This window comes from Canis lupus, chromosome 12 (assembly GCF_003254725.2).
Source record: "Canis lupus dingo isolate Sandy chromosome 12, ASM325472v2, whole genome shotgun sequence".
In the NCBI taxonomy this organism is placed as follows: domain Eukaryota; kingdom Metazoa; phylum Chordata; class Mammalia; order Carnivora; family Canidae; genus Canis; species Canis lupus.
In genome coordinates, this window is record NC_064254.1 from 11,217,694 (window position 1) to 11,451,144 (window position 233,451).

The 233,451-nt window shown below is 39.0% G+C and overlaps 2 protein-coding genes and 1 long non-coding RNA gene across 11 annotated transcripts; 1 reads left to right on the plus strand and 2 right to left on the minus strand.

The window, feature by feature from the left end:
* Positions 1 to 41,338: 41,338 nt before the first annotated feature.
* On the minus strand, positions 41,339 to 69,102 carry LOC112641594 (uncharacterized). Of its 3 annotated transcripts, XR_007401442.1 has the most exons (5): positions 68,960 to 69,102; positions 58,168 to 58,270; positions 55,603 to 55,758; positions 48,477 to 50,341; positions 41,339 to 41,731 (listed from the first exon to the last, which is right to left on the minus strand). It is a non-coding gene; the product is annotated as an uncharacterized LOC112641594 (long non-coding RNA). The 3 variants fall into 3 exon arrangements; XR_003124720.3 differs by lacking the exon at positions 55,603 to 55,758; XR_007401443.1 differs by lacking the exon at positions 48,477 to 50,341.
* On the plus strand, positions 69,054 to 198,728 carry UBR2 (ubiquitin protein ligase E3 component n-recognin 2). 7 transcript variants are annotated; one of them, XM_025418802.3, is made up of 47 exons: positions 69,054 to 69,194; positions 78,463 to 78,722; positions 111,001 to 111,079; positions 112,956 to 113,069; positions 121,255 to 121,385; positions 124,183 to 124,321; positions 127,936 to 127,998; positions 131,867 to 131,987; positions 134,285 to 134,392; positions 134,731 to 134,819; positions 135,783 to 135,881; positions 146,051 to 146,214; positions 146,305 to 146,404; positions 148,351 to 148,479; positions 149,548 to 149,731; positions 152,079 to 152,140; positions 152,817 to 152,927; positions 153,876 to 153,941; positions 155,983 to 156,105; positions 156,249 to 156,312; positions 157,228 to 157,352; positions 160,864 to 160,916; positions 162,002 to 162,104; positions 163,107 to 163,155; positions 163,557 to 163,711; positions 165,963 to 166,065; positions 168,303 to 168,412; positions 168,523 to 168,603; positions 168,929 to 169,107; positions 169,962 to 170,161; positions 172,120 to 172,213; positions 172,875 to 173,036; positions 174,482 to 174,585; positions 175,272 to 175,350; positions 177,814 to 177,962; positions 178,328 to 178,383; positions 181,376 to 181,472; positions 181,725 to 181,792; positions 183,320 to 183,455; positions 184,182 to 184,272; positions 185,356 to 185,486; positions 187,118 to 187,226; positions 189,348 to 189,404; positions 191,558 to 191,635; positions 192,521 to 192,691; positions 194,923 to 195,024; positions 196,567 to 198,728. In XM_025418802.3, the coding sequence occupies exons 1-47, from the start codon at positions 69,117 to 69,119 to the stop codon at positions 196,706 to 196,708; spliced, it is 5,268 nt and encodes a 1,755-aa protein (XP_025274587.1). In that variant the 5' UTR covers positions 69,054 to 69,116; the 3' UTR covers positions 196,709 to 198,728. The 7 variants fall into 7 exon arrangements, with proteins under 7 accessions (XP_025274587.1, XP_025274586.1, XP_025274588.1 ...); XM_025418801.3 differs by lacking the exon at positions 135,783 to 135,881 and adding an exon at positions 135,952 to 136,050; XM_025418803.3 differs by lacking the exon at positions 135,783 to 135,881 and adding an exon at positions 135,952 to 136,050 and having other exon boundaries at positions 174,485 to 174,585.
* Positions 198,729 to 201,142: 2,414 nt separating this feature from the next.
* PRPH2 (peripherin 2) lies at positions 201,143 to 218,674 on the minus strand. The gene is made up of 3 exons (XM_025418809.3): positions 217,266 to 218,674; positions 206,012 to 206,258; positions 201,143 to 202,819 (listed from the first exon to the last, which is right to left on the minus strand). Exons 1-3 carry the CDS (start codon positions 217,844 to 217,846, stop codon positions 202,607 to 202,609), a joined length of 1,041 nt encoding a protein of 346 aa, XP_025274594.1. The 5' UTR covers positions 217,847 to 218,674; the 3' UTR covers positions 201,143 to 202,606.
* Positions 218,675 to 233,451: the final 14,777 nt, after the last annotated feature.

Below are 233,451 nucleotides of genomic sequence, written 5' to 3' on the forward strand. Positions count from 1 at the left end.
GTATTTAGAAAGGGAGAGAGAGATACAGAGTGCACACACACATGCACGCACAGGTACAAGGGGATGGGTAGAGGGAGAATGAATGGGAAGTAGACTCTATGCTGAGTGGAGCCCAATGTGGGGGCTTGATCCCATGACCCTGAGATCATGACCTGAGCCAAAACCTAGAGTCAGATGCTCAACCAACTGAGCTACCCAGGTGCCCCCAAAATAAATAAATAAATAAAATAAAATGTAACATTTATAAATATTAACTCATTGACATATTATTAAAGCTTTTTGTAAGCTATTTTATATTTAATAAAATAGTATTAAAATTATATGATAGATTGTTTTCATACAAGTTATTAATATCTATATTAAGACAAAATGTAACTTCCTATTAACATGTGATGCATACTTTAAATAATTACATAATTACATTTTAATTATATTAAAAAGCATAATTTGTAGTATACGTTTTGAAATGGAATTGCTTAATATGTTTAGGGACAAAATCTATATTTTGATAGAAAGAAGCTACATGCTATGGCATTAAGATGGGTAAAAATAGTTTTCATTGCCTAATGTTTAGAATTCTTGCATTTCAGCTTAAAAAATCAACTATTTTCTCTTTATAATTTTCATATTTTGTTCCCAAATGAAGAGATGAGGGAGACTTTAGACTCTCATTTGTAAAATACTTCTCTACAAACACATTTGGAAATGGAAATTGAGTGCAGATAATCATTTTGCCTAGTAAATGAATTACTCCTTCCCACTTTTATTTTATTTTGTTTTAGATTTTTTTTTTTTAAGATTTTATTTATTTACGAGAGACACAGAAAGAGAGCAAAAGAGGCTCCAGGCAAGGAGCCCAATGTGGGACTCAATCCCGAGAGCCACCAAGAGTCCCTTAGATTTTATTTTATTTTATTTTTAAGTAATCTCTATGCCCAGTGTGGGGCTCCAACTAATGACCCCAAGATCAAGAGTCCCACGTTCCACTGACTGAGCCAGCCGAGTGCCCCCTCACTTTTTAAAAAAAAATTTTTTTTAATTTTTATTTATTATTTATGATCGTCACAGAGAGAGAGAGAGGCAGAGACATAGGCAGAGGGAGAAGCAGGCTCCATGCACTGGGAGCCCGACGTGGGATTCAATCCCGGGTCTCCAGGATCATGCCCTGGGCCAAAGGCAGGCGCCAAACCGCTGCGCCACCCAGGGATCCCTTAAAAATTTTTTTTAAATATTTTATTTATTTATTCATGAGAGACTCAGAGACACAGGCAGAGGGAGAAGCAGGCCCCACGCAGGGAGCCCCATGTGGGACTCGATCCCAAGAGTCCAGGATCACACTCTGAGCCAAAGGCAGACGCTTAACAGCTGAGCCACCCAGGTGTACCACCTCTCTCACTTTTAAAATAGACTTTAAAGTATCAGACATGGTTTGATGTTTAAATTCATGTTATTGGAACGATGAAATAAATACAACTTGCATAGCTGATGAGAACTATTTCAGGGAAAAAATTTCAGAATTGTAATTTTTTATTTCAGCAATATACACATAACATAAAATTTGCCATTAGTGGCATTTAGTACATTCATTGTGTTGTGCAACCACCACTGCTATCTAGGTTCAGAGTATTTTCATCACCTAAAAAAGGAAACCCCATTCCCGTTAAGCAGTCACCCCCTTTTCTCCTCTCTCCCAGCCTCCAAAACCACTAATCTGCTTTCTGTTTTTATGCATTTGCTTATTCTGAATATTTCATAAAACAGAATCATACAGTATGTGGCCTCTTGCACTCGGCCTCTTTCATTTAGTATATTTTCAAGAGGCGCTTGTTTCCTGGTATGTATCAATACAGAATTATAATTTTTTTAAAGATTTTATTTATTTATTCATGAGAGAGAGAGAGAGAGAGAGAGGCAGAGACACAGGCAGAGGGAGAAGCAGGTTCCATGCAGGGAGCCTGACGTGGGACTCGATCCTGAGTCTCCAGGATCATGCCCTGGGCTGAAGGCAGCGCTAAACCAGAATTATAATTTTAATGCTTCCCATTAACTTACTAAGTTTTAATATAACAGTATTCCTTATTCATTCCGTTGTTAGTCTATAATCTATTCTGTGTGTAGATTAAATAATACAATAGGAATAAAGACAATTTACAACCACCCCATAGGTTTCTTAGGTATTAGGGCCCATGGTGTTATACTAAGCAGGATAAGGTCTGCGGGACTGCTTCACGATCTCCACTAACCCTGTCTGGGCAGTCTCCGTCCATATACACCCAGAGGCTCTTTTTTTTTTTTTTTTTAAGATTTTATTTATTTATTGATTTGTTTGTTTGTTTGTTTTAGAGAGAGAGAGAGAGAGAGAGAGAGAGAGAAAGAAAAGGAGCGGGGGAAGCGCAGAGAGAGAGGCAGAAGTAGACTCCCTGCTGAGCAGTGGGCCCATTTCCAGGACCTGAGGATCTTGAGCTGAGAAGGCAGACGCTTAACCAACTGAGCTACACAGGTGCCCATACCCAGAGGTTCTCTCACTACTCAGTGTTAAAGGGCAAATGTTTTTGAAAATTAATTGAACTACTTTTCATTTTTGAAATCCAAACAAATGCCATTGGTATCTTTGAAAGGGAAATAATGTTCTACATTCTCTGGGATTCCCTGGAATAATGTTCATTGATCTTGCAGAGGATCACAGACACTTTATGGGACCCCCGTGAGGTGGAATGTTTTGCAACCATTAAACATGATGCTCATAAAGAAAATGTATTACATGAAAAATATTTATGATATAATGTCATGAGGGAAGCAGTGTATAAGTTTGTAGGTATGCTACAGAAATGAGAAAATGTGTAAAATGATGTAAAATCACTTCTATAGAAAAGACAGGAAATATTCAAAATAATAATAACATGACAGATGGAGAAATTATATTTCTTCTTTCCAAAATTTCTTAAAGATCTGTAATGTGCTTATACTACCTTCATAATTTAAATAATCATACAAGAAGAAAGGGACTAATGAGCTCATGATGATTGTCCTTTAGCAACTTTCTATTTAAGTAAACCTTGATTCAGGTCATCATAAAAGGACACACAGGAGCACCTGGGTGGCTCAATGGTTGAGCATCTGCCTTGGGCTCAGGTCATGATCTTGGGGTCCTAGGATCAAGTCTGGCATCAAGCTCCCTTACAGGGGGCCTGCTTCTCCTTCTGCCTATGTCTCTGCCTCTGTCTGAGTCTCTCATGAATAAATAAATAAAATCTTAATAAATAAATAAAAATAAAAAGACACGCAGAACCCCACATACTCTATAGATAAATTTTTTTTTTTTTCTTTTTTGAGAGAGAGAGAGAAAGAGAGCACTGGAGCACTAGCTAGGGGCGGAGCAGAGGGAAGGGAGACTCTCAAGCTGGATCCTCACCCAGTGTGGAGCCTGATGCCGGGCTGGAATCTCACCACCCCGACATTGTGATCTGAGCTGAAACCAAGAGTCTGATGCTCATCGGACTGAGCCCCTCCAGATGCCTCCACAAGGACTGGTCTCTACTGTTTGCTTAGGGAAGATAACTGCCATGGGCTTGCCTTTTAGAGAACAGTTCCTTTTTGTAGGCCCTTTTTGTAGAAACTTCATTAATCTCCTTTGGATGGCCTTTAACTCGACCAAACTCTGCTTACTGTATGCTTCTTAACACAAAAGCACAGCGCCTTGGCTTCCGGTACCAGGCCACTTACTGTCGTGTGCTGGGAAGGACACCGGCATAGGTGTTAAGAGGCCGAGGTCAAGGCGTAGCTGTGTGTTCTCAGGCAATCAAACTCCGGGTCTGAACTTTATCTTTCTGATCCGCCCAAGGGGGATGGGAGTCCTAATTTCTGCGGACCTATGCTCTACAGGAGAAGGAAATTCTCGGCTAGACAAATGATCTGTCATTTCACAGAAGTAGGGACACTCAGAAAGGGGTCTGACTCCTGCTACAGTAGAAACAGCTGAGGAGCGCCTGGGTGGCTCAGTGGTTGAGAGTCTGCCTTCGGCCCAGGGCATGATCCTGGAGACCCGGATTGAGTCCCGCATGGGGCTCCCTGCAAGGAGCTTGCTTCTGGCCTCTGCCTATGTCTCTGCCTCTCTCTGAGTGTGTCTCTCATGAATAAATAAATATAATCTTTTTTTTTTTTTTTTTTAAGAAAGAAAGAAAGAAACAGCTGGAGAGCAGGAAGAGAAAAAAGATCAAAAGCACACATTTGAAAATCAGCTTGGAGCTGGGGAGGGCACTGGAGGGTGAATCTCAGGAGACCTGAGCTCTAGTCCTTGCTCTGCTGTTGGCTAAGGGTATGATCCTGGGTTAGTCATTTCCCTTCTGCAGGCCCAGTTTCTTCCTCTGTGAAATGAGGTGACAGATCTAAGGCCCCTAGGGTTACAAATTCTACTAATATATGGTTCTATATTATAGGACCAACCGTGCTAGTGATAGCTCAGTTGGTTCTTATAGGGCCTCATGGTTGGTTATTCAAGGGATTTAGCACAATGTTGACTTTAATCTTTTCATTCATTCTAGGGTCATCTTTGAAATAAATCAGAAGAGAAAAATCCATAAAAGCATTCCCATTTAAACCAGTTTCTTGGGGATCCCTGGGTGGCTCAATGGTTTAGCATCTGCCTCTGGCCCAGGGCGTAATCCTGGGGTCCCGGGATCGAATCCTGCATCGGGTTCCCTGCATGGGGCCTGCTTCTGCTTCTGCCTGTGTCTCTGCCTCTGTCTCTCTCAGTCTGTGTCTCTCATGAATAAATAAATAAAATCTTAAAATAAAATTTAAACCAGTTTCTTGAGGTTGATATTTTAACAAACAATAAACTGATGAATCATGAGATGGCCTTGGAAGATATTAGACACTTAAATCTGCTCAACATTTTTCAGGAAATAGGCTGTAAATGGGGGAAGAAAAAATGTAAATGTGTTCAAAATGGGGAACTGTCTTAAATAAAAATAACTACATTTTACTTTTAAATTTAAAAAAATTCTTCTGAAAGAGTACTTGGGATGGGTACAAACATAGTGTCAGGGATTTTCCTTTACATCCCACAGCCAACTCTCAATTTGCTAAACAGCATTTTGGGAAATGTGCATCACGAATGCAGACTGAAGAGAGGAGAATGTGGCAATGGGTGACTTCTCCAGCCCTTCCTCAGCTGCTTGTTTTTCCTGATGGCCACACTCTGTGCTAAAGCCAACCCTTCATCATTAGGAGAAGCTGGGGGTAAAAATGGGAGGGGGCACAAAATTTATCTTCTAGCTCAGTATCCGGTTTTCCTCACTCAGTGGCAAGTCCTCTCCAAAGGTGACTTACCCATCTGGAGTCTGTCGTTCACCATTCCTTCCTCCCCGCCTGCCTCCCTCTCTCCTTCCCTCCCCACCCTCCCTCCCCAACTTCTTTCCCCTTCCTTCCTTTTATTCTTTCTTTCTTCCTTTTTATTCTTTCTTTCTTCCCTTTCCTTTCCTCCTTTCTCCCTCACTTCCTTTCTCTGTCTCTCTCTTCCTCCCTTTCTTTGCTCCTTCCTTTTTTTCTTTACTTTTTCTCCACACCTTTTATCAGGAAACATCTTTTTTTTAGGATTTATTTATTTATTTATTCATGAGAGACACAGAGAGAGAGTCAGAGACATAGGCAGAGGGAGAAGCAGGTTCCCTGCGGGGATCCTGATTGGAGACTCGATCCCAGGACCCTGGGATCATGCCCTGAGCCGAAGGCAGACGCTCAACCACTGAACCATCAGGTGCCTGGAGAAATCTTCTGAATATATTGTTCTGAGCTATAAGGGATTGAGAAGATCCTACAATAGGTTGTATCTTCCCAGGTTCGGTAAGCTTTTATAGGATTCAAAGGCTCAAACAAATGGAATACGCTTTCCAACAAGAATTATGGCTGCCAGCCTTGGTGAGGGAATATGGGGGTATGAAAGGAGGGGGTATTTGTAGGGTCTATCAGCCAGGATCCAGCTGCAAATAACGGAAACCAATTTGGCTAGTTTAAATAACCCTTAAATAATGGAGTTAGATGCTTACAAAATTGTCTGAAGGCTATAGGAAGAGCTTCCAGGAATGACTCCCCAGAACACGATGGTAGCAGCGGCCCACAAAGGGAGCTGTTACTGTCAATAGTAGTAAGTTCAGGAATCCGGAAACTCTAGGTCCATGTTTGCTCATGTGTTAGAAGGTGGAGGAGGGACAGTCAAGTACCCTCCAGACTGAGAAGGCACTTTGAGACGGTAAAGTGAGGCAAGCCACTCTCTACCATTCACACAGAGTTTTATTCAGGCTAACTTGAATACCCTGTGGGACAGTGCAGGGGCTGGGCAGACAGACCATCCTGGTGCCACACAACCATTCTCCAGCCCCGTTGGGACCCTAACCTACAGGTTTTGTTTTTGTTTTTTGTTTTTTTTGAGATTTTATTTATTCGTGAGAGACACACAGAGAGAGGCAGAGACAGGCTCCCTATGGGGAGCCTGATGCGGGACTCCATCCTAGGACTCCAGGATCATGACAAGAGCCAAAGGCAGACACTCAACCAGTGAGCCATCCAGGTGTTCCCTTAACCCACAGGTTTTATGTAGCAAGGGGGTCCTTAAGGATCCTTGGTGAGGTGAAAGTTAGTTACCTAAAATAGCACCAGTTATGCACCAGAGGATCTCTACTTGTCCTCTCCAGTGGGCCTCCTGCGTGTCAGTGATCTCCACTGGTTACCTACAGTGATTCCTTTTGTGTGCCGCTTTAGGGAAGATCAGAGCAGCCTCTTCACATTCCAGTCAGGGCATGTGTCAAGCTCCAAGGGGCCTGGAACAGATGGCCTTGAGGAAGGTCATGGTGTGGGCATGAACATGACAGAGGCCAAAGATGAAGCCAGTGTCATCAGCTACTGGCTACTGCTACATCCTGACACCCACAGAGCTAAGAACCAGACTCTGACACTTCTGCCACTTTGACAGAAGTATCCAACTCCTCTCTACTTGCATGCAAGCCAGCAGAAATGACAAAACCAACAAAAGCATGGCCTCCACCTCTTCCTGACTTTCAAATCCCAGGTGTGTTTCCATGATGGGCTTGGAACTCCAGTTGTCAAGGACTCTAGAAAATATGTAATCTAAAAAAAAAAAAGAAGGAAAGAAAATATGTAATATTTTACTTTTTATCTGGAGCATTTAGCAAGGCATATTACAAGGGAGTTGGAATGGAGCTGAGTGAGTGTATCTGTAATATTTGACATGAAAGTAGGGAGGGAGAAGAACTTCATTTTCCCCAAGGCCCCTGGAAGTTTACTCTCATACACCAAGGCCAGCCATGAACATCACCATGTGTATAAGAAGCCATGCAGACATACAGGGAATATAAAAAATAGTGAAAGGGATTATAGGGGAAAGGAGAGAAAATGAGTGGGAAATATCAGAGAGGGAGACAGAACATGAGAGACTCCTAACTCTGGGAAATGAACAAGGGGTAGTAGAAGGGGAGGTGGGCGGGGGAGTTGGGGTGACTGGGTGATGGGCACTTGACAGGATGAGCATTGGTATTGTACAATATGTTGGCAAATCAAACTCCAATAAAAAATATACAAAAAAAGAAATTAAATAAATATTTTAAAAAGAAAAAAAAAGAAGCCATGTAGAGCATAAGGCCTTCTGGTAGGGGAGGACTCAGAGTTCAGAGCATAAATCACAACTGGCTACCTAGAGCTTACACCGTCTCATCTGAAAAATAGGAAGACACACTCAGATTGGCAGGCCAATACCATATATATAAGGTTAAAGATGTGTTCAATTCACAGCATCTATTTGTTGTGAACCTACTAGGTACCAAGAAATACTTCCATATTTCTTTTTCATTTAATCTTCATAACCCATGAATTCAGAATTCCAGAGATATGAGACATATTACATATATTAAAAAGTTATTGAATTTCCTGGAGGGGGCAAGGTGGTGGTAGAAACAGTACATGTAGAGGCAACTCATTTATCTTTACTAGAGAAATGAGAGTTGAAAGCTAGGTAAAACCATTTAGAGAAGTTGTCAGATTTCCAAAACCAGAAATGTGTATGGAAATTTAAAGGTACATCTAACCCACATGACCTTGGGTTAATCCTAACTTTAAGTTAATGGTGTCGCAAAAGAAGTGTTAGGACCTTGGAGTTTCTGCCTGGCTGAGGTGCGCATGTGTGGTGAGGTGACAGGGAAGGATTCTGCTTCAAAAGACACGGAAGAGAAAGTTTTTCTTCCAGAAAACCACTAGCCCACAGGCACAAGTCATAAAACACAGAGGGAGCAGGTCAGAGCTCTCATATGAAAAGGAGTATCTGCTACAACCAGCAGCCAAAGACTCAAGCCATATCCTGGGTAGAACAACTATAGGAAGGTATTTTTCAGAATCCTCTTGAGGAAATCAAAGGCTTTTCGATGAAAAAAAAAAAGAGTAAATGTTCTCTGTTCACAGACAAAATATATATCAAAACTGGACAGAGATAGATTTTTGGTTTTAGGAGGCAGGTCTTTTTAAAAAAAATTTTTTTTAAGGTTTTATTTATTTATTCATGAGAGACACAGAGAGAGAGGCAGAGACATAGGAAGAAGGAGGAGAAGCAGGCTCCCTGCAAGGAGCCTGATGTGGGATTCATCCTGACCCTTGAGCCACCCAGGCCTTTCATTGTTGAAGTATAGTTGATAAGAGGTAGCTCTTGTCACAAAAAGGCACAAACTATGTTTTTCCTTATCCTTTAAAAATTTTTTTAAATTGCCTCTATTGATAGCATTAATGTGTTATCTACCAAGTTCTTTTTTTTTTTTAAGATTTTATTTATTTATTCATGAGAGACACACAGACAGAAGCAGAGACATAGGCAGGGGGAGAAGCAGGCTCCCTGTGGGGATTCCAGGACCCCAGGATCAAGACCTGAGCCAAAGGCAGATGCTCAACCACAGAGCGACCCAGGTGCCCCTCTACTGAATTCTTTATCTGTATTTTGTGTCTATTACCTCATTTATAGGTATGTCTTATTATCATTCCCTTTTATACATAGAAGATGGAGGCTTAAAGAGTTTATCAAAGTCAGGCAGCCCGGGTGGCTCAGCGGTTTTGCGCCGCTTTGGCCCAGGGCATGATCCTGGAGACCCGGGATTGAGTCCCACATCGGGCTTCCTGCATGGAGCCTGCTTCTCCCTCCGCCTCTCTCTGTGTCTCTCAGGAATAAATAAACAAAAAATCTTCTAAAAGAAAAAAAAGTTTACCAGAGTCAAACAAAATATAAGCATGGACTCTGGGATTTATTTATTTATTTATTTATTTAAAGATTTATTTATTTATTTATGATAGACAGAGAGAGAGAGAGAGGCAGAGACACAGGAGGAGGGAGAAGCAGGATCCATGCCGGGAGCCGGATGTGGGACTCGATCCTGGGACTCCAGGATCACACCCTGGGCCAAAGGCAGGCGCTAAACCGCTGAGCCACCCAGGGATCCCTATTTATTTTTTAAAATATTTTCTTTCTTTCTTTCTTTCTTTCTTTCTTTCTTTCTTTCTTTCTTTCTTTCTTTCTTTCTTCTGCTTTTTAAAAATTATTTATTTGTTTCTTCATGAGAGACACAGAGAGAGATAGATGCAGAGACACAAGCAGAGGTAGAAGCAGGCTCCATGCAGGGAGCCCGATGTGGGACTTGATCCTGGGACTCTGGGATCACACCTTGAGCCAAAGGCAGATGCTCAGCCACTGAGCCATTCAGGCATCCTGAACTCTTGGATTTAAAGCCAGGTGTGACTCCAGATAACTGCTGACATCCTAGCATCATTAGAGTGATCTGAGCAAATATGGATGTGGGCTCAGTTCTATTACAAATATGTAGAAGATGCTAAATAAAATATATTTGAAATATATATGTATGTAAGTAAGTTGAAAAAAATAAAGGAAAATACTAGGAATGAAGAGAGCCAAATACTAGGAATTTGGCCAAATCCAAATACTAGGAATGAAGAGAGCCATTAAAGGCAGAGCAGCAAAAAAAAAAAAAAAAAAAAAAAAAAAAAAAAAAAAAAGGCAGAGCAGCCATCAGGTGAACTAATAATGTCCCAATAGCCCACAAGGATTTGGGTGTAGAGTTCAGGCCAGGGGTTAATGCCCATAAAGAGCAAGAGGAAGGTGACAAGCCATGATTGTACTCTCTGCTCAAAATCTAAGATCTTGGGGCGCCTGGGTGGCTCAGTTAAGCTTCTGACTTTTGACTTCAGCTCATGCCTTGATTTCAGGGTTATGAGTTCAAACAGAAAAAAAATCGAAGGTCTGAAAGAACTCTTCCTTCTGACATAGGGGTAGAAAAATTGCACATGGGCCCTATAAATTTGCCAGGAAGCTTACCACTTGTCATAGTTCTTAGATGTGGAACAAACATGTCATCCATGAGAAATCTAAGCCCTAGGCCTATACCGTGTGCAGGAGTGGAGGTCTAAATTAAGCTACCTGCATGGTGCAAATTCTGAGATGAAAATTTGACATAAAAATTGGCTTAGGTGGGGATCCCTGGGTGGGACCCAATTGCTAAGCCACCTTCTCCTCATGATGGCACCTAATCCCTACTTAATCCACACTTCTCCTAATACCCACTCAGCAACACCAACCAATCCAGAATTGATACTCACTTCCCTTGGCATCCTCAGAATCCTTCAGTGGGACCTGAACCTTACAAAAGATACCCCCCTCCTCCCTCTTGTGGAGTGACATTTTCCATAGTTCCCCTGGAGTGCCCTCCTTTGCTGTATTGAGTCAGTAACTGACGTAGTTAGATGACACACTTGCTCCTGGTGGTCTGTAGCTGATTAGACTTTATCAGTAGAGAGTTTGTATATCCAAGAAATGGAAAAATAGGCCCCTCTTCAAAAGTTAAAATAATAGAAAATCTGAAAGAAACTATAAATCATAAGCAGATTTTAAATGATGAAAATAGTGGTAGGGATGTCTGGGTGGCTCAGCAGTTGGGTGTCTGTCTTCGGCTCAGGGCGTGATACTGGGAGCCCTGGGATCAAGTCCCACATCGGGCTCCTGCATAGAGCCTGCTTCTCCCTCTGCCTATATCTCTGCCTCTCTCTCTCTGTGTCTCTCATGAATAAATAAATAAAATCTTTAAAAAAAAAAAGAAAATAGTGGTAAAGATAGCGATCACTGTTCAAAGCACTTCACAGAATGTTAATGTCTCCTGTCTTCAAGAAATCCCTGTGAAATAAATACTACTACTTTCTCCATTTTACAAATGAGATATTAGGAAATTTACTCATGGTCACACAGCTATTAGGGTGTCAGAGCTGGGATCTAAACCCAAGCAGTCTAGTGCCAGAGCACATGCTATTCATCACTACAAATGGAAAGTAACAGGACACTATTAAATAAGAACAGGGAGGGAATCCCTGGGTGGCTCAGCAGTTTGGCGCCTGTTTTCCGCCTGGGGGTTAATCCTGGAGTCCCGGGATCGAGTCCCACGTTGGGCTCCCTGCCTGGAGTCTGCTTCTCCCTCTGCCTGTGTCTCTACCTCTCTCTGTGTGTCTCTCATGAATAAATAAATAAAATCGTTTTAAAAATAATAATAATAAATAAATAAGTAAGTTTAAATAAGAACAGGGAGATTTTTTAAATTTTTTTTCAGCTTTCAACTAGCATCGTTCTTTTTTAAAAAAATTTATTTATTTTTTATTGGAGTTCAATTTGCCAACATATAGCATGACACCCAGTGCTCATCCTGCCAAGTGCCCCCCTCAGTGCCCATCACCCAGTCACCCCAACCCCCTGCCCATCTCCCCCACCATTACCCCTTGTTCATTTCCCAGAGTTAGGTGTCTCTCATGTTTTGTCACCTTCACTGATATTTTCACTCATTTTCTCTCCTTTCTCTTTATTCCCTTTCACTAATTTTTATATTCCCCAAATGAATGAGACCATATAATGTTTGTCCTTTTCCGATGGACTTATTTCACTCAGCATAATACCCTCCAGTTCCATCCATGTCAAAGCAAAAGGTGGGTATTTGTCATTTCTAATGGCTGAGTAATATTCCATTGTATACATATACCACATCTAGAACAGGGAGATTGAAGGAATAACTGAATCAACTTTCTAGAAGTACAAAATAGGGTCATTCATTCATTTACCAAATATTTATTGAGCCCGTATTATATGGCAGACGTGGACTCTGGGAATATTACAGTGAACAAAATAGACAAAAATCTTCATTCTAACAGAGCTTACATTTTAGTGATGAAGACAGATAATAAATACAGCATATGAGGTAGGGATAAGCAGAAAAAAATAAAGTAGGGGTAAAGGGGATAAAAATATCAAGAAGGAGTGAGTGAAACTTTAGATAAGGTATCAAGGAAAGCCTCATTGAGCAAATGAGTTTTATTTAAGACCTGAGGAAGTGAGAGAGCAAACCATACAGATGTGTAAGGAAGAACTTTCCAAATAGAGGAAACAACCAGAGCAAAGGCCCTGCAGTGGGAATATGCCTGGTGTTTTTAAGTAACAGCAAAGAGCCCAGTGTAGGTGAGAGTGGAAAAAAGAGATACGGAGAAGCAGTGGGAGGTGAGGCCAGGAAGTAATGGGGTTGGATCATGTAGGAACTTGCAGATCATAGTAAGGCCTTTGGTTTTACTTTGAATGACAAGGGAGTCCTGCTGGGTTCTTGGCAGAAGGAAGTAAGGGTCGGCTAACATTTTGGCAGGATTACTCTGGCTGCCATGTTGAAAAGAAGCTGCAGACAGACCAGTCAGGAGGTTATTGCAATAATCCAGGCAAGAAATGACAGTGACTTGGACGAACAGGGGCAACAGTGTGAATTGTTGAAAAGTGGCCAAATTCTAGGGCACCTGACTAGCTCAGTCAGTTAATCAATCATCCAACCCTTGATTTCGGCTCAGGTCATAATCTCAGGGTTGTGTGATCAAGTCCTGTGTCAGGCTCTTTGCTCACCACGGAGTCTGACTGTCCCTCTCCCTCTGCTACACACCCCCATCCCTCTCTCTCTCTCTCAAATAAATAAATAAAATCTTTTTTTTTAAGTGGCCAAATTCTGGATCTATTTTTAGATAAATCAGTAGGATTTATAGTATTTACAGTGTGAGACAAAGAGAGGAGACAAAGATGATTCAAGGAGTTCAACCTGAACACCTATAATAACAATTACCATTAACTGAGATAGAAAACAAACAAACAAAACAACCCTGCAGGATTTGGGAATGAAGATCAGGAGCTTAGATTCCAAACTTTCAAGTGCCTCATAGCCAGTTAGATACAGGTCAGGAGTTTAGGGGAGATATAAATTTGGAAGTTATTAGCATATCTGTGGTATTTGAAGTCACAAGACTGATGACTTCATCTGGAAAGTGGTTTCAATTGTGAAAAAGAGAAGAGGTTCAAGAACCGAGACCCAGGGACTTCATCATTTAGAAGTAGGGACAATGAAGAGGAACCAGCAAACAAGACTGAAACAGAGCAACCAGAAATACAGGAAGAAAACCAGATGAGTATGTGTCTTCAAAGCCAACTGAAGGAAGTTATTAAGGTATACAAGTCCATAGATGGGTTCAACAGCAGTTTAGACCCACATGAAGATAAAATTAGCAAATTCAAAGAGACAGAGATAGAAAGATGAAAAAAATTTAAAAGAATGATTATAAGAAATGCAGGATAGAATGAAGACATTTAACATGTATATAGTGAATGTACCACAAAGAAAGAATAGAGAATGCGAAGAGTGATATTTCTTTTTTTTTTTTAAAGATTTTATTTAGGGTGCCTGGGTGGCTCAGTGGTTGTCTGCCTTTGGCTCAGGGCGTGATCCTGGAGTCCTAGGATTGAGTCCTGCATCGGGCTCCCCACAGGGAGCCTGCTTCTCCCTCTGCCTGTGTCTCTGCCTCTCTCTCTGTGTCTCTCATGAATAAGAGATATTTCAGGAAAATATCCAAGAATTTTCTATAATTAAATTTAGAGAGACATTAGTGTTGCAGTTTGGGTTCCTAGGGAAGTAGATTCAGTCAGACGTCGGTGGCTTATTATGGAATACTTTTGGGATCAATACCAGTGGAAGGGATGGAAGCAGGACCAGGTAGAATGAGAAGGTGAGCCTTCATTGCAGTCTCAATAAAGACTTCACTCAACTTCATGGGAAGAATAACCAATTGTCCTGGATTGCCTGGGATCGGAAGATTTCCCAGGAGGCAAAATGGAGGGGTTTCAGAGACACAAATAACTGGCAAACTTGGATGAGTTGATCACCTTTCCATGGGAGCCGGGAATCTCAGATGGACCTTTAGAATTGTCCCATGTTGACACAAGAGGGCTGGCTCTTTACACCCCTGCACCAACCAATCATTAGATACAGGCTACACTCAGGAAAGGATGGGACATTGCGGGTGAAGCAACCCTATTCAGCTGAGGGCAATTTCTAGAGAGGGGTTGACATTGAGCATTGTCTGTCAGAGGTATCTCCCGTTTCTAGCATCTGGAGAATTAGGATTAGGATTAGGTCCTTCAGCCCTGAAGAGGGATCCACTATGAATCTTTGGGCACCTGGGTGATAGCTCAGTCAGTTGAGCATCCAACTCTTGGTTTCAGCTCAGGTCATGATCTCATAGGACGCCAACACCAGACAGAGCATCTGGCTCCCTCCTCAGTGGGGAGTCTGCTTGAAGATTCTCTCCCTCTGCCCCTCCCCCTGCTCATGCACTCTCTCACTAGTGCTCACTCACGCTCTCCCAAATAAATGAATAAAATCATTAAAAAATTAGAATACATAATTTCCAAACCCATAGAAATAAAAAGGGGGACCATAAGAAAAACTTTATTTTTTTAAGATCTTATTTATTTATTCATGAGAGATACACAGAAAAAAGCAGAGACATAGGCAGAGGGAGAAGCCCACTCCCTGTGGGGACCCCAATGTGGGACTTGATCCTAGGACCCCAGGATCACGCCCTGAGCTAAAGGCAGATGCTCAACCACTGAGCCATCCAGGCGTCCCAGAAAAACTTTATTAATACAATAAAAACAGTTTAGATAAAGAAAAAGCTTGAAAAAGGAAAAGCACAAAAATAGGACAGAAGCCTAAATCCAAATAGACTGCTAGTCCCAATCAATCAATCAATCAATCAATCAATTTATTTATTTATCATTTTATTTTTCTTCACCAAATTTAAACAATTAAATCCAGTGTTAAAAAGCAAAAATTCTCAGACCAGGAAATAAAATCCAACCATTATGTTCCTTTTAAAGAAACAAACCTGAGGGGTGCCTGGGTGACTCAGTCCTTTACGTTATCTGCCTTGGGCTCAGGTCATGATCTAGCATCCTGGGTTCAAGCCTTGCATTGGGCTCCCTGCTCAGCAGGGAGCCTGCTTCTCCCTTTCTCTCTGCTCCTCCCCTTCCTTCTGCTCCTGCCCCTACCGCTGCTCCTGCTTGTGCATATGCACTCTCTCAAATAAATAAATAAAATCTAAAAAAAAAAAAAGAGAGAGACAAATCTGAGACATAATGATATAAGAATTTTCAAAGGAAATAAATGGCAGTATTTACACAAGGCAAATACTAGAGGAAGGATATCTGGTGTGGCAATGCCAATATCAGGCAAAAAGCATTATTGGAAATTAATTAGACTTCAGCTTCCAGCAAAGCTAGAGTAACAGGGCTCAGAATTACCCTGTCACCTGAGACAACTGAAAAAGTGGGCAGACTAATTGAAAAGATGGATTTTCACACTTTAGACATCAGATGGCACAGAGAGTGATCCCTGAGAAGGGAAACAAATTTGGCAAGCTGCATGATTGTTCCAGTGTAGAGCCTGGAGAGTTCCCAGGACATAGCACAGACAGGGAGAATCCAGGCCAACCCGTGGTCTCCCTGAGTTGAAGAGATAAATCTGGGAGTCTGAGGCAGGGAGGAAAAGCTGCTACAGTTTGCAGGCACAGTACTGGACAGCAGAGAATTGCACACAGAGAAAGATGGTTCCGGAGATCCTCACAGGATCCCCTTCAAGTCTTTGGCTGAGTGCTCACCAGCACATGATGGAGAGGAAGCTATCGAAAGCCAGAGAAGAAATGACCCAAAGGAGCAGAGGAAATAATCCAGGAGATGACAAAGGGCTAAGAATTGTTGGGTTCCCATCAGACGAAATGGAAAGCCTTGTAATTCACAGAGCACTGAGTAATTAGGATACTGCCTCAGTAGTGGGGGAATATTAGCCCTAGACTAAAGACTACTAGAGTCTCAGTAAAGAAAGGTTAAAAATAAAAAATTCTGGGGCACCTGGGTGGTGCAGTCGGTTAAACATCTGACTGTTGGTTTTGGCTCAGGTCATGGGAGGAGTCTGCTTGAGATCTCCCCCTTTCCCTCTGCCTCTGCTCCTCCCCCTGCTCTCTCTCTCTCTCTCAAATAAATAAATAAATCTTTAAAAAAATCCTTAAAATGATCATCTGTTTACTCATAATTTAACTTATGTCCTGGAACAAAGCTCAAGAACATTTTTTTAATTTTTTTTATTTATTTATGATAGTCACAGAGAGAGAGAGAGAGGCGCAGAGACACAGGCAGAGGGAGAAGCAGGCTCCATGCATCGGGAGCCCGACGTGGGACTCAATCCCGGGTCTCCAGGATCGCGCCCTGGGCCAAAGGCAGGCGCCAAACTGCTGCGCCACCCAGGGAACCCAAGCTCAAGAACATTTACAGAAACACAAAACACCCAGCATCTCACAAGATATCATAAGATATACATTGTCTGGAAACTAATCAAAACTTACCCAGCATGCAAAGAAGCAGGCAGCAGGAAGCTACGACCCATAAGGAGAAAAATCAATTAATAAACAAATCATCCAGAAAAAGCACCGATGACAGAATTAGTAGATAAGGACACGAAGTTATTTTAACCATATTCCATTAAGTTCAAGAAGGTAGAGGAAAGATTGCACATGTTAAGCAGAGAGATGAGAGATATAAAAAAGATCCAAATTTGCGGTGCTTGGGTGGCTCATTCGGTTAAGTATCTGCCTTTGGTTCAGGTCATGGGGATGGAACCCTGCATCAGGCTCCTTGCTTAACTGGGAGTCTGCTTCTCCCTCCACCGCTCCCCAGTTCATGCTCTCTCACTCACTCTCTCTCTCAAATAAATAAATAAAATCTTAAAAAAAAAAAAAGACCCAAATTGAACCTCTAGAGATAAAACATCCTGGGATAAATTTCACTGGATGGTTGAACAGCAGATTGGCCACTGCAGGAGATAAAAGAAAATTCATTAGAAAGTTATAAAAATAAAAATTAAAGAAAAGAAAGTTATAAAAATCCTGAACAAGCATGCACCTAACAATGAAGTCTTGAAGTATATGAAACAAAACTGGACAGATCTAAAGGAGGATGTAATGACTTCATGACCATGGTGAGTTTGTTTTTTTTTTAAGATTTTAATTATTTATTCATGAGAGACAGAGAGAGAGAGAGGCAGAGACACAGGCAGAGGAAGAAGCAGGCTCCTTGTGGGGAGCCCAATCTGGGACTCGATTCCAGGACCCCAGGACCACGACCTGAGCCAAAGGCAGACGATCAACCACTGAGCCACCCAGGCGTCTCCATGGTGAGAGATTTTAACATTGTTTTATCAAAATCTGATAAGTAGAAAGTCAAGGCTTTAAACTGAAACAGTCATAAAATATAAATCAAAAATATAAATTCAAAATAAAAGCTGACATTGCAGGTCCTATATCCTCATGGATTGAGACATTTGTCATCTACTGTGAGCTCCCTAAAGAGCAAAATTCAAGACTGATCCATCAGAGCCTAGCATGGGGCCTTACATTTTGGTTTATCAACAAATAAACATTTATTATTTTATTATTTTAATTCTCAATAAAGTAGCGAAAACATTTGTAAGGCCATAGAGCATATAAATGCACAATTAACAGGCTTGCATTAATGGATGCATATAAAACTGCACCTAACAACAAACAGAGCATACATACCTTGTTTTTAAGGTTTGTTTATTTAGGGGCACCTGGGTAGGTCAGTGGTTGAGCATCTGCCTTTGGCTCAGGTCGTGATCCCAGGGTCCTGGGATCTAGTCCCGCATTGGACTCCCCGCAGGGAGCCTGCTTCTCCCTCTGTCTGTGTCCCTGCCTCTCTCTGTGTCTCTTATGAATAAATAAAATCTTTGAAACAAACAGACATTGATTGATTGATTGATTTTAGATAGGGCAAAGGGGCAGAGGGAGAGAGAGAAACTTTAGCAGGCTCCGTGCTAAGCATGGAGCCCAATGAGGGGCTCCATCTCACCCTCCCCCCAAGATCACGCCCTGAAATGAAACCAAGAGTCAGATGCTCAACCAAGTGTGCCACCCAGGCGCCCCACATACATACTTTTTTCAAAACCATGTGAAACATCTGTGAAGGTCAACCATGGAGAAACCATTAGACAATAAAAAATGTGTTATCACACTGTTGCAGGAGAGTCAAACTGTAACTTGTTTTCTTTCCTGTTTTTTTTTTTAAGATTTTATTCGTTTATTTATGAGAGACACACAGAGAGAGAAGCAGAGAACCGCTGAGCCACCCAGGCATCCCACATAACTTGTTTTCTTGCTATGTAAATAATGAATTCAAATACTTTCGGTGGTTCTTGGAAATGTAGTTGTGAACACTCTTTTGTTTTCTGGGAAGTTGAGGAAGAAGCAATACTTCCCTCTCCCCTTTTCTTCACCCTGACAAGCTACTATCACTTCATAATCCAAATACAGCAGATCCTAAGAGGAAGCTTAAACTTCATGATCAGAGAATGTAAGAATTCAGATCAAGTCTCCGTACTGATCTTCGCCTCACTGATAAGAGGAATATAACAATAATATTAACTGTAATATTACACTGTATTAACAGTATAATAAAAACTATATTAACTGTATAATAAACTGACATTCAGCTCTCATTTCATATGTTGGTCCTATAAACTCCTCTATCAAAAGCAAATTGCAGTGTCATTATAGTTAGCTATCTGGGTTGATTTTGCCTTATCTGATGATAGACAGGAGTCTGGTGTCCAAAGTAGTAAAAAAAAAAAAAAGACATTAGTCTTATAGAATATTGCCTTTAAAAAAAACACCTTTGGGGTGTCTCGCTGGCTCAGTCAGTAGAGAGTGTGACTCTTGATCTCAGAGTCATGAGTTCAAGCCCAATATTGGGTTAGAGATTACTTAAAAGTATCCTAACAAAAAAAAGTTTTAAAACGTCTTTATTGAGATATAATTCATACCATACAGTTCACCCTTTTAAAGTGTACAATTCAATGTTTGTAGTGTATCTACAGTTTGAAATCATCAAAGCAATCAATTTTAGAATATGCTCATTAGCCCCAAAACAAATTCAGTACCTATTAACACTTGCTTTTTATTGTTCTCAGCCCAAGCCAATCCCTAATCTACAATCTACCTCTATAGATTTGCCTATTCTGGACATTTCGTGTAAGTAGGAACATACAATATGTGGTCTTTGTGACTGGCTTCTTTCATTTAACACGTTTTTTTTAAATTTATTTTTACTAAAAAAATTTTAAGTCATCTCCATACCCAGTGTGGGGCTCCAACTCACAACCCGAAGATCAAGAGTCCCATGATCTACATACTGTGGCAGCCCAGGTGTCCCTGACATAACATTTTCAAAGTTCATTCACGTTGTAGCATGTGTCAGTACTTTATTCCTTTTCATTGCCAAATAATACTCCAGTGATTAGATAATAACAGATATTATTTATTCATTCATCACTTGATGGACATCTGGGTTGTTTCTGGTTTTCAGCTATAATGAATAATGTTGCTATGAGCAATCAATCCTGTACAAGTTTTTATGGTGATGTACGTTTTCTTTTTTTGGGAGGGGGGATGTACATTTTCATTTCTCTTGAGTATATGGTAATGGAATTGCTGGGTCACATGCTAACTCTAAGAGGAATGGCCAGATTACTTTCCAAAGCAGCTGCACCATTTTGCATTCCACCAACAGTGTATAAGGGTTTCAATTTCCCCACATATCTGTCAACACTTGCTATCATCTATCTGTATAATTGTAGCCATCACGATGGGCATAGAGTGCCATTTCACTGGGGTCTGAATGTTGCTTTACTAAGACTTATTTTTGATTGGGTACTTCACAAGATAAAGAAATGTTTTGTTTTGTTAAGATTTTATTTATTTATTCATGAAAGACAGACAGAGAGAGAGAGGCCGAGACACAGGCAGAAGAAGAAGCAGGCTCCATGCAGGGAGCCTGATGTGGGACTTGACCCCGGGTCTCCAGGATCACACCCTGGGCCGAAGGTGGCGCCAAACCGCTGAGCCACCCAGGGATCCCCAAGAAATTTTTTTTTTTAAGATTTTATTTATTCACGAGAGACACACACAGAGAGGGATTGAGGCAGAGACACAGGCAGAGGGAGAAGCAGGCTCCATACAGGGAGGCCGATGTGGGACTTGATCCTGGGTCTCCAGGATCAGGCCCTGGGCCGAAGGCGGAGCTAAACTGCTGAGCCACCAGGGCTGCCCCTAAAGAAATGTTTTTAATTACTTTGCATTGTTATTGACCTTGTTTATCCATAAAAATAATCAAGTTTGATACAGGAAAATGGAGAGTGTTCGGCTATGTATTGCTATATGTCAGGGGCTTAAAATAATAACCATTTTATGACTACAGACTCATGACTACTCTCATGAGTCTGTAGGTTGACGAGGGTCAGCTGGGTGATTTTTCTGCTCTTTGTGATGTCTGCTGTCTCTACAGTCACCTGGGGCTTGACTGCACAGGAGTATCCAATATAGTTCATCACCATGTCTAGCATCATCTTGGAGATGGCTGGCAGGCTGGACTTAGCTGGAATACTTGGGCAGCAGGGACTCTTTCTCTCCACATTATCTGAAGGCCTCTATCTCTCTCCTCCCCCCCCCACCCGCCCCCTCTCTCTGCATACCCTTTCTAGCAGAGTAGAAAGGACTTCATACATGTTAGCACAGAGCTCCCAAAAGTCCAAAGTGGAAACTTTGAGACCTTCCTAAAGTTTAGGCCTAGAAATGGCACAGCATCACTTCCACAATACTGTATTGATTGAAGAGAATCTGGGCCAGTCTAGACTCCCAGGGATGAGTCCTGTGAGGTGCAGATCCCAGAGGACCACCTTTGTAGTCTAGCTACTGCAAAAAGAATAGCTTACTCAGTTATAATAATAACAACAAATGTTCTAATTTACTAACATCACTGTTATATACTTTCAGTTTTTAAGGCATTTCTGGCATCTATCATTCAGGACCTTTTAGGAAGCAGGAAAGATCTTGGTTTAGCAAGAAACAATGGATATTCTAAGAAAACATCCTTCCCACCTTCCAGATTTCTTGTTCTCTCAAGTGTAAAGGAAATATAAAAAGGATCATACTGGGATGCTGGGGTGGCTTAGTCGGTTAAGTGTCTGTCTTTGGCACAGGTCACAATCTAGGGTCCTGGGATCCAGCCTCGCATTGGGCTCCCTGCTCAGTGGGGATTCTGCTTCTCCCCCTCCCTCTGCCTCTTTCCCTGCTTGTGCTCTCTCCCTCTCTCTCAAATAAGTAAATAAAGTCTTTTTTAAATAAAAAAGGATCATTCTTACAAAAGGAGCTAGAGAAAAAAAGACCCCTATGACAGCTAAGAAAAATTTTGCTGTATATGGAAATTATCAACCATTTCCATTTTCAAAGCATATCTTCTGATGCTTTTGAAAGATTGCCTTGCCCACCATTCTACATGTTAGATTATTTCTGGATGTGCATGCTTATATTTCCCAATGCAGTCCACTTCCCCCCATGTGCCCCACTTTGAAGTAGAGGCTCCATGCTGCCGAATTTCAGATCCTAGTCCTAGACAACACACCTGAAGATGTTTTGCATTTTACATTTGAAGGCACCTTGCCAGCATCCAATCCCAAGGTAAATCAGAGTTTACTACTTTAAAAGCATTCGTGAAGTCCAACAATCTTGCTGACTCCTGATGAAGTAGGAAGCTCCCATCCCCAGAAGGGTTTGTACAGAACTGGGTCACCTGCCACAGATGCTGCTGTTAGGATTTGGGGAAGTTGGAAAAACCCTAACAAATTTCAGATCTTATTGTTTTAAACCTGTTCAAAGTAGACAAAGCTTTGCCCACTAATGAAATGCTCCATTTCTGAAGTCAGACAGATTTGGATTTATTACCTGGATTCACCATTCACCAGCCATATGACTCACGGATGAGTCATTTAAACTCTGTTGGTCTGTTTTTTCATCTGCACAGTGGGGATAACAATATTACCTACATTTAAGGCATGGGTCCTGCTGCTGATCCAGAAGATATACAGCTGCTCCAGGCTTGGACCAGGAGCCTTCACTTCCAAGGTCACAGACTTCTGAGAATCTAATGAGAGCTTTGGATCCTCTATATTCCCCCAACCTGTGTGCATATAATGAAAATGTGACTACAAGTTCATGGGATTCACAGACCCCCAGTTGCTCATTCATGGTTCTTCTAGGGAGTTCCAAGCCCTGGCTCTAGTTGAAACGCAACAGCAAGAAGCCTACAAAGGAAAAGCAGAGACTCGCCCTCATGAAAACTGCAGCAGCTCCAGAGGCAAATATGCCCTGTGTTTTTTGAGAATCTCAGTCTATCTTTGATGTCTGGAAGTGCAATCTTCTTTTTTTTTTTTTTAAGATTTTATTTATTGATTGATGATAGACACACAGAGATAGGCAGAGGGAGAAGTAGGCTCCCTCTGGGGAGCCTAATGGGGGACTCAATCCTAGGGCCCCGGGATCACGACCTGAGCCAAAGGCAGACAGACACTCAACCGCTGAGCCACCCAGGTGCTCCTGGAAGTGCAATCTTCTGAGACTGAGCCAGCTCTACAGAAATTTTCCTATTTTGTGGCTCTAAGAAATACCTTGGGAGAAATAAAACTGAATAAGCAACACATGACCATCTTACCTTTGCCATTTTAGTCATCTTTCTATAATCTAAATATTTTTTTTTAGAAGTTCTCTGAGAAAAACCCAATTCCCCCCCGCCCCACCCCACCCCCAGAATTTCCCCTGGATCTTCACTCTGTTCTCCCACAGAGACTAGAAAGCATGAATAGATTGAGAAGCTGAACTTGGAAGCCATGTCCGTCATTAAAAAGGAGGAGGGGAACTTTGCAAATTTTCAGTTTCTCACTCAAGCCCTGGCCTGAGTATTATCTAGAGGCTTACCAACCTATGAGCGTTTATTTGATGGTACAGCAGCTGGAAACTGAGTGCTCACTGCATAAGCAGACCTAGTCCTATGGCAGATAGGGAGAAGTATCAGGTAACCCATTGCAGGACTAGTCTTCTAAGTCTATCATCTCCCAGGAGATGGCCAGTAGGGCCTCTGTGTGGAGGAAGAAACATCATGATATCTTCTGAGCATATTATTGTTATTAATGACTGACTTTTCTCACAGAGGAAATGGATAACATCTCTTATGTTTGAATAGTTTTTCAGTGCCTTACTTAGTTGTACACATCTCTACTTGTGTTGTTTTAAGCTAGAGCTTGATTTTTAATAATTCATTAATGAATCTTGTTTAACCTCGCTTAATCTTCTTGCCTAATTCTCCTTTACATTAAAGGATTAAAGACAGAAAAGGCGTAGCCAATTGATGACTCACTCCTCTTTCAGTGCTGATCCCCAAAGGCAGGTAGACAAGAACCTATGTTCGGGGAATGAATGAAACACACAAGTCTAAACTGAAAAATAAATCATCTGAGTCTCACTCTATTTATTCTAACTTCCCCTTCCTTTCATGACACAAAATTAGTCTTACAGGGTTTGCAAGGGCTATTTCACTGTTGCAGCTTTCACAGAATACTCTCTGATGAAGCTGACATTAGTAACTCACTGCCACAAACTATTTGCTTTGAGCTGTTCTCTAATAGTGGGGATGGGCCACACTGAGTCATCTACACTCTCCCCCAGGCCCTTAAGAATCCAGGAGATTATTTACTTGACAATGGGCCAGGATTAGCAATGTAGGGACTGTGGCTCTGGAGTGGAGCTGGGGGGACAGGTAGGCCATGAATCTTCGGGTCCCAAGTTGTACTAGGCTGAAGAAGCTAGGAGAGGCTGAGTCTCAGACTGGTTGGTTGGAGCCTGATGAAGTCAACTTACCCTATAGAACCCAGAAATGGTGTCCTGGTCACATTGACGGGGCTCCATGTTGACCTACTTTCTGTTTCTGCCCAAGCCGGTGAGGTATACCCTGATGTGGTGGGGATCCAAGGAGGGTCTCCTGCTCTGGGGCCACTGGTATTTTGTTCCTTCTAAATTAAACCTGAAAACCTTCCTGTTTCCTACCACATTCTTATAAGCATCAGTCTCATGTGTGGAAGAATAAAGTAGGAGCTTCCTATATGCCATGATTTAGGGGTGCTAGATAAAGCCCTGTTCCCTGAGGACATTCCTACAGGACATCTCCTTCAAGGTAAGGCACTGAAAGTGGCTGCTAAAAAGCGAATGAGGTTTGGGTCATCTAACAAATAAACCTATTCTCAGCCGTTAATGCCTTTCAAATCATTGATAAGATCTGCCCGTTGGGACATTTGAACTCTGAAAATAGCACTTTGGCCTGGTTACTTTTACTGCAGCCTGGAGCCCAGATTTTCAGACTCAGATTCCTGCATATTTTTGCCAGTCATAATTCCAGCCACCACATTGAGATTTTGTGTAGAAAGTATGGAATCATGATACTAAACATAAAACAGTCCACGCTTTGCAGCCCATATTCTTGCACTAGTTCAAAGGCTGTGTTCTTCATGTTGTAAGAAGGCAAAAGCCAAACCAAGATTGGGAAAAATGTTTATATACTCTGACCTCCCAATGATACAAACAAGGGCAGGAAAGCAAGAGAGATTATAAAGAATGCAGAGTAGCAGATTAGCAGTAAGGAAGTTCATGTCTTTATACAGGAGTCCCCCCTTCTCTGTGGGGGATACATTCCTAGACCCCCAGTGGATTCCTGAAACTGTTGATAGTACTGAAGCCTATAGATACTGGGTTTCTTCTATACATACATACTTATGATAGTTTATAAATTCGGCACAGTAAGGGGTACCTGGGTGACTCAGTCTGCCTTTGGAGCAGGTCATAATCTCAGGGTCCTGGGACTGAGCCCTGCTCAGCAGGAAGCCTGCTTCTCCGTCTCCCTCTACCCTTTCTCCCACCAGGCACAGCGCTCTCTCTCTCTCTCTCAAATGAATAAAATCTTTTTTTTAGTGGATCCCTGGGTGGCTCAGTGGTTTGGCGCCTGCCTTTGGCCCAGGGAGTGATCCTGGAGTCCCGGGATCGAGTCCCATGTCAGGCTCCCGGCATGGAGCCTGCTTCTCCCTCTGCCTGTGTCTCTGCCTCTCTCTCCCTCTCTCTGTCTCTGTCTCTCATGAATAAATAATAAAATAAAATCTTTAAAGAAATCTTTTTTTTAAAATTAGGCACAAAATATAGAGAATAGGCACAGTAAGAGATTAACAACAACTAATAATAAAACAGGACAATTATAGCAGTGTACTATAATAAAAGTTACATGAACGTGTTCTCTCTCTCAAAATATCTTGCTGTCCTGTACTCCCCTTTCTTCTTATGATGACTTGAGATGATAAAATACCTACATATGAGATGAAATGAAGAGAGTGACATAGGTACATAAATACTGTGATGTAGCCTTAAGCTACCAAACGTCAGAAGGAGGATTATGTGCTTCCAGACCACTGTTGACCTCAAGTAATAGAAACCACGGAAATGGATGGGTTAGGTGGACTGTTGCACTTGTTCCCCTGGCAGGCTGGCTTTCTGAATCCACTTTTGCCTGAGCCAGTGGTTGGCAACCTGCTCTATGGAGTGCAGGTATATTCTGGTCTGTTCTCCCAGCCATATGATAAGCCAAACAGGATAGCCTCCATCCCAGCAGGAATGGAGGATGACATTTTAGAAGATAAGTTCAAAATAGGAGAGTATTACCAAGCCCATTTGACTTCACAACTAGAGCACATTCTCCAACCCACTTTTGTAATGAAGCCAACATTTTAATCTCCAAAATTATTTCTTAAAAAATAAAATGTAATTAATATCTAAAAATAATCCTAAAAATTTAAATAGAAGAAGAGATGTACTCTTCTGCTGTCATCTTTCATCTACAGTGACTTTTGCTTCGGTCTACCAGTTTTCGGGAGTGCACTGCCAGGGGCTCAGGGCTCGAGGCAAGAGTTCACCAGGCTATTTCTGACTCAGCCTTTACCGACAGCCTCACCCAGGCAATGAGATTACTCATGTTTGTTTGTGCACAGGCTGAGTCCACCACTTCTCCACACTCTCAAGAAAGAGCATCCTCTACACCTCCCAGAACAGTAAATTCGTGGGATCCTGACTGGTATCTACTACACAAATGTTTCTGTGTTAGATACCTGGAAGGATCCTGAGGTTACAAAATAAAAGAAAATTCACAAATTCTTTGGATGATTTCATAAACAAGACTAAAATAAAGGTACACGCAAGAGGTTGTGGACACACACAAGACAGGATTTTTAACTCTAGGGAGGGAGGGGCTTCAAAGAGCATATAAATATTTTTTGTCTTTGAGTAATAGAATATCCAACTATATAGTCTAAGTAGTAAAGGTGTTTATCTTCTCATGTAACAAGAAATGCAGAGACCAGGAAGTGCAGGGTTGGTCTGGATGCCATTAAGAACCAGGTTCCCAAAAAAAAAAAAAGAACCAGGTTCCCAAAAAACCCCCAAACAAACAAACAAACAAACACTTTCCTTTTGTCCTGACCATGGAGTAAGAAGTCTTCACTTACTTTAAATCTTCTCCATTGTGGATTTAATATGAAAGTTCCATTCTCACAGTCATCATTTCTGATCCAGTTGTTCTGGATTTCTCCTGTGACTAAAATACATTTCGTGGTTTGTTGTTATTTTGCTTATTATTATTTTAATTTTTATTATTTTAATAACACACTCAGGCCAAATCCATTTCTTTTCTTTACACTACATGCCTGAAGAAACTTTCAGTTCTGCAGAGGTGACTGAATGCCCCGCTTATCTCAAGCATTGTTAAGTGCGCCTGCAACAATCATTTTGGAGTAGCAAGATCATTTATTTCCTACTTTAATAAAAATGCCAAGCTAGTTCAACTTCAGTTGTCTTGTACATGTGTTAGGGAGAAAAAGCAAGGTTGCAGTATATTAAAACTGCATTTGTTTGATTACACAGAGTAATACATGTACATTTTAGAAGCTATAGACAATAAAGGAGGTTGTATAAGCCAAAAACGTGAAGAGGGATAAAGACCACTCCCTGGAGTTATGCAGTGCACATCCTATGAGACTGCATATGGCAACTTATTTCTGAACACATAGCGCATAAAAGAAAAAATTCCGCATGAGTCTACCTACCAGCAACAATATTAATATTTTTCTGAGTTTCCTTCCAGTACTTTCTCTAGGTACATTGCGTTTTTAAATTATATTTAACATACATCTGCTTTATAACCTCCTTCACTTAACAATTAATTGTGAACTTTTAAGTATTTAAATATTCTTTTTTTCTCTTTCTTTTTTCACAGTATTTAAATATTCTTAAAAATATCATTCTCAAAAAAAAAAATATATCATTATCAGGGCAGCCTGGGTGGCTCAGCGGTTATCCCCGCCTGCAGCCCACGGTGTGATCCTGGAGATCCGGGATCGAGTCCCACATCGGGCTCCCTGCATGGAGCCTGCCTCTCCCTCTGCCTGTGTCTCTGCCTCTCTGTCTCTGTGCTTCTCAATAATAAATAAATAAAATCTTTAAAAATATATATAATTCTCAATTGTATCATATTTTATTATTTCATTTAACAAAAACACAGTTGACCCTTGAACAATTTGGGGCCCAATTCCCCTGTGTAGTTGAAAATTCTCATATAACTTTTGACTCCCCAAAAACTTAACTGCTAATAGCCTACTGTTGACAGAGAACCTTACTAATAACGTAAACAACACATATTTTGTACGTTATGTGTATTCTTACAATAAAGTAAGCTAGAGAAAGAAAATGTTATTAAGAAACTCACACAAAAGAGAATACTTTTACAGTACAGTGCAGTATTCATCAAAACAAAAAATCGGGGCACCTGGGTGGTTCAGTGGTTGAGCATCTGCCTTCTGCTCAGGTCGTGATTCCAGGGATTGAGTCCCACAATGCAGGGAGCCTGCTTTTCCCTCTGCCTGTGTCTCTGCCTCTCTCTCTCTCTCTCTCTCTCTGTGTGTCTCATGAATGAATGGATAAAATCTTTTTTTTTTAATCTGTGTATAAGTGGACCCCTGCAGTTCAAACCCATATTGTTCAAGGGTTAACTGCATAGTATTTCCTTAAAATTTTTTGAAAGAGATAGAACACAAGCAAGGGGGGTGGGGGGCAGAAGGAGAGAGAGAGAATCTTGAGCAGAATCTGTGCTGAGTGTGGAGCCCAGTTCAGGGCTCAATCCCACAACCCAGAGATCATGACCCAAGCCAAAATCAAGAGTCAGACACTTAACAACTGAGCCACGAAGTTGCCCCTTTCTAGTATTTTCTACATGCCAATCACTATCCTAAACTCATTAAAAATACTAACTCATGTAATCCTGCACAGCTATCTTTGTTTGCCTCTTCAAACACCTCTACCCTCTTCCACCCTTCTCTGCGCCCCTAGAGGTGGACCTGCATAGACTATGTCAACGACTTTCTGTCCCCTCTCATTTCCTTGGGTTTGGCCCGTAACACATTGTGGTAGATTGGATTGTCATCCCCAACTCTACTCTCTCCCTTTCTCCCTATGTTAGCATTTGCCATGTGAATGTGCCTTCTAGTAGAGTATACAGAAAAGGAATATTTCTACTCCATTTATATTAGGCTCAGCCATGTGACATACTTTGGCCAATGGAATAGTTGTAGGCTTGCAGTGATCAGAAGCCTGAAAAGGACTTGCCTGTCTGGTTTGGCCTTTTGAGTGCTGGCCCCAAAATAAAAGGCCCTCAAAGCTAACCAGAACCCAACCAATCCAGAGCCTGAAGAAGAGCTGCCCAGTCATTCTAGGAGTGAGAAAACAAATGTTTGCAGTTGATAACCATTGAGATTTAGAACTGTTTGTATATAGCACTATTGCAGCAATGTCAGGCTATTCACAGGTGTCTCAGAAAGATCCTAGAGTTAGGTCAAGGTGTTTATGCAAGCTCAGTGGGCTTTCATCAAACAGCACAGCTCCTCCTTGGAGTGAGGACTTTCTCCCTCTTCCTTTCTTTCCCCCCTTTTCTCTCTCTCCACATTCTAATAGCCGCCCAACTACTTCCTATTATTCCCTACTGTACTAGCTCAAATCCCGCACTATGCTTGTTAATTGCCCTACATCCTGCCCCCCCCCATCTCTGTAAAGAGTCCCTTTGTTAAATTCTACTCAAATTACCCAGTTTCAGTGTGTCATTGGTCTCCTCTGTGGACTCTGATAAACATGCTCATGAGACTATCCCATGAGGTAGGTACTATTGCAATCATCACTTCACTAACGACACTGGAACTTTACAAGGCCACACAGTAAGTGGCAGAGATTTGAAGCCAAGTGGATCCATGCGGACTTCACTCTGTGACTACAGGTCTACCTAATGGGCTTATCATAGTTTATTTAACTAGCTCCTTATTGTCAGACATTCAGATGGTGCGTATATGTTTGCTATCAGGTTTTTTGTTTGTTTTTCTGTTGTACATACTTCTGTTGTGAGCAATCGCTGCATAAATATTTGCTCATTTTCAGGATAAAGAACATTACTTTTTTTTTTTTTTTTAGATTTTTATTTATTTATGATAGTCACAGAGAGAGAAATAGAGAGAGACAGAGACATAGGCAGAGGGAGAAGCAGGCTCCATGCACAGGGAGCCCGATGTGGGATTCGATCCCGGGTCTCCAGGATCGTGCCCTGGGCCAAAGGCAGGCGCCAAACCGCTGCGCCACCCAGGGATCCCAAGAACATTACTTTTTAAAGATTTATTTATTTATTTGAGAGATAGAGAGGAAAAAAATGCACAAGGTAGAGGAGCAGAGGGAGAGAGAGTATTAAGCAGACTCCACGCTGAGCACAGAGCCAGACCTGGGCTTGATCTCATGATACTGAGATCAGGACCTGAGCCAAAACCAAGAGTCAAATGCTTAACTGACTGCCCCACCCAGGTGCCCCAGGGTTAAGAACATTTTATTTATTTATTTTTTTAAGAGCACTTTTAAAAGTGAAATTATTGAATTAAAGAACATAAATGTCTGTTCTCCAACCCTTTCTTCGTTTTTAAAATTGTTTCTTTTTGACTATAAAAATAACCAGATTTTTTTTTAAGATTTTATTTATTCATGAAAGACAGAGAGAGAGAGAGAGGCAGAGACATAGGCAGAAGGAGAAGCAGGCTACCCCTAGGGAGCCTGATGTGGGACTCGATCCCTGAACCCCAGGATCAGGCCCCGAGCCGAAAGCAGGGTTCAACCGCTGAGCCATCCAGGCATCCAAAAATAACAGATTTGATAAGCACAATTCAAGCACTGCAGAAGTGTGTATTGTAGGACATGAACAACTCTATAATTCCATGCTCTGAGAAAACCATCGACCCAGGATTTGTTAAGTTCTCTTTAAGAACAATTAATAATAATTATTATTGTTTCTTTTTGGAAAACCAGCAAGTGTGTTCTGTGGAAATGTAGAAAAGGAAAAGGAAAAAAATCATTTGTAATGCACAATTCATGCTGTGTGTGTAAACAAATATAGGACCATATTGTGATACAACCTAGTAACATGCATTTTTCACTTTGCAATACACATTGTTATGAATATTTATCATGTCATTGAATATTCTTCTACAATATCAGCTGCGTCTTACTTCTATAACTACCTTGTATTCTACTGAATAATATAATTCACTGTCATTTGCAATCAGTTCCCTAGAAGTAGATATTTAAGTTGTTTCCCCCTTTTGGCTACAATAAATAAAATTCCCGTGGACAAAGTTATAAAGAGATATTTGCACATAGTTCTGATTATTCCTTTAAAAATATTTCTGGCTAAAGAATTGCTGGATCCAAATGAATGCACGTTGATAAGGCCTTTGATTTATAATACAACCAGCCCTACAGAGAGGCTGCCAATTTAGTCCCCACCAACAAAGGATATTATTGTTTAAAATTTTTTTGCCAGTATGATTAGGTAAAAAAAAGGAGGAGGAGGAGATCTTTTTGGTCTTTATTTACTTTCATTTGCTAACTAAGGAGATAGAACTTTTCCTAATTTTGTTGTCATTTGTACTTCTGTGGCAAATTATGTACTTTCCCGTTTTTCTTTTAGCATGTTTATTTTTTCTTTATGATTTGTAAGAATTCTCTTAAATTGTCATATATGTAGCAAAGGTTTTTTCCACATTGTCATTTCTATTGTACTTTTTTAAAATGGATTTTTCATGCAGTCAAATTTAATGTTTTTACTTTTATGGTGTCTGCTTTTCGTGTTATATTTAGAAAGATTTTCTTCACCCCCAAATCACATAATCATTGATTCTTCATCTAATTCTCTCATAAATTTACTTAAAAAAATTTTTTTTTATTTTTTTATGTTACAGTTAGTAAGCCATCTGAAGTTTATTTTGGTATTTTAGGAGAGATAGGAGCCTAGCTTAAGTTGTGTTCAAATGATCAGCTTATTCTCTCAGCATCATTTATGAAGTAAACCATCATTCCCTAATTGATCTGAACCACCTTTATCATATGCCAAATTCTTGTATATTTCCTGGACTTTTAATTTTGTTTCATTGATTGGATAATTCTGTGCCAACACCTCACTGCTTAAAATACTAAGATTTAATTATTATTATTATATTTTAAATTTTATTTTATTTTTAAATATTTAATTAATTTATTTATTTGAGAGAGAGCGCGCAAGCATGGGGAAGGAGCAAAGAGGGAGAAGAAGGGGGAAAGAATCTCCAGCTGACTCCTCACTGATTGTGGACCCAATGTGGAGCTCCGTCTCACAACCCTGAGATTTTGACCAAACCAAAACTGAGAGTAGGGTGCTCAATCGACTGAGTCACCAGGCACTCCCTGAAATTTTAAGTTTAAACTGCATTCAATGTATTAAGTAGTTTTGAGAAAGCTATCTTTACAATATTGAATTGTTCCATGTAGAAGACAATATTCCATGTTCCACTTATACAGACCCTTTGGGAATGAAAGTACAATTTGTATTTTCTTTTCTTTTTTTTTTTTTAAGATTTTATTTATTTATTCATAGAGACACAGAGGGAGAGAGAGAGAGAGGCAGAGACACAGACAGAAAGAGAAGCAGACTCCACGCAGGGAGTCCGACGCGGGACTCGATCCGGGGTCTCTAGGATCACACCCCGGGCTGCAGGCGGCGCTAAACCGCCGCGCCACCGGGGCTGCCCTCAATTTGTATTTTCTTCACAAAAATCTTTTGCAATTACTTTAAATGCTGGAAGATATGGGAAATTGAAGCTCTATTGTGGATACTTTCAAATTCCAGGGAGCCCTGATTAGGAATCAAAAGACCTGGGACACGTGAGTCGCTCAGTGGTTAAAGCATCCGCCTTTGGCTCAGGTTGTGATCTTGGGAGTCCCAGGATCAAGTCCCACATCAGGCTCCCTGCCTGGAGCCTGCTTCTCCCTCTGCCTGTGTCTCTGCCTCTCTCTCTCTGTGTCTCTCATGAATAAATAAATAAAATCTTAAAAAAAAAAAAAAAAGAATCAAAAGACCTAAAAGAGGCTGGCTCAGTTAGTAAAGTATGTGACTTTTGATCTTGGAGTTGTAAGTTCAAGCCCCACATTGAGTGTAGGGATTACTTAAAATAAAGTAAAATCCTGGGCAGCCTGGGTGGTTCAGCGGTTTAGCGCCGCCTTCAGCCCAGGGCGTGATCCTGGAGACCCCGGATCAAGTCTCATGTCAGACTCCCTGCAGGGAGCCTGCTTCTCCCTCTGCCTGTGTCTCTGCCTCTCTCTCTGTGTGTGTCTCTCATGAATAAATAAATAAAATCTTAAAAAAAAAAAAAAGTAAAATCCTGAGGTAGTAGGCTGGCTCAGTCAATAGAACATGCAACTTTTGATCTCAGAGTTGGGAGTTCAAGCCCCACCTTGGGTGTAGAGACTACTTTTAATTAACTAGCTAATTAATTAAATAAAACAAAATCTTAAAGAAAAAATCCTTAAAAGATAGGTTTTAGCTATTCACTTAATACTTGGAAAAATTCACAAGACTTTATTCACCCTCAGTTTCCTCAACTGGACTAATAACCCCTACCTTTTCCTACTTTCAGAGTTGGTGTGAGATCACACAAGTACTGCAGTAGAGAGAGCCATGTTAATACAGGGGTGATGTTTGGTCAATATATATCTAACAATGGTAATGTGCGTAGGAGGGATTTTACCATATAAAACAATCTAACCAATCAGTAAATAATTACCCAGTAAAGTGCTCAACTATTTCGCCAGGGCTAAGTGGTTTTTTTCTGGACATGTTACCTTCAGTGCTAAAACCAGGAAAGTCCCAGCAGACCAGGATGCATTGGTCATCTTAGCTGGCAGGCATCCCCTTAGAACTCTGAGACGCTATAATTCCAGAGACAGAACAGGCCCTCGCTCACAAAGTGTTTCCAGTCTAGTGGTAGTGGAGATCTAGTGTTTGCCTATAACATGGTGAGGAAATGTGTACATACTCAATTGCTCCATGAGGACTAGTGGAGCAATAGGACTCTCAAAGAAGGATGACTGGTTTGGGCTGGAGACTCTACTGGAGGTGCCTGAACTAGACATATGAACCAGAGCATATGTGTAGGATGGGACTCCAGATGCGGAGTGAACACAAGGTAAGAATCAGAGTGTTATTGCATGGAAGATATGATTGAGCATTCTGCCCCCAGCCTCACACAAGGGAGGTGCTCAATGAACACAAGTTTATTCGAGTTTGATGTACCTAATTACTCAGAGCTGGGGTATACATGGAGTGTCTGTCCGTTTAGGGTTGCACACTCTGAAGTTCACAAGACTGAACAACTGGAAATGCAGAGCACCACCTAAAAGGCTCTCTTATAAATGAAATAATGTGAAATTTATACAACCAATATGTTTCTCTATTTCCTTTCGCAGTGAGAATTTTGATGCTAAATTTAGTGCCCACCACAACTTTAAGAACTAGTTCCCATTTACTCCTTCCACTTCCTTTAATCAGACATTGTTCCTTCATATCATTGATATATCATAGTTTGCATTGCTTAAAATAAAAAAACATTTCTGGGACTCCTGGGTGGTTCAATGGTTGAGTGTCTGCCTTCGACTCAAGTCGAGATCCTGGGACCCTGGGATTCAGTCCGCATGGGGCTCCCAGCAGGGAGCCTGCTTCTCCCTCTGCCTATGTCTCTGCCTCTCTCTCTCTCTGTATCTCTCATGAATAAATAAATAAAATCTTTAAAAAAAAAAAAGAAAAATATTTCTACGGGCGGGGTGGGGGACACCTGATTGGCTCAGTTGCTGGAGCACATGACTCTTGATCTCAGGGTTGTAAGTTTGAGCCCCATGTTGGCTGTAGAGAGAGATTACATAAAAAAAAAAAATCTTGGGCGGCGTTGGTGGCTCAGCAGTTTAGCGCCGCCTTCAACCTGGGGTGTGATCCTAGAGTCCGGGGATCCAGTCCCACATCGGGCTCCTGGCATGGAGCCTGCTTCTCTCTCTGTCTGTGTCTCTGCCTCTCTCTCTCTCTCTCTCTCTCTCTGTGTGTGTGTGTGTGTCTCATGAATAAATAAATAAAATCTTTAAAAATAAAATAAAAATAAATCTTTAAAAAAAGTACTACTTGAAAAACACGTTATGAAAAAATTAGAATATAGAGAAAAAGGCGAAGAAAGTTAAAATTTCTGATATTCCCTTTAAATATAGCCACTGTTAATGTTTTAATGTTCTCTCCCCACCCTACACGCCCACCAATGTATTCTTTCTGGATATTGAACTGAATATGTTTTCTTCTTTTTGTTGTTAACATTATTTATTTGAGAGAGAGAGAGTGCACATTAGCAGAGGGAAGGGCAGAGAGAGAAGCAGAGTCTTCGCTGAGCAGAGAGCCTGAAGCCCATGTGCAGTGGGCGGGGGGCCTGGCTCAGGTCTATCCCAGGACCCTGAGATCATGACCTGAGCCAAAGGCAAACACTTAACCAACTGAGCCACCCAGGCACCCCTGAATGTTTTCTAACTTGCTTTTTAAACTTAATACTTCATCAAGGTTTTTCCATTTCAATAAATTGCTTCTAGTAGCAGCACTCTTTAGCTGTTACATATCATTTCACTTCATGGTGATACACTAATTTATTTAACTAGTCTCCTACAACAATAGGACCATTGAGATTTCTCTCGGCCTAGTTTTGTTCTGCATTCTGCAGTTGTCTGGTCATTTCCTTGAATCAAGTCCTAAAACTAAAATCACTGGGCTAAAATTTAGACTAAAATCAAAGTCTAAATGTATTTTATATAATATCATTTATAGATTAAAAGGCCAGTTCTTGGGACAAATTGCCGAGGTTCAAATCCTCTATTTTCCACCTCTGTGGTCATGAGTCTTTTCTTTCATCCTTCCAACCCTTGTTTTTCATCCGAAATTAAGACCACAATTGTACCCACTGCATAGGGCTGTTGTGAGGATTTAAGTGAGATGACGTATGGGAAGCACATAGCACAGTATCTGACACAAAATGAGCACTAAATATATTCTACAATTATTTTGCTAAAGGATATCCAGAAAGATAGTAGCAATTTTTACTGATACAAAAGTCATGGCCTTTGAGGGAGCTGATAGGATTTAACTCAAACAAAAGTTAAAAAGTATCAGGATGCCTGGGTTGCTCAGGGGTTGAGCATCTGCCTTGGGCTCAGGGCATGGTCCTGGAGTCTCCGGATCGAGTTCCACATCAGGCTGCGTCGAGGAGCCTGTGTCTTCCTCTGCCTATGTCTCTGTCTCTCTCTCTGTCTCTCATGAATAAATAAATAAAATATTTAATAAATAAATGAATAAAATAAAAGTATCAGTATGTACTGGTTCTTTGCCCACCACAATGATACTGAGCAATGTCCCCACCAATGTCAGCCTATCCTTCCAAGAGTGTTTTAATCTAGTCCCCCTAGTGGCCACGAGACTGAATATTCAAGATAACTAACCCTGTTCTTTCAAGGTTAATTCACAAAGGGAAATAAAACAACTTCGAATTTTTTTAATTTTTATTTTATTTATTTTTAAAGATTTTATTTATTTATTCATGAGAGACACAGAGAGAGAGAGGCAGAGACACAGGCAGAGGGAAAAGCAGGCGCCCTGCAGGGAGCCCGACGTGGGACTCAATCCCCGGTCTCCAGGATCACACCCTGGGTTGAAGGTGGCGCTAAACCGCTGAGCCACCAGGGCTGCCCTCCACTTTTTTTTTTAATAGAAAATTTGTAGTGGCCCAAGTAACACCTTCAAGATCATCTCAGGTCTCTGCCTTCAGAGTTGCTAGCTTACTTTCCCAGATAGCTGTAGTTTGTCCCTGGTGAAGAAGAATAAATCTGGCTAAAGCAGTGGTTCTCAATCTTTGCTAAGCCTCAGTATCCTTTTTTTTTTTTTTTTTTGTAAGGATTTTATTCATTTATTCATGAGAGAGACAGAGAGAGAGAGAGAGAGAAAGAGAGAGGCAGGGACACAGGCAGAAGGAGAAGCAGGCTCCACACAGGGAGCCCAACGTGGGACTCGATCCCAGGAGTCCAGGATCACACCCTGGGCCTAAGGCAGGCGCTCAACAACTGAGCCACCCAGGGATCCCCTAAACCTCAGTATCCTGAAAAATAGAGATTCTCCAGAGATTCTGGTTTAATCAGACAGTAGTATGGCTGAGTATCAGAATTTTAAAAGGCTGTCTAGGAAATTCTAATGTTCAGCTGAGGCTAGAGACAGTTGGCAAGAATGACCTCAAATTCCTCTTAACCTCTTTTCCATTTATTCTTCAACCGGACGGGCTATGGAGAAGTTGCTTCCTCTCTCACCAATGCCTCTCCTCATAGGAGAATTCCAAAGAGAATAAACAACAAGCATGAATAACTCCTCTGGGTCTAACCTCCCATTGCCTCTACCTGGTTAGAAATAAAGTGTGAGCCACATAAGTAATTTAAATTTTTCTGGTTAGCCACATTTAACAAGGGAAAAAGAAACAGGTGAAATAATTTTAATAATTTTTAAAATTTAACCCAAACATATCCAAAACAATATCATTTCTTTCAAGATTTTATTTATTTGAAAGAGAGAGAAAGAGCAAAAGCAAGGGGAGGGGCAGAGAGAGAGAGAGCAGCAGGCTCCCCTTAGAGCAGGGAACCCGATGCGGGGCTCAATCCCAGGACCCCGGGATCATGACTTGAGCCGAAGGCAGACACTTAACCAACTGAGCCACCAAGGTGTCCCCAAACTAAAATCATTTCAGTGTGTAATTAATATGCAACATTATTAATGAGCTCTTTTACTTTTTTTTCACAGGAGGTCTTCAAAATCTGGTGATATTTTACACTCAAAGTATATATCAACTAGACAAGCCATTTGAAGTGTTCAAGAGCCATGTGTGGCTAGTGGCTGCCATATTGGACAGCACAGGGCTAGGGATTAAATGCAAATGAAATAACTTGGTAGGGCTCAGGCTCCCTTAAAATGGAGATATTTGTAGTGCTGCTCCTTGACTTTGCCACAAGGATCAATGAAATGCCTATTACAGTGCTGGTGTTAGTGAGCTCTCAGCAATGTGTAGTTTCTCCTGTGCTAAGGGGAAGAGATGCATAGGGTTAGGTGGTAGATGAAATAAATCCTCTTATCTCTCTAAAACAGGATTTTTTTGGGGGGATGCCTGGGTGGCTCAGATGGTTGACCATCTGTCTTCTGCTCAAGTCATGATCCTGGGGTCCTGGGATTGAGCCCCCTGCCTTGGGGCTCCCTGCTCAGCGGGGAGTCTGCTTCTCCCTCTCCCTCTGCTGCTCCTGCTTGTGCACTCACTCTCTCTGTCAAATAAATAAATAAAATATTTAAAAATAAATAAAACAGGGTTATTTTCAATATGCTTAACCCATCTTCCCTTTTGCTAACCACAAAAAGCTCATGCTTTCCTTCTGTGATATTTTTTATTTCAAAATACAATTAAAAAATTCAATATCATGACTAAAAATAGAAGAAATAGCACAAAAATTGCTTTGCTGTCACTCTCCCTCCTCCAACCTAGAGGTATGTGCCCTCCCTCCCCTTCCTATTGTAAATTCTGCTCTAAAACACCTTTCTCATTTCCAGGCTGCTGTATAAACTTCAGATGAGCCTTATGTTCATGTGAGGTTTTTAAGTTTAAAGTCATTTATTTATCATTACAAAAATGTATGTTCCCTCAGTGAAAATCAGAAAATACAGAAAAACAGCACAAATTGGAACCACCAGTTCTGCGCCATCCACAGGATAAGCACACTAATACCTGGGGTTGATCCTTGGAGCAGCTGTTTCCAATCCTGGCTGTTCATTGGGATCACCTGAGCATTCTAAGCTACATGATGCCCATCCCCATCCCCAGAGACTGGGATTAAATTGGACTGGGTGCCACCTGGGCACCAGGATTTGATTTTAATGCACCTGACTGGCTCAGTTGGTGGAGCATGCAACTCTTGATCTTGGGGTTGTAAGCTCGAGTCCTACACTGGGTATAGAGATTAGTTTGAAAAGAAAAAAAAATTTTGTTTTTTTTTTTAGATTTTATTTATTTGAGAGAGAGGGAGCACTTGAGCAGGGGGGAGGGGCAGAGGCAGCAGCTTGACCCCAATGAACCCCCTAGGTGCCAAATTTCTCTTTAAAAAAAAAGGGGGGGAACCCTGGGTGGCGCAGCGGTTTAGCGCCTGCCTTTGGCCCAGGGCGCGATCCTGGAGACCCGGGATCGAGTCCCGCGTCGGGCTCCCGGTGCATGGAGCCTGCTTCTCCCTCTGCCTGTGTCTCTGCCTCTCTCTCTCTGTGTGTGACTATCATAAGTAAATAAAAATTTAAAAAATAATAAAAATTAAAAAAAAGATTTTATTTATTTATTCATGAGAGACACAGTGAGAGAGGCAGGGACATAGGCAGAGGGAGAAGCAGGCTCCCCATGGAGAGCCTGATGTGGGATTTGATGCCAGGACCCCGAGATCACGACCTGAGCCAAAGACAGATGCTCAACCACTGAGCCACCCAGGTGCCCCTAAAAATAAAATCTTAAAAAAATAAAAAATAAATAAATGCTCCCCAGGTGAATTCTAATTAGCACCCAAGGTGAGAACCAGTGTTCTAGAGCTGCAAGTCTCAGGTTTCAATGCTCATGCCAATCATGGTGACCTCATCAAAATGTAGATTCTTTCTTTCTTTTTTTTTTTTTTTAAGATTTTGTTTATTTATTCATGAGAGAGAGAGAGAGACAGACGGACAGAGACATAGGCAGAGGGAGAAGCAGGCTCCCTCTGGGGAACCTGATGTGGGACTTAATCCCAGGACCCCGTGATTGTGTCCTGAGCCAAAGGCAGATGCTCAACCACTGAGCCACCTAGATGCCTCAAAATGCAGATTCTGATTGAATAGGTCTGGAGTGGGGCCCCAGATTCTAATTCCTATTAAAAGTGATGCTGTAGCAGTAGGTCTACCAACCATATTTTTAATATTCCAGACTCTTAGCCATGCCTAGATATCTAGATGTGCTTTCTTTTTTAAAGATTTTATTCATTTATTTGAGAGAGAAGGGAGAGAGAGAGAATGAAAGAGACCAGGAGCAGGGGGAAGGGCAGAGGGACAAGCAGGTTCCCCCCCCGCCCCCCCAGCCCGAGCCAGGGAGCCCTACATGGGGCTCTATCCCAGGACCCAAGCCAAAGACAGATGCTCAACTGACTGAGCCACCCAGGAGCCCTTGATGTACTTTTTTCTCTAAAAATTCTTACCATAGTCCTGTTTTTATAACCTGCTTTTTAAAGATCAGTGGTTCATTATGACCTCCTTTGCATTAAAAAAAAATGCACTTCTGCAAGATCATTCTAATTCATTACATGAGACTTCATTTTAAGGAGATACTACTGTAGGTCACTTAGTACAGTGCTTTTGGGAGTGTGGGTTGCAGCTGGTGTATCATATAGTCTGGAAAGTTCAATCCTTGCCTCTATTCTGATGACGTAGATCAGAGATACAGCTCTACAAACAATTCTTAATATATTATCCCTCTCTCCTCTTCCCTCTTCCCAGAGACTTTAAGAACCACTGATTTAACAATTTCGTATTTTAAGGGCACTCAATTTCTGACTTTTTCAGGCAAATATAGCAAAAAAAAAATTCTGGGGGAAAAAGGTCACATCAATCTCATGAAGTAAGTGTTATTATGGTCTCCATTTTACAAATAAGTAAAATTTTCATGTGTAAAAATTTGCCCATGAGATTCTCTCACTTCATTGGAGAATCCTCAAAATTCTGATTTAACCCTTTTGTACTTGTGGAAAGGACAACAGTGTTTTCTAGATAAAGCCAAGCTCAGAGCACTGGGCACACTCGCAGCCCTGCCAGATTCCCATGCTGAGGAGCAAGACCCCAGACAGAGCCACATGTCTTCCATGGCCACTGGCAAAGGACCAAGGAAGCTAATGCAAGGCCAGCCAGTAAGTGGCCAAGCCAGCAGCCTACGAGGAGCTCTGCTATAAAAACCCCTGCTCATTAGACAGGAGGCAGTACCCTGAGACATAGAGGCTGTAGAGGCCCAGAACCCTCAAAAAGTGGCAGCTGGGAGAGGACAGAAGCCATGAGGCAGAAAAAAGAAGAGGAGAGGTGAACTGACAGCAACAGAAGTATCAGAAGCAGAAGCAGAAGAGGGCTGTGTCATGCTAAGAAGTAGGCACTCTCCTGCCAAGGTCGGATCAAGTCACTGTCCTCTGAGCCCCTCTGGGTCCTGGGCCCCCTCCTGGGCTCTGAACTGTGTTCCAGTGACACTCAGCTAGAAAGCCACTCTAGGTGCCTCCAGAGCCCTGATCCCCACAATTACTCTGGGGACTCTTCTTGATAATTGTGTGCCCTCCCCAATAAGGGAAGGGAATTATTTAAGGTAAATCAAAAAAGACTTCATCAAAAAAAGAAAAAAAGACTTCATCACAAGCAAAAGAGTCTAACACATGCTCCCAGTTATTACATTTTGTGACCAAATAATTTAAAATCTGATTTTAATGAGAAGAGTGAAAACAGGTGATTGAATGAAGTAGAGACTGGGGGAATCCCCGGGGAAGGAAGCGAGAGGAAAGACATTGCAAAGAGGGAGGGGGAGATGGGAACAGACCTTTTTATTAGCAGTGAGTCTAGACTATTCCTGGAATGTTCGACTGACTGGTCAGAAAGAGGACCCAACTGGTGGCCAGAGTCAGAGGAAAGGGAAGCTGAGCAGCACAGCATTGTCCAGAAGGTGCTCAGGGGTCAGTGTGATGACCAGAGCCAGCCAGATGGTGCAGGAAGCAGGTGACTCCCCCGAAGTGGCCTTTGCTCTGTTGATGGCCAATCAGAAGTAGTAACTAGATTTGCCCACCTGGAGTCCAGTCTTTCCATCTGGAACAAGAATAAAGATAACAGTGCACTTTCAGGAGACAGAACTCAGGCATCCCAAAAGTCCCCACCATTTCCCCTAAGACAAGAGATGTAGAAGCAGGAACAGGAGAGTCAAGGATCAGCAGCTTTCTGTGAGCAGTGGGCTGACTGGTTGATACAAGTCCCCAGCTACCACCTAACTCCCAGATAAGCCTGGATTTTACACGTGTCTCCCAAATATCTGTCCCTATTTAGTGACATAAGAATAATAACAATAGCGAGTATGTGGGAAGTCCTTAATGCGGGCCGGATACCATGTCATAAGCCTCAAACCCATTATCTCATTTCATTTTTACATCAGCCTTATGAAGTGGGTGCTAAGACCGTCCTCACATTACAGATAAGCTGATGCTTAGAGAGGCTCATTAATTTGACCGATATCATAGAACTAATTAGAGTAGAAATGGGATTTCCACAGTATCTGTCCGAATCCAGAGTCTGTTCTTGGTCACTTGAGTCATACTGACTCTAATCAATTGTAATATTAAAAGGTAGTATAGGGGGGCACTTGGGTGGCTCGGTGGTTGAGCATCTGCCTTTGGCTCAGGTCATGATCCCGGGGCTCTGGGATCCCCACAGAGAGCCTGCTTCTCTCTCTACCTATGTCTCTGCCTCTTTCTCTGTGTCTCTCATGAATAAATAATTAAAATCTTAAAATGAAAATGTAAAAAAGGTAGTATAGAGATGATCTAAATTTAAAACTCCATTTACCATATGAAAACATGTTCAAAATATCCCCATTTCATAGAGTTGTGGACTTGGGAAATTACAAGGGTAATCCAGGCACCCATTTGGCAACCGATGGTGAAGTCAAGCACCTAGAGGCAGCAACTTTCACTTGTAAACATTGCCAGATGTTTCTCATTTATAATGTCCTGAACTCTTTCCAGAACCTTCCACCCCAGCATTTTTCCTGATGGTAGATAAACCCTGAGAAACCATTAGGTCTTGAATTAGATGAGGCAAATCAAGCTGGTATAGTGAACTCAACACCATCTTTCATCAGAAAAAGATATCAGCAAGTCCCTAAACCAACACAGGGCTTTTCTGTTTATCAGCAAGTGGCAACTCCAGACCTCCTTCCAGTGGTGCAGAGAGGGCCTCACGTATTTCCTCTAGGGAAGTCTCTACAAAGGTGACTAGGGAGACCACAGAATTATGGGGCCAAGTCTGAGAACTGTGGAGAAAGGAGTGGTAGAAATTCCTTTTATTTTATCCTATTTTATCAGGCCGGCTGAAGAGAAACATGGTCTGTTGAACTAAATTCTTATCCAAACAATACAATTAACTTCCTCCTCCTCCTTTTCCTTTTCCTTCTCCTCCTTTTCCGGCTCCCTGAAGCTTCCAGAAAGTAAATTTTACATCTTTCATTCAATATCACTTCTGTGCCTGCTGAGACTAGCGTGCGTCTGCTTAGAGATAGGTCTCACCCTACCAACTATGATTGGATTTGAAAGATGGTGAAGGGCCAATCTGTCCAAGTGCTGGACACTTATTTTTCAAATATACTTGCCAGTGCTGTGAAACTATTCAAAAGCATCAGAGAAAAAGCAAGCTTTCAGATCCTTTTTTGCAAAAGTAGTGTTATATTGATAGCAAAACCTGAAAAACACAGCACCCAAAAGAAAACTACAAATTTCACTCTTGAATATGGATTTTAAAATCTGAAAATCTGAAAGAGCCAACATTAATTTCTGATAAAATATTTCCGTAAAAAAGAGGAATATCTTCTTAACATATGTATGCAGTCACACCAGAGCCAGCATCAGACTTTTTTTTTTTTAAGATTTTATTTATTTATTCATGAGAGACTCAGGCAGAGACACAGGCAGAGGGAGAAGCAGGCTCCCTGCAGAGGGGACTCGATCCACAGGACCACAGGACCACTATCTGAGCCAAAGGCAGATGCTCAACCACTGAGCCACCCAGGTGCCCCGAGCCAGCCTCATGCTTAATCGTGAAATACTAAAAGGACATCCAGTAAATCTAAGAAAAAGACAAAGATGCCCTCACCGCCGCTATTATAAATTTCATGTTGTAGTGGAGGTATAAACCAATACAATTACAGAAGGGAAAGAAATAAGAAGTATAAAAATTAGTAAGGGAAAGAAAATGTTCATTATTTGCAGATTTATGATTTTACACCTTGAAACCTTAAAGGTAAAAAAATGCACTACAGTGTCTAAACGCAAAATAAATATACCAAAATGGGCAGCCCTCCTATCAGTAAATGACTCAGATCCGAGAAAATAGAAGTCCAAGGTGGTAGTGGGAAAGATAAGAATCAAACCAATTTGCACTGCAGAATCCCCCACAGGCTCAGGAATTGGTGGGACCCGTTCCCTTTGGAAATGAAGGAAGTATTAAAGCAAAGAGAACTGATTGAAATACTGTTTGGGAAGCAGTTAGAGCCCTTAAATGTCCTCCCAATTGCCTGCCTCGCCATAGCAGAAGACTGGAGGTTTATACTCTGGAAAGGGAAAACCGGGGAGGTCTCTAGCTTGGAGGGCATTAGGCACACTTGAGGGCAAGGGTGCCAGAGAGAAAACCAGACTAAATGTAAGTATTAGTTGCTGAAACTTCTGCTTTCTTTCACCTCTGCTCCTAGAAGATAGCAACCTGGCTTTATTCTTTCCAGAAGGTTGGAAAAGACTAACCTGGGGAATCCAACCAGCTCACAAGGAAAGACATAAAGCTATAGACAAGGGTCTTCCCCAGTGAAACCATCCAGCCAGAACATGCTACAAATCCTTCCCTACACCTGCAAAGCTTCCAATCAGCTTAAATAGGAGCAGATGACCAAAGATCGCCAGGCATCTGAGGAAAACTAACATGCAGCATGAAAACCAAATGTGCAAACAGAAAAAGGAAGTCAGAGGAAATGGATTATGCCATTATGTAAGGAGAGAAACATGAAAACAAGGACAATAAAAACCATTATTAATATCCTTAGAAAATAAGAAACTATTGTGACATTGCATCCACAAAATAAGAATAGAATGCTCTAAAAAATAGAAAAAGAAGAGCTTTGGGAATTTTTTTTAAAGATTTTATTTGAGACAGAATGCATACCCGTGAGCAAGGGGTGAGGGGGACAGAGGGACAAGCAGACTTCCCACTGAGTGGGGAGCCCCATGCAGGCCTGAATCCCAGGACTCGGATCCCAGAGATCATGACCTGAGCCGAAGGCAGATGTTTAACCAACTGAGCCACCCAGGCACCCCAGAGCTTTTGGAATTTAAAGACATGCTATCAGAGATTTGTTTTTAATTTACAGAAGCTTTGGAAGATGGTATGGAGGGCAGCCTGGGTGGCTCAGCGGTTTAGCGGTTTAGCGCTGCCTTCAGCCCAGGGTGTGATCCTGGAGACCCAGGATCAAGTCCCACATTGGGTTCCCTGCGTGGAGCCTGCTGCTCTCTCTGCCTGTGTCTCTGCCTCTCTCTCTCTCTCTCTCTGTGTGTCTCTCATGAATAAATAAATAAAATCTTTAAAAAAATTTTTAATTAAAAAAAAAAAAAAAGATGGTATGGAGAAAACCTCCAAGAGTGTAAAGCCCAAAGACAAAAGTAGATGGCAAATATGAGAGGAAATATAAGAAAGTTAGAACCCTCGTCCCAGAGGTCCAATACAGAACCACAGGATTCCAGAAAGAATAAACAGTGAACATAAAAGGGAGGGAATTATTGAAGAAATATTCCCAGAACTTATTGAAAAAATTTTCCAGACCTGGAGAGCATGAGTTTCCAAATTAAAAGTGTTCAACACGAAGAATTAAAATATACCTGTACTTACATATATCATTGTAAAATTTCAGGCAATGAAGACAAACAAGCAAACAAAAAATCCTCCAAATTTCTAGTGAGGAAAACAAAAGACCCATATAAAAGATCAGGGAATAAAGATGGTTTCTGACTCCTACCACAGGAAGCTAGACGGCAACAGAACAATGTTATCGAAATTCTAGAGTGGCTTTCAACTTAAGAGTTTTATGCTCCTAATACCATTACTCAAGTATGGGAGTCAGATAGAGACATTTGTAGATGTGAAAAAATGTACCTCCAAAGCACTCTTCCTTATAAAGCAATTGAAGGATATGCTTCACCAAAACGTGATAGTAAACAAAAAAAAAAAGAAAAGAAAAAGAAAAAAGGAAGACCTAATGTCCTCAAAACTGGAGTTCTATCACAGGAGACAGGCTGAGGGAATCCCCAGGACAAAGGACAAAAGGAGGCAAACATGCACCAGGCATACAGAACAAGTCCAGATGTTTTTCAGGAAGATAAAATTGATAAAATAGTAACTCTTGAGAAGAGATTTATAAACTAGTAAAGAATTTGAAGTGGAATTAATTATAAAAACATTAAGAAAAACAACTAAACAAACTGGGAAAGAAACAATTTTCCAGGGAAAATGAAGACTGGGGACGCCTAAGTGGCTCAGCAATTGAGTTTCTGCCTTCGGCCCAGGGCGTGATCCCAAAGTCCCAGGATCGAGTCCCACGTCGGGCTCCTTGCATGGAGCCTGCTTCTCCCTCTGCCTGTGTCTCTGCCTCTCTCTCTCTGTATCTTTCATGAATAAATAAATAAAATCTTTAAAAGAAGAAAAAGAGAAAATGAAGGCTGAATACTAAAACACATTATAAGTCTACCTATTTGAAACAATTTGGGGCTGGTTCAGGAATACACAAACAATTATAATAAATTAAAGGGTTTAGGAAAAGTTCCACATACACATGATAATTTAAAATTTAACTTGGGGGGGGGTGCCTGGGTGCATCCCTCGGTTAAGTGTCTGCCTTCAGCTCAGGTCATGATCCCAGGGTCCTGGGATAAGGCATTGGGCTCCCTGCTCAGGGGGAGTCTGCTTGTCCCTTTACCTCTGTCTGTTCCTCTCTGTGTGTGGCTCTCATGAATAAATAAAAATTTTAAAAAATTTTTAAAAACTTGGGCAGCCCTGGTGGTGCAGCAGTTTAGCGCCGCCTGCAGCCCGGGGTGTGATCCTGGAGACCCTGGATCGAGTTCCACATCAGGCTCCCTGCATGGAGCCTGTTTCTGCCTCTGCCTGTGTCTCTGCACCTCTCTATCTCTCTGTCTCTATGAATAAATAAATAAAATCTTAAAAAAAAAAAAAAGAAATGCATTTCCCTGATGGCAAGTGATGCAGAGCATTTTCTCATGTGCATTTCTTAAAAAAAAAATTTTTTTTTAAACTTGTAGTGTAAATACTGTTTGGACTAGCAATTCTACTTCTAGAAATTTATACTAAACATATATTCTTATATGTTTACCAAATCATATATACAAGATCTGTCATGTTAGATCACTTCAGGATTGACTCCTGCAGTGTACTAGGATTCAAGATAAATTTCACAAGTGGCATAATGTGGATTAAAGAATAGACTTTAGGGGCAGTTGGGTAGCTCAGTTGGTTGGGTGTCCAACTCTTGATTTTGACTCAGGTCATGATCTTAGAGTCATGAGATCCAGCCCTGTGTCAGGCTCCAAACTCATCAGGGAGTCTGCTGGAGATTCTCCCCCTGTCCTTCTCCATCTGCTCCTCCCCCTGCTCTCTCTCTCAAACAAACAAACAAACAAACAAACAAACAATAATACAATAGACTTTATTTATTTATTTTTAAAGATTTTATTTATTTATTCGTGAGAGACAGAGAGAGAGAGGCAGAAGGAGAAACAGGCTCCTTGCAGGGAGCCCGATGTGGGACTCCACCCCAGGTCTCCAGGATCACACCCTGGACTGAAGGTGGCGCTAAACCACTGAGCCACCTGGGCTGCCCAAGAATAGACTTTAATGAAGAAAGATTGGTGTCAACAAGAGAAGGCCCATGATCTCCATCAATCTATTTGCCCCTGGAGAAATGTGCTAGGACCAGGCAGTCTACTGTATATGCGATGTGGGTTTGTGTTTCATGAGAGGGACCCCAGTTCCTTGACAGAACCCCTTCTTTTAGGGCAAACATGAGAACCACCTTATCAATGAAGCACAAGCTTGAGCGTTCTGCCATCTAGATATGGTGCCAGCCAGTTTAGACACAAGGTGAGGCACATGAGGCACTTATTTCTGGCACAAAATTTCAGAAGCTACCCAAAACACAGTAATCAAGATAATTTATATTTTAATGAAATTTTTAAAAATAAAAATCAAGATAGAAGCCAGTATGAGTTGGCACAGCACTGTTACTGATTGTCTTTACTTAAAATGTTGATATTTTGTTCATCATGGTTTTTTTGCAATCACATTAAATATTATTTTTTCTTGATTACTGAGATTTGAGAGTCCTCTTAAATGTTGCATCCAAGCACTACAGTCTCAGCCCTTTTGCCATTGTTGATTGTGTTGTCTGGGAAAGCTAGCCCAGCAACCCCCTGTACCCCACACCTGGATGAGGGAGCTTCCCCAGTTCTGCTGGTGAGTTCAGGTACAGCCCTGCCCACTAGTAGTAGAGTGGAAGGAACCTCCAAGTTCTGACTGGCTCATTTTCTTTCTTTCTTTCTTTCTTTCTTTCTTTCTTTCTTTCTTTCTTTCTTTCTTTCTTTCTTTCTTTCTTCTTTCTTTTTCCTCCCTCCCTTCCTTCCTTCCTTCCTTCCTTCCTTCTTTTTCTTTTTTAAGATTTTATTTATTTATTTGAGAGAATAAGAGAGCAGGAACTGGGTGAAAGCAGAGGAAAAAGGAGAAGCAGACTCCTTACTGAGCAGGCAGCTGGAAATGGGTTTAGCACCACCTTCAGCCCAGGGTGTGATGCTGGAGACCCGGGATTGAGTCCACATGGGGCTCCCTGCAGGGAGCCTGCTTCTCCCTCTGCCTGTGTCTCTGCCTCTCTCTCTGTATCACTCATGAATAAATAAAATCTTTTTTTTTAAAGGAATTCCATGCATCTGTGAAAAAAAAAGAAGCAAAACATAAAAGGTAATTAAAAGCAAGGTATAAAACAATTTATGTAGTACAGTAGTCCCCCATTAATCCTGGATTTCGCTTCCTGTAATTTCAGTTACCTGCCATAAAATCACTGTCTGGAAGAAAATAATCTTCTTTCTGACACATTGTCAGAAGGTCAATAGTAGCCTAATGCTATATCACAATGCCTACATCACTCCCCTCACGTCCTCTCATCATGTAGGCATTTTATCATTTCATGTCATCACAGGAAGAAAAAGGTGAATATAGTACAATAAGATATTTTGAGAGAGACCACATTCACATCACTTTTATTTTTATTTTTTTTTTAAAGATTTTATTTATTTATTCATGATAGTCACAGAGAGAGAGAGAGAGAGAGGCAGAGACACAGGCAGAGGGAGAAGCAGGCTCCATGCACCGGGAGCCCGACGTGGGACTCGATCCCGGGTCTCCAGGATCGCGCCCTGGGCCAAAGGCAGGCGCCAAACCGCTGCGCCACCCAGGGATCCCCACATCACTTTTATTACAATAAATTGTTATAGTTGTATAATTTTATTACTGTTGTTAATCTTTTATTGTGCCTAATTTATAAATTAAACTTTATCATAGGTATGCATGTACAAGAAAAAACAGTATATATAGGGTTTGGTGTTATTGTGGTTTTAGACATCCATTGGGAGTCATGGGACATATCCCCCATGGATAAGGGGGGACTACTGTATGTCACCAATTGAATTTCTAACACATGACATATAATATTCATAGCAATAATCACCATTATTGAAAATAGATAACCATTCAGTACCTTATATGTCCCAGACTCATTTAATCTTCATTAACACCCTATGTAGTAGGTACTATCACTAGCCTCATTTTACATATAAGGAAACTCAGATCCAGAGAAACTAATGCTTCTAAAGTCACCCAGCTAACAATCGAAGGAATCAGATTTGGATACACACACAAATGTTTGTGTATATTCATGAACAGTTTATGGAAAGACCCAACCAAAACCCTTCATAGTGGTTATCTCCACGCAATGAGACTGAGAATCTAAGGTCTTATCGATTCTTTGAACTCTCTTTTTACAGTTAGGGTTGCCAGATAAAATACAGGACACCTACTTACTTTTAATTTCGGAGAAAGAGTAAATTGATCTCTAGTATAAGTACATCCTGTGCAAGATTTGGGACACGCTTGTACAAAAAAAGAAAATTATGGGCTGTTTCTCTGAAACTCGAATTTCACTGGATGTCCTCTGTTTGTATTTGCAAAATCTGACAACCTACTCCTAGTGAGCCTTCATTGGGCAAGATCAGAAATTTCCTTATTCCCGCTGCAGTGAAATACCAATTCTCCAACAATCTGATAACAATTCTGCCACAATCTGATAAGATAGGATTTCAACAGGTGGCATAATGCAGATATTGCAGTCACTCGTTTCAATGACAACATAGTAATTAGGATGATTCAGAAACAACTGTGCCTGAAATTCTGTATTCCCTTGATTTTTTTTTTTCTTTTTTTTACTGAAAGGGTTATGAGTTGTCAACCACAAAAAACCTCAGGCGTCCTGTATGATACCGTGTGGCTCTATCTCTAACCCCAGAGGAATTCCCCCTGGAACCAGGCAGAGGCTTTTGTTCTTCCAGCGACCTGCCAATAAAAAAGACACATGTATTAATGGGAATTTGGGGCTCTAGAGAGCACATCTGGGTACAGTATCGAAATCTGTATAGGGTCTGAACCCCACAGAGCTTCGGAAGCCCCACAGACAGCTCTCCACGCCGCCCTTCCGCGGAGTCCACATCACAACCCGGACGGGAGGTGCGTCCTCCTGACCTGAGGAGGCTAGCTCCTCTCCGGGATTCCTGAGGGAGGGGAAGGACCTGGCTCCGAGCGTCCGGTCCTGAAGATGCCAAACCCCACGCTCCTTTGAATGTCTGCTACCAGCTGCTTATTGAATGTACAACAACAAAGGGACACACCGAGTACTTCTGGGTCCCAAGCTGTGCAACGGGAATCGGTCATGTTCAAACAAATGCAAGCTCCATTGTTCAAGAAGAGGAACCCCAGGGATAGGAAAGCCCAGCCCCGCGGAGGGTCGCGGCTCCCCCCGCGACTCCCAGCGGAGCGGCGGCGGCCAGCCCTGGGCAAGAGCGCCCCCTGCAGGCATCCCGCGTCATTGCCGAGGATGCGCGGTCGAATTCGGAACCCGGCCGGGCCCGGCGTGGGGATGGATGCCTTGATTCTAAAACTTCCTGGGGTCGCAGTCATCTGACTCATAGCTGGCGGGGTCGGGGAGGGCGAGGTACTGCACTTCGAAAGGAGAATAGGGGTCTTAGCAAATTGAGTCGTTTAAACGCAGTGCCAATGACATGACTCAGGACTCTAAAGATAAACTGCATATTCTCTCGTGTATTTAAAGCCCTGGGCTGTGGTGAATGTTGGCCATTGGGACACTGGGTGGCTCAGCGGTTGAGCACCTGCTTTCCGCTCAGGGTGTGATCCCGGAGTTTCCGGATGGGCTCCCTGCATGGAGTCTGCTTGTCCCTCTGCCTGTGTCTCTGCCTCTCTTTCTGTGTCTCTCATGAATAAATAAATAAAATCTTAAAAAAAAAAAAAAGGAATGTTGACCATTGACTTTGCTTCATTGGACTGGCAAGTCTGAGAAAATTAAACTCTTGGTTCTTCATGTGGATGCCACCAAATCCTTGGTGAGGAATCCTTGTTCTGGCAAGATGAGGGAGGCAGGCAAGCAGACACACGAACAGAGTGATCTCAGAGAATGGACACTGCCTGGGCAAAGGCAAGGGTCCAACATATTTAAAAAGCAACATGCTATTTTCAACAACCCTGTAAGGAGGTTGGTCTTCCCCTACCTACCACTGTTCCTAGAGATAACGCTCTGCCCATTGCTGAAAAGTAGATTGTTTCACTGCCCACTCAGCCTATCAAAGCCACAAGTGTGTTGTCACAACAACTGATGCTTAATTAAGTGAAATCAGCCATTATGGAATTAAGTCTTCAGGAATATGACAATCCTGATTTCCTTCCTTCCTTCCTTCCTTTCTTTCTTTCTTTCTTTCTTTCTTTCTTTCTTTCTTTCTTTCTTTCTTTTTTTAGAGGGGGAGAAACGGAATTGGGCAGAAGTAGAGAGAGAATTCCAAGCAGGCTCCATGCCCAGCCCTGAGCCTGACTTGGGGTTCAATCTCACCACCCTGAGATCATGACCTGAGCTGAAACCAAGACTCAGACGCTTAACCGACTGAATCACCTGGGCACCCCAACAGTCCTAATTTCTTAGTATCTGATTTGGAAACACAATTTCACAACTTGTGTGATTCAAGAATGGGTTACAAGCTAAATATAAAACAACCCTTAGCATGTGCCCATCTCTCCCAAGCAGCAGGTAAGGAAAGACAAAGGAATTAATCCCTCATTTCATTGCTGAGGATATCCATTAGGTTAGGAACATGCATGAGGAGACCTCAATTCTATATAAGCCAGTTACTCTCGTGCTAATTGTTCTCTACCATATTCTGCTTTGTTGGCAGTACTGAGGAATGACCTGATAATTACAAATAAGGTTTTTTAAAAGATTTTATTTATTTATTTGAGAGAGGGAGAGGATGAGTATGGAGAGAGGCAGAAGGAGAGGGACAAGCAGACTCACAGCTGAGTGCAGAGCCCAATGTGAGACTCCATTCCAGGACATTGAAATCATGACCTGAGCCAAAGTCAAATTCCTAACTAGTTGAGCCAACCAGGCACCCCCAAATAAGGAGTTTTAAACTTAGCTTTGATAAGGACATCTGTGTGGCTCAGTTGGTTAAGCGTCCAACTCTTGGTTTTGGCTTAGGTCCTGATCTCAGGATCATGAGATCTAGCTCCATCAAGCTCAGTGTGGAGTCTGCTTGAGATTCTCTGCCTCTTCCTTTGTGTCTCCCCCTGCTCATGCTCTCTCACTCTGTCTTCTCTCTGTCTCTCTAAAATAAATAAATAAAATTTTTCTAAAAATAAAAAATAAATAAACTTAGCTTTGATAAAGCACAAGTGAAGGACTGGGAAAAATAACAACTAAACATATGAGTCTCAAGTAAAATTTCCTCTATCTTTTTTTTTTTTTTTTAATTTTTATTTATTTATGATAGTTACAGAGAGAGAGGCAGAGACACAGGCAGAGGGAGAAGCAGGCTCCATGCACCGGGAGCCCGACGTGGGATTCGATCCCGGGTCTCCAGGATCGCGCCCTGGGCCAAAGGCAGGCGCCAAACCGCTGCGCCACCCAGGGATCCCAAATTTCCTCTATCTTTTGGGTTTTACACAATGTGGGTGACCAATCACTTTACTGGGTAAAGTGGGACAGGAACTTATGATTTCACAATTCATCAGAAAGATTTTTTTTTTTTTTAGTTTTTTAAAAGATTTTATTTATTTATTCATGACAGACATAGAGAGAAAGAGAGGCAGAGACACAGGCAGAAGGAGAAGCAGGCTCCATTCAGGGAACCCAATGTGGGACTCCATCCCAGGTCTCCAGGATCACACCCCAGGCTGCAGGCAGCACTAAACTGCTGGGCCATCGCGGCTGCCCTCATCAGAAAGATTAAAGTAATAATGAAAACTCCTTTCAACCAAATGGTGGGTACATTATGAACTTACTATCTTGGAATCAAACCATGAACAGGAGAAGGAGAAAAACCCAGGAAAGACTGAATATGATCATAAACACAAATTCCACACTCTCATATCACATGAAGAGGTCTTTGATTGAATTTTCCTTTTCTAGTATAGCTCCTCTGCTCTTCTTATTTTCATTATGGTTCTTTTTGGTCAAAGACCAGCCCTTGATGTATGTGGGTTTATTCCTTCTACAACACAACCTCCAGCATGAGCTGGCTCCTCATCCATCAATTGTGGACAAACCAAACACATAAGAATCTCCTAAGCCAGAATGGGATGTACATAGAGAACAGTTACATACTCTAATTAATAACATTTAATTATTTGAGTGTTTGCAGATAGAAGACCATATGGGAGTAAGCTCAACTATGGAAGGATTTAACTATTGTAGCCACTGGCAAAAATAAGTAATGGGTGGAAACAAAAGTCAACTGTAATTTGGTGTATATAGATCCAAGATCAGAGCATGATTTTTTTTAGGATAGTAGTACCTTTTTAATAATAAAAAATGAACACATTCATCCCTTCCAGTCTACAATGAGTTTGTTTAACTAATTTGGGAATCTGGACATTGTGTTCCTACAGTTTCTGGCAGTGGATGCCATATTGGACTACTCCATTAATAGTGGGGAAAGATAAAACCATTTTACCATCTAGGCAAAAGACTAAGTGTCTTATGTGAGAAATCAGACTGGACTAAGAGGAAAGACCTAAAGATATTGACATCAGAGTTTCCCAGAAAAACCTCCCAGGCAGATCATCCAACAGCAAACTTCACAATTGATGCCTTACCCACATTTTCAGAGCATCTCATTAGTTGTTTAGTCTCTCACCCTTAAAAATGAGCCAATATCCACAGATTACAGCCTCTGATATCAAAAGTAGAGACCAAAACTAACAGAAAGAAAGGAACCTGGGTAAAACAAACTATATGGGAGAGAAGAAAACACCACACCACACATACCATAGATATCCTCAGAGACAACCTATTGAAATCATAAAATAAGAACAAGATGTTAGGGATCCCTGGGTGGCGCAGCGGTTTGGCGCCTGCCTTTGGCCCAGGGCGCGATCCTGGAGACCCGGGATCGAATCCCACATCGGGCTCCCAGTGCATGGAGCCTGCTTCTCCTTCTGCCTGTGTCTCTGCCTCTCTCTCTCTCTGTGTGACTATCATAAATAAATAAATAAATAAATAAATAAATAAATAAATAAGAACAAGATGTTAAGGGTGCCTGGGTGGTTCAATTGGTTAAGTGTCTGACTCTTGATATTGGCTCAGGTCTTGATCTCAGGGTCATGATCTCAGCATGAGATCAGGCCCCATGTCAGTCTCTGTGCTCAGTGGGAATCTACTTCTCTCCTTCTCCCTCTCCCTCTGCCCCTAGCTCCTCAAACAAATAAATAAATCTTTTTAAAAATAATAAAATCTTCAGACCTTAAGAACATGAGTTTTCATATATTTTTTAAAGATTTTATTTAAAAAAATAAATAAAGATTTTATTTATTTGAGAGAGAGCAAAAGAGAGCACAAGTGGGGGAGGGCAGAGGAAAAGAGAGAAACAGACTCCCCACTGAGCAGGGAGCCCAACCTCAGGAGCCTGGGATCATGACCTGAGCAGAAAGCAGATGCTTAAATGACTGAGCCACCCAGGTGCTCCAAGGTTTCATATTGAAAGGGTTCACTCACTGCTCAGCACCAATGAATGGAAACTGATCCACATCAATCACTTCTTTGTGAAATTTCAGAACACCAAGCATAAAAAGATCACTTAGGCTTCCAGAGATGGAAAAACAGATCATAAATAATCAGTAATTAGAATGGCTCTAGATTTCTTCATAGAAATATTGGGGAAAAAAAAAGAAAGAAATATTGGGAGACAGAAGACAATTGGGAACTGCCTTCAAAATTCTGGAGGAAAATTATTTCCAACCTAGAATTCTATACTCCGGCAAACTATGAATCAAGTGGGAGAGCAAAAGAAAAATAATTCCATAATTGCAAGCTCAAAAGAGAGCTTCTCAGGGTGCCTGGGTGGCTCAGTTGTTGAACATCTGCCTTCAGCTCAGGGTGTGATTGCAGGGTCCTGGGATTGAGTCCCACATCAGGCTCCCTTCTCAGCAGGGAGTCTGCTTCTCCCTCTCCCTTTGCTCTTCCCCCTTGCTCATGCACTCTCTCTCTCTCACACACACAAATAAATAAAACCTTAAAAAAGAAAATAAAGGGGCACCTGAGTGGCTCAGCGGTTGAGCTTCTGCCTTTGGCTCAGGGCGTGATCCTGTCGTCCAGGGATCAAGTCCCACATGGGGCTCCCTGCGTGGAGCCTGCTTCTCTCTCTGGCTCTATCTCTGTCTCTCTGTGTTTCTCATGAATAAATAAATGAAATCTTAAAAAAAAAAAAAAAGAAAAGAAAATATGAAATTACAAATACAAAATTAAGTATGAAAATGAATACTTATGTAGAATGAGAAAATAAATCATAATAAGCTATAAATTTTTAAAAGCAGGAAAATACAGGGGCAGCCTGGGTGGCTCAGTGGTTTAGCACTGCCTTCAGCCCGGGGCCTGATCCTGAAGACCCAGGATCGAGTTCCACATCAGGCTCCCTGCATGGAGCCTGCTTCTCCCTCTGCCTGTGCCTCTGCCTCTCTCTCCCTCTGTCTCTCATGAATAAATAAATTTTTAAAGATCTTTTAAAAAATAAATAAAAGCAGGAAAATACTACAAACACAAAATTCAGAAAAATAGAATTTTTTTTGTGTTAACTGCTTGATCCATGTCTTTGTTTATCTATTTAGAGAAAGAGAGAGAGCCAGATTGAGCTAAGGAGGGTGGGGAGGGAGACAGAGAAACATAAGCAGGCTCCACTCTCAGCTCAGAGCCCAACATGGGGCTTGATCTCACAACTCTGAGATCATGACTCATGCTGAAATCAAGAGTTGGACGCTTAAGTGACTGAACCACCCAGGTTCCGCTGATCCATGTCTTTTCACTCTATATTTTTCAGCTGCATAATTTTCCTCCCCAAAATCTATTGTGAAAAATTTTAAACCTATAGAAAAGTACCAAGAATTTCATGATAAACACTATCTACCTACCACCCAAATTCTACACTTAACATTATATTATACTTAATAAAACACCAGGGGTGCCTGGGTGGCTCAGTGGTTGAGTATCTGCCTTTGGCTCGGGTCATTATCCCGGGGTTCTGGATCAAGTCTTCCATCCAGCTCCCCGCAGGGAACCTGCTTCTCCCTCTGCCTATGTCCCTGCCTCTCTCCATGTCTTTCATGAATAAATAAATAAATCTTAAAAAAATAAAAATAAAACACCAATCTGTCCATCTATCCATTCCTTAGAGTTTATATTATTATGCTGATAAAAATTAATTATAGCTGAGCCATATGTAAATTACAGTGACTTTTCCTGCACAGCTTTTTGTTTCCCATGGAGTTAATACTTGTCTTGTTTTTTCATTTTTACAGTTTTCTCTGAACACATCAGAATGTTCAATTCCTAAGTCTCCACCAAGTCACTAAATCTTTCCTTATAAATTTTATCTTGAAATCTCTCTTGGAGTTTTCTGACCTACTCCAAAATGAGTTGATTGCTCTGTAGGCTTAGAGCCAGCAGTGGATTGCTCGTGAAGCTAATGAAGCCTCAGCTTCAGGAGCCCTAACCTCAGCTTCAGGAGCCCTACACACAATCATGTATTTGGTAAAATTTGCAAGGAAAGATATTTTTACTGCGATTGGTCAACTTCACTGTCTCTTTCCTATCCAACTTTCCCTTTGTCATATATGCAGTTTTGGGAACCAAGGGAAAGTAAGTTGAAGATCTATGCAATTTAGATTTAGTTGGATTTATTTATGTAGCTTACAGTCACATCTGTATAAAGTTAGCTTATTGTCAACCATTCCAGTAGGAATTGCTTCAGGAATATTCCTACCTCCTACTGTACTAACTCACCTAGGGCTATTGCATGAGGTACAGGGTCAGAGGTTCTAACAAGATGTACTATGATGCCTAGCAGCAGAAGTAGGTGAGTAGGAGCAGAGAAACAAGGTCTGAATGTAAAGAACCAGAAGCTAGTCTGTGGAAAACTTTTTCCATTAATCAGATACAGGAAATTGCAAGTGATGGATTCAGTTCTTAGCAATTCAGTTTTCTCCTATCAGGAACATACTGGATAATGCAACACATACAATTATAAATGCGCCACACAGGTTTTTTGTTTTGTTTTGGTGCGAAACATTTACACAAAACTTATCAGAATTCTGCTTCAACCTATAGCAGATCAATACTATGTGTATGGAAAGTTGTTTATTTTATACATCTCTACTATCAATAATAAAAACAAATTATGATTAACCATGCTCAAGAAAAGATTGAATTATCTCCCTATTCTCTCTAGAGAAAAATATCACAAAATCATTGTCATATAGCTTTATTAGGAGGATAGAGAAATAGGAAGGGTGTGTGTATGTGCTGGGGGCAGGGACTGAAGGAGAGTCAAATCCTCATCTTTCGTTACAGGAAGTGCATAAACGATACCTAAAATGGAAAAAAAAATCAAGAAGCAGTACAGGGAAGCTATTTTGAGATAGGGAAGCAGCTAAAATAATTCAAAGTGATTGCCTCTGAGAAGGAGAAATGGGAGGAAAGAGACTAGGGACTGCTTTGGGTTTTTTCTTCTTCCTTTTTTTTTTTTCTTAACAAACTTTGTAGAAGCCTTTAATTCCTGAAATTTGCGCATGAGTAATTTTGAGAAAAATTAAATTTAAAAAACACTTACATCCTGTAATCGAGAAATTCCAGCTTTGAGAATGTATCTGTCCCACAGATAGACTCACACATGTGCATCATGATATTTTTACAGTTATTGATTGCCGCATGGTCTGTAAGTACAAAAGATTGGAAATGATTTAAACATCATCAACAAGGGATCGTTAAAATAAATAAAACATATCTATTGGAATGCTAGCTAGCCTATTTTTAAAAAGAAGGGACTCGATATACATGTGGAGAAATCTCCTAAATGAAAAGGAATAATACAGAAAATGTGCATGTATGCTACCATTGGTATAGGAACAAGAAAATACTTGTACAGAAACTCTAGAAGGACACATCAAAAAATGGAAACAGTAGCTGTCTTCAGAAGAGAGAACCTAATAGCTAAATAGAAGGGGTAGGAGAATGATTTACTTTTCATTACAATACCCTTTCATACTTTTAAAATTATAGGCCATGTGGTAATAGTATCTATTAAAAAATAAATTTTTAATTAGAAAAATTTTAATATGAAATGGAAAAACTATATGGTTAATTAAAGGAGCCCAACAACAAAATAAATGTGCATTTGCTAATTAGTAATTGTATCAGTGAGGATTCTCCAGAGAAATAGAACCAGTTTATAGATACAGAGAGAGAATTATTGTAAGGAATTGGCTCTCACGATCAAGAGCGCTGGCAAGTCTGGAAAATGTAGGGCAGGCCAGTAGGCTGGAAACTCAGATAAGATCTCTGTTATAGTTTGAAATAAATTCCTTCTTCTCCAGGAAACCTCAGTTTTTGTTCTTAAGGCCTTCAGTTGCCTGGATGGGGCCCACCTAGAGTATCAAGGGTAACCTTCTTTACTTAAAGTCTACTGGCTTGTAAATGTTAATCACATCTGCAAAATACCTGCACAGCCATATCCATACTAGTGTTTGACCAAACAACTGGGCACCATAGCTCAACCAAGTTAACACCTAAAATTAACCATCACAGTAACCATTGATAAAGGTCTAGTTGCAAAAAATAGAAACTGTGATGCAGGTTTTGTTTTGTTTTGTTTTGTTTTGTTTTGTTTTAAGTAAGTAGATACTGATACAAGAAAGTAGATCCTCACAAGTTAATTAGAGTAGAGATGCAATTTTAGGATGAACATCTGGGAAAGTGATCCTGGAACTGCTAAATTTAAGAATATGCCCCCACCCCACCCCCAGCTGCAATCCAAGAATCTGGAAATTACTGCTACTGCCATAATAATGGTCTCATAATATTCTAGAAACTATAGACTGGATCCTGCTGCAGACAACTCAACATCTCCATGATCATGCTTGATAAGAGCCATGGAGACAGAAAGACAGCCTCCAACTCACTTTCAACTTTTTTTTTTTTTTAAGATTTTATTTATTTATGAGAGACACACAGAGAGAGAGGCAGAGACACAGGCAGGGGGAGAAGCAGGATCCACGCAGGGAGCCCAACATGGGACTCTATCCTGGGTCCCCAGTATCACATCCCAGGTGGAAGGCAGCACCAAACCGCTGAGCCACCCCGGCTGCCCTCACTTTCAACTTCTAAATCTCATCGGAGCACATATAACTGATTTGTCTAAGAGCCCTGCTTGCAAAGGAAGGTGAGAAATGTAGTGTTTGGCTTACCACACTTTGTAGCACAGGAAAGCATACCCAGATGAAATTGGCTAGGAAGCCAATCCACAGCATTTGCTACAGTAACTAAACTTGTGAATGATGGGTTCTGAGAGGCCAGTAGAACAGTACCCTTCCTAGCAGCCTTACGCCTTTGTCCTTTTTGGGTTGGGTGTCACTGGTTTACTAATGTCTTTGCAAAGCCAGGCGGATACCAGACTCTTTCTTTCATTTTGCCTCATATAATAACTAAGTACAATTATTTATACACTTTAAAGAGTACATTGCACCTGTCAAGAAAAAAAATATTCATGATACTTGCTTAAAGATGGTAAAGAAGACTTTATTCAATGGGGTTTTGTAGTTGAGGAGAAAGATCAGGCTCAGACTACAACAAGGAATAGAGATTTATAGCCAAGGAGCAGGATGGGGTCAGAGAGTGACGATCGTTAAGAGGAAACATCAAAGCTGAGAGGATAGCTAGACCAACTTAGCCAGATTCTTGCTGAAGGCAGGCTAGGGTGATAAAATATCAAGGATGAGGGATGAGGAATTTGATTAAATAGCAAAGTGATCAGACCAAAGATGGGAGATTCTTGCCAAACTGACTCAGCATGATTCTTGCTAAACTAGAATAAGCGGGCCAAGGACAGATCCCAAGGCCCAGTTAAAAAGAGGACTCAGGGATCCCTGGGTGGCGCAGCGGTTTAGCGCCTGCCTTTGGCCCGGGGCACGATCCTGGAGACCCGTGATCGAATCGGGCTCCCGGTGCATGGAGCCTGCTTCTCCCTCTGCCTGTGTCTCTGCCTCTCTCTCTCTCTCTCTCTGTGTGTGTGTGTGACTATCATAAATAAATAAAAATTAAAAAATAAATAAATAAATAATAAATAAAAAGAGGACTCAGAAGAACCTGACTAGAGGTAGGTCAAGGACAGAGTCTTAAAAAAAAAAAAAAAGACAGAGTCTTTGTCACACCCCTCCACACCCAATTAACAGAAATAATTAATTGGGTGGAATGTGCTAGCTGGACAATTCTGCTTCACTGGTATGCCATGTGATAATCCTTCCCACATCTGGAAAAATGATGATCTTGATAAGCTGCCTTTAGGGAGCAGAAAACCACAAGTCTCCTAGTGTTCCATTCCTCAGAGATAACTTACATCAGTGACGATAGATATAGAAAAAATGAAATACTCTTCAAAACCTTAATTTGTCTATTCATATATTGTTTACTTTGTTATTGCCTGAGGACTCTACCTACCAGCTGCTTTATAACATGTTTTTAGAAACTAGAGGGAACCCACTCATAATACCACAAATGAGAAAAATAAGTTAAAATAGGCTGTCATCACTGCCAATTATCTCACTATCAAAGAGGGAGCTGGATAACCTTGTTCCCAAGAGTGTGTGTGATCCTTCTAAGATAGAAAGATCTCAGTTCAATGTTTTGATATATATCAAGGACAAAAGTTCTCAATATTTTACCCATGGCCTCTAAGAAGATCCAACTAATTATTTTAGGATCTGTCAAGGAAAACAGGAGACTGGATTATCTCCTATTATCTGTGAGTTTGGTTATTTGAATTATGAGAAATCTAATAAATTAATTTTCCTAGAAATGGGTACATGAGGGGGGCAAAATAGCATGGAAAGAATATGAGAGCTTCCAAGTTGGAGAGACCTAAGTTCAATTTTCAGCTCTGCTACTAATCTAAAATCAATTAGCTACTTTTGCATATAAAAACCACTTAAAAACTCAGTGGCTTAAAATAACAATCATTTGGTGCACAATTCTACAGGTCAGGAATTTAGGCCAGTTTTTCTGGTCTCCTTGGACTCCCTCACATGCTTGCAGCTACCCACAGGTCAGCAAGGTGACTATGCTTCCAGGAGTTGGCTGGCTGTTAACCTGTGTACCTCTGTTCTCCTCCATGTGGTCTCTCATCCCAGAAGGCTAGACCAACCTTGCTGCCATGGAGAAAGCAGAGGTCCAAGAAAGAGGGTCGGAGTATGCAAGACCACCTCTAGAGATCTAGGCTTGGCATACTGGCATACTGTAATTTTCATTGCATTCTAGTTACTAAAGCAAGTCATGAGGCCAGCCCAGTTTCAAAGGATGGGAAAATAGGTGCAAAGATTGTGACAGAGTCACATTTTAGTGGAATTGGTTTTGGGGGACATTAATTAGGGCCATAACACTGCAATCAATCTGCCACAATGACTTTGAGTAAGTTATCTATATGAACTCCAGTTCCATCATGTCTTAAGTGAAAATAATAATGCATCTGAAAAGGTTTTAGTAAATAGGAATAATATTCCTGTTACTAATAACCACAGCATTTATTTATCTGAAAACTTTAAAAAATATATTGGGGGGGGGCGCAAAGGGAGAGGGCAAGAGAGAATCCCAAGCAGGCCCCACACCCAGGGCAGAGCCCAATGCAGGGCTCGACCCCATAATCTCAAGATCATGACCTAAGCTGAAAATTAAGTCAGATACCCAACCAACTGAGCCACCCAGGTGCCCCTATCTGAAAATGTTTTGCCATAAAGTCATAGCTTTTATATATATTCTTAATTCAAGTCTGTTTCAGCCTCAGGGCCTTTGCTCAGGGCCTTTGTCTAGAATGCTCTTGTCCCAGATCTCATGTGACTAACTCTTCACTCAGGACTAAACTCAATTCTTTCCCTACCTCACATATGGCTCCCTTACATGCCTACACTTATAAGAATTTACCAATCTATATGAGCAAGGAATTTATTAATTACACAAAACACCAAAAAAGCCAATGAGTCCATTAGTAAGGCTAAATACATTATGATGCATTCATATCACGGAATACTATGTAGCTATTAAAAAGAACGGAGCATTATGGAATTAAGAAAATTAATGTGGAGAGGAGTCTGGGTGGCTCAGTCGGTTGAGCATCTGACTCTTGATTTTGGCTCAGGTAACCATCTCAGGATCTTGATATTGAGCCCCACATCAGGCTCTGTGCTCAGCACAAAGTCTGGTTTTCTCCTTCTCCCTCTCCCTTTGCCTCTCCCCTGCCTGCACATTTTCTCTCTATATATTAAATGAATGAATGAATGAATAAATAAATAAATAAATCTTTTTAAAAGATCAAAGTGGAGTTGTGGTTTACTCATTCATCTAGTAAAAATTTATTGGGCACCTACTATGTTCCAAACACTGTTCTAGGAACATGGACACATGCATGAAAACAGGGTCCCTGCTTCATTCAACTCACATTTTAGTTATCTGGAAAATATAATAAACTTTATCACCTAGGTAACCACCACTCCCAACACAAATATCTAGAAATGTTGGATAAAAATATAATAAATATGATCTTAAATGCATATTTTAAAGATTGGTGCCATTCTGATTCTGTTGTCTTTGTGTTTTTACTCTCTGGAAGTTGGTAGGATTCTCTTTGATCCTAATGTTCTAAAAGTTCTTGATGATTTGCCATGATGTTGCTTTATTTATTTATTTATTTATTTATTTATTAAAAATAGTTTATTTTTGGGCAGCCCGGATGGCTCAGCGGTTTAGCGCTGCCTTCGGCCCAGGGCATGATCCTGGAGACCAGGGATGGAGTCCCACATCGGGCTCCCTGCATGAAGCTTGCTTCTCCCTCTGCCTGTGTCTCTGCCTCCCTCTCTCTCTCTGTGTGTTTCTCGTGAATAAATAAATAAAATCTTTTTTAAAAATAGCTTATTTTCAGGGCACCTGGGTGGCTCAGTTGGTTAACCATCTGTCTTTGGCTCAGGTAATGATCCTGAGGTCCTGGGAGGTCTGCTTCTGCCTCCCCCTCTACTCTTTCTCTCCCCCATGCTTGTGCTCGCTTGCTCTCTCTTGTGTTCTCTCTTAAATAAATTAAAAAATCTTTTAAAAAATATCTTACTTTTAAGTAATCTCTACACCTGATGTGGAGTTTGAACCTACAACCCCAAGATCAAGAGTCACATGCTCTTCCAACCAAGCCAGCCAGGCACTCCAATATTGCTGTATTTAAAGCAATTGATCTAGGTAGTGGATGGGCTCCCTCAGTCTAGAATTTCATATATTTCACTTCTTGCAAGTTTTTTTAAAAAAAGATTATATTTATTTATTTATAAGAGACACAGAGGGGGAGAGAGAGAGAGAGAGAGAGAGAGAGAGAGAGGCAGAGACACAGGCAGAGGGAGAAGCAGGCTCCATGCAGGAAGCCTGATGTGGGACTCGATCCCGGGTCTCCAGGATCACGCCCTGGGCTGAAGGTGGTGCTAAACCACTGAGCCACCTGGGCTGCCCACTTCTTGCAAGTTTTCTTGAAAATTTTCCTTTATAATTTATACTCATCCATTTTTGTTGTCATTCTTTCTAGAACTCCTATTTTTCAGAGTTTTTACTCTGCATATTTTAAAGATTGGTGCCATTCTGATTCTTTGCCTTTGTGTTTTCTCTTTCTGGAAGTTGTAGGATTCTCTCTTTGTTCCTGATGTTCTAAAAGTCCAGAACTATGAGAAAATAAATTTCTGTTTTTTAAGCCACTCAGTTGATGGTGTTCTGTTATAGCAGCCCAAGGAATCTAATACAGGGTTCCACCCCTCTGACAGATTTTCTTTCTTTCTTTTTTTTTTAAGATTTTATTTATTTATTCATGAGAGACACAGAGAGAAGGCAAAGACACAGGCAGAGGGAGAAGCAGGCTCCTCGCAGGGAGCCCGATGTGGGACTTGATCCCAGAACTCCAGGATCACGCCCTGAGCTGAAGGCAGACTCTCAATCGCTGAGCCACCCAGGCATCCCTAGATTTTCTTTCTTTTCAGCTGGTCAGTTTCTCTTCAGAAGACTCTCTCAAACTCCTCCCCAGGAGTTACTAGCCAGCCACTGGTGTTCTCAGAGTCAAGTGTGGGGAAATGCACGGGAGTGAGCCTGTTTAGTGTATAGACTTTGAATTAACGCTCTAGTATTTAGTACTGTGTCTCTGTCCTTAGCTGTGCCTGGTGTTTCAGTCTAAAGACCTTAGATGCAGCCTGTCTAGAGGAAAAGCCTCCAGTCTTCTTCCAGGGTGGAAGATAGGGTGATCTAACTTCTTGCTCTATAGACTTTCAAACAATATTCTTGCTCTGAAGCATTATCTTCACCCACTCTCAGAGTAATATGATGCTTTAAATTTCTAAGACTTTCAGAGTTCTATTCATAAATTCCCTTGATTCTGGGCTTCTCTGCTGCTAACTTAGGTTTCAGCATTTTCTGACTGCTAAGTTAGTTATTTCTCATCCATTTGAATCCCACCTTCCAAAATTTTGATGTTGTGATTCCCTAGTCTCTTCCCTACCCTCATGCTTCACTGTCATGAGATATTCAATATGCCCTGTTCAACTGGATGTTTTAAATACCCACATGGGAACATAAGACAACCTTGGATCCAAGAAACACAAATTGAAACTGTGATCCCTACATAAAGCCAGGGCTCTCAAAGGAGAGTAACACTGGTGAAAAGATGGACTAGAAAAACATGTACTGACCTGCAGAGGGAACTGACAAGGAAACTTTTAACCTTGACTCTAAGTAGGAAAAAGTATTCTCCCTTAAAAATGGATAAACAGGGACCATGCCACACAATTGAATTTATATTATTAGGGAACCTCAAGCCAAGAAACTAACATAAAGACTGGTCCTACATATATGATACTCCCAGAGTACCTGGTCCTGACTTTACAATGCTTCTAGAATGCCTGACTTTGCAGAGGCAAATGGAAAACTGCTTTGAAGGTACATGCTCTTATCAGAGGCCTCTTAAATTTCCAACAGCTAATGTTAAATGAAGATGATCTCAAAACTCATAATTACAAAGCAGAAAGGAAACAATTATTTAAATCATTAACACACACACACACAAAGTAAGATTAGATTCCCAAGATCTTCATACCTACAACAATCTAATGAACACTACTGAATATGCATATTTTAAAGTATTAAAGATACAAAAAAGATTTAGAACCATACATAAGTAACAAGACATGAAAGAAAACAGGAATCTTTGAAATGAATTAAATATAATTTCTAGAAAGACAAAGGAAATCACTGAAAATAAAAACTCAGTAGATTTTTCATTATCAGATTAGACAGTTGAAGAGAGTTTGCACACTAGAAGAACGTGCAGAATATGGCACAGACAGTTAAAAGTATAGAAGAATGAAAAAGATTAATAGAGGATAGAAAAGAAGTTTCAAACAGAAGTTCCAGAAGGAGAGAATAGAACTAATTGGTAATATTTGAAGAAATATTTGAAGGTATTATTTGGAGAAAAAATGGCTTTGAAGAATTTGTTGACCATAGTCTGCAACGTGAATGTCATTTTATACTAAACAATGTATACCATAGACTGCAACGTGAATGTCATTTTATACTAAACAATGTATACCATATAGACCATGTTCTCTGCCTATAATATGATACAATGAGAAAGCAATAACAAACGATAACAATGCCACACACATTTGAAAAATTTAAAATATAGTATATGGGCCAAAGAAGTCATAACAAAATTACAACACATTTAGCAGTGAATGATAATGAAATCACTATATACCAAAGTTTGTGGAATGCAATCAAAGCAGTAGATAATGGAAATGTATTGCCTCAATAAATCTATGATTCTGGGGTGCATGGGTGGCTCAGTCGGTTAAGCGTCTGACCTCAGCTTGGGTCATGATCCCAAAGTCCTGGGATGGAGCCCCCACATCAGGCTCCCTGCTGAGTGGGAAGTCTGCTTCTCCCTCTCCCTGTCCCCTCTTCCCCCACTGGTGCTCTCTCTCTGTCTCTCTTAAATAAATAAATCTTTTTTAAAAAAATAAAATAAATCTATGATTCTAAAGTTGGTCCCCAGGCCAGCAAGATGACCCAGGAACTTGACAGAAATGTAGTTTTCTATCTCCACCCAAAATCTATTGAATTAGAAATTTTGAAGTTGGTATCTAGAAATCTATATTTTATCAAGACCTCCAGGTGATTCTGATGCATGCTTAAGTTTGCAAACTGCTTAATGTTTGCTATTAAATGTATTAAATATTAATAACAAACATCCAACTCAAGAATTTAGAAAAAACATTAAAATTAATGTAAAAGTAATAGGAGGAAATAGTGTTAACAGCAGAAACTTTCTTTACAATCTGTTTTAATGGCTTTAATTCTATGTTAGGACCCTTAAAGAGGCATTATCTTTGCTTTCAGGTTCTAACTATCCCAGTTTTCCTTCAGCTTGACTGTAACTAGTTAGGGTAACAGTGCAAAGAAATTGGGCAGAGAAGAAAGTAAAACAGAACATTTCAAGATCTCGCATTCTAGATATCTATGCAGATATATACATACTTTTTTTTCTAGATAGAATCATAAGGAAGTATTAAAAATTATTTGGGGGGAGGGGAGACTGGGGGTAAGTGGGGTAGTTTTCATTTTTCCTTTTAAAATATTTTTACATTCATGTCTGGTAGACTGTCAGTTGAGCATGTGACTCTTGATCTTGGAGTTGTGGGTTCAAGCTTACTTTAAAAATAAATAGATAAATGAAGAAAATATTCCTATTGGGCACCTGGGTGGCTCAATAGGTTAAGCGTCTGTCTTTGACTCAGGTCACGATCTTGGGGTCCTGAGATGGACCCCCAAGTCAGGCTCCCTGCTCAGCGAGGAACCTGCTCCTCCTTCTCCCTCTGCCCCTCCCCTCTACTCCTGCACACTCTCTCATGCTTTCTTGTGCACACTCTCTTTCAAATAATAATAAAAAATCTTTTAAAAAATATGTTCCTATTAAGTTTGAATTTCTAATCCTATCTTTAAAAGTGATAGCAAGGGCAGCCCTGGTGGCTCAGTGGTTTAGCACTGCCTTCAGCCAAGGAAGGGCCTGATCCTGGGGAACCGGGATCGAGTCCCATGTCAGGCTCCCTGCATGGAGCCTGATTCTCCTTTGCCTGTGTCTCTGCCTCTCTCTCTGTGTGTGTCTCTCATGAGTAAATAAATAAAATCTTAAAAAAAAATAAAAGTGATAGCAAGACTATTTTGAACTATGAGATTATGGGTAATTTTTATTTCCTAATAAAAAAAGGAAAAACAAGACACTTAGTTAATATTATTTTTAGAACAATTGCCAAAACAAAAACACGTCCCAGGCCTGGATTATGTCAGATCTTTTTTTTTTTTTTTCCCCTAATTCACAATCTCCTTCTCAGAATAAATTAGCATGCTTGATAAAATGTGTAAGCAATTTTCTGATAAACTCTAAAGGAACTGAAGACTAGTTCTAAGAAACCCACTCACCCAATCGTCAATCAAGAGCCTAATTACCTCTAACCAAACATAATTTTCTTTTGTACCTTATCTATTTTTATAAAATGTCCCTGTCAAGAGTAAATCTTGACAGACTTGGCCTAGTAGGCTCCTTTTCCTTTGCAGCAACATTTATAATAAGTTTTGATAAGTGGCCATAACTAAATTACTTGGAAATGTGTTTTCTCCAACAGTATTTAGGTATGTTTTAAAACCTTAAAAAAATCTGGGTAATGGCCACCTCAGTTACAGTCCAAAAAAGGAGGGCATGATAAATGACAGGGCCATAGAACTATGGGAATAGAATGCAATTATTCTCCCATTCTTTCCTCGGTATCTGTCGGCCTACCCACAACAGGCTTTGGAAAGTACTTGATGTGTACCACGTGCCAGGCACCGTTCTAGTATCTGCGGATACCAACAGGAACAAAAGGAGCTGGGGGGAGTAGAACTACAGTTCCCACAATGTCTTGCTCCCCGGCCTCTTCCCAGGTGAGCGCTTCTTTCCGCTGGTCTCTTCCCAGGGTCCGCGCAGTACAGGAAAGCCCCGCCCGCCTATCTGCATCTGCCCTTCCCCCGGTTAACTCCCACAATGCCTTCGCGGGTCACCCTATAAGGGCCGCCACCGGCTTCGCGTCCGCGTCCAGGAGGACTACAGTTCCCAGGCTGCTCTGCTCCCGCCCTCGGGTGGTATCCCCCTTTCCCGGTGCCGGACGCGGTAGGCGCTAGCCAAGAGTGCCAGGTCCTGGGCTCTGGGTGTCCTTCTCCGGGGCAGGGACGAGGGCAGGTCTCGACTCTCGGGCACCGGGCCCGGAGGGAGCGCCGGAGGCCGCTCTCGCCCCTGTCCGGCTTACCTCACGCTCCTGTCCTCCTTCCCCACCCGCGGCCGCCTGGATAACTCCGGACCGACTGCCTGAGGCACGGGTGGCGGTCTCGGCGGCCGCGGCTGTGGCGAGGCCGCGGCCCTCGGGGCGGCGGTAGCAGCGTCAGCGCTGGGGAGGAGGAAGGAAGATGGCGTCGGAGCTGGAGCCCGAGGTGCAGGCCATCGACCGGAGTTTGCTGGAATGTTCGGCTGAGGAGACCGCGGGGGTAAGTACCAGGACCTGGGCAGGGACGTCCGGGGCTCGCAGGTCGCGCCCCCGGGGGAGGACCCGACCCCTGGAGATGTTGGAGCAGCCCGGCCCTGACGGGGTGACGGCCTCCCCAGGCTCTCTGGCCTCGCCTTGCGGGTAACCCGGGGAGGCCACCGAGCCTGCCCCTCTCCTTCCGTCTTTATCTTCCAACAGTCCGCAGAGCCGCTCTGTGCGCTAGCCACCCTTGCGTTCCCTGTCGGCCTAGGAGAACCGACAGCTCTTCCATTATCCCCCCCCCCCCCCCACACACACACACACTCACATTAGGTCCCCAGCACAAGGGCCTTTGCCCTTTTTGTCAGCTCTTGGAAGGGGGGAAAGGGAGACACTACCTGGTTTGGGGGTATAATCGCCCTCCTCTTCACCTGCCTAATCCTTTTCCTCACATTAGCGGAGCATTTGCCCTCCCCACCGAAACAGGCTGCCCAAACCGGGTTCCTACTTTGTTTCTGGGCTCGACCTAAGGCACCAAAGGGTGCAAACGACGGTGTTCTTCTCCCTCTACCTATACCCCCCTTCAGTGCATTTTCCCACCGGTTTGGTCAGTCGACAGCGTTGATGAATGTGCCGAAAGTAGTGTCTGGGCATGTTTACTGAGTGTGAGAAAGCAGTAGTGGAGGCTGGGAGATTAAAACAACAACAACAACTTCTTCTAGGAGTTGGGATAGGTGGATGGAAAGGAATTGTTAATACACTGAGCGGCTGTCAACGTACAGAAACTAATAGGAGATTTGGTCACAGCAATAGTAGGAAGAGTTAAACCAAAAACTTAAACCATTCAAACCGAGTTTTGTAGTGAAAGTGTGTGGTAAATATGCTCATGTAAGCAGCAGAGTTGTATAATGATTACTTTAATACATTCGATGGCACCTTTCCTCAAGGACAGGGAACGCCATTAGAACAGATTGTCAAAAAAAAAAAAAAAAAAAAACAGATTGTCCAGAATGATTATGAATGGACTCAAACAACCTAGGCCTCACCTCTGAGGTCTCCTGTTTAAAAAACTTAGTTTCTGGGATCCCTGGGTGGCGCAGCGGTTTGGCGCCTGCCTTTGGCCCAGGGCACGATCCTGGAGACCTGGGATCGAATCCCACATTGGGCTCCTGATGCATGGAGCCTGCTTCTCCCTCTGCCTGTGTCTCTGCCTCGCTCTGTGTGTCTCTCATGAATAAATAAATAAAATAAAATAAAATAAATAAATAAATAAATAAATAAATAAATAAATAAATAAATAAATAAATAAAAAACTTAGTTTCTAGGGAGGGAGTGACCTTTGAAATCATGCCAACAATCTTAATGTTATGAACAAAATTTTAGGAGGGCCCTTTGGAGTTGTTGGTCCCTGAGGAGATTTTTGTGTGAATTGATGAGGACACTAAAGTCAGAGTGGAAGCAGTTGACAGGAGTAGACGTGAAAATTTTAATGTGTTGTTGAATGATGACTCTTGGATTTTTTTTTTTTAAACAAGCTTGTTTAGGTCTGTTTTCATTTACTTTCTACATAATATCGCAACAACCAGAGGATTTTCATCCCACATCTGCCTTTCATTTATCAAAGAGATTTGAAAAAAAGTAAAATAAAGTGTTACAAGTAGACGGTAAAATGATCAGAATGATAGCTATTCCCTGTCATTGTGTCAATATCCATATTGATATTTTAATCTGTTGTCTAACCTCAAAGTGGTGTTGTTTTTACTCCCACTGAATTTTGTGTGTTGCTGTTGGGCCAGCGACACAGGCTGTGTGCTAAATTTTTCCAATTCTGAAACTACAAGCTATCAAGTGATTGGAGTTTTTCCACCTTGTTGAAGTTCCTGTGGAAACTAGTTATAAACGGTGTTAGAGACCAATGCAATAATTCTTATGCAGTGAAATTCCCAGGCAGACGCAGTGGGAGAAATTAAGGGAAAAGCAATCAAAATGTACTGATTTGGGCTTAATTTGAGTTTGTGAAGATCACAATCTGAGCTATGTTTTACTTTTCTGTTTACTTTTAGATGGTTTTCTGAGAAAAGATGAAAAAACATTTAAAGACCAACAAAAGTCCTTAAAGAAGATGCAAACTAATATTAAAAATACAAGATTCTTCCAGCTATATAACCTGGCCTTGCTTGGGGGTTTATTGTCTGTATTTAGTTAAAACCACATAACACTTAAAACTATTCTTTCATCTTAGGCTATAGCACAGTGCTTTATCACAAATTAAAAAGGATTAAAAAGGTTTTCTTGGGTGAAGAGTAAGTTTCAGAGTAAACAAAGCAGTTATTGTAGCCTTTAGACCTTCATTACTGGTAATTTGTGGGATCATATCCATTTAAAATTACTTAGTAAGCTTAGTGTCATTTTTCTCACACTTTATTTATACACTGCTTTTTAAATTTCTTTTATGAGGAGGAAGGACTTTTTGTCATCTTATGTATTCTAACAAGCATGCCTCACAAATAAAAGCATTTAAGCACTCTCTTCGATAATTATAAGCTTATCAACTATCTTTAAGTGGCCCCTTTCTCTTTTTTTTGGTAGAATTGATTCCACAATATGAGTTTCCTAGCACTTCTCTGAGTCTATCTACATTTTTTGCTCCACGGATTTTATTATAATGTGTTCCAGGGGATGATTGTGATTTAAGAAGTACATACATTGTTTTTCCCCAAACATAAAAGAAATACGTAGAGTTTTATGTCTATATTGGATATTTTTTGCTTTTAAATTTTGACAGTTTTATACATAATTCACATATATAAATTCAGTTCAGTTGTTTTTTAACATAACCACATTTGGGCAAGCATCACCACAATTTTAGAACATTTTCATCACCCCAAAAAAGATCCTATACCTATCAGTAGTTACTTCCTGTTTTCCCCTAAACTCCCAAACTAAACTACATATCTATTTTTTGTCTCCACTGATTTGCTTATTCTGGAAATTTCATATAAATGGAACCATAACAATATGTTGTCTTTTTGACTGGTTTCTTTCATTTAGCAGATGTTTTCGAGGTTCATCCTTGTAGCATGTATCAATACCTCATTCCTTTTTATTGCCAAATGATTTTCCATTGTATGAATATACCATATATCATTTATCCGTTTGTCAGTTGATGGATATTTGCGTTGTTTCCTCTTTTTGGATATTACGAATCATGCTGCTGTGAACATTTGTGTCCATTTTTGTGAAGACATACATCTTCATTTCTCTTGGGCATATACTCAGGCATGAAATTGCTGGGTTCTATGGTAATTTTATGCTTAATGTCTTGGGAAACTGCTAAACTGTTTTCCAGTGTGACTGCATCATTTTACATTTTCACCAACAGTATGTGAGAGTTCCAGTGAATTTTTCCATCCATATCTTTGCCAACACTATTATTGTCTTTTTTTTTTTTCTTAAGATTTTATTTATTTATTCATAAGAGACATACAGAGAGAAGCAGAGACATAGGTAGAAGGAGAAGCAGGCTCCCCACAGGGAGCCCAATGCCGGGACTCTATCCCAGGACCCTGGGATCACGACCTGTGCCAAAGGCAGATGTTCAACCATTGAACCACCCAGGTGTCCTTGTCTTTTTGATTATAGCCATTCTATTGAGTGTGAAGTGGTATCTCATTGTAGTTTTTATTTGTATTTCCCTTGTGACTGTTAATACTGAATATCTTTTGTGAGTTTATTGGCTGTACATCTTTAGAAGTGTCAGTTCAGGTCTTTTGCCCATTTTTAAATTAGACTTTTATTATTGAGTTTCTATATTTTGATTTGTGAATGCTTTTACTTCATTTCTGGAACTCTTAATACGATTTGTTTAAAATTTTTCTTAATATTGTCTTAAAAACCTCCTTTCAGCACTAGTGATTATTGTTTTATAATTGACTTACATGTTGGTGATCTTTGTTTGAAAACAAAATCAAATGTGGTTAAAGGATACAATTTTAATTGAGTATAAAATAGTAATTAGTGTAATAAAAGGCTAACCTCTAGGGATTCTTTCATTTTTATGTTTATTGTACTTGCTCTCTATCCCAAGGCTTAAATTTAGCATTCAAAAAAGGAAAGCTCCTGGAAACATTGTCATAACATGTTTACTTTAGTGGAATGAGTTGACAGTTTCTTTACTTCCCTTATGGAGGACTTCTAATAAGATAGTGCTTATTACTTCGTTGTGCACATTGGTGTGACAGCCACAAGTGTCTGAAATAAGGACAGATTAACATGCAACCAAATTAGAAATCTCAATGGTTTTTCCTGTTGAAGAAATCATTACAGTTAGCTTATGTTACTGAGGATAGGAAAAGCCATTGCTTTTATTCTTTTGAGAAATACGTAAGCCATTTTTGTGATAGGTAGCCAAAAAATGTTTTCCCCTTGCTCAATTTCTCTTCACAATTATATTTTCTTTTAATCTATAGTGTTGCCAGTCACTAATTCATTATTTCTGGTATAGAGTTCTTATGTGAAGGTACTTTGCTTTGTATATTAAGTGTTTAATGAAGTTTAAATGCCTGTTGTGGATCCCAAATCTTTTGGGTGGTTTTAAATTTGAAGAAAATGCCTGCTTTTCTTGAACCAGATGTTTATATCTTCTTAATAATTTATAAAAATACATTACAAACAGTTTTTAGGATGAAATGCTTTTACTAATAATATGTAATATATTAGCAAATATTAGTAATATGTTATATTGTGTATAATGTTACATATAATAAATATTACAGTAATAGAGTAAAATATATAGTAACATTTAGTAAACATAAAATATTTTATATAAGGTTGATTTTTTTTTTTCTTAATCATAAGTTGATATTAGTTTCTTAATCTTTTGTTTAAGGAATTTATGAATAGGGAGTGCCCTGCTGGCTCCTTTGATAGAGCATGCAACGCTTAATCTCAAGGTCGTGAGTTAAAAAAGCCCCATGTTAGACATGGAAACTTCTTTAATAAAAAAAAAAAAAAAAAAAAAAAGGGAAAGAAAAAAATCTATGAACAGATTTGACCTATCAGTGTTAGAGCCACAAGAAGACACATAATTTCTTTTAGAAAGCATCACCTTTTATTCTCCCTGGATTAAAATCCTGCAAAAGTGGTTTTAAGAAAAATGAGAATTTAAAATATAAGAAAAACAAATATGGTTGTTAAAACCTTTAAATGTTTTGTAAATTAACATTGCCTGAAGCATAACTTTCTGGGATCATAGGATTGAATTCTTTGAATATTTAAAGCTTAATATTTTTATCCAGAAATAAATTGCCTAGGATAATTTGTATCTTCATTCACATTTTGAAATAGAGTTTCTGAAAAGTGGGTGAACAACTAAACATTTATCCTTAGATGTGGCCAAAAAGTACTTTTTAGCTCAGAGAATTAGATTTTAGGTTTTTCTTTCTTTTTTTTTTTAAATATATTTTTTTAAAGATTATTTATTTATTTATTTAGTCACAGAAAGAGAGAGAGAGGCAGAGACACAGGCAGAGGGAGAAGCAGGCTCCATGCAGAGAGCCTGACGTGGGACTCGATCCAGGGTCTCCAGGATCACACCCTGGGCTGCAGGCAGTGCTAAACCGCTGCGCCACCAGGGCTGCCCTAGGTTGCTTTTTGGTTGATGACTCTGCCTTTTACTATTGAGTCCTTTTTTTTTTTTTTTTTTTTTTTTTTTACTATTGACTACTTTAAAAAAAAAATACCCTTTTGTAATTGCAGAACTTAGTGTGTGCAATTTTGATTTCAAGTCACTTCTCTAAAGAGATAAATCCTTAATTCTGTGGGATTATCTCCTGCAAAGTGCTGTTGTTTTAAGAGTAATTTAGTTTCTTACTGTTGCATAAAGTAAACACAACTAAATTGGTAACATTTGAAAAAGATAGTTTCTCTTCAGGGGTGAAAACTTTTCCATTGTGTTCCTAAGAAGCTTCAATTCTGTCCCTTAATTTACAAAGAAGATTTTTACATTTTTAGTACACATGAAAATGTGAGGTTGATTAGAAAGTTAATATATATATCACCTCAGGAATATTTAAATCTCTCTCTATATATAGTTATTTTTTATTTTTTATTTTTATTTTATTATTATTTTTAAAGATTTTATTTATTTATTCATGAGAGACACAGAGAGAGGCAGAGACATAGGCAGAGGGAGAAGCAGGCTCCATGCAAGGAGCCCAATGTGGGACTTGATCCTGGGACTCCAGGATCACGCCCTGGGCCAAAGGCAGGCACCAAACCTCGGAGCCACCCAGGCGCCCCTATAGTTATTTTTAGAAGGAAAGAAGTAGGTGAAGATTGTACAAGAGTTAAAATGAAGACCTTATATGGTGTTAGATATTACTGGGACGGTAACTCTTTTAACCAGGATGTAATGTGATCTTCGGTTGTAATCCATAGGTAAACATTGGGCCTGTGAGTTAGCAGTTCCATTAACTGCATTTTTGTAGAAGTGAGTCCTTTCATGTATTCTGATTTAAAATATTTCCCTGGTTTAGAGCCAAAATAAGTTGCAATTACTCAAAGCAGTATGGTGGACAAATAAAGATACAGAATTGGCAGGGATAAATGACAATACAGGGAAAAGGTTGAAGATAAAAGGGAAAAGGAAGGAGGTAGTTTGAAGGATGCTTTATCTAGGGCTTATTTGGTTTGGTTTTTAGATACTGCAGGCCTGGATCTATTATCTCTCCTTTCATTAAAGCCACCTGGAGCATCTTTCTACACTATCAATGTTATATGACAGTAAGTAGTATAAATATATTTATAGTCATTTAGTTAACAGATTTTAATAAATGCCCACGAGGCTGGGTTCTGTTTTAGACCTAGAGGAAGTGGGAATGGGTGGTGGGAGTGAGGAATGGACAGAGCGGGCATTTTAGAGAAAGTGAAACATACATGGGGTTCTGAAGAATGAGTAGAAAATAGCCTACAGAGCAGAGAGGAGCACTACAGGTCACAAGGAGGAAAAATAGTATGACAGAGGCAAAGGACCTTATAAGCCATGTCAGGGGACTTGACTTGATCTTAAATACTAGGGGAAGCTGAATGACATGATCAGATTGATGTTTTGCAAGAATCACTCTGATATTGAGGTTAGAAAATGGACTGTACAAGGGCAAGACTAGCGGGGTTGTGTGTGTGTGTGTGACTGATTAGGACATTTTTGCACTAATCTTAGTAAAACATAGGAGTGGGGGTTTTGGATCAGAGTAGTGGGGATGATGCCTGTGGAGATGGAGAGAAAGAAATGGATGGAGTCAACAGATTATTTAGGAAGCCTAATAGATAAGACATGACTAATTGGATGTTGGATTGAGGAAGAAGGAAGATTTTCAGGTTTTTCTGGTGTGGATACTTAGGTAGATGCTGGTATCTAAAATAGGGAAGTGGAGAGAATAGGTTTTTGAGGAGGGGTAGTGGAGATCATAAGTTCAGTTTTAGACCTATTGAACTGATGTTTAAATCAGGAGAAACTTTCTTGTATTTCTCTATACACTTAGCAATACTTGTGGCCACTGAATGTGTTTTTTTTTCCCATACCAAGCAATTCTCTAATCCCCTACAGAGACACAAAGTGGGTGTCCTACAATTCAATTCTGACACTATACACCTGAAGTTGACATCAGATCCCAGATTAAGGGCTCAGTCCCATAAGACTGCCCTCCTCACTACTTCAGATGCCAGTAACAAGCAGTGGTCTTCAGGTTACCTAGAACTTCTGTCTCACTTGGCTACGAATTGAGGGTTCCCATGACCCCCCTCTGGGTTCAATAATTTGCTAGAATGGCTCACAGAACTCAGGGAAACTATTTACTAGTTTATTGATTTATTGTAAGATGATACAATTTAGGCACAGCAGATGGAAGAGATGCATAGAGCAAGGTATGTGGGAAGAGATGCAGAGCTTCCATGCTGTGGGTGCACCAGTACTTCTGTGTTCATCATCCCAGTAGCTCTGTGTTCACCATCCCAGAAGTTCTTTGAACCCCAACATAGAAATTTTTATGGAGGGATCCCTGGGTGGCGCAGCGGTTTAGCGCCTGCCTTTGGCCTAGGGCGCCATCCTGGAGACCCGGGATCGAATCCTACGTCGGGCTCCCGGTGCATGGAGCCTGCTTCTCCCTCTGCCTGTGTCTCTGCCTCTCTCTCTCTCTCTCTCTCTCTCTCTCTGTGTGTGTGTGTGTGACTATCAGTAAATAAATAAATTTAAAAAAATTTTTATGGAAGCTTAATTATGTAAGCATACTTGAATAAAGCATTGTCTGTTAATAATTAGCTCAACTTCCAGCCCCTCTCCCCTCCCTGAGGCTGGGGGTGGAGGCTATACCAACCTTCTTATCACATGGCTTGTTCCCCTGGCAACCAGGTCTCCATCCCTAGGGGCTTTCCAAAAGTCACCTCATTAACTTCAGCTCTAGCTCAGTTGAAAGGAGGTTAATTATCACATAAAAGTTTAGGACAGAAAAGTGGCTTTTGTTTGTTTTTGGGCTGGGAGAGCAGAGGGGAAAGGGCTTATAGACAGGTTGATTAGAGAAAGAAGGTGTAATTGATAGAACAAAATCTCTTGTAGACTCATATTCATAAGAGACTGGTGTATCATTAATCAATGAGAAGTCTAAGTGGCATATTGGCTGTCTGTATTCACTGCATACTCTTCCTATCAGCAAACTGACATGAGGATCCAGATCACAGTCAGTATATCATTTGAGCAAAGCATTATTAGAAAGGAAGTCAGATGGGCCTAATGACTAGTGTCTTTTTTTTTTTTAGATTTTATTTATTCATGAGAGATATACAGAGAGAAGAAGGGACATAGGCAGAAGGAGAAGCAGGCTCCCTGTGGGGAGCCTGATGTGGCACTCCATCCCAGGACCCAGGGATTACAACCTGAGCCAAAGGCAGTGGCTCAACCACTGAGCCACCCAGGTGTCCCTGGCTAGTGTTTTATATGATGATTTGTTGTGGTCATTTTCCTATAACTCCCTACAGAAGGTTGCTTCAAGAGTCATTTTGAGGAGAGGGATCATTTTACTTGGAAGTAAAGTAGAATTCTGAAATGCTTGGCATTTTAATAAAGTTCTAAATGATTTTTACCCTTTTTGGAAAGAAAACACAGTTATGAGTGACATCAACAAAATATATGACACTTTTATCATTATATTTGTACCTAAAAGAATATATAGTAGGTTTATTCAAATTAGCAGTTTAACATTGTTTAAACCTATTTTTCCTTTTTTCTTTTTTTAAAGAAATGGCTGCAAGCAACTGACCTCACTAGAGAAGTGTACCAGCATTTAGCCCACTATGTACCCAAAATCTACTGCAGGGGTCCCAACCCTTTTCCACAGAAGGAGGACATGCTGGCACAGCATGTTTTGTTGGGACCAATGGAATGGTACCTTTGTGGTGAAGATCCCGCATTTGGATTTCCAAAACTTGAACAAGCAAATAAACCTTCTCATCTTTGTGGTCGTGTTTTTAAAGTAGGAGAGCCTACATACTCTTGCAGGTAAAATATTGTCATTTTCTTTCTAAAAGGCTCTTGTTTTTATGTTTTTTCCCTAAAACTTTATGTTTTTGTTTTAAAATTAGAAAATACATCTATATTAAGAAAGTCTGCACAGTAAACACGTATGGTTTATTAAATAATCATGAAATAAATATTCATGTAATTATTTTCCAGGTCAAGAAATAGAACATCATCAGCATTCCAGAAAACCACTGTGTGCTTTCTGCCTTCCCTGTATTTAACTGCTGCCCTGACTTGTAATAGTCACTTCTTTACTTTTCTTGATAGTTTTCTAGTTAGTGATTCTTTTCAACATGTGGCTTGAACTCCCGACACTGAGATCAAGACCTAAGCTGAGATCAAGAGTGGGACACTTAACCAACTGAACACCCAAACGCCCCTCTAGTTAGTGATTCTTATTAATGTCCACATTACCTTACATTTGGCCAGTAGGAGCCCTGTCACACTAGTGTCATCCTTTTTACATGCCTTCATTATTAGGGTGTTTTTTTTTTTTTAATTTATTTATTCATGAGGGACAGGCAGAGGGAGAAGCAGGCTCCCCGCTGGGAGCCCTATGTAGGACTCTATCCTGGGACCCCAGGATCACACCCTGAGCAGACACTCAACCACTGAGCCACCCAGGTGTCTCACCTTCATTGGTTTTTGAGTGCTTCTTTGCTTTCTGGCACAAGATATCCATAGCTTACTTTGTACTTACTCTGAACCATATGTAGAATCAGCCATTTCAACAAGGAGTTTCATTTTAGGTAGGAATGGTAGTTAGAAACCATTATTTGGTTGCTATATGTACTTAACTGCTATAGAATAACTTAACCTTTTGTATTTTTTTAAATGTTGAGAATTGAGTATACAAGGGCAGTAGATGGAGAGGAAACCTTTGAAACCATTTACTCCTCTATTTCACAGAACTAGTCATTGTCAACAGTTTCTTATGTATCCTTCCAGAAATTTTTTATGCATATCTAGGCCTATATATATGGCTATCTTACACATATATGCAAACATACATACAAAAGGGAGTATGTGTTACATATATTTTGGGCTAAATTTTCCTTCCTCTGTTTAACAGAATCTTGACTTCTGTCCATATCAGCTGATATAGCTAGGTAACATTCCATTGCATGGATGTACTATTTATAGAGGCCTTATGTAACATTTCTTTTTCTTAACACTTTTTCCTATAAGATTTAAATTTATTAAGTTCAATTTTGGTTAAGGCCTGTAAGTTTCTATGGTAATTTTTTTTTATAAGCGTGGTTAGAATACCAGTAGAGATCTTTTTATATTTTGAAATACGGTTAGATGTAATTTTTGTCTTTTTTTTTTTTTTTTTTTTTTTAAATATTTTTTCTTTATTTATTTATGATAGTCACAGAGAGAGAGAGAGAGAGGCAGAGACACAGGCAGAGAGAGAAGCAGGCTCCACGCACTGGGAGCCCGACGTGGGATTCGATCCCGGATCTCCAGGATCGCGCCCTGGGCCAAAGGCAGGCGCCAAACCGCTGCGCCACCCAGGGATCCCTAATTTTTGTCTTCATAAAAACTTCTTTGAGTTCTCTTATTGATGTTTGAAGCAACGGACAAAGAAACTGAGATCCGCTTGTTCCAGCAATGTCTTTTGTAGCAAAAGTATCCATTTCCACCACATATATTTGAATATCATTTCTTTTAATCTTCAATCTGGAATATTATCTCAGGGTTTTTGTTTGTGTTTTTTGTGGTTTTTTTTTTTTTTTTTTTTTTTTTTTTTTTTTTTTTTTGCATGATCTTGATACTTTTTTAAATGTCCATTTGGGTTTGTCTGATCCACTTTATGATTGGAGTCAGGTTGCATCTTTCACAGGAATATCACAGAAATCACATGTTCTCATTCTCATTTTACTCTATCAAGTAGCATATAATTTTTATTTGATAACTGATGATGTTAATTTAGATCATTTGATTAAGACTTCTCTACTGTGAAGTTACTCTTTTACCCTTTATAATCAGTAAATTTTGTGGAGAGATACTCTAAGCTCTTAAATATCCTATTTCTTATCAAACATTCGTTTTATTCATTTATTTATTTCAGTATATATTCATGAAAGCCCAACATTATTCACGGAAGCCCAACATTCTTGTGTTCCAATAGTTCTAGATTTAACTAGTGGGAGGCCCTATCTTCTTTGTTCTCATGTCCCCATTATTCTTTGAACACTTCCTTGTTCTAACACAAGATATTTAGGGCACATCTTGGACTTTCTCCTCCCCCAGACCTGAAATCAGTCATTTCTCTAAGGAGCCTGGTTCCTTTTCAGTAGATACTAGTCTTAAGAAATAAAATACTAAGTGTTGCTATTGGTATGTCACCAATCCTAGGCCCTTGCAGTGGATCTGTATTTTATATATGTCTATAGGTACATACTGAAAGAAATATTGAAAACATGCATTTAGAGTAATCTCTCCAGTTCCAATTGAATGCCACAGGCTTCTCTCTTTTCTCCCTTTGCATATTTGTGATTTCCTTTCTCATGAATCTGATTCTCATTGTCCTAAAAATATTTATTTATTTGATCATTTCCTCATATACAACCATTCTTCATTGTTGCTGCCACTGCCACCCAGCTCCATGTGATTGCCCTCCTTACTCATTTGAGCTCCACACCCTATGCTGGGCGTGGTAGCCTTCCCCCTCCACTTGTTAGGGTAGATCTAAGAGAAGTCTTTAAGATGTATGGTCACAGCCTTCATGTTGAATCAGCTGGGTATCTGCCTTGACCAGAACTCCAGAGACCTCTCACACTGCTTGCTTGCTGGACTTCAGGTATCTCTGTGGCATTCTTGATTCCATAGCAGCCATTCTCTGACAAGTGTCACCCTCTGCATGTGCAGCCCAACCCTCAGCCAAGAACTCATCCATAGGTGACTACCACATAGACTGTCCTTTCGTAGTCTTCCCTGTCCTGCATATAATCCCTCTTTGGTTTCCTGCTCCAAGGCTTCTAGCTCTTTTACCTGCCCCAAATTTGATCTAGTCTCAGCTTAGTGAGACCTTCTTGCACTACTTAGATTCTAGTTCAGTGTGCCACAGGTGGGAGTTTATTCCCTCGATCAGAGAGCCTTATGTATTCATCTAGTTTTATGGCTGTGTACAGTGGGAGGCTGGTTGAGTACCAGTTACTCTATTGTAACCAGAAGTGGAAGTCCTAGTATTTATTTTAACAGAGAAAGTTGCTTATGTTTTTTGAGCACCTTTTAGGTGTTACATTTAATGCCAAGTGCTTCATATGAAATCATATTTAATCCTTATACAAACTTCTGAGATAATATCCCCAAGGAGACTGTGGCTCAGAGTGGTTAAGTGACTTACCTGCAGCCATAAAAATTGAAACCAGGGCTCTCAGATTCTCAAATCCATGATACTTTCATTTTATCTTTATTGATCCTCATATATTGGTCTCCTATGAATTTTTCATTCAAATTCAGTAAAAAGAGAGGGAAAATAGGAAAAATGTTCTTCTTTTCTTGTGACTAAATCTGTCTAGTTCCTAAATTCTGAGAGATGTTCTTTATTGTTAAAATATTAGTGAATGAACTGAGGACAATGAACTAGATAGTTTTGCTTTTTAATGTTTTTAGAAAAAAAAAAATCCACTGTCCTTTTTGTGGTCATTCCCACTGGTGTCTGAAACTCAAATCTGGGAACCATTACATGCCGGCATTCTGGGTTCTTAAGCAGAAAATCCTATTGCATTGTAATATGACTTCTGTACTACAAAGTACCTGCAAAGAATATTAGATAAAAATATTTGGACTGGAGAAAGCTTTTGGTATTGTGAACTTGGCCTGAATCCTTTTCTACCTCATTATCCCTAGTTTAGGCTAGTGTATAAGCCTTTCCTTCCTTCCTTCCTTCCTTCCTTCCTTCCTTCCTTCCTTCCTTCCTTTCCTTCCTTTCCTTCCTTTCCTTCCTTTCCTTCCTTTCCTTCCTTTCCTTCCTTCCCTCCCTCCCTTCTCCCTTCCTTCCTTCCTTCCTTCCTTTTAAAAGATTTTATTTATTTATTCATGAGAGACACAGAGCGAGAGAGAGAGAGGCAGAGACACAGGCAGAGGGAGAAGCAGGTCCCATGCAGGGAGCCCAATGTGGGACTCGATCCCAGGTCACCAGGATCACAACCCGGGCCAAAGGCAGCACTAAACTGCCAAGCCACCCGAGCTGCCCTATAAGCTGTTCTTTCCCTATTGCAGATGTTTGGCAATTAGGATAGCTTCATACATATTAGCTGCTCAGCAAATATTTATTGAGGAAATGTCTGTTACATTGTTCAAAGTACAGAGGACACTTTTATTTTTTTTATGTTTTTAATTTTTTAAACATTTTATTTATTTATGATAGACATAGAGAGAGAGAGAGGCAGACACAGGCAGAGTGAGAGGCAGGCTCCATGCCGGGAGCCCGACGTGGGACTCGATCCCAGGGCTCCAGGATCGCGCCCTGGGCCAAAGGCAGGCGCTAAACTGCTGAGCCAGCCAGGGATCCCACAGAGGACAGTTTTAAAGATATTTTGCTGTTACTACTTTAATTGAATTCCTTGAATATTCCTATTTTTTTGCCCATTTCCATACCTGTCTGGTGGCAATATATTAATTGTAAGCCAGCTACTTTGGGAGATGTTATTCATGATTATGTACAGGATCCTTCTCATCCTAGATTTTACAACTTTGAATATTCACTCTTATACCTAGCCAATTAATTAATAGGACAGCTGGTACAACAGGTAGGTACACAGCACATTAATCTCTCTTAGGAATTTATTGCCACCCTATTTAATCTTTTAACTATAGGCACAGTATTCAGGAATTTTGTTAGTCCTAGAAATTCATATAGGTCTATGTGGGTCCATCCCAGAGAAGACGTTGGGTACAGGAGGTCTTGATTAAATTGACAGAGTTGTGGGATCTTCCATTACTAGAAGAAGTAAGAAGAATTTTATCTTCCAAGATGATTGTGGAATAGGCTTTTGGGAGTATGGACAAGTGGAGTGGGATGACAGGAGGAGGAATATATTTATTCCCTCAGTGAAAATGGTGCACTGAAAAGCTATTTGCCTGTATTGGAAGGTTAGGTGTGCATAAAGGATTTGTGGGTAAAACTGGGTCAGAGATGATCTTAGTAGATTTTTTTTCTGTAGTGCATGTGCTCAGGTTTGAACTTGGTATGTCAGCCCAGAGTTTCTCTAAGATATAAATTCATTTTACTACATTTTACTATGGTCCAAAGGTTTGGGTTAATCCATTGTCCCTGTTCTGGGTATTCTGTGTATTGAGAGGATGTATGTAATCAATGGAAAGGAATGCCTCTTATTGCGAGGAGGAAATTTTCACTTTGTTGACATCATCTAAAGAAGCCACAAGGGTATATTAAGGATAGAGAACACAAAGAACAGCCTCAGGTGCCGCTTTTTAGAAATTAAAAAACTAACAGTCAAAACATGCATTTGGTTATATCTTTCAAAAGGTACAAAAGTGTATGCCATGAAAAGGAACCTTCCTTCTCCATCCCTTAATTTCCCTGTTACCTTATCAGAAGTGACCGCCATGAGTAGTTTCTGGTGTATTCTTCCAGATACCCTATGCATATCAAGCATTTCTATTTTATTCAGTAAATGGTAGCATATCACTTAAACTGTGTTTTTACCTTATTTAAAGTTTGTCCTTAAAATTGTTACATAACATTAGAGAGAGAGAGTATGCACCCACTTTGTCTTACTGTTTTTTTTAAAGATTTTATTCATGAGATACACACAGAGAGGCGGAGATATAGGCAGAGGGAGAAGCAAGCTCCCTCTGGGGAACCTGATGCAGGACTCGATCCCAGAACCCCAAGATCACGACCTGAGCCAAAGGCAGGTGCTCAACTCCTGAGCCATCTGGGTGTCCCTGTCTTAGGTTTTAATGGCTGATTAGTATTCTACTGTAGGATATTCTGACCTTTACTTACTAGCCTTCTATTAATAGACATTTAGGTTGTTTCTAATATTACAAATAATACCACACTGAATATCTTTGTGTGTCTTTGTGCACATGTAGAAGTAGATCCACAGGATACATTCCTGAAAGTAAAATTTCTGTGTCAAGTATGCATATATTTATTTCTCTCTGAGTGATCAGTAGTAAAAACTTATAGAAAGGAGATGGTATGCTAGTTTGAGGAAAAGAGTCAGGATTGGGGACAAACAACAGAAACTGCAATGGAGATGATGGGTGAGTTTTGAAAATCTTTTAGCCAGCCTTACAGAGAGAAGAACCCAGGAATAACATGATAGTGTGTGGCAGCCAGAAAGAGGAGGCAGATTGTTAGTTACTTGAACTGTAGAGGGAAGAAAGCAGTGTCTGGTGACCTGCACCTGAATAGCTAACTAGCCTGGGGTGAGAAAGATTTAATTTATAAAGGGTCCAGAAGGTCCTAAGTTTGGACTCCACTCCTAACAGATATTTCTTTTTTTTAAAAAAATATTTTTTTTATTTATTCATGAGAGACACAGAGAAAGACAGATATATAGGCAGAGGGAGAAGCAGACTCCTTGCGGGAAGCCTGATGCTGGACTTGATCCCAGGACCCCAGGATCACAACTTGAGCCGAAGGCAGATGCTTAACCACTGAGCCACCCAGGCGCCTTTCCTAAGAGATATTTCTAAACTTTGCTGTTACCTGAAGTTGACCACAGTAGGTTAAAGGGTACTGTCCTTCACAAGACTATTCAAAAATAGCTGCAAGTTTGGGGGTTCCCAGAGGCTCCGTCAATTCTAATCAGCTGGCTGCAAATTTCAGGTGTCTCCATAGATTACTGTATGTTACATAATTCATTAGAACAACTCCCAAAACTGAGAAAAATGCTGTATTTATGATTAAAGTTTTATCACAGCAATAGGAAACAAATTGGAATCAGCCAGAGGTACATAGGAAGATTTCCAAGTGCAAAGCTTCTGTTGTCCTCAGGGACACGTTATCTTCCTGGCACATTAATGCATGACAATACACATACGGTATTGGCAACCAGGGACTCTCATCCAGGCTTTGGTGTCCAGAGTTTTTATTGAGGTTTCATTATGTAGGCATGACTAACTAAATCATTGCCTATGGGACTTAATATCCAGCTCCACTTCCTTCCCAGAGATAGAGGTAATATTACGTGACTGAAAGCTTCAACCCTCCATGGTTTGTCTTTCTGTTATGGCCAGTTCCCACTCTGCTTCATTTATTAGCATAAACTATCATGTGAAGGGGGCAGCATGAATAACAGAGATACTCCTATCACACAGGAAATTGTAAGGATTTAGAGTTCCCTCCCAGGAACCCTGGGACAAAAGCCAGCCAGATTCTTTAATTACACAGTTGTTGAGAAAGTAAATGAGATTCTTTGTGTTTGCTTTCCACAGTTCTTAGCACATGGTAAACTCTTAGTAAATGTCCATGCTGGGGTCCTGGGGATGAATGTTTCCTGTTATTCCCATGTCTCATGTATTCCCATAAAACCCAGTGCCCTGGTAAAATGACATTGAGTCTATCATTTGGAAAGATGAAATATGGTTATTGAAATTCTAGGGGAGTTTCTAAACTAAATCCATCAAGGATTAAAGTGATTCATGTCTGTAGGATAGAGGTTTTCCTGAACTAGAAAAACTGATATTCAGGAGTCTTTTATGTGTGGTACTTAGGAAAAGAATTTGTGAAGGGAATTAAGTTAGCTTTTCCATAGACAGTTATTTGTTCATAGTTTCTAAACTTATATAGGTCACAAATTATCTTGCTAAAGCCTCTACTATGCCAGAAAAAGCTGTCCATTTTCAGGCAATAGGCTAGTATTTATATTTGTCTACATACTTATCTATTAGGAAAAGTATAGTCAAATGTAACACTTGTTACTCCTCTCTAAATAGAGATGGTTGTTAGTAGGGGCAATAATCTTAACTTTGATCGTAACTATTTTACCATTTTATAACCGTTAAGAAAAATAAAATATTAATAGAATATGATATCATACTTCAATGTGGGATAAATTTTAACACTTCTCTTAGATGTAAAGAAATCATTCCATTGATTTCTGTGTATAGTTAAATTGAGAATTTTTTTTTTAAGATTTTATTTATTCATGAGAGGCACAGAGAGAGAGGCAGAGACATAGGCAGAGGGAGAAGTGGGCTCCCTGCAGGGAGCCCCATGCAGGACTCAATCCCGGGATCATGACCTGAGCCAAAGGCAGCGGCTCAACCACTGAGCCACCCAGGCGCACCGAGAACTTTTTTTTAAGATGTGATTTATTTATTTAAAGAGAGAGAGGGATCCCTGGGTGGTGCAGTGGTTTAGTGCCTGCCTTTGGCCCAGGGCGCGATCCTGGAGACCGGGGATCGAATCCCACGTCGGGCTCCCTGCATGGAGCCTGCTTCTCCCTCTGCCTATGTCTCTGCCTCTCTCTTTCTCTCTCTGTGTGACTATCATAAATAAATAAAATTTAAAAAAAATAAAATAGAGCACAAGAAGGGGAAGCTACAGAGGGAAAGGGAAAACAGACTTCCCAATGAGCTGGGAGCCCAACGAGGGGCTCAATCCCAGGACCCTGTGATCATGACCTGAGCAGAAGGCAGATATTTAACCTACTGAGCCACCCAGGTGCCCTGAGAACATTTTTTTTTTATTAGAGTTTTATTTATTTAAGTAATCTCTACACCAAATGTAGGTATAGCTCAAACTCGTGAACCCGAGATCAAGTCACATGCTCTTCCATCCAAGCCAGCCAGGCTCCCCAACAACATTTTTTTTTTTTTAATAATTTGAAAGTTTACTTGCATCAATATTATAGATCACCAGAAGTTATGGCCGGGGAGTTATGCTATCAGGAATATTCTTAGCTTAGGTTTCCAGATAGTACTTTATGATGTTTTATTATAAATTATTAAATGGTTTTGCTCAGGTGAAACTTTTTCTTTCTTTTTTCCTCAGGTGAAACTTTTTCTTAACTCTGATTCTGTTAGTCATGATAGATGAAGTTATGCTAAAAATAACAAACAACCCTATAGTCTTGAAGACTTTACCCAAAATATATTTATTACTCAGATCATGTGACCCATTTGGATAGGTGAGATCAATGAGTGGAGGGTTCTACTCTGATTAGTTACTTTACACCATATTACATCTTCACAAAATTAACAATGCTTTTTAGGGTTCAGCACAGCAAGGGAAGAGGAGAGCTGAAAGGTCTTGCCCAACAAATAAATTGCACTAGCTCAGAATTATCAACTGTGCCCATATCCCTTTAGCCAGAACTAATCTGAAGCCCTCTGTTCAACTGCAAAACCGAGTGAGGATTCTCCTGTATCTGGAAGAGATGCAAACTTACTCTCTGTGGATGAACATTAGAAGTCCCTTCAGTGATTTTTTTAGGGTTTTTGGGTTATTTTTCCTTCCTCACAGAGTGGTTAGGATAAAATGAGGTAATGTATAAATAAAGCACTTGGGGAAATATATATGTAAAAATTTTAAACCAAATGCTGAGAGTTTGGATGAGTTACTGAGCCATGAATAACATCTTAAGCAGAGGGGTAAACATAGTTTCATTTCTATTCTGTGTGGAAATATAAAGCTCTAATGTGGAAGAAAGAACTTATTTCCAGTAAGAATAGTTTTAGTTTCTTGGCTTTTAAAAAATTTTTGAAAACTTGATCTCTTTTTAGTTTATTTCTATTTTAAGACTGTCTTTTTGACATGAATTGAAATCAGTGCTCTATTAGTTTTTAAAATGTTGGTAACCTCTAATTATGATGTGCTACATGAATGAAATTATACTGTGTATATTGCAATTGTGACTTTCTTCCATTTAGCCATTTGTCTTAGAGATCTTTCCCTGTCAGTATATATAAATCTCATTCTTTTGCTTTATTTATTTATTTATTTATTTATTTATTTTTAAAGATTGATTTATTTATTCATAAGAGACAGAGAGGGATCCCTGGGTTGCGCAGCGGTTTGGCGCCTGCCTTTGGCCCAGGGCGCGATCCTGGAGACCCGGGATCAAATCCCACATTGGGCTCCCTGTGCATGGAGCCTGCTTCTCCCTCTGCCTGTGTCTCTGCCTCTCTCTCTCTTTCTGTGACTAAATAAATAAATAAATAAATAAATCTTTAAAAAAAAAATAAGAGACAGAGAGAGGCAGAGACATAGGCAGGAGGGAGAAGGCGGCTTCTCGCAGGGAGCCCAATATGAGACTCAATTCCAGATCCCGGAATCACGCCCTGAGCCGAAGGCAGACACTCAACCACTGAACCACCCAGGTGTCCCAATCTCATTCTTTTAACTTCTGTCTTTCCATAGTAAGTTTAGGCCATAATTTGATTGCTCTGTTAATGAACTTAGAAATGGGAAACTTCAAGTTTTTTTCCCATAATCAACTAAACACCCTGTACATATTAGTACATGTCCCTTTTACATACATCTCAACATTTTTCAAGATATATACTTTGAAGTAGAATTTCAATGCTATTTTCTGTCACTGAGCTTCAGTATGTTGGAAATTCCCTTGTCTACACTGTTCTCTTTGACCTGGGAAAATGACAGGGACTATCTAACTCCTTAGATAGTTTGGATTCCTGTAGTTTTCTAAAATGAGTCTTGTGTTCTTGTTTTAGAGGTTTGTGATCATTTTTATTTACTTTTTGCCAGTTTGTTGCAGGATTGAACATTGGAGTGCATTGGGTATAATATTAACTTTATATGTTATGCCTTTGTCTAGATGTTAGGAAAAGAACTATGACTAGATTATTATGGGCTGATCCTTTGAGGTAAGGAAACTCGGATATATAGCCAAAATTTTCCTTTTGGTGCCCAATTGAATTTTTTAAGGGAAAATTTACATATTTCAAAAGGCACAAATTTTAATTTTACATTTTTGACATGGTTAAACTCCTATAACTCACAGCCCTTCAAGATATGAACGTTTCCATCTGACTAGAAATTTCCCTCTGAGTAACTCTAGCTCCTCGGTAACTACTATTCTGGTAATTTCACCTTAGATATTTTTGCCTGTTCTAGAACTTAATAAAAATTAAATCATTCTTTTGTGTCTGCCTTCTTTTACTCAACATAATGTCTCTCATCTATCCCTGTTGTTATGATTACTGGAAATTGGTTCCACTTTAATTGCTGAGTAGTAGTCCATTGTATGAATGTACTTAAAATTGCACTTAATCCATTGTCCTATTGATGAATATTTGAGTTGTTTCTGGTTTGAGGCTATCATGAGTAAAGTTTCTGTGATCTTTTTTTTTTTTTTAACAATTCTATCTTTTAATTGAAAATTCTCTTAAATTTAAAGGAAATAGTAATTTATTTTAAAAATCATAATCAGTTTTTTATTTTTATATTTTATTTTTATTTATTTCTTTATTTTAAAAGGTTTTATTTATTCATGAGAGACACAGAGAGAGAAGCAGACATAGGCAGAGGGAGGAGAAGTAGGCTCCATGCAGGGAACCTGATGTGGGATTTGATTCTGGAACTCTGGGTCATGCCCTGAACCAAAGGCAGATGCTAAACCCCTAGCCACCCGGCATCCCTATATATTATTTTATTTTTTAATTTTATTCATTGAAAGAGAGAGAACACGAGCTAGAAGATAGAGACAGAGGGAGAGGGACAAGCAGGCTGAACTTAGGGCTCCATCCCAGGACACTGAGATGATGATCTCAGCCAAAGTCAGACACAGCTGACTGAGCCACCCAGGTACCCCTAAATCATGTTAGTTTATGCCAAAAGTATTTTAAATGCAACATAGTAAAGTACTAGGTGTTATTATTCTGTACCTAATCCTATTTCTATGTTTTTAATATACCAGATAACATAAATTTTGAACTATTAAAAATCTTCAGATTTTTATGATACATTTTAGGAATATTAAGATACCATTAAAATAGGTCTTTGATAGTAATCTAATACAGTAAGCATCTGATATAGTAGTTACTATTACCCTTTGCAGACAAGTCTTTTTCTTGACTTGTGTTTAATTTTTCATGGATAAATCCTTAGGAGTAGAATTACTGAATCAAAGGGCAGGTATATGTTGAACTTAAGAAACTACAGACTTTCTCCAAAATGGTTTTTTGTTCCCACCAGTAATGTATGAAAGTTCCGTTTGCTCCATATCTCACCAACATTTGATGTCAGTGTTTTTAATTTTAGCCATTCTGTGTAGTGGTATCTCATTATGCTTTTATTTTATTATTATTTTTTTTAATATTTTATTTATTATTTATTTAAGTCACAGACAGAGAGAGAGAGGCAGAGACACAGGCAGAGAGAGAAGCAGGCTCCATGCACCGGGAGCCCGATGTGGGATTCGATCCCGGGTCTCCAGGATCGCGCCCTGGGCCAAAGGCAGGCGCCAAACCGCTGCGCCACCCAGGGATCCCTCATTATGCTTTTAATTCCCACTAATGATGTTGATGGAATTTTACATGTACTCATTGCTCATTTATCTAACTTCTGAAGTTTTTGTTCCAGTCTTTTGTCTATTTTTTTTTTAAGATTTTATTTATTCTTAGTAAATTGAACACCAATAAAAAAAATAAAATAAAATAAACATAAAAAAAAAAAGATTTTATTTATTCATGAGAGACACAGAGAGAGAGACAGAGACAGGCAGAGGAAGAAGCAGGCTCCATGCAGGGAGCCCGACATGGGACTTGATCCAGGGTCTCCAGGATCACACCCTGGGCCGAAGGCAGGCACCAAACCGCTGAGCCACCGGGCTGCCCGACTTTTGTCTATTTTTTATTGGATTGTCTTTTTATTATTGAGTGTTGGAGTTCTTTAGATATTCTGGGTACAAGTTCTTTGATAGACCTATTTTGTGAATATTTTCTCCCAGTCTGTGACTTGCCTATGTGACAGAAGTTTTTTTTTGTTTTGTTTTTTAAGATTTTTATTTATTCATGAGAGACAGAGAGGCAGAGACACAGGCAGAGAGAGAAGCAGACTCCATGCAGGGAACCCGACGCGGGACTCGATCCCGGGTCTCCAGGATCAGGCCCTGGGCTGAAGGCAGCGCTAAACCGCTAAACCACCCGGGCTGCCCATGACAAGTTTTTAATTGTGATGTCATTTTACCAGTTTTTTTCTTTTCTGAAGATTGTGTTTAAGAAATGTCTGCCTTCTCCCAGGTAGCAAAGATAGTCTCTATGTTTTCTTCTATAAACCTTGAAATGGTAGATTTTATGTGTGGGCTTATGATCTGTCTCAAACTAATTTTTTTTTTATGGCTCGAGGTGGGAGTTGAACCTTATTTATTTATTTACCTACTTAGTTATTTACAAGAGAGAGCACAAGTAGGGGTGAGGGGCAGAGGGAAAGGGTCAAGCCGACTCCCTGCTCAGCAAGGAGCCCAGGACCCTAGATCATTACCTGAGCCAAGGGCAGACACCTAACCAACTGAGCCACCCAGGCATCCCGTGCTTCACTTACTTATATGTGAATATCTAGTTGTTCCAGCACCATTTGTTCCTTTCCCCATTGAATTGCTTTGGTGCCTTATCAAAAACCGTTTGACTACATATAGGTGTGGGTCTATTTCAGAACACCCTAATCTACAGTCACCCTCTTTTATCCACAAGGGGTATTTTCCAAGCCCCCCAACGGATGCCTGGAACCATGCATAGTCCCAAACTCTCTCTATATATATACTATGTTTTTTTTTTTTTTGCTATATATACATACCTATGATGAAGTTTAATTTATAATTAGGCACAGTAAGAGATTAACAGCAGTAACTAGTAATAAAACAGAAAAATGATAACAGTAACTGTGATAAAAGTATGTGAATGTGGTCTCTCTCTGAAAAACCTTATTGTACATATTCACCCTTTTTGTGATGATGTGAGGTGATAAAATGCCTACGTGATGAAATGAAGTGAGGTGAATGACATAAACATTGTGCTATAGCATTAGGCTATTGATCTTCTGACCAAATGTCAGAAAGATGATCATCTACTACCAGACTTCAGTTTACAACAGGTGACTGAAACTGCTGAAAGCGAAACCGCAGATAAAGGGGGACTACTGTATTCCATTCATTGAGATGGCTGTTTAAGGCAAGAACTACATTATCTTGCTTACTTGCTTTATAGTTAGTCTTGAACTGGTCAGAATAAATCTTAAATTTTTGTTCCTTTAAATTTTGTCTAGTTCAAGTCAGTTGCATTTTATGAATTTCAGAATTATAGAATGTCACTTGTTATTTTTAAGAAATACTGCTGAGATTATGATTAGGATTATATTTTTGGGTTTTTTTTTTAAGATTTTTATTTGAGAGAGAGAGAGGGAGAGGGAGAGAGAAACTGAGGCAGACTCTGTCCTGAGTGCAGAGCCTGATGCGGGGCTCAGTCCAATGACTGCAAGATCATGGCCTGAGCTGAAGCCAAGAGTTGAATGCTTTAACAACTGAGCCATCCAGGTACCCCTAGGATTGTGTTTAATCCGTAGATCAGTTGGGGAGAATTGATATTTTAATGATACTGGGTTTTCCAATCCATGAACATCGTAATACTTTTCTAAGATCTTCTTTAATCTCTTTAGTGATGTCTAAAGGTTTTATATAGGAATTGTGCATACCTTTGATTATGTTTATTCATAAGTATTTTATGATATTTTTTCTTAGCTTTAGTTTTCATTTTTTTCTGTGAGTATAAAGAAATACAGTTGGTTTCTGATCTTGCATTTATGTCTTGTGACCTTGCTAAATTGGCTTAGTAGTTTTTGTTTTGTTTTTTGTTCTTTAGGATTTTTACATAATCAGGTCATTTCTGAATGGGGACAGTTTTACTTCTTCCTTTCCAACTTTTCATTTCTTTTTTGTATGTTACCGCGCTGGTGAAAATGGGACATCCTTGTCTTGTTCCCAGTCTTAGGGGAAAGTATCCAGTCTTAAACTATTAAGGTATAGTTTTCTCTTACATATCCTTGATCTCATTGAGGAAGTTCCCTTCTATTTCTAGTTTGCAGAGTTTTAAAAAACATTATAAATGACTGCTGAATGTTGTCAACTGCTTTTATATTGCAGCTTTTGGGATTGTCATAGTTTTCCTTTTTTATTCCATTAGTGATTGCATGGATTGATTTTTCAAATGTTTTTCATTACTGAAATAAACCCAACTTGATTTATCATGTATTATAACTTTTACATATTACTGGATACAGTTTGCTAATATGTATTAAAGACTTGATTGTGTTCCATGCAATGTACCAGTATGTCATTTTCTTATAATATCTTTGGTTTTGATATCAGAGGTAGTGCTGGCCATATAAAATGAATTAGGAAGTATTTTTTCTATATTTTCTGAAGAATCTATGCAACATTGATAGGATTTCAATGTTTGATAGAATTTGGCAGTAAAACAAACTGTCAAGACATGGTGTTTTCTTTGAAGGAAGGTTTTGATAAATTTCTTTTTTTAAAAAAGATTTTATTTATTTGAAAGAGAGAGCGAGTGAGCATGAGCAGGGAAAAGGGGCAAAGGGAGAAGCAGACTCCCCGCTGAGTGGGGAGCCCAACATGGGGCTTGATCCCAGGACCCTGAGATCGTGACCTGAGCCGAACGCAACCATTTAATCCATCGAGCCACCCAGTTGCCCCAACAAATTTCTTTCTTCCTTTCTTTCTTTTTTTTTTTTTTTTTCAGATTTTATTTATTTATTCTTGAGAGAGAGAGAGGCAGAGACACAGGCAGAGAGAGAAGCAAGCTCCATGCAGGGACCCCAATGTGGGACTCGATCCCAGGACTCCAGGATCACGCCCTGGGCTGAAGGCAGATGCTCAACCACTGAGCCACCCAGGCGTCCCCAAATTTCTTATTATAGTTATTCAGAACTGTATTTCATCTTGTTAAGAAATATGTTTCATTTTAATAATGTCAAATTTGTTGATACAGAGTTGTGCATAATGTTTCCGTATGTTGTTGGTATCTGTGGTATCTATAGTGAGGTCCCCTCTTCCATTCCTGATATTAGTAATTTGTGTTTTCTGTCATTAATCAGTTTTATAAATCTTTCCAAAGAATCCATATTTGGCTTTGTTCATGTACTCTTTTATCTGTTTTGTTTCACTGATTTCTGCTTTTTTTTTTTTTTTTAAGATTTTATTTATTTATTCATGAGAGACACAGAGAGAGAGAGAGAGGCCAAGACATAGGCAAAGGGAGAGAAGAAGCAGGCTCCATGCAGGAAGCCCAATGTGGGACTCGATCCTGGGACTCTGGAATCATGCCCTGAGCCAAAGGCAGACGCTCAACTGCTGAGCCACCCAGGCGTCCCTGATTTCTGCTCTTATCATTATTCTTTCTGCTTACTTTAGATTTAATGTGCTTATATTCTATTCTATCATCTATCAGTTATCCAGAAGTATGCTCTTTAATTTCCAAATACTTGAGGCTTTCCTAGATATTGTATCTTATTTCTAACACAAATATTCTAAAATACTTCAGTCTTGAAATTTATTAAGACTTGTTTTAGGGGCACCTGGGTGGCTCAGTGGTTGAGCCTCTGCCTTCAGCTCAGCTCGTGATCCTGGAGTCTCAGAATTGAGTCCCACATCGGGCTCCCTGCAGAGAGCCTGCTTCTCCCTCTGCCTATGTCTCTGCCTCTCTCTGTGTGTCTCTCATGAATAAAGAAACAGAATCTTAAAAAAAAAAAAAGACTTAATGATTCAGGACCTGCAGTCTTGAACATTCCATAAGCGCTTGAAAAAAGGTATATTCAAAAAAAAAAAAAAAAAAGAAAGAAAAAAGGTATATTCAGCAGTTTTTGTATATAGTCTATAAATGTCAGGACAAGGTGGTTGGTAGTGCCATTCAGGTCTTCTAAATGCTTATTTATTGATTTTTATGACTAGCTGTTTTATCAATTACTGAGAAAAGGGTATGAAAATATTCAGATGTAATTTTGGATTGATTTCTTCTAATCAGTTTACGTTTGTTATCTATAAGCTCTTTTATTAGCCACATATATAGATGTTTATAATCTCTATGACCTCCTGGTGTATTGACTCTTTTATCATTGTGAATTGTCAATGTCCTTTATTAATTCTGATAATATTCCTTGTCTTGGGTCTATTTTATCAGATGTTAATATTAAGCCATTCCTACCTACCATAACATATCCATTATATGTATATTTTTTTACTTCATTCTGTGGCCCTAGAATTTGCAGTATGTGTTTTTTTGTTTTTGTTTTTTTAAAGATTTTATTTATTTATTCATGATAGACTGAGAGAGAGAGAGAGAGGCAGGCTCCATGCAGGGAGCCTGATGTGGGACTCAATCCTGGGACCCTGGGGTCACGCCCTGGGCCAACGGCAGGTGCTTAAACCGCTGAGCCACCCAGGCTGCCCGCAGTATATGTTTACAATTAATCCAAGTTTACTTTGAGAAAGTTTTTCTTTCTCCTTCAATTTTGAAAGATCATTTTGTAGATAGAAAACTCTTAAGTTGCCGGGTGGGGGGGTTGTTTGTTTTTAGTTTGTGGGGTTTTTCCTTCAACATTTAAAGTATGCTACTCTACTCTTCCTCTTGTTTGCATGGCTTCTGAGGAGAAATCCAGATATAATTCTTATCTTTGTTATTCTTGTAGGTAAGGTGTTTTTCTCTGGCTTCTTTATCTTTCATTTTCTGTAACCTGAAAATAATATGCCTAGGAATAGTCTTTTTGGCATTTATCTTACTTGATGTTCCCTGAGCTTTCTGGATCTGTAGTTTGGTGTCTGACATTAATTTAGGGAAATTCTCTGGGTGCCTGAGTGACTCAGTCAGTTAAGCATCTGCCTTCTACTCAGGTCATGATCCCGGGGTTTTGGGATTGAGCCCCATGTCAGGCTCTCTGCTCAATGGAAAGCCTGCTTCTCCCTCTCCCTCTGCCTACCAACCACTGTTTGTGCTCTGTGTGTCAAATAAATAAAATCTTAAAAAAACATCTAGGGAAATTATCAGTCTGTTCCTTTCTCTTTTTTTCTGTTCTCTGGCATTCCTGTTACATATACATTATATCTTTTGTAGTTGTCTTACATTTCATGGATATTTTGTTCTGTTTTTCTTTCAGTCTTTTTTCTATTTGCTTTTCACATTGTTGAGATATCCTCAAGCTCAAGGATTTTTTGTTCAGCTATGTCCAGTCTGCTAATAAGCCCATCAAAGGCATTCTTCATTCTGTTACAATGTTTTGATCTCTAGCATTTCTTTTTGGTTCTTTCTTAAGATTTCCATCTCTGCTTACATTGCCCTTCTGTTCTTGCATGCTGTCTGCTATATCCATAAGGGCCCCTAACATTAATCATGGTCGTTTTAAATTTCAGGTCTGATAATTCCATCATTTCTGACATACCTGCGTCTGATTTTGATGCTTGCTTTATTTCTTCAAACTGTATTTTTTGCCTTTTAATATGTCTTACAGTTGTGTGTGGTTTTTTTGTTTTGTTTTTGGTAGCCAGGCATATGATATATCAGTTAGAAGGAACTCCATAGACTTTTAGTGATGTGATAGTAAGGTGTGGGAAAGGCAAAGCATTCTGTAGTCCTTTGATTTGATCTCAGTCTCCTAGTGAGCCTATGCTCTGGACTCTGAACTTATGTGCTTTTCATTGCCACCACTCTACCATCACCACCTGTCTTTATGTGGGACAAGATGGCTAGAGTGGGCTGGAAGTGGATATTTCTCTTTTCCAGGTCAGTTAGACTCTGGTAAAATCCAGCAGGTTAGGCTCTGACTATAGTTTCTTCTGAGGGCAGACTTTTTAAGAACAGAATGCCCTTGCATATTTCAGAATGGTTCCATTTTTTTTTCCCCACCCCTGGAAACATGAGAGGACTTTTCTCTGATGTTCATTGTAAGAACTTAGTAGAACTCCAGGGGAAAAAAAACTCACCAAAATGTTAGGTCCCTCTCTGTTTCCCCATGACTGGAGTTTTAATCTCTCAAACATTCACACTGAGCCTCCAACAATTTGTCAGGTGTAATTCAGGTTTCTAACCTCAGCATGACTAGCTGTTTTATCAATTACTGAGAAAAGGGTATGAAAATATTCAGATGTAATTTTGGATTGATTTCTTCTAGTTCTATCAGTTTATGTTTCAGTTATCTATTAGCTACATATATAGATGTTTATAATCTCTATGACCTCCTGGTATATTGACCCTTTTATCATTGTGAATTGTCAATGTCCTTTATTAATTCTGATAATTAATTTTATTAATTTTGGTTCCTGTAGAGGTTTGTGTTTGTGGGTTTCTGCTCTCTCAAGTTGTGTTTCTCTGTATTCATTTGTTGGTCTCTATAATTTCGGGGATAGCAGTTTGTCCTGTGACCTTACTTCTTTTGTACATCTAAGATGGGTTAATGGTTTTTCAGTTTGTTTAACTTTTTATTTGTTAGGACATTGTGGCAACCTCTAACCTTCTTACATGCTCACTGGATACTGGAAGTTTGCCCTCATTTTTTAGGGGTGTTTTCCTGAGTATAGAATTCTGGGTTGATACTTTCAAATGCTGAAAAGGAGAAAAAAAAGAAAGAAAGATTTTGTTTCATTATCTTCTGACATTTGTTGTTTCTGATGATGTCTGCTTTTATTAGCATACCTGTGTTGCTTTGTAACACATGTGCTTTGTTTTCTCTGCTGCCTTCAAGATTTTCACTTTATTGTTGGATTTCAGCAATGTGACTATGATATGCCTAGTTGTATGTTCTTTGTTTTTATCCTTATGGGGTTCCTTGAGTTTGTTGAATTGTAAGTTGATGTCTTTAACGAAATTTGGGAAGTTTAGGTTATTTTTCTTTTTTTTTTTTTTAAAGACTTAATTTATTTCTTCATGAGAGACAGAGAGAGAGAGAGGCAGAGACACAGGCAGAGGGAGAAGCAGGCTCCATGCAAGGAACACGACATGGGACTTGATCCTGGATCCCCAGGATCAGGCCCTGGGCCGAAGGCGGCGCTAAATCGCTGAGCTACCCGGGCTGCCCAGGTTATTACTTTTTCAAATATACTTTCTGCCTCATTTTCCTACTCCTGGAACTCCAGTTACACAGTAGTATAATTGAGGGACTAGTTAGTCTCATATAGTAGTAGCACATAAATACAACTTATAAGTAAAATTATGAATGTGTGTGTAATACAAATATATTTACATAGTGCATGCTCTAAACATTTTAACAAGGGATGTATGATCCGCGAGAGTTTGGAGATGACTGCTTTCACTAAAGCTGTAAAATCTGAGAGATCTGTGTGTGCTTTCACCAAACCAGCATACTTTAATATGGCAGTTAAGTACTGGTCCTGTAACTGTACACATTTGTTTTTTCTGTTAAATGATGGATTCTTAGAGAACAAGGATCTGGCTTTACTTTTCTTTATGATTATGTAAAGACTGGCTCTTAGGTTGATTTTTAGAAATCCAAAAATACTGTCTATAAGAGGCAAAGTAAAACTGAAAATCACTAAAAATAGGAATAGAACAGTGGAGAAAAAAATACCAGCCAAAAGTATGATACAAAAGAAAGCTGGTATAGCAGTTTTCATCTCTGGGAAATGGAATTTATCTAGAAAATAATAAGGAACACAAAAAGATAACCAAATTTAAAAATGGACAAAGGATTTGAATAGACATTCTCCAAACATTTTGGTTGATTATGTTTGTGCAGCCTTATAATAGTACAAACTGCCAAGTTTGGACACATTTTTTTTTAATTAATAAGCCATTGTATTTATTTTTGTTTAACATAAGCCCAACACCCAATATGGGGCTTGAGCTCATGTCCTTGAGATCAAGAGTCACATGCTCTACTAACTGAGCCAGCCAGGTGCCCCTAGGGTGGACACTTTTAAAAAGATTAATTTTTATGTGTGAATTATATCTAAGTTTTTAAAAAGCAATCTGTATATTCGACATTAAAGGAAACCAGTTAATTCTTGAGACTCAGAGCCATGCAGATTGTTCTCCCACTATATTTAATAAAATAAGAAACAAAAACAGGTAAGTTAAATAAATTTTATGTTTGGAAACTACCATTGCTAATGTTAAGTAAAAGAATATTACTGAAATCACTAAGGAAGTTTATTTATTTATTTTTAAAGATTTATTTATTTATGATAGAGAGAGAGAGAGAGAGGCAGAGACACAGGAAGAGGGGAAGCAGGCTCCATGCCGGGAGCCTGATGTGGGACTCGATCCCGGGTCTCCAGGAAGTTTAGAAACAGAATGGAGGGATCCCTGGGTGGCGCAGCGGTTTGGCGCCTGCCTTTGGCCCAGGGCGCGATCCTGGAGACCCGGGATCGAGTCCCACGTCGGGCTCCCGGTGCATGGAGCCTGCTTCTCCCTCTGCCTGTGTCTCTGCCTCTCTCTCTCTCTCCTCCGTGACTATCATGAATAAATAAATAAAATCTTTAAAAAAAAAAAAAAAAAAAGAAACAGAATGGAATAATAAAATCATTGTGTGTTGAAATTTTGGGGACATCGCTAAAGGAATATTTAATAGGAAGTATATACTTTTAAAACATCTGCCAAGAAAAAAAAGAAAGGTTAAAAATAATTTCTGTGGTGGAAACAAATGAAAATAAAATAGTCCAAAATCTTTGGGGTGTAGCAAAAGTGGTTATAAGAGGAAGTTTATAGCAATACAAGCCTACCTCATTGAAGCAAGAAAAATCTCAAACAACCTAACTTTACATCTAACGGAGCTGGAAAAAGAAGAAAAGAAAGTTGCCAAATCTAGCAAAAGGAGGAAAAATAACAAAAAGAGCAGAAATAAATGATATAGAAACTAAAAAACAAAAACAAAAACAGAAAAGATCAATGAAAGGTTCTTTGAAAATATTAAAGATAAAAGGACATGGTTTTTTGAAAATATTTTTTAAAAATTGATAAACTTGTAGCAAGACTCATTTAAAAAGAGAGAGGAAAGCCCCAAATAAAATCACTAGTAAAAGAAATAACTAACAAATACAAACAGTTGTTACAGAATATATATTTTTAAAGATTTTATTTATTCACAAGAGATACAGGGAGAGAGAGGCAGAGACACAAGGCAGAGGGAGAAGCAGGCTCCATGAAGGGAGCCCAATGTGGGACTCGATCCCGGGTCTCCAGGATCACGCCCTGGGCTGAAGGCAGTGCTAAACCGCTAAGCCACTGGGGCTGCCCAGTTGTTACAGAATATTTTGAAAACCTTTATGCCAACAAATTGGACAACTTAGAAGGAATGGATAAATTCCTAGAAACATACAACCTACCAAAACTAAAACAGGAAGAAATAGAAAATCTGAGCAGATTACCAGCAATGAAAATGAATTAGTGATTTAAAAACTCCCAACAAACAAAAGTCCAGGACCAGAAGGTTTCACAGGTGAATTCTACCACACATTTAAGGAAGAGTTAATGCCTGTTTTTCTCAAACTATTCCAAAAAATACAAGAGAAAGGAAAACTTCCAAATTCATTCTGTAAGGCTAGTATACCAAAACCAGATAAAGATACCACAAAACAAACAAACAAACAAACTACAGGCTATATCTCTCAGGAATATATATGCAAAAATCCATGACAAAATATCAGCAAACCAAATCCAGCAATACATTTTAAAAAATTATACACCACTATCAAGTGGGATTTATTCCCAGGATGCAAGGATGGTTTGATTGTCACAAAACAATCAAGATAATATGTCACATCAATAAAAGAAAGGATAAAAACCATATAATCATTTCTGTAGATGTAGCAAAAGCATTTGACAAAGTACAGCATCATTCATGATAAAGATCCTCTGCAGAGTGGGCCTAAAGGGAACGTATCACAGCATAATAAAGGACTTATACAAAAAACACATAGCCAATGTCATACATGTGATGAAAAACTGAGAACTTTTCCCCTGAGGTCAGGACAAGACAAGGATGTCTACTCTTGGCACTTTTATTCAACATAGTACTGGAAATCCTAGCCACGGCAATTAGAAAACATAAATAAAGGCATCCAAACTAGTAAAATTCTCAGTTTGTAGGTGATATAATACTATATATAGAAAGCCCTAAAGACATCACCAAAAAGCTACTAGAATTGATAGAACAGATTCAGTATGGTCATAAGTTACAAAATCAATGAACAGAAATCTGTTGCATTCCTAATACTAATAATGAAACAGCAGAAAGTGGATTAAGAAAGCTATCCCATTTATAGTTGTACCAAAAAGAATAAAATACCTAGGAATAAACTTAACCAAAGATGTAAAAGACCTACACTCTAAAAACTTATACAACATTGATGAAAGAAATTCAAGACAATGGAAAGATAGTCCATGGAATGTGCATGGGTTGTAAGAATAAGTATTGTTAAATTATCTGTAGTATCCAAAGCATCTATAGTCTTAATGCAATCCCTACCAAATACAAACTGCATTTTTCACAGAACTAAAACAGTCCTAAAACCTGTGTGGAACCACAAAAGACCTTGAATAGCCATAACAATCTTGAAAAAGGAAAACCAAAAATGGAAATAGCAGCATTCCAGATTACAAGTTATATTACAAAGTGGTGGTATTTTTTTAAATTTATTTATTTGAGAGAGGGAGAGAGAACGTGTGCATGTATGAGCAGAGGGAGAGAAATCCTCAAGTAGACTACCCATTGAGTGTAGAACCCAGTGCAAGTCTTGATCCCAAGACTCTGAGATCAAGACCTGAGCTAAAAATCAAGAGTTGGACATTCAACTGACTCAGCCATCCAGGGATCCCAAAGTGGTAGTAAATAAAACAGTATGGTACTAACATAGAAAGAGACACACAGATTAATGGAACAGAATAGAAAACCCAGAAATAAACCCACAATTATATGGTCAATTAATTTTCAACAAAAGAGGAATGAATATACATGGGAAAAGACAGTCTTTTCAACAAATGGTATCGGAAAAACCAGCCACATGTGAAAGAATGAAAATAGACCACTTTCTTTCATCACACACAAAAATAAATTGAAGATAGATTAAACACCTACATTTGAGACCTGAAACCACAAAAATTCCTGAAGAGAGCACAGGCAGCCGTGCTGACATCAGCCGCGGCAGTATTTTTCTAGATATGTCTCCTAAGGCAAGAGAAATAAAAGCAAAAATAAACTATTGGAATTTCATCAAAATAAGCTGCACAACGAAGGAAACAATCCACAAAACTAAAAGGCAACCTACTGGTTGGGAGAACTTATTTGCAAATGACATATCTGATAAAGAGTTAGTATCTGAAATATATAAAGAACTCATGTAACTCAATACCCAAAATATAAGTAATATAGTTTAAAAATGAGTAGAAGTCATGAACAGACGTTTCTCCAAAGAAGACATGTAAATGGCTGACAGAAGGATGCTCAACATCATTCATCAGGAAATTACAAATCAAAACTATAATAAGATACCATCTCACACCTGTGAGAATGGCTAAAATCAAACCAAGAAACAACCAAGTGTTGACAAGGATGTGGAGAAAAAGCAACTCTCATGGGCTGTTGGTAGGAATGCAAATTGGTGCAGCCACTATGGAAAACCGTATGGAGTTCCTCAAAACCTTAAGTAGAACTCCCCAATGATTCAGTAAATACATTATTGGGTATTTACCCCCCAAATAACAAAAACTTAAAGGATACATACACCTCTGAGTTTACTGCAGCATTATTCACAATAGCCAAATTATGGAAGCACCCCAGGTATTCATCAATAGATGAATGGGTAAAGGAGATGTGGTTTATTATACAGTGGAATATTCTGCCATAAAAATGAAATTCTGCTATTTGCAACAACGTGATTAAAGCTAGAGAGTATAATGCTACGACCAATAAGTCAGTCAAAGACAGATACCAGTGACACCTGGGTGGCTCAGTCAGTTAAGCATCTGCTTTCAGCTTAGGTCATCAAGTCCCACATCAGGCTCTGTGCTCAGTGGGGAGTCTGCTTCTCCCTTTGCCCCTCACCTCACTCGTGTCTCACTTTCTCTCTCTCAATAAAAAAAAAAGATGCCTTATGATATACTAATGTAGAATTTAAGAAACAAAGCAAATGAGCAAGGAGAAAAGAGACAAGAAACAGACTCAACTATAGAGAAAAAATTATGGTTACCAGAGGGGAGGTTGGTGGGAGATGGGGGAAATAGGAGGTAAGGATTAAAGAATACATTTATCACAATGAAAAAAATATTTTAAAATAGCTGTACATACATACATTTCCTGGTTTTGTCTGCTGAAAGGACCTAGAAACTGCAACTCCTGTAGCAGAGAGCACACCTAGTACCTAGATACTGGTTTCTAAATACCAGTGTCCAATAAAAGGAATCAGAACTTCATGGTGAAATGACTGATTCCAGGGCTGGGACAGAGAAACTACAAAGTAAGTTTCAAACATCTTGTGTTGCTCCCTCTCCCCAAGAAAAGGAAGGGGCATGTTGAAAGGGCACAGGAGCCAACTTGAAAGAGCTTCCAGTGGCCACAGGTGAAACAGTTTGAACAATAAAATAATGATTGGATTAAATTCTAACCCATAAAATAAAATATTCATGAGTCCACACTGATGTATTTGAATAAATGAGAGAGAAGGGATGTTTTCATAGTTTTCCCAACTGAAAAATTCCACTTAATAAATCAGACAGGAGGGGCAGCCCTGGTGGCTCAGTGGTTTAGCGCCGCTTTTAGCCCAGGGCGTGATCCTGGAGACCCAGGATCGAGTCCCATGTCAAGCTCCCTGCATGGAGCCTGCTTCTCCCTCTGCCTGTGTCTCTGCCTGTCTCTCTATGTGTGTGTCTCTCATGAATAAATAAATAAAATCTTTAAAAATAAAAAATAAAATAAATCAGACAGGAATGCAGGATATGGAAAGTTACCATTAGGCAAATAACACAGTGGTAACTGTAGACAAGATCCATCGGTAGATGCTAAAACTAGTAGATGACTGAGAAATAGGAGGATATTTGAATAGTCTCAAATATTTCCCCAAATATATTTAATTATAAAAGGTACAAGAGCATATTTATAGTGTAGGAGTCTGGTAGATACCATCTTAACAAAGTAAAATTATTGTCACCAGTACTCTGGCATATCTGATCAGCATCATGTTCCCCCTGTTATGATGTATTGAGGGCAGAGCATCACTTCTGTAGTATTCTTTCTTACCAAAAATGTATAACTCAGTCTAATCATGAGCATGTCAAAAAAAACCCAAATTGTGGGACCTCTACAAAATGAGTAACCAGTACTCTTCAAAAAGTTGTGGTCACAAAATTTAAGAAAAGACTGAGGAACTGTTAGAATTTGGAGGAGACTTTGAAGACGTGATGTCTAATGTAATGTGGGATCTTGCATCCTGAAAGAGAAAAAGGAACCATAGTGGGAAAATTGACGACTTTTGAATAAGGGCTGTAGTTAATAAATTGTGCTGATATTAATTTCCTTGTATTATTGTTAACATGAAGAAAAGTTTGATTAGGGTATAAAGGAACTCTCTACTATTTTTGCCTCTTTCCTAGGAGTAAAATTATTTCAAAGATAAAAAAAATAAACAAGGTAAACATTCAGCCCAGTAGGTTAGATGAAGAACACTTGAGCACACTCAAAGGAGAAAGAAATTAAAGATCAGAAAATAAAAGTAAAAAGCTGAGATATACTGACTCTTTGGAATTTTTTTGCAAGACTGAATAAGGAAAAGAACATGCAGATACATAAAATTCAAAATGAAAATTGAGAAACACACTGCATTCCTTTTGATGATACCATGTCTTGCAAAGCTAGGTCATCAGCATTGTTGTGATTGAAAAGCAGATATTTTATGGAATAAGCAGTGAAGGTAGCAGTATCCAATTTGATTCTAAGTGTTAAAAAATGGTTAGGTGTTCAAAGGTCCTGAGTTGTTTGAGTCTATCTAATAAACAGAATAATTGTTTCTTTTAGTCTAGAGGTACCCTAAAAAAAAAAAAAAAAACTATGGAGATGCTAAAACTTTGGCAGCCTTTGAAATATGAGAATTATGAACAACTAAAAAAATTCACAAACTTAGGTGAAATGGATAAATTTATAGAAAAGTGCTAGGTAGCTTGAATACAGTATGGAAAACAGTACAGTACTGGAATGGTAATTAAAGATCTTCCCTTCCACAAATCCCATACCTGGATGACTATAGGTGAGTTCAACCAAATTTCTTTTTTTTTTTTTTTTTTTAGGTCAACCAAATTTCAAAGGAAAATTAATTCCTCTTTTACACAATTTACTATAGAAAATGGAAAAAATTGGGATGCCTGGGTGACTCAGTGATTGAGCATCTGCCTTTGGTTCAGATCGTGATCCTGGGGTCCTGGGATTGAGTCCCACATCGGACTCCCATTAGGGACCCTGCTTCTCCCTCTGCCTATGTCTCTGCCTCTCTCTGTGTGTCTCTCATGAATAAATAAATAAAATCTTAAAAAAAAAAAAAAAAAAAGAAACTGGACAACCCTGGTGGCTTAGCGGTTTAGCGCCACTTGCAGCCCGGGGTGTGATCCTGGAGACTCAGGATCGAGTCCCACGTCAGGCTTCCGGTGCATGGAGCCTGCTTCTCCCTCTGCCTGTGTCTCTGCCTCTCTCTCTCTCTCTCTCTCCCTGTGTCTCTATAAATAAATAAAATTTTAAAATCTTTAAAAAAAAAAGAAACTGCTATAACTCTTTATGAGGCTAATATAATCTTTTTTTTTTTAAGATTTTATTTATTTATTCATAGAGACACAGAGAGAGAGAGAGAGAGGCAGAGACACAGGCAGAGGAAGAAGCAGGCTCCATGCAGGGAGCCCAACGTGGGACTCTATCCAGGGTCTCCAGGATCACGCTCCGGGCAGCAGATGGCGCTAAACTGCTGCGCCACTGGGGCTGCCCTAATCTTGTTTTTAATCCCTGATAAATTTAAGAGATTCTAGAGCCATTTCTTTTATTAATAATAGCTGAAAGAATCCTAAATAAAATATTAGCTGTCTGAATCCAAGGATATACTAAAAGTGATGCATCATAATCAAATGGAGCTTAGTTGAGGAATCTAAATAGTTCATCTTTAAAACAATTATTAAAAATAAATAAATAAATAAAACAATTATTACTGTAATTCACCATTTTAATAGAGAAGAAAACTATGTTTTTCTGAGTTGATTCTGGAAAGCATTTTATAAATTTCAACAATTGTTTATGATATAAATTCTTAGCAGACTACTGAATATTTGGGTGTTAGATTTTTAAAAACTTTGTTATGGACATCTTCAAACATTAAAAATAGGGTGAAGGGTATAAAAGATCTGACATGTACTCATTGCTCAGCTTCAGCAATTAGCAATATATGGCAACGCTATTTTTTTAAGTTTTTTTAAAATATATATTTAAGATTTTATTTATTTATTCATGAGAGACACAGAGAGAGAGGTAGAGACACAGGCAGAGGGAGAGCAGGCTCCATGCAGGGTGCCTGACTTGGGACTGGATCCTGGGACTCCAGGATCAGGCCCTGGGCCGAAGGCGGCACTAAACCACTGAGCCATCCAGGCTGCCCTATGGCAATTCTTTTTATGTATACTCATACACATACACACTTTTTTTCTTGCCCTGCCAGATTACTTTTCTTAAGAGCGATAGCTGGGGGTGACAGAGGGGGAGAAGAGAAAATCTTAAGCAGGCTCCATGCCCTCTACAGGTCCTAACACAAAGGGTCAGGGGCTCAATCTCATGATCCTGAGATCATGACCTCAACCAAAATCGAGTCTGATGCTTAGCCAAGTGAGCCACCCAAGTGCCCATCAGGTTATTTTAAAGCAAATTCCAAGGGATCTCTGGGTGGCTCAGCGGTTTCGCGCCTCCCTTTGGCCTAGGGCATGATCCTGAAGTCCCGGGATCGAGTCCCGCGTTGGGCTCCCGGCATGGAGCCTGCTTCTCCCTCTGCCTGTGTCTCTGCCTCTCTCTCTCTCTCTGTCTATCACAAATAAATAAAAATAAATCTTTAAAAAAAAATAAAGCAAATTCTAGGCAGTATGCCTTTTTACTCATAATACAGCTTTTTTCCCCCTCTACAACCATTAACATCCTAAAAAAATAACACTAATTCCTTAACATTATCTAATATCTAGCCTGAATGGAATTGTACTGATTGACTCATACATGTGAATTCAAAGTCCACACATTGCATTTGGCTGTTATTCCTCATTTTTTCTTTTAATCTATAATAGCTCCTCTCCCTCTTTTTTTTTTTTTTCTTCTTTTTTCCATTTATATTGCTAAGAAACCAGATCATTTGTCCTGTGGAATTTTCCACAGTCTGGATTTGTTTACTGTGTCCCCATGGTGTTGCTTAACATGTTTCTCCCTGTGTTTCTTCTAAACAGGTAGTTAGGTATAATTGAATTATTATGTTTATACTTTATAAATATTGATGTGTAACTTCTTAATTCTTCATGTCAGGAAGCCCATGATGCTTCTCTGTTTTTTTGTTTGTTTGTTAAGATGATCAGTGGGTTTAGGTACCATGCAGATGCAACCATTAAAAAGGTCTTCATTAACCTTTTTATCCAGTATTTTAGCAGTCACCGATGCTTGTTGATCATTATTTTATTAGGAGGTAGCAAAATATTCTAACTGATCATTTCTTTCTTTATTAGCTTGTCTTTTATAAAAGAAACACAGTCCCTCCTCAGTCCTTTGATTAGCTTGAGGTGCAGTTTATATAGGAAAGGCACGATATTATGCTTAATTTTTTTTTCTAGAAAAACACTTTATCAGTAAACCTGTGAATATAATACTAATGGAGAACTTTTAGATATGTTTTTCTTTAATATCTAAAACAAGGTGGGGATGCCTACTCTTGCTGCTGTTTAATATATCACTGGAGGTCCTTGTCAACAGTATAAAGGAAGAAAAATAAAAAGGTGTAAATATGGTAAGGAAAGAGATAAAATTGTCATTACATGCAGACTATGTATTCATTTACCTGGGAAGAAAAATAATTCAACAAACTATTAGAACTGCCTTGGTTAATCAAAGATACTAAAAATCAATGTTATTTCTTTTCATCATCCTTAGGCAACTAGATAAAGATTTTTTTAAATATGTATCATTTAAAATAAAATCTAGGGAGTACATCTTTATTAATCTAATCAAGAATATAAAGGATTCATATGAAGAAGACTTTATAACTTCAGTAGAAGACTTAAGAAATAATCATGGACATGATAATTTACTCTTATGACAATGTTCCTACTCCTGAAATTTATCAATAAATTCTAAGTAATCTCTGTCAAAATTTCAGCTGGATATTTTTTAGAGACTCTGTACACTTATCCTAAGTGATGTGTGGACGAATAAAGAAGAGTTTGTGAATAGCTTAGTCAACATTTTTTAAAAAGAGAATAAAAGGGAACTTAACCTGCCAGATATTAAGATATACTACAAAGCCATAGTAACATAGTGTGGTATGGTGTAAGAACAAATAGATCACTCACACATATTAGACAGCTTAGACCCAAGGAGATGTAGGAACTTAATATTTTACAAAGATGATACCACAACCAATAGATAAAAGTTAGATCATTTAGTAGATGGTGTTGGAAAAAAATAGTTCAGTGTATATTTGAGAAACAAAACTATATTTTACTATATTCTACATCATATACAACTATATTCTACTCCACCTAAATGTGGAAGATAAAACCAGAAGATTAATAGAAGAAAGTGAAGAGTATTTTTGTGACCTGATTTTGGGGAAAGAACTTCTTAAAACCTTAAAATACAAACCAATTGCGTGTGTGTTTGTGTGAATTTAATTGCATCAAAATAGGCAGTTCTATTTAACAAAGGACCCCAAACATAAAATTAATATACAGGTGACAAATGGGAGACAATATTTGCAATGTTTAATATTGCAAAGTGATTATATCCACTAGATTAGATTGTGCAAATAAGATAAAGCAATCCTAGCAGGAAAATGGGCAAAGACAATTTATAGAAGAGGAAACCCAAAAGCAATAAGCATATGAAGAGTTGAATAAACATATTAGCAATCAGAGACATGCAAATTAAAATAATAAGATATCATTTCAAATATGTTAGCCTTGCACATATTAGAAAACTAGATAGGGGCGCCTGGGTGGCTCAGTGGTTGAGCGTCTGCCTTGGGCTCAGGTTGTGATCCTGGGGTCCTGGCATTGAGTCCCGCATCAGGCTCCCTGTGGGAGCCTGCTTCTCCTTCTGCCTATGTCTCTGACACTCTGTCTCTCTCATGAATAAATAAATAAAATCTTAAAAAAAAAATAGGTAAAACCAAATGCAATGAAAATGCTGAGCTATACAAACCCTCATAAACTGGTGGGGGATATGTAGCCCCTCTGGACAGTAGCATGGCATTCAGATTGAGAAGTTGACATGTATATGACCCAACAATTCTGCTCTTCAGTTTATATGTCAAAGAAAGTCTCAGACACATCTGTAAGAGAACATTTACACTGTGTTTATTACAGCATTATATAGGTAGAAAGGCATTGGAGATAATTCAGGTGTCCAGTGCAGGGAGAAGAGAGAAAATATTTTGGATACATGCCATAGCATATTACATAGCGATTAGAAGCAAATCAGATGTATACATACAAAATGAATGGATTATGTTACAGAAGTGAAAAAGTAACAAAATGTAATATATGACACAGTAAGATTTACATTCATTAAAAATACATGCACTCAAAAACATTTTGTAAGAACATACCTAGATGGCATGCAGGAATAAGCACAGAAGAATAGTTGCTTATGAGGTTACAGTAACTAAGATAAGTGGAAATTTAAAGATTTTTGTAACTCACCATTTCATTTCATGGAAGTATAGGAATTCTCTTGTTTAAGATATGATCTGTAAATGTATCGAATTGGCATTATGATGAAAGTAAATGAAACAACTGAAATCAAATGAAAATGTGATTTCCGCAAATCTAGTATAAGATATACACATCCAGTGGTATGAGAAGCAGGTTCTTTTTTTTGGGGGTGGGGGAGAGGAGCAGGTTCTTAAGCTGACTTCATTGCTGACAGATCTTTGGGAATATTATTTCCTTTCTTCTCACACCAAGGCAGTTCACTGTTCTGGCTCTTCTTGGATGTATTCCGGGTGAAATATTATGTTGTGAAATACACAGTTATTTTCTGACACTCTGATTTTTTTTTTCTTTAACTTTACAGAGACTGTGCAGTTGATCCAACTTGTGTTTTATGCATGGAGTGCTTTTTGGGAAGTATTCACAGAGACCATCGATATAGGGTTAGTAATGTCCAGATAATAATCATACCCACTATTAAATTTTATGTTAGATATATTTTCTGCCTTTTTTAAATTCCAGGATTTAACACTAAAATGGAGGATAGTGGTTTAAGAAATGTGTTATTTAAACACTTAAACAAAAAAATAATAAAATAAAAAATAAAATAAAATAAAAAAATAAACACTTAAACATATGTTACCAGCAGGGTAGGAATAAATCATGAATCCAGACTTCTTGAACACATGGTTTAGGAAAGACCTCACAGATACCAGTTCCTGCATGTTGGTTTTCAACTAGTTTGTTACTTCCTTATGTTTATTATTTCAGTAATTCTAGGTTTATGCAAAAGGTTATCAAAAATTAGAGGAAAAGGTGAGAGATAAAAGTGGGAGGGAGATTCTGAAGGGAAGGACGCGGAAAAAAAGAGTAAGGAAAAGTGTCAGGATTATACATTTAAGAAATAACTCAGTTGGTCATCTTCTACAGAAGATTTGTCATTTCTTAATATTAAAGAAACATCTACATAGTAGGAGAGGGATCAACCCCAGAATATGAGACCCACCAATTTTATTATTTTTCTACTACTATAATGCAGTCCGTACTTTTCCAAGAATCAGGTATATTTACTTTTAAATCAAGGATACAAAGGTGGATTATTGTCCTGGTTGGTTCTTCTACTGGAAATTGAAGAAAAAGCCTTGAACATTCAAAAGTTAGGGAAATGTTAGTACCTGGAACTTTGCACCCTAATCTCAAATGAAATCATAGGGAAATTTCAATCTTATTATTAATTTAGGAGGCCTGTTGGCTCAGGACTTTCCTCCTGTTTTTCTTCATTCTACTCGAGTATTGATGATAATGAACTAAAACAGCTACAAAATTGGACCCCTTTGATTTTTGTATGTTCCCTTTATTTTCATAAATCAGTAAAAGAATCCTGGTTTCCTTTAAGCTGCTCTACCTGTCTTAGGTAACCATAAGAAGCACAAAAGTTGTAGGGTTATCATTTTCCAAATGGCTGCCTGCCCATGTTTGTTGACCTATATCCTTGCAGCCCTTGGGAATAACTGTCATTTGTAGGTTTACATTAGTTATATTTTGATATCTAACATACAAATAACTTTTGGGGAGCAGAATGTATAGGGTTCATTCTAAAATTTGCATCAAATACACACTGCTAAACACTCTTTCACAGTATTTTTTTTAAAGCAGAATTTCCAATAATTAAATAAGTTCTGTCTTGCCAGCTTCCTTGAGTCATTGCCATATCTTAATGTATGAATAATTCATGAATCCTGCAGGTGGTGAAAACTTTTTCTCACCTGACAGTCTTACATTTATATTTCCTGAGCTTCTTTCCTTGTCAAAGAATGCTATTTAGGGGATGTTAGAAAAGAAAAACAAACTATTTCTGTAGTTTCTGTTGGTCACTTTCTCTAATGTAGATGTAGCACTCTCAGACTCTCCTGGGGGAAAGCAGCTATAGGAATCTTTATAACAAATCTGTTATATTACATTAGAGTGCTATAACCTGGTGGCATTGATATCAACATTATACCAAAACTCAGCAGGGAAACCCTCATGATTTTCCTAATAAGGAAGTCATATGTCATATAAGTGGACACATTTTACCTCTTTAAAATAACTGTAGTTTATTAGACATTACAAAGTAGCTTATTTCAAAATTGTTTAAATTAGCTTAGGCTTATTTAAGCTTTGAAACATTGAGAGGTTTGGCATTTATATAATTTTACTCCTCCAAAGAAATTAAACACTTTAGCAATGTTATTTCCTGAGCACTTGATATTCTTATTTATAATCTTATAGCCCTCAGTAAATACTTATTGACAAGATACTTTACAATTTTTTTTCAAGATGACAACATCAGGAGGTGGAGGTTTCTGTGACTGTGGTGATACTGAAGCTTGGAAAGAGGGTCCTTACTGTCAAAAACATGAACTTAACACTTCTGAAATTGAGGAAGAAGAGGTAAAGACATTTTCACAAAGTTGTTTTTAAGGAAATACTGTTTTAACCATGAGTTTGAAACACTTTCAGATATAGGAATTAGGTTATGAGAAATGGATAAGCAAAATATTTGTCACTATTACCAGTGACCAAATCTGCTTTGAAAGTTTTTTTGCATTTTATAGATGCCATACCATTGTTGGTAGTACTCACTTGAAATTCTGCAGGTTTAATTTAATTTGGATTTATTATTTGAAGTTTTAGTCCTCGTTTATCTTTGAAGGATTATTTTTACTATTTGTAGCAATTAGTTAACTTGGTTGGCTTTTGTGTATTTGTGTTGTGACTAAGATTTTGTGAGCCTAGATACTGCTCTGTAAGTATACGGTAGCCAATCCTAATCACCATCTGGCATAGCAGTGTCATTGATATGTGATAGGACCAAGTATAAAGACAGTAGCTCAGTACAAATTCTAGTTACTCCAGCTGTAACTATGTGCTTTTTTAAATTGTTGATTTTGCATTTCTCTAAATGATATTTAAATGATGTAGTAGACTCAATAAATATGTAAATCTCTGCTACTGTTTCTGACAATTTGATGTTTAAGATCCTTATTTCAGATTTTATTTTTATTTTATTTTTTTTTATTTTTTTATTTTTTTAAAGATTTTATTTATTCATTCATGAGAGAGAGACAGAGAGAGACAGGCAGAGACACAGGCAGAGGGAGAAGCAGGCTCCACGCAGGGAGCCCGATGTGGGACTCGATCTTGGGTCTCCAGGATCACACCCCAGGCTGAAGGCAGCACTAAACCGCTGAGCCACTGGGGCTGCCCAGATTTTATTTTTAAATAGCAGAGAGGTAGGTGCATTCAAAGTACTTATGCATTGTTAGTAGGTCTAATATAGATTTGGGACAAGTGAACATTAATAGTACTTCCTGGTACACAACCTTGCAGGTCTCGAATATTTGACCAAGACTTTATGGTGTAGGACAGTTCTTTTAGACTGTGTTCCACTGTGTTTAGGACAGTTTAAAATTTTTGTGAAATGATTGAGTACTATGGAAAACATATCTTGTGTTTCATTTGCTTTGTGTAAGTATTTTAGGATTTGCAGCAGATAAATGCCCAGTAATTAGGGTTTCAGTTTTCTCCTCTTCTTCTATTGGAGGAGCTCTGTTCTTCTCTCTTTTATTTATTGTATTGGAGTTCTGTTTGTAAAAATACAAAATAAGACAAGGATATACTTGACAAAAAGAGCTGTGTTTTTCTCTCCTTCTCTCTCTCTCTCTCTCACTAATAAATAAATTTTTAAGATCTTTAAACAAAAAAAAAAGGGGGCAGCCTGAGTGGCCCAACGGTTTAACACCGCCTTCAGCCCAGGGCCTGATCCTGGAGATCCGGGATCGAGTCCCGCATCGGGCTCCCCGCATGGAGCCTGTTTCTCCCTCTGCCTATGTCTCTGCCGCTCTCGCTCGCTCTCTCTCTCATTAATAAATAAATAAAAATCTTTAAAAAAAAAAAAAGATCTGTGTTTTTTAAAAAATTAAAAACTGGTGTAAAATGGGAGAAAACATTTGCAAATCACATACGGTAGTACCACCTTATCCATGGAAGATGTGTTCCAAGACCCCCTATTGTTGCCTGAAATCATGGATGGTACCCAACTCTACATATACTGTTGTTTTTTTGTTTTTTTTTACATGCATACTTATAAAATTTAATTTATAAATTAGGCACAGCAAGAAATGAACAATAACTGGTAATAAAATAGGACAATTATAACAACATATTATAATAAAATTTAGGTGAATGTGCACTCACTTATTTGTTCTCATATTGTACTGAGATGATAAAATACCTACTTTGATGAGATGAAGTGAGGTGAATGCCATAGGCATTGTGACATAATGTTAGGCTACTGTTGATCTTTTGAGCATACATCAGAAGAAGGACTGTCAGCTTCCAGTCTGCAGTTGCCCTGGATGTGACTGAAGCAGTGGATAAGGGGGGACTTAACATATCTGACAAGGGCCTAGGATCCAGAATATGTGTCTTACAACTCAACAACAATGCCACAAACAACGCTATTAAAAAACAAGTCAACAACAATGCCACAAACAAGAGGACTTGAATAGACATAATATCTCCAAAGAAGATATAATACAAAGACCAACAAACATGAAAACATGTTCAGCAATATTGAAACCACTTTTACACCCACTAAAATGGCTATAATCAGAAAGAAGGAATGTGTGTGTTGATGAGGATATAGAAAAATTGGAGCCCTTGTACATTGCTAAATGAGATGCAAAATGATTCAGTGCTATGGAACAATTTGACTATTTCTACAAAAATTAAACGTAGAATTGCCATATGAGCCTGTAATTTCACTCTTAGGTATATACCCAAAAGATCTGAAAACAAGTAATCAAATAAGTATCAGCCATAATGGCTATCAGTGGATGAATAGATAAATGAATTGTGGTATATAGATACAATGTAGTGTTACTCAGACATAAAAAGGAATGAAATACTGATACATGGAACAACTTGGATGGACCTATAAAGCATGCTAAGTAAAAGAAGCCAGACATAAAAGATCACATTTTGTATAATTCCATTTATATAAAATACCCAGAATAGGTAATAGTATGCAGAGCGCATACTAGTGATTGCTAAGGGCGGGGGGAAGGGAGAATGGGGAGAAACTGCTTAATAGTTAAGGGGTTTTACTTTAAAATAATAGAAATGTTTTGGAATTGTATAGAGGTAATAGTGATACAACATTATGAATGTACCAGATACCACCAAGTAGTTTATTTTAAAATGGTTTAGTTTATGTTTTGTGAATTTCACCTCAATAAATTATTTGAAAAGAAAAACCTTAGGACTTTGTTATCTTTTTATCTTCGTTTTAGAGTAGACTTAAGTAATTTTCTAAGAAAATTTGCTTGTAGTGATTCTGTTGACTTTATTCTTGTACATTAGTGGGGTAGCTATCAAAGAGAGCGTGCTTGAGTTAATTTCCTGAATTTTAGAAAGAGGTTAGCAAGATCACCTGCCTGAGTGAAATTATATGGTCCTACCTGGAGAGTGCATACTGCAGCAGCTTAACAGAAAACAAAACCTCCAGACTGCCATATAATTCCCGTTTAAGAACTCAGTTAAGAGAAATGAAGTCCTCAAGGATAAGAATGTAAGAGAAGCTATTTTTAAAATAGCACTATACTTAGCCTTCCCGGCCCCTACTCACTAAATTTGTACATATACCTAGGTTTTTTATATTTTATGATTGAAATGGAAGAAAGTTGTATAATATTTGCAATGTACTTTTTTTTAGAATTATTTTTATTGAATGTAATTTTTTTTGTTTTACATCTGTGCTGCATCTTAAGAAAAAGTTGAGAAAAACTTCATAATATAATTCTGTAGGGATAATGTTTAGCAGTTCCATAGGTCTTCTCAACTCTTGGCATTTAGGATGGAACTTTTTTTTTATTGTATAGGCCAGGAATCAGCAAACTGTGGCCCCCTAGGCCAGATCTTCAACTTGTTACTGGCACCACCATAAGCTAAAAATGGTTGTTTTTATATTTTTAAATACTTGGAAAAAAATCAATAGAATGGTATCTGTGGCATGTGAAAATGAAAGGAAATTCAAATTTTGGTGTCTATAAACAAAATTTTATTGTAACACAGCTATGCTTAGTTGTGTTACTGTCCAAAATTGCTTTTCTACTACAACAGCAAAATTGAATAGCTACAACAAAGACCCTATGTGGTCTACAAAAACTAAAAGACTTAGTATCTGACTCTTCACAGAAAGAGTTGGATGACCCCAGGTATTTACTCTCAGAAGCATTGTGTTTATTATACCTACTTCCCACTCACTAAATGGTAATAGCATCTCCCATCATTGTGACAACAGTAAGTACCCAGCCAATGTTTCCAAATCGGCCCTTTGGGCTGGAGTGTCCTCTTTCATAATCTTCATAGGAACTATAAGAAATTTTCTCTTAGGTCTCTGCCTTAGGAAATGTTACGTTTCTCTTGGTATGAGTCTGGTAACAAATTGTGTTTCCTTTTGTTGGAGCTTCTGGAAAACAGAGTCAAATGTTTAGAAACAGTGCCTGTCTTTAAAATAAACAGATATTATTTGATTTCACTTTATCTTCCTACCTTTATTCTGGTTTTGCCCACTTTGTACATCTATTTTTAATACTCATTATATTGGATATATTCTTAAGTTGCTATAAATCCATTTTGGAATGAAATTTAATTTAGTAACAAATGTACTGAATGAACAACCTCAGTGAAGACTTTTTTTTAATCTGAAATTTTCATTTAATGCTGTTTTCATCTCGAATGCAGATTTTTGATCATTAATAGCTAAGTATTATGCTAAGTACTATATTTTGTTTACTTCATTTAATTCTCAGAACAGCCTTATAAGGTAAATACTGCTATTATGAATATTTTGTAGCTGCAGAAGCTTGAGTTTTAGAGAGATTAAAAAACTTCCCAAAGTGTCCTCCTTGCCCATAGTGTCTTAATGGTCTAGTAATGGAACTCTTTAACAGTACATTGCACTAATTTTATTTTTTTCTCCAAATTTTCATCTAACATACAGTGTAATATTAGCTTCAAGTGTAGATTTTAGTGATTCATCACTTACATACAACACCCATTACTCATCACAAAAAGTTCACCCCTTAATCCCTGTCACCTACTTATCCCATCCCCTCACCCACTTCCCCTCCAGTAACCATCAGTTTGTTCTGCATTTAAGAGTCCATTTCTTGGTTTGCCACTTTTCCCCCTGTATTTCTTTGTTTCTTAAATGCCACAGATGAGGGCAGCCTGGGTGGCTCAGCAGTTTAGCACCACATTTGGCCCAGGACATGATCCTGGAGTCTTGGGATCAAATCCCATGTCGGGCTCCCTGCATGGAGCCTGCTTTTCCCTCTGCTTGTGTCTCTACCCTCTCTCTCTCTCTCTTCCCTCTCTCTCTCTGTTTCTCATGAATAAATAAAATCTTTAAAAAAAAATTCCACAGATGAGTGAAATCATATGGTATTTGTCTTTCTCTAACTTATTTCGCTTAGCATAATACTCTAGCTCCATTCACATTGTTGGAAACTGCAAGATTTCATTCTTTTTTTATGGCTGAATAATACTCCATGGTGTGTGTGTGTATATATACACATACATACACATCACATCTTCATTCATCAGTTAGCAGTCAGTAGACATTTGGGCTTTTTACATAATTTGGCCATTGTTGATGATGCTACTACATTGCACTGATTTTTAAAATAATTTTCAGCAGTGGAATTTTTTTAAATAAAATTACAATTTTAAAACCCCAGTAATAAAACAGATAAAAGTGGTATTTTTAAATTCCAGCATAATTAGCATACAGTGTTATATTAGATTCAAGTGTGCGATATACCGTTTCAATCCTTACTCACTGCTCATCAGGATAAGTATACTCTTAATCCACTTCACCTGTTTCAACCATCCCCCCCACCTCCCCTCTGGTGAACATCAGTTTGATTTCCTATATTTAAGTGTCTTTTTTTATCTCTCTTTTTCTTTGTTCATTTGTTTCTTAAATTCCACATATGAGTAAAATCATATGGTATTTACTTTCTCTGACTTATTTCACATAACAGTATACTCTGTAGACTCATACATATTGTTGCAAATTGCAAGATTTATTCTTTTTTTATGGCTGAGTTTTATTTCATTGTGTATATATGCCACAGCTTCTTTATCCATCTGTCAATGGATACTACAAGTGGCATTAATAAATTTATCTTTTATAAGTGGAAATGTGTATTAGTTACTTGCTAGACAGTCAACTTATAAGTGAGGTTTTGATGTCATTAGTTTCTAGTAATAAACTAGTTGGGCAGTATGGAGAAAGTCCTTATTTGCATATGACAATGGTTAAAATAGTGTAATACAATATATGCTTACATAAATTCAAACAGAAGTGTATCACATAAAAAACTAGTTATCCATAATTCCTACCGCCTTCTAACATAAACACATAACTTTTTAGTAATATGCCGTATATTATTCTAATTTGAAAGAAGAGTAACATGCGGTTGACTGACAAAGGTTTGCAGTCTATAAATGTAATCAAAACTACAATTATTAATCATAATTGATAATATAATATAGGATGAGATGATCATTTATTTGCAAATTCTGACACTATCATAAGAGCACTTTGAGAAATCTTTCTTAGCATTTAGTTTACCATTGTACATATGAGTAGACTTGCACAGCCTAGCATCCTTTCACTGCAGAAATAATTTTTTAAAAGATTTTATTTATCCATGAGAGAGAGAGAGAGAAATAGAGAAGAAATAATTTTTTTTAAGAGAGTACACATGTGAGCCAGTGAGGGGAGTGCAGGGAAGAGAGTGAGAATCTTAAGCAGACTCCACAGTGAGCATGGAGCCTGATGGGTGGGGAGGATGCAATCTCATGACCCTGAGATCATGACCTGAGCTGAAATCAAGAGTCAGATACTTAACTGACTATGCCACCCAGGGGTCCCCAGAAATAATTATTTCTAGTCAGTGACCATTTTTCAAGAAGTTAGTATGTGTACAAAGACAGCAGAAGAATCTGTATTCCTAGCCCTGCCCCAAACTAGGCCAATGTAGGCCAATAGCAAAATTACTAGTTGGTGATCCCCCAATATGTAATATTACACATTTTGGGGTGTATTTTTACATTACCATTTTAAAATAGATAATTTTATATTTTTAAACTGATGTGTAATTCAAACAGGAATTTTATAGAACAGAGTTTGAACACTACTGGCTTGAATTCTTAAGAATTGGCAGTTGTTTCTGTTTCAGGACCTGTTTCATTCTTATAAGTTCTGCTTATTGTAATTCTGTCATTTTCTAAATGTCTTGTATCATGGGACATAATTGTGAAAAGTGAATGTATAGCTAGATAATATCACCAAGGAAACTGAGTTTTGATTCTGATTTCTATTTTGTTGTAGCATGAGGTTCATATTAGATTCTTGTTTGAGAAATGAGTGTAATACTATCTAGCCATTAAGCTAAATAGTATGTTTAGATTTAAGATAAAGCATTAAGGTTAAAATTATATAATATCTTTTGTTTAAAAGGTGTAATAAACTTTGTGTATATATATATATATTTTTTTTTTTTAAGATTTTATTTATTTATTCATGAGAGACACAGAGAGAGAGAGGCAGAGACACAGGCAGAGGGAGAAGCAGGTTCCATGCAGGGAGCCCGACGTGGGACTAGATCCCGGAACTCTAGAATCACACCCTGAGATGAAGGCGGCGCTCAACTGCTGAGCCACCCAGGCATCCCAACTTAGCGTATATTTATAGTAATACTTTTTCACGTTAACCTAGATTTTTTGTGACTTACTCCCTGTTAAGTGTAAGGTACAAAGTTCCCTATTCCAAACATACACGACATGCCCTGAGTGATTCTTATGGCATTAAGGGGCAGCTTTCTGACCTTGCTGGTTTCTCCTTTTTAAAGTCCTCTAAATCAGGCTCTCCTTTATACCTATAAAACTAAATATTGCTTGTTTGTCCTTAGATAACATTCCTTTGTTTATTCTGGAAATTGGGGATTAGTAGGCTAGGAAGCCATAAAAATGGTTTGATGTTAGGTGTTAATGATCTTGGAATGCCAGTCTAAAATTTTAGATTTATGGGATGCCTGGGTGGCTCAGCGGTTTGGCGCCTGCCTTTGGCCCAAGGCTTGATCCTGGAGACCCGGGATCAGGTCCCACATTGAGCTCCCTGCATGGAATCTGCTTCTCTCTCTGCCTGTGCCTTTGCCTCTCTCTATATATCTCTCATGAATAAATGAATAAAATCTTTTTAAAAATTTAAAAATATATAAAAATTTTAAATTTATTCATTAGGCATTGGGGTGCCATTGAATCTTTTCAGTTGATTCACTAATTGGGATCATTTTGAACAAAATGTTTTAGGAATCTTGATTTGGTAGGATATAATGTACAAGATTAAAATAAAGACAAGCCAAAAAAAAAAAAAAAAGACAAGCCAAAGCTGGAAGATCAGTAAGCTGTTTACAGTAGTATCTTGAGGGGTAGAGGCAGAACAAGAAAGAGAATTCATGTGCATTTAAGATGGTTGCAATTTCTTTTTCTGTTCTTTCAGGATCCTCTTGTCCATTTATCAGAGGATGTGATAGCGAGAACCTACAACATTTTTGCTATTATGTTTCGATATGCAGTGGAGATACTAACCTGGGAAAAAGAAAGTGAATTGCCAGCAGATTTAGAGATAGTGTAAGTACAATCCATTTATTACACAAATCCTTGTGCTCGTATTTGCTCAAACTCTGTTTTAACCATTTTGGTCCTAATTCTTCAAATTAAGTTTAATACAGCTAGGATAGGACTTACCTTTTCTATCTTTTTAAATAGTTTTCAAGAATACTTATTTTATAGTTTTTAAATATGTGTGATAAACTTAGTACAGGTTTCTCTCTATTCATTGGTTAGTTTATTTAAGCCCTGTCTTTTAGGCACAGGCAGTTTTCTGTTCTTTGTGTGATAAACCTGGTAACTCACATTTTTACTATTTGCATTGAGATTATTGAGGACATGGCAAACTTGTAACCAAAGAACCGTGTTAAGGGTGTTAAGGGCCTTAACGTTGTTAAGGGCTCACTTTTCCATGTCATGTGCTTGCCTCAAGCAACCTTCTCTTTTACTTTTAAGTCTAACCAAGTTTGTTGGAATCCTGTTCATACTTAAAGTTGATTACACGTATTACACATTGAAGTGAGGGTCTGAGGAAAATCAGTGGTTTCTTTTTTGCTTTTTCATGAGTACTCTAGATAATTAGGCATGGGTAAATATTTTTTAATAAAGTGAGGTGTTAACTATACTCTTTTGGAAATGTTGAAATAGTGCCTTATAAATTTATCTGCACGTACAGGCAGGTGTACATTGTAGGTATTGCAGGTTGGTTTCTAGACAACTGTAGTAAAGCAAGTTAAATGAATTTTTTGGTTTCCCAGTACACACAAACGTTATGTTTACAATCACACTGTAGTCTAATAACATTGTATATAAAAAACAAAGTACATACCTTAACTTAAAAATATTTTATTTCGGGATGCCTGGGTGGCTCAGTGGTTAAGTGCCCTCCTTTGGCCCAGGATCGAGTCCCATATCAGGCTCCCTGCATGGAACCTGCTTCTCCCTCTGCCTGGGTCTCTGCCTCTCTCTCTCTCTATCTCTCATGAATAAGTAAATAAAATCTTTAAAAATATGTATGTATTTTATTGCTAGAAGATGCTAACCATCACCTGATATTTCAGTGAGTCATTATCTTTTTGCTGGTGGAGGGTCCTGCCTGGATGTTGTTGGCTGCTGATTGATCAGGGTGGTAGTGGCTGAGGATTGGGGTGGCTATGGCAGTTTCTTAAAATAAGACAACAGTAAAGTTTGCCACATCAGTTGATTCTTCCTTTCACTTGAACACTTAGAGACCACTATAGAGTTATTAATTGGCCTACTTTCAGTATTGTGTCTCAGGGAATTTGGAGGCCCAGGGAAAGGGAGAGAGACAGGAAACAGTTGGTCAGTGGAGCAGTCAGAACATATACAACATTTACACCTAAGTTTGCAATCTTAAATGGATGTGGTTCCTGGTGTTCCAAAACAATTATGAGAATAACATCAAAGATCATTGATCACGGATCATCAAATATAATTATGAAAAAGTTAGAAGTATTGCAAGAATTACCAAAATGTGATGCAGAGACATGACATGAGCAAATACTGTTGGAAAGATGGCATTGAAGAGGCATCCTCAACTCAGGGTAGCCACAACCTTCAATTTGTTAAAAAAAAAAAAAAAAAAACAACCCACAGTATTTATAAAGTGCCTATAGATGTGCCTATACTTCAAGTTGGGAACCATTGATCAAAAATCCAAATATAGACCCTAGAGAATAGAAGAGTTTTATTTTTATCTTTTTGTTCCGTTCCACTATAGGTTCAAGGCCACCATTATAGAAGGGAAAGGAATGTAACTTGCTTCTCTTGTACTCTTTTCCTATCTAGTAAATGGCATTCCATCTGCCCAGAAACTTAAATCATTTATACTCATTTAGATTTCAAGTCCACGTGGTTCTCCATCAAATTATTCTACTTCTGTTCCTCTCCATTACTGTTATCCTAGTCCAAATTAATTGATTTCATCATTGACAATCTGGCCTCCTTAACTAAATTGCCCTATCTACTCTTGCCCCTTACAATTCATTCTCCACACCATAACAAACTGAATTTTAAGGCAAATCTGACTGTATCTCCTATTTTAAATCATTGAATGCCCGTAGGATGGTAAAATCAAAAGTCTTTAAGATGTCTGCCTCTCTCTAGACCTTTTTCCCTGCGTACCAGTTCCCAGTTACTTAGCTTTGCCACCTCAGGGACTTCCTCTAGCCCAGGGTTGATCAGCTATTGGGTCCAGACTAATTCCTTGTTATAGGGACTGTCCAGTAGGTTGTACAATATTGTTTGTTTGTATTTATTTATATTTTAGTAATCTCTAATGTAAAAGCCAATGTGAGACTCGAGCTCATGACCCCGAGATCAAGAGTCATGTGCTTTTCCAAATGAGCTAGCCCCAGTGGATTGTAGAATATTTACCCGCATCCCTGGCACTTACCCATTAGATGCCAGTGGCACTCCCACCAAAAAATGTTTCTAGACATTGCCAAATGGTCATCTATGGGAGACAGAGGAGAATTGCCTCCAGTTGAGAACCATTGATAGCCAATTCTGACTTTGAGTCTCAGATTACTTCTCTGGCAGTTCTTCTCTGAAGTCCCAGACCTGTTTTACCCTGTTGCAGCATTGTATTCTTCTTGATACAAGCCAGTTCATTTAGAATTATATGTCTAGTATATATCTTCCCCATCAGATGGTAGTGTTATAGAGCATGGAGATCACAGATATATGCCCAGTACCTAGCACATTCCCTAGAACTAGAATCAAGTATGCTCTTACTTCAGCCTGGAGCTAGAGAATATGCAATTAGAAAATACATAATTAATGTTTTATCCTACAGAGAGAAGAGTGATACCTACTATTGCATGCTGTTTAATGATGAGGTGCATACTTATGAACAAGTTATTTATACCCTTCAGAAAGCTGTTAACTGTACACAAAAAGAAGCCATTGGCTTTGCAACTACAGTAGATCGAGATGTAAGTGATTTCATTATATTGATGTCACATAATAAATTTGAACCTTTTATTACAGGTAAGTTATTCTGGGAAAACTGAATAGGTTTTGTTTTTGTTTTTTTTTTCACTTGCATATTGATCCAAATACATTTTGGAACGTAATGTAAGCTGTTGTCAGATAGAAAGTTTAGCAGGAAATGTAGATACAGTTGCTCTCATTCTACTCAATGATTAGAAATATTCATGGAAAGAACTCAAATACAGAAGCTAACCTTACACATAAAGGAGCTAGAGAAAAAACAGCAAATAGATCCTACACCCAGGAGAAGAAGAGAGTTAATAAAGATTCGAGCAGAACTCAACGAAATCGAGACCAGAAGAACTGTGGAACAGATCAACAGAACCAGGAGTTGGTTCTTTGAAAGAATTAATAAGATAGATAAACCATTAGCCATCCTTATTAAAAAGAAGAGAGAGAAGACTCAAATTAATAAAATCATGAATGAGAAAGGAGAGATCACTACCAACACCAAGGAAATACAAACGATTTTAAAAACATATTATGAACAGCTATACGCCAATAAATTAGGCAGTCTAGAAGAAATGGACACATTCCTGGAAAGCCACAAACTACCAAAACTGGAACAGGAAGAAATAGAAAACCTTAACAGGCCAATAACCAGGGAGGAAATTGAAGCAGTCATCAAAAACCTCCCAAGACACAAGAGTCCAGGGCCAGATGGCTTCCCAGGAGAATTTTATCAAACGTTTAAAGAAGAAACCATACCTATTCTCCTAAAGCTGTTTAGAAAGATAGAAAGAGATGGAGTACTTCCAAATCCGTTCTATGAGGCCAGCATCACCTTAATTCCAAAACCAGACAAAGACCCCACCAAAAAGGAGAATTACAGACCAATATCCCTGATGAACATGGATGCAAAAATTCTCAACAAGATACTGGCCAATAGGATCCAACAGTACATTAAGAAAATTATTCACCATGACCAAGTAGGATTTATCCCCGGGACACAAGACTGGTTCAACACCCGTAAAACAATCAGTGTGATTCATCATATCAGCAAGAGAAAAACCAAGAACCATATGATCCTCTCATTAGATGCAGAGAAAGCATTTGACAAAATACAGCATCCATTTCTGATCAAAACTCTTCAGAGTGTAGGGATAGGGGGAACATTCCTCAACATCTTAAAAGCCATCTACGAAAAGCCCACAGCAAATATCATTCTCAATGGGGAAGCACTGGGAGCCTTTCCCCTAAGATCAGGAACAAGACAGGGATGTCCACTCTAACTACTGCTATTCAACATAGTACTGGAAGTCCTAGCCTCAGCAGTCAGACAACAAAAAGACATTAAAGGCATTCAAATTGGCAAAGAAGATGTCAAACTCTCCCTCTTTGCCGATGACATGATACTCTACATAGAAAACCCAAAAGTCTCCACCCCAAGATTGCTAGAACTCATACAGCAATTCGGTAGCATGGCAGGATACAAAATCAATGCCCAGAAATCAGTGGTATTTCTATACACTAACAATGAGACTGAAGAAAGAGAAATTAAGGAGTCAATCCCATTTACAATTGCACCCAAAAGCATAAGATACCTAGGAATAAACCTCACCAAAGAGGTAAAGGATCTATACCCTAAAAACTATAGAACACTTCTGAAAGAAATTGAGGAAGACACAAAGAGACGGAAAAATATTCCATGCTCATGGATTGGCAGAATTAATATTGTTAAAATGTCAATGTTACCCAGGGCAATATACACGTTTAATGCAATCCCTATCAAAATACCATGGACTTTCTTCAGAGAGTTAGAACAAATTATTTTAAGATTTGTGTGGAATCAGAAAAGACCCCGAATAGCCAGGGGAATTTTAAAAAAGAAAACCGTATCTGGGGGCATCACAATGCCAGATTTCAGGTTGTACTACAAAGCTGTGGTCATCAAGACAGTGTGGTACTGGCACAAAAATAGACACACAGATCAATGGAACAGAATAGAGAACCCAGAAGTGGACCCTGAACTTTATGGTCAACTAATATTCGATAAAGGAGGAAAGACTATCCATTGGAAGAAAGACAGTCTCTTCAATAAATGGTGCTGGGAAAATTGGACATCCACATGCAGAAGAATGAAACTAGACCACTCTCTTTCACCATACACAAAGATAAACTCAAAATGGATGAAAGATCTAAATGTGAGACAAGATTCTATCAAAATCCTACAGGAGAACACAGGCAACCCTTTTTGAACTTGGCCACAGTAACTTCTTGCAAGATACATCCACGAAGGCAAAAGAAACAAAAGCAAAAATGAACTATTGGGACTTCATCAAGATAAGAAGCTTTTGCACAGCAAAGGATACAGTCAACAAAACTAAAAGACCACCTACAGAATGGGAGAAGATATTTGCAAATGACATATCAGATAAAGGGCTAGTTTCCAAGATCTATAAAGAACTTATTAAACTCAACAGCAAAGAAACAAACAATCCAATCATGAAATGGGCAAAAGACATGAACAGAAATCTCACAGAGGAAGACATAGACGTGGCAAACATGCATATGAGAAAACGCTCTGCATCACTTGCCATCAGGGAAATACAAATCAAAACCACAATGAGATACCACCTCACACCAGTGAGAATGGGGCAAATTAACAAGGCAGGAAACAACAAATGTTGGAGAGGATGCGGAGAAAAGGGAACCCTCTTACACTGTTGGTGGGAATGTGAACTGGTGCAGCCACTCTGGAAAACTGTGTGGAGGTTCCTCAAAGAGTTCAAAATAGACCTGCCCTACGACCCAGCAGTTGCACTGTTGGGGATTTACCCCAAAGATACAGATGCAATGAAACGCCGGGACACCTGCACCCCGATGTTTATAGCAGCAATGGCCACAATAGCCAAACTGTGGAAGGAGCCTTGGTGTCCATCGAAAGATGAGTGGATAAAGAAGATGTGGTTTATGTATACAATGGAATATTACTCAGCTATTAGAGATGACAAATACCCACCATTTGCTTCAACGTGGATGGAACTGGAGGGTATTATGCTGAGTGAAGTAAGTCAGTCGGAGAAGGACAAACATATGTTCTCATTCATGTGGGGAATATAAATAATAGTGAAAGGGAATATAAGGGAAGGGAGAAGAAATGTGTGGGAAATATCAGAAAGGGAGACATAATGTAAAGACTGCTAACTCTGGGAAACGAACTAGGGGTGGTAGAAGGGGAGGAGGGCGGGGGGTGGGAGTGATTGGGTGACGGGCACTGGGGGTTATTCTGTATGTTGGTAAATTGAACACCAATAAAAAAATAAATAAATAAGAAATATTCAGTTATGAAGGTAGAAATTATAGCAACCTAGAAGAATAAATGTTATGTTGTTATGTTGTCTAAGGAAATATACTTATTAATGGCTTAAAAATGTTAGGATGATTTTGAAGGAAAATATTTTATTTTTTATCATTTAATAGAATGAATGTTTTAAATATTAAAATTGACCAGAGTTGTTATATGCTCAGATGTTTATTTGTTTACTGGGTGAAAAGTTATTAATACTGAATATAATATTTTTACATGTTAATTTAAAATATCTTCATTTACCAGGGACGTAGGTCTGTTCGATATGGAGATTTCCAGTATTGTGAACAAGCAAAATCAGTAATTGTGGTAAGTAATTTAAAAACAAGCCTAAATTATTATTTTTTTATTAGTTTGAAACTAGTTGCATATTTTGGCAGTTATGAACAGATTTTTTCTGCCTTCATGAATGTTAAGCCAATATCAACAAAAATCATGTTTAATAATACGTTTCTTAAATATTACATTATTGCTCTATTTAGTTTGTTCAAGCTGTGTAAGATTAATATAGAAAATGAATGTTTCCATGAGATACAGATTTTCTGCTTTCCTGTTTCTCTATCAGAGACATCTTAGAAGGTGTTTAATTTTTGTTTTGTTTTTGATAGGGTATCATGTTACTTTTTAGGAATTAAACTGGCCTTTGGCACCATAATTAGAATTCAAGGGAAGTTATTTCTTGGTAACTTATAGCAAAGGTATGCTGCATATACTAATAGTATTTAGTGTATTATTTCTCTAAAAGAAAACTATCCCTCACATTTATATTTATTTTACAAAGTAAGAATTATTATAAATTATTCTATGTAAATGCACTTTATGTAAATGTGCTTTTTGTTAAATATTTTAAATATGCAGATAAAAATAGAGATAACAGCAAATGCCCATATGTTCACATTATATGTTTTCTTCATACTTCTTTTACATAATAAAATAGTATAGAAGAAACTGTATTATTCCTCCTTTATCCTATTCTCTTTTCTCCTATCCTAGAGATAACTACTTTTACTAATTCTTTTGTTCATTCTTGTGCGTGCCTTTATGTTTCCATTTATTAAATCTGTCAACATTATATATATGGATTTGGAGGCCTCTAAACCTTAACCAGATCCATACTGGATATATTATACTGCAACTTTTCATTTCACTGTTGGTACCAGGTTTATGTGTGTTGATGCATGTACCTGTGAAGTATTCCATTGATAACTTTACCAAAATTTTTCCGTTCTCCTGCTGATGGACAATTAGGATAATAATATTTTTTTTGTCTTGCTGTGGACATTGTTTTGTCTCCTTGTTGCATAGATGCAAAAGTTTCTTTAGGGTATATACCAAGAAATGAAATTTATGAGTTGTCAGGATATGAGCATTTTCATCTTTACTAGATTTTGCTGAGTTAGTCTCCAAAATGGTGCCATTAATGTATACATGCCCACTAGTGGTGTATAGAGTTCCCATTCGTCAAAACTGTATGTTGTCAGATTTTTAAATTTTTGCCCGTTTCATGTGTTTAAATGGCATCTCATCAATTAAATTTGCATTGTCTTAATTTTGAGTATCTTATTCATATTTATTTATGTTTTCTGTGAATTTCCTATTCATACCCTTTACCGATTTTGGGGGGTTTTCTTTTTCTTACTCTTGTTAGTGGTTCTTTATGTAAACTGAATTGTAGTCTTTTGTTGCAAATATCGTTTCCCAAAATATCTTTTTTTATGATTTGTATATTTTATGTCTTATTTAAAAAATTATTTCTTTATATCTGGACATACTCAATAATGCACCAGAAACTATACTGTAGTTGAGTAAAAGAATATTTCCAGTTTTAGGAAATGCAGACTGAAGTATTAAGGAATTAGGAGGAATGATGCATGGTGCATATAACTTACCCTCAGTGCTATTTTTAAGTGCATGTATATGTATCTGTGTGGAGAGAGAAAAATAAGTTGGAATGATAAAGCAGTTGGGATAAAAGATTTGCAATAGATGAATCTGAGTAAAGGAGTATTTTTTTCTTATATTGGTTGCTTTATAACTTCTTATGTTTAGTATCATTTCAATTTTTCGTTTTTTTTAAAAAGAGTAATTTATAATCTTTTGTGGCATTTATGTATTCATAAAATAGAAAAGGAAGTCCAGAAATAGATACAAGTTAGAAGGAAAAAATAGAAAATTATAGGTATATTCTAAGGGAGGAGGAGAGCTTCTTAACCAATACTAGAACCCCAGGAGTTAAAAAAGAAATGTATTTTTTGGCTACATAAAAAGTTAGCATAGCAAAATATTCCATAAAAAAAGCCCAGAGACAAATAGTAGATTTAGCAAAATTATTTCTAACATAGAAATGGACATTTAATATTTACGATAAACAGAATCCTCATAGATTATCAAGTAGGGAACAAACAACTAAATAGAAAAATGGACATAGGATATGGAAAGGCAATCATCAGGAAAAAACCTAGGAATCAGGAAAAATCTACATGGTCAGTGTACATAAAGACTCACTCATTAGTAATCGGTAAAATGATAGGGAGATTTCATACTCATCAGGATGGAGAAATTAAAGTGATGAAATACCTTACTGGCAGTGATGCAGAAAATAGGAATACTTGTATAAAACTAAATTGCTACAGCATTTGGGGAAATAATTTAGTAGCATCTATTATTAAAGTTATACCTTTCCTAAGAATATATCCCATAGAAATGTAAGCACTAGCAAGTGTGTGTACAAAGATGTTCAGTGCTGCTTTTTTTGTAGTCACAGAAGACGAAAACAAAGGGAATATGAGTGCCCTTCTCTAGAGGATGTTTGAATAAATCCACACCACAGAATATTATGAGTCATTAACCCAAAAAAATCGGTTAACGCAAAGATGCACAAGAGTATGTATAGTATCCCATTTTTGTAAATGAAATAAAAATCTTTATAAATGTATACATATATAATATATATAGAGAGAAAATATGCAAAGATGTACTGTGTTAATGTGGGTTATGGGAATGGGATGAAGTTGGGGGTAAAAAGATGATCCAAACAAAAAATGAGAAGGGGGAATAAAAATTAAAAATTGTGAAAGACTTAAGTAGACATTTCTTCAAAGAAGGTATATAAATTACCAATAAGCACATGAAAACATGCTCAATGTTACTAATTATTAGGAAAATGCAAATAAAAACCATGATGAGATACCACCTGATACCCACTTGGATGGCTATTATAAACAAAGGAAAACCATAACAGCATCACAAGTGTTGGCAAGGATATGGAGAAATTGCAACCCTTGTGCATACTGCTGGTGGGAATGTAAAATGGTACAGCCACTATGGAAAACTGTAATGTAGTTCCTCTAAAAATTAAGAAGAATTACCATATGATCCAACAGTTTTTCTTGTGGCTATATAAATGCACAAAAGAATTGAAAATGGTCTCAGAGATATTTGTATACCTATATTCATAGCAGCATTATTCATAATAGACAAAAGACAGGAGCAACTCAAATGTTTATTGATGGGTGAATGGATAAATTAAAAATATATGTACATACAATAGAATATCATTCAGCCTTAAAAAGGAAGAAAATTTTAATGCATGCTACAGCGTAGATGAACCTTGAGGACATATGCTAAGAGAAATAAGCCAGTTACCAAAAAAAAAAAAAAAGGATAAATGGGTATAGAGCTTGAGTTTTATAAGATGAAAAGAGTTCTGGAGATTGGTCACACTACAGTGTGGATGTACTTAACACTCCTGAACTGTACACTTAAAAATGATTACATTGAAAATTATAGTTTATTATACAAAGGGTTTTTTTTTGAGTATTGATTACATTTCTGTGCAGTGAAGCATATTACTTAAATAAATGTTTGATTGCACTTAAGAAGTTAAAGACCTAAAACAAATGCAAGCATTTAAATAATTTCTAGTTGGTAGGGCAGATTTTCAAATATAGGACCAAAGATTCAAGTTACTCGTAAGCTATACCTTACCTTTTTTGTAAGATTCTTTCTAGCAAATTAGGATCTGAGTAAGGCAAACCAAGTGGTATTTTTCTTATACATGAAAAAAAAAATTATCCTGTAATGAAGAGAGTGTAGTTACATTAGGTAAAAATATTAGCTTTTTTCTATAAGATAGCCTTTTTAAGATTGTTTTTTCATTCTGCCATTTCTTTTTAAGAGAAATACCAGTAGACAGACAAAGCCACTCAAAGTTCAAGTTATGCATTCGTCTATTGTCGCACATCAGAATTTTGGTTTGAAACTTTTATCTTGGCTGGGAAATGTTATTGGATATTCAGGTAGGTCCAAAAAACTATTTTGGAAACAATATCAGGTGAAATAATTTCTTACTTTAATTTCACATTTTAAAATACCATCTCACAATATCTTTATTGTACAGACAAACCCATGTTTTCTAAAATTTTGATCCACAGGATTATTTTTTTAAAGATTTTATTTATTTATTCATGAAAGAGGCAGAGACATAGGCAGAGGGAGAGGCCGGCTCCCCACGAGGAGCCCAGTGCGGGACTCAATACCAGGACCCTAGGATCGCAACCTGAGCCAAAGTGACTGAGCTACCCAGGTGCCCTGATCCACAAGATTTTTTATATGCATACAAAGGATTCTGTGTTCAAATAAATGCAGGAAATATTAGATGGAACAATGGCAAATGACTTTAATATGCTAATGAAATATAAATCTCACAGACTTAAATTTAAAAAAAAAAAAAAAACAGCATTCTGGGGGCCCTGGGTGGCTCAGTTGGTTAAGCATCTGCCTTTGGCTCAGGTCATGATCCCGGGTCCTGGAATCAAGCCCTGCATCAGGTTCCCTCCTCAGTGGAGAGCCTGCTTCTCCCTTTCCCTTGCCCTCCACCACTCATGCTTGCTCTGTCTCTCTAGTGCTCTCTTTTCTTTTTTTCTGAAATGAATGAAATCTTTAAAAAAATAAAATGAAAATAAAACAGCATTCCGTGGAACTCTGTTCCACTGAGCAAGCTGGAAAATACTACTGTATTTTCCAGCTTGCTAAATGATTAGCAGTTTTAAAGATACAACACTAATGTTGATACCTTTGTTTTGACTCCTCCAACTTTTGGTTACCAATAATTTGTAACTCTAAACTTGCAAATTTGAAGTTCTGGATTTGTATTTGGTATTTATGTCTTTCCATATTCCACAAATTAGACAATCTTTTTAATGTGGTAACAGAACAAAGAATCACATGGCTAATGCCAGAAATACAAGTGTGGTGTATAAAATATAACACTACAGAGAAAATTAGGAATAGATTAAGCTATCTGTCATACTTTCTTTAGAAAGCAAGAGAGGTGGCTTGGATAAATGACATTCTGGTGTTTATTATAAAGAGAACTTCTAAAATATTTATATTAAGAGAGCATTGCCACATTGTGAACGGACAATTGAAAAAAATGTGGAGTTTTGGAAATTTAGGAGACTGTTTGCTTGCTTTTTAAATGTCTCTCCAATTATTTTTCTTACCCTCCTATCTTCTTAGTTTTAGTGTTTTCCATTGGATATATCTTGTGCACCAAGTTCTCTTCTACAGTAGTAATGAATAGTATCCTGGAAGCAATTTTCTGCCAAAAATATTTTTGAGACATTTATCACTAATTATTTAAAGACCTTGTCTTGGGATGCCTGGGTGGCTTAGCGGTTGAGCGTCTGCCTTTGGCTCATGGTATGATCCCGGAGTCCCGGGATTGAGTCCCGCACTCAATGAGTCTTTGCATGGAGCCTGCTTCTCCTTCCTCTTCCTATGTCTCTGCCTCTCTCTCTGTGTCTCTCATTAATGAATAAATAAAATCTTAAAAAAAAAAAAAAACCTTGTCTCTTAATTAATACTTAGATAAGTATTTCTCTTTAGCCTTGTAAACAATTCCTGTTTGGTGGCTTTTATAGTTTTAAAATTGCTCTATTTTTGTCTGATTATTTTGCGTGCTTATAAAAGACTAAAAAGAGTGATTTTAGTTTTAATGTATGAAACAAAAAGGTATTAAAGTTTTGGTTATGCTAATGCGTTTGTTAATATTTGAAGAACATTTTTTATGTTCAGCATTTAGAAGATGTAGGAATTTGTCTTCCAGGACATTTCACATAGTAGCCACACAGAGGTTTACAGGGAACGTTTGCTAAACAAGTGGGAACATTTTGCATAACACTGATAAATGGACTGGTCTATATTATAGTATAGAGGCCATGCGTTCTTTTTTTTTAATGGTAGCACAGTTATTATGCCTGCCTTCAGTTATCATGGGATGTAACAATTTTATTATAATGTGGTTTATTTAGCATATGTACTTAAATTCTTTATAACATAAGAGGTCATTGCCTTTCTGATAGGCTTATATTTTGGTATTCTGGAATAAGTGTTAGTATATAATGCAAGATTTAGAATTTTTCTTTTTGTGAAAATGTTAATAAAATAGTTAATATGTTTACTTTTTCTGAGTAAATTTGACCATTAGTGAACATGTAAAACTATAGATTTGTTGGAACATTTCTATTAAAATGTCATTTTATTTTAATACTTGAAGTTCCTATTTCATGACTACTTTTCTTCCTGTTTTAAGATGGGCTTCGCCGAATTTTATGTCAAGTTGGTTTACAAGAAGGGCCAGATGGCGAAAACTCTTCTCTAGTGGATAGATTGATGCTTAATGATTCCAAATTGTGGAAAGGTAATCTTTTAACCACTTTTAGGTAATTGGAAAAGGCATTTTTTCCCCCCATTTGGAGAGGTATTTAATAAATATAGTTTTTACAATTAGCACATTAGTCTTACTCTTCGGAAAAAACAAAAACAGATTTTAGAGTCCGTAACTCAAATTAAATAAACTTCTTTTTTTGTTGTTGTTAGAAAACTTTTTTTAGAAAAACTGAATTTTTAAGAAGCAGATTGCAATTGTAGAGTTCTGCTCTTGAGACTTAAAATACAATTGAGAGTATAAAAACTTTGGAAATGTAATTTTTGGCTTGTTGATACATCCTTATTTTACATCTGCTCTGTTTGTAAAAGGTGCTAGGAGTGTGTATCATCAGTTGTTTATGAGCAGTCTACTTATGGATTTGAAATATAAGAAGTTGTTTGCTATTCGATTTGCAAAGGTAGGTAGTCTCTCAGTTTTATATTTTTTAACAAAATAGGTTATATTCAGAATAAATATAATCCATTATTATATCCAGGCTTTATAATATTAGCAACTAATAGTATTATGTCACTGTATTGATTTTAAATTCTAAGAAACTTCAGTAGATGATCTTTTTATCTTTTATCAATAAAGTAAAATTCCAGCAGTAAGACTTTTCTTTTCGTCACCTGCCATAATAATACAGATATCCAGCTGTGAAATCTATATAATATGAAATGATAAATGAAGAATTTAAACCTGTGCCATTGTGAATTATGGTATTATTCCCATTAAAATGTATATAAGGAAAAGATAGTCTTAGCTGAAGTGACATGTATGTATGGATGTGATTTAAGAATCTTGAAATCTTGGTTGTTGATATTGTTGAATTATGTTCTTTTCTCCCTTCTTGTAATATGTGCTTATTTTTTTTATTCACCTGAACTAGAAGTTCTTAATTAGGAAGCATATAAGGATCATATGGGGGACTCTTTCAAAAAATATATAAAATATATATATATTTGTGTCCCGTTCTCAATGAAGCAGATGCACCAAACATCAGGTGATTCTGATATACACCTATAAGAAATAAAAGTCCGGTTTCATCAGAGACCATGTAAAGCTGCTGTGGTTTAGCCCTATAAGAACATCCCAGGATTAAAAAAAATAAAAAAAAAAAAAAAAAAAAAAAAAAAAAAAAAAGAACATCCCAGGATTTTAGAAGCTGTTACTCCTATTTGAGCTCAGAAATTGCCATGGTGCTCAAGAAGGTTGTATAGCAAATCAATATTCATACAAAATTTAATTGGTAGAAGTCATTTCAGTTACCATTCTCATAGCAGTGTTATGTTGTTGACTCCTCCAGCACTGACTTTTCATTATGATCCTTAAAACATTTGGTCATTGTGGATTAGAGGTGAATCTCCCCCTTGTTGTTTAGAATTACCAGCAGTTGCAGAGAGATTTTATGGAGGATGATCACGAGCGAGCAGTGTCCGTGACTGCTCTGTCTGTCCAGTTCTTCACCGCACCTACTCTGGTGAGTAGTGCTTGCCTTTTCTTTGTAACTGATAGCTGGCACTCCTTGCCTTTTTTTGCCTTCTTAATAGAACTATGAGCGTTTGCAGAGTGATTATGTGACAGATGACCACGACAGAGAGTTTTCAATCGCAGACCTCTCGGTTCAGATATTCACGGTCCCTTCACTTGTAAGTACTAAAAGACTTAGAAGAATTTCTTGTTTGTCATTGACAAAAATTAAAGTCTTAAAATAATAGAAAATGAAGATCTATATATTCCTGAATAGAATAATATTTTATTAACGGGTGTTGGGACTTGAGACACTTTTGACCATGCTAGAACATAGCCTTCAGTATGTAATCTAGAGACAAAAAAGTCATTTAAACTTAATCTGTATGTTCTAATACTACTTCCCTGAGGTTTTGAACTGGTGAGTTAAAAATTAAGCTGATTGGTTTAACAAATTTATCCATTAGAAACAGCATATTATATAGAATCTCACATTTTAGGAAGCTGCCCGCCCCCACCACCTACCCAATAAGGGAGAGGGTAGCTAAGGCAATAGAATCACAATGATTATGGATCATCTTGTACTAAGTTTTACTAGTTCCTCAGGGAGACATCACTATATTTTTGTGCTATTCAGTAATTAAAATGCATATTTAATTTATTTAACAAAAATGTATTGAGCATCTATGATTTATTGGGCACAATTCTAAGCTTTGGGAATACAATGGTGAACAAAAACAAAAAAAAGATGCAGTCCTTGCCCTCATGGAACTTAAAATAATGAGAAAGACTCATAGAACTGGTTCATTAAAATTATAATGAAAACAAGAATTTGGTTGTTTTGAGAGAGAATAGAGAGAGCTGATCTTTTCCCAAAGTGCAGATAGAAATTCTGTAGGGAAGGCACCTTTATGTGGGCATATGAAGGAAATTTCATTTAAAGGGACCAGCACTTGAGAAGTGCTGAAATAAAGTTCCTATCCAGGAAACAAAGCCAGCACAGTTGAAGATCCTTGAACATGGAATAAAATGAGACCAGAAATGAAGGCGGGTGCCAAATTGTACAAATTTAAGAGTATTCTGAGGTTATTTTCCTACAAGGTACATTTTCCAGTTTATTTGTTCATTTGTTTTTAACGAGTATTTTTCCCCAGATTACCTTTATGTTCAAAGATATATTCTAGTATAGTAGAAGCTGTCTTTATCCACACTGAGGTATTATAGGCCAAGTGAAGGATTTTGATTTTTATCTGAAGAGGATGGGAAAACATTGAGTTTTAAGTGTCATTTACATCATCATGTTTGTGATTTTTAAAAGATCATGCTTTTTTTTTTTTTTAAAGACTTTATTTATTCATTCATGAGAGACACAGAGAGAGGCAGAGACACAGGCAGAGGTAGAAGCAGGCTTCACTCAGGGAGCCCAATGTGGGACTCCATCCTGGGACTCCAGGATCACTCCCTGGGCCGAAGGCAAGCACTAAACTGCTGAGCTACCCAGACATCCCAAGATCATGCTGTTTGTAATTTGGAGAACAAATTGACAGGGGGCAAAAATGAGTGTGAAGAACCTAATTAGCTGATGCAATGATCCCTACAAGACATAAATTTTTTCAGAAAAGAATGAAAGAGACTATACTGGCCAATTTAATTGAGTTCTCTGTTACTTCATACCAAAACCCAATAAAGCAATTTACAAAAAAATACCATCTGATCTTTCTCACAGGTGAGCTTGCACAAATCAAATCAAGTAATATAGAAAAAGGGTAATAGGGGATCCCTGGGTGGCTCAGCGGTCTAGTGCCTGCCTTCGGCCCAGGGCATAATCCTGGAGCCGCGGGATCAAGTCCCATATCAGGCTCCCTGCGTGGAGCCTGCTTCTCCCTCTGCCTGTGTCTCTGCCTCTGTCTCTCTCTGTGTCTCTCATGAATAAATAAATAAATCTTAAAAAAGAAAAAAAAAAGAAAAAGGGTAATACATCATAACCAAGTTATGAATAGTATAACATTTGAGGGGAAAAATCAGTTGGCATAACTTACCTTACTAATAGAAAAAAATTATATCAAATGCTTTTTCTGAATTAATGAATATTAGACACTCATTCATAATTTAAAACAAAAAAATACTTCATACCTGGGAATGAAAAAGAACTTTAATGTAATAGAGTACCTAAGAACAAAACAAAAAATAAAAATCTAAAGCAAAAATTGTACTTAATACTGACCATTAACAGCTTTTCCCCTGAGATCAGGAATGAGAAAGATTCCTGCTTTTATTCACCACATGATGACTGCCATACTTTCTGTAGTTTCTTGAGATAGATGTTTAAATTGTTGGCTTTTAGCCTTTTTTTCTGATAAGTGCATTTAAGGCCTAATTTTCCAATTTTCCATCTAAGCATAATATTAGCTACACCTCACAATTTTATTATATCCTATTTTTATTAAATAGTTAAAAAATTTACTGAGTTCCTTCATGATCCATTGATCCTTGATCCATTTGTTCTTTTTTGTGATTACACTTCTTAGAAATATATTGCTAAATTTCAAAACACTTAGACATTTTCTAATTATTTTGTTATGAATTCTAGCTCAGTTTCACTGGGGTCAGAGAAAATGCTGATATCAGTTCTTTGTTGAGTCTAGCTTCATGGCCCAGAATGTTTTCAGTTTGGTAAATGTCCCATGTGGACTTGAAAATAATATATGTTCTCTTACTATTGGGTGCAGTGTTTCTATATGTCCCTTAGGTCAAGTTTGTTTATTTTCTTTGTATAAGTCTTATGTACTTAACTAATTTCCTGTCTACTTGTTCCTTCAACTATTAAGAATCTTAAGAGTCTCCCACTGTGATTGTTGGATTTGTCTTTCCCCTTTTAGTTCTGTTTTTATCTATCTGCTTTATATATCTTTATGTGATTAAGTACATACAAATAAAGAATTATATCCTAGATTAACCCTTTTATCATTTTAAGTTATCTTTTTTCATCTCAGATAATGCTTCTGACTTGAAGTAATTTATCTGATATTACAGCAACAACTCCTTTCTTTTGGTTAGTGTTTGCATAGTATTGTCTTTTCCATTGTTAACATTTTTAACTTTTTTTTTTTTTTTTAAAGAGAGAGTGGGGAATGGAGGGAGGGTTAGAGGGAGGAGTAGAGAATCTCAAGCAGACTCCACACTGAGCACAGAGGCCAACATGGGGCTCGATCTCACAATCCTGAGATCATGGCTTGAGCTGAAATCAAGAGTTGGACATGTAACCAACTCCCAAGCCGGGAGCCACCCAAACACTCCACATTTTTTCTTTTTTGTACACTTACATTAAACTTATGTCACTTTTTTAAAGCATGTATTTACGTTTTGTTTACCCAATCTGATACTCCTGATGATGTAACCAAATTACTGCTCATTTAATGTAATCACTAATATATTTGGCTTTATATTTGCCACATTATGATTTTTTTCTGTTTGAACCATCTATTTTGTTTCTTTTTCTCTTCCTTCTTACCTTCTTTTGGATTAAACAGTAATTCCTCCCTCCCCCTTACTAACTTGTTTATTCTATTTTATTTTTTAAGATTTTATTTATTTATTTATGAGCAACGGGGGTGGGGGGGGGCGGCGGCAGAGACACAGGCAGAGGGAGAAGCAGGCTCCATGCAGTGAGCCCAACGTGGGACTCGATTCTGGGTCTCCAGGATCACACCCTGGGCTGCAGGCGGCGCTAAACTGCTGCGCCACCGGGGCTGCCCACTTGTTTATTTTATATTCACTTAATACTCTTTTTTTTTTTAATTTTTTTAAATTTTTATTTATTTATGATAGTCACAGAGAGAGAGAGAGAGGCAGAGACATAGGCAGAGGGAGAAGCAGGCTCCATGCACCGGGAGCCTGATGTGGGATTCGATCCTGGGTCTCCAGGATCGCACCCTGGGCCAAAGGCAGGCGCCAAACCACTGCGCCACCCAGGGATCCCACTTAGTACTCTTGTAAAGGTGACTCTAAAGCATTTTACTCAAAGTGTCAGTAGTGACAGGATAAACAATATGTACTGCACTGAACCAACACATTGTTGCTCTCAGCAAAGCTCTTGCTATGAGGAAAAAATGTCAGCTTAAACTGTTAAGAATTAATTGATTTATCTTTTTGTCACAACTGACAACAAGCTTTTTGCAGGCTGCTAGTCCATGAACGGTTATGGCGTGCATCCGTGACATTGTAAGCAAGCACCATGTTTCAGCCTCTGAAGAGTGGAAGTCTAGGCTTCCCCACTCAGCCTTTGCTGGTGTAGTTACTGTCTGAAAATTTCTGTCCTACTGGGTTACTTCTTTCCTGTGGCTGACAAAGCAGGCTTTTATTGGGACTTTTTAAAAAATATGTGCTCGTTGGCATTTTTGGGTTACTAGCTTCTTAGAACTCTGTCTTCTTGTGTTCTTTGTGGTCCGTAGCCAGTCTGCCTTCTTCTGGCCACCTTTCTGAATCTTATGGTGTTGTTTTGCTTATAATGTCCGGAATTGTTAGGTGTACTTACTAAGAAAACTACACCTACTTTCACTTGATTTCTGAAGCAAAAATCCATTCTTTTTTAAGATGCCAGTTTTCTGGTGAAATTCTCCATTTTTCCTCAATTTTCTGAAAATGTAAATCTTAACTTTTTTTTTTTTTAAGATATTTTTATTTATTCACGAGAGACAGAGACATAGGCAGAGGGAGAAGCTGGCTCCCCACAGGAGGCCAATGCAGGACTCTGTCCCAGGACCCCAGGATCACGACCTGAGGCAAAGGCAGAAGCTCAACCGCCTGAGCCACACAGGCGTCCCTCTTAACTATTTTTTTTTCCTCTTAACTACTTTAAAGTCATGGTCTTGGGGCACTTGTGTGGCTCAGTTGGTTGAGCTTCGGATTCTTGATTTCAACTCAAGTCATGATCTCAGGGTTGTGGGATAAGTCCCACTTCAGGCTCTGTGCTCAATGTGAAGTCTGCTTAGGATTCTCTCCCTCTGCCTTTCCCCGTCCCCACTCTCATGCATGTGCTACCCCCTACCAAAACAGATATATAAATAAAATCTTAAGTAAAGTTATAGTCTGATAATGTCATTATCTAGATCATTTGTAGTTCTATTCCTATTTGATTTTTTTTTTTTATATTTTGCCCTATGTAATTTTCAGTCATTTGAAATGCTTAACTTTTTTTTGACATTTGTCTTCGGTTTCAGCAGTGTTGCTTTGATTTATGCAGGTTTGGCTTCCTTTATATTTATACATATTGGAGTTGGGTGACGCCTGGGTGGCTCAGTGGTTGAGTGTCTGCTTTTGGCTCAGTGCGTGATCCCAGAGTCCGGAGATCGAGTCCCACATCAGGCTTCGTGCCTGAAGCCTACTTCTCTACCTGCCTGTGTCTCTGCATCTCTCTGTGTGTCTCTCATGAATAAATAAATAAAATATATTTAAAAAAGATATTGGTGTTGGTAGATACTGTATCCCTAGGCTGATGGCTTTCTCAGTTTTGGAAGTTTTAGTGTCATTCTCTCCTCAAATATGGTTTCTGCCCTATTCCTTTTTTCTCATTGCCTTCTGATAGGATGTTTTTTATTAAAAATCTTAGACACTGCATGATATCTTTCTCCTAAGAAAATTCTCCTTCATGTTAGGCAGCTGGAGTGAGGCCAGTCACCTTAATCCAGTTAGAAATTGACATGACTCCAGGTTATTGGTTTTTGGGTTGTTGGGGTTTTTTTAGGTTTTATTTTTTCATGAGAGACACAGAGAGAAAGGCAGAGGGAGAGATAGGCTCCCTTGTGGGGAGCCTGGTGCGGGATTCTATCCCAGGACTCCAGGATCATGACCTGAGCCAAAGACAGATGCTCAACCACTGAGCCACCCAGGTTGCCCCTGTTTTGTTTTTGTTGTTTGTTTGTTTGATTTTTTTGGTTTTGTTTTGTTTTTTTGTTTGTTTTGGTTTTGTTTGTTTTTGTTCTTAAGATTTATTTATTTATTCATGAGAGACACACAGTGAGAGATGCAAAGACATAGGCAGATGGAGAACCAGGCTCCCCACAAGGAGCCCAATGGGGGACTTGATCCTGGATCTTGGGATCACACCCTGAGCCAAAGGCAGATGCTCAACCTCTGAGCCATCCAGGCATCCCAAGGTGCCCCTATTTTGGCAAGACTTTGTCTTCTGGGTCATCCTCACCCCTGTGACATTCCCAGTCAAGAGTCTAGGGTGTTCACTAGAGTTCCTTTCCTCTCTAGGTTCCTGAACTTGTTTTTTTTCCTCTGTTTGCTGAAACTGCCACATCACTCCTTTGCTCTTCTAGTCTGTCTGCTCTTAGACTTCTGGCCTGTACAGCTTCAGAATTTTGTAGGTGTCTTATGGGGAAAACTAGAAGAAATTTGGACTCCATCTCCACCCTTCTGTTCTCACTAGAATCCTGGCCGCCCCACTTCCCACACCAGCTAAAATCTCAGATTTCTCTCCCTATTAGCATCTTTTTCAGACTCCTTCCTGGGATCTTCAATCCTGTTTTGCCCTACTCCCAAAAACGTCAGATGCTGAAGGAAAAGCAGCTGCAGGATGTTGGCTTAGTGCCCTCTGCCATTCCCCTTCTCTATGCTTTTATCCCCTTGAATCCTTGTTGCCTCAGCAGCTCTCTAATGATTTCAAACTTTTTTTCCTAATTGATCTTTTCTGGTTGTTCTTAGGGTAAATGTTGGTCAGTCTCAAGCTTAATCCATCATGACTGGAAGGAAGAGTACATGTATAGTTTATTTGAAAAAGCAGCATTATTCATTAATCTGCCTAACCCTGCTTAACAATCAATTGCCTGGATATTAGTTAAGTGTTCTTATCAGTGATAAAATCTCATATATTGGTCTTTTGGGTTAACTGAAAATCCAGTCTTCACTTACAAATAGCCTGATCAAGAACCAGTACTAATAATTCAAGTGATTACAATATCTTGTTCTAATTTGTTTTTATTAAATGTGCCCTAATTTATAGTCAGCACTACCCTGTATGCTCTATCATGTTTAGTTTAACTAAAAGTATATGCACAGGCCATTATTTTTCAATAGTTTTTCAGAGAGGTGCTTGGGTGGCTCAGTCAATTGGGCATCAAACTCTTGGTTTCTGCTCAGGTCCTGATCTCAGGATGGTGAGATGGAGCCCCACGTCAGGCTCTGTGCTCAGAGTGGAGTCTGCTTGGGATTCTCTCTCCCTCTGCCCCTGCCCCTCCTGCTGCTTGCTCGCTCGCTCTCTCAAAATAAGTAAATAAAATCTTTATAAAAAATAAAGTTTTAAAAAAATAAAAATAAAGTTTTTCAGATTCTTGAGGGGGGGGCCTATGGCCCATTTTGAGTATATTGTTAGATATGTAATGAGCCTTGCAACACAAAATTGAATACAAATTACATAAGACAAATACAATTGTAATTAAGGTAAGTAGCAATAGTATATTTTAAAGCAAAGTGAACTATAGGCATTTAAAAGTCAAGCAGGGGCAGCCCGGGTGGCTCAGTGGTTTAAGCGCCGCCTTCAGCCCAGGGCGTGATCCTGGAGTCCCGGGATCGGGTCCCACGTGAGGCTCCCTGCATGGAGCTGCTTCTCCCTGAGCCTGTGTCTCTACCTCTCTCTCTCTTTCTTTGTGTGTCTCTCATGAATGAATAAATAAAATCTTTTTTAAAAATAAATAAATAAAAGTCAAGCAGTTTTTTAGGATGATAAGAAGTACTAGAACTGTATAATAATATTAGATACTTAATGTTGAAGATTACCTTAATAAGTAGGTAACAATCATAAGGTGATAAAGCCAAGCACTTAGAGTTTTTTGTCCTTCTCTTCTATTGTAACCTTGGAAAATATGCTTTCTTTAGTTTTCTTTTTAGAAGTAAAAATTCCTGAAAAACACCCCTGTTTTAATGAGACAGTACTAATGGATGTCTAATCATTGTTGTTGTTTTTTAAGTTGGCACCCATGACAATTAGAATCCAATCCAAAATTACATAGTGGATTTAACATTCATCTGAAACTGAAAATGCTAAATAAATGCCTTAGTTGGTGAGATTTACATTCCACCAATATTAAATTGTCTCTACCAAACTTCCTTCAACTGTTGGTTATAAGTCTTGTAAAGCAGGCTCTACAGAACATTTTCCTTGGGTCAAATTGCGTTATACTCATTTAAGTTTCTCAAAATCAACAAATATGCAAACGAAAAGGAATATCCTCTTATCTTAACCTATCAATATCTCTTCTTCAAACTTATCCTTAGTCTTCACTGTGTAGGAAAATGAACAGAAGTTAATCCTGTTGACTTTGGGGATTCCTAGGGCCTATGTCCTGGCAATGTGATGATGACATTTGAGTTTTCAAAGGAATATTTAACTGTAGATTTTCTCCTTATCCTATGACCTCAGAACTTAACTTTTACAATAAAACACAACTTTACTATATTGTTAGACTTCTGTCTTCTGAGCTTTTTTGCCCACCTTTTTCCCCCCCACCTTTTTAAGAGATACATGCATGTATGTATTTGAGAGAGAGAGTACATGTGAGCACTGGAAGCTGGTGTGAGGCAGAGAGAGGGAGAGAAGTGTGGAGCCTGACATGGGGCTGGATCCCATGACCCTGAGACAGTGACCTGAGCCAAAATGAAGAAGTTGGCTGCTCAACCAACTCACCCACCCAGGCACCCCTGTCCTACTTTTTGATGCAACTTTCTATACTGCTAGTTAATAAGAGACCTAGTTAAATAGTCCCCCAACACCAATAATACCCTTGAACCTAGCTGGCTAGGAAAAAAAAAAAAAAAAAAAGAACCTAGCTGGCTAGAAAAGTAGGGGAAATACATGATCTTTTATAGCAGAGTGATAATGAAGAATTCAAATAATATTAGACCTTCTGACTATTATGGAGCAGAAAAGGAAATGCAAATTGTTATAAATAATGTCCAACTTCATTCAAAGTATGATTCAAGTTAAAACCATCAGAATGGCAAAGATCAAAATGTTTAAAGTTGCATTGTGTTATTGAAAGCATGACGGGAAAGGCACACGCAGTAGATGGACATAGAAATTGGTAAGCTTCTTTGTGGAGACAATTTAATGATATTAGTAAAATTTATAATATGCGAACACTTTTACCTAGTAATTCCACTTCTAGAAAATTATTCTATAAATATCCTTGCAATCATACACAGCTAATATTTGTTGCAATATCTTTTGTAATAAATAGCATAAGACTGGAGAAAACTCAAATGTCACAACATATCACCAGTAAGCGCCTGCCAACTAAATAAAGTATGATAGAAAAACATACCTGGTGAATTATGAAGAATTGAGCAATTCTTATACATGAACCAATAATGGGATAATCTCCAAAATATATAAAGTGAAAACAACAGTGTAAATAATGTTTATAATATACTATCCTTTGAGGGCAAGAAATGGATATAATTAAATATATATATACTTTTATCTACTTAGTAGCACTTAACCCATATATTATAAACGTATATACATGTGTATATACATATATATATGTATGTGTTATACACACACATGCTATCTCTGGAAAAATATGCAAGAAAACTGCTAACAGAGATTGCCTTTGCAAGGGGGACTTTGGGAGCTAGGAGACTTTTTATGTATGTTCTTTTTTTGCATCATTTATATGTATTTGCTTATTTAAAAATATATATACGTAGAAACAAAAACAAATTTTAAAATAAATTTTAAAAGGAGATTAAGAGGAAATACAGTTTCATACTAAGTTCTACAGAATGAATCTATGATAGGAACCTCTGGATTCTAGAATAATTATACCATACCATTATAGGTGTCTAAATGTCTCAGTTAAGAAAAATTTGCAGCCTGGTTCAGACCCCTACCCTGAATTGTCTTTGAATAAATGAGTCTTGGATCTGTCTCCTAATATTCTGGCATCTTTCTCCCTGATATAATTGTTGCTTCATACACTTGGCAGTTGGAGTAAGTAATTGTTGTTTAAAAATACACAGTAATGCATTTATAATACTATATAGTTACATTGGAAAGGGTTTAAACTTCAAAGAGCTAACCAGTGGTGGTGACTTTTTTTTTTTTTTTTTTTTTTTTTTTAGCTTTCTAGTAAGTAGGTTTTGATTACCAATGTACTCTGATACACTTTGTTCTAGGCTCGGATGCTTATCACAGAAGAAAACCTGATGACCATCATCATTAAGACTTTTATGGATCATTTGAGACATCGAGATGCCCAGGGCAGATTTCAGTTTGAACGATATACTGCTTTACAAGCCTTCAAGTTTAGGAGAGTTCAGAGCCTTATTTTTGATCTCAAGTAAGCTTTTGTTTAATTGTCTCAGCCACCTGCATCTTTTAATATGTCAGTGTTTACCCATATGTTCATTGCTATTTTTATCTTGTTCAGGTATGTGTTAATTAGCAAACCAACTGAATGGTCAGATGATCTGAGGCAGAAGTTCCTAGAAGGATTTGATGCCTTTTTGGAATTACTCAAATGTATGCAGGTATGTATAAATGGAACATTTTAATGAGGAGCACTTCCCTTTTATTTTTTTCTTGGTTCATTAAACTTAACATCTTTCTATCTAGGTGTTTTTTTCATTTGGGGCACATTTCCAAAAGAATAATTTGGATGACTACAATTTGGAGCAAGAAGCTTGTCTTTAATTGGAAACTCTTAGATGTAGAACAATGACATCCAAGCAAAAGTTTTGGCATCTATTGTTCTTTTCTACTTGGTTGTTCTTTGGGTTACTAGTAACATTCTTTCTTTGAGGATTGCAAGTTTACTATATTTTAATATACTATATTTTAATATGCTTAAGTAAAAGTATTAATTTAATTATTAAGTGAAAGTATTATTAAGTTAACTATGTTTAATTTTTATTTTTAATGTTTCCATAATTCTCTCCTTGATATAATATTTAGATAATACAGTATAGAACTTGCTCCCCTCTGTTTAATTCTCTTTTTTGGAAACACCTAATACAGAAGAGAATCTAGAAACAGAAGCCAACTGGTAAAAAAAAAAAAAAAAAAAAAAAGGCCAAATGGTATATTTAACCAGTTTAACTGTAAGAAGGTGGATGTCATCCCCAAATTTCTGAGCTGTTCCATTGTAATTCTTTTAGTAGCTATCTGGCTTTCTTAAGCAAGAAATAAGCAAAAATCTACTTAATCATTTTTGGAAAATATTGTAGTTTCTATGTTGGGTGGTGGTTCATGGATATTTAATTTATTATAATACTTATATGTTTTTCTATCTGTAGAAACTTTGGTCATTTTAAGTACTTGATGTGTCCTCTATTTTCTGTAATCTAATCAGCTCTGACACACCAAGAGGGTAACTAGGCTGGCTTCTAAAACATAGTCTTAGTTAAAATTATTTCAAGGGGAACCTGGGTGGCTCAGTGGTTGAGCATCTGCCTTTGGCTCTGGTTGTGATCCCACAGTCCTCGATTTGAATTCCACTTTGGGTTCCCCATGGGGGGCCTGCTTCTTCCTCTGCCCATCTCTGTCTCTCTTAAAATCTTAAAAATAAATGAATAAATAAAATTATTTCAAAAATGTATATTCTTATAAAACCATTTTATTTTTTTGTTTTGCTTTTTTTCTGGTATTTTTTGTAGGGTTTTTTTTTTGGTTCTTTTGCTTTCTTTTAGTCTGTGAGAACTTTTAGTTGCAGATTAGGAATTAATACGAAAACTTTATTCCAGTAACATTTTAAAAGCCTAATTTCTTTTTTTTTTTTTAATTTATTTATTTATGATAGACACACACACACACAGAGAGAGAGAGAGAGAGGCAGAGACACAGGCAGAGGGAGAAGCAGGCTCCATGCCAGGAGCCCGATGTGGGACTCGATCCCAGGTCTCCAGGATAGCGCCCTGGGCCAAAGGCAGGCACCAAACTGCTGAGCCACCCAGGGATCCCCTAAAAGCCTAATTTCTTCTAACAGTTTAGTCTGTAGATGATAGAGTTAAAAAATAATTAGAAGGATTGTTGCAGTGAAGTATACAAGATTGTTTAAAACATATACAAGATTGCCTCAAAAATAACTCAAGATTATTGAATTCAAAATTAATTTAAGATTTTATGTGGTCACTTGAGAGAGAGTGTGTGAGCAGGGGGAGAGGCAAAGGGAGAGGAAGAAGCAGACTTCCCGCTGAGCCCAACACAGGGCTAGGTCCCAGGACCCTGGGATCATAACCTGAGCTAAAGGCAGACACTTAACCGACTGAGCTACCCAGGTGCCCCTCATTTATATTTTAGAGAATGTTAATATAAAAATGTAATTTAGAGAATTGGACTGCTTAGACTACTTGAAGCTGTTTGTTAAAAACTTTGTTTTTATAATCAATATATATTTTTTCTGTATTATTTCTTAAAATTCTATGTAAGAGGACAAATACAATTTTAATCCATTTAAAATCTTTTCTCTTCCTTTAAGGGAATGGATCCAATTACACGTCAAGTAGGACAGCATATTGAAATGGAACCAGAGTGGGAGGCAGCCTTCACACTACAAATGAAATTAACACATGTCATTTCAATGATGCAGGACTGGTGTGCTTTAGATGTGAGTTTCTTCTAGGGGTGGGGGTAGGAGATAAATGGATGAAGGGGAGTAAAGACTCCTAAGAAAATTCTGAGGAGATTTGGAGAGGATAGTGGTGATACTTACCTTATGAAACAACGTATTTTCCTCTCTTACCTATAAATTCCATAAAAGTTAAAATTCTGAGGGCTTAAAAATTGGAAAATAGAGGAAGAAGTAATCTACTCTCTTTCTTCTCTTATGTTGCTATCTTCATTTTTTCCACAATCTCATCTAGATTTTGAGCATATAAAAAGAGTTTAGAAATTTATCCAAAAGTAAAAAAAGAAAGAAATTTATCCAAAAATAAAGCTTTACAATTATTTCATTTGTTCTCTGTCTTTATAAAGTCTAGATGAGAGCCTGTGTAAGTTAAGAGGTAAGAGAAAATTTCTATGAGATATAAACTATAGGTCAGTTAACTGATCAAAGAGTAAAGAATATTCCTGACTGAGAGACAACTACATCATGCTCTGTGATGAAAAAGAGCAGTGAGAAGGCTCAGGTTGGAGTACAGAGGTTGAAAGTAGAAAGGCAGACTGACTTTGCAGGACCTTGGAGGTCATGGAAAGAAGTTTGGATTTTATTCTGATTTGGGATGCCACTAGCAGCTACCAAGCAGAAAAGGTGACATGATACAGTTTACATATTTTTTAAAATTACTCTGTGTAAGAATAGATGGAGGAGAGCAAGAGTAGAAACAAGGGATTTAATAGATGGTTGGCTTTCCTTTGAGTTACTGAAGATGATCAGTGGCCAGGTTTGAGAGAAATTTAGAAGATGAAATTGCCAGCTTGGTTATTGATTGGACAGTGGGAAATGAGAGAAAGGAGAGTACTGGAATAACTTCTAGACTTCCACAGCTATATGGAGATGTTCTTCCCTAAGACAGGGCACTGGAAGAGGGACCAAGTTGAGGGAAGGAAGATTGAGTTTGGTTTTGCCTATATTGATGTCTGAGGTACTTACTCATCGTTGAATTTGAGGTGCTTATTCAATATTGTAGAAATCCAAACTTTTGAGTAACTTACAGAAAATCCTCTTTTTTAGGAAAAAGTGTTAATTGAAGCTTACAAGAAATGCCTTGCTGTATTGATGCAGTGTCATGGTGGTTTCACTGATGGTGAACAACCAATCACATTAAGCATTTGTGGACATTCAGTGGAAACTATCAGATACTGTGTTTCCCAAGAAAAAGTTAGCATTCACCTCCCAGTTTCTCGCTTACTTGCAGGTAAAGCATTTCTCCCCAGAAAAGAACCCTGAAATTATTTTTTAAATTGTTGTTTGTGATTAATATTTCTTGAATACTTACTATACATTATACTGAGAGTTTTATAAACATTAACTTCTTTAATTACCATATCAGCCTATAAGGTAGGTATTATTATTACATTTGCTTCCCAGATGGGAAGACTAAGATACAGAGGCAGCTTCCTTAATGTCATGCAGTAAGAAAAAGTCAAAGTCTGCATTGTTACAGTTCAAATCACCTTATCACTTTACTGATTGCTTATAAATTGAAACCATTCTAAATTTTTTTCTCTCCCTCTAAGCTGTTTTTTATTCATTTATTGATAACCTTTTTAAGCAGCACGTCAAGAGTGAGTCCCAAATCGGATTGATCATTTTTTAGTCATAAGTAGTTGATTTATAAGCCCTTTATATACATGGTAGAGTATTTGAAGCTGCCACCTTGCAGCAGCTAAAAACTTTGATTATGCACTTGTCCGTCTCTATCTACAGATTCATTTCAGTGTAGCTTCCTTCTATATTTCTTGATTGCAGGAATTCTTACCCTGCTCACATACTACTGTTCCCTGTAGTTCCATTTTTAACTTTGAGAGTAGAACAGAGTTCTAAAGATAGTTATTTTTACTTATTGTAGAATTTGTAATTTATCTTAGGTATGTGGTTCAATAATGTGATGTGAAAGTGGTTGTGTACATATGTGTGTAAGAGATTGTGGAGAATTGATATCATTTCTTCTTTAAATGTTTGGTAAAATTCATCAGTGAAACCATATGGACTTGATCCTTTTTTTTTTCCTGGAGGGTTAATTAATTACTGAATCAGTTTCTTTAATGGATATAGGTTAGTTCTAATTATCTGTTTCTCCCTGTAGGAGTTAGTAGTTCATGTTTTTTAAGAAACTGTTATATTTCATCTAAGTTATCAAATTTGTGAACATGGAACTGTTCCTAGTATTCCTTTATTATTCTTTTATAATGTCCATCGGATAAGGACTTATAATCCCTTTCTTTTCTGAATGCATTTTTTTTTCATTGTTCTGAGCATTTTTTTTGGTGCTAGGGCCTAGCATTCCAACAGTCTTCTGGCAGTCATGGGGATTTAAGATAACTTAGACATCTAAATATCACTAATGCAACAAATAGGATAACGAAGTAGTACTTAAGAATGCAATTGTGATTGTGGGAAGAAATTCCTTATTTCTGTAACTTGTTCCGGCCCTGTTTTGTTTCTGTAAGTGCTGTGAGCACTGAACCTGTTGATACTTGATATGAGCAGGTGGCAAGCATGGTGTTGTGGGAAAGTATTCATCTGGAATGTAGGAGTGTTGGTCCTGTTTACAACTCAGCTACTAATCTTTGCTGCCTTCAGAAATCTGGTTGTATGATGGAGGCCAATGCTGAAAGTTATCCACAAGGAAAACAGTCAGTACTCTGAGAATGTACTCATTTCTGCCTAAATCTGTATCACTCTCAGATCTTCTCAGTAGACATTTTTGAGCATTCTACTGACTATATTTGATAAAGCTTGACCTAAATGCTTATAATCTAATTGAAGAGCTTACTAAAGTAAACATACACAAAACAGTTCAAGAACAACTTGGAGTGTGTACTAATGGAGGTTAAGTGGCAGATGTTGAGTGCAGGTCATTAGAATGAGACTCATGATGCGGGTCTTCGTGAGTATGAAAGCCGCAAGCCAGACTTGACCATATGGCCACATCTATTGACAAGATTGTAAAAAACATTCTCTGTGTAGACAACAACATAAATAGGACAATTAATTCTTAGTTAACTGAATTAACCAAGGTTGAGCTATTCAAGGGCCCTTTGCAGTTGGGAACTAGAGAGGCTTTGATTTTATGCTGGAAGTTCTGGGAAACTTAAATCTGAGGTCAGGATCAGCACAGACCACAAGTCTCTCTTCTTGCCAGAAGGATCTCTCCTACTATACTGTAAATGAGAACAAACTCCACAACCCAGTAAAATATGACCCTAAAGTGGGCATAGCATAAATTGCTTTGATAATTATATAACTGCTTTTGCTGTATTTGTATGTCTAACAGTTACTTCTATAAAATGTCATCTATGTCTATTAGTACCTATAATTAGGATTCTAGCTCTAAGTGTACCTTTGATACAGAGGTTCATGAGAATCTCATTTTAAAAAGCTTCATTTATGGATGCAATTTATTTTTTAATCTTAATTTGTAATGGGATAGGTTCCCAAAGAGAAAAAGTAGTTAGATACAAAGTTGAGTGAATACTTAGGACTTTTTTCTAAATGATCTGCAGTTGTAGAAATACTTTTTTGTTTGTTCTCCCATGCAGGTTTACATGTATTATTAAGCAAAAGTGAAGTGGCATATAAATTTCCAGAGCTCCTACCTCTAGTAAGTAATACTAACATTTAAAAGTAAATACCTATTATGTTTCATAAACTTGAAATCACTTGAAAACAAACTTGATTAATCAGGATACTCCAGAAAAACAGAACCAATAGAAGATTGTGTGCCCATGCATGTGCACATGGGTATGTAAGTATGGAGAGAGAAAAAGAAAAAAAAAACAAGATTTATTGTAAGAAATTGGCTTGTGCAGTTATGGGACCTAGCAAGTCTGAAATATACCTGCGTGGTAGTCTGACAGACTAGAGACCTAAGGAAGAGTTAATGTTGTAGCCTGAGGTCCAAAGACATTCTGGAAACAGAATTTCTTCATCCTTGTGGGGGACCTCAGTATTTCTTATAAGGCCTTGAACTAATTGGATGAAGTCCAGCCACATTACAGAGGGTAATCTGCTTGACTTAGAATCTACTAATTTAAATGCTAATCAGTCACTTCTACAAAATACTCGCACCAACATCTAGACTGGCATTAACCAAAAACTAGGTACCATGGCCTAGCCAAGTTGACACATAAAATTAACCATCACGCAAACATGCTTTAAGTAATTTTAACTATTGTTTTATACAAAGTTTCCATCCCTATCACCCTATCTTCTTTATAATAAGAGTTGAGATTTTTGTGGATTTTTAAATTTATTATTATTTTTTTTAATATATACAGAGTGAACTTAGCCCACCCATGTTGATAGAACACCCTCTTAGATGTCTTGTTTTATGTGCCCAAGTACATGCAGGAATGTGGAGGAGAAATGGCTTCTCTCTAGTAAACCAGGTAAGTATTTTTTAGTTTATGAAGAGTTTTCAATCCATCTATTCCTTTGGCATCTGTGAAGGTTGTACATAAGTCATTGAAAGTTGAGTATATGTATATTAAAATTGTTTGAGAAGATAAATGTAATGTTAAACCAAAAAGTTTCTTAGAACTTTTATTCATACTTTGCTAAGAAACAATAGAAATGAACGCAATTTTCTTGATTTTTAACTTGAGAGCATTTTTAGAACAGTTTTAGAACAACAAAACATAAGAAAAATCCAGATTTCATCTATTTAAATAAAATTGTGGTAAAAGATGAAAGTTCGTTAGAAACTGATGGTTACCAGAGGGGAAGAAATCAGGGGGTGAGTAAGAAGGGTAAAGCAGAGTGAAAGGTACAAAATTCCAATTATGGAATAAATAAGTCACAAAGATAAAAGACACAGCACAGGGAATATAGTCAATGGTATTGTGATAAAATTATATGGTAACAAATGGTGGCTACACTTGTGGTGAGCATAGCATAACATACAGACTTGCCCAATTACTATGTTTTACATCTGAAATTAATGTAACATTGTGTGTCAACTATACTTCAAAGAAAAGTTCTATTACTACAGCTCTGAAATTTTGGTTTTATTTTTATACCTTATCAAGGCTTGGTGCAGGGTTTTTTTTTCCATTTTTCATAGCCATAAACCTTACAGAAAAGTAACTTTGTTAGGAAACACAGAAAGTTGGCTGCAAAATGTGAACCATAGAATGAACATTGAAATCTGGAAATTTCTAATTAATTAATCTCTTCTAAGACAGTATTAACTGTTAAGGAAACCACATTGTGTGTGTGTGTGTATATACGTGTGCATGCCCATGTGCACTTGCATTAAACTCATGTGCTCTTGGGGATTGGGGAGAGGAGAGAGCTGCACAAATAAAAACCTATTACCCAATATAATTTTTTTTTAGATTTATTACTACCATAATGTGAAATGCAGACGTGAAATGTTTGACAAGGATATAGTAATGCTTCAGGTAATGAATTAAAAGCATTAAACTTACAGGTTGTAAGGAATGTTTTTTTTTTTCTTGTCATTTCCACAGAACCCCGTCACTTATGATTACTCCCAAATCTGTAACACCAGCCTAGCCCTGTCTCCTGAGCTCCAATCATAGGACTAACAGGCTATAGAACATTTCCATATCAATTTCCTGGACACATGTCAGATTTAACATATTCAAACTAACTCCTCTTATTTCCGCCATACCTTCCTCCTCCTATCTTGGATTTCCTACCTTGGTATATTGTTCAACAATCTATAAAGTTATTAGAGTCAGAAACCTGAAAGCCATCCTTTTTTAATTGTCCTTTGGTTAAAGATCCAAACCTCTTAAACTGATTTCCAAGGCTTATGAAACATAACTATGTTAAAATTCCCTGAGATTCCTGTGCTCTCTCTTAAGTCTTAAATTCTGTACATTTGTTTTGCTCCCTAGTTTGCTTACCCTACCCCCTTCCTTTTCTGTTCACCTTGTAACTTGTTTTCCTGTATGTCTTAGTATTTAGTGTCACTTTCTCTAGAAAGCCTTCCCCAACACACAAAAATGTAGCTAAGTATTCCATTTGGGAACACCCATAGCATGGTGCTCATCCCGATTACCATGGCATTCATAGCTCTGGATCACAGTTGCCTATTTACTTTTTATCCTCTCTGTTAAACCTTGGCAACTATATCTTAGTCCCTTTTTGTCTACTATGCATAGCACAAAGTCTTATCACATAGTAATTTTTCCATGTTATTGCTGAGTGGATTTAAAAATCGTAGAAAAGGGGACACCTCAGTGGCTCAATGCTTGAGCATCTACCTTTGGCTCGGGGTATGATCCTGGGGTCCTGGCATGGAGTACCACTGGGGAGCCTACTTTCCATTTACTTGTGTCTCTGCCTCTCTCTGTGTGTCTCTCATAAATAAGTACATAAAATCTTTTAAATTAATTTATTTATTAAAATAAAAATCATAGAAAAGGTTATGAAATGTGAATTTCAAAAATGATTGGCTCAGGTCGTCTGGGTGGGTCAGTTGGTTAAGCGGCTTAGACTCAGGTCATGATCCCAGGGTCCTGGGAACAAGCCCCGCATCAGGCTCCCTGCTCAGTGGGCAGCCTGCTTCTCCCTCTTTCTCTACCCCTCCTCCCAGCTTGTGTTCTCTTCCACAGTCTCTCTTTCAGTCTTTAAAAAATGATTGACCCAAAATAAACTTAAATCCAAGTTGATTTAGAGTTTATACAAATGGAATTAAAGGAGAATTAAAACTAAACTAACATTTTAAAGCTGTTGTTTCAGTTAGTATAATCACCAAAAATTAGTTTGAGAGTTCTAGAGTTTAATATTATGTAAATAAAAAGAACTAGAAGCCTAATTGCCATAGTGCATCTTTTTTTTTTTTTTTTTTTTTGCCATAGTGCATTTCTTTCAGAGTCCATACACTACTAGATAGTGACGAGAGCCTTGAGATAAAACTTCAGAACTAGGGATCCCTGGGTGGCGCAGCGGTTTGGCGCCTGCCTTTGGCCCAGGGCGCGATCCTGGAGACCCAGGATCGAATCCCACGTCGGGCTCCTGGTGCGTGGAGCCTGCTTCTCCCTCTGCCTGTGTCTCTGCCTCTCTCTCTCTCTCTGTGACTATCATAAAATAAAAAAAAAAAAAAAAAAAAAAAAAAAAAAAAAAAAAAAAAAAAAAAAAAAAAACTTCAGAACTGAATTCATGGGTTGCAGTTAATTCAGAGCATTAAAAAGAAAATATATAGTCCATGTTATTCTGATGTGTTAGGTTTAAAGGGTTTTTTGTTTTGTCTATGTTTTGTTTTACCAGCATAGATTTCTGTTTACATTTATAGCTTCCACAGGTAGGCAATTGGCTAAGTGGGTTTTCATCTGTTATAAGGATTGGTGAATAAGTAAGCTATTTTCACTTATGCTCCCCAAAATATCTTTCACTAATTGTTTAGTAGCCCCTTTGACCTCCTTCTTTTCCTTTATCTCAAACTTTAAAAAAAAAAAAAAAAAAAAAAAAAAGACAGGTGTCTCCATGATGGATCCAAATCATTTCCTGATGATAATGCTCAGCCGCTTTGAACTTTATCAGATTTTCAGTACTCCAGACTATGGAAAAAGATTTAGCTCTGAGATTACCCATAAGGTAAGAGCATGTTTTATAAGACCACAATACATCATTGAAGAAATATCTTTCATTCTTTTTGGATATGTTAATTTTCTGAGATAATACAGTTTTTATATTTTTATCTTTGAACTTTCTCTCCCCAACCCCCCAACTTGTTACAGGATGTAGTTCAGCAAAACAATACTCTAATAGAAGAAATGCTATACCTCATTATAATGATTGTTGGTAAGTTTCGATTGTTTGCAACATTTATCAATTATATTGGCTTTTGTGATAAATAGTTCCGAATTTCTAAGCTATGTTTCTTTTGTTTGAGCAGTTCTTCAGTTTCAGGAAGATTAGAGCATTCATCCATCTCTTTCTCACTTCTGGTTACTGTAGCACTGAAAGTGATAGTGTTGTGGTGCTTTGGAACAAGAAGAGCACAAATAACTGAAGCAGAATAATCTGAAAGACTGTTTGGGGAGAAAAAAGTAGGACAGAAGAGGTTAGCAAGTAAGAATAGGATATTTAGGAGCTATTTACTGTTACTTTGTATCTTAGGTATGTTTCTTTCTATAGTTTTGTGTTATAGAACTGTCATTTTGGCTTTAGATATGATAATAATAAGTTAATAGAGACTTGTGGCTAATAGATGCAGATTTCTTTTCTTATTGCCTATATCTTCAGTCCTGTCACCTCCATCTTTCCTATTCTTTTATCCTTACCTTCTCTACTTCCTCTGCTATTTTAGACTCTGTAGTCCATAGAACAGAGAATCCTGGCTACTCTCAGAAGGTGATACTAACAAAGGTCTCAGAAGGTGAGATCTTATTTAGCACTAGGTAGAAGGACAAAGGAAGGTTCTCCCTCCCTGCTACCATGTGGCAGATGGCTTAAAAGCAGTCTCCCAGTCTACTGGTACAGCAATTGACTATATCCAATCCCTTCCTGCCTTCTGATCCCATTCTTTCAAAATAGGAACCAGAGTTCTCTCTCTGCTGCCCAAAGCCTGCTTTCACCCTAGCTTGTTATCAAACTAATTATTACTTTTCCACTGCACAGAAAGAAAAATATATTGTGTTGAATGAATTAAAAGTATATGCTGCTTAAGTATTATGATTATGTTAAATGTGTGTATATGTACTTCTGCCTCAATAGGAGAGAGATTTAGTCCTGGAGTTGGACAGGTAAATGCTACAGATGAAATTAAGCGAGAGATTATCCATCAATTAAGCATCAAACCTATGGCTCATAGTGAATTGGTGAAGTCTTTACCTGAAGACGTAAGTACTTGGATCTTACAAAAGAAATTATGGAAATTCCTCCCTACCTGTTAGGCTATTATGTTTAGATTTACTTCTGTATACCTTTTCCACAGTGGTAAAGACTATAATTCTAGGACACATATAATTCCTAGTCACTCTTACTAGAAGTAATTAGAGGGGCACCTGGCTGGCTCAGTCGGTAGAGCATGTAACTCTTGATCTTGGCATCATGGGTTCGAGCCCCACGTTTGGCACAGAGGTTACTTTAATTTTTTTTTTTTTGTTAATACTAGGGGAAAAAAAGAAAAGAAAAGAGAGTATTAGTGACCAGGAATAGTAGGCAGCATAGAAGTAGAATCTTTTACAATGAATTCTTAGAAGAGATAAGGATGCTGAATAAAGTAAACCTGATCTTAAGAACTGAAGTTATGTATCCAGTAGACAGGGCTTGTTATAGTCCTTACTACAAAGTTACCACAGGTGAAGATAAAACTTTATGACTTAATATATTGGAGAAGTAAGAAATACCTGCTCAGCTATGTTGAGGATACTAAAGTTTTTCAGAGCTTTTTCCTTCTGAAGCATCCCAAAACTCTCCTTAGGAAGCCATCTCTTTCATTTTAGTGAATGTAAAATAATGTTCACATGAGCATTCAGAGGCTAATTGTAACTATTTCTTGTCCCAGGATCACAGGTTCTTTAGCCAACTATTTTTCAGCAACGGGGCTTTCAGATAGATACCCAACACTTGTAGTTAGGAGAGATCCTTATTTCCTTGGGCTTTTTTAAATGTTTTCCCAAATTTGAAACAAAGATTAAAACTTTCAGCCTTAATATTCATTCTTCTGGGATTTAAACCTCTATTTGTTGCATAGTAATACTTCCTTTAAGCTTTATGTTATGAAAAGTTTCAAATATCTATAGAAATAGAAAGCATAGTGTAACAGAATCTATCACCAGTTTCAGCCAGTCTTGTTTTATTTATACCCCAATCACAAATCCATACGCCCCCACTGGGTTATTCTGTTAAGAATACTAGGTTTAGGGGGACACTTGGGATGGCTCAGTGATTGAGCCATCTGCCTTTGGCTCAGGGCGTGATCCTAGAGTCCCCCAGATTGAGTTCCACATCAGGCTCTCTGCATGGAACCTGCTTCTCCTCCCTCTTCCTAAGTGTCTGCCTCTCTCTCCCTGTCTCTCATGAATAAATAAATAAAATCTTTAAAAAAACAAAAAAAAGAATATCAGGTTTAGGGGCATCTGAGTGGCTTAGTTGGTTAAATGTCTGCCTATGGGTCAGGTCATAATCCCAGAGTTCTAGGATCAATCCCTGTGTCAGGCTCCCTGCCTAGCGGAGAGCCTGCCTGTCCCTCTCCCACCACTGCCCCCAGCTCTCTCTCTCTGTCAAATAAATAAATAAAATCTTTAAAAAATATATATCAGGTTTACCGGCATATGATACATGGTCTTTATAACCCAACCAAAACCACAAAATAAGTTTGCCATAGGGGAGGAAAAAAGAATGAAAACTTCCAAGGCCCTGCTTTTTTTTCTTAAAAATTTGTATTCTTTATTTACATTTTTTTTGTGTGCATATTGCTAGGGATGAGCCATTTTTAATGATTTCCTCAGATGACCAAACCAGACTTCGGAGAATTCTCTGTCCCTGCTTCTGGCTTTACTCGCAATGTGACCATGTTCATTATAATTTCAAAGGAGAAAAAATAAATCTTGTAAAAACAAAAACAGCAACAAGAAAAGGTCTTATTCCAAGCATTCCAGTAGGTTTTTTTTTGCATGTACTTAGCTATAATATAAGTAGTTTTATGAGATAGTTTAAAAAGTCCAAGAAAAAGTTTCTTTTTTTTTCCTTTTTTGTATTTGAAGTTGCTAGGGGTCGGGGAGTTTGCCTGTTTGATGTATATGTGAAACAATGTTATGCAACAATTAACTGGAATTTTATTTTGCTGAGTTGTTCTAACCAAAAAACAAAAAACCAGAATAACAGGCTTAGCATTTCATCTATACATGGAATTGTATATGTATTAAAACAGTGGTTCTCAACCAGAGACAATTTTGCCTCCTAGGATATATTTGGCAGTGTCACTACTCAGGGCAGGGTTGTGTGGTGCTACTGGCATTGAGTGAGCAAAGGCCAGAGATACAGCTAAACATCCTATAATACAATGCACAGAACAGATCCCCTACAACAAAGAATTATCTGATCTAGATGTCAGTAGTGCCACGGTTGAGAAACTGGTCTTAAAAGGACTTTTAGAAAAACCTGCCTACCTATATGCCATGATAAAAGAACAATAATTTTTTTTAAGATTTTATTTATTTATTCTTTTTTTTTTTTTTAATTTTTATTCATTTATGATAGTCACACAGAGAGAGAGAGGCAGAGACACAGGCAGAGGGAGAAGCAGGCTCCACACACCAGGAGCCCGATGTGGGACTCGATCCCGGGTCACCAGGATCGCGCCCTGGGCCAAAGGCAGGCGCCAAACCGCTGCGCCACCCAGGGATCCCTATTTATTTATTCATGATAGAGAGAGAGAGAGAGGCAGAGACACAGGCAGAGGGAGAAGCAGGCTCCATGCACCGGGAGCCCGACGTGGGATTCGATCCCGGGTCTCCAGGATCGCGCCCTGGGCCAAAGGCAGGCGCCAAACCGCTGCGCCACCCAGGGATCCCAAAAGAACAATAATTAATAATTACTTAATATCACTAAATATCTAGTCAGGATAAAAATTACTTAAAACTTTATAACACAGGAAATAAATCCTGAGCTGTTAGATGAGGAAGCAATTACAGTTTCACTTGGACTTTATAAAGAATTTTTTTAGGGGTCAGGAGAAGAGAGGGAGAGAGAATCTGAAGCAGGCTCCATGTCCAGCACAGAGCTCAACCCACGTGCTCAATCTCATAACCCTGAGATCAAGTCCTGAGCTGAAATCAAGAGTCAAATGCTTAACTGACTGAGCCACCCAGGCACCCCAAGAAGAATATAATTTAAAACAGCATTTTAAAGTATACCTTGTACAAAGTGATGGCAACTATATTTACCAAATATTTTTGACCAGAGAATTCTTTAATCAGCATTCCTATTAATATATTTTTATGAATGGGATATGATTTAGGAAATGCTGTTTTACTAAAAATAGATAAGGAATCAGTGTAATTTTCATGAAATAGTATAAATATCTTATATAAATTTTATTTAAATGTTATGTGTACTTTGTGTTGTTTTTAACTTAATTCCTTTTGAAAGCTGTCACCTTGAATCCATAGGGTAGTAACTTGTTTCTAATTATAGAATCTGGGTGTTAGTTTACAAAATACATTTCTTTGGTTATATATTAATGATTATGTTTACTATGGAATCCTCACCTATAAAAATTGGGATAATAGTATACCTGCTTCATAGGGTTGCTATCTAAGGCCTAAGGAGAGAAAAGTACAATGTTCAACGTGCTAGCAGACACTGTTAACATGAAATGCACTTACTTGTTTCTCATGCTGTTAGGAGAACAAGGAGACTGGCATGGAGAGCGTAATTGAAGCAGTTGCCCATTTCAAGTGAGTTTACTTCCTGTTCTTTCCTGTTCAATTTTTTTATATATATTAATTTTTCTTACTGTTTCCTTTGATGGAACTGAGAATGAAATTGTTACTTTCAGAGAGTGACATTTTCAGATGCATAGTTGTGAACTACATTTCTCACTGTCATTTCACCCTTCTGATCTAGCTCTGCACTCATCAACCTAAATTGGTTTATGAGAATTTTCATCGTGCTCAGAACTGGTGTTCCTAGCTGAGAGTTTCAAATAATTGACATTAAACTGAGCAGATGGGGACGCCTGGGTGGCTCAGTGGTTGAGCGTCTGTCTTCGTCCCAGGGCGTGATCCTGGAGTCCCGGGATCAAGTCCCACGTCGGGCTCCCTACATGGAGCCTGCTTCTCCCTCTTCCTGTGTCTCTGCCTCTCTCTGTGTGTCTCTCATGAATAAATAAATAAAATCTTTAAAAAATAAAAAATAAATAAACTGAGCAGGTGAAGAATGCCCAGGTGGCTCAGCAGTTGAGCACCTGTCTTCGGCCCAAGGTGTGATCCTGGGGTCCCTGGGTTGAGTGCTGCAACAGGCTCGCTGCATGGAATCTGCTTCTCTCTCTGCCTGTGTCTCTACCTCTCACTCTCTGTGTCTCTCATGAATAAATAAATAAAATATTTAAAAAAATAAACTGAGCATATGACATAAGTCAATGCATTGAGCTTTCTTAAAACTGCTTTCTTTGTTTCCATCTGAATGTGCCTCCTAAATTATGAGGTGGCCTCTGAATAGTGCTTTCACTCTCTAGTGGTCAATAGGTAAACTAGTTTATCCCCTTGAGATTGTTGAGGCAGTTCCTCAATCCTGCTTTTTCCTGCTCCCACTCCAACAGTAATGTCCTTATTTTGTTAATTATAAAGATACAAAGTGGATGTGTCAGATAAGATGATGCATGTAGAGCTTTGGTTGTAGATTACCAAATTAACCCAGAAAATAGTACCACTTTACATTCGTCAGCAGTGAGAGCTCTGCTTTTTTATTCTGTTATCTAAGACTGTCTCATAAATTAGGGTGTGACTTTAGTAATAATATTTTAAGGACTTTTTTTCCATAGAAAACCTGGATTAACAGGACGAGGCATGTATGAACTGAAACCAGAGTGTGCCAAAGAGTTCAATTTGTATTTCTATCACTTTTCAAGGGCAGAGCAGTCCAAGGTAAATGGGAAAATTAAAAGTGTACTGGGGAAGAGCTGTGTGTGTTTGTTGATTTGTTTTTTTCCTAAACAACTTTTACTGCTTTTCAGGTATTGAAAAAGAATACAATAAAAATATTGTAGGAAATTTGAAAAAATATAAAAAGGTACAATGAAGAAGGCATAGATTACCTAAAATATTACCACCTAACATTTTGGGCCATCCCCTGCTGCTGCCATGTATGCTAAATACATATATAAGATCTATATAATTATATACATAACCACACGTATGATTGTATTTTATTGGCTTTTGAAGACAAATTGTCAACCTGTATAATAATCAGTTAAGTTCTTTTATGTTCATTTCAGAATTGCTACTACTTAACATTATGCTTTTCCATAGTAATTTAGGGAATTTTCCTCATAATTGTAGGTAAATTTTGTCTTTTAGGAGTCTTTTTTTTTTTTTTTTAGATTTACTTATTTATAATTTGAGAAAGAGGTAAATTGTACATGCATGTGGGAGGGCCAGAGGGAGAGAATCTCCAGCAGTCTCCCACTGAGCACAGAGCCTGACATGGGGGTTCAGTCTTATGATCCCTGAGGTCATGACCTGAGCTGAAATCAAGAGTCAGACACTTAACCCACTGAGCCCTCCCAGGCACCCCAGCAGTCTACTCTTAAAATATGTTTTTGTAAAGGATGTTAATTAAACTTAAACATGAAGCTTTGTTTAGTTTTAGATGTGTGCCATAGAGCTTAACCCTAGGTAACATTTTGGTTTTGGTTTATACATGTTTCCCCTGCATATTAAGATAAGAAAGAACTTCTTTGGGGCTTGGTGGGGGTAGGTACTGTGTAGGAAAGGAAAATAATCTTGATGTGTCATTTGGGGCTTGGGGGGGCCAAGAAATAAGGGTAAATATCTTCTAAAATCAGAAAATGGTATGACAAAAATTAACTTAGTAGTTGTAGATATTAGGTTATTGTGTATTACTAATTGCCTCTCCAATTTTATTAGGCAGAGGAAGCTCAACGGAAATTGAAAAGACAAAACAGGGAAGATACAGGTATTTTTAATCTTTCTAAAAATCTTTTGTCTTTTCTACTTGTTAAATGTTGTTTTCTATTGACTATAATGATTACCCTTGGTGAATTGGAAGATTTAAATGTATGCTTTCTGAGTGAACATTCAAAAGACTAATAAATATGCAAATACAGAAATAGATTGTACTGAGTCACCTCTGGCTTAGTGGTTTTTATCTCATATCCTAGGACATTTTTAGGGAAAAGAAAGGCTTTCCTCTGCACTGCACTACTATTTATGTAGTTTTTATGCATTTGACCTTGTGAAGGTAAAATATAGCTTTAAGATCCATGTTAATGATTATTCTTTGAGTGAAGACTATCAAAAGATGGGTTTTTAAAAACATGTTCTACAGAAGAAGCCAAATAATAACTTTATTTTCAGCACTTCCACCTCCAGTTTTGCCTCCTTTCTGCCCTCTATTTGCAAGTCTGGTAAACATTTTGCAGTCAGATGTGATGTTGTGCATCATGAGGACAGTACTGCAATGGGCTGTAGAACATAACGGATATGCGTGGTCTGAGTCCATGCTCCAAAGGGTAGGTTTGAAAACATTTATTATTTATATTTTAGTGCTTTTTTAGTAAAAGCCAAAATATTCTTGTCAATATCTATACACAGACAAATTAGCACAAAACATAGTGTTATTTTAATTTGAAATATGGTAATATCGTTACTGCTTTTGTGTCTGACAATGAAAATGAGAGCCAGGCAGGTATTTTTTAATTATACCACTTAGTTGTGATTACCTTGGTCTTGTTGGCCACTCTTCTCATTGATTATTTGTGATATCTGTTTATGCAGTACTCTGATACTTGTGTAATGTGTTATCTTTAACATGTTTTTATTTAACCTCCTCAAAAAACCTGTGGGTTCATCAGTATCTATATTTTACAATTGAAGAAATTAAAACTCCGAGATTTATAGTCATGTAGCTAATAAGTGATAGAACCTTGTTTGTATTTTATTTTACAGCTTTGATGTAAGTCATTGTTGAATTGTTTACTTCATTGAATTCACACAACACCCATTTGGGTAGATACAACTTTTTCCATTACATAGATGAAGAAGTCAAGTTTCAGTAAGATTCAGTTAACTTGTTGGTGTTACTCAACTACTAAGTAACATAATAGTAATTATTCAGTTAATAGAATTTGCCTACTCTGTACCTGTTTCTGTGGTAGGTACTTTTGCATACAATATTTGCAATTCTTAAAACTCTACAGGGAAGGTGTTTTTTCCCCCATTTTAAAGATGATGAAATTAGGCTTATACAGATTCCCTGAAGGCACGTTAGGTTGAAAGCTATGAAGCCAGGATATAAATGAAAGCAAGCATTATTTCAGATCCATCCTCCAAAGCTATTTTTCTTTCCATTATCTCAGCAGACTCAAGTGTCTCATTGGCTAGAATATGTGTATACTCACACACACCCCTCCCATTTATAAACATATACTTAAAATGTAAAAGCATGGAGTTATAGACTACTAGAGACCATCAGTATTATATGAGCAATAGATTTATGGGAAATGATGGAGAAGAAAGGAGTGAACAGCATTACCTTTTATGTACATTTATTTTATGTCCTTCAAGCTAACCTAGTTCATCCAAGTCTCTGACAGCCACAGTAGCTCTTTGTGTGAGGAAACATATAGACAACACACACATATCTCCTTCCAAGATTGGGGAGCAGGATAAGAGCAGTAAAGATACAAATAAAATCGATGTAATTTTATATTTTCCTAGAAGTCTGGTAAGGGTTTTTTTTGTGAGATTTAAGAACTGTAAAAATCTTCATAAATTATGTGGTATTAGAAATAGAAGTATGAGGATGCCTGGGTGGCTCAGCGGTTGAGTGCCTGCCTTTGGCTCAGCATCATCCCAGTCCATTATCGAATCCTGCATCGGGCTCCATGTGAGGAGCCTGCTTCTCCCTCTGCCTATGTCTCTGCCTCTCTCTCCTTGTGTCTCTCATGAATAAATAAATAAAATCTTAAAGAAGGAAGGAAGGAAGGAAGGAAGGAAGGAAGGAAGGAAGGAAGGAAGGAAGGAAGGAAGGAAGGAAGGAAGGAAAGGAAGAAGAAGAAGAAAGAAAGAAAGAAAGAAAGAAAGAAAGAAAGAAAGAAAGAAAGAAAGAAAGAAAGAAAGAAAGAAAGAAGAAAAAATCTGAGATGATTAAGATTTTTAGTTCTTAGAGAAACTAGAGAATATTATACACTAGATCATTACATGATAGATGCTTTCAGCTCTAATTATTTGGTCACTGATTCTTAGAAGATTTTTTTTTTAAGACTGTAGTGTAGAGATGTCATAAAACTGAGAAGGACGTATTACATGAACTTACTCTAAGAATTTGCAGTTGAATTTTCTTCCTAGGTGACATGGAAATTTTTGTTTCCTTAATGAGAATTTTTTTATTAGAAAACAAAATTTAGAGTTTGAATTTAATAAAAATTAGTACTTCAAATTATTTTTTATTGCACTTAGTCTTTAGTAGTTTGCTTTATCTTTTTTCAGTGGTGAATCCTTTTTTATTACCGCTTATAAAAATACATGCTTGGGCAGCCAGGGTTGCTCTACGGTTTAGCACCGCCTTCAGCCCAGGGCCTGATCCTGGAGACCCGGGATTGAGTCCCATGTCAGGCTCCCTGCATGGAGCCTACTTCTCCTTCTGCCTGTGTCTCTGCCTCTCTCTCTCTGTGTCTCTCATGAATAAATAAACAAAATCTTTTTTTAAAAAAAAGTGCTTGATTTTTGATTTACTAAAAGTTACAAAACATTTTATTCAAGGTGTTACATTTAATTGGAATGGCACTACAAGAAGAAAAACAGCATTTAGACAATGTCACAGAAGAGCATGTAGTAACATTTACCTTCACTCAGAAGATATCAAGTATGTATATACTTTTTACTAAACTAATTGAAGATACTACTGATTTTAAATATGTAGTATAACCTCTTATTTGCTCATATAGATTCTAAATAGATTATAGTAAATCCAGATTTCTGAGGTTATATGTACTCATCTGTGTGTTAAAGGTACTATATCATATCCTGATCCTGATGTATTTTCATAAAAATACTTAGGGACTGCACATACTTAAAATACATAAATTTTAATTCATAAACTGAAAGCATTAATGAGGAGTCCTTAGCTTGAAATCGGTATAGCACATACATTTAATTCTCAGATATGCTTTGAAAATACAAAGTTTACTATCAGGGTTTCATTTTTAAATTCTTGCTATTATAAAGACATATTACTAAAAATAAGAAAATTAGCTATAGAGGATTAGATTATCATTTTATATATAAAGTAATGTGATTTTTTTTAAGAAGGCCAGAAGACTTTTCTTTTAGCTTTTTATTGTTAAAAATTTTAAACACAGGCAAATGTTGGTACAGGAAACATCCATATACCTACCACCTAGACTTAGTAGTTAGTATTTTGCTATATTTTCTTTAATATTTGCACACTTTTTTAAAGCATTTGTTTCAGCCATCATATTTCATCTCTAAGAAAAGCCTTTCATATTTCATCTCTAAAGAAAAGCCTTTCCTCTCTTGATTTTCAGAATAAGCATTTGGTCTAATAGTTGCCTTCAGGGGTTACAACCATGAGGCTTCTTTGTTCACTTAGGATTGTTGTGCTTTGCTTTTTAATATTACTCTTGGGTTTTCATTTACTCCATTTTTTATAGTCACATATGATCAAGGTTCCTTTAAAAAAAAAAAAAAAGATTCTTTTTGATGCTCAAATTGCCAGTTTTGGTCAGTGGGAATCTGTTCAGTTGGCTTCCCTGCCCTTTTGACCCTAGCCCGTTAGTATTTGAGCACACCTTACTTTCTGGCACAAAAGATGCCCCAGACTCATCTTATACTTTCCCTGCCCCAGACCTGCAATCCACCATTTGCTCAGATATTTAAATGAATTTATACTAGGAGTTTCAGCAGGTGGTGTAATGGATAGTAATACCCATTATAGGTATTAAACTATAATTTCATCCACGCATCTCTCTATAACATCAGATTCTCTTTGTCTCTCTCTTTCTTTCAGCAATCATTTTCTCTAGAACTTTAGATCTGAACTTTAGATCTGAAAGAATATTAAAGATCACATAGTTCAATCTCTTGCCCTCTTAGGAATATTTTGCCCAAATGGCAGCACTTAAACCAAGAAAGTCAATAACTGGACATTTTTTACTATAAAACTAAATTAGCAAAAAAAAAAAAAAAACTAAATTAGCTAACATTTAGATTAAGTGTACTCTTGATGTGGACTTATATGTCTTATATGTCTTTTCCTCAAATAAAGAAATAACTTACAGAAGAAGAAATGCATTTTATTTTAAATCTAGGTTTTATTAAAGGGCCAAAACAAGGGGCACCTGGGTGGCTCAGTTGATTAAGCATCTGCCTTCAGCTCAGATCACGATCCCAGGGTCCTGAGATCTAGCCCCATGTGGAGCTCTCTGCTCAGCTGGGAGTCTGCTTCTCCCCATCCCTCTGCCTGCTGCTCCCCCTGCTTGTGTTTGCTCTCTCTGTCAAATAAATTAATTAAAACCTTAAAAAAAAACAAAAACAGGCCAGGGTAGCCCGGGTGGCGCAGCCATTTAGTGCCGCCTGCAGCCCAGGGTGTGATCCTGGAGACCCCGGATCGAGTCCCACGTCAAGCTCCCTGCATAGAGCCTGCTTCTCCCTCTGCCTGTGTCTCTGCCTCTCTCTCTCTGCCTCTCATAAATAAATAAATAAAATCTTTAAAAAAAAAAAAAGGGCCAAAATAAGTTGATGTATTTTTACACACACATCCTTGTAATCTAGTTCATTTCTTACACTTTTTAAAATCTCAGACCTTTTAGCTGGGTTTTTATTTAATTGCTAAAGGCTATGTTAAAATAATCACTTGGTGTAAGATGTCCATTTTGAATGATTAAAGCATTCTAGTTGTTAACTTGTTTTTAAGTACAGATACATCACATTCTTAAGAAGTATTGAAAATCTCTAATAAGTAGAGCTGTAAATAAATGATGGGCAGATGATGTTATAAGCAACCTTATCTTCTTGTGCATAGTAATAAACACTGTGAAATATTAGTTGTTATTGTGCCTTTTTTTTTTTTTTCTGCCTTAGAACCTGGTGAAGCACCAAACAACTCCCCTAGCATATTAGCTATGCTGGAAACACTACAGAATGCTCCCTACCTAGATGTCCACAAAGATATGATTAGATGGATATTAAAGGTACAATTTCTGGCATCACTTTGCTTTTCATGAGAAACATTCAGTGTTTGTTATCTTTAAATTTTGATAATATTTCATAGCTTCCAAATAACTGACACTTTTTGTCATAGACTTTTAATGCTATTAAGAAGATAAGAGAGAGTTCATCCACCAGTCCTGTGGCAGAGACTGAAGGAACCATAATGGAAGAGGTATAAAAAGCAAATGAGGTCCTACTGAAGGATTGTAGCAAGTTCACTATAAACAACTAAACTTATCTGTAATAAGTTGGTAGTTGATGTTATTCACAAAAAATGTGAATTCCAAACAATGTGCCACTTTTTATTTGTTGTAGCAATTTTTTTTTCTGTGTCTATCCTTTTTTTTAAAACAGGCTAAAAAAATCTTTTCTCTTGTTTAGATAAGTAAGATTATTAAATAGTTTTTAAGTAGTAGTTACAATCAAGACAGTTCTGCTTTGGGGCAAAAATGTTAATTTGGTATCTAATGGTCTAATTAAATGAAGCATACTTTCAGAGTTCAAGAGACAAAGACAAAGCTGAGAGGAAGAGAAAAGCTGAGATTGCCAGACTGCGCAGAGAAAAGATCATGGCCCAGATGTCTGAGATGCAGCGGCACTTTATTGATGAGAACAAAGAACTCTTTCAGCAGACATTAGAACTAGATGCCTCTACTTCTGCTGTTCTTGATAATAGGTAAAAAAATAATTAACATTTTTTTATCTCTTGACCATTGGTTCTCAAATGGGAAAGATGTTGGGTTTTATTCCTTATAAGTCATTTTTAATCTGAAAGTAATTTAGAAGGATTGGTAGGCGAATAGGAATTACCCATAGAATTTTAGTTTTTAGTATACATTTATGAGTATATCTCCAACTATAGATAAGATACCATGTGTATGCTCAAAATGATGTGTCACACAGAACACCCTTGACATTCAAAGAATGAGTGCACAGGGGCGCCTGGGTGGCTCAGTTCGTTGAGCATCCAACTCTTTTTTTTTTTTTTAAGATTTTATTTATTTATTCATGAGAGACACAGAGAGAGAGGGGCAGAGACACAGGCAGAGGGAGAAGCAGGCTCCACGCAGAGAGCCCGACACAGGACTTGATCCTGGGTCTCCAGGATCAGGCCCTGGGCTGAAGGCGGCACTAAACTGCTGAGCCACCCGGGCTGCCCAGAGCATCCAACTCTTGATTTTGGCTCAGGTTATGATCCCAGGGTCGTGAGATCGAGCCCTGCGTCAGGAATCTCCTTGAGATTCTCTCCCTCTGTACCTCGCACGCTCTCTTTCTCTCTCAAATAAATAAATCTTAAGAAAAAAAAGAATGAGTGTACTAGGCTCAGTTAACTGAGTGTCTGGCTTCTGTGTTGCATATTGGATTGCTGTGAGGGTTATAGGAGATGGTTTCATATATATGAGTGACTTCTACCAGTTCAAATCATCAAAACCACACATGTTTAATATGTACATACCTAAAGTCTACTGCTTTATGATTAAATGGAAACTTCTTAGGCTCATTCATGAAACTTGTATTCTTTTATTGCAGCCCTATGGTTTCAAATATGGCACTTACAGCTTTGGGGCCAGCACAAACTCAGGTCCCTGAACAGAGACAGTTTGTTACCTGTATATTGTGTCAAGAGGAGCAAGAGGTGAAGGTGGAGAGCAAGGCAATGGTTCTTGCAGCATTTGTTCAAAGATCAACTGTATTATCAAAAAATAGGAGTAAATTCATTCAGGATCCAGGTAAGTCATAGCTAGATCCTCTCCTCCCTCTCAGTGACTGCTGCTCAGTGTGGCAAAGAAATTTTATTAAGCTATTAATAACTCCATAGGTTCAGTGGCATCTTAGGCAAAAATTTTCCAGTTGACAGATGTGGAAACACTCCAGAAGTTAAGTATCAGCCATGAATTACATAGCTGGTAAATAACAGATTTTCAAAAGAAAGCTTTTCTTTGTGATACAGTGTTAGCATACTTGGTACTTAGCAGTCTTTCCCATTTTTCAATACACTTGTAAAGTCCTAATAATTAGTTGCCACACTGAAACAATAATTTTGTCTACTGGATAAATCCAAAGTGGAATCTCTTGGGAACCAATCTTGGGAATCTCGCTGGCAACCGAGTTGCCTATAAAAAACGGTCCTTGAACCAGATTCTGATGCAAAGTAGTGATAATATCACTGATAGGGTTCCCCAGAAAGCAGACTCTTGAAATAGAGATGACCATGCAGGACATTTATTTGGGAAAGCCTTGGAATCAACATCTGTGGAATGGAAAGGAAGGAAGCAGGTTTAGGCAAAGGGAGAAGTTGAGCTTTAATGCAATTCCTCAAAGGCTTCATCCCACCCCACTGGAACTCTGGGGCCAGATGGCCCTTCAAAGGGGTCCTTATTTGGAGAAGGGGAATTGCGTCTTTAAATCCCAACACTGATCAGTGACTGGTTGTTGGCCACCTCTGGAAAGAGGTGTGACTTTGAGCTAAGCAGGTGCCCTTAAAAAGGAATAACAGTTAAGTGCCCTCTTCCAACTGCTAAGGAGGGAATAAGTCATTCATTCCTCCAGGAGCATCTAAGCTGCAGACACTTTTATATCTCTACTCTTAGACTTGTTTATATGTCATATGCCTCAACAATTCCAGTAAACTTGAGAGTGAGAACTGTGTCTTAGGAATTTCCAAAGCACTTATTTAGCAAGTGCCTTTTACTTTGTAGAATTGAAAACCTGCTGGTAGGATAGCTTTTTCTCTGTAAGGAAAGTCTTCTTACAGTGTAGCTAGCCCTCAAGAGCCTAGCTGAAAAAGATTGATCTGCTTCATCTTAAAAAATAATCATTTGAACTAAGCAATTTATAAATTTCATTGAAAGCCAGAGATAAAGTTATCAATTTTATTTAATTATTTTGTGAAGAAAAAGCTTTTGCTCTAAGATTTTCCAGATGCTTTCACAATTTATATCGGGAAAGATCTTTTTTTATCCTATGACATTTGTACTGTTCTAGTATATAAAGCAAATTAAAACTTGAATAATTCTTTATAGAATGTTATGGAATTTCTAAGACTATGCTAATTTATATAGAGAATTCCAGAAAGAAGCCAGGCACCCATCTTAAGTTTGTCTTCATGTTATCATCTCCTTTGAATATAAAAATTAGCATCAGAAGACTGTTTACTCTTTTTCCCCCCATCTGGGCTGCTAGTCCTGGGCATTTGGCTTTGGCTCTGGTAAAGTAGATTGTGACTATTCTTTGCATGAGTGTCTTAAGCAGAATCTCCTCTAGGGGGCGCCCCATTAATGCCAAAACAACTTTTTTGTTGCAGATCTTAAGACCCAGCTATCCTAAAGTATTAAAGGCAGCCCCGGGGAAGAATCTCCCACTTAATAAGCTCAGGAATTTTGGAAGGAATGGTGCCCTCAAAGCGTGGAAGAGTAGAGATGTATAATACAGAATTCTAGTTTCAGTTAACAAATCAGGGATGTTTAATTTGCTCAGGGTGTTGAAAATTAGAGAGTCTTGCTTTCTCAGTAATCCAGGGTCTTGCATAAATTACTGGTATCTCAAAGGAATAAACTAGCATTTCATTTCAAGTTTACAAACACCTATCAAGGATTTCACAATTTAAAGTTGTACCTTTATTATAGGAAGATTAAATGCTTGGTTTTTTGTTTTGTTTTGTTTTTTGTTTGTTTGTTTTGTAATGCAGAAAAATATGATCCATTATTCATGCACCCTGATCTGTCTTGCGGAACACACACTGGTAGCTGTGGGCACATTATGCATGCCCATTGTTGGCAAAGGTAATTTATATTCTTAATATTAGTCAAGAGAAGCTTATCCGAAGGCTCAAAATTAACTTTTTAAGTAAAAGACATTTCATTCCAAAAAAAGAGAACTAGAGATGCTGAAGGAAAAAACTGCATATCACTACCTAATAACAACTAAAATTGAGTTGCTTTGTCATACATGTGAAACGAGTATCTTAGAAACTTCATAGTATGTCAGATATATCTTTAAATGTGGGGATCTGTATTAGCTAACAAACTGGATGAAGAAAAAGATTTTTTCGGTGGCATAAACCCTAGATGAGTAATGTCTTTCCAGGGTGTTCCTCTTGATTTGAAAGGTGTTAGTACTTGCCTTATTACTTCCTGAGATTGTCCCGGCTCCCCAACCTAAGATGGGATAACATCTAATTTGTTCTACTTTGGTGCTTTCTCTTCTGCAAAACCAACTAATCAATGCTATTATCTTAGCACTGTGCTCATTCAGTGATCATGCACTTGCGCTAGGAAGTCGCCACCAGCCCTAGGGAAGTGACAAGGCAGTACTGAGACCAAGAAATGTGAAGATTTTAATTCTTGTATTGTGGAAACAAATTAGTTAAAACGTTGAAGCTTGTGGCTCTCATTGAGAAAAATTACCATTGTTTTTGATACCTCATGTTCTCTAATTGTAAAGGTATTTTGATTCCGTTCAAGCTAAAGAACAGCGAAGGCAACAGAGATTGCGCTTACATACCAGCTATGATGTGGAAAACGGAGAATTCCTTTGTCCCCTCTGTGAGTGCTTGAGTAATACTGTAATTCCTCTGCTGCTTCCTCCACGAAATATTTTTAACAGGTAAATTTGGCCTCATAAACCTTTGTATTTAAGCAGTAGTTTTCCTTTGAAGATAATGAAATGATAAACCAGAGGGGAGAGAATCACACTAGGTAATCGCATAATGTTTTCCAGATTCTTTTTTTTTGTAGTCATTCTTTTGGTATTCCTGTGAAATATGACTTTAGTTTTTAGAAAGGAACGGGCCAAATTTAATAGTTTCTTGGTCACCCATAATACATTATAGAAGGTGTAAAATTCTCATGTATTTATGAAAATTATATCCTTTATTTCTAGGACTCTAAATCTCTTCCTCATACTTTGCAAGATATACTTAGTAAATTGATGGGGGATGGAGGAGCTGTTTCAACTGAATTTATTGAATATTCTAACAAATGTAATTTTTTACACTCTACTGGTTGATAATACCTCAGGAGTTGGGCCAAAATATGAAAATCTGTTGACATTTTCAAAATGGAAAATTTTTACTTCATAATTTCTAGGATGTTTCTAGTTAATAGAAGTATTGCACATTCTCAGTTCAATATGAATTTGATACTCTCTTCTCTTCAAAACTGGGTTTTATATCTCGGTTTAGAATTACACTGTCTACCTTACCTACACAAATACTAATTAAGTTTTGTGCATATTAAACATTATTAATTTCTGTGCTATTTGGATCCAACTCAAAGCAGAGTTCTTTTCAATTTTAGGAATTCAAACTATGATGTCTTAGTTTATGCTACCACAAAATCTTCTTAAAACATTAGTAGATTTGAGTATAAGCTTATAAGCTCACACTTTTTAATCATAACAGAAAATCATGACTTACCTCTGCATTTGAATTGATAAATTAATCATTGTTAGATTAAGGATTCACTGCATATCAGAAGAAAATTATATTTGTTGTATTTCACACATCACTTTAGTTGTTTTTCTTTTCCCCCCCATGAAGGTCAATTACAACATAGTTCATGAAGAATACAGGCTTTTTTGGAGTCTGATATACCTGGGTTTGAATGCTAGATCTGTCCTTGATGGGGTTGTAATCAAGTTACATAGCTCTAAACCTCAGTTTCCTCATCTGTAAAATGGGGAAAATAATGTAACCTATTTCATAAGAGTATTTTGAAGATTAAACCTAATACTATAAAATGCTTTTACTAAGTGTCACATAATAAACACTCAGTAAATACTAGCAAATTCTAGTACTGTGAAAAAATGAAATTTTTGACAAATAACGTTATTAGCATTATAGTGACAATATCTTTTCATGTCTATTGGCAAATATCTATTCTAATTTTTTTAAGGCACCGAATTTTCCCCTAGCTTTTTTTTTTTCTTTTTTTTTGGAAGTGTGTTTAAACTATTATGCCTATGAGCATAATAAAGTGCATAATTATAGAGTCTTTTTGTATCTTAAACTAAGCAACAGAATACTAAACAGTCTCTATAATCTTCTCTAGCAGGTTAAATATTTCAGACCAACCAAAACTGACTCAGTGGATTAGAACAATCTCTCAGCAAATAAAAGCATTACAGGTTCTTAGGAAAGAAGAAAGTACTCCTAGTAAGTTCTGATAAGTTCATTTTTCCCCTAAAATCTGAGATTGTTGGAAAATGTAGCTCCAGAAGAAATTATTTAAGAATATTTTAATTTAAAAGTGAAACCTCTCATTTTAAAATTTGACTTATTCTAATTTTCTTTGTCTTAATGAACTAGTTTTGACTTACCACATTATTCCTTATTTCTTGAAAAACACAAGCTCATGTGAAGTTTATAATAAATACTTCTCACTTATTCCCCCATTTTATTGAAGAGCTTCTGGGGGTGGGGGAATGTAACTGAGTGTTGCAGAGCCAGCTTTAGTTCTGATGGGCTGACTTGCTTTATTGTTGGCATTACCAAAGACTTACCAAGTTTCATAAATATGTACTACATTTAACGACCTTGTGGGAAAGCAGTCTGAGTAGATTTTGTATCACTGGTTTTTATAAAAACAAAATAGCATACCTTCCTTACTTCCCCTAGCTGTGTTCTAGTGGCTATACTATTAGGAAAAGCATAGTTGACTGCAGAAGGTGCCTCGGTCAATCAGCAGTAGTATTTCTCATGCTTTGAATGTACCTTAGGCCACTTTTTATTAATGGTAATCTTTCCTGTCATTTTTTAATTTCTTTGACCTATATTTAGGATGAAATTTATAGAAATACTATAGACTGATGAATAATAATATAAAATGGTTATCTCTGTAGATACTGCTTCTTCAAAGAATTTAGAGAATATGGATGAATTGCAGTTCCCTGAAGGGTTTAGGCCTGATTTTCATCCTAAGTGAGTATATTATTTTATTTCTTTCGAATTTGTTCCACTTAAAAAAATTTAGTGGTTAGAATATTATTTGTCAAACTAGGGAGCAAAACATTATGGTACATTGATCTTGAAATCTGAGGTTTAAGGATTAAATGTTGATACTTACTGCAGGTATATTGATAAAAACTGAAGAACCATGTGACATGCTTTCCTCTCACCAACCTCTCTTAGTCTACATTGCTGACTTCCTGCTCTGCCCTTCATCTGGCTCTCCTCAGCAACAAATCAGTACATCTAAATCCAAACTGCTCAGCTCCCCCCAAGTCCTGTACTTTCCTTCTGACTTTCATATTTCTGGTGATGGCCCCACCAATGTCATAGTAACCCAGGATCAAAGCCAGAATATTTTCAGCCCTGTTTTATTATAAAGTACAGTATAGGTTCTAGGGACAAACTACAACTGCTTGATTCAGTTCCCAGCAGCACTAGTTGCTAGCTATGTGATGCTTTTCAAATTGCTTGACCTCTCTGTACCTCAGTTTCCTCATCTGTAAAGTGAGTACTAATATCTACCTTACGTTGTGAAGATAAAGTGACATAATGCATGTAAAGCTACCAACTAGAAAAAACGTGAGTCTTGCCTCCCACATCGCCTACCTCCATCCCCATCCCTAGTCCTATGATACTGTTTGTTCTGCCATTTACTTCTATATATCGAATTCAAATGCTTAGGTGACTGTCTTTTGATTTATTGTTTTTACACCATTATCTTTCTGTTGACTATTTAAAATTCAACCCTTACCTCTATCTACCCTATCCACTGCTCTTCACGACTATCCAAGTAGAGTTATTTCACAATTTTTAGTTAAACTGGTTAGCAATTTTTACATTTTAATGGTCTTTACTAATAGAAGCTTTACTAATAGAAGCTTTATGATTTTATTTCCTTTCTTATATAACATTATCTTTCTGGTGGTTGATAATCACCTTATTTCTTTCGTGTACTTGGTTTTTATATGTATATATTACTTTTCTGTGCACACACCCGTGGTGTAATAGCTCTCTCAGATGTCTAGCAGTAACTTTTCTCAGTGCTCAGATACATCAGATGATCTTTTGTTCTGGAACCTGTGTCCTCCTGCCCTGATCAGGACAAGGTACCCTGAGACTTCCAAGCCTGGCCATTCCCTTCATATTTCCCTGCATCTCAAATCATGCTCTTTCTTAATTTATTCCCTTGTTTTGCACAGGTGACCCTTCAGATTCCTAAGAAAGGATGCCTGGGTGTTAAATTTTCATGTCTGAAAATATAATTATTTATCCATATGCTTGGTTGATGGCTTGGGTATAGAATTGTAGGCTAGAAGTAATTTTTCATCTAGATTTTCAAAGTACTGTTCTCCAAATTCTAGCATCTATTGAGAAATTAATGCTATTCTGATTCCTGTTCCTTTATGACTATTACTTCCCTTTAATTCCCAGTGTTCTAAAATTTCTCTGTGATGTTCCTTGATATATGAATCTTTTCCGCATCCATTTTACTACGTTTTCAGTTGACTTTTTGAAGATTCATATCCTTTAAGTTATGAGAATTGTTTTGTTTCTTAGTCTTCTTTTGGTTTTTCTGTTCTTTGAGACAGTCCTACTGTTAGCTCACTGTTGGCCCTCTTAGGCTGATCCTCTAAATTTCTTGCAGGTTTGCTGGCTTCTGTACTGTTTTCCCTGTATTTTTTGTTTCTGCCTATTTGTTTAGGTTTATCTCTCTGATGCTTGATTTTTTCTTTAAATGTGTACTGGTCCTCAAGTGGCTGTTCCACAGTAAGTCATGAAAAAGCTCATTGATGCCTGGTAGGCAGGCTGGAGTTTGCTGACCTGTGAACTGATCAGGCACCTACTGCTCTTACTTGGGATCCCCAGATGCCTATTTGTAAAATGGCTCCCCCCAAGGCTTCTTTGCTGGAGAGACTAACATCTTTGGCAGTGGGTATACATTGCCAGTGTTCTTAAAATGGAGATAGAGGTCAAGGATTGTTTTTAAGGTTCAGTATGTAGGCTTCCACCAAATACCTTATTTTCAGTCCTGGGTCTCACCCCTACCCACCAAAATAAAGTATAACTCCTCTTATTCAGGGACAGTTTGCATGTCTTTAATTCCCGCTTTGCACACTCTGTTTTTTAAATAGCGTAAGTGGTTCAATTCCAACATAGCAAATGGCTGTTAAGAAACTAAACCATTAGGGATGCCTGAGTGACTCAGTGGTTGAGCGTCTGCCTTCAGCTCAGGTCATGATCCTGGGGTCTTGGGATCAAGTCCCACATTGGGCTCTCCATAGGGAGCCTTCTTCTCCCTCTGCCTGTGTGTCTCTGCCACTCTCTCTGTCTCTCATGAATAAATAAATAAAATCTAAAAAAAAAAAAAAAACTAAACCATTTAATTAACATGAACACATTGTTTTAAGCTAATTCCATACATGTTTACTTCAGGAACCCTTATTCTGAGAGCATAAAAGAAATGCTAACAACATTTGGAACTGCTACTTACAAGGTGGGACTAAAGGTTCATCCCAATGAGGAGGATCCCCGTGTACCCATAATGTGTTGGGGTAGTTGTGCATACACCATCCAAAGCATAGGTAAGAGATTTATAGTTGTGTCTCTCGCTAAGTCACAAGCATGTGCTAACATGAATTATGTGTAGAAGCCTGTACTTAAATGAGATGTGTAAAGTGGCAAAAGTATAAAGAAATCAAGACTTTGAAGTAGGAAGTAAATACAGACCCAATATTAGATTGATAGTTTATAAATAAAGCACAGCAAGAGAATTCATTTTGGTGGTGCTTATAACTTCTTGTTTCTTAAGAGGATGTGTTTTTAATTTTACTTTTCATCCACAGTTAATTCTTGTGAAATGACTTAAAAGATTTCAGAACCTGACAGTATTGTGCTTTCAAATGTACATAACATCAAACTCATCATCTTAACCATTTTTAATCTGCAGAAAGAATTTTAAGTGATGAAGATAAACCATTATTTGGTCCTTTGCCTTGCAGACTGGTAAGTTGTCAGTTTACTCAGTTCACAGAATGGTGAAATGGAAATTTAGTAGTTCTACTTTTTTCAATCTTAAAAACCTGAAATAGTTATTTAAGCATAAGTTCACTCCTTTCATAGCAAAGCCCATTTTCTGTAACAATAGTGAAGAAGTAATGTTTGTGGTTTAATTTTCCATGATTTTCTTTTTTTTTTTTTTTTAATTTTATTTATTTATGATAGTCACACAGAGAGAGAGAGAGGCAGAGACATAGGCAGAGGGAGAAGCAGGCTCCATGCACCGGGAGCCCGACGTGGGATTCGATCCCAGGTCTCCAGGATTGCGCCCTGGGCCAAAGGCAGGCACCAAACCGCTGCGCCACCCAGGGATCCCCCATGATTTTCTTTTAAATAGACTTCAGCTCTTTTCATCCAGAGATCTTAGTTAAACATGCGAAAAATGGAAAACTAAAAACTGTTCTCGTTCTTGAATTTTTAGTGCTATAGTTGGAAATATAAAAAAAACATACCTGGGGATCCCTGAGTGGCTTAGTGGCTTGGCGCTTGCCTTTGGCCCAGGGCATGATCCTGGGTGGGGTCCCAGGATCGGGTCCCACATCGGGCTCCCTGCATGGAGCCTGCTTCTCCCTCTGCTTATGACTCTGCCTCTCTCTCTCTATTTCTCCTGAATAAATAAAATCTTAAAAAAAAAAAAAAATAGAAATACCTAAGCCACTTTGGACTTGGAATATCTGGAAGTAGACTTGATATTAAAACTGTCCTGGGGATCCCTGGGTGGCCCAGCAGCTTAGCGCCTGCCTTCAGCCCAGGGCGTGATCCTGGAGTTCCAGGATCAAGTCCCACATCGGGCTCTCTGCGTGGAGCCTGCTTCTCCCTCTGCCTGTGTCTCTGCCTCTCTCTCTCTCTCTCTCTTTCTCTCATAAATAAATAAAATCTTTTAAAAAATAAATAAATAAAATAAAATAAAAAACTGTCCTGAATTGTATCTTTATAGTAAATCAGCAGAATGATAGTTCTTAACTATGAAGTATATGATATAATGTTATGACATATCAGCATTGACTGTGATATTTTCTGCTACAATAAGTAAGAGTTGGTAATATGTTGATTATTAAAAAGATAATCTAGTTATCCATCTAGTTGGTCAGCAGAGTTTGTTGAATTCCTCTCCTATATATTTGTCCTATCCCTTTCATACATACTCCTACTTGTCTGGTTCAGCCTCACATCATTTCTTGACTAGAGTATTATAGCAGTCTCTATTCTGAATCTTTTTTCCTAATACAATATCAAAGGGTTCCTCCAAAAAGTAACAGTGACTATATCTCTTAAACTTTTTTTTAACGTTTGTTTGTTTGTTTGTTTGTTTATTTATTTATTTATTTATGTAAGTAATCTCTATACTCAGTGTGGAGCTTGAACTCACAACTCCAAGATCAAGAGTTGCATGCTCTTCTGAGCCAGCCAGGTGCCCCATCTCTTAAACTTCTTAACCTGTTTCTCCATTATCACCTCCTGCCAATCCCTGCATCCATGGTCCACGCTGGCAGAATCATTGCCAGTCCTCCCAGGCCTTCACCTCTGCTAAAGTGGCCCAAGCAGACTCTTCCTCTTTATGATGACTCTTCAAGCTTTGCTTTCCCGGAAAACCTCTGAGTCCTGTGAGTGGAATATCCCTCTTGTGAGCTCCTTGAGTACAGGAGAAGTGGGGTTAGTTTTTATTTTAAGATCTTCAAAACCAAGGCTAACATATATTAGTCCTCAATATTTGGTGAACCAAATAGCATTACAGAAAATTTGGAAAATAGGGGATCCCTGGGTGGCTCAGCAGTTTAGCGCCTGCCTTTGGCCCAGGGTGTGATCCTGGAGACCTGGGATCAAGTCCCATATCAGACTCCTGCATGGAGCCTGCTTCTCCCTCTGCCTGTGTCTCTGCCTTTCTCTCTCTCTCTCTCTCTCTCTCTCTCTCATGAATGAATAAAAATCTTTTTTAAAAAAAAAAGAAAATTTGGAAAATAGAGAATTAAGCAGGAAGAAAAAAAACTCTTGTTCACCACCTGTTTTTTCCATTAGCGTGTTTAAACTTGATTACAGTTGGTATTTACATGTAGTTTTGTTCCTGTTATATTCTTCAGTTTACATCAAGATTTTTCTCATTGTTGCTACATAGTCCCCATAATGATTTTTGATGGCTGCAGACACCCTGATTTGTTACATTCATCTTCTTGCCCATAGGTTCCCCAATATTTGGAAGATTTCCCACATTTTAGAGTATCTCTTTAGAATAAAAATAAAGAAATACTGCATCACCTTAGTTGTTTATAATCTGTCTCGATGCATATATCCTTTTCCATAGAGAACCAGCAGCTTGGTTTCAAGGAGATGCCTTTGGTTTATTCTGCATACAATTAGATATTATTCATTCCATGTTAGAGACATGTCATTACAGATGTGACAGATTCAGTTACAAACCCCCTAGAAAGATCCTAGAGAGATCTCACGTGCATCCAGCTTTGCTTTGACTAGCTGTGCTTTGAACTAGGATTCCTAAAAGAAGATAACTACAGTTGACCCTTGAACAACATACATGAATTTGAACTGAACAGGTTCACTTATACATGGTTTTTAATTTGTGTGTGTGTATAGTACCATAAATGTACTTTCTCTTCTTCATGATTTTTTTTTTTTTTTTTTTTTTTTTTTTTTTTTTCTTCTTCATGATTTTGTTTGTATTTCCTTTTCTCCGGCTTCTTTTATTGTAAGAATACAATATATTTAATACATGTAACATAAAAAATATGTTAGTCAACTACATCATCAGTAACTCTTCTCATCAGCAATTAAGTTTTGGGGAGGGGGGTGAAAGGTTATATTCAGATTTTCAACTGAATGTGACGGGAAGGGGCACAGCTCCCCCACCCCCTACATTGTTCAAGAATTAAATGTACCTTATATGCTGACTTCTTTGTTCATTGCATCAATCTCTTTATTTCAGGATGACTGTCTTAGGTCATTAACAAGATTTGCTGCAGCACATTGGACAGTGGCATCACTTTCAGTGGTGCAAGGACACTTTTGTAAACTTTTTGCATGTGAGTATGAACACCTCTGTACCATATATGTTATGGTAATTTCTCATCTTCTGTAATTTTTTTTTAGTGGTGCAACTACTCTCCATTATGAAAAATATTTTGGTAATACTGTTTATGTACAGGTTCTAGCTTATAAATTCATATACATGTTATAAAAAGATAAATTTAAACTAGGTTATATGCATTTTAAAAATAATTTCATATTTATGTTCACATATGAAATATGCTAATGTAATTTTTTAAACTGTTTAGCATTGGTGCCAGATGACAACCATGGAGACCTTCCATGCATATTAGATATCGACATGTTTCATTTATTGGTGAGTATCTTGTGATTTGTGTTGTTTTTTAAGATTTTATTCATTTATTCACGAGAGACAGAGAAAGGCAGAGGGAGAAGCAGGCTCCCTGATGATCAGGGAAGCTGATACAGGGCTTGATCCCAGGACCCCAAGACCACGATCCGAGCTGAAGGCAGACACTTAACCAACTGAGCCACCCAGGTGCCCCTATGCTGTGATTGGGGTTTAAAATTCTTTTTATTTTATGACAACTGTATCTTAGACTTGGTGACCAGTGTAGAGGCAGACAGGAGGAGTTGTCATCCATTATTCTTACTACTTCTGAGTATAATTCTTTTCCCAGAAGCCTCAAAAAAGAAAATGTTAAGGAATATAGTTGAGAGGCTTGACCTCTCTTATTTTGCTTTGTGACTGATGACTAAGATCAGTAATTTACCTCTTTGTTTTTTACCCATAAAGAAGTAGAAGTAACACTAGTAATATAAGGGCTGCTGCTGACTCAGAGTGCTCTGGGACAGGTAAACCCTATGGTCACATTACTTAGCAACAGACAGCCCTTTTCTGCGAATTAAGAAAAGGAATGTATTCTGAGCAGGTGCATCGGACAGGCAGGTGAGTCTTAGTGCCCAGACACAGCACTGGCTAAGCAGTGGGTGGCTGATTTTCAACCCCACCTTAGCTAGGTCACCTTTACACAGGACACTGAGTATACCACACACATAGCAACCCCATTTGCTGTCCCCATAATCTTTGGGCATTGGATTCTGAACCTTTAAATTGGTTAGTCCCTGTCTCAAATGATTGTGTCAGAACTCAGTGGAAAAAGCAGTGTAAAGAGCTTAGAGCACTCTGTCCCCAGTAAATGTTAGCTATTATTACTGTTTCTATGACTCCTATAAAGATTGTGCCACCACTGGCACCATTGGACAGGCAGCAGGTGGCTCACAAGCAAGCTAGCATTTATTGTGCACCTGACTGCTTTCACTTTCTTTATTAGTTAGCCCTTACATCCTTGCTACTGAGATATTAAAAACATATATATATTATTGCTAGTTTACCAGCAGGAAAACTGAGGCTCAAAGGTGTGAACTTGTCTAAAAAGCTCATAAGAGGAGCGGAATTCGGGACACCTGAGTGGCTCAGCAGTTGAGTGTCTGCCTTCGAGTCAGGGTGTGATCCTGGGTTCCAGGATTGAGTCCTACATCTGGCTCCTGTAGAGAGCCTGTGTCTCTGCCTCTGTCTGTGTCTCTCATGAATAAATAAATAAAATCTTTAAAAAAAATGAGCTAGAATTCATGTATTTTAACTAACAGTAAGGTATGTATTAGAAATCACTGGGCATATGAAACGGTGCTTATGAAGACTCCATTAGTCCGTAAGTCATTTCATGTAGCCAGTCCCAGAATTTCTACATGTGCCTTGTAACAATATAGATTTCTGAAGGGGATGGGCTGAGCTCAGAAGGGGATCATGTTAAGAAATTGGAAATATCTTCAAGTTTGGAAGGAAAGGTGACCTGTCTGACCCTTGGCATTTGGTATCTAGGTGGGCTTGGTGCTCGCTTTCCCTGCATTGCAGTGTCAGGATTTTTCTGGGATCAGCCTTGGCACTGGAGATCTTCACATTTTCCATCTGGTTACTATGGCACACATCGTACAGATCTTACTTACCTCGTGTACAGGTAACTCCTTTTTTTCAGATTCATGAAGGACAAAGTACTTGAGTTTTCTGTTTAAAAGAAAAGTAAGAAAAAAAAAAGAAAAGAAAAGGAAAGTAAGAGGAAGAGGTGCCTAGATGAGAAATGCGTAAATTATGATTAGGCTACTTCTTTTTTCTGTTGATCCTTATGTAGAAAGTTTTGAAACAAATTCCGTTCTATTAAAATCCCCTAGTGGGACACCTGGGTTGCTCAGCAGTTGAGCATCCACCTTCAGCTAGGGTGTGATCCCGTGGTCCCAGGATCAAGTCCCACATCAGGCTCCCTGCATGGAGCCTGCTTCTCTGCCTCTGTCTCTATCTCTCTGTGTGTGTGTGTCTCATGAATAAATAAAATCATAAATAAATAAATAAACAATACCCTAGCTATGTGAATGTTTTTCCTTTTATTTTTATTTTGTAAGTTCAGTAATAGTCTAGTACCATAGAATGTATATTTCGCTGATTTTATTCACAGGCTGCTTCCTGGCCTGCTGAAGCACATTTGCTTCCTCTCCTAAAGCCTCCTGGCTCCTTGTTAAGATGGAGATTGATACTATCTGAGCACTTGAGAGATTAAAGTTCTTTGTATTTTGTAGGAGTATTTTCAGATAATGTGCAAATATAGGAGTCCATTTGAGCACTTAAATGAAATGGTCCTTAATCTACTTCATAGGCAAATGTGAAGTACTAATATTTTCGTATCTTTCAGAAGAGAATGGCATGGATCAAGAAAATCCTGCTGGTGAAGAAGAATTAGCAGTTCTTGCTTTGTATAAAACACTTCACCAGTGTACAGGAAGGTAGGATCATGATCTTTACATCATCACAGTTCCCAAATATCAGTAAGTGATAGCATGAAAAAGGAATTCGTTTGTTGAAAAAGGGAAATTGCTGCCTGTTGACATGTTTAAAAGAGATGAGGAAGTGATCCACAGAACTCCAGACATTTTAATATAATAACATGATTGGAAATCTCTGAGAAAGGAGTAATTTGTAGAGCTTCCCACATGTATTTGGCCATGGAATCTTTCTTTTGCTCAGAGCATTTGGCAGTGACTAGTGGAAGTATAGAACTTACTTTGAAAAGTACTATTCTAAAATATATGTTGTCTCACAAGGAATTTTAAAATGCAAATTAAGTCAGCATAATATATTTTTAAGGTAATATCCAGGACTGGCCGGAGTGCAGGAAAATTACTAGAATTCCACATATTTTTGCAGCCATTTGGATTTGGTACAGCAGTTTGTTTCACTTAGCTTTTTAACAGTGTATGTCAAGAACCATAATATTTATTCTTTGAGTCACTCATTTCTGAGAGTGCACACTTAAAAAAATAATTAGACATATAGAAAAACCTATAGGCATAAAAAAGATGCACACCGTGATATTGTTTGTATTAGCAAAGAATTTAAAGCAATCACAGTGTTTGCTTACAAGGGAATAATTTGCTGAATATTATGATTGATGTATTCTTATATTATCAGAATATTATAGTTCTGATAAGAATTATGTTTTATGATGTTCTGAAAAACAAGTTAATTTTATATTTCATATGTTACAACTATAGCTACGTAAGACCTAGATGAGTGTGCAAATAGAAATAGCCAGAATAACAATGCTGATAAAAGTTTCTAGAATAGTGGGTAGTGTTTTATTTTCCAAATTTTCTCTTTATATAGCTATATTACTTTTATAAATTTTAATAAGAGCATTGGCAGCTATAGCACTATTTATACTTGACGTCCTGTAATGGGGCTGCCCGCTCCTTATATGCTTCTGTGCCACTGATTCCAAATAGCAGTTGTCCCTGTTTTCACACTGTGCTATAACTAGAATGACCTTTCCTCATTAGATTTCCCAATTATCATTTTTCTCTTTGTAGTGCCTTGAAAGAAATACCATCTGGCTGGCATCTATGGAGGAATGTCAGAAATGGAATCATGCCTTTCCTTAAGTGTTGCGCTTTGTTTTTTCATTACTTAAATGGAGTTCCTTCTCCACCTGAACTTCAAGGTAATTTCTAGTTTTCTTCAAAATGTGGGAAATGTAGGTAGTCTTTCACTCCAGCAGTTTATAATTAAGGTAACTTACAAAAATAAAAATTTAAGGGGCGCCTGGATGGCTCAGTCAGTTAAGCATCCAACTTTTGATTTCAACTCAGGTCATGACCTCAGTGTCATGAGATTGACCCCAAGTCAGGATTCATGCTGGGCGTGGAGCCTGTTTAAGATTCTCTCTCTTCAAAAAAAAAAAAAAAGATTCTCTCTCTTCCTCTCTGCCCCTCCCCACCCCACTCACGTATACTCTCTCAAAATAAAAACAAAAGAAAGAAAACTTACAAGGACACCTGGGTGGCTCAGTGGCTGAACGTCTACCTTAGGCTCAAGGTGTGATCCCGGGGTCCTGGGATCAAGTCCCTCATCAGGCTCCCTGTAGAGAGCCTGCTTCTCCCTCTGCCTATGTCTCTGCCTCCCTCTGTGTGTCTGTCATTATTAAATAAAATCTTTAAAAAAAAAGAAATAGAATAAAAAAATAGAATATAGCTGATTGTGGTGATGTACGCAAATATAGAATAAAATGCATATTTATATATATGTGTGATTTTATTTGCGTCTCAGTAAGTGTACTATTTTTATTTATAAAAATCTAGTTTTGCTTTCAGAGTTAAAATATTCAATTATATGTTATCCATAAACTGGGTTCTTCAGATAATAAAAGAGGATAACTCACAATGTCAAGTGTTTTCTAACTTGAAGTGTGTGGCATTAATGTTCAGAATACCCATAATTGCACATATATGATTTTAATGAAGGAATTCATTTTGTGTTTTACAGTTGTTCTCTGTGTTCTGTTTTGATTCATTTCATTAAAGTGTAGTATCAGTGGGGATCCCTGGGTGGCTCAGGGGTTTAACACCTGCCTTTGGCCCAGGACATGATCCTGGAGTCCCAGGATCAAGTCATCAAGTCCCGCATCAGGCTCCCTACATGGAGCCTGCTTCTCCCTCTGCCTGTGTCTCTGCCCCTATCTTCTGTCTCTCTCTCTCTCTCTCTCTCTCTCTCTCTCTGTCTTCATGAATAAATAAATAAAATCTTAAAAATAAATAGCGTAGTATCAAGGCAAACTTAAAGTTTACTCTGTCTGTACCTCACAGTGAATGGCTCAGGCAAGGGGGCCTGCATGTGAGGTTGCCCTCTCAAAGTCTGTTGACTGACACTTTCATTCAGCTAATAGTCTAGACTTCCGAATCATTTGCAATGATGATTAAAGGTAGTACTTAAATCCATCTCTCATGATAAAATCATCTTCTATTTCTATATTGCTTTATGCTTTTCCAGAGTACCCCATATGTTATTTTTGTCATTAATTTGTTCACACATAACCCCAGTGAAGTAGATCAGGTAAGTACATCATTTTGCAAATGGTTACACGGAGACACCAAGAAATTGTAACCAATTTGTTGTGGGAGTTGCCTGGCTCTGCTCTCAATTGTGCCATTTTCTGTGGTCCCCTTCCACATGTCCTTTTGTGAACTTGTAAATTCAGATTCTTTCATTATGCTTTTAAGCTCTGCTATTGCTTACTCTCCTGCAGGACCTACTCTTAGTTGTTATATGCATCACTCTTCTCTTCTCCATTTGCAGTTTCTGGAACAAGCCATTTTGAACATTTGTGTAACTACCTTTCCCTGCCAAACAACCTCATTTGCCTTTTTCAAGAAAATAATGAGATAACAAAATTACTGATTGAAAGGTAATGATTATACATTTTTCTTCCATTATATTGAATAGTTCTATGGAAACAAACTTAGATTTATCACATATTATGAAATTCTCAGATAGTGAGCCTAGCAGAATTCAATCTGTGTAACTCATCTCATAAGGATTAGGCCTTTTAAGTTAAGAATTTACCTTTGTGGCATGGTTTTTGCCAAACTAGTGAATAGCATAAGTAGATTTGCTTATAAGGAGAATAGTGGTAGGAATGTTTATTTCCTCATATTAACTTACATATTAAGGACTCTATTCCGTAAATTTTTGGAACTGAAAAACCTTGAGGGTCATCTAGTCTAATACCCTCACTTTATGTTTGAGAAAAGTGAAGTCTAGGGAAGGTTATTTGTCATTCATATCAAGTTAGTTAAGATTAAAACTTAGCTGTTCTACCCACAGAATGGGGGGAAATATTTACAAATCATGCATCTGATAAGGGATTAATATTCAGAATATATGACCATGTGAATATATGGCCAGAATTCTTACATCTCAACAAAAAAGCAACTACCCATTTAAAAAGGAGCAAAGGGGATCCCTGGGTGGCGCAGCGGTTTGGCGCCTGCCTTTGGCCCAGGGCGCGATCCTGGAGACCCAGGATCGAATCCCACATCGGGCTCCCGGTGCATGGAGCCTGCTTCTTCCTCTGCCTGTGTCTCTGCCTCTCTCTCTCTCTCTGTGACTATCATAAATAAATAAAAATTAAAAAAAAAAAATAAAACCTGTGTCCATGCTTTTTAAAAAAAAATAAATAAATAAATAAAAATAAATAAAAAAAAATAAAAAGGAGCAAAGGACTTCTCCAAAGAAGATATACAATGGCCAATAAGCACATGAAAACGTGCTCAACATCACTAGTCAGTTATTAAGAAAATGCAAATAAGAACCATGGTGAGGTGCTACTTCACACCTATTAAGATAGCTATAGTCAAAAGACAGACAATTGTGCTCGCTTCAGCAGCACATATACAAAAGACAGACAATAATAACACATTAGTGAGGATGTCAAGAAATTGAAATCTTGTTCATTGCTGGTAGGAATACAAAATAGGGCAGTTGCACTGGAAAATAGTATGGCAGTCCCTCAAAAAGTTAAACATAGAATTATATGATCCAGCAATTCAACTTCTAGGTATATATTACAAAAGAATTGAAATCAGGGGGCACCTGGGTGGCTCTGCGGGTGAGCGTCTGCCTTCAGCTCAGGTCCTGACCCCAGGGTCCTGGGATCGAGTCCCACATCGGGCTCTCCATAGGGAGCCTGCTTCTCCTCTGCCTAGGTTTCTGCCTCTCTCTGTGTTTCTCTCGTGAATAAATAAATAAAATCTTAAAAAAAAAAAAAAAAAACTGGAAGTAGGGACTTAAACTGATACTTGCACAGTCATGTTCATAGCATTATTCATAATAGCCAAAAGGTGGAGCAACAATACTTAGTACATACATAGAGTGACATACTATTCAACCTTAAAAAGGAAGAAAACTCTGACCCCTGCTACAACACGGATGAAGCAATTATTGTATGTTTCCGTTTACATGAGGTATCTAGAGTAGTCAAATTCATAGAGACAGAAAATAAAATGGTGGTTGCCAGAGGCTGGGTCAGGGGAGGAATGAGTTAGTGTTTAACGAGTGCAGAATTTCATTTGGGAAAGTTGAAAAAGTTCTTGAAATGGATGGTAGGGATGGTTGCCCAATAATGTGAATGTACTTAATGCCACAGAACCGTACACTTAAAAATGGCTAAAATGGTAAGCTTTACATTACGTATATTTTGCCGCAATAAAAAAAAAATTTTTTTCATGAGTATTCTAGCTCCAAATAGTAAGAATTTGTCATTAATTTATACTGTTTTTTCTGGAGTGTCCAATTGAGTGGGATAATAGTGTATGCTTTTAGAAAACCACAGCTCATATTCTTCTGATTTAAAAGTTGTAGCAAAATATGTCTTTCTTCTCCTTTCTTTTGATGTAGTAAATAAGCCAAGAAGATTTGTTTTTCTCTTACTGAATAGAGAAATAGGAAAAAATTCTATTATAACCCTTCAAAAGTAAAGTTTTGATTTTGTTTCTCTTCCCCACCCGCCACCCCCATTACATTGAAGTTGGTGTCATAACATTGAAGTTAAAAGATATCTTGAAGGTGAAAGAGATGCTATAAGGTAAGTTAAAGATTACAAAGATTTGTTTGGGCAGGAGATAGAGAGGAAGCAGGATGTAAGTGTGCCATTCCTTTAAAAATGATCTTGCAAATCTTCAGTGATTCCAAGAGGTAGAACATCTTGCCTTCATACAACTTTTTTCTCAGTCTAACGATGAGAGTTTCTAAAGAATAAGAATTATGAATATAAATATGGTGCATTATTCTTGGCAGAAGAAACAAATAACAAAAGTATTGTATTTTGGAATGTTTGCTTTTTTAAAAATTTGAATCCTTTTCCAGGTTTTTCTTAGCTCTGTTTTTCCCTTTTATTATAGAAAATTTTAAACTATCCAAAAGTATAAAGAATCGTATAAGACTTGACATTCCTGTCACTCAACTTCAGTGATTATCAAATCATGGCTTTTTTTTTCTTCATTCTTTTTGAGATTAGCTGTATTCTGATTTCTGTAGTAAAGTATGCTATCCTAGGTGATAACAGATGTATTTCATCTGTAAATCTCTCCTTGGTTCTACTGAATACACCATCCATAAAAATCAGAAGGTTAGAGGAGATTATCTGTTTCTTTGATTTTTATATACATCCTGTCCCAAATCTAGAAATGATAGCACTCTAATCTTATTAGGTTGAATATAACCAATTTCATATGATTCAACTCTGCAGTTGGAAAACTCATGTGGAACAGTAGTTCTCTGAGGTATACATCAGAATAATTTTGGAAACTTTTAAAAAATACTCAGGCATAGGCGTGCCTGACTGGCTTAGTCAGTAGAACATGTGACCCTTAATGCTGGGGTCATGAGTTTGGGCCCCTCACTGGGTGTAGAGACTACTTAAAAATTAAAAAAAAAAAAAAAATTAGAAAAAAAATACCCTGTCCTTACCTACCAAATCTAATTTCTCTATCATTGGCATGTGTGTCTCCCCAAAATTCCCCTCAGGTGACTCTGGTATAAGATCTGCTCTCTCAGGCGGACCTGGCTGGCTCAGTCAGTTAAGCATCCTACTCTTGATTTTGGCTCAGGTCATGATCTCAAGGTTGTGAGATCAAACATCTGTGTTGGACTCCCATGGGGTATGGAGCCTGCTTAGGGTTTTTTCTCTCCCGCTCCCTATTTAGAAAAAAAAAAAAATCTGTCTCAGTCACTTCCCCTTGGCTGCTTGTCCCTGCCTCAGGGACAGGCCACATCCCACAGTCTATGCTGCGCATGTGTGAGCACTAGAACAGATCCTCACATACCAGATGAATTTGGATCTACATTTCTATATGAATTAACTTGTCACAGAATCAATATGGCCTGGTGTCTCTAATTTAAAGAAAATCTGTTCTTCTACTGCCCTCTCTCCTCCCAAGTCATTTCTGCCTTAAGATCACCCTTAATAAAGCATATCTTTTTTTTTTTTTAACCATGACCCAAAAGGGGTTTTATTGCACAATTGGAAAACCAGTTTCATATCTTTTCTGTCTTATCCTGAGTTGTGTGGTTGGGCTCTCCATTACTCTGTTTTCCATAGAAGCCCAGGGAGGAATCTCCTCTTCTGCCCAGAGCTACCAGATTTTCCCTTAAATGGGAAAGATACTAAGTACTGTCTACTGTCTTGATAATGTATTCTGAGCTCTTCAAGTAAACATGTAAGCCCAAGAGCCCTCTGTTTTTTAAGAGTGCCTTGTTGGGGTGCCTATAGGGCTCAGGGGGAGAGCATGGGACTCTTGATCTTGGGGTTGTGAGTTAAAGCCCCATTTTGGGCATAGAGCTTACCTTTAAAAATTAAAAAATAAGCATGCCTGGGTGGCTCGGTGGTTGAGCGCCTGCCTTCAGCCCGGGGCGTGATCTTGGAGTCCCGGGATCGAGTCTCTCGTTGGGCTCCCTGCATGAAGCCTGCTTCTCTCTCTCTGCCTATGTCTCTGCCTCTCTCTTGTGTCTCTCATGAATAAATAAAATCTTTTTTAAAAAATTAAAAAACAATAAGGAAATTCCATCCAAAAAAAAAAGAGTGCCTTTTTAATTTCTTTTGTGGCTTCTCGTAGCACTATGGTAATACCCAGTCACTCAGATTCAGTCTTCCTTTATTTGTTTAAACTAACAGTTACTTGTCATTGTTATGATTTCTAACTGGTTTTTATGTTTGATTGTTATGTTGTTTTGTTTTAGCTATCCAAGAGAATCCAACAAATTAATAGACCTTCCAGAGGATTATAGCAGCCTCATTAATCAAGCATCTAATTTCTCGTAAGTTCTGATATTCCAGTGTTAAGCATTTCTTATCACTGGAAGCACTCACTGCTTTATACAGATTTTAAGGGATTTTATTATCGTTCCATTTTGGGGGGGGGGGTCAGGGAATTATGATGTCAGTAGTGTTTTATACTGCCTGTCTTGTAATGACACCATTCCAGCATGCTTCAGCATAAGGCATAGGAAACGGGGTGATGGGTGACAAAGTTGATTCATTACAGGTTATCTAAATAGCACTTTAATAAGAACCCTTTAGTAATATTTGTATATGTTTGACATAGAAACAGCATAAGGAATAATCAGTAGTGTAAAAATTGAACATTTCCTTGGCAATTGAAGCTGCCTTGTGTACCTCTACTCTGGTGTGTCCTCTTCTTCCCCTGCAGAGATCCACTATTCAACACAGAATATCAAGCTTCCTATGCATTTATAGGCTAGCAACAAATGCTTATATTACCAAGCAGCATATATTATTATTTTGTATGTTTTAAACTTAAAAATGGCATTCTCTATTATACATATTCTATAATTTCTCATATTCAGTACTATTTGTAAGATTTTTTTATACATCCAATATACATAACTGTTAATTCACCAGTTTTCACTTTGTGTAGTATTTTATCACAAGAGCAGAATTTACATTTTTTTATCTTACTGATTTTATTTACCTCTTTTCCAGATGTTGATTAAATATTTCCAGTACATGTTGTTTGTGTGAGATGTTCCCAGTTTTAGAACCAAATTTGGCCCATAGGACACAGGCATCTTCAGCTCTGCTTGATATTACAGAACTTTTTCCAGGGTGGCTTTACCACTGTCAGCTCTTTAGCCATTCCTTTTTAGAGCAATGACTTGAGCTTTTTTTTTTGTCCCATGGAGATGCCCCAAATCAGGTGGTGATAAGAGCAGAGCCCCCACTCTGTGCCTTGTGTGTGGAACTCTGCTGTGCTCCCAGAGCTACTGCTGTCAGACTGAACTGGAAGGGGAAGATGTGGGAGCCTGCACAGCTCACACCTACTCCTGTGGTTCTGGGGTGGGCATCTTCCTCAGGTAAGGCTCTGACGAGAGCTTTTTCCTTTGCATCTGCCGCTTTGCACCTGCTGTGGTATATACATGTTGAGGGATGGCACAAGAAGCTACTACGTTACAAAGAATTTTGAGGGCAGCCCCCATGGCGCAGCGGTTTAGCACCGCCTGCAGCCCAGGGCATGATCCTGGAGACCCTGGATCGAGTCCCACGTCAGGCTCTCTGTATGATGCCTGCTTCTCCCTCTGCCTGTGTCTCTGCCTCTCTCTCTCTGTCTCTATGAATAAATAAATAAAATCTTTAAAAAAAAAAAAAACAAAGAATTTTGAGACTGCTGTTCTGTGTTTGTTCATTCAAGGAACATGGAAGCCTTGTCTCTTCATATCTCATATTTGGATCCTACTCTCTTTGCCTCTTCCATTGTCATTCTTCCCACCTCCATGACAGTTCAATTCTCCTTTCTTTGTGCCTCATCCTAATGTGAAACTTCCATTTGTCCTTGATTTACTGCCCAAACCCAGTCAAAATTCCTTCTTTTGCCATATCCTTATGGTTTGGGATCCATACATATCACTGCCTGATGTATATAACCTTGACACTTGAACAATATGAGTTGGAACTACATGCAAGTCCACTCATACACATATTTTTTTCAATAAATACAGTTTAGTACTGCAAATGTATTTTCCTTTTGAGTTTCTTAATAACACTTTCTTTTCTCTAGCTTGCTTTATTGTAAATACAGTACATAATACATACAACATACGAAATGTGTGTTAATTGTCTATGTTACAAAGTAGAGCTTCCAGTCAACAGTGAGCTATTAATAGTTGAGTTTTGAGGGAGTCCAAAGTTATAGCAGGTATTCAACTGCACGGGTAGTGGGGAGGGGTCCTCATGCCTAACTGCCATGTTGTTCTAAGGTCAACTATGGTTGTATATATTGGACAACATACAGCAAATAGTGACTACTGTGTACTGGGCTTTGAGAATGTAGTAGTCAACAAAACAGACAAAAATCTCTGCCTTTGTGGAACTCATTTTCTAGCATGAGAGATAAAAAATATAATAAGGCTGATAATTTAGAAAGTGATACACTTGGAGGAGAAAAAATAAAGCAGGGAGAAGAATATGAAATGGCAGATGGGGAGTTGGATTTTAGTTAGGGAACCAAGAAGGTGCCTTTGAATAAACACTGAAAGAAGTAGGGAGAACACTCTAGGCAGGAAACAGCAATTATAAAATTGTTGGGGAATGTGCTTGCCATGTTCAGGAAACAGTAATGAGGCTTGTGTTGCTGGAGTGGTGTATACAGGAGAGTCCTAGGGCCTGCTGTGTCCTGGTGACATTTCTGAGTGAGATGGAACTCAGTTCAGGGTTTGAAGGAGGGAGGTGACATGAATTTCAGCTCCCTTGAGGCATAAATTAGATCTGTATCTTAGGTAACTTAGTCCCCTGGTGCCTGACAATATCTTGTATATGACAGGTTCTCTATAAATGTTGAGTTGAGCTGGATTATTAATACCCAAAAAAGGCCAGGCAAACCTCTCAAAGGGATCGGGAGACATGTTTTTTAATAACCCTTTAAAGAAATAAAAATGTCTCTTGTCTGGCATATTTCAAAATTCTTTCAGTCATGTACAGTACTGCTTTGTGTTTCAAATCAACCTAATTCAGAATGTTTTTGTACATTTTTTTTAAATGAGCAGTTCGCACATAATAGTGGTTAAAGTATCAGTATCTATGTTTAAAAGTTAACTATCTGGGGCAGCCCCAGTGGCGCAGCGGTTTGGCGCCGCCTGCAGACCAGGGCGTGATCCTGGAGACCCTGGATCGAGTCCCACGTCGGGCTCTCTGTATGATGCCTGCTTCTTCCTCTGCCTGTGTCTCTGCCTCTCCCTCTCTCTGTCTCTATGAATAAATAAATAAAATCTTAAAAAAAAAAAAAGTTAACTATCTCTCTTACACTTAATAGTTTTTTAAATGCCAGTATTACATGAGCCACTGATTCCTAATCTAAAATATTCCTCTTCCTCACTATATTGATTTACAATGCAATCATTATTGGGTATAATACAATCATTTTAGTTATTTTTAAAATTTGGGCAGATGTGTTGATACTTCAAGTATCTCTGCTATAAAGGCTGTTTCTTCTAACACTGGGGTTGTTTATTTTTTATAAGACTTCAGTCCATTAGGAACTGAATCCAAACATTGGTTACTAATCTGTACTGTATAAATGGTCTCTCTACAGAGTGCGGGAATGTCAGGTGCTATTTTTAGCTGGCAAAACCAAAGGCTGTTTTTATTCTCCTCCTTACCTTGATGACTATGGGGAAACTGACCAGGGACTCAGGTAAGAGCCCATCCTAGGGCACTGGGTTGGCTGATCCTGGGCCTCTAGAGCCTTCAGTACACTGATCAGTCCTAGTGATCAGGGAGTCTGCTTGTCCCTCTGCCCCTCCCCCACTTGTACTCTCTCTCTTTTTCTTTTTCTTTCTAAAATAAATAAATAAGAATGTCATGAGGGCAATCAGGACAGATAAGGGAAATAATAAGAGAAAAGCAAGTTTTTTCCCATTTGTCACTCCAGAGAACCATTGAAGTAGCCTGTTGTGACTTGTATGACTTTGTAAGAGGAGACCCAGTGTTGTTCAGAAGTTATAAAAGAGCAAATATTAATTGATAAGAGATGTGTTTGGGGCATCTGGCTGGCTCAGTCAGTAGAGCATAAAACTTTTGATCTCAGGGTCATGCGTTTAAGCCCCACATTGGGCATAAAGCCTACTTGAAAAAAAGAGAGACGTGCTTATGTTATTAACAAGAATCTGAGGGCAGCCTGAGTGGCTCAGCGGTTTAGCACCACCTTCAGTCCAGGGCGTGATCCTGGAGACCGTGGGGTCAAGTCCCATGTTGGGCTCCCTGCATGGAGCCTGCTTCTCCCTCTGCCTGTGTCTCTGCCTCTCTCCCCCTCTCTCTCTGTGTCTCTCACGAATAAATAAATAAAATCTTTAAAAAAAAAATCTGAGGACAAAGATGTAGAACATATAGAGCAATACAACAGTATTTGAGGCTTAATCACTTCTACTCTGGTTGCTTCTATTATATCATGAGAAAAATGCTAACAACAGTTCCCTCAAGCACTATTAACTTCTTCTAGACCATCTCTTTGCCCAGAGGAGGTGAAAGTCTTAACCTAGGTAAAACCATCCAGCCTTGGGAAGCAGAAAATTAAGAACTGGAAACCAAGGCAAGATAAGTAGAAGGCTGCCCCAGGGGCTTGGCTACAAGGTTATGCACGTAATGCCACCTGGTGATGGTTCTTCCATTGCCCTGAGGAATGTGGGCTCTTAGGAGGAAGAGCCCTGGTTAGAGAGTAAGAGGATTGTGTGTGCTCTGAATCAGGAACAAAGGCCACCAGCATGAACTCATCAAAACTTCTATGGTTAAATTAGACCCAGATGTTATTCACAATTGCCTGCCTTGCTTACTAGACTTTATGGCTAAAAAACAGCACCATGGGAAACATTTTTACTTCTGCAGTTCTCTTTCCATCTCCCCTGCCTCCTTCAGTCTTACTTTTTACCAACAAAGTGGATAATGAATAGGTAGTTGTAGCCTCTCCACCCAGACCCTCCTGCTCAACCCTAGCCTCTCTTCCCTCACCATAATCTGAGTAAGTGTAGCTCCTATACATTTTCCTCTTCTTTTCAGTACTTACTCCCTTCAGCTGCTCCTAGCCAGCCTTCAGAGCTAATGTGTTAATAGCCACAGTCTCATACCAAACAGGAATTTTGCAGAGGATCTTAAACCAGTAACTTGTAACTGTTCCTAAAAGTTGGGGTATAATAGATGAATAAAAAGAATGCATCCTGAATGACATGCGTCTTCCTTCTAGACGGGGAAATCCTTTACATTTGTGCAAAGAGCGATTTAAGAAGATTCAGAAGCTTTGGCACCAGCACAGTATCACGGAGGAAATTGGACATGCACAGGAAGCAAATCAGACACTGGTTGGCATCGACTGGCAACATTTATAGTTACTTCACTACCAAAAACATAAACTTGGATTTTTGTAACCCAGTTGGCTTTTCAGGAAAGAATAGGAAATAAATTCTACTGAATTTGGAAATAAATTCTATATTTAAGCTTTTCTTCCCAGTTTTGTTTTCATAGTTTCTGGCTCCAGGGACTGATGAAAATCATCTTCCATCAGTGGATTTTCTTGCACCGTTTGCTGTGTCCCTCAATATAACTGCTTGAGTTTTAGAATTCAGCGAGGAATTTCTCTTCCCAGGCTGGGCACAGCCCCTTTGTGGGCGTCTAACCGCTTTGACTGTTCCCAGTAGTCTGAGCCATGTTATGTTACTGATCACAAGGCACGCCAGGCCTGAAGCTGATTCGACAGCAGCAGGAAACAGTCTCTGTGGTCTGTTGGGGTCACATTTCCTGGTCCCTTTCAGTGACTCTCAACACTGGGACTAGGTCGCTGTCCCCTCTGCTGACAGGACCCTACCTCTAAGAGCAAAGCAGTGGATTTTGAAAGTGGCTATCCCTGTCTCCATTGGCTATGAGCAGGTTGGGGCACATGTGCAGGAAGAGCCTGTGGGATGGAGAGAGCCTGGTTGCTTCATATGCTGGGTGGTTTTCAGGGCTATAAAAGTTGGATTTGTGGGGGGAGGGGGGCAAGACTTTTGGCTTTGAGAAAAAAACTCATTTTAAAGGGCTTTTTGAAAACTTAGACTATCCTAATTTCTCAGACAATATATTCCCATTTCTAAGACTAAACCAAGAGATTGTATGCATCTAGAATCAAACTAGAAGAAAAAAATGAGAATTCAGTGTTTTGAGGTTCCCCTACCCTTTCTAGCATTTCCTGGAATAGACGAATTACTGTTTACCTGCTGGCTCACTTAGTACATTCCTGGGACAGCTTTTGGGCCCAGGGTTTTTATTATTTTTAAGCATTATTGTTCTTACTAAGAGGTGCCTTCCTAGAATGATAGCCGCTTAGTAGAATAGGTTTTAACTGTTACATACCACATAGCCACTCTCATTTGATGTATGTGTGCTGAGAGCTTGAATACAGAGAGTACTTGCAGATTTAGTGGAGGAATAAATTCTGAGCCTCTCTAAGGTAGGGCTAAGGGACAAATGAATAATAAGAGACTTTTGGATTTTTTTAGCCAATGCAAGTAAACCTTTCACTCAATTTTCTTGAACTGCATCTGTAAGTTCTGTTCCATTCAGCTTTGTATACACTGCAGTAAACCCAGGAGGAAGGTCAGAAATCCAGACTTCAGGCTAAAATAAAGAGGGATACAGAAGCCACATCCACTGCTTCCTCTCTAAGGTAGTGTGTGACAGGACCCCCTCTTCTGAAACCCTTCTTGCTTGGGACTGGCTCACCATCTGAGAGGAGGACCAACAGGAAGAAAATCCAAATTAGAACACAGCATTCTTCCCCCTTTATCTGGCCTTTCTTCCATTCATAAGAACTGGGGCTGTGGATGGCATAATGATTTTAATGTTTATTTTGGTCTTTGTCGCATCCCCGTTCCTTTAGCATTTAAGCCCAGCTTCTTTTGGCTTTTCTCCATATGTTCCCCCAAGCTTGAATTTAAAATAGGACCGGGTTTCTCCCTCTGTAAATGAATTATAAACATTTCCACCAAATCATAACAATACTGTGGCTTTCAGGAATGACTTTACAGAAGTCCATTGTTAGCAGAGGGTGTCCCTGGATTTCATTCTCTGAAAATGACAGAGTCTGAGAGAAGATGAACTTACATGAAATAGCAACACACGCACCCTTTTATCTTCTAGTGTGTGCATAATTAAGCTAATTGTCATCCTTGCCAATGATTTATGATTTGTTCCGCATGTATTCTGTTTATTGTAGAAATGTTTATATAACATGCTTTCCATATCAGGGAAAATCATATCTGTTTAATAAATTGGCTATAACTTTAATATCTGTGGACAACTTGTAAAATTTGGAATGTATCATATGTAAAAAGTTTAAAGATATCCAAATAAATGCTTTAGGTGTTGACATTACTTTGGATCTGCCTACATTGTTTAAAATGCCATAAAAATGTCCCCCATGTCACCTTGCTACAAATAAAGTAGGACATCTGTATTAGCTTGAAAATTAAGATGCTTATATTATTAGTGTCAATTATGGCCATTAGCGAAACCATCCTGACCTTCCCAGAGAAAGCTGGATCATCATTTCAGCTGATTAAGCTTCATATTCATTGGCTATGACAGCTCATGACCTTTCTGAACCATTTTGGACCTCAAATCGCTGGGGAAAACAGCACTTGGAGTCTCTCCTAGCAACAAGACCTGTCTCCAAGTTTATACTCTTCTTGATTGTTCTTCCCTGGTAATCTCCAGATCCTTGTTCTTACACACTCCCCAGATATTCTCTGCTTATGGGAGACATGTAGGAAGGAAACTCTATCCTTTATTTGCAGGAGAGTCATTGCCTATAAGAGCTCTGCTGTGCTTTTCAAAAATCTTCTTAAAATGGAAGATGTAAAAAAAAAATAAAATAAAATAAAATAAAATAAAATGGAAGATGCAAACTAAGAAAGCAAGGTTTCCATATGCTTTCCCTGTTTCCTGGCCTTTAATGCTGCTCCCACTTATTCCCTTCCCTGGTCCAAATGTCAGCAGTGCTAAGACTCATTAAGCCTTCTGACACTCTATTCTGTCCTTACTCTTGCTTTTTAAAGTCAGGTTTATTAGGGTTTTTTTTTTTTCACATAGTAAGATTCACCCTTTTTAGTGGACAATTTTATGCATGTTAACAAATGCATAGAGTTGGTTCACAACCACTACAATCAAATAGAACAGTTCTATATCCCCACAAAGCTGCCTCATGCTCATTTGTGGTCATCATCTTCCCCCATCCTGACCCCGGGCAACCATTAACCTTTCTGTCCCTTTGTTTTGACTCTTCCAGAATGTTATATAAATATATATCACATGTAGCCTTTTGAGCCTGGCTTCTCTAAGAAGACTAATGCATTGGAGAGTCACCTGTGTTCCTTTTGGTTGCTGAGCCGCGTTCTATTGTGCAGGTGTTTATACAGTTATCAGGTGTGAAGGACACTTGGAAGGTTTTTGGTGATTATGATAAAAGTTAAAACATTAATGCACAGATTTTTGTGTGGACCTATGTTTCTATTCCCCTTAGGTAAATAGCTAGGAGCTGTCCCTTTATCTTAACCGACTGTATACCATCTGTACAACATTCTCTAACTTTGCTGTTTATACTCTTCCTCTGTTTGAGAGGACAAAGCATACCATCAGGAATCAAGGACTGGTGTTTCTTCTCTGCAGGCCAGTCTCCTGTCCACTGAAGACCAGGAAGGCCCTCTCTCCCTGATTTACATACTGCCAACCCCCACTGCCACATTCCTATTCCTAACACACTGTGCTGCTGGCTGGCTGCACTGTCATCAGGAGCCATGTTCTTAATGTAGTAGCAGGTCAGAGGCCCTAATTGTCTTCTCCCTACCACCCCCCACCCCCACCCAGCTCCTGGCTAAGCTGCAAACCTGCTGGCCTAGCATTACAGGTGCCCGGACTAGGAGGGGCAGGGAAGCATGCGGGAGCAAGCACCTAATCTTATTAACCTGTATTGAGGTTACTTGGGGTTTATTTGCTGATGGCTCAGTCCTAGGCTTGAAAGCGTTGCAAAGCTATGGGTTCTTAAACTGAAACCACAGATTCTAGCATATTTGTCTTCAAAAATGTTCAAAATAAGCAGCTAGGACCTACTTCTTCAATATGGAATGTTTTAAAAGTGTAAAAGGCCTAAGGTACTGCCTTTACCTCTTACCATACTCCAGGGCTAGGCCTGCCGGACTTGAAAACCTGGCTGAGTCCCTTGGGAGAAATGAATTTACACCGGTCCCAGGAAAGACTGAGGTTGGACACAAGGAAGACCTGGTACAGAGTCTAGCTCCTGAGAAGCCCTAATAAATGCAGCTCACCCTAAGTCTGCTCTGAACCAACCAGGGATATTCATTGTAGGATCAGTTTGCCCTTGGTCCTCCCAGTAGCTCTCAGATTTACATCTGCCCTATAACCTGGCCCCATAGAGACTCCATTTCCCCATTTGGGAAAATATGTTTTGACTAGAACAGAAAAAAAAAGTTTGGAAGTTTTGCTTAAATCACTAAACTAAGATTCAACATATTAAAGTATTAAATGAGTTCAGCTCTGGTCTAAACTAGCAAACGTTGAGATTATTTGGATGACCTCATAATCAGTGTTGTTGCAGACGAGGTGGTGAGAGAGAGTGGTGACATCCATGCTGTTCAAACAGCTACCCTTACCAGTAGCCATGCTTCCTTTAGGGTCGGGTTCAATTTGGTTTTGATAAATACTTGCTAAAGTTGGGGATCCTGTAATAACATACTGTCGAATAGGCTAAGATAGGCACTTAACACAAGTAATTTTCACACAATATAATTTTTAATGTCTATGATACAGCTGTTAACAGCATAGTTACACGTGGCCTAGAGCAGCACTTTCATGATGGTTCTCAGTACTCCTGAGGGGAGAGAGTTACAGGACCCTCAGAGGTGGCTGACTCCCTCAGCATGTTCAATGTGGACCACTCTTTGGTCTCAAGAAGATTCAGAAGTCTAATTAAACCTGGGACCAGCGTTTGATAGTATCCAAATATCTTTGATCTGATCCTAACGCCTGGGAGAACTAGAGCCCCAGAACATGCCCCAGGCAGCACCGGAAGTCTTAAATTTTCTCCCCACTGAACACATTAGAACAGCAATGAAGTCCTCCTCTCCTTCCCGTAAAAGCTTCCCTTTTTTCGCTTTTCTGAGAGAAATTAAAAACTTCTCTTACTGTCACTAGCGCAGAAAGATGGACTGTCTCAAGGAATCTTCTTTAAATATGGAGGCATTCCAGAAATATTGCCTTGCAGGATGGGTAGCTGGGGAAAGAAACAGGAAGAAGCTCCCAGAGGATGTTTTGCCCTCCACTGTAGACAATTCATGTTGTCCATGGGGGCTGTCATGGCCACCTGTATGGGTGTTCCTGGGCCCTCCAAGAGGTGAGGCCTGGTCTCCAAAGAGTGGACTCTTGTCTAATTGTTGCTCTCTTCCAGTAAAAGGCAACCATCTAACCCAGTGCTTCCACAGATAAGCCAAAGGAGGTTGCGTGGCACGTTAGGGGTGGGATGTTGCCAGAATATGCTAACAACCTGACTTCCTCAGCCCATAGCTCACTCCAGGCTAAGTGAGGGCATAAGAATGTGACACAGAAATAGCCTTTAACTATGTATTTGGTGAGGAAAATAATCCTGTCTTTAAGTTCGTTTGCCCCATCGTTGAAGAATTCCTCTTGTGAGTCCCCCAGTGCTTTGGAGAGTGCATTCTCTTAGAAAAGTATAACATCCCCCACCTTCCACAATTATACAAATAAAATGGCTGACCTGTCAATATTGGCATTTAAAAAAAACATGACAACATGGCCAGTAAATTTTTTTAGACTTCTGTGCTTATGCAACAAGTGATGCTTTGAATATAGAATGAAGCAACTTGGAGCTTGTAATGGCAGACTCTTAAAAGGGGAACTGCCCTCAGGTGTGTCCAGTAGTAGGTGTAGTCCAGTCCCGGGTGGAACTGAATTCATGTGCTTTTAAGAGTGATCCACTAAGAGGCCCCCTGAGTCCACCATGAGGTGGGCCTGAATAGAGGCTCATTCATTTTTAAGTCAATCATTTAACAAATGTTTGCCAAATGCTTTTAGGGATCCTAAACTTTAAATCCCACCATCAAGAAGAGTTTGTAAGATGGCTGCCCTCCTTGGGAGATTCAGATTGGATGAGGGGGGTATCCACTTTCCTGGAGTCCACTACTTTTCAGTGTCCAGGAGGGGAGGGGGCCCTGGGGCCATCAGCCAGCCTCTGGGGCCTGGCCTGCGTCTGCACCCTCAGCTTCCACCTGGTTACTCTTGCCCAACTTTTTCAAGCTCTCCAGAAAGGCCTTCCAAGTCTCCGACACGCTCTTTTCCAGAAGCCAGCCCTCGCTTTCACATTCAGGGTCTTCAGGGTTGGACACACCTTCCAGTGCTGTGTGTAGGTAGCGCAGGCCAATCGTGATGGTCACCTGGTGGGAAGAAGAGACTTAGAGCTGGTCTGGGAGAAGTAGCTGGAGGCTGGAGCTATTAGGAAGTAATAGTTGTAAGCCACCAGCCTCTTCATCCCTGGGGCCCTTCAAGTGTGGCAGGATCTGTTGAGTCTGGGTTGGTGAGGGCCTGCCCACCAGTCTGGCTTGGTGCTCAAGATAGCTGCCTCATCTCCAGCCCCATTCTCCTCTCTTTCTGGCCACCCTAAGCTTCTTTGGGTCCCATTCACACTTTCTTCCCTCTAGTCTTTACCATTTCCTGTTTGCCTAGAATATCGTTCCTCTCCACATTCACCTGTTAATTCAGCTTCAGCCTTCTTTGAGTGCTCCCTGCTGCTCATTCTCCCTCCTCTTCCTCTCAGATCTCGCTGTTCTGGGGGCATTAGTCCTACTCTCCTCTTCCTTGGGTCCCTGCCCCATTCCTAGCACAATCCTTAGCACATATTGGGTGTTGGGTAACCATTTGCTAGACAGAATTAAAATCACCCCCTCCCTTCTCAACAAGCAATATCATCATTTGTGGCTCCCTTCTACTTCTGTTGTTTTGATTAGTGTGGGGATGAGTGGGTGATTTGTTTGGATTCGTTCACCAGCAGTCACTGCATCAGTCTAAGGTGCCAAAATGCCTGGGTTCAAACACCAGCCCTGGCACTTGGCCAGCCATGTGACTAAGAAACCTAAGTTCACTCATCTGGTTTACAAATTTTCAGATGGAGTGTCTCCTGCCTCATGTGCATGCTGTGACATGTCAGTATGTGTAGAGTGCAGTAAGGTGTACAGTAAGGATGAATAGATATGTCAACTGTAACTGGTTATTAGTGTGGTAAGTACTGTTTTCACTTTTCTAATGTATTGTGTTACTCACTTGTTTCTACACAGATTCATTGTTTACTCTCTCTTATACTTCTCCTTTGATAGTACAGCAAACTCCATGAGGTGGTGAGGCCTGCTAATGGAGAATGTCCACCCCCTGATCCATCTTGTTCACTCTGTCTCCCAGCCCCTAGAACAGCACCCAGTGATGATGGGACCTCAGTAAACATCTATTGAATCAATGCTCAAGGAGCATTTTATAATTATGGTTGCAGATGACATTAGTAACTAATAGTTTTAGGTTTTAGTTACTGTCTTTTGAAAGCTTAATAAATATTTTTTTAAGATTTTATTTCTTGGGATGCCTGGGTGGCTCAGTGGTTGGGCATCTGTCTTTGGCTCAGGGTGTGATTCCAGAGTTCCAGGATCAAGTCCCTCATCGGGATCCGTGCATGGAGCTTGCTCATCCCTCTGCCTGTGTCTCTGCTTCTCTATCTGTGTGTCTCTCATGAATAAATAAAATCTTTTTTAAAAAAGACGGGGTGCATTTAAATCTTTAAAAAACAAGATTTTATTTATTTATTCATGAGAGACGCAGAGAGGCAGAGACACAGGCAGATGGAGAAGCAAGCTCCTGAAGGGAGCCCTATGCAGGACTTGACTCAATCCCAGGACCCCGGGATCATGCCCTGAGCCAAAGATAGATGCTCAACTGCTGAGCCACCCAAGCGTTCCAATAAAATATTTTTATAATGGAAAACCCCTTTTCTCCTCCAGGGAGTCCTCATGGTATGCATGCTCCCACTCTGATCCTCTTCTTTCCTGAAGGAGGCCTATTGATACATTATGAATTTTGCACTTGTTAATGTTCCTCCCCTTGGTTCTTGAGTTAGGTGTCACTTCTTAACTGGATTGTGGGGCCCAGGAGGGCAAGGCTCAGGCCAGGATCCTATTGTTAGTTCAGCTACCTTCATGCCCATCACAGAGCTCTGCCAACCAAAGTCCTCAGCTAAAAACCAGGGGTATTTACTCCGTGTTCTCAGTGAGCCAGTCCTCATCTCATGAAGTCACTAGCTTCCTGAAAAGGTGAGCAAACTGAGAGGTAGCCAGTGGAACCCCATTTTCCCACTGACTTCTGTCACCCTTTAGTCTTCTTTTCATGGGTTTTCACAACCTTCTGACTTTCTAGCAGTAAGCTTCTTGTCTGGCTCTCTACCCACTCATTCCCAAACCTCAAGGAGTCAATGACCAATAAAATGTCATTCATTTGCCTTGACATTAAAAGAAGCCCTCTCCCCCCAACCTGGCACCCTTACCCCCGGACTGTACATACAGTACCTCTAGTGTTATGTGTTAGAAGTACTCATCTCAGCTGAGGGAACAGCTATGTGTGAACTTCCATAGCACTAAGAGAGCAACTTACTTAAAGGTCACTTTCAGTGAATCTTCTCTAATGGACAAACTTTCCCCACCCAATGTTTCTGGCTTTGTACTTCCCTTGCTCTTGTTCAGCACCCAGGACAGCGCCTAGTGTCCTTAGGTGTCTAAGAACTAACTCTTCAATAAAGGAGTGAATGGCTACATCCCAAGCTCTGTACAGAGAGGAATTAAAGCTTAGAGGTAAGATCACATGAATCCACAAATAATTAGAATAACAGATAAATTGCTACCAGAGTCTCCAGAGAAGCACAAATCCAAATAGCTCCCATTTCCTAAACACAATGTACGTATTATCTCCTTTTGCCCCCTCCCCCAGGAATCCCAAAGCTAAGTGCTGTCAGCCCCTTTTAACAGGTTAAATAACTTCCCAATACCTCAAACTGAAAAAAACAAAGGCACAGGGTGAACCTCTAAAACATGCAAAGTGAAAGAACCCAGACAGAAAATGTCACATATTATAATGGCATTTATATAAAATGTCCAGAATAGATAAATCCACAAGGACAGAGCACAGATTAATAGTTGCCAGGGACTGGGAAGAAAGAAGTCGGGAGTATGCTGCTTAATGGGTATGAGCTTCTCTTTGGGAGTGATAGAAATCTTTTAGAACTATGTAGATGTGGTGGTTGCACAAAATTGTGAATATACTAACTGCCAATGAATTGCTCACCTTAAAATGGTTAGTTTTATGTTCTATGAATTTCACCTCAATAAATTATTTTTTGAGTGACAGGAAATAAATAAAAAATAGTGGAGGTGTTAGGGTTCAAACTTAGGCCTGTCTGACCCACAACTAAGCTGAGGACTGGTTTGGAGGAGAGAGACAGCACTCTCTTGTGCTTGTCTCAAGTCCCACCCATTCATTAAATCTAAAAGGGGCAGGTGAATCCCTCTTCCCTCCCCCCACCTGGCCCAACCTACCTCAAAGAGCCAGACAAGTAGTGTGACAGCACCCATGGAGTTCATGAGGCTGCTGTAGTAGCTCAGCAGGGCAGCCCTGCAGCCATTCACCCACAAGTTGAGCTCCTCTGTCTGGTGGTCATAGCTGTAGTGCGCCGAATTGTTAGTGAGCTGGTACTGAATGCAGGGCCGTGGAGAACTGGGGTTGCAGCAGCTGAAGGGAACACCATCCACCAGGTATCGCCCATCCACATTGCTCTTGATGCGACTAAAGGAGAAAGATGGCTTGAGAGGGGCTCCTTGGATTCCTCACCAGGGGCCAGTTCCCCCCAACCCTTGCCTCTGAAAAGCGATAATATTCGTATATTCATTCATTCATTCATTCATTCATTCTTGGTAAGTATTTGTTGTGCACTTACTATGTGCCAGCCACTGTTGTAGGAGCTGAAGATGGAGAAATGACCCTAGAGAACCAATGTTCCTGCCTTCCTAGAGCTTATATCCTTGAGGGCTGAGACAGATGATAAACCAAGAAGCAAGTCAGTAAGGAATATAGAAATTCATCCGGCCACCCTGTATACTGCCAGGCCCTGGCATGCAATGATTTCTTGGAACCATGTCAGGCTGGTAGGAAGAGGAACAAGACAGGTGGTGACTGGGACAAGACTACCTAGCATTCATGACCAACAGCCTTTAACCCCCGGCCCCCTCTCCAACCTTCTGTCTCCCAATAATAAGTCACTAGAGATCAAAGCCCCCTCTGGCCAGACCAGTTCTATTCAGTAGATGTTTCCAGAAGTCCTGCTCTGGCCCAGGGCCTGTGTGGGGGCAGGGAATGAGACTGGAAACAGTTGTCCTTAGCTTGCTGGCTGACCACAGTGAACTCTGCCCCTCGCCCGCTGGGATCTCCTTACTCACCTGAAGGATGCAGCCCACATTATTTTTGCACTTCCATATTTACTGACATATTTGGTTAGGGCACACCATACATTTATATGGGTTGAGAATTCAAAAGGGGCAGACATCTTTACAGTGAAAGCTCTCCCCATCCTTATCAGGCAACTGGCTATGTCCTACCTGACCTGAGTGAGGTTACCCCAGTGTCTTTATGTGCCAGAATCCATTAAGCTGCACACTTAAGATTTATGCACCTGAGTATATGCATGTTATCTTGAGTAAAAAGTTTTTTTAAGTTGCACATGAACAATGAATTACATCATAGCAGCATACTTTTACAACAGAAGAATAGAAAGCATGTAATTATTTAAAATATAAATTATAATTCCACCTTTGGGTATTCAAAAAAAATAAGAACATTAACTCAAGGGGCACCTGGCTGGCTCAGTAAGTGAAGCATGCGACTCTTGATCTAGGGTTGTGAGTTCAAGCCCCTCATTGAGTGTAGAAATTATTTAAAAATAAAATCTTGAAAGAAGAAAACATTAAGTTGAAAAGATAAATACATCCCTGTGTTCTTTGCAGCATTATTTATAAAAACCAAGACATGGAAATAACTTAAGTGTCCATCAATGGGTGAATGGGTAAAGAAACTTTGAAACACACACACAATGGAATATTTTTCAGCTATTAAAAAAAAGAAATCTTATAATCTTTAAAAGAAATCTATATAAAAAAAGAAATCTTGCTATTTACAACAACATGGATGGACCTTGAGAACATTATTCTAAGTGAAATAATAAAGATAAAAACCATATGATCTCACTTATATGTTGAATCTAAAAACAAACAAGCCAAAAACCAGGTTTATAGGTACAGAGAAAGTTTGGTGGTTGCCAGAGGCAGGTATGGGAGGTGGGCAAAAAGGGTGAAGGTGACCAAAGTACAAGTTTCCAGTTATAAATAAGTTCTGGGGATGTAATATACAGCATGGTGACTACCGTGAATAATGCTGTGTTGCCTATTCGAAAGCTGCCAAGAGAGTAAATCTTAAAGTTTCTTATGGCAAGAAAAAAAATTCTGTAACTATCAAGGTGATGGATGCTAACTAGATTTACTGTGGTGATCATTTTCCATTTTATGCAAATAGAAAATAACTTGTTGTATCCTGAAACTAATACAATGTTGCATGTCAACTATACCTCAATAACAAACAAATAACAGAAATTGTTTTCAACAATGTTAACTGAAATGGAATTTCAGTGTTTCACTTCTAAATGTCCATGTTTAGTCTCCTACTCATTCTTGTCCCTTGGCCTCCAGGTCCCCCCAGCTCTAGCCAACTGTCTATCCTTCTAAGCAACACATGACAAGCAAACACAGAATCTGCAAATGTTCTTATTTTTTCTGGTTTTTATCCAATGGTAATGTACTGTCTTGAACCCTTCTTTTTTCCCTTAGCAATATCTTAGAGATTTTTTTTATGTCTACTAGTGAAAAGTGTTTTCCAGGGTTTTAATGAGCTACATGGTATCACCATTGTATAGATGGTCAATGGGGTACTAGTCAGTTCCCTACTGATGGATATTTAGGGTTTTCCCAGTCTCCTAGGTATTGTGAATATATCTAGAAAGTCAATTCCTAGAGGAGGCATTTTCATTTCCATTTTTCTCATTATGAATGAAGTTGAGTATTTCTGATATGTCGAAGGGTCATTTGTGGTTCCTTTTCTGTGAACTGTCTGTTGATGAGTATGATTAAGATTTTAGGAATGTTCTGCACGATGTGGCCTCCTTGGTTCCAGAACAATCCTAGCCTGGGTTATGGTGACCATATTTCCATACGCCCTGCAGTCCCTGACCTCTACTTCCTGGGCAGGACCCTTGCCCAGAGAATGGGTGATCTGGGTGTACAAGGGATTCAGGACAGTGATAAGAGCAGAACCACCTGAACTTACTCCCAGTCCATTCCTCTGAACAAATTCCTTACCCTCTCTGGCCCTCAGCTTCCTCATCTGTAAAATGGAGTTGACATGAAGATCATATGAAGGGATGTGTGTAAAAAGTCATAGAAGAGTGGCTGGTACCAGAAAGTGTGCAGTAAGTGTGGATTCATGGCCAAGCCTGGATGGGGTGGCGGAGCAAGAGCCTTCACATGTGCTCTGTGTGCTCTCAGGGAACGGCTGTGACAATGGAACAGACCACTCAGCCCCACTGGGGAACAGTGACTGTGAGCAGGTGGCAGGATTTCTGCCAACTGTGAAGAAGAGGCTGTGAGAGCCTTCTGTGAGAACAGCAACCATGTCCGTGAGGGCAGAGCTCACCACTGGCCTGAGGCAGGCTCTATTAGACATTTGTCACTGACTGAAGTGGTTGCTAATGAAATTCTTGCTTGGGGACGCCTGGGTGGCTCAGCGGTTGAGCATCTGTCTACCTTCGGCCCAGGGCGTGATCCTGGAGTCTCAGGATCGAGTCCCACATCGGGATCCCTGCGTGGAGCCTGCTTCTCCCTCTGCCTGTGTCTCTGCCTCTCTCTGTGTGTCTCTAATGAATAATAAAATCTTTTTTAAAAAATGCTTGCTTGAGCCAAACTGAGTGCACTGAGCACAGTGGGAACAGAAACCACTCTGCTCTCCCCCTACAGCCCCTAGCTCAGCACCCAGTGGTGGAGCCCTGGGTGGTCCAAGACAAGAGGACTGAAGCAGAAGGGCCATCAGTTTGGGGTTCCTGTCCCCTTCTTGAGAGGCCAGCAGTCCCTGTACAACTGAACAGACAATAGTCTCCAACCCCCATGACCAACCCTAGCATGCCTCATGAGGCTGGGGGTCTCTGAGTTCAAATACTGTCTGTCCCCTTCCTGACCTGCAGGCTGTCCCTTGAGCCCGCTCCTAATAGCACAACATCCTAGGTGGGCCGTTCGCAATGTCCCATAAGAAGAGTGGGTATAGTAGAGGGAGCTAGCCTCTGAGACCCACATCTGCATTTCTGATCTGTGGACCTTCATCCTCTGAGCCTGTGTGAGGTGGGGATTACCACCTCCCCATCTTGGGAGCTGTGGGAGCTGTAAATGAAACAAGGTGCAGAATGCACCACCTAGGCAGACCCTTGCAATCCACCAGATTGTTCTACAGAGGAAGAAGTGTTGCCCAAGCAGGGCAGTGCCTCACCCAAAGCCAAACAGGAAGTGGAGAACCAGGCCAACAGCAGTTGCCCACTCCTGTCCTCAGAGCTTCTTCAGAGTCTCTCAGGTCCTTCCTGTCTGTTGGCTTTTCTTCTTAAGTTTCCTGGGAAAGCATGCTCTCCTCCCTTGTTCCCTGTCCCAGAAACCCTTTCCTGTCCACCATTCTGTCTTCGTATGCACTCTCCAGGTGTCTTAAGCTGGGGTAAAGCCTACAGACCTGCCTCATACATAATACATGTGTGTCTGAAGTGAAGGTGAGGCCTACAGATGTGTGGGCTGTGGCCAGTATAGGCTCTGAGCTACCCTCACTCTGCAGGCTGGCCTTCTCGAGAGCCCTTATCTTCCCACCTCAGCTAGCTCACTCCTGCAAGTGGAGAAGTCACCTTTTGCTAGCCTCCTTAGGGCAAAGCTGTGTCTCCCCTCAGACTGGGGCTCCCTGGGGGCAGGACTCTGTCTCCCCTCAGACTGGGGCTCCCTGAGGCAGGGCTGTGTCTCCCCTCAGACTGGGGCTCCCTGAGGCCAGGGCTGTGTCTCCTCCCTCAGACTGGGGCTCCCTAAGGGCAGGGCTGTGTCTCCCCTCAGACTGGGGCTCCCTGAGGGCAAGGCTGTCTCCCCTCAGACTGGGGCTCCCTGAGGGCAGGGCTGTGTCTCCCCTCAGACTGGGGCTCCCTGAAGGCAGGGCTGTGTCTCCCCCCACACTGGGACTCCCTGAGGGCAGGGCTGTGTCTCCCCCTCAGACTGGGGCTCCCTGAGGGCGGGGCTGTATCTCCCCTTTTTGCCTTCCCTCACCACCTGCAGTACTTTATGTCCAATAACTACTCAAAAAAGAAATCTTCAAGGACATACTAGTACTGCACTGCTATATACCAAGTGCTCTATGTGTATTAATTCCGTTTACTCTCCCACACCCCTATCATGTCATTTCTCAGATGAGAAAACGGAGTCTGACAGAGGTCAAGTGAATTGCCAAGGTTCCGCAAGTGTCACTCAGCTACCATTCCAGTTGGTGATTGAGGACTCATTATCAGTTACACTCCTGCCTCTCCCATTCCCCTCCACTGTTCATTTCCATATGGCTCTCCTTGTTGATTTATTGATTTATCTCCTAAACTATGTTGGTTTTTTCAGGAAAACTCTGACAGGATGATTTTCCCAAGTCATATATGACTTGGCTATGAAAGAGTATGCTAGAAAACAGATCTTACCTTAATCAAGACCCTTACAAGCCCTGGTGAGCCCTGAGCAGAGCAAGATTTGTAGCCTGGGAAATACTCTGATATAAATAGCCAGCTCACCACCTAAGGAGCTCTCCTCTCCTGGCTTTGTCTTAAGAGGGTGAGTGGGGCCTTAATCTGTGGTTGGAACTAAGATAAGCACTAAGTAAACAAGATGATGCTTCTAGAGGAGAGGGGGAGCTATTTCCAGAGATATAGGACCCCAACAGACCCCAGGCTGGGGGCCCAGAGAAGTCCCAGCCTCCATCAAGCCTGGCCTGCCTCCCTCATGCTGTCCTGGGCCTTGTCCTCAGGAAGCTCCAGTCTGAGGAGGAGAAACCACACAGCCTTTAAGAAGCCCCAGTCTGAGTGGGGAGAGATTTCAGGGAGCCCCAGTCTGAGGGGAGAGACACAACACTGCCTCAGGGAGCCCCAGACTGAGCGGGGAGATATAGGCCTGCCCTCAGGGAGCTCGTAGCCAAGATCTAGTCTTCTTGAGATATCTGTGAATTGCTCAGAAAGAATGAACAGAAGCATGTAGCCTGTGGGTTCCCTGCGTGGGATGGGAAGTGAGAGAGCTTGGTGCTAGGCTCTCTTTCAGGCTGAAGGCTCCAGGCCAAGCACTCCTGGCTAACAGTTCCTGGCGCCAAGGTGTCTCACAAGACACTAAAGTTCTGGTCATCATGAAAGCAGAGGGAAGCTTTAAAGGAATTGTTATAAGTTGGCTGAAGACTTCATGTCCTTCCTTATATGATACTTTAAGATACACACAGGGCACCCTAGGAGTGTTCTTGCCAAAACTAAACCCAAATCCAAGCACACTTCAGCCCTAACTACTGGCTTATGGGAAAATACAGGGGACAGAAAAACAAGTTAGATGACACCACTTGGCTGCAATTGCCCAATTGAGAATGTGAGGAATTCTTCAGGACAAATGACCCAGTTCCTTCAATACACACATGGCATGACAGTAACTGTTACAAAGTAAAAGAGACAAAAGCAATCAAAGAACCAAATGCAAAGTGTGGGCTTGGCTTGGATCCTGATTTGAACAAACTAACTGTAAAAGATAGTTTGAGACAATCCGAGACAATTAAACAAACTAGATATTAGATGATCTTGCTGCTAGTTTTGTTGGGTATGATTACTATTGTGTTTATGTCAAACAAAAGGAAAAAGGCAAAAAACAAATCCTATGTACCTGTTAGAAATGCCTCCTAAAGAGACACCTGTGTGGCTCAGTGGTTGAGCATCTGCCTCTGGCTCAGGTCATGATCCTGGGGTCCTAGGATTGAGTCCTACATCAGGCTCCATGCAGGGAGCCTACCTCTCCCTCTGCCTATGTCTCTGCCTCTCTCTGTGTGTCTCTCATGAATAAATAAATAAAAATATTTTTTTAAAAAAGAGAAAAAAGAAATGCCTCTTAAAGTATTTACAGGTAAAAGAAAATGATGCCTGGGATTTGCTTTAAGATACTCAGAGAGGATAATGTGTGTTTGAGAGGGTGGTATAGATGAAACAAGAGAGTGAAAATGTGGATATTTGTTGAAGCTAGGAGAGGTATACATGGAAAGTCATTATAACCTCTCTACTTATGTGAGTACTTGAAATTTTCCATAACAAAAGTTGGAACTGCAATAGAATAAAAGAAGCACTGGTTGATGGGGCAGCCCAAGTGGCGCAGCGGTTTAGCGCCACCTGCAGCCCAGGGCGTGATCCTGGAGAACTGGGATCGAGTCCCACGTCGGGCTCCCTGAGTGGAGCCTGCTTCTCCCTCTGCCTGTGTTTCTGCTCCTCTCTCTGTGTCTCTCATGAATGAATAAATAAAATCTTAAAAAAAAAAAAAAGCAGCACTGGTTGAGAACTACAAATCTATGTCCCAATAACTTGCTCTGAAGAGTGTCGCTGAAGGAGGCAGCATGTGTAGCCTCTGCTCCTCCCTCTGAAGGCCTCCTCCAGTTATAATGGAGCATGTTGGGCAGCCCGGGTGGCTCATTGGTTTAGCATCACCCTCAGCCCAGGGCCTGATCCTGGAGACCCAGAATGGAGTCCCACATCAGGCTCCCAGCATGGAGCCTGCTTCTCCCTCTGCCTGTGTCTCTGCCTCTGTGTGTGTGTGTGTGTGTGTGTGTCGTGAATAAATAAATAAAATATTTTTTTTAAAATGGAGCATGTCTCCTTGCCCCAGGAGCACGAGGCCAGCGCCAGTGAGAAGGTAAACACAGAAGGTAGAGCAGAGCCCAGCCTTGTTTGCCACAGGCTCAGGGAGCCTAGATGGCGCCTCTGGTGTCTGTGAGGCCACCTCTCAATTTTCTGAAGAACTGGAATCCAGTCATAATCCACAGAAGTTTCTCAAGCGTAGGTCATCTCTGCCCACACCTGCCAGGTGTGGATAACATGGCAGACAAGAAGACGGAGAAAGACAAGATGAGAGAGGACAATGAGTCGCCACCCTCAAAGGGACCTGGATGATTCAAAGTTTCAGTCAGGGCAAGAATTCACTTACCACTGAAGCTGTACAAGGTGACTTTCACATCACTGGAAAGCTGGGCAGGAGAGTGGAAGGAGCACAATTACAATGAGACTCCATACCATGGGATATAATCTGTCCATGAAAAGGAAGGACATTATAACAAATGTGGCAACGTGCTTGAACTTGGAAAACATTATGCTAAGTCAAGGAAGCCAGGTCCCAAAGGACCAATATTATATGATTTCATCCAAATGAGATGTCCAGAAGAGGGAGGAATATAGAGACAGAGAGGAGACTCGTGGTTCCTTAGAGCCAGGCCATGGAGGCTAGGGAGTGAAAGCCAGAGAGTACAGGGTGTCCCTGACTCATGATGAAAATGTTCTAAAGTGGGCTATGGTATTGCCTGGGTAGCACACTCTGTGAACATGCCAAAAACCATTGAACTGTCCACTTTAAATGGGTGAGTTATAAGAAATGTGAGTTCTCTCAATAAGTCTGTTTTTTTAAAAATTGACCCCCACTTCTTGCTAACCTGAAGCTCAGATCTCTCATCTATAAAATAGCAATAACAACACCTAAAAAAAATCACAACCCCCCAGGGAGGGATTTTGTGCAGAATAAATGTGAGACCTGGCAACACAGTGATGGGCCAGACTAGGGGTGGGGTGTGGCCAGCAGGCTGTGTGCTTGGGATGGCTGGGGTAGGGTGAGCAAGGAGATTCTAAGCTCTTATAAAAATCTTCAATTGATGGGGCGCCTGGTTAGCTCAGTCAGGTAGCTCAGTCACCTAGCTTAGTCAGTTAGGTGTCTGCTTTTGGCTCTGTCTCATGAATAAATAAATAAAATCTTTAAAAAAAGATTGATTGATTAATTGATTTATGAGGGACACAAGAAAGGCAGAGACACAGGAAGAGGGAGAAGCAGGCTCCCTGTGGGGAGCCAATGTGGGACTCGATCCCAGGACCCTGGGATCACAAATTGAGCGGAAGGCTGATGCTCAACCACTGAGCCCCCCAGGTGTCCCAATAAGTGTAAAAAAAAAAAAAAAATCCATACTCCAACCAGCTCACTGCTCCTGGGATCACTCCCAGAGTCGTCAAGGTCAAGGAGAACACTGAGACCCACTCCAGACTTTTGCTGGCTCCTGTGAACTTGGTGATGAGGAAAAAGAGAAAAAGGTGAAGAATTCCTTTAAAAAAAAATCTTGTTGGAAGATGATGTTGCTCCCTGGCCCTGCCCTCCTGCCCAGCCCCATCTGCTTCTTTCTGCTTCTGCTGCCTCCAGATCCTCGCCTTGAGGGTGCTACTGAGAAAAGCCCCAAAAAGTTAAATGCTTACCACTTCTCAGTACCTGGCTCTCAAAAAAATAAATACACTTTAGACTGTTGAGAGGACGATTTGCAGGGACCAGCTTTGTCAGGTAAACTTAATAATCCTCCTAAGTAAAGCAGTCACAATAAGAAAAAATTTGAGCAACCGGAATGGGAGAAAGTGCCAGCCCACATTCTCACATTCATCTCTTTGTTCCTTCTTTCCACCAGCAGATGAGGGCAAATCCAGCCCCACACTGAGAAACCTCCCCTGGCTCACAGGCGTTGTCCACTGGTCATTAACGTGAGAATGTTAATGGAGTGTGACCAGCACAGGAGTGTGACCTCACAGGAGGTTTGGGGAAGAGAAAGGCATTTCAGTTCCACCACTGTGTCTGGAGACCAGCTTTGCGGAAAGTTACAGCCTATAGATACATTGTTTACCTGGAAACTTAGCCTAAGAGAAGAGACAGAGACTCTTCTCTTAGGGTAAGAGAGAGACAGAGATATAGAACAACTTGGAGAATTTCTCTATTCTGGGACAAAAGGAGATTTGGGAATAATTACAGAGAGATTTTGTAAGTCCCTCCAGTGACCAACTCTGTGCAGAAGGCAATCAAGGAAAATGACAGGAAAAAGTGAAAGCCCTTTCTTATTTGCTCACAAAAGCTGTTTCAGCTTCTCCTCCTCTCCCACCCCTATCCCCAGGAATTCTGCTTGTCCCTCCTGCGGACAACTTGTGTAAGTCATGCCACCTGTGCTGTCCCTGCAAGACCCATCACCTAGGAAGGGCAAAGCGGTTTACTAGCCTCTCCTTGACTAGGGATTTGTAGCAGTAATCCCCATCCACGGAGAAAATAGAATCCCAAGCAGTGACCTTCAATCTGACTTCTCTTCCATCTGAGGTGCAGTTAAGCTAGCCATCTGGGGTTCATGGGTGTTGTCTGGGCTTCAGCCGGGCCCTGCTGCCAGCATGCCCAACACCCCGCGTGCAAGTCCCCTTGGACTCACCAGCCTTACTCAGGACAACCCTGGGTGAACATCTGACTCCTGGATGAATAGCTGACCCCTTGCCTCAGCCAGGAAGTGGGTTGGATAGGATGGAAAGAAGTGAGGATGAGTCACCGGCTCAGGGAAAGCTGTCCTTTCTATGGAAAATGACTTGAAACCCATAATAGTGGGTCTTTTGAGAAGAGCAGCGTGCTGGAGTCAGCCACTGTTACCTCTACCTCTCGCTCACCAGTACCTCCCTACGTTGCACCTCAGGATTTTATTTTTCTTTCTTTCTTTTTTTTTTTAAAGATTATTTATTTATTAAAGACAGAGAGAGAGGCAGAGACACAGGCAGAAGGAGAAGCAGGCTCCCTGCAGGGAGCCCAATGCGGGACTGGATCCCGGGTCTCCAGGATCACGCCCTGGGCTGGAGGCAGATGCTCAACTGCTGGGCCACCCGGGGATCCCCCAGGATTTTATTTTTCTACAAACCGCAAATACTTTAGAAACTTTATGGTGTCACACTATCTTGATTCAAGGAGAAAACACCAACAGGCATCTTAATGGGCACCTGCTGTATGCCAGGCTCTAGACAGAGCTAGGAGTGACCCCCAAGATTACCTATTCCAGTGCCTTCATTTAAAAGATGGGCAAGCAAGAGACCAGAGTGGCAAGTGACTTACCCAAGGTTACAAGCTGATATCCAACACAGCCAAAACTATAGCCTAGACCTCCTGACTTCCCTGTCCTCTGCTCTTTCCACCACCCCCAAGGACATACACCTTGGGAACGGTTGCTCGATGTCAGAAGGTTGGAAAACAAGGGAACTAACCAGGAAATTTAAGCTTCTGGGACCAAATGCAGAAACATGGAGTGAATGAGACAAATAGCCAAATAACATCTCAGTGCTGGTGATCTCTGAATGCCCCATCCCTACCATATGAAGCAGGCACACCTTCCTTCCTGGGTCTTCCTCCCTGGAGACTCCTAACCAAGCAACTTCTATAACTTGACACCTTCCTCCCAGACATTCCTTAGCCAGACATTAGGTGGAGCATATGACATCGCCATCTCTACAGGTCAAGAATATTAGCATATTAGCAATTAATTTTATATGGACCAGCTGAATCCAGCCACACACACACAGTGTTAAGTTGTGCACACTGAGCACCCGGTGGGCCTCTGACCCCAGGGCTGGAGACCACTCACTCTTTGACTTCTTTGGAGGAAAAGTCCAGGTAGCGATTGCTGATCCACTGAATCTCAAACCAATCTCGAAAGCCATTGTTGCCACAGCATCTGAACTCAATCTGCAGCATGTCGATGGTCTTCTTCATGAAACACCTGCCCGGGGTATCTGTGTCTCGGTAGTACTTCATGCCGTTCTTGAGCCCGTGGGCCAGGGTGCTCTCCAGTGAGCCCCGCATCAGGAAGCAGCAGAGGGTCACCAGGAAGAGGGCAATGTTGAAGAGGACACAGACAGCCAGGTACGGCTTCAGCCAGGGCTTCCACTTGGCGTACTTGGCGGGGTCCAGGGCATCGTAGCAGATCTTGCCAGCCAGAGAGTTGAAGACACAGGACAGCACCCCCATCACTATCAAGGAGTTGGGCACAAAATGGCTCTCTGAATTATTCATCACATCGCTCCTCTTCCGCAGCTCGATCTTAAGGAACAGCCCTAGGCTGAAGATGACGATGCCAGCCAACACGGAGAGCCAGTTCATGAGCCAGAGCCCTTGGGCCAACTTCACCCGCTTCTTCTGGTCAAATTTGACTTTGAGCAGCGCCATTCTCGCCGAGCGCAGTGCAGGCAGCTTCCCAGCTCGGCTCCCACTCCTGACTGCAGTGAGCCCGGGGGCCTGAACGCTCAGGGCTCTGGGCAGGGAGCAGACGGCCCACGCTGCAGGGAGCTGCCCTGGGAGCTGCCCATGTTGGGCCCCTTAGCCTGGGACCCCCGTTAACCTTGCAGCGGGAGCAGGGGCCTCAGAGTCGCAGCTCATGAAGGGGCCAGGTCTCCGCGATGTTTCTGCAGCTTCCTTCCCAGCCAGGCAGGCAGAGCCTGAACGCAGCAGATTAAAAGTGGGGTCCACAGGGCATCTCGCTAATCTCTTTAGCCAGGTTCATCCCATTAGAGAAAGCTGTGCCGGTTTCAGAACACGGCCAAGAGAAGCCTAAATGGACACACTGCAGCAGAGAGCTCTGGGTTCAGCTTGAAAAATGAGAGACAGGGATCCCTGGGTGGCGCAGCGGTTTGGCGCCTGCCTTTGGCCCAGGGCGCGATCCTGGAGACACAGGATCGAATCCCACGTCGGGCTCCTGGTGTGTGGAGCCTGCTTCTCCCTCTGCCTGTGTCTCTGCCTCTCTCTCTTTCTCTCTGTGTGACTATCATAAATAAATAAAAATTAAAAAAAAAATGAGAGACAAAACGCAAGACTGACCAAGGGAATGGGCTCTGCCTAAGGTCTAGCTCAGGTCACATGTCTCCCAGAGGCCCGTTTCCAGGCCAAACTCCTTCAAATTTAAAAATTTCTATGGGACAAAAAACATTATTATCCAAGCTGAAAAAAGAAATGACATATTGTGGGAAAACATTAACAACATGTAAAAAAAAAAAAATCAGTAAGCATTTTTGAAAGCTCCCACAACCCCACAATCAAAAGAAAGATAACAATTGACTAGAAAAACAGTAAAAGGGCAGCCGTGGTGGCCCAGTGGTTTAGCCCCTTCACCCCGGGGTGTGATCCTGGAGACCCGGTATCGAGTGAGTCCCATGTCGGGCTCCCTGCATGGAGCCTGCTTCTCCCTCTGCCTGTGTCTCTGCCTCTCTCTCTCTCTCTCTCTCTCTCTCTGTGTGTGTGTGTGTCTCTCATGAATAAATAAATAAAATCTTAAAAAAATAAAAAGAAAAACAATAAAAGACAGGAACAGGTGATTTATAATAGGCAAACTTGGAAAGTCCAATCTGGAAAAGATGCTCAATCTCAGTAGAACACAGGGAAAGACAATTAAGATAATAATAAAAGATCAAATTGGATCCATCAGATTAAACATCTGTCAAAATTCTGTCACCAAACAGCATAAACAGAGATAGTAGATAAGGACTCTGTAAATTTTTTACGTTTAAAATTAACAGATTTTTTCTTTTTTGCTCTTAAGATTTATTTATTCATGAGAGACACAGAGACAGAGAGGCAGAGACAAAGGCAGAGGGAGAAGCAGGCTCCCACAGGGAGCCCGGTGTAGGACTTGATCCCAGGACCCCAGGGTCACGACCTGAGCCAGAGGCAGATGCTCAACTACTGAGCCACCCACGCGTCCCAGCAGATTTTATTTCTTAAAGCAGTTCTAGGTTTACAAAAAAAAAAAAAAAAAAGAGCAGAAAGTACAGAGTTTCCATATACTCCTTTCTCACAACCAGTTTTCCTCACAATTACCATCTTGTGTCTGTTGTGGTACATTTGTTACAACTGATGAACAAATATTGGTGGTATTATTATTATTATTATTATTATTATTTATTATAAACTAAAGCCCATAGTTTACATTAGAGTTCACTTGTGTTGTACCTTCTGTGGGCTTTGCCAAATGCACAATGTCATGCATTCACTATTATCAGGTCATACAGAATCATACAGGATACTTTCACTGCTCTTAACAATCCCTATGTTTCATCTATTGATTCCTCCTTCCCTCCCTGCCCAACCCCGGGGCAACCAAGCTCCACAGTTTTACCTTTTCCAGAATGTCATGTAATTGGAATCATAGTCTTTTCAGACTGGTTTATTTCCCTTGGGAATGTGCACTTGGTATTTCTCCACACCTTTTTGTGACTTGTAGCTCATTTCTATTTATTGCTAAATAATAATTCCATTAATATGGATGTACCATGGTTTATTTATCAATTCACCAATTAAATGGCATCGTGGTTGCTTCCAGTTTTTGGCAATTATAAATAAAGCTGCTATAAACACTTGTATGCAGGTTTTTGTGTGGATATAAGTTTTAAAATCATTTGGGTAAATATCTAGGAGCACAATTTCTGAGTCATATGGTAAGACTATGTTTAGCTTTGTAAGAACTGCCAAATTATCTTCCTAAGTGGCTGTACCATTTTACATCCCCACAAGCAATGGAGGAGTTCCTGTTGCTCCACATACTCACCAGCACTTGGTTGTTAGCATTCTGGATTTTAGGCATCTCACTCTTGCTTTAATGTGCATTTCCTTGATGACATATGATGTGGAGCATCTTTTCATATGTTTAAATGCCTTCTTTGGTGAAGTATCTGTCCAGTACTTTTGCCCACTTTTTAATTGGGTTTTTTGGGAGTTTTTAGACTGTAAATTTTGGGAAAGTAATTTATCTCCATTAACATTTAAAATGCACATTCCCAAGTGCCTGGGTGGCTCAGTCAGTTAAGCATCTGCCTTCGGCTCAGGTCATGACCCCAGGGTCCTGGGATAGAGTCTTGCATCAGGCTGCCTGCTGAGCAGGGAGTCTGCTTCTCCCTCTCCTTTTCCCTCTCCTCCTCCCCCTGCTTGTGCTCTCTCTCATGCTCTCTCTCTCTCAAGTAAATAAATAAAATCTTTAAAAATAAAAAATAAAGTAAAATAAAATGCATATTCCCAATGATTCAGCAATGTCACTCCTCAAACAACCTGTGCATATAAGCACAAAGGGTTTAAGGAACAAACCAATTTTGTCCTCAAATTCATGTCCACCAAATACCAAGGAAGGCTTCATGCTGCCTGTGAGTTCAAGGCAGTCAGTGGGTCAGGTCTCCAACCTGGAACCTCGTTCCTTCCCTTATGCGCATTGGATCCACTAGATCCACCATTTGCATGTTCCTCTTTAAGATCTCCAAATCACTAAGTAGAATCAAAGGAGTATTTCTCCAGATAGAGGAGGTATGGAAACAAAGCAATGAGTTTTTTCCCTCCAATGCAGTCACCTTAGAACAAAACACCTATTTCCTTGCTCCACCCAAGTTTGGACTCCAATTTGGGAGTGACCGAGGCCCAGTTCTAAGACATATTGGAAAAGCAACCTTCTTATTTTATTGTCACACCACATTTTTGGGTCAAAAACAACATTATCCAGAATAATCACTCTTTTAATAGCCAAGACTTGGCTTCTAAGCAGCTTTGGATCTTCAAAGGATTTCAACTCTTCACCATCAGAAGAAACATCGAAAAGAATGTGCTGCAGTTTCTGGAGTTTGGTTTAGTTTTCGTTTTCTCCCAAGAGAGAATGTTCAGACAACCGGAAGTGTGACCAGACTCAGACCTCATATGCCCAAAATCTGAAGACCAACCATCCTGAGATAAAATGGGTGTGGATGAGAGTGAAGTTATCTCAGAGAACCTCTTTGGAACATGCAAGAGAAAATCAGAACGAAGGAGAGGACGAAAAAATTGATGTTGAAACCAGAAACAAAATTTTAAAAATAGCCCTACCAGAATAACCCGATTAGCCAAGGACTTCTTTCTCCTCTATTGACCAGTTAGTTGTACAGCGTGAGGAGGGACAGCATTGAGTCCCGGGCAGGTCGGTGGGTGCCCCCTGGTGGCCAGAAATGGAATGGCTTCAAGTGTTTGGAAAAGGGTAGATTTCCCCTCTCAGGATAGAATGGGCCATTATCTAGAAAGGAAAAAGAGAAAGAACAGACATCAGGAATGCCCCTGGCCATACCTTTCAGGTAAGAAGTGAGGCAAAATATGGTGAGGATCAAGCAGAGAATAGTAGACTGCAGAGGACAGAATAATGAATCTCTGCTGGAGGATGGGGGAAAGCTGGCTCCCTCCCCCATTAAACCAGTGAAGGTGAGTCTAGATGCTATCAATCTAGGATAAAGATAATAAAATAGGAGACGCCTGGGTGACTCAGCAGTTGAGCATCTGCCTTTGGCTGGGGGCGTGATCCCCAAGTCTTGGGTTTGAGTCCCACACTGGGCTTTCTGCATGAAGCCTGCTTCTTCCTCTGCCTGTGTCTCTGCCTCTCTCTGTGTCTATCATGAATAAATAAATAAAATATTTTAAAAGACAGATAATAAAATAGGTTAATGGAATTAAGGGTGATTCATTTTTCTTCTTTAGAATCCCTTTATTTTTTTTTTAAGATTTTATTTATTTATTCATGAGAAGCACAGAGAGAGAAGCAGAGACATAGGCAGAGGGAGACGTAGGCTCCATGCAGGGAGCCCGATGTGGGACTTGATCCCAGGACCCTGGGATCATGATCTGAGCCAAAGGCAGACGTTCAACCACTGAGCCCACCCAAGTGCCCCTTTAGATAGAATTCCTTTAATGCTATTGTAATAATGAAATGAAAATAACAAAAGTATGCAATTTAAAAAATAAGAGATCATCTCTCGACCTCCCAACCAAGGAAGAATGAAGCACAGGTTGGTTCTTTGAATAATTAACTGACTTCTGTTTTCTTAACATCTCTCCTTCGATCATCATCCTGACTTCCGTTTACCCTCTACTCTTTCTTTCTCCCTTTCTGCCTTCTTTCTTTCCTTCCTTTCACTTTTCCTGTTAAATATATCATACATAGAGCAAAAGATAATATTTAAATGAACATCTATATCCTCTCCCCCTACATAAGAAACAGAATGTCACCAATACCTGTGAAGCAACTTGGGTGCCCTTCCTTTATTCACAGAGGTAATCTGAATTTGGTATTTACCCATCTCTTAATTTTCTTTAGTGTTACCACTTATACATGTATGGTTAAACAATATATCATTTAGTTTTGCTTGAACTTGACGTATAAGTATTCTTTTTTTTTTTTTTTGCCTTTGCTTTTTTCACCCCAACATTGCATTTAAAATTTCATACCTCCCAGGTGCCTGAGTGGTTCAGTTAGGTAAGTGTCTGACTCTTGGTTTCAGCTTAGGTCATAATCTCAGGGTCATGAGTTCAAGCCCTGCGTCAAGCACCACAATCTTTGGGCAGTCTGCTTAAAGATTCTCTCCCTCTGCCCCTCCCCCCCAGTCTTGCATGCACACTCTCTCTCTGAAGTAAATAAATAAATCTATAAAAAAAATTGTCATACCTCCAGAAAGCCCACTTATCATAAATGTACAGTTTGATCAATCAGCATTAAATTTTTCATTTGAATGTCATAGACATTAATATACAGCTCTAAATTCGTTATTTTTTATCTTTAAATATAATTTTTTTAAAGATTTTTTTCATTTAAGAGAGAAAGAGCATGAGCAAGGGTAGGAGCAAAGGCAAAGGGAGAAGCAAGTGGACTCCCCGCTGAGCAGTGAGCCCCACTTGGTGCTTGATCCCAGGACTCTGGGATAATGACTCATGCACATATCATGTGCATGACAGCTACCCAGGCACCTCTAAATATAACTTTTAATACTTTATTTTTAAGTAATCTCTACACCCAACATGGGGCTCAAACCCACAACTCTGAGATCAAGAGTTTCGGGCTCCACTGACTGAGCCAGTCAGGTACCCCTAAATATAATCTCTGATACAAAGACTACATATAGAGGATCCCTGGGTGGCGCAGCGGTTTGGCGCCTGCCTTTCGCCCAGGGCGTGATCCTGGAGACCCGGGATCGAGTCCCACATTGGGCTCCCGGTGCATGGAGCCTGCTTCTCCCTCTGCCTGTGTCTCTGCCTCTCTCTCTCTCTCTCTTTCTCTGTGTGTGACTATCATAAATAAATAAATAAAAAATTAAAAAAACAAAGACTACATATAGGATATACAAATTGTAATGATAAATTAAATACTCATCACCCAACTCAAATATCACAAGTAACTTGCATCTACATATAGGATTATTTTCATGACATTCCCCTCTGCTATAGATTGATTTTGTCCCCTGAAAATTCATATGTGGAAGCCCTAACTCCCAAAATGACTGTATGTGTTACCTATAGGGAGATAATTGGGTTAAATGAAGTAATTTTTTTAAAGATTTTTATTTATTCATTTGACAGAGAGAGAGAGAGCACAAGCAAGGGGAGTGACAGGCAGAGGGAGAGGGAGAAGCAGGTTCCCCAGGGAGCAGGGAACCAAATGAGGGGCTCCATCCCAGAGCCCTGGGATCATGACCTGAGCCGTAGACAGATGCTTAATCGATTAAGCAACCCAGGCGCCCCAAGTCTTTTAAGATTTATTTATTAATTTGAGAGAGAAAGAGAGCAGGAGGAGAGGGAGAGAGAATCCTCAAGGCAATTCCCATCAGATCATGGAGCAAGAGCCGGACACAGAGCTCAATCCCAGGACCCTGAGATCATGACCTGAGCCAAGATCATGACCTGACCCAAAAATCAAGAGCCAGTTGCTTAACCAACTGGGATCCCACTTTTTTTTTTTTTTTTTTTTTTGGATCCCACTTTTGATCTTGATCTTAACTTCTAAATGATTGACCATTAAGTATCATGCCTACTATTAGTTTTAGCAGACACCCTTAAAAAAAAAAGGTTACTTATTAGAGAGAGAGAGAGAGAGAAGTGTGGGGAGGGGCAAGGAGAGAGAGAATCCCAAGCAGACTCCCTGCTGAGCTCAGAGCCTGGGATTTGGGGCTTGATCACAAGACCCTGAGATCACGACCTGAGCTGAAATCATGAGTCAGATACTTAACTGACCAAGCCACCCAGGCACACCTGGTTTTAGCAGATAGCCTTAACAAGAAGTTCTCTTCCATTTCTACTTTGCCAAAAGTGTGTTCTCATGAATAGATGCTGAATTTTGTAGAAGGCTGTTCTACCTCTTAGATAATCATATGAATTTTTCCCTTAAGCTCTTAATGTGATAATTTAATCAGTCCTTTTTCTAAAGTCAGTCTAGCCTTGCCCTCCTAGAATAAACCCTAGTATATTATCATCTTATATACTTTTGGATTTTTTTTTTAAAGATTTTATTTATTTATTCATGAGAGACACAGAGAGAGGGGCAGAGACACAGGCAGAGGGAGAAGCAGGCTCCATGCAGAGAGCCCGATGTGGGACTCGATCCTGGGACCCCAAGATCACGCCCTGGGCCGAAGGCAGATGCTCAACCGCTGGGCCACCCAGGCGGCCCTGGATTTTGTCTACTGGTATAATTTTATGATCTTCACAAATATATTTGAGTTAGATTAGCCTATCATTTTCCTTTCTCATAAAGTCCACGTCTGATTTGTGTATCAAGTTTATGCAGCCTCATACCGTGGAATGGGGGTAAATTCCTTTTTTCTCCATATTCCGGAAGAGTTTGTGCAAGAACAATATTATTTCTTCCTTATATGTTTGGTAGAATTTACTGTTAAAACCATTTGGGGCTGAACTTCTATTTGTGGGAAAGATTCAACTATGACTTCTATTATTTAATTGCTATGAAACTGTCTGGTTTTTCTGTTTCTTCTGTGGCAAACTGTATTTTTTTAGAAATGTATTCATTTCACCTATGTATCCAAATTTATTGCCAGTGAAGTCTTCACAATATCCCATTATTATCTTTCTAATATCTGCAACATCAACGGTAAGGTCCCCTTTATTTCTTCCTTAGTTTATACTTGCCTTCTCTCTTCTTGACAAATAAATCAGAGGTTGGTTTGTTTCATTAATCTTTTCAAAGAATCAGCTGGTGGGTTATTTTTTTCTTCAATCTCTATTGTATTTATGTTGCCTTTGGCTTTTCTCTGTATTTCCTTTCTTCTCTTTCTGCTATTCTTTTTGTAACTTTCCTTAAAAGATTGATTGATTGATTTGAGAGACAGAGAGAGCACAAGCAGGGTGGGGTGCAGAGGGAGAGGGATAAGCAGGCTCCTCGCTGAGCAGGGAGCCTGATACGGGACTCCATCCCCTGAGATCATGACCTGAGCCAAAATTGGATGCTTAACCCAGTGAGCACCCAAGCACACCTCTTCTTTTTAACCTCTTAAGCTAGATGCTTAGTTCATTCATATTTAGACTTTCTTCTTATAGAAGCAATTCAAAGGCAAAAAAATATTACTTTTTATAGATAAAGCACAGATACACATAATAAATGATAAAGCACAGCACAGAAATAAATCTACAGTATATATGTGGTCTTAAAATTATATGGACAGGGGATTATATATAGGTGATTGGAGGGGGGAAATGGCTAAAAAGTTTCCTTAAGGGGATGATGATAAAAGAAAAGTTGAGAAACACCACCCTAAGACAAGAATCTGAGAGAATATAGTTAATATGGAACTTCAAGTGACATCAATGAGGAGAGGAAGATTGTTAAAAAAAAAAAATTGAGGAGGGGAAGAAGTGATACATGAGAGAAGGCAGTCAATCAGGGGTATGCTCTCAGGCCAACTTCTACTGGGGAAATCGGAAGGGAAACACCTTCAGGTTATCCCATCTGCACTGAGGGGGCCCACTTATTTATTCACTAACTCCTGGCCAGCTTTTATAGAGGGCTGCTCCCAGGGAGTAATGAACAGTCTTGGGATCCAGAACCCTCAAGCACCAACTATTAGCAATATCCTGCAATAGTCCATGGGGGCACAATAAAAAGTCCAAGAAATATGGATAATCAATGGTCCCCTGTTACACTATTGTTACTTAAAATATTAGAAAGTGCTATTAGGAGAAAAAAAAATTTTAAAGATTTTATTTATTTATTTGCAAGAGACACACAGAGAGAGAGGCAGAGACACAGGCAAAGGGAGGAGAAGCAGGCTCCATGTAGGGAGCCCGGTGTGGGACTCGATCATGCCCTGAGTTGAAAGGCTGTCACTCAACCACTGAGCCACCCAGGCGTCCCAGGAGTAAATTTCTGATATGAATAATCACAAGAAGCTTTTTTTTTTTTTATAAAGCCCCCAGGGGGACATATCTGTCATGTAGGTGCTGCTGGACTGAACAAGTTAGTTTTCCTTGTTATCAGCTACAAGTCATCAGGCTGCCTTAAGTCTAACCCATCTTTCCCAGAGATGCAATGTTATAAATTGTGCGGTTTTTAAAAGATTTTATTTTAAGTAATCTCTGCACTCAATGTGGGATTCAAACTCACAACCTTGAGTTCAAGAGTCACAGGCTCTACCGACTGAGCCAGCCAGGTGCCCCGTAAATTGTTTCTCCAAAACAGGAAACACATGTTAATACCATAAAAACACCAAAATTGGAGATGAAGAGAAATGAAAACCAAGTAGGCTGCATATACATAATAAATATAAACTTAATATGTATGTGGCCAAAAAGCTAAATTGTTACTGTTCTTGTGGGGGAAATTTTGTGCACAAGCTGGATTTGCTAAGGATTCTTAAACTACAGCTTCAATGGAATGTTCTTGGTAAATGTCCATAAGCATTCTCATTGCTCAACAACCTTAATGACTATTCAACATTCCTATCATCTTTCTCAGACATTTCCATTATTGATGAGATGTACATGAATGCCCCCACCCCCGTTCATTTCCTCCTCAAAGATTACAGCTGACTTTTGTGGAAGTCTTTGGTACTTTTATATTAGCACTGAAGCTTCTCCTGTTCTTTTCATTTCTTTCCTTTTCTCTTTTCTTTTTGTAAGAAAAAAGCCCCTATATGGGGCTTGAACTTACGACCCCAGAGATCAAGAGCCACATGCTCCACTAACTGAGCCAGCCAGGCACCCCACCCTGTTCTTTTCTTGTAGAGGTCATTCTGTGGTCTTTCTGAGAAGTGCTTCCTTTGATGCTTCATCTTTTCTTGAACATTTCCGAAGAGACAATGACTTTGTGGAAATAATTTCTTGACTTGGCACCATACTGGATTCTCCATATCTAATTATGCTGACACGCATTCTGAAGTTTGGCCATCACATGATGTTGGCTGAACTGGTCTACACTTCCCACTTTCTTCAAATTTTTCTTCCCCTCAAAACCTGTGCCTACCAGAGAATACAACTTGACCTCTGGGAGACTGGCTCATTCACTTTTCTTTTTTGCCCTATTATGTTAAAACATGCTTCCTTTTTCAAAGAAACTGAGGGAAATCCCAGGAGACTTCCCAAAGGAGATGACATTTGACTTGTATAGAATTTTGGCAAGTGTACATGGACTCAAGTGTGGGCACTGCTTGAGAAAAGGCCAGAAAGTATGGCAGGTGTTTGTACTCAGTATCTTTCATTCATTTCTCCAAATCTATTCTTCATTTTTCTCCACCCTGCTCTCTGTCCTGGAAGATGATCGTTATAGACTACACCAACAGACTTCCTCGCCCTACAGTTTTCAGTTGGGCTCAGCCAATGGAAGGCACCAACAGAAGAAAGTGGCATCTTCTCATTCCCATAGTGGCCTCATCCCTTCACCAAAGGTCACAGCTCCTGTCAGGTAGCATCGTCTCTTTCTGGGTTCAGGTAACAGTTTTGTCCCTTCAGCTCTAGGCGTGCTAACAGATATTGCACCATCTTTTACTGCTTTTCCTAAACTCTGCCCACAGCTTTGAAATAGTTCCTGTATTAAGCTCTCCACAAATTATCCATTTTGAGTGTGCCATCTGTTTCCTGCCAGGTGCCTGATTGATACAGTGTGTTTGATTAATGGGTATTAGTTCAGATGAGTTGGAGCATGAAGCGTGTGTGATGAAACAGCAAAACTTCATGTAGGAGCAGTAGGCTGAGAGCAGATGGTGAAGGACCTCGTCTTCCAGGCCAGGGAGTGCAGCAGGCAAATAGGAACCTCAGAGGGTTTTAGGCCAGGGGTGACATGCTTTAAGAAAACTAATTTGGCAGCTGCATGCAAAAGGGTTTAGCAATCAGAGATGGGGAGACAAGTTAGGAGATGATTACAACTGCTGTTACAGGAAGATAACACTTTGTAATTATCAGATTGGCAAAATGCCAAAGATTTGATAGCGCAGCACAGTGATAAGGATGTGGAGAAATGGCACTCTCAGACATTGCTAGTGAGGGCATAAATTGATAAACCTCTTTGGAAGGCAATTTGATAGTATCTATCAACATTGTAAATGAGCATAAGCTATTGACTCAGCCGTTAGATGCTCATCTGGGTACTTACCCTACAGATAATATTGCACATATGCTAAATAATTTATGTGTAAGACTATCCATTGTAGCATTTTTCTAATGGCTCAATATTGATAACTGAAATGTCCATCAGAGACCAGTAAACAAGTATAGCACAGTCCATGGAATGGAATACTATGCAGCAGGTAAAGAGAATTAAATGACTATATGTACTCACATGGGAAGATCTCCATGGATGATGTTCATGAGAAAGGTAAGGTGCCTAGTAATTTACGTAATCTGCTTCTATTTGAGTGGGAAGATAAAAGGATATTTTGTATGTGAGTTTGTAAATGCAAAAACCAGAAGAATAAAGGAAACAGGTTACAGGATAGTTGCTCCCTGAAAAGAACTGAATGGCTGAGATCGAAGGGAAAGGGAGATTTACTTTTTTTTAAAGATTTTATTCATTTATTCATGAAAGACACAGAAAGAGAGGCAGAGACATAAGCAGAGGGAGAAGCAGGCTCCATGCAGGGAGTCTGATGTGGGCCTCGATCCCAGGACCGCGGGATCAGCCCTGAGGTGAAGGCAGATGCTCAAACACTGAGTCACCCAGGTGTCCCTGAGATTTACTTTTTATTCTATTTTTTTTGTACCTGTGCATAAATTATCTACACTTTAAAAAAATCCATTGCACTGCCATCTTAGACTCAAACCTCTACCTTGATATCAATTCTTTTTTTTTTAATTTTTATTTACTTATGATAGGCACACAGTGAGAGAGAGAGGCAGAGACACAGGCAGAGGGAGAAGCAGGCTCCATGCACCGGGAGCCCGACGTGGGACTCGATCCGGATCTCCAGGATCGTGCCCTGGGCCAAAGGCAGGCGCTAAACCGTTGCGCCACCCAGGGATTCCTATCAATTCTTTTTTTAAAAAAAGATTTTATTTATTTATTCATGAGACACACAGAGAGGCAAAGACACAGGCAGAGGGAGAAGCAGGCTCCCCTCAGGGAGCCTGATGTGGGACTTGATCCCTGAACTCCAGGATCAGGCCCTAGCTGAAAGCAGAGCTCAACCGCTGAGCCATCCAGGCGTCCCCTTGATATCAGTTCTAAAAATCAGACTATGTATAGCTTTCTTGGTGACATAACACAACTGAAAGGTATTCAACTAAAAAAAAAAAAATTCTTCATACGCCGTTTGAATTCCTGAATGGATTGTTAAGCTTGTTTGCTAGGTAAGTAAATGGCCTTGAATTGTCTTGCTTGGTCTTGTCAGTTTTTTTTTTTTTTTTAAGGTTTTATTAATTTGTTCATGAGAGACACAGAGAGAGGCAAAGACATAAGCAGAGAGACATAGGTTCCCATGGGTAGCCTGCTGCTGGATTCAATCCCAGGACCCCGGGATCACAACTCAAGCCAAAGGCAGGCACTCAACCACTGAGCCACTCAGGTGCCCTAGTCTTGTCGATTCTTAAAGTTCAAAGTACAGTATCTGAAAAATTGAGAGGCAGGCTTTTGAATAGTAACTGCATTCCTCTGTGACTGTTGCTAATCCAAGTAGGCAGTGGGCAGAGATGTCATTCAAGGAATTCAACCCCTGGATGGGTGATGGATGCCTTGAGTTCTTTACTAAGCTGGAGAGGTTATAAGGCATCGCCTTTTAGAGCTCTCAGAATTTCTCTATCGGGATTGTTCATCTTCATCTAGACTGTACCCTCCATAAAGGAAGACGACATGCTTGTTTGCCATTGCATTCTTAGTGCCCAGCACTGCACAAGCGCTTAGTCTATGCTCAAATATTTGTTCAGTTGAATTGATCATGACTTTCTGTGCCATATTGTTCCTGCACTTCCTGAGACTTAAAGTTGAGTAAATAATTGACCCTTTATCTCCCTGCATCTTAATCGCAATGGCCAACTTATTTTCTTCGTAAGAGAAGAACAAGAGTCAAATAGTGTGACTAAGTTTTTTGAATTGGTGATTAGACTTTAGAATTCAATGCAATTGTGCTCGCTTCCACAGCACATATACTGAATTCAATGCAATTTAGTTGTCTAATTTCTGTGATACCGGAGTAATTGCATGATGTTTCTAAAACATTGTATTACCTTGCAATATTACCCATAAAAAGCTGAATTTTTTTTTATTAAATATTCTATTTATTTATTCATGAGAGACAGAGAGAGAGAGAGAGAGAGAGGCAGAGGGAGAAGCAGGCTCCATGCAGGGAGCCCAACATAGGACTCGATCCCGGGTCCCCAGGATCACGCCCTGGGCCGAAGGCAGGCACTAAACCACTGAGCCATCCAGGGATCCCCGAAAGTTGAATCTTTATGTCTTGCTGATTTAGTTCAATTCCTGGTTAATACAATTAAGACTTTTTTGGCAATAACCCTTGCATTGCAATCAGAACTTCAAGATTAGGGATCCCTGGGTGGTGCAGCGGTTTGGTGCCCGCCTTTGGCCCAGGGCGTGATCCTGGAGACCTGGGATTGAATCCCACGTCGGGCTCCTGGTGCATGGAGCCTGCTTCTCCCTCCGCCTATGTCTCTGCCTCTCTCTCTCTCTCCCTGTGTGTGACTATCATAAATAAATAAAAATTAAAAAAAAAAAAAAAAAAAGAACTTCAAGATTAGAACTTATACATAAATTGGCCATTTATCTTTGTGGGGTTGAAATTCTGGAGTGATACTTTGCAATTATGTAATACTGTACTGAATTGTGTCTAACACAACCAATCATAAATGGAAATTTAATAAACTCTGCTTGAGTGTATAATTTTATTGCTTCCTAGCATTGATTTTAATAATTTTTTAAAGGATCTATTTATTTTTGGGACTCCCAGGTGGCTCAGTAGTTGAGCGTCTGCCTTTGCCTCAAGGCATAATCCAGGGGTCCTGGGATTGAGTCCCACATGGGACTCCTCGCAGGAAGCCTGCTTCTCCCTTTAGGTCTCTGCCTCCCTGTGTCTCTCATGAATAAATAAATAAATCTTAAAAAAAAAAAAAAAAAGACTTACTTATTTTTGAGATAGGAAGTGGGGAGGGGAGAGGGAAAGAGAATCCCAAGCTGACTCCCCACTGAGTGAGAAGGTGAAAGCTCACCTCCCTCTCAAGACCCTGAGATCATGACCTTAGTGGAAATGGAGTCCAGTGCTTAAGGGACTGACCCACCCAAGCATCCCCTAGAGTTGATTTTTTATGAAGATATATGGTTATTACACTTATTGGTGCAATATGCTCTCATTTTAATCACCATTATTAGATTTGCTTAATAAAAACTTACTAAAATAACTCTAATCATGCCTTTAAAAAAAAAAAAAAAGTTATTTCTATGCCCAGCATGCAGCTTAAACTCATGACCTGAGATCAAGAGTTGAATGTTTTGCTGACTGAGCCAGCCAGGCACCCCCCTAGTCAATGCTTTTAATTCAGCGGTGACTTTTTTTTTTTGTCAAAAGAAAAACCCATCAGTTTAAGTTTAAGGAAAACATAATAATGTCTAACTTTTTAAGATGGCAGAAAGACTTGAGAGGACAGGATGAATGTGGGCAAGATCTGGTGAGGGGAGAACTGTCGTGATTTGGAAGTTTGATATTACAAACTGGCCTGCTCAGGGACCAGATGCAGACCAAAAAAAATAATTAATAATAAGTTTTGCTTGGTTTTTACAATGTTTTTTAAATGCTTAAATTTTTCTGCCAAATCACCTGGTCCTCTACTCCCAATTGACTTTCTTTCAGCTTTACTCATTGACTTTACCTGTTTGGCCTTAGTAAACATTGAATGCCTGGAGAAGAGTGCCATCATTGAAAGAAATCTGGAACTTGGGAGGGAAAATGGACATTTTTTTTTAAAGATAAGGATTTTAAAGATTTTTAAAAAAAATTTTGTGTATTTATTCATGAGAGACACAAACACAGAGAGAGAGAGAGAGAGGCAGAGAGAGAAGCAGGCTCCATGCAGGGAGCCTGACGTGGGACCCGATCCCGGGTCTCCAGGATCACGCCCTGGGCTGAAGGCGGCGCTAAACCACGGAGCCACCCAGGCTGCCCGAAAATGGAGATTTTTAAGAATATATGAATTTGAAAGGCAGATGAGCCCATTAACTAGAACTGTACACATAGGTTGAGAGTTGTGGCTCTGGAGAACATGCATATGAAGACAAAACCTTGGGCATCACTCACATTTAAGGGCTGTGAGTCATCAGAATCATAATGAATGGGGAAAAGCTGTCATAAGAGAAACAGATATAGAGCAATGCTATAGAGGTCAGAAAGAGAGAACTTCAAGAAGATAGGGGATTAGCAAGCATCAACTATAGTTCAAACTGCCCTGATTGTGTGATTTGATCTATTATAAACTGCAGGGATTTTTTTGGATGCAGCTAAACTCTCCTGTGAAATTTCAGCCCACAAATAGAACTGCAAGCCCATTGGTGTCATAAGCATGGT

Excerpts from the sequence above, each read along its gene's own strand:
- UBR2 (XM_025418802.3), top strand. The coding sequence starts at position 69,117 with ATGGCGTCGGAGCTGGAGCCCGAGGTGCAGGCCATCGACCGGAGTTTG. Across the intron at positions 163,156-163,556 it reads ACAAAACAGGGAAGATACAG|CACTTCCACCTCCAGTTTTG; the intron begins GTATTTTTAATC and ends CTTTATTTTCAG. Across the intron at positions 173,037-174,481 it reads CCACGAAATATTTTTAACAG|CAGGTTAAATATTTCAGACC; the intron begins GTAAATTTGGCC and ends AATCTTCTCTAG.
- PRPH2 (XM_025418809.3), bottom strand. The coding sequence starts at position 217,846 with ATGGCGCTGCTCAAAGTCAAATTTGACCAGAAGAAGCGGGTGAAGTTG. Across the intron at positions 206,259-217,265 it reads TCCTCCAAAGAAGTCAAAGA|TCGCATCAAGAGCAATGTGG; the intron begins GTGAGTGGTCTC and ends TTTCTCCTTTAG. Across the intron at positions 202,820-206,011 it reads TACTTGTCTGGCTCTTTGAG|GTGACCATCACGATTGGCCT; the intron begins GTAGGTTGGGCC and ends TCTTCCCACCAG.